Source organism: Motacilla alba, chromosome 1 (genome assembly GCF_015832195.1).
Source record: "Motacilla alba alba isolate MOTALB_02 chromosome 1, Motacilla_alba_V1.0_pri, whole genome shotgun sequence".
Taxonomy (NCBI): Eukaryota; Metazoa; Chordata; class Aves; order Passeriformes; family Motacillidae; genus Motacilla; species Motacilla alba.
Window position 1 is genome coordinate 61,228,000 of NC_052016.1, and position 288,358 is coordinate 61,516,357.

At 41.8% G+C, this 288,358-nt stretch overlaps 6 protein-coding genes and 1 long non-coding RNA gene across 15 annotated transcripts in view; 4 read left to right on the forward strand and 3 right to left on the reverse strand.

The window, feature by feature from the left end:
* Positions 1–23,679: 23,679 nt before the first annotated feature.
* On the forward strand, positions 23,680–46,395 carry TMEM272 (transmembrane protein 272). The gene is made up of 5 exons (XM_038155189.1): positions 23,680–24,049; positions 27,557–27,636; positions 34,679–34,738; positions 41,199–41,281; positions 44,451–46,395. Exons 2-5 carry the CDS (start codon positions 27,579–27,581, stop codon positions 44,811–44,813), a joined length of 564 nt encoding a protein of 187 aa, XP_038011117.1. The 5' UTR covers positions 23,680–24,049; positions 27,557–27,578; the 3' UTR covers positions 44,814–46,395.
* Positions 46,396–55,592: 9,197 nt separating this feature from the next.
* Positions 55,593–88,405, forward strand: DHRS12 (dehydrogenase/reductase 12). 5 transcript variants are annotated; one of them, XM_038139619.1, is made up of 10 exons: positions 55,593–55,749; positions 56,334–56,467; positions 59,021–59,103; positions 65,592–65,684; positions 66,495–66,576; positions 76,058–76,119; positions 76,824–76,928; positions 77,489–77,579; positions 78,967–79,104; positions 81,698–88,405. In XM_038139619.1, exons 1-10 carry the CDS (start codon positions 55,694–55,696, stop codon positions 81,823–81,825), a joined length of 972 nt encoding a protein of 323 aa, XP_037995547.1. In that variant the 5' UTR covers positions 55,593–55,693; the 3' UTR covers positions 81,826–88,405. The 5 variants fall into 5 exon arrangements, with proteins under 5 accessions (XP_037995547.1, XP_037995556.1, XP_037995566.1 ...); XM_038139628.1 differs by lacking the exon at positions 76,824–76,928; XM_038139638.1 differs by lacking the exons at positions 78,967–79,104; positions 81,698–88,405 and adding an exon at positions 78,323–78,877.
* A 2,801-nt stretch (positions 88,406–91,206) lies between these two features.
* Positions 91,207–152,476, reverse strand: WDFY2 (WD repeat and FYVE domain containing 2). The gene is made up of 12 exons (XM_038139605.1): positions 152,204–152,476; positions 120,272–120,339; positions 115,143–115,216; positions 108,178–108,232; positions 101,598–101,748; positions 100,063–100,175; positions 99,003–99,129; positions 97,007–97,112; positions 94,222–94,323; positions 93,417–93,547; positions 92,997–93,105; positions 91,207–92,315 (listed from the first exon to the last, which is right to left on the reverse strand). The coding sequence occupies exons 1-12, from the start codon at positions 152,338–152,340 to the stop codon at positions 92,286–92,288; spliced, it is 1,203 nt and encodes a 400-aa protein (XP_037995533.1). The 5' UTR covers positions 152,341–152,476; the 3' UTR covers positions 91,207–92,285.
* Positions 152,477–153,329: 853 nt separating this feature from the next.
* On the forward strand, positions 153,330–158,182 carry LOC119702136. The gene is made up of 3 exons (XR_005257261.1): positions 153,330–153,826; positions 155,228–155,284; positions 156,856–158,182. It is a non-coding gene; the product is annotated as an uncharacterized LOC119702136 (long non-coding RNA).
* Positions 158,183–170,981: 12,799 nt separating this feature from the next.
* On the forward strand, positions 170,982–210,468 carry INTS6 (integrator complex subunit 6). 4 transcript variants are annotated; one of them, XM_038139551.1, is made up of 19 exons: positions 170,982–171,028; positions 171,347–171,507; positions 171,759–171,836; positions 172,558–172,707; positions 188,128–188,217; positions 195,262–195,445; positions 196,415–196,540; positions 197,364–197,518; positions 200,337–200,489; positions 200,626–200,758; positions 201,238–201,332; positions 201,754–201,864; positions 203,441–203,656; positions 203,765–203,891; positions 205,128–205,270; positions 205,839–206,073; positions 206,788–207,159; positions 207,597–207,690; positions 209,845–210,424. In XM_038139551.1, exons 2-19 carry the CDS (start codon positions 171,397–171,399, stop codon positions 209,936–209,938), a joined length of 2,667 nt encoding a protein of 888 aa, XP_037995479.1. In that variant the 5' UTR covers positions 170,982–171,028; positions 171,347–171,396; the 3' UTR covers positions 209,939–210,424. The 4 variants fall into 4 exon arrangements, 3 of the variants coding, with proteins under 3 accessions (XP_037995479.1, XP_037995469.1, XP_037995493.1); XR_005257244.1 differs by lacking the exon at positions 170,982–171,028 and adding an exon at positions 208,133–208,244 and having other exon boundaries at positions 171,041–171,507; positions 209,845–209,968; XM_038139541.1 differs by lacking the exon at positions 170,982–171,028 and having other exon boundaries at positions 171,041–171,507; positions 209,845–210,468.
* A 197-nt stretch (positions 210,469–210,665) lies between these two features.
* SERPINE3 (serpin family E member 3) lies at positions 210,666–231,259 on the reverse strand. 2 transcript variants are annotated; one of them, XM_038139586.1, is made up of 9 exons: positions 228,868–231,259; positions 227,705–227,999; positions 224,793–225,020; positions 223,944–224,141; positions 219,371–219,569; positions 218,224–218,324; positions 216,067–216,153; positions 214,031–214,114; positions 210,666–211,990 (listed from the first exon to the last, which is right to left on the reverse strand). In XM_038139586.1, exons 1-9 carry the CDS (start codon positions 228,991–228,993, stop codon positions 211,947–211,949), a joined length of 1,362 nt encoding a protein of 453 aa, XP_037995514.1. In that variant the 5' UTR covers positions 228,994–231,259; the 3' UTR covers positions 210,666–211,946. The 2 variants fall into 2 exon arrangements, with proteins under 2 accessions (XP_037995514.1, XP_037995522.1); XM_038139594.1 differs by having other exon boundaries at positions 210,666–214,114; positions 228,335–228,995.
* A 21,284-nt stretch (positions 231,260–252,543) lies between these two features.
* Positions 252,544–288,358, reverse strand: part of FAM124A (family with sequence similarity 124 member A) — a 36,654-nt gene continuing 839 nt past the window's right edge. The window contains exons 2-4 of the mRNA XM_038139576.1: positions 278,399–278,430; positions 262,410–263,149; positions 252,544–253,371 (exon numbers count right to left, since the gene is read on the reverse strand). Coding sequence (XP_037995504.1) covers positions 252,577–253,371; positions 262,410–263,149; positions 278,399–278,430 — 1,567 coding nt within the window. The 3' untranslated portion in view covers positions 252,544–252,576. The remainder of the gene's footprint in view (positions 253,372–262,409; positions 263,150–278,398; positions 278,431–288,358) is intronic.

A 288,358-nucleotide genomic window follows, 5' to 3' on the forward strand; every position in this document is an offset into this window, starting at 1 on the left:
CTATTGCTGATCCAGGCCAGGGTGCCACTGGCCTTCTTGGCCCCCTGGGCACACTGAGATTCAGCTGCTGTTGACCAGCACCCCCAGGTCCTTTTCTGCTGGGCATCTTTCCAGACACTCTTCCCCCAGCCTGTCACACTGCAAAGGGTTGTTGTGACCCAAGTGCACGGTTGAGAGAAACTAGGACATAAAGGTTGCTTTTAGAGGAAGGGGTCAGCTGGATTTTCAGGCTACCAGAGCACTTTGCTGGAGGATCTCAAAAGTGGAAAGCCTCAGTGATTCAGAGGGATGCCAAGGTCTGACCAGCATTCACCACAGTCTACAGATGGGGACAGGAGCACCCCAAAACCTGCAAGTCCAAGGTAGGTTTCACATGGCACCTCTGCACTGAAAGAGGTCAGGACTCCTTTCCCCAAGGAAACCACTGAGCAGTTATTAATGGTTACACCAACAACTTTACAAGCTTAAATAGAAGGGAGGAAATGGGATTGGGCAGAAAGTTCTCCCTTCTGAATACACTAAGCTGTAGGAAAAGGTCCTCTCGCTTAAACAACAAGCAGACTGGACAAATATAAGCAGAAAAATAGGTATGCTCTCAAGATGTCTTTAAAGTAACAAGAAAAGCAACTTTGCGTGGAAAGTTTGGTTCCAGGATCTTAGGCCAGAGAGGGCAGGGGATGGGGGAAAACAAGGCTGAGCCCAAAGCAGCCTCACTATTTTCCTCCTTTGAAAAGTGCTGAATTCTGTGGAAAACACACCATTGATTTGTTAACGCTGCCATTGCTGTTAATGTTGTTAAATAACTCCCTGTGCAGTTATTAACTGTAAGCCCTACATAAGCCCTAAGATAAAGCTGCTTTACAGCAATAAAACATCAAGCCACTTCCACAAGGAAAGCTTTGATTGCATCTTACACAAAGCTGAGCTAAGGCACAGGTGAAGTGACCTGAGTGGTGTCTGACCCCAGCAAAACAAGGGTGTTTTGCATATCAGCTCTCTCTTCATCACTATCTTGCTTTGTTCTTCTGATTGCCTGACTTGTTTGTAAAAAAAATGCAAAAGCCACCGATAAAATAAAAATTGAATATCAGGAAACTAACTTCTAGCTTCATAATGACAAGTGAACGAAAACATAACTTGCCAGCAGACAGGTTACTGGTCTCTGATTCAGACATGTGTGATTGTTTCCCCAACATCTTCTTCACCCTCCCTATTCTCATCAGCTCTTCCGTCATTTTCAGCATCTTATAGGAGTGAGTCAGAAAAGAAACCTGTTGGAAACCGCTGTAACAAGAGACCTGAAGAGTAATGAAAGGAGCAGATTTAGGGTTCTGCCAAGGTGAGTGTACTTGTGCATCACGTTTACCCATCTGCACTGACGACAGCACTTCCTCTGCCTGCTGCTCTCCTTCTGCTTGCTTCTTTATCAATCAAATCACACATTTAGGAGTGGCAGTAGGTGTGATGAGGATCACAGCACCTACACCAGCATTAACACTCCCCCTGTTTAATTTACTGAGCTGTACACAGACACATCCGTTGCTGTGAACAGCCACAGTGTTTTTGCAATGCATGCACCGGCTTCAGAAAAAAAAAAAAAACCAACAAATTTTTAATACACAAGAACCAAAATGCCAGAGACAGAAATGGCTTTTTAAAATTTTCTTTGATCTGGTGAGTTGTTCAGACAGATGCTGAGGCACAGAGCAAGCCACTAGACTCCAAAACCTTTGTCTACCACTCACTCTGCCATCTATTCCCCAGTAGCTCCCCAGTGATCAAACAGTTTTCCCAGCCTTAGTTTATTGCTGCTCGTGCAGGTGGTTGTAGTGTCAAACTCATTAGATCCTCTCATTTATCAATCCTGTGACCAGTTATGACAGCACAGCTTACAGCCCTGCATGCCCCTGTGTACTTACATCTCTTTTTCTACCTGGGCTTAAAAAATATTAGGCAGTCCCTCTTGCACAGGTTTCTTTCCATTTTCCTTTTCTTCCCATCCTATTTTCCACACTAAACAAGTTATTTCAGACATTTTTCAAAAACATCATTTTTCATTCACTTCATTAATATTTTTAAGTTCTGTTTTGGACTTTCCCACTGTATGGAAGTCTTTAATCTTAGTATTAAAATACTAGTGCAGGATTTAAGTGATACTGTTTGCAGAATGAATGGAAAATTCAAGCGTGAGAAGTGACTGCAAAGGGCAGTATCCGTCTGGTTTTGTGAATAAGATGATACTGCTCTTAAACTGCTGGTAAAGCTTTTTCATTGCTTCAGGAACAGCCCAGCTCCCATTTCTCTCTGGCTTCATTAGCATTCGGCTGAATCCTAGTTACTTTTGAAAATAATTATTTGCAGAAAGCTATCTTTTTTTAGTGTTATTCAGCCCCAACTGTATTTACCACAAAAGCAATTACCAGGGAGCTGGGAGATGGCTTTCTCACTCAGAAAGACTGGTTTGACTACAGGAAGAGCCAGGAATCAGAATTTCCCATGGCCTCAGAAAGCTGGGGAATGCATTTCAGCCACAAAAGCCCATCCTGTCTTTCTGCCCACATCAGATATGCTGCTCCCACTGTTGCTGGTCCAGTGCCAAGGATCACGTGGCACCATGTTGGGAATGTGCATTTCCGGTCACCGTACGGGAATGCGCTGCTTGTCCCTGCCTCCAGAAGCTGAGAACTGGGAAGAGGTCACCTTTTCTCCATGTCACTTCATTGTGAAGAAAGTTTTGATGTGAAAGAACAAAGTGCTAAGAGCACACAGTGGTGGGAGCAGTTAGGTTCACAGAGCCACAGAATTGTTGAGATTGAGAGAGACCTCTGGATGTCATCTGGGCCAACCTCCCATGCTCGAGCAGGACCACCCAGACCCAATTGCCCAGGACCATTTCCAGACACCTTTTGAAAACTGGCAACCTATGTCAATGCTTGGTCACCCACACAGTGGCAGCTCCCTGATGTTCAGGGGAAAATTTCTGTGTTTCAGTTTGTGCCCATGGCCTCTGGTCCTCACACTGGACACCAATGGAAAGAGCCTGGCTGTGTCCTCTTTGCAGCCTCCCTTCAGGTATGATGAGATCCCTCTTCTCTTCTCTTCTCTTCTCTTCTCTTCTCTTCTCTTCTCTTCTCTTCTCTTCTCTTCTCTTCTCTTCTCTTCTCTTCTCTTCTCTTCTCTTCTCTCCTCTCCTCTCCTCTCCTCTCCTCTCTCTCTGAGCATTTCCTCATAGGAGAGGGGCACCACAACCTTCATCATCTTCACGGTCCTTTGCTGGAGTCTCTCTTGTGCTGGGGAGTCCAGGACTGGACCCAGCACTCCAGGAGTGGCTTCACCAGAGCTGAGCAGAAAGGAAGGACTACTTCCCTCAAATTGTTGGCAACACTTCTCCTACAACCTAGGACACCATTCACTTTCTTTGCCTTAAGTGCACATTACTGGGTTATGATCAATTTGGTGTCCACCAGGACCCCCAACTGCTTTTTTGCCAAGCTTCTTCCCAGATGGATAGCCCTCCGCACAGACTGGAGATTGTTCTTCTCCAAGTGTGGGACTTTGCACTTCTTGTTGAACTTTATGGCCTATCTTCCAGCCCGTTTCCCCAGCCTGTTGTGCTCTCTCTGGGTGCCAGCACAACCTTCTGGTGTATCAGCCACCTCTGCCCGTTTGTCACCACCAAACATGCCATGGGTGCACTCTGCCCCATCACCCAGGTAAGCCCTTAGCAGAGTCAGTTCAGTGACGCAGACTTGGGGGTCTCACATCTTTCCAGAACACTCAGAGGACTCTCTTCTAGCGGAGATACTGCTTCCTGAAATCTTGGTGATCCTGGAGCTTAGCTGTGATTCTCCAGATATTTTGTCAAACTCACGTGATAATAATAAAAAAAGACAATGCTGATTACAGCTTAACTAGAGAGATCCCTTTCTCAAGATCCTTGTAGGCTGTAGCTGATGTTTAGAAGCAACAAGAGGGTTATTTTTTCTCTCACTGCTGTTTTCTTCTGGATGTTTCTGGAGAATGAGAGGACAGCCATACCATGGATGATCTCTACCACTGCAGTTGCAGTGCTGGACATTTAGAGGCCATGATTCAACACAACTGAGTTGCTCAGTGAGTTAAACTGGCTGGGTACATTTTCATTACCAACATTAACTGATAAATGAGGAGGACAGAATTACTGATGGCATCTAACACAAGAAATACTGGCATCAATTAGGTTATTTAGAAAATATAATAAACCAAATGATGAGAATTTACTGGTGTCAGTGTCTGTTCCTTCCATGTGAACCCATAAATTTGGTTTGGCATTGCTGAGAGTGGTAGTGCTTTTGCTGAGGCAGTAATAAACCCTAAGCTCCTACAAGACTCTAATAAAGGCTTGTCTAGCAGTGTAGCAGTGAGAAACTGGGACTGCTGCATACCCAGACTGCGCAGGAAGGCCCTGGGGCAGCCACCAGCAGGCTGCTGCCAAGAGTTTCTTGTATTTCTTGTGTTCGCTGTCCTTGCGCAGCTGGGCTTCGTGCCAGCCCTGGGACTGGTGTGGAAAGGTCAGACAGAGCCCTTTGGAGCAGGCACACAGCAGTGCACAACAGAGCATGAGGCTGCATGGATGCTCCCTTCTTCACCTGCTTTGCCCTGGCTTTCTTTTTTCTTTTTGTGACTGTGCCTTGGAGCTGGTTGTGGTGTTGGTGTCCCTTGCAGAAATCATCCTTTGGCATGGGAGGATTTTTACAGAAATGTGACCTAAAAATCAGGCAGGACCTCTTTCATGGATTTGCAGGTACTAAAATATTTCTAGTCCCTTGGAAATGGCTGGCTGACTGGCACTCAGCACAAAACCCTGCAGAAGACCTTGGTTAAAGGCAAATTAAGGTTGCCTTTACTTTAAACATTTAAACATTACATTTAGGGCCACATACTCCAAAACTCTGATGACTTGGAAAGGGCTAGAATTTAAAACTAGACTTCTGTAAATTAGGGAATGCTGACCATTTAAAACAGGGAATACTGCATGACAATGCAGCTAGCTTCTTTTGATGCCTCCTGAATTTTGTAGTAGTGGAGACTAGCAGATTCATCTGTGTCCCTCAGGACTTTACAGACTTTTTTCATTTGTGTCTCCACTCACATCTTTTTCAGGCTCAGCTCTATGGACTTGTCCCACATTTTCTGTTCCTTGGCTTCTTGGATTGACCACTCCTGCTCTGCCCACCTGTGACTCCCCCTTTGCCCCACTTTGCATCCTTGCAATGGGTGAATTGAAAGGAGCCAAATGCTGCCCCCAACTCTCTCCTGTGGCTCCTTGGCCCCAGCTCCCTGCAGGGCTCAGCTCAGCCCTTCCAGACTCTGGTGGAAAAATGACATTATTTCTTGAACAGCTCAGCACTGATCTCATAGGAATCGTGAACCCACTAAAATCTAATGTTCACAGGTTTTATTTTATAATGAAATTTAGGCAACTGGGTGCAATTATCATTGTCCTAAGGACAGTATGCCTTCAGGGACCTCAAGGGAGAAAACCAGCCCCATCCTAAGTACCTGTGAGTGAAATCATCCTGCAACCCTAAGTAGCATGTCCCTGCTAGGGAACATGGTAAATGGGCAGAGTCATGAAAAATATTTCTAGCTGCCATCACAAAGTCTTTAATGTGGAAATCAAAAGGAAATGTCTGTGCAGCCCCAGAATTGCTCTGGACCTGAAATAAAAACAGTCACTTGCCCTTTATTTTCCATACTGGTCATTATCTCCAGGTAGCTCAGGAAATCAACTTCATTCCTGCTGGAAAACGTGTGAAAAAATCAAGGCACTTTGAAACTACTACAAACGCCTACAAGGGTCTAAAAATACACAGCACTGACAATGTGTGCAGCAGCAGTTATTGTCCCTGTGCTTGAGGCTGCAAACGGATAATTTCACATGCCAGCATTAAACTGAGGAGTCCAGCATCTGTACCCAAAATACAAATCATTTTAGCAATGAAATTTTTCATGTATTTGTCACCATTATTTGCTTTTCAGTGGGAAACTGGCACATGATGAGGAGGGTTGTGCTTGGCCATAGCTGTCACCCACTTGGATATTCCTGGCCATGTCCTCTCTTTCCAGCCAACCCCCCTGCCTTCTTTATTTTGGTGTATTTTCCCTATTCCTCAAAGTGTCTAGCTGGAGGTTATACCATAATCTGCTGCTTGCCTCCAGGTAGGCTGCCATGAACCAGGAAATCCCAAGTGCAGGGGGAAAGGCTTGGGGCTGAGCAGGGCTGGGTTGCTCCAACACAGGATTCAATGCGAGGGCTGAGATCTTGAAATGACAATTAAGATCACATGGAGGACAACCCAGAAGGAGGAGAGTAAATTCCTTGCATGCTTGTAGGGCCAGTTAGGTGTGGGGACCTGAGACAGAGCGCCAAAAGCTGCTCCTTGCCAGCCCCAAACACCCCCAGCCAAGGATTTACATGAACTCCATGGTCCTCTCCACAGCTGGAGGTGCAGGAGGTGTCTTTACTCACTCAGGATCAAGAAAGTCATGTTCTGGAAAGCAGGGCTGTCTAGAGGACTCTCCAGGAAGGCCATGGACCGTGACTCCAGAGAATGCTGGAGTCAGCTGTCACCCTTGGACTGACAAAAGAAAACTTCAGGTGTTGAAAAACAAATTCAGTTTTGGGAAAAAGTTTTATTTTAAATGAGTGGTAGTAAGTGGGCTGTTTAAATGGAAAAAATGGATATACCATAACTAACGGTGCAAACACAAGACTAAGGAGATGGAACATACTCACCTGTGATTTAATATAAGCTCACAATTGATAAATATCTGCAACAAGTAAAAAACATCCCATTTTTACCTGTCCTAGAGATGTGTATGCCAGGAGCCATAAGAGACAGTGGTGTGGATTGGAATCTCCAGTCATTACCACACTTTTTGAAAGCTGTCTGTGAGTGTTCTGAGTGCTGTTGGCAGGCTGGTGCCATAGGTGGAGTGCAGATCTGCCACAAAATCATTTTTCAGCCTTAACCTCTCAGCCCCTCTTTGTGTTCTGTTCCTTAAAATGGCAACAGAGTGTTCTGCACAGCTCTCCAGGGAAAAACAGGGTTCCAATGTGTGCCACCCTGTGAGACCTCGGAACAAAAATACCATGTGTCATATCACAATACAATGCCTGGGGACAGGGGTTAGTGGTGAAAGTGGCAATTTTAGGTTGATGGTTGGACTCAATGATCTTAGAGGCCTCTTCCAACCTATGATTCTATGTAAGTGTACCGTGTAAGTATCATGTAAGCAGAAAGCATCCTTGCTGTGCTGCTGCTGCTGCTTTCCAGCAGGCTGGAGCAGGGCTGATGGTTCCCTGTGGGGGGATCATTGCAGGCTTTGTTGTTTACGCCTTCATTAGAAGGAAAATCAGTTCACATCAATTATTTCCTCTTCCTATCCTTGGAAAAGGTGGATGCTTCGAGTGATATCTGCCCTGTTAATCAGTTCCACCTCTACCAGCCCTCAGTTGCATCTGCTGTCAGGGAAGTGCGGCTCCTGAGTGAGCAGTGCAAAAGCTCAGGTCACAGATCAGTTCTTCATCACTTGATTTCACAGTACTAAAGCCTTTCCATCAGGCTGCTGCTTGGCTGGCTTTTTAAATTAAGTATCGTTGTAAATTGTATTGATGCAAACCTGAGTGCCACAGAGAAGAAAATACTGTGTATCTTGGTACGATGTAAAGCCAGTGTAGGTCATTTCAAACACACATTTGGTGCGTACATGACAAGTATGAAGCAACAGGGGGATTGATGGCTCTTTCTTCAGTGGATTTGGTGTGTTTGGGCTGCAGCTGGAAATTGCAATGGAATGTGCAGGGAGAGCTGGTTTTCTTGTTGTTAAGTCAGAGAGAGCATGTTCACAAAAGAGGCACTTGCTCTGCTCCCAGAGAGACTTCACCTTGGTTCACACTTTTCCCTCCTGAAGCTGGACTGTTGAGTCAAGCCACAAATCTTGAGGAACGGGAAAGAAAATCCATACACGAACTGAAAATTTACTGTCAGGTACAGCAGCCAAATAACAGCTTTTCCACCCAATTTCCATTTGGGTGTTCTCAGGCTAGCTTAGCAGAGCTCTGGAAAGGTAACATTCACATGAAGATGAAGACTAATAACAGTAATTCTTCTTGAAAAGCTCCCACGCCAGAACACTCAGAAAGCTGTACTGCAGGATGGCAAAATCATGATGCTGCACCTCGTGTTAAAGATGTGGAGGGTGAACAGTCATGAGCACGCCGTTCCTGAGAAGGGTGGTGAGGTGCAGGGTGCTGATGAAGGTGGAAGGAGAGCCGTCACATGCTGAGGCTACCTATTTCCACAGCCTTAAAGATGAGATTTGGTAAATCTGTGGCTGCACGGCTCCTGCACTTGGTCATTAACACAACACCTCTAACAGCAGGGGCAGTGCAGGGAGGTGAGAGTGCTTTTCCTGCACTGAGCACATTGACTGGTTCCTGGCCACTTTTCCTCTCTTGTTTTGTGTCTGTGTCTGTGAACACACTCCCAGAGTCATGCACACACAACAATCTCGACGAAGAAGAGGAAAATTTGCACCCCAGGGATACTGGTGGCCTGCTTGGTGGCTCTGTGTCATGTATTGCAAACCTGAAGAACCAAGATACAACCTCTGCTTATCTGTACAAGTCCAAGGCTGCCACGGTGGTTTTTTAAGATCCTGGGTGCAAATCTGTATTGTCTTTTTTTTTAAAAAAAGCCCACATCACCAAGGGAAGGTTGTGCTTGTGCTCAAATTCACCTCTTCCTCTGAGTGCTCCCCTTGCCTGCTTGTCATGCCCCTCGTAAACTAGCAATAGCAGAATCCTAGTTTTAATTGCGAATATGGATTTATAGGGGATTTTGGAGCCTCTGAGGGACTGCTAGATTGAGTGAATCACTGGATCAGTACAAAAACCCTGCCAAAAATCCCCAGACATCAAGAATCTGGAATTCCCTCTCTCTCTGCAGATCATGCTCTTAGTTCAATCACTAAATAAAGTACTTCAAAAAGTAGAAAAGAGGGGAGAAACAGAGAAAGAAAGGGAGAAATGGAGAGATTTACAGCATTATAAAATTGTTTTCAAAATACAGTTTCCTCATGATTCTCTTCTTTAATCCACGTTAGATATTAATTTCTGAAGGATTCAAGTATGGTTATTTTTTCCTATCTGATATTATCAGTCACAATATTCTATCTTTTCCCTTAATTTCTGTGGAAACTCTCTGCACTGACTCTTAACAATTCAGTCATATTTACTGGAAGAACAGCAGAAGAATTTCTGTACGTGGCTCTATGGGCTCCATACCCCCAATTTCCCATGATTCACAGGACTGCCTTACAGGTTTTTGACATTCCTCCTATGCAATGACTGACACATAGAGTCGATAATTACAGCTAAATATACACATACGGATACTGAATAAATTTAATTTTCTTCCGTCACTCTTACCATTCCAGTTTGTGACACATCTAGACATGTCAGTTGACTTAAATGACTTCTTGCCATTTTGCATGTTCTGTCTCTCCCACGAAGTTAGCTCCACAGCTGTGTCAGGAATGCTTTCTGATGACACTGCTGCAGGTGAGCTGAGGAGCTATTTCTTTCTCCCATTCAAATATTTAAGCTGATTTGTCGCTACTGACTCAATCTCTTTATTGCTTTCTGCGGGAGTTGTCATCCCTCTGTAAAATACTTTGGGCTTTGGGATGTTCTGTGGTTTTAGCGTAACAAAGCTGCAGTCCATAATTTCCACTTTTGTTGTGGCCTAGAGCAGAAAATATCCTGCTGTGAATTGCTTGAACAGAACCTTTGAAAGAAGAAACTACATTCCATTAATGTAAATGAAATTCTAGAGGTAACGTGATGGTTGTGAAACACCAGTGCTGGGAATTAAATAAGAAAAACAGCTTAGAGAAGTGTTTACACAGAGCATTACAGGTACAGCTGCTTTTGAGGCACAGGTGGGCTTGGCAGCTTCTTTAGATCCTTCCACTATAGGTGAGCTCTTCCTTCTGTCATCTTCAACTCTTCAGACATCTACAGTGGTTTTCTGGTCCCTCCAGCCAGCCTGTGCCAGATCAGCAGACTTGCTCTTCCAAGAGAGGTGTACTTTTTCACTCTGAATGTCTCATCTTGACAGCCTCCCTGTGCATGTTGCAGAGGAGATAAATGTAGCTGTGCATGTTTTTTGTTTTGTGTTGTTTTGTTTTTTAATAGGGGAGTTATTTTAATTGTTCCTCTCATTACTTTACCACTCCAGAGAGTCAGCAGAGATCTCCTTCATGACTGAAATTCATCCTCAGTCCAGAGCTGCTGGACAGAGAGCAGGTGCTCTTTAACTTCCCATCTCAAATACCCAGCCCTGGAAAGCCTTTTGCACGTGGTCTTTCTCCAGCAATGCCACCCAAGCAAAGGCCACTCTGAAGCTACCAGGTGGATGCAATCTTTTGGGGGGAGCTACCAGCAGTCCAAAACCATACAAGTTCATGCTTTTCTCTGGCTGAACTTCTGGCTCCTCTGTGCTGCTCTGTGTAGTGCCTTAAACTTCACACCAGTTGTATTGTCACCGACAGTGCCATAGAAACATCGCTCTGCTCTGCTGTGACAGAAGTGACTAGCAGCTTTCCTAAGAGCATTTCATGTGCTTCAAGCTCCTTGCCAGAGAGAGCATACCTAATTTTAGTTTAAATGGATGTTAATTTGACATGTGCATTTGAATAAGTGAGATCAATTCTTGGCTTTTTGAGATCAATTCTTGACATTGAAATTTATTAAGTGACAAGCGCTTTTTGAATACTGTTATTTTCTGAAAGGTTCTTTTTCTCTATAGCACCTAATAATAAAACTCTAACACGCAAGAGCCCTGAATTTGTAGGAAGTTGCACTGAATGGTCTAATAGGTCATTTTCATCTCTGCCTTACATGGCAATAATAGAATAATAATAACCAAGATTGCAAAACATTCCTACCCTAGCTGAATCAGCTGGCTTTTTTTATGGACTGGTTATTCATTGAGCCATAAATATTCATGGATTTGACAGGAAAGACATAGTGCATAATTTAACTTAAGCAAAATTAAACAGGACAGGCAGCCTTATCCTTTAGTAGATCACAAAGGACTGAACTTGAGTGGCAGCCTTGAGTGATGGCCTAAGAATGCCTGACAGTCACAGAAGTATCAGATTCTTTAACAGCATCTGTAAAGACTTCTTACGTTGAGTCCTTGAGTCTATTCGGTGCTAAAATCCTGTACAAAAGGAGAATGAGCTACTAATGCTACCATTCCAGAGAAAAACTCAGCACTTGGTACTTTCCACTGTTGCTTTTTTCCCCCATGTTCCTTCTGGATGTGCAGACGGTCAAATAGAGATTTGTCTCTAGAACAGCCTGAACAGCTCAACCTTTGAAAACATCAAACATCTGAGTTTGGTTTCTCAAGAAGAAATAAAAGCTGCAGTTGCTGTGCCAAAGCTTGGCAGAAGGCTCTGGTTCTGTACTCACATCACTTAAAACCACAGTGGTGAGGCAGTGGAACACATTGCCCACAGGGGTGGTAGCTGCTCCAACTCTGGAAATATTCAAGGTCAGGCTGGGCAGGGATCTGCTCATTGCAGAGAGGTTGAACTAGGTGAGCTTTACAGGTTCCTTCCAGCCCAAACTATTCTATGATTCTATGAGATGTTGCTAAATATTGACCACATGTTGTGTTACAGTGGTTGAGGATTTTCTGTCAGAGGCTCCTGTACCTGCACTGGCAATATGAGCACAGGAGATGAATAATAATCCCAGTCCCTATGTGCACCCTCTCCTGCTTTTACACACACAAATATACACAAGCTGATACATTTGCTTCCCTATTGCTGCCAACTTCCCCTCCAGCTTGCATCTTTTCCCACATACTGCTGATTTCTGTCATCCTTCCCACTTCTTCCCTGCCCTCTTCTCATGGCAGCAAGGCTGCTGCCGAAAGCTCTCTCAGACAGACACCTGATGAGTAAATGTTCCCATCATGCTCCCAAGAGCAGTGGGAAATTAAATGCTCCACCAAACCTGGTGGGACAGCACAAGTTGCCTCATTAAGACTCAAGTGTTAACTGTGACCTTTAAATATTGGGGATCTGACTGCTACCATTTATCAGTGTCTTGTTTAGTTGGTATGTACTGCACTGAGTTAGGTGAGCTGCTCTGAGTTCCAAATTATCTCAGCCATGAAGTTCCCACCTTCTTGTGTTTTACCCACCCACAAATATCCTGTTGACAGGCCAGGAAACCAGAGGTGTACCCCATTCCTTAGACTGCAGAACCTCAAAAGAATGAATAATGACCTGAAAACCTTTTAGTGTGATTGTCTAATCACACTAAAACCCCTCCTCTGATTTATACCAAGGATGACAGATGCTATTTTAGAGAACTAGTTGAAATTCATCACTACTTCAATAAAGTATCCACTTCAGTATGCGTGGCTTTCCACATCTTTCTAAGCCTAGCAGAAAAATTCATCCTTTTTCCCTGTGGAGATATTCTCTCTCAGGACCAAAGGCCTCCAGGAAGATGGACATTTTATAATCCTTTAGGCTACTTCATATTCCTGGAGGGCCTCCTTATCTTCTCCAGGAGAGTTGTTTTATCTGTCCAGAGTTTCTTTTCTTCCCATAGAATGCTGTCCTCATCCAGAAGGGTCCTGTCTTTCTCCCAGAGGAGCTGATCTTTCCAAAAATTCTTATCCTGGGATTTATCTAAGTCATTTCCCATCGTGATTCCAGGGGCTGTTGGTTTGGAGAGGGGTGGACCAGCCTTTTGCTCTGCACTGCTCCCTGCATCCCAGATCAGCAGGTTCCCATCTGAGGGACAGACACCTCTACCCTTTTCCCTGTGGTGCTCGAGTTACTTTTGTCCCTCTGACCCTTGGTGGTCTCCTGCCTTTCACAGACTCCCCCAAAATATTTACAGCTTCCAAAATCACATGAAACTTGAACAACGAAAAGACCAAAAAAAAATCAAATTTTCTGTTCACTATTCTACCTCATAATTCTACAGCTAGGGTTCAAGGGGCTTAATTATTTATCCTGTTTCATTAGATTTATTATGACTTTTTGCACAGTGCCTCCAGCTCCACAGAGGGAGTAGGCTGAATTATAAATAAAAAACTGCTCTGTGCAGCAATTTCAGCCTGGTTTCTTCGCAAAATCCTTGCTCCTGAAAGGATGGCAGAGAAGCAGCAACCCAAGGCAGGGAGAAACAAGGAATCATTTCTTCTTCCCTCCCACCCTTTCAGGGTCCAGCTGGAAAATTTCTTAGGAAAACACATTTCACTCTGACATGAAAGAAGTGATCCAGGTGTCTAAACAGGAGCATCCAGAGACATTTTTAACACTGAACCCCTCTGCATATGGTCTCTTAGAAGACAACACACAGGACACCCATGTCCTTTGGGACCTGCAGGTGGAAGCTGAGGGAGATGTCCCAACACATACTGGGCACAGGGCACCCAGATGTTTGAGTGAGTCCCGCCTTGGAGTCTGCCTCTAATTCATGTGGTTAAAATTTCCTTTGGATCAGAGAAAATCAGGAAATCATTTTGCTTTTATGAGGCTTCCATCACCTGAACATGCACAAAGTGATACAAAAAAAGACTTTGAGAGCCTTTTCTCACATGGTACAGTAAAAATATTGTCATTTGTTCTTTTACTATGCTCCTGAGGCAGGCTTATAAAGATGTAGGGTAATTATATCAAAGTGCATTTTTCAATTAAAATGTCATTATTATCTCACAGAAAATGACTAAATTATATCATTTTGTTCCACAAGTCTGCAAACACTCTTTTGGTAGCTATTGAAATAATTTTCTAAAGATAAATCTAGGAGTGCAGAACTAATGGCTAACAAGCCTGATGTTAGTTTAGATCTGTTCTCTGACTAGAGAGTCCTTATGTGAACAGATGTAAAATGAATTGGAAATAAAAATTATGTCTTTCTTCTTAAGACTCTTATTATCCCTCTTTGTTACCATCTCTTACCATCAAAAGAAATAAACCCCCAAAGAATTGTGTCATGCTGCTGGGAAACTTACCATTTTGAAAACTCCAGAACAGAGACACACAACACTTAGAGAAGTGCATCCTAATGGCAGCTGGGTCTCTGATACCCACTGGTGGCTGTGATCCCTTGCTCACCTACAGTGACAGGATTTCATGAAGTTTGGAACCACTGGTTTGAAGTCCAGTGATGCTGGGTGGAGCTGGAAGGAGTCACTGGGCTCCTGGCAGGCTGCGAGCCAAAATGAGGACTTTGCTCCATATTCATGCTGGTTGCTTCTGAAGCGTAATAAAACCCATCCGTGGGTTTCATTACCCTCACTAGCTCCCCTACTTAGGAAAACTGTCTGGAAGACACAAACAGCACACACACTAAATGTCAGACACATTCTCAGATTGTGTCCTTACGGTTGTATGATTAAATTTGGCAGCCAAGGGAAGTGCTACTGTATCTTGTGTTATTTGAACTAAAACAAGTGCTGGAGCTAAAGATGAGCACAGATACAGCCAAGACCAGATGGTTTTCAAAATAAAACCTGTGATCCTAACTCCACCTGAAAGCTTGCTTTAGGAGAGTGGCCTGACTTTTAAATGGGTTGGTTCCATTGAAGTCACTGGGAAGAAGTGGTGGATGAGTGGGTTAGAAAATCAGGTTGGTCTTTAGAGTAAGTATTTTAACCTGGGCTTATGTTTCTAGTTTTTGAAATTTTGGTCATTTGAACACCTTCTCTGTGAAGGTATGCAATATTTTCATTATGTACATTTCAAATACATTTAGAGCAACTCAGGCCCTGATCCTGCAGGAAGTGAAATAGGCACTTTACTGACAGAAGTTGTCTCTATTTTGCTATTGAAATTGTCCTAACATTTAGACATGAGTACTCAGTTTCTGTTTGGCTGTAGAATGTTTCACTGAGTCACAGTGACCTCTTTGTGAGACCTTGAGCCAAATTCACCCAGATTCTTTGATGATAAAATCAACCACCCAGCTGAGGACATACAACTAAGGACAGGCAGGAAGAATGAGGTGTTTCAAGAGGAGAAACCAAGATTAAAAACCATCATGATTGCTAGGAGACAACCCTTGGAAATCTGCTCCAGCTTTTTCTGTTTCAAGGTTTTTTCAAATGTCTCAGTACTTCTGCTAGAAGCAGCTTCTACTCAAGCACTTCCTTGTCAGAACTTCAGAAAATGGCATAGGAATAGTTCAGATAGACACAATTCTGTTCATTAAGGAAGTCTTGCTCTCTGGGACACCCTTTCAGTCTTCTTCCCAGGTGAGATATTTTCTTCTTTGTAAATGGTAATGGAAAGCTTTTTCTTTCTTCTCTCAGTTTGCTTCATCCTCTCCTCCAGGAGCTGTTTCTTCTTTCCAGAACGTTTTTGCATTCCCACTACAGCTCCCCACTTGACACCATAGCTGGGAAAGACTGATGGGGGAAAGAATATTGTTTAGTCAAATACTTTCTGAATTTTTAGCAAAACATTGTTTTTCTAGACAAGAGGTTTTGGTGGTGCAAGTGCAGCAAACAGCACAATAAACACATTTTGCAGCGGTGACATGGTGAATGAAACCTTTGGGTGTAAATTTTTGACATTTCAGCACCTGCCATAAATTTGTGAAGTTGCAGCAGCAGGATGCATTATTTCTCTCTCTTCTGTTTTCCTTCTTTCCTCCTCACACAGTAAATTCCATTACCAAAAAGGTCAAAGAGGAGCTTTTATCTTTCAGCTCCTCATCCTTTGCCATTTCAGCAGAAATTTCCTGGTAATATATGGAGATGAATTTCACTCCAAAGTGCTTTCAACATCACTGCTACCAGTAACATCCTTCCTGGGAAGGACTACTAGATGGATACAACTTTGCTCTCTGGCACATCAGTGAAAAAACCTCTTTTCCTTTTTTCCTTTCAAGGACAAGGAGTGGGAAGCTCTCGACACTTTTTTTTTTTTTTTTTTTTTTTTTTTTTTTTTTTTTTTTTTTTTTTGGTGAGGAAGGCATAACTGGAACTTGGGTGTTTGGATGAATTCTGTGAATGGAGTGTTTCTAGGGCCCTTTTCACCTCTTGAATCCCACCACAGACCCCAGTGGCTCTGTACAGAGCAGCTCTCCACTGGCCTTAGTGGCAGCTGGGAGATCCCAACAGCAACATTTCAGTGCCTGCAGTTTGGATCTGATTCCCAGACAGGAGGCCAGTAGCCGTGGACAGGAATGCATGTCATACCTACATCATGAGACGCCACCAAATGTGTGGCACTGCCACTTGCACCACAAACCAATGGGCAGCACCCTCAAAGTGGGTGGGTGACTGCTCTGCCTCAGGGGTTCTTCATCCATCACTAAAATAGCAGTAATCACCTTCTGACCAGCATATGGAGCTGTCTTAAAAAGATTTCCTCACCTGTCTAAAGGCTTTAATTTCTGCCCATGTGGAGGTAAATTGTTCAAGGGAGCATCTGTGTTCTTGGAAAAGTTACTGTGCACAGGAGGGGCCATGTTGCTGCTGCAAGTGCTCAGGTATCTTGGATTTGGGAAGTAGGTATTTTTAGAGAGAAAATGAGATGGCAGGAGTTACAGAATCCCAAAATATCTTCACTGACTTTAGGCAAAGCTCTGTATATGCCACATATGCCATATGTTTTGTGGAAGGAACTTCGGGCACCTTCCAGTGGTGAATCCAGACAAGTTTTGGTTACAACTCCATTTTCTTAAGACTCAGCTTTAGCCAAAAAAGACCTCTTGAGTTCTCAGGTTCCGTGTCCTTCTTTCACAGTTGCTCCATCACATCATCACCTTACAAAAGCAGTAATACAATGCAGAGAAGTCTTTCCAGGCAGTATTCCGACCCCTGTACACAACCCTCCACACACTGTGTGGCCTCACGGCTCCAGAGATCATGAGAAATCATCTAACAAACCTACCCCAAACACATCAATGCCAGCAAAAAAGCCCCAACAATCAAACAACAAAAAAATATACAAAAAAAAACCAAGCCCCAAAGTAAGACCTTCAGTTGGTTAATTGAATGAATTTAAACTTAGAGCAACTGTAGATGATCTGAAGTTTCAGACCAGTTTGTTCCAGATCAAATAAAGAGCTTGTGCATCCGGTAGTCCTCTCAGCCTAACAAAAGATATTTTCTATAGGTTATGAGAAGTCATTTCCTACCCTTGCTGCTCTGATGGTTTAGAAATCAGATTCTATTTAATGGCCCATTTATACTCACTAGATTTAAGTCTTTTACTGATTATTAGTTTGCATAAGCAATTCTTTATCCTTGGTATATTTAAATTAGGATTAGGCTTATGTCCTTAGCCTTTCTCTTAGTAGTCTAAACTAGTTGAACACTGTAGTTTGAGCTGAAAAAACAGATTTGCCATACCTCTCTTTTTTTTAATGATCATTTTTAAATGCCCTGGCAGCACTAATCCACCACTCCTCATGCTACCTCTGTGAGCCTTACGGCTCGGCTCCTTTCAGTCGAAGAGGACTTAGAGAAGTGCTGCACCAAGGAGACAGTGTGAAAACAAAAGACACCTTGTGAATGGTGTTGCCATCTGGTGTGCTCAGTGCGTGGGACACGTTGCTTCCCTGTTTTCCCCAAGAGCTGTGCTGGAGGCACTCGGAGCCCACCCAATGTGCAAGTGAACATGACTTTTAACACTGTCCCCACTTCTGAGTGCAGTCTGATTTGAGGCATGCTAAGGTTGTGGAGGGGGAGTTGCAGCCCCCCAGCCGGGTCTGGGAACTTGCTGGTGTATCTACACACCACATGAGCACCTCCACACCTCCTGCTGGGACACTTATCCTCCCCGGCTCTGTCCTGAGCCTGTGAGCACAGTGCCGCCTGGTGAGACATGTCTGCAGCCCAAATAAGCCTCGCCTCTCACTCACAAACCCCTTTGGATGGGGAAACCTAAACCGGAGCCTAAATGCCAGCACACCTCTGAGACATAATTTCATCAGGAGAAGCAACAATAGGCCTGGAATTTAATCAGAAATGGCTTGTTTGCATGAGTCTTCTTGCTCAGGTATCGGCCAGAGGCTGGATTTGCTATAGCCCCAAGATGAGCTGGCTCCTCATCCAGCCTTCATCCACTGCAACTAGGTCTAAAATTGAATCCTTTGGAACCTGAAGCCCAGGGTATGAAAAGTCCTTGAAAGGGACCCCAAAACATTGGATTTGACATGCCATTGGATTTCTTATACTGTATCAGCTGCCTTTGCTCCCACAAAGCTCTCCTGGGCAGAGGAAGGCCTTGGGATCCCCAGGAAACCCCCTTTGGTTCTTGCTCAAGTAGAAACTGGCATGGAGGGAAATGTCATTGCTGAATAACGTGACTTCTTTACAAAGTGCCTAGGGCAGCTCCAGATGCCCTTTTGTCGAGCCGTGAGATGTTCCGTGCATGGCAAGACATGGCTGTGAGAAGTCATAGCCTTGGCTGCCACCTTCTCACAACCATCCCAGGAGCACAAAGTCCCCCCTTGGGCCTCTCAGCTGCAGCCTGACACCAGGCCTTGTGGGCAGGCAATGATGATCAGGAATCAATGGGGTAATTTCTAGTTTATGGGACTTGGAGTGCCTTTATAAAGCAGGATTCTACCTTTCAAAGTAGAGATTTTAATGCATTACCTAAATATACGCATGTCCAGATGCATGGAGGGGAGAGTTGTTTCTCCCTTGTGTTAGGGACAGCACACCCCACCTCCCATCCCCAACATAGCCCCACAGAAGAAAGAAACACAAACTTAACTGACTCCTGTCTTTCCTGCCTGCACAGATCACAGGGATGACTATAGAATCCACACTGCAGATAACTAAATGAGGCTGTCAGCAACAGAGGCATCTACACATGCTGCAGGTGTCCAGCCCCACATCACAGTGCAGATGGAGCCAGTGCAGGAACTGTTCAGGTAAATACAGGCTTCTAAAACTGCTCGAGGTGCCCTCAATTACCCCTCTATCCACGGCTAGCGAGACAAGACCTACATCCTTCTGTGTGGGCCAGGTGGGATGCACTTAGGGAACCATATCAGGCCATGCCTCTCTGCAGACCCGGATGGGAATTCCTGTGTAGACACCTCTATTTGACTCTCAGTTGATCTGTTAGTGAGAGTGACCAAAATCCTGTTTCTCAGCTCAGCTGCACAGCAAGCTTTTTATTTTTTCTCCTTTTTTTTTTTTTTCCCAGAAATCACATATTCAGACAACTGCAATGAAGACTCCTCACTCCATACAGGTTGATACCACACTGAACTCCAGCTCCAACTTGTAGCTCATTTGTGGTCACTCAGCTGTTCTGTGGTATTCCTGCTGTTTCTCCTTATCATTCACCATAATTACTCTACAGCAAACACATGGTCCTGTTTCCCCATGAGTTAAGGCTACAAGTAGGGATTGTGCTCCTCCCTTTTGGAGGGTTAGAATTTTCATTTCTGTGGAAACAGATATGGTGTTAAATATGGTTCGCTATCCTCCAGCTGAGGAGGACAAATGCACTGAAAGGTGGCAAAAGGCATATTTCATGAGTGAGGAAATGAAATAACAAAATTGAAAACGCACAATGTTATCTTCTGTTGTCAATGGAACAGCACTTTTCATTATGTCTGTATGCAATGGGAATATTAACTCTGATACACGGAAGTGCAAATTAAACTGCTGATTTAGATTATCGTATTTCTAGAATAGTAACTTTATAGGCTTTTTTAATTTTTCATTCCATGTAAAAACTCTGTGAGTTATAAGCCTTTTTTGTCAACTATATCTTATAAGTGAGAGGTTTATGCTCCTGCTGTTATATTAAAGGAGGCATTTTGCTGCTAGGAGAGTTTCACATTTTATTCAGCTGTGGTAACTCTCCCTTATACTCTAGCACGAAGCACAATTAAGACAGAAATGTTCCGTAGCTTTATTATGCCTCTGTGTGAGGAGCTAATCTTTTTACCCCCCACTTCATTTTTCAAGGACTCCCAAAGGGTTTTGCAAACTCTACACATTTGCCTAGTGCATTCTGTAGTGGCATAAACAAAGAATACATGGACTTCAATAGGGACTTCAGCTTTTATAGTTTTAGTAATTCCACTTTGTCTTACTGCAAATTTCAAGAGTACTAGAATTTCCCAGTTAATATTCTGGGCTTGTGGGTAAATTTTGCACACATTAATTTGGACTATTTGTTACTTTTGTGGATAAGCAGGGGAACAGAGGACTAGAATTTTTAAAGAAATGTATTTATTATTTAAAGAAAAATTTTCTTTACACAGAACACTACACAGGTTTCTCTCCTGAACTACCAGTGGGAGAAAATCTCTGATGAATGCCATTCAATAAAAATGAAATAAACGGGGGTTTTCGTTTGGTTGGTGTTTTTGGGTTTTTTTGGGGTTTTTTTTTGGTTTTTTTTGTTGTTTTTTTTTTTTTTCTCTAGGAAACCAGCAAACATTCCTAAGGAAGTAACTCCATTACTAACTTTTCGAGCACTGGATTTTTGATTTAGCCTGGCTTTCTATGGACACACACCATGTGCATTTGTTACCCTGGGTTCTGCTGTCTGGTTGCTCCCTCTAGTATCTTGCAAACCTATTTGCCAATTTTGATTGAGTTTGATAGAGTAATTGAAGACTCAGTGATACAAGCAAGTGAGGTGAGGACATGTGGCCCATTACCTTGTCTCAGATGAACAATGGCTATGGACCCAGGGAACCTGGTTATAATTGTAATGAAAGTAACCCATTGTTACTTTCCCAGGATCTGGGGCTGGAGGCTTGCAGGCATCCCAAGCCACAGCTGCTTCCTTTGTGTCTTGTAATCTTTCCTACAAAACCAAGGCAAATCTCGTCCAATTCTGCTTGTGTGATACGTATTTAAAGTAGGAAAAGAGACCCTCTGAATCACCTGACTGAGTGAAAGCTGCAACACGAGCAGTTATCCCTTATTAGACTTTATTAAAGTCACTCTCCCTGGAGGTTGTCCAGCACACTTTGTCTTTTGTCTCTCTATTCCTTAGACCTCAATTACATTGTGATAAATTGTCCTGAGTAAAGGAAAGTGTGAAGCAGACAGCCTGATATTTTCTCACTTTCTGTCTTACCTCTTGGGCATTGCCAAGTAAACTGCCATGGAGACTAGCACATAAACATCCCTTCCCCAGGACAGTCTTGTGAGAAGAAGCCAAGGAACTGAAACATCCACAGCAGTAGGCTTCACCTGGCACTGTAATTTATAGTGACAGCCGCACAAAACATTTTCTCAGTGATGCACATGAGAGGAAAGTGCCTGGTCTGACCTTTTGTGTGTGTCAGCAGGTGGAAGCATTTCACAGCTTCGGCCCTGCACCAAGCTCTGCAGCTTCCAGACCATCCCAGGGGGTGGACATGGTCACCTGGTGGCTCTCAGAGCCCAGGGGACTTTGGATTGGGCACACAGTGACTCACTGCATCAATAGCACTTCTAGTCCCAGTATCTTCCTAAGGCTGCCTTAAAATTACCCTTTAAAAACACCATAATCAAGCAATTTAACAGTACCACTAAATGTCATTGTCAACACTGGCTACACTTGCCACAGGAGCTCTTGGTCCCTGTTACTTTTTTCTATGATCTTCTTGTGATGATTGAATGTTATAATTTCCAGGATTCCCACAGGCGATCATTAAAATGCTGGCAAGTTGGTATTGATGATTGGTTTCCACTGCACAAGCAGAATATTTCTCAGCAGATAAGTACACATTTTTTGCCTTGAACAGTGAAAGAAATGTACACTGGATTTATTTCCCACTGGCTGTTTATATTTCAATACGCAAGGATAATTTCTACAAGAAAATATAACATTTGTGATTGCATCCAGCACTTACAAAAACAGTCAGGCTCTTCCAATTTGAAAAGAAAAAAATTACATAAGAGATGGGGGACTATTTCTGTGCTGATTTTGACTTCTGAGTCATCAAGTTAGGAGAAGGCCCTGCGGCAAAAGTGCTCACCCTACACGGAGGGTGGAAATAAATTGAACATGAACACAAACTGGAGAGAGCATCTCTACATGGCCCTTTGCCTCTCCATGCTAACCATTACACACCCAGGAAAATTCATGGTGAAGTGCAACTCTTTCCAAAAAGGCACCTGTTGAAAAAACCCCAAATGTGTCTTATGTGGGGATGTAAAAGTCCCTCCTGGTCTGAGGGGGGGCTGTCTTTGAGAGAGCATGCTCTGGCTTGTGCCTTTGGTGGCAGCATTACAGAGTCCCTTTGCTCAGCTCAGCCCAGGACCTCAGCAGTCACAAGAAGAGCAGCACACAAGCTGGAACGCCCTGGGTTAGGACGTGTGACCCTATGGCATCACCGCAGCAGACACAGGCAACACACACTTGCCTCAGAGCTTCGTGGAGGGTGAGAAAAAGCACCCCAAAAGCAGGCAGTGATATTGGACATAACTGAAATCCTTGCTGATGCCTAATGCTGGGCACTGGCCTGGGAATAACCACTGGAAAAACAGCTTTCTGTGCTGGAAGAAGAAGCTTTATTACACTGAAGGAAAGAAGAACTAGGAGCACAGAAAGCCCAGCTGTCCAGTTTGGCCACTTGGATGGTGTGGCTCAGTCTCTTCCGGCTGTGCCTCTTCCAGCACCAGTGGAGAGCACCAGAATCTTCCAGAAGTGTGTCCCTGCTCCCTTCATTGCCATACAGAGTACGTGGCTTCCTCGTCTAAGTGCTCAAATAAACCCTGCTTCAGTGCAATTGATAAAGGCCACAGTTTCTCCTTCTGCTTCACTGCCAAACTTCCTCCTCCAAAATTTTCACAGTGCAAGGCTATGGCAATCAGGCAGTCACACCACCATGAGGGTGGTGGTGTGCAGGGCTTTTGCCAGCACATTGCACCTTGCAGCAGGGGAAAGCACAGAGAGTGTAAGAGCCAGCCTGTGGCTGTGGTTGTGCACCTGCTGGCCCATGCAGAGTCACCCATCAAACGCCATCATTTTCTTTACCTCGGCTGACCCAGTGGGGACCCATTTTGTTAATGCAAAACGTGTGGCAGTGGGAGTTACATTGCTGACGAACTGTGCAAACCTGGCAGCTGAAGGCAGAATTGTTCCTTCTGAGCTGGAGCAGGCACTTTGTCAGCTCCCTGCTGGTGACTAATGAAGCAGGTAACCCTTTCTATCTTGTGGGGCCTTCCTGAACAGACTCAAAATACACATCAATCTTTATTAATGCTGTCACTCCTGCTGCAGAGGTGCTCTCCTTCAAACCCACTTTTTCTTGTGCAGAAACAAGGGCTTTCCAGCAGATTAGCCAGACCTATAATTACACCTGAGATGCCAGATGGTCACCTGCTGATAGGAAGGCGACCTAGCAGGTAACCACCTAACAAATAGGTGATGTTCTGACACAAGACATAAATGAGCCAACAGCTAAGGTGATACACGTGGCAGTTTGCAAAGAGCTTTATCAGCTACATTGATGGGGAAGGGGGGGGAATTGCATGAAGAATGAACCAAGTACTTACCACTCTCTACTGATATCTTGATAAATATTTTTTTCCTTCTAAAATAAAAGACTTAGTGAAAGAAATTTTTGGGTTTTTTTGGTTTTTTTTCCCCTCCCTCCTGTACAGTCACAGCTGTGTGGGGTCCTTTGCTTCCCCCTGCTGTCACCCTGAAACGGCACAGGGTGGGCTGTGGCTCCAGCCAGCCGTGGGAGTGGGGAAACTGATGAGGATGGGCTCCGCCGGCAAGCGCTCCCGCATCCCACAGCTCCCACGGTGCTGCCGTCGAGAGCTGTGAGAGCGGGAGGCCAGCAGGAATAAAAGCCAGCAAGCCCCCCCTCCGTGCCTCACCGCCCTCGGGCAGAGTCCCAGGGAGCCGAGCAGAGCTCTGGGGTCCCACCGGAGAGGGCTCTCCCAGCTGGCTTGCACTGAAGGCTGGATTTTGCTGTTCCTCTGCCCCATCTCCCACACGTGCAGGTGAACGGATTTGGCAGCCACAGCACTCTCAGGTAAGAGGGGTTTGTGGGAACTGGCCATGAAAGCCAGTGTGGGGCTTTGTGGTTTGTTAGGAAACCGGATCTGGAGGAGGACTTCGCTCGGAATATTTCAGAAAAATAAAGAGCAATTGTTCCCTCTGGCAGTCCTCAGAGAAGAGCCCTTGCTCTGGAGGGGGTTGCTGGCCCATGTACACCTCCCGTGTCCCAGCAGGGATCCCCTGGCAGTCAGAAGCCATCAAGTGGGAACTGGGATCTTAGGAAGCCCCACCAACTCTCCCTGCTGGGTCCATCAGCACCGAGTGGGACACCTGCATCTGGGAGAGAGAAGAGCTCATTTTGAAAAGTCTGAACACCATGGTACAAATGTGGACATGGCTCTTGTTTGGACTGACACATGGTGGGGCCAGCTTGAAGTTGTCTTTTGGCTTCGCTGTAGGTCAGGCATGCACCAGTCGGTGCTCACCCTCTTTTGACTCCTATTACCTAAACATTTAGGATGAGAATAATGACCAGAAAAATGGTTTAAAGCTAAAACTAGATGAAATAACAAAGGAAAGAGGCTGGGGGGTCTGTGCTACACACACTTACCACTGCTGCTTGTAAGGGGCAAGGAACTGAGTTACAACAGGCGGCAGTAATGTGAGACACAGCATCTGTTCTGGGTGGGCAAACCTGGCTGCCCACCAGCAGCAGTGAGGGCACTCAGTGAGGAGTATCTGACAGCCTGGAAGAGGCACAGGGGTGCTGTGACTCTAGTGTGGCTCAGCTGCAACCTGCCACCCTAAAAAGCAGCTATATGGAAAGGCTCCAGCCTCCTGCAAGGGGTTCAGAGACCTGTCCCCACTGCTTGCTGGCCCTTCTAACCCAAGGGCAGGTCCCTTTCCACTGGGCAAACAAAACCCAGGGAAGGACTGATGGAAGGAGGTCCAAAAGTTTGCTTTGGTCTTTAACTTCTTTTTCCTGGCTGAGATTTATGTTTTTCATATGACTTTTTCAACTCACTATCAAGCTGGGAGAAGGTACATTGGGGCAGGACACCTTCCTGCCCTTGTATGCCCCCAGTCTTTGTGCTGTTCCAATTTCAGTTTCCTGTGAGTTTCAGTGACAATTCCCCTGTTTCAGCTGTGAAACAAAACCATTTTGCAGCTGCCTGGCTGCTGAATTGCACTTTAGCACCCTCACGAATTGGCACAAAAGAAAATAATTCATCCTTAACACCCACAGCAGCTTCTGCAGAATCACCAAAGGTGGGGGGGGGGAAAGGGCAGCACCTCTTCATCTGGCAAATAGAATGAATTCCATGAGGGATTTGTCAGTCCTGGAGAAATCCAAGCCAACATCTGAGGAAGGACTGAAACCATTACCTGGTAGTTATGTGTGTTGTGTTCTTGTGTGAACACGCTTTGTGCACAGCCATAGTGAAATTGCTTTCTTTATCTCACCTGTAAGAACAGCACACACAGAGCCCTGAACGCCGGTCACTTCTGGGCTCTGTCACTAGGTGGTGACATGCTTCCAGATACCGAGTCCTCCTTCAGTTTGTCTTTTTCTTTTCGTGTAAAAGAGCAGTAAATAAAGATAAAACCCGTCCGTTTTACCCTCTGTTTATGGAAAAACAGCATTCCCATAATGAATTATTCTTAAGATAATTTGATATTTCACTGATTTTTAATATGGTATTGGATTGATGAATATTGTTTCTGTAAGAATTACTGCTATAAAAGTAATTTTAGTCATAAACACTTACATAATGACTAATATTCCCGATCTATGCACAATTTAGAACACCTTTGTCAGCAGACATTGCCAGATGCAAAATGAATGCCTGTTTGTGAATCCTAGAAACAAACCTGCACTGAAAGCTTTAAAGTTAATATGTCATTTGGTGGGGAAAAGTACCGGTTTCCCTTCCTCCTTTCTGCTTTCCCTGAGCATGCAGCAGAGCTTATTTTTTTCCTTGAAATGCTCATGAATAGTTGCAGCCCCTAGGCACAGTATTTGCTCTGCTGAAGAAGGTTTGGTGCCTGGTAGGAGATGCATGCACTCACCAGAGGTCAGGCACTCATACATACTTTCCATTCCAGTCCATCGTTCAGTACTGAAGGAGATGTCCTCTGGGATATGAAGATGAGGGCTGGAAAAGGAGAACTAAATTCCATGAGATACCTGATGAGATCAGGCACACTAGAAACCTGGATGTATACATTGGTGGCTGGCTGCTGCTGGCCAGGGTTACTGACCTGGTGGGATGTCAGTGAATGCATCAGTCCCTGACTCCTTCCTGGTCATTCACCCACAGGTAAAACCACACCTGCCTCTATTAACTGCCAGGAAACAGCATCTGCAATGCCATTGTGCAAGGAGCAAACCCCATCCCCTTCCCATGGCAGCAGAGGGTCCTGTCTGGGCTTGGAGACAGCCTCCTCTGCTCAGCCATGACTAATAGGGCTTGGACAGACTTTGGAGAGGGGTATGGCCATGGATCAGCTGGTTGAACAAGTCTGTCTTTATCTTCAGTACATGCCTGGGACCCCGTGGTCCCTAGAAGGCTGTGGGCCAAGCTGGACACAGCATTGCACAAGAAAGCCCTAGGGTGCATCTAACGTCAACTTAGAACACAGTGAGGCTAAGCTTAAAATACCACTCTTTAGCCATTAAGAAATCAAGAGGCTATTTTGAGGTAGGTGCAGGAATGCAGCTTCCCTTATCCTGGCCCCCTCCACACACACCTTCCTCTGTCACACAGCTGCTGCTGCTGGTGGCAGACTTGTGGTAACCCTGGCCAGAAGCTGCAGCTTGGAGCATGTGTCTGTGTGTCTCTCTGTATGTGTGTGTGTGTGTGTTTATGTGTTTATGTGAGCTTTCCACACTCCCATTGATGTGGAATGCTACTTAACTGTCTGGTGCTGTCTGAGGCCCAAGCTTGGATGCCTGGCTGCTTGCTCATCCCTCACCCCACCTTGTAAAAATTCTTCTCTACAAGGAGCTACTTTCTAATCCAGCTACTTTTCTGTCAAATGCATATTGTTCTGGGCTCCCTGTAGTTTGCAGTTTTTATTCCATATTCTTCTGCAGAATCCTCCTTGACCTCAAAACTCTTTTCATCTTCTCCTTTTCTCCTTTAATTAATTTTTGCTCACTAGTCAATTCTTGGTGAGGTTTGTGTACCAAACCCCACCTGTTTCCCTGGTTTTTCACGTAACAGTTAAATACTCTTTGTTCTGCCCAAAACCCAATTAAAGTGAAGATAGAACCTTTCATAGCTTTCAGGAAGATGGCATTAATACTTCTCCCCCAGCTTCCCTGTGACCCCAGGGCTCGAGCATCATCACCAGCAGGCAAGCCTGGGGCTGCTGGAAGGCATTCCTGCCTCTGGGTATGCCACGCTGCTGGCTGGGTTTGTGCTTGGGGTTTTTGAGGGTCGTGAAAGCCTGGCAGCACGTGTGAGTACTCTGAGTCAAGATACTTAGTAAGGTAAAGACACTTCTCATAGCCATATTAATTTCTCTGTCTTCACAGGCACTCCAAAAGGCTCACCACCATGGCTGCTGGCCTGGAGAAAGCCTGCCACCGGTGCATATCTAAAATTGCCAGCAATGGTAAGGCAGTTCTGGTAGCCGTTGCCTCATGTATTAAGCAGCCCTGTTGCTAAGCCAAGTATATTAAGGAATCACAATGGTACCAAGTCCTACCTGAATCTTCCACTGAAGTTTCCTTTCCTAGATAATTTTGGGAACTGATGGGAGTGTGCAATAGTAACTCTACCCTAACAGCAGCTGCCTGTTGCAGTATTTGAAGTACAGCAACCAGCACAAAATTTCAAACAAACATCACCATGTACCTAAATATGGGCAGCAACAGACAGCCTAAGCAAAATAACGTGTTTGCCTCCTCTCTGAAGTGTTACCTTACACACAGCGCAGAAGAAGCATCCACAGGGAAAATCACCTCGTGAAGAGCAGCACAGCCAGCCTAAGAACAAACTCTCCTAGGAGCAATTCCCGCCAAGCAAAACTGCTGCCAGCCTGTGTGACAGCACAGGGACACAAGACTGGGGATAGAATATGGTCAGGAACATCCCCCTTTCACCCAGTGAGATCTGGGACGGGTTATTCTTCCCTCTGCTTGCCTGCTCCCTGGCACAAGGGAGCAGCCCCTTGCTGGGGTGTTGGAAGCATCAGTTATCTGGACAGAGGTTCTTTTGAATGACAGCCTGGGCTTGCTCAGGTTTTAAAGCAACTGGTTCTCCCCACCCAGGGTGGAGGACACAGAGGGCTGTAATGAGCTGACAGCTGGTTGAACAGGCTGGTTCTTGCTCTCCGAGGAGCAGCACAGCAGAAAGTTGACCTGGGCTGAGGCTGTGCAAGCTGCACAGAGGCACAGGAGAAATACACTTCAGAGGTGGGATTTTGTAAGACCAGGGAAGCAGTGTCTTCAGCAGGAGGTAAAAATCCATGGGTTTTAAAGGAGCTTACTCCTGCTGACTGCATCTCCTTTTCACTCTGAGTTGCAAGTGCCTTTTGCTTTCACTTCTAGGCAGTAGCAATTTCTAATTCCACTCAAATACAAGAAGAAGCAAACCCCTTGACCACTCATCTTGACTGATACTTTACCCACACTAATTGCTGCATTTGCCAGCCTAGGGTGTTACCTTGGAGTCTTCTATATTCCTGATCTTTGCTTTGCTTGAAAGGCTCTCAAAGCTCAGAATGAACTTTTATTAATGATTAAACCCCTGAACTCCTTGCTGTCTTACAACCTGGCAGAGAAAATCAGGCCAAAGGGACAGAAAGCTCAATCCAGGCCTCCCTGCAGAAACCTGGCGCAGGTAGGGAAGGAGAAGATATTTTCTGGCCCACTTTTTCATGCTCATCACTGCCCCAGGGGAAAGGAGGGCTGGGGAGTAATGGAAAACAAGGGGTGCAGAGCATGCACCCTCATTATACCCTGACAAGGGCCTGGGAGTGGAATTGGAACCCATCTGGTCCCTGTGGGATCCCTCACATCCTGCAGAAAGGACATGCAGGGAGGATCTGGACTCATTGCTGAATATCACAATTTAAAAGGTCAGAAGTGGTATTTTCTCTGATTTTTGTTCCTAGTGTCAACGAGCAAAATGTCACTATTCCCTGTTATTGAATTACCACTGGAACTTCAATGATGAAAGAGAAAATAATTAATCCTTTAGAATTTTTTGAACGATTTGGATTAGTTCTGATCTTACCTATGCTCTTCTACACCAGAAGCACCCTCTTGGCTACCTAAAAAGTTGCCCATGTGTGAGGAACTCAGAAATACCATTCCAGAAAAGTATCTTCAGGTTCTTATCATTCTTAAGCTCAAAATAAGCTCAGCTTTAGCTATGGATCAGCTAATGCATCCAAAATTGATCTTCTGTTCATTAAAATGCAAGCCCTCATGAAATGCAGTGATGCTTAATTTCACTTTTTCTCATCATCCTGTATTTATTTTTCAAAGACCTTTTCAGCAAAATCCACATTTGTACCTTTGGTCTCCTGGTATTTAAATAACTTCCAAGAGCCAACCCACCTGTGGAGCATCTTTTCATTCTTTGTGTAGCAATTTAAGTTGTCTTCAATTTACTGACCAAAATAGAAAAGCTTAATCCACCACCCTGGGTCTACTGCAAAGCAAACTGAATGGCTCTATATGTGATGCCTAAATATTGTTATAAGATTCTTTCTGGAAATTGTTCACAAGGGGCCAAATCCAGAATTTAGACCATGGCGTAACTGTAGTTCAGTATCCAGAGGCATAATATAAAATCCAGGCTAGACGCTCTGCAATATTGCTCAACCTCCAAAGCACCTACACCTAGCACATAAATTTTAGGTGATGTGATGCTGATACCTGGGTACCACAGTTCTATATCCCAGTAATTCAACCCTGCCTGAGCAAAGAGTGGTGGAACACAGCGAACAGCTGGTGGCCCTGAGCTGGGATTTGGTCAGTTTCCTCACACCTCAAATGGTGGCTTTGCACTAGAACTAGAGGCCCCCATGGGAATGGCTGTTCCTTACCCTGAATCCTCCAGCTTCTGAGTATCTAGTCAGGGGATTAAATCATGTCAGGGATGGGATTCCTGCCATTCATCCCCAGAGAGCATTCTATCAATATATCTCCTTGTTATGGCATTTAGCCTCATGAACAGAGCAGTCTTTGGTTTTGCTCAAGGATATCTCATGTCTCTACTCTTTGGATCACTCACAGGTCTGGTTTTGAGTGCTCAAACCTTGCTGTTATTTCCTTGTTTGGTGGTGGCTGGTCAAGCTGAACAGATTTAATTCCTTTCCTTCATGTTACTTCATTCAAGTCTTTTCTGCATATCCCACCTGAGATAGTGACATTTTGCTGTGACTTGAAAGCACAGAACGACAGCCAGTAATCACAGCTACCAAAATCATGGGCAGACTCATCCCTGGTCTGTAAAACATGCAATCTTTCTGGGGCTGGGTCCTCAGAAAGATCCATCGAGACTTTCTCTGCCACCATGACACCCTCACAGGCTGCATTCTTTCTTTTCTCCAAGTGCCTATCAGCACTGCAGGGGATGCCTGCAGATGCCATGAAGAAATAAAACATGGATGAAAATACCTGCTCCCCATCTGCACTCCAGCCTGTTACAGTACCCATGCTGCAGTGCAGCACACTGTGACACTGCTTGCTGAGCTACTGCATTGCCATCTGCGTCTGCCTCGGGGCATCAGCAGGCATGGGGCCCTGCCAACTGAATTTGACCCAAATTTCCTAACACCCAGACTGCTGGGAGTCAGGCCCCTTCAGAGCAGCATTCCCACAGGGTGTAGTCCAAAGGGCACTCTTTTGGCGTATTTTCACACAGAGTTTTGCTCCTCAGCTTGTTCATGCAGATAAATCCTGGGTAACTGCAGACTTTGTTTGGAAGCTGGTAGTATCTCATGTAAAAAAAATAAAAAATTCTTTTTTATCCAGAACCTGACAGACTACAGAACAAATAGCACCTGAGAGTGATGGTAATGTAACCAACACTTCATTTATTATTGTATTTATTATCAGAGAGGTTGTCACTCTACTGAGCAGCTTGCACAACAGCTGTATTAGCATACTACAGAGGAGAGTAGGTAGATTGAGATTTATATTCATAAACAGCTTCTGAAAATCTTATGAAGACTCTTACCTGAAAAGAAAGAAATTTTTCTCTCTCCTCAAAGTAAATAAGGACAGCCTGAGCTGATCTGTAACTTTCAAGTGCTTGGAAAACTTGTGGCAGCAAAATAAAGTCTGAGGAGCCCACGGGTGAATTGGTGTCACCTCCAATACTGCCTCCAGATGCAAAGCAAATGCCAGAGGGCAAAAGGCTGTGTGTCCTGAGGCCAGGCACAACAAGGGAGTGACAGAGGACTTGGAGGAGAGCTGCAGTGCAGGGGCATGCCTGTGGAAGATGCAAAGGCTTGAGCATCAGACAGAAGAGAGACCATGACATATAGCCATAGTGTCAACAGTGATCTCAAGTGCGTTTACTTCTGTGGGGAAATCCTGGCAAGAGAAATTCAGCCAAACAGCAGATTCGTATCAGCTGACTGTACTGCTGCACAGGAGACTCTAAACCTGCACCCACTGATCTAATTTTTGTGACCACAGATTTCAAGGAATGTACAAGATATTCAGCCACACGTTCTCTTCTTCCTCGGCTGTGATCCCAGACACGAGCTCTTCCCTCCATCCATTTCCCAGCATGTTAGGATCTCACAGCAGGACTTCACCAGTGCCCCAGCAGGTGCTGCCCTGCTGGCACAGGGCAGTGAGTTCAAAGGCACCAGATACCCTTTCAAGGCATGCCTGGGAACACTTCCTTGGTTGCGCTGTGTTTTTAGAGACCACCAGCCCTTTTTTTGCTACTTATTCCAGGAATGGGGCCAGGGTCTTCTCTGACCAGCCTGTGAGGCGATATCGCCGATATAAAAACACCACAAGCCCCACATGTGGACCTGCATGCACAGCAGCAGGGCTACCCTGCGGCAAGGACCATTTTCTGAAGCAATTTTTCTTCGGACCAGAACGGGGCAGCAGAGCCCAGACAAAGCCAGGCAGAGAACGCGTGTATCCCGGCTGAGCAGCATTTCTGTGAAACCCCCACACATTTAGGGAAAATCAGTCTTTAGAGCTGCTAGCAACGCTGAGAGTGGCTGCAGAGCCCTGCCAGTTGTGTAGGCAATTGTTGAAGAGTCTCACGTTGTTACACATGGATCTGGAAGCCTTCCCAGACTATGCATCTGCCCCTCCAATTCGAGACCTAAGAGGCTGTAGCTGAATGGGGAGATAATGAGTAAATACATTTCCAGCGACTGCTTTGGGAACGGAATTAATGAACCATTATCTTTTTCTCTTGAGCTCTGAGTGGTCTCTACCTTCCACTTCTCCCCTCCAAAAGCGGGCTGCTGGGCAGATGTCAGACACAAGCAACCACGGACACCTGCGCGCCAGATGTGCAGCCTCGCATGCACATGAGCCCCCTGAGCTCTTTTCAGAGCTTACTGCAGCGTCCCTCCCCGGGGGCAGGCAGAACAGGCGCTGCACAACTAACAAACGACACGATGCCTCCTCCTCCTTCTCCTCCTCCTCCCGGGCTCCTGAGCACCTTCCGTGCAGGAGGCAGCTACGAAACCACAAGCAGAGGGGAGACGTCGCTCCGAGGGCTGCGCTGCAATGACAGCACTTGTGGCCGCACCAGGCAGTCGGTGCAATGCCGGCAGACCTGAGCGGCACCCCTTTGGGCACCAGATAAATGAGTCGCCCAGCCTGTGGGCACTGTTTGCCCCAAAATGATGTTGGAAGCTCAACTCATTTACAATACCATCACTTCTTAATATGAAAGAATAGTCTGGATAGCAGCAAGAGGAGCTAGCACAAAATACGACGTGTGGTGAAAAGGGAGGCTCTAGGCTGAGTTCTAATGAGAGGCTGTCAGTGGTTGAAAGAGATTAGTCAAGTGTAGGACACTATTCAAGCACAGGAAGAATTTCTATATTATGCAGCACTCAAGAGATAGGAGTCTAAGCAAAAATGAGAGAGAGAGAGAAAGATGGGCCGACAGGGAAAGGAGGAGGGGGTGCCACAAATGAACAGAAGTGCTTTCTTCAGCTCAAAATACCCCCAGTCTCGCCCAGTTCATAGAGATAACAAACATGCTACTTCTCAGAAAGATGTCTCTCAAGCACTGAAGGTCCTGGTTCTCTGCGGAGAAAACATGAGCAGCATGTGGGGGATGGTGTGTTCCCATGAAAAGTGTCTGCAAGTCAGAAAGCCTGGTGGATCTGCTCTGAATTTTGATGCTGCTCCTATGTCCTCTCTGTTTCTCCTTTCGTAAAACAGAGGCAGTGATGCTGCCCTTTTTCCCTAAGGCAGCCTGAGGGTGGTGTTTTGGCAGTGCTAGCGGCTTGTCCGCAGGGTGCTGGCAGTGTCCCTGCTCCTGCATGGCCAGGGGGACACCATGGACCTTGCAGAGGTTGCAGTTCTCTGGCATGGGGAACTGCAGGGCACAGTTTACCTGGGAAAAGGGCTGGTCCCAAGCCAACTCCAAATACTTGCTCCAAGATTTTTTTTGCAAGCCTCCAAGGATACGCCTTACTCCTTTTCTTTTCTGTGTTTTTCTTGGCTCCTCTGCAATCTATGCCCACTTGCACTTAGGCACCCCTAAGCACCCACTTGCAGCCTGAGCCATTTCTGGGAGGGCTCTGAAGGGACACTTGCCACAGAATGTCCTCATTATAATTTACTCTCATTTGGCAGTGCAGCGCTTCACTTTAATGCTGCCAAGTGTTCATGATTAGGCACAGAGGGGACAGCTCTTGTGAGACAGGCTGCTCACACAGTTCTAGACGCTAGTGTCCCTCACCCACCGTGAAGGTAAGCATTCATCCTCTGCAGCACCTGGCTGTGCAGGGGAGACATCAGGGCTCAGATACGCCAGCAACTCTCTAGGGAGTAAGTAAGCCCCTCTGGTCCACTCACCTGGAGTCTGGAGGAAGAGTCTGTGTGCACCCCTAAGAGCATCCTTCCACACAGCTTAAGCTGATCTATCCCAATGACAAATCCCACTCCTTACAGCAGAGCAGGACTGCTGCCTTTGTGCTTATGAGCTAAGCCGGGTCAGGGAGTCAACCAGCCAGAAACTATTCACATCTGTGATAAAGACAGTTTATTTAGCTATCAGTGAAAAGTAAGTGGAATGGCATTAAAGCTGCTATTTGCTTAGCAAACAGATACGGCTCATCAGTTGCCATGGATTAGCTGATGCAAAATTACTTGTTACTGCACAGTCGCCTGGCAGTGCCTCTGAAAAGGATGCAGGGTAAGGCAGCAGCGGATGACTCCTTGCCCTTGGATTAAGACAAGCTGCAAGCAGTAGCTGCAAAAGCAGTTTGTGTCTCTCACTGCATCCTGGAAGTGATAAAACATGTGCTGGTCTCATCACCGCAAACACTGCACCACGCAGGTGATATTCCCACCCCATCAAGTGCACTGTATTTCTTCCTAACAATTGCGTGGATTCACAGAGCATCTGGAAAGAACTGGATGGAAATGCTGGCCTCTAAACTTGAACTAGCCCAAATAACACTGTCTTTCTTTTCTCCTTCACAGCATGCTTTATTTTTGGGCTCCTCGCTTTCCTTGCCTTACCACTGTCCATGACTTTTATAGGTAAGTTGACTACAAAAGTAAATTGAAAATAGAAACTTCCTGGCACTCTGTGGCAGGTTAACATATCTGGTGGAAGAAAGAAACTGGAAAATTCAGGGTTTCCAACTGTTAAACCCCTGTCTTGATACTTTAGCTTCAGACAGAATCTCAGCCCACACTCCGTATCAGGAAGGAAGGAGTACTTGAATTCTGACCCTGTTTATCTTAAAATCCCCTCCAGTGTGTTTTACCTCAAAACCCAGCTTTGTCTGTGGGAGGAAGCACAAAATCTGACACATGAGAAGATTTCATTACTCAGGATCCCTCTGTATTAACTACACTGCAAAAAATTGCAGAAGCATAGTGCTGGAAGGGAAAAAGAGATGCTGTAGGCTGCTATTTCTCCACCTTTTTGTATGTCAGACATGGTTTTTTGCTGTCTCTGTATAACCCCTCGAAGGCTGGATTTGTGAGTAGCATTTCAAGATCAAATATTTAAGAAAGGAAAATCCTTTGAGCTGCAGAATTTTATACCTTTTTAAACTGCATAAGGCCCCTCTTTTCTTAGGCATCATCTTTCCCTTACCATTAACATAGATTTTTATTTTTTTTCTGTAACACTTCATTGCTTCATTTGGTCCTTTCACATCCTCCAAATGGATTGTGAACTCCACTTGAGAAACATCAGTGGAGACACCGATCCACCTCTGCTGTCAGACAGGCCCGTGTGCTCACAGCATCCCTGACAGATGTCTAACTTGCCCTTGCTCAAGGAAATTCCATGGCTTCCCAAGGAGGCTATTTCAACATTTTACTGCTCTCAAAGACAAAATATTTTTCCCCATATCCAACCTAAATCTTCCCTATGGCAAATTAAACAGATTACAGCTTGTCCTGCTCAGTGTGGTCACAAAAACATATTGGTCACTGTTCTACTACTCAAGAGATCCTTTGAACTGTTTGAAGGCTGCTATTATAACCCTGCTCCATCATCTCTTTTGTTTCCCCAGAGGTCTTAAAAACCTAATTCTTTCATCCTGACCTCACAGGTCACTGTTTCTCTAGCTTTTTTTCTTTTTTTTTTTTTTTTTCCTTTTTTTTTCCATTTTTGCCTCCATCCTTTGACCTCTGGCCAATGTAAGTATTTTTCCTTATTAATAAAAGAATAATGTAACACAGGCCACCAGCTGAGACCTGAGGAATGAGCAGTGCAGGGTAATTAGCTCCTCTGTTTAACATGCAGGATTTCTGTAAACACACCTCAAAATGAAATATGGTCTCTCTGCACCAACCCATCTCCTCCAATTTAGTTTATGCTGCATTGTAAGCCCAGATGGTTTTTGGCAGTGCTGCTCCCTACCAGACATATCTAGTTTTTTTATTTACCTTGAAGTTTCCTCCCCTACACCCAGCACTCAGTTTTTGTCTTGTAGATTTTGAATGCCTTTTTCCAGTGTATCCAGATCACTTTGAATCCAAAGTCCTCAAGAGCCCGTGTCTTTCACAAGTCCTTGTCTTTGAGAAGCTGTTCACCTGGTGCCTCATTACTCAGGAAGGATGGTCCAAAGGAACTCTGAGTGCAGATGCTGAGGGCAAGCTGCATCCCACCTAGACTCAGACTGTGTGCCCCCACAGCCAGGCTGAGCGCTGTGTGCTGTCCTTGCAGGCTGTTGAGGGAAATGGATGTTCCTGACAGTGAAATTCCCCCACCCTCTCTTAGGTGTCTGCCTTGAGATGAGGTGACATTTAAGGCAGTTGGGACACCTGGCCCACTGGCATGGACAGTTATCCAAACCCACATAGTAAGTGTTTTGCTAAAGGTTGGTGCTATTCCCTTAATCTGGGGCTTTCAAAGTAACACTCATGACTATGGTGGGATTCCGATTAGGATGTCCTAATTAGGAACCAGGGAGTTCTAACGAGGGACTGGGGAGAAATTAGGAAGTAGGGAAATGGGCTGAACTGTTACATCTCAACACTTCTGCTCTTATACTTACCCATGACTTAATATTGCTATTTATCCCTTAAGAAGATTCTAGCTTTAGCTTTTCCCCAGGCTGAATATGCCTGAACTGTGAAATAGTGATGGGAAGGTATAATACAAAATGTGGCATGGTTTCCATGCATATGACATCCTGCCTTCTGGAAATGAATCCAAGTCTGGAATCTGACCACTTACAAATATAATTTCTCAGGAATATTTCACAGTATCTTTAAGATCAGTGAGAAGTGGGAAGTCTATTGTAAGATATTAGCCTTGAGCTCTGGATATCTCCTGCATCAGATCCAGAACCCTTTTTTTCCCCACAACTTAGGAAATTAGGAGATAATGTCACTGTAATGTAGTGTTGACAGAGGATATTGGTTTCCTGCAGCTCCATATCAGCAAAGGTATTTTTAGGAAAATGAAATGTCAAGGAAAATGCAGATATTTATTTTCCAAGCAAAACCCTACGATTTTCTGATAATATTCTTTTACCATGATCTCAGAAAAAAACTTGCTGATGTGCCTCCAGTCATTTTGACTCTTGCTTCCTACAGAGGAAAACTGTGAGATAAAATACTTGTTAAAACTCAGAGATGAATAACAGGCAGCCCTGGTAATAATTAGATGCTAACATTACATACTCTTAAAGTCGATAATGCTGTAAATCACAGTATAATTCAAGATACATGAAAAGGACTCAGCATATTTTTCAAGCTGCAGACTAGTGACATCATTTAAGCCATAGATTGTTTAGCAGCTTTTTCACTTTTACCGGCAGAGAAGATCCCTTTTTTCACTAAACACTGCAAAGATATAGAGATTTATTTAAAATTTTTTTAGTTTCCGAGACAGTGAAGGATTACTCTCAATAACCCATTCTTGTATGTTGTCCAGAGTACCTTTATATACAGAATTCCCCAAGGGCAGCTAAATCACATTTGAAAGCTGATGACATGTTTTTTTTAATAAGCAGCCTAAATTGCCCCCTGTTCAAATTTTACCCAGTACTACCCCTCATACACATAACACCAAATAATTCCTCAAATCTCAAATGCTCCTGAGAATTGTCTGAAGCCTGTTCTCATACTCTGTATCTTTACGTGGGAACCAATCTTGTGCTTTAGCAGTAGTTGTTTACACAATCTTTCCTTGCATTCCTGTCCTTCAGCCAGTCCTCTGATTTGCTGATATGCTTTCTGATAAAATGGTGCCCAAAAGCCATTACTTTGAGATAAATTCTCTGCAGCACCTAGATCCAAGTGTAAGGCCCACAGTGAGGACTTGACTGAGGTCTGTGCTAAGTGATGACAGCTGCAGCCATCCACAAGGAACACCTGAAAATGGTCTGGCATGCTGAGGTCTCTGCTTCCCATTAGGAATAAAGTTGTGTAGTGGGCACCAAACAGTGGGTCGGCCTTGCAATACAGCAACCCTCCTTTCCTATGGGTGTACTTCTGCCATTTCAGCTGAGAGGAGTAAAGCAGCTAAAAAGAGGCCAATGCTGTATTGATTTTCATTCATCCTGACCCCTCATCTCATGGATAATCATGAGTCACAAGGACACTTGATTGGTAACAATCCTTTATGGGCCATGCCAGAGCACTGCCCCAAATGGTGCCCTTAGAGAAGCTCATGTCCCGTTTGCTCACAAGTGCTCTTTCCACTTGCTGGACCTTGTGTCCTGGATCCCACTGCAGCATTGTTCTGTGGTAGCCAAGAGGTAAAATGTGCAAGTACCTCTGCTTTCCCAAGCCTCCCATCTCTTGTTTTTTCCCCTTTGGATTCTGTTCAGACTGTGTCTCATCTTGCAAAGGTATTTGGTTCATTCATTTGGACTCCTGTGCTGGTCTGTGTTGTGGTCAGGCTCAACTGCTTTTCACTCTGAACCACAGATTGCTCTGGCTTGCAGGGAACACAGCAGTAGAAGCAGACCTTTGATCTCTCATGGTCCATATATCCCATCTCTAGCAGGCAGAGGAGAACATATCTGTTGCTTATGGGAAAGAAGAGCTAGCACTGATGCTTTCCAGCTAGTTTTGGTCCTCCCAGACAAACCAAGCACACACTGTGTGAGAACTGATTGGCACATTCGCTGATTGCACTGTAACAAATACCAGTGCCCATCTGTCAGCTGTAGGTCCACATTTCCTATTCACACCTTGGGGTGTATTTTTAAAATTACTACTGTATCACCTGCTTTGACCTACTCTTTTGCTGTCATATCTGTCTGCAGTATTCTCCCAAAACCTACAGAGTGCCATTGTCTGTCACTCAAATCCTTCGCAAGACTGATTGATGTCATGTTATATGTATGAAAGGATTCCCTAATAGATTTGTTTGAGAAAGAGAATTGGAGCAGCATGAGGAAAAAAAAGGCATTTTTTCTCGACTTTTTTTTCCCCCTCAAATTGAAATCTCAGCTAACACATTGGAAACAGAAATTGCCTAGGTTCCTAAACTGAAATATATTCCCAGTGATCTCTGGCCAGCTGCTTTTGTGGCAGGCTATTAGATGGCCAAGAACTTTGGAAACCTTGGCAAGCAGCTTTCTGATGAACGTGATGTAATTTGTGACAATTTCCCTGCTGCCCACCCCTGTAAAGCTGGGAGTCTGAGCAGGTCTCAGTGTTACATAGTGGCAAAATGGACAAAAAACTACAGCTTTGTAATAAGAATGAAAGCGGAGAGAGTCCAAATCCATCTAAGTGCAGCATTTTTCATTTATACAAAGGTTGGTAATAAACACTTAGTATAGAAGAGTCCACTGGACTCCACAGCCCTTACACACAGGGAATCACAAAACTGCAGACCACAAAACACTGTCCCATGTCCTGTGACTAAAGTCAGACCTGTAGCAAGCAACCATAATCCAGAGCACCTGTATCACGCCATGCAAAGAGTGCAGGAGAGGTTCAGGACATGAGCAATGTTCTGGACCAGAAATAGCAGTGGATTTGGTGGGCAAATTGACAAGCTAAAGAGGATTACAGCTATAGAAAAGAAAAACCAAAACAAAACCAAAAAACTCCCAAAACAACAAAAAAACTCCACCAAACCAAAACCCACTGGTACTTCTTTCCTAATTCCTCCTATTCAGTGTAGTTCTGAAAATGGAGGCAAGACATTTCACCTGAGAGATGTTTAGCACTAAGACTAGCACATCCCTTTTGGTATCCTGCAACTACGTAATCCCAATTATTCAGAGAAAAGTCAGACTATCTCCTTGCAAACTATTTATATAGCAAGAAGAAAACAGAAGATTCTTTCTACCCTGTGCAATTGATCCGTCAAAGGCACATCCCTTTTGGTATCCTGCAACTACGTAATCCCAATTATTCAGAGAAAAGTCAGAATATCTCCTTGCAAACTATTTATATAGCAAGAAGAAAACAGAAAATTCTTTCTACCCTGTGCAATTGATCCGTCAAAGCCCTGAAACATGGGATCAATACCAATAAAATTATAGTGTAATGAACTGTTTAAAATTTCTGAGGATGCCATTGGGTAAGAGACAGGGGCGGGGGATTCATCTTAGCTAACTTATAGGTATCTACAGCTGGCTGTCTGGATTCCTTGTATAGCCATGGAGAGACACAAGTGCTTTCAAGGACCAATTCACCCGACCCATTTCAAATGCCTATCTTAGGAAAAATGAATTGAATTTTACAAGTGCCTGTTTCCCCCTATTGACTACAGAGTGCAGAAAACTAGTTCACATATGGATGCCTGCATTGCAGACATCTATATTTGGACAGATGAGTTTCATTGCCACAGACCTGTATCACAAGCTTCAGTCTCTACTGCCAGCAACATCCTCACACAGCCACTCTCTTTCCTAAAACTTACCCAGCTTTCTCTTTCTTGCAGTAGATTTGAGGGTTGCCAGGGTCCTCAGCTCCATAACAACCAATTCTTTTGTCCTCCAGCAACCCAAACAGCTTGGAAACTTCAGTTTCTACAGCTCCCTATCAACTACCTGGAAAGCTAAAACAGTTCCAGGTGCTCCCACGGGTATTGGCTCCCAAGCTTCCAGGCATCTGACTCAGGAACATGCCACACTCATAGGAACTAATGAGCAGGAAAATCCTGGGGGAAGTTTATCAGAATTCCTTCTTTTTGTAGTTTAAATTTTCAGTGAATTTTCTACCGCTGATGACAATTTCCTGTCCAGCTCAGTCAATGGTTCATTTAACAAAGAGCTGTGGCTGAAGCTAATGACCTCTATATGTGGCTGCAATTAGTATTGCCAGAAAATAGTAATGCTGGTTTTGCCTTTGCTCTCTCTTCCTTCTCCTGCCTTTTGCTTGTTCATGGCCCTCACTCCTCTAGTGGGAGGTGCAGCCCCCTTTTAATTCAGCCCCCATTTCAACAGACACAGGATACAGCCTTGGGTGTAAGCAATACACTTCACTTACAGCATCTATAATTCTCACTGTACAGCTTGTTGCAATATCTGGTCACTTGAGATAACAAACATCCATTTTTGCCGTTCAGGAATGAAGTTTTTGGAAGACTGCCCAGTTCAGCCACTGATTCCCTTATATCTGTTGGTGGGTGGCGTGATTGGCAGCTTAAAGGTAATGTGCCTTCTGTGTGTGAAAAATATTTTGTGTGACTTGACTTTGACTTGCTAGTTAAGACACGATGATAGCTCCACACAGCCACATGCACCCAGTATTGGAGAGCTACAGGATTGGGCTGTGCTTGTTCCAGCACCAAAAGCACCTGTCAGTCAAGTAAGCTGCTAATGAGCTCAGCATTGTCCCACACATTGTGGTGTGACTTCCTCCTGCACCACAGCATCTGTGCTACCATCCCTACTGAGGGAAAGGACTACTTATCATGGATGCCTGTGGTAAATGGGGTCCTTCTTCCACAAGCAATCCTCCAAGCATGTCAAATCTTTCTCTGTTATTTTCAGATAGACAGGACAAAAAGCTAAATTACTCTCCTTGCTTTGGGAGTACTACAAAACCACTTGTGTTTGTACATAGTCCTTCACAAGTTCAATTTACTCCCCCTCTGACATGACCAGAAGTAAATGACTGCAGCAGAATCACTTCCTTCCAAAGTAAATATATCCCTGCAACACAGCAGGGCTTATTAATCTAGATGCACCATTTTCTAACCACAACTACCTGTCTTCTGGTGGACTGTGCTCACTTATATCTTTGCTGAGCCCCAGTCTGGCAGTTTGACAAGTAGAGGCACCCTCATACCTGTGATAAACCCTGGTCACTTTAAAGCTATATAACTCTGGATTGACTCTAAAGGACCCACCCTGTTCTGACAGTCCCTTTGCAGATGGTGTTAACTAGCTTTTAGGGAGCATGAAGACACTACCACAACATTTCTAGCCATTTTCTTTGCCAGGACTGAAAGAAAGGGGAAAGAATCCTCCTCTGCAGGTCTCTCATTCACTGTACTCTTTCAGAGTGGTAACCCAACAAAACCACAGTACATCACTGGGATATGAATCATGCCTTCCAAGGACCTTTGGTCAGTAAATAAGAAAATGGAAAAAAAAAGAAAAAAAGAAAGTGCTTAATCTTGTTACAAGGAATTTGCTGTGTTGTGAGTTCTACTGGCAAATGCTTAGTCATTCGATCACACCAGTGGACTTATCTGTATAATCAAAGGTTCATTTAATAATAGTTTAGGAAAGATTAGAGCAGAACTGAAAGGAAATTCTGACGCTAATGGACTGAAGCTTTCATAAAAAATGTTGACTTGTTCTTAGCTATTTCTGTTTTAAAAGTCAGTTTTTCTCTCTATAACTAAGGTGGCAAACAGATCGGTTGATATTCATGCCGACATCAAATAATGGTTTGAATTTTACTTCAGTTGACAGCAGGACTGCTTATTTTGCAGTTTGGCAATGCATTTGGTCAGAACTTGATTAGCTTCACTCACGTGTTACCTCAGTGCTTGGTCTGCAGCCAAATTCATGTCTCTCACCCATCTGAACTCTGCCCGCTGTTCTGTTCACTAGGCTGCACTGACTTCATCCAGCAGTGCCCTCGCTTGAACTCTGAAAGTTAAAAGGTCAGAAAATGGGTGCAGGATGAAGTCTGAACGGCTGCTGTCCTATGATGGACATCACCTAATAGCAAGTCATTCTAGCCCAGATCTGTGCAGTCTCTAGGCTCCTCATCTATTTCTTTACCACCTCCAGTCTTTTAAAAAGCAATGGTAACTGTTCACCAAGGCAACTGAACCATTCTAGAGCACCCAGAGAGGCCTGTTGAATTCATGCCATGCTGCTCCATAAATGTATGTTCAGCAGCTAGTAACAATGTGAGCAACTGCCAGCAATTTCTTCAATCACACTTGGCAAGGCAATATCTGTAAGAATTAAATGCACTTTTCGTGAACTACTTAGATGCAGTTAAGAATCATAAATCTACCTGGGAGGTCTCTCTGACTGCCTCAAACCCAATACTCATCTGCCATTTAACCCCATTCTCACTGCTGAGCTTGATGGAACCTGAGTGCTGAGCTGAAAGCTAAATGGACTGAAGCAGGCTTCAGGTCCAGCACAGGCACCCTCATATAGAAACCTCAGAGCCACTGGCCAGGCAGGTTTATCCCTCCTATGCCTCATGAGTCTGTGTAAAATAAATTTTCATATGAGAAGATGATAGTTTGAGCAAGCCTGTTGCTTTGATTGCTCAGCTGGATGTGAGACATCAGTGGAAACACCATTTTTTTTGTCTATGTTGGTGCTGGGACTTTAAACTGTGTTTCTCAAAAAACTGGTACCAACATCTGGTCTGGAAAACCAGTTGGTTTTGTGAACAAATATTTAATAATTTATACATAACCAAACAGTTTTCCAGAAAAGAGTAAGAATAAGAGAAAACTCTGGATTCTCTTGCTAAGCTTTTCCTATTGAAAATGGGGCACATGGAATAAAATCTGAACCTGGAAAAATATATACCCAAACAGGTTTTCCTTGGCCAGTGTTCTGGAGAAAGAAGAGTGTAAAATGAGGGATGTTCTTCTCTTTCATTTCAAGCAGAAAAATGAGCACAGATTATAACTCTGTGAAAGAGAACATGACTGAGAACCCCAGCGAATCTAGCGGTGTTCTTTGCATTGTCAAGACTAAACAAGAAAGCCAGGCATCACTGATGAGTCCTACTGCATTTTCCTGTATACCAGACCTTCCTAACCACCCGGCATCATGGTATTCCACATATTTCTCTGCTAGTTTCGACTGAAGGCAGGAATGGGGCAATCTGGGAAAATGGCACTTAATTGAAGAAAATTTGACAACAGTACATTGCAAGTATCTAAAGCAATTTCTTTGAGGTATAAGTCATAGTCTATATGCTTCATAATTTGATATAAACTGATCCAACTTTATAACCATGGAAAAATAGAGTTAGAAAAATCTACCCACTACAAGGCAGGAACTACACTACTTAAGTCATTTAGCAGTTACTGTAATCTGTTCTTAAAAGTCTCCAGTGTGAGAGCTGCTGCCATCTCCCTACACAATCTGTTCTCATGCCTTTCCATCAGCAATTTTTTTCCAATGTATGACCGCCACTGGTGAATAACCTACAAAGAAAAAATGCATTCTTTTCCAGCCATACCTGCCTCATTTGTGGCTCCTTAGCTTTCTCTTAACACTGTTTTCCCACACCCAATTTAATTTGACCCAGACTGGCAGTGGCCAGAAGGTGTTCAGACTCTCTGCAGCCACTTTACTCATTCCCTTTTCTTCCCCAATGCCTCCAGGTGACTCTCCTGCTGTACGACTCAACCAGGATGAGGCAGCTGCTTTCCAAGTCCGTTGTGATTGATGATGATGATGACGATGAGTATCCCTGGAGGCAGAATGCTCACAAGTACTATGTCCATCTAACCCTCAGCCTTTTCCTCTTTCTCTGGTTCATTCTTGGGAACTACTGGGTTTTTTCTGTGTATCTGCCCAATTTCATCCCACCTTTTCATCAGCCTCAGGATTACTGTGACAAAACCCTGTACATTTTTGCTGTTGGTGTTCTCATTATTAGCCATACTGTTCTGTTTCTCCTTATCTTTTGTAGCTGCTGCATATACTGTTTTTCCAGGCAAAGATTCTCTTCTGAGGAAGACTAAATGCTATATAAATAAATCTCCAGATGTTTGGGAAAGCGTGTGCAACAAAGAACAGGCAATAATTCACCCTTGTGTACATCTTTGTTGTATGATATATATGTGTGATAGCAGTCAACTTCAAGGGGAAATTAGAAATACAGTGCCACCTGGAAATAGCTATGCTGGAATACAGCATAGTCTATGCAAAAAATGCTGCTGCAGGTGCCAGGGTGTACTCCTGCTAACTTTTACATCCCATTTTTCAACTCTGGATGTTTCATCAGGAGTGAGCTCTTGCAGATGGCAAACTCCTCTAAAACCAGGTCCCCCTTACATTGTATATAGCACAGTACATCTTTGCCTATAAAAGTAGCCATGTTGTTCTCTTCACTGGGATCTGAACATCTTTCCCCATAGTCTTGCCGAGGTTTGCTATTGTCCCTGCATTATAGATGAGGGAGCTGAGACAAAGGGCTGTATTCAGGCCACTTTGCAAAGCACATAGACTCTGTGGACTCTGACAGTAACTGAGATGCTCACTAGAGAGCTATTCAGGCCACTGTCAGACTGGCCAGTAAGCAGCTGTGATAGCAATACAAGCATGTACAAAAGGCAGACTGAATATGGCCCTCAGGTCTCCTCTGAATTTGGACTAGAAAGCATCTATATCTAACTTTGTGCCTAAACATCCATTTATATCGAATACATCTAAACTGAGCCAAGGCTGCTTTGCAAGTCTTTGGCAGAACAAAGAGCTGAGCTACTGAGTGTCAGATTGGTGCTTCAACCAGGGCTCAGCATTCCCCAGTCGGGGATACACTTTTTCTATAGCAGTAATTTGTCAATACCACACTAACACAAAGGTTACTGTCAACCACTGGGATCAAGTTCATAGAAAAACTGATGATGTTACCTTGGTATTTTGAATATAAACCACGACAATAAGACATGGGTGGGGATGTGAGAATTTCAGGCAGATGTGTTCTCTACAGCAGTTCTCTGGTTGTGGTGTGAATGTACATTTGATTTGTTCACCTTGGTGCTGTACATACAGAAATCTGTACTTAATGGACAGATGTAATGCAAGCAGCTTTTCAGTCAGCAGCAGCAGCTTTAAAAGCACCAGCATGCAGAGAGACAATTTTTTTTTGTGACATGTAATGGAACAACCCCAGAAGGGGCCCTGGTAGATTGTTTTTCATGTGTTGATGAATGCAGTGTAAAAGTGCTCTTTCTGCTTTTGCTCTTATGCACTCATGTTAATGTGGTCAAAATGGAGGGGATCCCCTCTGGATGAGCTTGAGAGTGGCCCAAGGCACAGGAAAAGATGTGTGTATTGTGTACTTTGTTAAAACCCACACAGCTGAAACTTGTGTTTTAGAGAAACCCAAAAGGGTTATAAAATGCCTGTGAGAGGGTGAGATATGCAAAAGAGCTCAACAATATGCCACAGCTGAACAGGGTCTGTTCAACCATCCTTCCTGGGACTGAGCCTGAAAGCAGTGTAACATCTGTGGGAACCACCTGTCTTCAAACAAGAACATTTATCTCACCAGCTATTGTATAGATAAGTAAGCCTGCATTTGGTTTACAAGGATTTTAATTCAGGTTTAAGAAGTGTTTATTTGCAGAGAACTAATCTTAGAAAGAAGGTAGGACAAAGATGAAAAAATCTGACATGTGGGCAGCGTCAGTGTAGCATTCCCCTGCTCTGCAGCATCCATTCAGGACAGGGCACAGCCAGGCTGCCCCATTCAGAAACTCACGGACTAGGTATTACTAATACTGCTGGCTTAGGCCATGCACAGTTTTATGTAGGGAAATGGGACCAATGGAAACCTTTCCTTTTATTTGTGGGCCTCAGATTGGATCTGGGATCTGTTTCCCAAAGAGCTGCTCCACCACCCCTCGCTTTTCTGAAACATAACTGCTGCCAATGGTGAAATGCTAATTCCTCTTTCTTACCCCAAATACTACAATGGCTCACCACTTGGGCTTCAGGATTTCAGGGCTCAGTTCTGAACTGATCTATGGGATTTTACCTTCAGTGGAGAGCATCTTTAATTTGTTAAGAAGCCAAAATGTTTAAGAAATTGCCTATCAGAAGGCATAACTCCATCCATCACTCAAATGCAACAAAGCAGCTGTTTATCATTATACAGGAACTTTACCCAGAAGCCTGGAGCAGGCATAAAACCAGAAAATTATACTCAGTTGATAATGTAAAAGAAATTTAACAAGAAAGTAGCTCCACCCACAGGGCTACAGTACAAACTTCCCTGTTGGAATACACTGCTAGAACCACTCCTAATCACCAGGAATTAAGGGCTAATACTCCTGACTGAAGTCTGAATTGATTCTAGTGACCTCACAGCAAGTGATGATGTCCTCCTATCAGAGCAAATAAAAGGAGATTTTAGTTCAGCCCAGAGGAGAAGAGATGTAAGGTGACATTGTCTTGTGGCTGCTGTGTGCTTTTGTGAGCATGGTTACAGCAGCTCAGCAGATGTGCAATGATTTGCCAAACTTCAGCCACACAACAGTAAACCTGAGGCCTATGCCTCACTCATGGAGGCTAAGACTTACTGATTCTCGACAGTCTGACATGGAGGATTAATTCTTCAGATATGAGAACCCAGCGCATCCACTGACATCTCAGGAAAGTGCTGCTAAGTCACTGTGCTAGTGTTCAATACTTGGTACAAACACAAATTTATTGAGGTTGTATTAATGAGGCAAAATACATTTGTGAAATATTTTGAAGTTATACAAAGTAAACAAAACCAAAACACTTTGCTACAGTCAAGAGAGAAAAACTGCACTGATAGTGTTTACCTTTACCTTGTGTACATCAATACACTATGGCACATACGAGTGAGAACACCAACACCTCCAAAACAGTTGGAGCCATCAATTCTGTGCCCAAAGGGATCTAAGCATGCCTTCTGCACTTTCAGCAGACTGGAATCTTGCAGGACTGCAGCAGGGATACCTGGTTTAGGCATGTGATTAGATACCCCTGAGTCACAGTGACTCTTCTGACCCATAGCAGCTGCATAGTTTCTCTCAAGTTGCCCCAGTAGCACTCAAATCTAAATGAAAACAGTTTAATTGAAGGTACTTTATCTGACTTAGGGGCAAGCTATGAACGTGTGTACGGGCCACAGCCCCTTAACTTGCAAGCAGCAGCATTTTGAACTGCCACAACCTGATAGTGTCCCAGACAAATGCTCAGTCCCTACAGAAATAGGTGTGGCTCCTTAGCAAACCGCTAGGGGAGAATTAAGTCATTACAGCCCAAAGGTCAAGCAGCTGAAAATACAGTCTATACCTTAAAATGTTCAATTTGAATTTTGCCACTAGACTAAAATTACAAATTGAAAACATTAATTTTCTTCCCACAGTTATATAAATGTCTACTGAAAAACTGAAAAAAATACACCCTTAAGCTAATTATTATGCACTCAATGTTGACTACAATTCAGGAAACCAGCTCTGTTTCAGTTATATCAGCTCCCCTTCTTAAGAAGGAAAGGTCTATTTCCCGTATTTAAAGGAAAAAAATATACATTACTTCAGCGGATAGCATAGCCAGCTCACTGCTAGTTGTGAGTACTACAGAAATCTAATATGAAGACCCAAAGACAATTCTGTATGCACACACTGACTCTACACATACATACAAGTGCACTGTCAGGAGCCATGAAATAAGTTACCCTTATTGCAGTTTATTGCCCACAGTATAGTTGTCCTCCCACTACTCCACCTTCTTTAGCAATAGGCGTAAGATTCCAAAGCTCTAGAGAGTAGCTTTCCACAGGTATTTTAGAAGCAGCAGACAGACAAGCAATCCTTCACTCCAAATGTTGAACACAGACAGCTCCTACCTGCTGGCCCAAAGAAGAGAGAAAAGAAGAGCATTAGACATACCACAGACCTCATCTTCTCAGGACTGGAAACCAGAATGCTGTGCTGTCAGAGAAGATGATCTCTCTCACACAGCACTTGCTCTGACCTTTATGAGGTCCCAAGACATCAGACTTTAAAACTACAAGGTAACTGTGCAGAAAAAAAAAATAACCTAGAATAGCTTCTGCTTCTTTGTGCCAAGAGCTGTTTCAAATGTCCCAGATCCTGAAATAGGAACAGTTGGTGCAAAAGATCCTAAATGCTTTGACTTTACAGGCAAAGGGCTACAAAGATTAAACTGATGATAACTCATATATATTGTACAGCATTTTAAACTAGACCAGTTTCTCTAAGTTATCTTGAGTCTTTTCTCAGATAATTAATATTCTCCAAATTCTAGTTGATAGGGACTTTGCATCACAAGGAGAACTCTTGTATGTTCTACATGTAATATGGAAATGATTGCTACATCGGGACTGCAATTTGAAACTATTGCTTGGTGGCATACCTTTCTTCAGGTTCCTGTTCACTGCTGGTGTAGATGCAAGTCCCACAGGTATCAGCCATAGGAAGAAACAGAAAATGTTTTTAGAAAGTATAGTAGTTGAGGGAAAATAAAAAAGGCTGGCAAGTGCCATCTGATACTGCATAGTAAAAGGAAACTGCTGAAAAGAACAATGTCATATTGAAATATTTCTGAACAAATTGTATGAAATTCTGAGAAATCATGTATATGTGTTTGTAACACTGAATTTCTACCAAATGTCTCATTTGAATAAAAATGAGTGTAAGTGCATAAGCCTATGTGACTGCAGTCTAAAAATTAAGGTACTTTACATTTACCAGTCATGATAATTTTAATCAAGCCTGCTGCAATTTCACTGAGATGAATAGTTATATCAAAGACTGATTTCACCCACAGATTTGAATCTCAGCTATACTGACTATTCTGTATGATTTGTAATACTCCAGCAAAGGAAGAATCCATGATTCCCTTCCCCATGCTGCAGTACAGCAGCTCAAATGTGAGAGATGAAAACTGTGGGCCTGCAAACCACCATACAAGAAAGCTTTCATTTTACAAGGTCCTCTTGATACCCAAACGAATTAGGTACTTGCATGTGGAAGGGAGTCTACAAAAAAGCTGGAGAGGGACTTTTTACAAGAACATGCAGTGACAGGATAATGAGAAATGGCTTCAAGCTGAAAGAGAGTAGGTTTAGGTTAGATAATAGGGAAAAATTCCTCACTCTTAGAGGAGTGAGGCACTGAAACAGGTTGCCCAGAGAAGATGTGGGTGCCCCATGCCTGGAAGTGTTTAAAGACAAGTTGCATGGAGTACTGAATAACCTGGTCTAGTGAAATGTGTCCCTGCCTACACCAGGGGGGTTTGAACTACATAATCTTTAATTTCCCTTTCAACAATATCTTACGGATTTGACTATCAGTCCTTTTGAAAAAAAAATTAGCCTTTCAGTGTAATATTAAATGAGTACACAGGATGCAAACAGTGGAGAAAAACAGTCCACTATTCACTCTTATTCACAAGCTGCTATAGACAACACCTTTTTATCATCACTGTTTACTTTTGTATTGCTATTCTACTTCTGCATGGATTTCCCAACAGTAGTTCATAACAAATACTATTTATTTTCAGAATGTATCAGAAACAAAGAGTTGCTTCAGTATTTTTTGTGAACTTGGTTTTTTATTTTTAAACTTGTCCAACTTGTCCAGGTGGAATAAGACTTTAAGTAAAGAGGTCTGCTGCTTATTTGCATGGGAAGGTTTGGCTCCACAGTTTTGCATGGATTAATTTCACATATCTCTGCAAGTTTTCTTACAACAGCACAGGGATTGCTCGAAGACACAAAACTTCAGACTATTCCTTTGGCATTTGAACAAAACAGCAACCATGTAAGCAGGTGTGTGTGCTCCTCTCCTTGTAGATACCTCTTGGAAGATACATTCTACTAGATAACATCTGCAATTTGGTAACAACTGGGCTGGAATAAAACGCTAATAAGCAGTAAGATTTGCAGAAGAATAAAAAAAAGTGTAGCAGGACTCACCGAGTCAATAAGCCTGTAAGCATTCCTGTCCAACAGCAGGTAGTAAGAACAGTAAGATCCAGAAGAAGAGCAGTAAGAAGAAAAACAGGTAGCTGAAGAAAATGTTAATCTAGTTAGTTAGTTAGTATAGACAGCTATGTGGCATTACTGCCACAGCCTAGCAACAAACATGTATGCATTCAAGTATGTTGTTTACTGTAAGAACATGAAGAATTTTTCAGCCATGGAAATCACAAAATTATCTTTTACTGACTGAAAAAAATATTCTCTAGGATGCATATCAACTACAACATCTCAGTTTTATTACTTGAAAATATGTTAAGCAATCCTATTATTTTCAAAATAAGTATATACACTTCAGCTTGCATAAATTATTTGATATATAGGAGATTAACTAGGTTAGCAGCAGATTTAGCTGCTTCTCCCAGGCAATTCTTTCCACTTTGGGAGGACACTAAGCAGCCCCTCTCTTCACCAGGACATGCCTAACCCTGGGAAGCCCTGCAGGCTCCCAGAAACCAGGGCCCTCAGCAGTTAATAAAGCAAACCTATACTTCTGATAAGGCACAGCATGAGATTGCTTTTACTGGTTCCTGAGCAATGAGTGATAGATATGATGACATACTGCCACACTTGTTCCTCAGTAATATCCCTCAGTAATAAAAGGCTATTTGGTCTGGGGAAAGCCTGACTCTTCACTGGAAACAACACTGCTGATGACAGCAGCTGGCAAACTTGGTGATGACTTGGGTACACAACCAAAAAAAAACCACCCTACTGTTCACAAAAACACAACACAGGCCAGAACTTCAACCCTTCCCTGCACTTAGGATGAGCAGCTTTTGCTTCTCTCACCCTGCTACTACCACAAGCATTTCAGACATGTCCCTGAGACCTCAGGGGCTTAATGTTCTTCTTCAACCACTCACCAAACCCTCTGCTTCATCCAGACAACAGGACAAGTGTCAACTGCCTCTCCCCAGGCTGCTGACAGCTCTTGATTGCTATTACACTGACTGGGGCTGTGCCAAGTTTCTAAAGCAGAGTCTTCAAGTGTTCTACATCCAGGGCTGAGGCCAGCATGGTAAAAACAGGGTTGGGAGCAGCTCCCACCGCAGCGGCTTGCACACAATTGCCACTTCCTTTGGAAACCTGGCCCCAATTATAGATGCAGAGCTTTCCTGCAAACCTGGCCCTTAAAGCCGTGCCTGTTCCCACTGCAATCAGTGGCAACTGAATCAGTTCTGATTGATTTAATAGGGGCAGGCACAGAGACTTAATTAGAAAATTAGTAACTGCAAGGAAAGGGGGGAATGCCCAACAGCCTGCCAGATCCCTAGAAGGAAGCAAGCAAAGGAGCCAGTTGTCCTTAAGACCAAGATTTTAGCCTGCCACAAAAAAAAAAAAAAAAAAAAAAAAAAAGAAAAAAAAGAAAAAAAAGAAAAATAAAAGAGATTGGCAAAATGGTCCTGAAGCTGTTTTAAACATCTTGTATAATATATAATTGCTTTTCAGCTCTTGAGTACTCTACTTTGAGATCTGTCCCCTGGGAAGAAAATATGAAACACGCTGAAATGCACAGCGCTTAACAGCAATCAGCATTTTCAACTTTCCTTTGTGCTAGAAGTAATTAAAACTTTGCTTAAAACTTCTTGCTATTTGACAGGTACAAAGACAAATCAAGTCTAAGGTATGTTTTTCATGTTAGCCCAGCTGAGAGCCAGAGAGGTATTTTTCACCAGCTCTTGTGTTTTAAGAAAATTGAGATTCTCAACTCATTACTCCATGAAAAATCCTAATGTCTGGAGGCTTACAGCCACAAGTCCAGAATTTTTATGTGCTTGGAGGATTACCTGCAGTCATGGAGAGCTTGCATAACAGGCTTGGGGGCTATTTGTACACTGGTAAATGCACACACCAGAATGCAGGACCACCAGGGCCAAGCCAAGCTGTGCAGTGTTAACCCTGGTGCACCGCCATCTGTAGTGTTTGGGAAAAAACAACCCTTTCAGCAGACTGTTCATGATGACATTTGAGCTTGGTTTGGACAGAAGTATCTGCTTAATACCTACTGTGACTTGGGCATCAACAATCATTTGCCTGCAGGCAATAAGAGGATCAAGGCCTGGGAATATGCAATGGAGTATTTGATAGCATATATAGAGGATAAGAATTAACTTGGATATGTTTTATCAGGGATAAACACTGAGTTTTGTTCATTATCCTGGGTGAAACCATTTTGTTCTGTCCTCAAATGAAGGAATTATCAGGAGCTCAAGAGACTCTGGCTCTCCCACTTTCAGCTATATATGACACAAATATACCAGTTGCTGGCTCTGACAGGGGTCTGAGATGTAGTATGCCAATCCAAGAGAAAAATTCTTTGTCTAAAAAAATCCCTTATGTTCAGAGCAGTGCCCTCTTGGAGTTAATTGCTAAGCTACCAGTAGTCAAGAAAGAACCAGAAGCTATAACTTTTTGAACTTCCAAAGCTCCAGAATAGGTTCTAACTCAGCTAACAAGATGTAACTAGAATTCAGTACAGAAGGCAAGACGTGTCAAAACTTTTGAAGTGGGCAGAAATTTTGCCTGTGAAAATACTGAGATGCAGGCCCTTCATTAGCAGCACCCAGCTCTTGGCAAAATTACATCTTGCTTTTCTCCTGTACAACCCTTCATTACTGTGATGGCTGGGTTAGCAGAGAGCACTTACACAATCTCTACAGCCTCCTGCTTCTGGAACAGCAGTACAGAAGCAAACACCACAGGGGATGAAATGAGGCAACAGAAACACCTAGGTGATGGTAGGACTGTGTGCAACAGCTCGCTTTTGATGTGAAGGTTGGACTTGATGATCTTGGAAGTCTTTCCTAACCTTAATGATTGATTCTATGAGGCTGCTCAGATAGACAAGACAGAGTGCTGTGACAGTTCATTTCTGGGTGCAAGCTTAGCCCCTCAGTACAGAAAAAGCAGGTGTTTCTAAGCAGAAATCTTACAGCTGAATGTGCTCAGGGATTGGTGCACTCTGGAAAGGGCATCCTTTCTGGGCATTTACAAAATCTCCTTAAAATGCCATTTGTTAGAAGGATACAGCTAACATCACAGTAGGGGCATTGCAGTATTTATGTAATATTCTCTGAGAAAATTGTGTATGTGCCAGGATGACATTGGTAGCCAACATTACATTCAAACATCTTCTGTAATCTCAATATGAGTAATATGCTGTAATTGCCCATTACTGCTTAACCCCCAAAATATTATGAGCTGCTCCCATTCTCCGCCTGCCATAATCACTTTTTGTGTCTGACTCATGGACAGCTTCTGCCAGGCATACTCACATTGGTTAGCACCTCAGGGCTGCATCATCCAGCATCGTGCTGATCACAGTCCAAATGGTTCAGCCTGTGAGGAATTCTGTGTATCTGCATGCACCCCATTTAGTTTCCAAGGTTGGCAGACTGCAGGGATGAACTTCCCAATCTATGAGAACACAGGCTGGAACTACAAGCAAAACACATCAGAGCCATCATCCCATTTTGCTTCTACTAAGGCATAATCACAGTTCTTAAGAAATAAATAGGGTAAACACAGAAGTGACAAGGGAATAAAGCACAATCTGTATTACTGCATTCACATTTTTTAATAAAGTCTTTCAATTGTTTTAAGAACAAGCATTTTTAGATTTCATGAAATGGTAAAACATGTAGCTGGATGGCCTCTACATGGAAGAAAATATCACTGTGAAAATGTGTCCCTTTGCCCTCTAGAAACTGTTACTTCACATGCAATGTACATTACAAGCAGACAGGGCCAAGTTCAAAAGTTGTAATTTCATGGTGGGAAGTGCCTTTTGTATGAGCCTAATACTCACATATCATGCTGAGGAAGTGGAAGACTTTAGTACAAGGCCTTTGCCAGAGCAAAGAGATTTAAAGATTTAGAAAAAGAAGTATCAGGCTATAACACAGGACGAAAAAAGAGAGAATATTCCCATTTCTCCACTATCTGTGCTATTGAAATTAGGTAACTTAAGCTCTTGAAAATTTAGATAGGGCTCCCAAAGGAGCTTCTTTGCATGTGGCCCTGCATACCCTATAAAATACATGAATTTATCCAACTTACACACAGAACTAAGTGTATAGACCTTGTGCATAATTAAAAGCTTAATTATACCTATCATGACAACTTCCTTATTGCAAAGGTGGGCTACCCACATGTGCAACTCCAAGCGCCCGTCTTGGGTTTCATAGGTCCAAAGAGCCTAAAACCAAAAACATTTTGAATTTCACTCCCCTTACTGCAACAGCCACTTGTGTATCCTTTCCTTACTGGAATACTTCACTGCACCAGTAGGAGCTAGGTATTTAATAGATTTGTTACGTAAAATGCTACTTCGTGTGGCATGACACCATTGATTATGTCTCTCTGGGAGCATCCCTTTGGCAGCTTTCCAGGGCAGGGGATGCAAGCCTAGGCCCGGTAGCACTGCTCCCCATTCCCAAAACACAGCAGCCCGTTTGCAGCCCTGCCTTAGCCGGCAGCAGCATCTGCCCCAAGCTGGAGCCCTGAGAAATTCTCCATCCTTCATCCGCCACCGCCCTCACCAGGCACAGCTGTCTGCAGTGAGGCGGGGGCTGGCTACAGCTAGCCTTCATGGCTAATAAAGAAGTGGAGAAAACAGAAAGCATAAGAAGCAGCAGCCCACGAACTGCTGCTTAGGAGGAAGGTGGCACCACTTCCCGCATTGTCTCACACACTGCTCTGCCCTGCACTGTCTCGCACGCTCCCCTTAGCGCGGCCGGGCCGAGCGGGGCCGCCCCTCGGCCCTTATCTAACGCAGCCGGGCCGGCCGGGCGCCTTATGTAAGGGCAGAGGCGGGGCCGGCCCGGCTGCGGGGGTGGCGGCAGCAGCAGCGCCATGTCCTGGTACCGCAACACCGTGTGGTTCGTGAAGGGGCTGCGGGAGTACACGAGGTACGGGCGGCGCCGCCCGGGGCCCGGGAGGCGGCGTGGGGCGGGCGCAGCGCCCGGGCTGGGCCGTGCCGGGTGCCGGTCTGTCCGCGGCGAGGCCGCGTTGATTCGGTGTTTTTAGGCACGGCTGCCCGCCCCCGCCAAGGCGGGCGGGTTCCAGCCCCGCTCGGTGAGGGTCCCACCCCCGAGGGTCGAGGTCAGGGCTGGGTGGCGTGGGGCGGCCAAACGCCACCGCGAGTTATGGCTTTTATTGCAAAGCCATGGAGCAGGCTGCCCAGGGAAGTGATGCAGGCACTATCCCTGGAAGTGTTGTGTAAATCGTCTGGATACGGCACTTGAGGCCGTGGGTGAACGTGGGTTGATGGTTGGACTCGATGATCTTAATGTTTTCCAACCTTAATGATTCTATGATACATTGCTGTTTTCAGTGTCACTGGCATTCATGGCCTGCCCCGTGGGTACAGAGAGTAAATAGGGCAATTACTGGATGCTGAGCTGTGAGAGGAAGGTGCTTTTCTACCCACACATGTGTTTATTTTGGAAGGGTTTACTTCTAGTTTCTCACAGGTGTCTCCTCATTTGTTCAGAGGTGGTTTCGAGTCTGCTTCCAAGAGCTTCAACCCAGCTGATGTGGAGGTGGATGTGGCTGGAAGATCCTTCCTGGTCACTGGTGCAAACAGTGGCATTGGCAAGGCCACGGCCAAGGAGATAGCGAGGAGAGGTGAGCAGGGCTGCCGTGGAGCTCCCAGGAGCCTTACAGAGAAGATGGAAGGCTGCAGGTTTGGCCTTCCAGCCCTTACACACAAACACAAATCCCTCGGATGTGGCGTCATTTCACAGGAGTCTTAATGTGGGTTAGAGGTTTAAGCACAATCAGTGCAGTGAAAACTGGGATAAGGAAAGCAAATTAGCAGAGAGGAGCTGCAAATTTGTTTTTCAAGTGCATGTTTACCAAAAATATCTGTGTTATAGTGGCATCTAAGGGTGTTGGTGACAGATCAGTGTCTGTTTAAGGTTAATTCGGTATGAGTAGTAGCCTGGCTGAATTTGAACTGAGGAATCTGCAAATGTATCATATGATGAAAGAAAACAATTGCCTTTACGAAAATAAGATGGGAGAGTATAAAAAACCCCAGTGTAGCTGTTCTTGATCTTAATGATAATACCCTGGAGTTTTGTTTGTGCCCTTTGGCTGATTACATGTAATTATGTTTTTGTGTTGCTGTCTGTACGCAAGGACATGGTATAAGCTGGGCCTAGCTGCTGCTGAAGGATAAACCTAATCCCTTACAGAGTTGACAAAGTAATTCCTGTTGTGCAAGAGTGACAGGAGTTTTGGCACATAGAATGAAGGGGAGGAGCTTGTTGCTCTTTTCTCTCTTTGTGTGCTTAGGTTTCGTAACTATCTTATGAAGGAAAGTGGCAACTCAGTTAAACAAAACTAATTTAAAACTGTTAGCATCAAAGAGTCTTTGGATTTAAGATCCACATCAGTGCCAGCATGTGATTGATGTCAGGTTCCCACCACTGCTGTTGTACATAATCACTTTATGTAAGTATTGCTTTGTCAGGTGACTGTTCTGCTCACAAATGGGTATCTCTACCAGGTTTTGCAAGTTGGAAAGCTGGCTGGATCTGCATGGGATTTGGTCGCCATGTGTAACAGAACAACCTTGGGCTCAGACTGCTTGTCTGATATGTTGTATGGGCATTGCTGTTTGTATGAAGCTAAAATAACTTCCTGGTCCCATCCTTGAACATCTCACTTTGAAACTCAGTGCCAGCTGTTGGGGCTCAAGCTTGTAGTTGAATCTCTTCAAGTACGCCACGACAAGCAAATAAGGAATTCCAACTCAGCAGAGGAATAATGAGGCTCTGTTGGCTTTACCTTCAAGCATTCAGATATTTCTAACTAATTATGATCTTGCTGACAATTGCTGTAGTCTGAGTTCAGCTTTTCTGTGAATTGGTGTCTTACGGATATTCAGATTTGGGCTTTCCTCTGTGTCTTGTGAACTACACTTCTAGCTTGATACAGTCTTCTCCCAACTACCCTGACTATTCCCATGTGTTAAGTTCAAATATTTTAAATCTCTACCAAAGAAAATACATTTAAATTCATTCCTAATGTGTCAGTCACGCCTAAACTTCACCCTTGTCCTGGTGCTCAGAGGAAAGTATTCTCTTGTAGACAAAAGGTTTCATTATCAGACCCCAGACTGGGCTGTGCAGTGTGTGACTGTATCATTCCCAGGTAGGCTTGGTGTTTTGCATTTGGGTTCTGGGCACTAAAAAATGTGACCAACGTAGTTGTTTTTTCTATTATGGATTAATTACGTTTCTATTAGGGATTAATTTATTGAGCTTTCTAGAGGTGGACTGCTAGCAATCCCTAAAACACCTTGAAAAACAGGCAAAAGTAAAGGGTATAGGTATGCCTAGAACTGAAATTAACACATCACTTGTAAGAGTTTATGAAGCAAAAAAGAATTTTGCCTAGTTGTGCTTTAGTCTTGTGTTTGAAGGCTTTCTTTAATATGATTAAGTGATGAGATTGTGTTAAGTATCCAGGTTTCTGAGAAGAGCCTTGCCTTGTGCCTTCCTTTCATGGAAAAATTGGTTGGAAGAGACCTCCAGAGGTCAGCATCTTGTCCAGCATCTCACTTGGAGCAGGACTGTTGGCAAAAGTATATCAAACTGGTCATTGCTGTGTCTCACTGCTCGATACCCACAAGGATGCAAATTACGAATCCTCTTGAGAAAGCCTGTCTATGGAGGAGAAAACTACTGAAAATTATTTTTCCAATGAAAAATAATTCAGATGACCTGAGCCTCCCAAACTGCAGTTGAGGCCATAGTCCTTGTCTTATCTCCCACTGCTGAGAATTCCAATATCTGGCACTTCTATTTCCTTTCCACAGAGCAATTCTAGTCACTTATGTTGTTCAAGCTCTTTACTGAACTTCCTAAGGCATGTATTAAAAAACCATCTGTGATACAGATGTCTTAGCTCCAATTTTCCATTTAGCTCTGGTATTGCACCCACTAAACATGATGTACAGACTTGACAGAAATGGTTTGAGCACAGTACTTAGAGTGCAGTGTCCGTTTCCTTGCATGATGATCCTGTCTGCCTTCACAGGAACCAGAGCTAAGCAGAAATATTCCAGCTTCTTTTTTATATCCAGTATCTCACCTAATTTAAATCCTGATGTCTCCCTCAAATGCAGTTAGTAATTAATTATCAAATGCTTTTCTTGTTGCAATCCACCAGGTGGCACGGTTCATCTGGTTTGCCGAAATAAGGAACGGGCTGAAGTTGCCAAAGAGGAAATAGTGACAGAAACAGGCAATCAGGTAAGTTGTTTTTTAGTCTTTTGTTTCCTTTTAGAAAGGTAGTTAATATTAAAGACCGCAGAGCCCTTGAGATACTCTTCCAACATCTTGCTGGGTTTTTAATAGTATTTTCATACAGACATGGAAACATTTAGCAGTTTATAATTCAAATGATTTGAAGTGATTAATTTCAAACCATTTGAATCACCTAACTTCATTAGGTGATGTGCTCTGTGATTAATAACATCATCAGCAACATGCTGTTTTATTTAATGTTTGTTTGTTGATTTGCTTTTTGATGTCCTACTTACTATTCCTAACTATGTGTCTGAGGCTTTTAAAAGTTAATGCATTGCAACACTCCTGCAACAACATTTATGAGTTACAGCATTGGAGCTGAAGGTTTTATGTGTCTGAATAACATGCACTTGATTTGCTAAGGTTGGCTGCTCTGTGAAGTCCTGTGTGTGGTACTAATTCTGTGCTCTACATGCTTTTTTACTTCCTTTTCTTATATTACCTCTTCCCTCCTTCCTTCCCTCTGTTACACATTCTTTTTGTTTCTGTATATATCACTCTACAGTACACCCCTGTATTTGTCACTGTTGCTTTCGCTAATTGCTCAGGAGGGTGTGCTTATGGAGAAGTTCAGTAGTCATTGTCTTTCTTACTTGGTGCCCTGGTTTTGGCTGGGATACAGTAAATTTCTCTTCTGGCAGTTCACTGGTGCTGTGCTTTGGATTTGTGACCAAACCAGTGTTGACAAGCCATGGCTTAGTTATTGCTGAACGGTGCTCACACAGCATCAAAGCCTATTCTTGTTCTCACACTGCCCCACCAAGTGAGCAGGCTGGGGTGCACAAGAGGATGGGAGGGGACACACTGGCACAGCTGACTCCAGCTGACCAAAGGGACACCTCAGACCATATGACATCTTGCTCAGCAGTTAAAGCTGGGAGGAAGAAGGAGCGAAAAGGGACATTCACAGATATGGTATTTGGTTTTCCAAATCACTGTTGCATGGGATGAAGTCCTGCTTTCCTGAGGATTGCTAGATGCCTGCCTGACAATAAGAAATAGTGAATTAATTCTCTGTTTTATTTTGTTTACACACACAGTTCTGCTTCACTTATTAATGTCTTTATCTCAGCCCACAAGTTTTGCCTGTTTTGTCCTTGTGATTGTCTCCCCATTTCCACTGAGAATGGAGTGAGTAAATAGGGTTGTGTGGGGCTGAACTACCTTCCAGGGTTAACCCACAGCACATGGATGGAGACCTGTCTTCATTTTAAATAATGGCTCGGCTCTTGTACACTGTATTTGGATTCCAGTAATAGGTTTTAATGTAGATCAGAAATTCTGAAGAGTTTTTTATGGTTAGAGATGTCATATTCACTAAATTTCTGCTCTTTGATTTCAGCTCCCTAGTGTGACAACCAGCATTACTCTTCAGTTCTTTAATGGAGGTGAATTAGATCAGTCCTTATGTAGAAATAAACACTTTCCAGCTGTCTATATCTGTTTAATCCCATGGCTATAGTAGGGCTGGTGCTTATCTGTGTTACCTCCTTCTCTAACTGCAGTCAGGCTGCCTGGGAAGACAGGTGAGTTTGACCTCTGAAGGTTCCTTCACGTTCTGCTTTTTGTCACCTGGTGAAAAAAACTTGAGGCAAATAATATTCTTCCTCTAAAGGCAGCATAATTACTGCATTCCCACTTTTTGGTAGACTGCAGACCTGTCATTTCTGTAGTCATGGGAGAGTGTGAGGGCACTGCAGAACTTGTTTGTGACCCTGGGGACAGGGCACTTGTGCAGAGAGCAGCTCTCAGTGAAGTGTTAGATGAGCTGTACAAGAGGCCCTGTGGGACGCGTGACTGCACTGGGAAGAGCATTTTAATAAGGAGTCCACAAGAATATCCTTCTTTATAAGTGCTCATTCAGAAGCAATACTGAGAGATAATAAAATGCTTTATCTGCAACTTGACAGGCTGTATCCAGGCTGAACTTGCTTGCTTTTCCTGATAATTTGGATGGAGATCCTGTTATAGGATACACCGAAGATTTTTTCTATCTTCCACAGTACATGCTGGAGTGCAGTGCTGAAGTGGAGTTATTTGGCAGTCACCTGCCCCTAGATCTGGGAACTGGAAAGTTCTCCTAATTTGTTAAAATAGATCAAGTCACGGAGATCAGGTTTGCTTTGAAAATGGCTTTGCTACCACTGAGGACTTTTATAGGGAACAGGTCTGAATATCCCTTTCCTGAGTCAATGTGACAGCAGATAAGTGTTGATTTAGATCTTTTTCAATCTCTGAAATCCCTTGCAATACTGAACATCTGCCCAAAAGTCTTTACCTCTTCTGTACCAGTAGATAATGGTATTAGATTTAAAAGTAGAAAATTTTAAAATTAATTATGCAGAGGATGTGTTCTCTTACAAAACAACAAATAATCATTAAAGGGCCTCCTCTCTTTCCAAGTTGTTTCTTTAAATACTCATTATCCTGCTTGAACCAGTAGAGCAGTGTTAAGTTTTTGGTCAGAAATTATTCACAAAATGAATATGGTTGGAAGGGACCACAGTGGGTCATGTGATCCAATCTTCTTGATCAAGCAAGGTCATCCTAGAGCACATTATTACAATGAGAAAATTCTGACTCAAACTCCACTAAGGAGGTGAAATCAAATGACTAGAGAGAAAGTCATGTGCTTTTTATCTTCAGGGAAGCAGAATTGCAGGCAGGGAATAATGCCATATCATTTCTTCAGCTTCTTCACTTTTCTCATTTGCTTGTATAATGAGTATTTAAAGAAACAACTTGGAAAGAGAGGAGGCCCTTTAATGATTATTTGTTGTTTTGCAAGAGAACACATCCTCTGCATAATTATTTTAAAACTGCCTTTTCCTGGCGTGTGTCATAAGACTGTCTGTGGTGTGTCTTTGAGACTAAGTGCTGTCTAGAAGAAGGGTAGGAGTTGACATGCCTTTGTATGCTGGTAAATGCCACTGTGCTTGTACTGTGTAGAACACAAATCTGCAAAAAGCAAAAGATTGTCTGTAGCAAACAGCAAAAGGTTTTTGATGTTTTGGAGGGAGGAATTATTTCTAGCTTTAGTGGTTTAGAAAATGATTACTTTGCTCTATGTCAAGCCTTTTTTTTTTTTTTCCCCTATTGCATCCATATTGCTGGCCATAGTATTGCAAAACATTGCAGGAATGTTCTGACAGGGAATGACTGACAAGGCTTTAGCAGTTAATGCAGCAGTTAGCATGCAAGGGGATGCAGAAAGCACCCAGCACTCTGAGACAGCTGGAGTGGGTGCAGTGCTGCTCCTGAAAGCATGCTTTACCACCCTGGCTGGAGCAACTGTGCCTGGCACGTGGGACACTAGCCCAGACAGAGCTCCAGAGGGATAATGTGGCAGGTGCTGGATTGCAGGGAGTGCCTGGGACTTTTCCCTGAGCCTGGGGCAGCACGTGATTGTGGCTTCATCTGTTGGATTCTTCTGTCCTCAGGATGCTGGGCTGCCAGGTGATGTGACAGCAGGAGATAAGCAGGCTGTAGAACCATGGGGAATAGAAACAGGAGATTGACGGGGTCTCTACAGAGAGTAGAAGAGCACATTGCATGGAAGGAGGGACAGCTAGAAGCTGCATTTGAATAAGTAGTGGATGGAGACTTCTAAGATGGGGAGGAATTGAAGCTTGTGAATGTTGGCAGAGAAGGCAGCTCCTTCTCTGCCTGCAGATGTGCATTTATGGGATAGGTATAGTGCCATGGTAACAGATGAGGAAGAGCAAGCTCTGTCAGGGGAGGTGTTGGAGACAGATGATCCTGAACAGTTGTTGACAGTGGGAGGAAGTCGTGGGTGATGATGGCTGAAGGCTCCTTCCTGTGGGGGATGGAGGCACCCGTCTGCAGTCTTGGCTAGATGACTTGAGAGGTTTGCTGGGAGCTCAGATGTAAGGTATTGCAGAGTCTGCTGAGGCTGGTCTGAACCTTAGCTTGGTACCTCTTGTTGCCTAACCACATGGGCACCCATGGCATTGTGAGGCGTAACCTGGAGTTCATCAAGAGTGTTTAGAGCATCAAAGGCAGGGAAGTCCTAGCAGTGGTCTCCTAAATCCACACAGTGAAAGGGAAGGACTTGGGTAGGAGCATATATGCCCTGCAGGTCAACACAGGAATGTTCAGCTGGCGTCACTTCGGCCTTAGCCTTTATGACCTCTTGGACCTTCTCTGTTAAATGAACTTTGCTGAGGTTCAATGATGTATTAGAGCAAGAGTGTCTTTGCCAACAGGTTTGCTAAGCCTAGTAAGGAGGCTTCATTGGTTTGTAGTGACCAAACGCAGAAGAGCAATAGAGTCATGGGAGCAATGAGTGTGTGTCTAGGGGACAGTGAAATGGAGGAGGCTATCACAGTTTTCATGAGAAACTAGCATGTCTGGGAGCCCATTTCAGGTGCCTGTTCATGAGTACACATAGCATAGGAAACACAGGATACCATGCATGACTGCAGAGCTGTGATCTCACTGGGATTAGGCAGAAATAGTTGGCATAACTAGAGTGCTGAAGTGGTTGCTCGTTGTACTGGTTTTGGCTGGAGTAGGGTTAATTTTCTTCACAGTGGCTTGCATGGGTCTGTGTTTCAGATTTGTGATGAACGCAGGATTGATAATACAGAGACGCTTTTGCTATTGCTGAGCAGGGCTTACATAGAGCCAAGGCCTTTTCTACTTTTTGTACTGCCACACTGGAGAAGAAGTTGGGGTTGCATGGGAGGTTGTGAGGAGACACAGCCAGGACAGGTTGACTACCTGATCAAAGGGATATTTTAGTCTGTATGACATCATGTTCAGTATATGAAGCTATGAAGCTGGGGGAAGGAAAAAGGAATGGGGAAATACTTGGGGTAGTGGCTTCCCAAGAAACTATCTTGTGTGATGGAGCCTTGCTCTCCTGGAGATGGCTGAACACCTGCCTGCCCATGGGAGGCAGTCAGTTAATTCCTTGTAAAAAGCCTAAAGCGCCTGGTATTCCCAAGCAGTTTCCCATCCAAGTACTAACCAGGCCCAGCCCTGAATAGTTTCTGAGATCAGACAAGATTGGGTGTTCTCAGGGTGGTATGCTCATTGGCTTGGGTTTTTTTGCTTTTGTCTGTGGCCTTTGCTTTCCCTATTAATCTGCCTTTATCTCAGCCCACGAGTTCTCTATCTGTTACTCTTCTGATTCTCTCCCTGATCCCTTTGAGATAACTCTGCCTGTGAACAAGAGAGGAGCAGTGTTCTCCTTAACTTTGACAAGGCTTTTTACATGGTTTGCCATGATAACCTTGTATCCAATTTGGAGGGATGTGGTTTGAACTGGTGGATGAAAAGTGGGTGGGAAACTGTCCAGGTCATGTAGCTTTGAAAATAACAATCAACAGTACAGAGCTGATCTGTTAATGGTTTTTAGTGGCATCCCCCATGAATCAATACAAGGACAAAACCTGATTACATCTTTTTAAGGGTGCAGGTGACAGAATGAAGTACAGTCTTTGCGTAGCTGGCTGGAAAGCAGATGGCAGAAAGGGACCTGGGAGTGACAAGTTGTCCCCCTGTGAGCATTGTCCTGGGGCAAGCAGGGCTACCCATACCCCAGGCTGTATGAACATGAGCCTAGCCAGCGTGCTGAGGGAAGTGCTCTTCCTCTTGATCAAGCCTTTGTGAAACCACAGCAGGAGTCCTGTGCCTGGCTTTGGGCTGCCCAGGCTGAGGAAGTCGTCAATGTCCTGGAGTGAGTCCAGCAGAGAGTGACGAGGAAGATGAGATGTGTGATGTATGAAGTGACTCAGAAGGCTGATTTTGCTCAGTGTTGAGAAGGCTCAGATGGGTCTTGCTGTGTTCTACAGCCATGTGATGGAGGGTGTAGGGAAGGCACTACCATGCTTCTCTTGGAGATCTTCAATGGGAAGACAAGAGGCACAGACTGGAACAGGGACAAAATTCTGAGTAAAATGTTTTCACCATGAGGGTGATCAAATGCTGGAGGCTGAGAGCAGGGGGCTCAGCCAGGCTGGTGAATCTCCATGTTTGCCAAGCAGCCTCCAGGGGTCTCTTCCAACCTAGATTATTCTCTAATGCTGTGACCTTGAACATTTCCTTGGCAAGTTCAGCCAAAGAGAAAGCTGCTAAATTGTTTAAACTGAAATTTTGCACGCTTTGCAATATTTTTCTAGTTCTCTGTTATGCCTGACTGTCTGTCACATATATTTATCTAAGTAGGACTCTCTCTTAATAACTTTGGCATTAAAAATCTGTGTGTCAGAAGCAGCTGAATAATGACTAAACATGTTTTAAGGACTAGAGTTAAATTTTGCAGTTGTGCATGTTAGCCTGTATTAATTGGCTTCTGGAGACACTATTTTCTTCATACTACTTAAATACCTTTTCACCTAGACAGGCCTAAACAGGATTTCTCTTCACTTTCCCTGTTGATTGTGACTTAGTTTCTTTTCCTTTAGAACATCATCTTGCATATTGTGGATCTATCTAATCCCAAGGAAATATGGAAGTTTGCTGGAAAATTCCGTAATGAACATAAATTAAATGTGTTGGTAAGTTCATGTACTTTTGTCATGTGTGTCTGTCTTCGGAGTGTGTAGCCTATGAATTTGTCTGACAGGTCATGTAGACTTGGCAGTTTGGCCCACAATTCTCTCCTTAATTTTTTTCTAAATGCTTTTTTCAGGAGTCTCCATGGTTTGCTTGCTCTTGTCCCTTCTCAGTTAACACAGATGTGCTACAGTAAAAGAGAAAAGCAGTAATTTTATAGCTGCATCTTTGGAGACACCATACATTTTCTCTTTGACTTTCATTGCTAATAACATTGTCCCTCTTAAAGCTAGACCTTCTGAAAGATTAAACTTTTGCAAAAACTCCAAAGACTAAAACAGACCCAGGGAGAGACTAAACAGTTAATCATCATGGTTGGCAAGGGACTCAGTGCAGTTCCCACTTCATGTAGCAGTGAAAATTTGCTTGGGGGGCTGTACCACAGCTGAGGCACCTGGAGCAGGCTCCTTTGGTCCTCACTAGATGAGGAACATCTGAAAAAAAAAGAGGAAATAACTTTTGAGGAGTGCCAGTGAACATGCAGGAAGGTGTGTAGGGGCAGATCTTTTTTTGAGGTGGGAAAGAAAAGTCTGTGCTCCTTCTGGAAGGTAAGGCAGAGAAACAAATGTGTCAGAGACTGTGCTAGCTGCACACAGCTTGCAATCATGTTTTATTGAACAAATAAAAGCTACAGTGTGTAGCTTTGTTTTGTAGTGCCAGAAAACAGCAAATTAACATGGACTGCTCATATGTGTGGATTTCCTTGCAGATATTTGTGTTGATTGTTTTTGTTTAAAGGAGTTGTTTTGCAGATCAACAATGCCGGATGTATGGTGAATAGCAGAGAATTAACTGAAGATGGACTTGAAAAAAACTTTGCAACAAACACTTTGGGTGAGTATTGAAGGTTTTCTTCTGGAACATACTTATTTTGCTAACAGAAGTGTGTTTTTATAGCTGGGTTTGTGAGGTATGTATTCCTGCTAGAAGAGGGATCATAGCATTGCTATGCCAGGGATGAAGCCAGGAAGGAAAAAAAGAAATATTACAGCTTGTTCAGAATATCATTTTTTAATTTCTCCTTTTTTCAGTTGTTCTGATATCAGCATCTTTATTTATCATAGCAGAAGTGGAAAATGGCAGATTGATTCTGAAATTTGCTAGAGAACTTTGTTCTGAGCATTGCTGCTAATGATGCTCTTTGTAATAATTGTGTTTCTGGCAATTGGAGCTTGGAGCTGCAATGGAGCTGGAACACGTTCAGATGTTTAAAGAGACATTCAGATGTTTGAGTGGGCTTGCACAACCCTGTTCTGTGTGGCAGAGGCACTGTGTAGGAAGCCTGTGCTGTATGGGGTGCCCTGGACGCTCTCAAGCAGGTGCAATCTCTAGTCAAGGGATTGAGCAGTAATGGGCAAGTCTTGGGTGTTCCATGTGGAAGGGCCATTGTGTGTGAACTGTGTGGCAGTGGTGTAAGAGGGACAAAGGATGGCAAGGAAGTCAAAAGGGAATGTGGAGATGTGGAAGGACAGGGAAAATGGTGAGCCAAGTGGAAGGTTTGCCCACAGAAGCTGTGGAAAAGAGGTGAGCAAGCAGCCAGCCAGCAGAGAGAAGTCTGACACTGCTGATATCTGTAAGGTTGAAAGCTGCACCTCTTGTAAAGAGACACATGGTGCTTGCATCAATGCAACAGTCCTGACACTCTTCTCCCTCTGCCTCCATGCAGGGTAGGTGGATTTCTCAAGAGGCTGTCTAATATATTCAAAAGTGACGCATTAAGGAAGAACTGTGGTGCTTTGTTTCTGTGTTTTCCTCCTGTTCCTCATTATCTGGAATAAGGATGGAGAAAACCTAGTCTATATAGATAAGGCATTTATAGAACCAGTATAACCTGGAAACCATTGTTAGTTTTTATTCTTAGCCTGTTTCCTGTGTTGGTTCCTTAAATCCTATTTATGTTTCAAAATGAACATTTTAGTATAAATGTCTTGTGCTTCACTGTTATTGTACATGCAGCTCATTTTTTCTCCAAGTCTGAATACATTAAACTAACAATTAAATCAAGTATAAAGGTAGAGATTAATTTGCTTCAGACTCATTTTCTGTTTACATTCTTCTGTTTCTCATGGTCAAAAAATTCAAAAAGAGTTTTATATTGCCATCAAATTTCCCTTGGCTGTGTAAGGGATCCTGAGGGATCTATTCACCTTAAATTAGTTTTTATCCTCTTGTGGTCTTTCAGACAAAAACCCAGCGATGTGCAAAGGTACATTTCTTCTAGAGGGGAGCAGAGTGAAACAAACACAAGAGTCTGAATACAAAAGCATGTTTTGGTTTAGTTTTAGACATTGAGAATATTAAGTGCTGAGGAACCATACCAGTGCATCACTTGAATTTTATTTTATTGCACAAGTAGAAGCAGCAAATTCTGCTTTTCCAACTGTAAATCAGCCTTACTAGTGGTATACAGCTGCACAAAGGAAGCTGAATTATAGTTGTAGCAAACTAGGAAAATGCCTATATTATCTTTGGTGGATGTTACTTATAGATCGCTGTTACTCATTCGTGTATCACTTGCTGCATGATTGTATAAAAAGTTTAAGGAGGTAAATCATCCTCATGTTGTCCAAGTTCTTCAGAGTTCAGACAAGGACTGGGTTGTTTGCTTAGACTGCTTCTCTCTAGATAAAAATAAGGTTTAAATTTTGAATCTTTTAGAACAGAGTGGGACTTGGTTGAGCAGGAAGAGGCTGACAGGGCAACAAGAAGCTTCTGTGCTTGCAGGCCAGACACACATGAAGGACCAAGGCTACAAACCAAAGGTTTTTTTTTTCAAAGTCAGGGGGATAGGGTAATAAATCATAATTTCTGGAGCCACAGTAGAAGAAAGCTGTGTGGAGAAAGACCTGTCAGAGTAGACGGTCTGTTATTTCCCTAAGTACTAGGTGCCTTTGGGTGTGTTTTTCTTGGGAGAAGTTATTTCTGTTTCAGTAACTATCTGTAGTTACATGTTTCCAGAGAAAATCCTGGCTAAATTAGATATGGCTGGTATATAGGCTGGCTGTAAATTTGAATGTGGTCTGAAAGAACAAACTAAATTCCCCTCTCTGCCCCAGTAATACTAAAGCCTGAAGGGTGACATGGGCTCAAGGCCCTTGTTTGGAAAATGTGCAGTTGTCCTTCACTTGACGAACAAGATAGAATAATATCAAGATCTTTTGCAGATCTTTACATGTAGGCTGTTCCTTCCATGTTTCTTTAACTTTTTTTTTCCTGCCTTGTATCTCTGGTCTAGTAAAGGAGTGTGTAGGTTGTAACTATCTAAAAATGCAAGACTGAAATATAACATGCTTTAAATGCACACGTCACAGTTTTTGAATTCTGTATCTGATATCTGATTAACATTTCTATAAGCTGTAAAATTGCTCATTTAGGTGTCTGAAATGCTGTGGAGCTTTTAAATCTAGTCTGGGAATGTTTTCCTCTTGACTGATCTGTTAGTCCATTTTTGAGCATTATGGATGTCAGTGTTCAGTTCTAATTAATGATCTAACTCATGAAACATACTTGATATCCTGATCTTTTCTTGGACTACATGGGACAAAAATGTCTGCATAAGCTCTCTTGTATGAATATGTACAAAAATAACAGCAGTTAGAATAGAAAGTAAAATTCCCTTAATGTAAAACATAGCTGACTGGCTCATTGAAGATGGCAACTGAAAGAAGAGGTGCAATAGTCCTATCTGGTGCTGTCAGAATATGCAGGTGGATGCAGTTCATGAAAATGTAAAATGCAGGTTGATAGTTAAGGCTTTGTATGGTTTGTTTAATATTCAAGTTCAAACTGTAAAGTGCTTTGAGCAGGTGGTGGCAGCTGCATCTGTGCTGGTGCCTGTAGTACCTTTGCAATGCGTCTGAGGCACAAATGCTGCATGGCTCGTTGTGGTTCTGTTGTTGCTGTCAAATGAAATGCCTTGCCTTTTTTCCCTGCTAGAGGCTCAAGAACTGTTTGATTGCTGGAGCTCAGTGAATATAGAGAGCAGAATGGAACACTTAGACTGTGATCTGGGAGCACTGGCCAGGCACAAGTCCGAAATAGCATTTTGCTGATTGAAACACACTTTCAAATAAACCAAATTGAGTGACTCACTTGGAGTCACGTGGCAGATTTCCTGTAGCCCTTCCCATCCTGATGGGCAGATTTTTTTTTTCTGTCCTCTAGTTTGTGTGATGTTGCCCTTATATTTCTTCTTGTGGGCTGACCATGTACTCAGGGTTTTACCCAGGAGCTGGGCAGCAACAAGCAGTCATTTCTTCTCATGAATCTTGTAGACTTCTGAGTCAAAAATATTTTTTAATTTGATTTTATTTTACTTTTTTTAGTATAACTCCCAGCAAAGACTATTAAAGCTGGTGGTATTCAGTCATTTTGAAAAAAAAAAAAAAAAAACCAAAAACCAAACTATGGCATTTATAAGCAAGTAGAGGCAAAAGCAGTAGCATTTAGCTGAAACAATCCTTTTTCCTCTATTTTATCACCTGCCTCACTTTGCTTTTACTCAGTATATCTTCCTACTTGACGTGGAAAAATGACATATATGTTACTTTTTTATTGCTACTTACCAGGCAAGGGGATGCTAAAACACACTGAGAGATAAATGATGCTCCCAGTATGCATCTTTTCCTCAATCTAATGTGCTCTCATGTTTCAATAATATATAGACATATACTTCCACTCTGTGCAAGAAGGGTTGGAGCCAAAGTAAGATGTTTATCTGTCATAGTGACACTATAGTCCATCTATGGCAAGCTGCCTAACCTGGGTGCATGTTTGTCAGTCTTTTCCCTACACATGAACTGTATCTAGCTGGTGTTAGCAGAATCCAGTGCAGCCTGGTCTTCTGAATCACTTGGAAGTCAAACAACTTGAATATCAGCTGTCAGTCTACTGTAAGTTCAATACCTGATCTTTGGCAAGACAGCCTCATCTGTAAAAAGGAGGCTGTGATTCCAGTTTTCTTTCTAAAGAGCTTTGAGACTTATGGATCAGAGGTGGTATGTGGAAGGATAAGGTTGAGTATAATTGCACATGGAGAAACTATACTGAAGCCTGTCCCAGGAGACAGAGGAACCCTTATTGAGATGAGCTTTTTCAATTGAGGGAAATGTAAACCTTTATTTTGTGTTTCATGTTCATTAACTCTTCCCATACACTCTCAGTTATTGCTAGTGCAGTGGAATTGGCCCTCAGAGACAGCACACTGTAATCTTCATTCCTAATCTCTCACTCAGGAGAAGAGACTCAGGGATGTCTCTTACTGGGAACTGCATAAACTGCGTGAAAAATAATCAGGCCAATGAAGAATAGAACTGTGTTTGTTGGGTGGGTTTTTTTGTTTGTCTCTGTGGTTTGTTTTTACTTGCACTCAAGGAAAGCAAGCCGGTTTAACTGATTTCTATCAGATGAATGAGCCATTGAAATCTGTACAGTGAAAAGTTTTTTGGTGGTGTTGGGGTTTTTTGTTTGTTTGTTTAGGGTATTTTTTTTGTTCCCACTTTTTTCACAGTTAAAATAACACTGTTCCTAATAATACTGCAGAGCTCAGGCAGATGAAGCACTTCACTTAGTGTGGTGCTGGCTGCCTGCCCTTATTCCAATGTTGGCAGGGCAAAAACCTCACCAGCAATGTGCCACTAATTGCCAGATGGAACATCAAGCAAAAAAACTTTCTGGAATCCCCCAAGATGCTTGGGTCCACTGTAATTGTATCATCAATTAATTTGATGTTATAAGAAGGTAGTGGGTTTACAATGTTGCTTCTGCTGAAACCATAATTTTCTTCAAAGGTGATTTATAAAGTACAGATTTTAGGGTCACATTAAATCTTAATGCAAACCAGAGTATGTGTTTGTGTACTTTTGTGTGATATCCTGTTAATTTTCAGTCTGAGCTATGTGAATCCTAAGGTGTCTTCCAGGTTCTGGCAGACTGATCTAAACCACCAGCAGTTTGGAAATCTGCATGCACGATATTTGTTTATATTTTCTGTTTGGGCTGTCCTGTTTTGATTACGTTCATGTTTTAGTACAGCAAGACTTGCAGTTTTCTGTGAGAAAGACCAGTTTTTAATACACTGGAGATTGCTCTCCTGTGCACTAGGATAGCTTTCATTTTGTTCATGTCATGAGACCCACAGTGGAATAATTGTTGTAAGAAAATGCAGAGCTACCTTTCCACAAGACCTAATAATAGTGTCATCCATAGAGTCCCGTCAGCTTCTGCTTTATGTCATGGGAAAGGTAGCAGAACTTTATTTATTTAGGAGTTTATGAGGCAGTCAGGCTGATTTTTGTAGTTTTTGGTCTTTAAAAAAAAAAAACAACTTTACTATATGAATCACATGTTTATCTCCATAATGGTGCCTCATTTTCTACACATATGTCATTAATATTTCACTCTGTGATTCTGAAACCACTGAATTAGTGCTTATCCAGGTTGGCAGAGGAGTTCACTGTATGGAGTCAAAAATTTGATTTGTTAGTTAGAGCACAATATCAGATTACTCGACTGAATTGAGAAGATTTCGGACCAGGTGGAACAATTACCAGACAGGCCACAAGGGAATGCATGGTGATTCAATATTTTTGGTGGGTTTTGTTTTTATATTTTTCAAGTAAACATGAAACTTTAATGTGCATGAACAAACTATGTTCTCATTAAATGCCACCCTCATTGCTTTTACTGGAATGAGCATGTTTAATGCATAGACTGGCAACCCACCCTGTCTACTTCACCATACGATAAAGTTGGTTTATGGTGTGTAATGGTGTTGCTCTATAGAAAAGTTTTAATTACTCTGTATTATATGTGATTTCCTATTATGGGAGATCAGCTCCGAGGCATTAAGGCTACAGAAGTTTTTCCAAAGAAAGGTAATGTTAAGAGACTGTTTATCTTTAAAATCAATTGCACATCTATCCCAGGAGCCTTTTTGACTGGAGAAAACATGGCCAGCCAGTACTGTGTCAAACCTCATTACACAGAACAGGGCTGTAGCTTGTCCAGTAGGTTTTGCAAGTCAACTCTTCACCTTGGCAGAGTTCAGTAAGGGCAAGATGAAATCCTTTCTAGGGGTGTGATAGACTGGGCTTACCTTCTTCTGCATTCCTACTGCTTCTGAGAAAACTCCCAAATTCATTGTACTGGACTCCTTTGTGTCACAGCAACTACTTCTCATCAAAGGGAAATGTTGTATACCATTTATTTCACTGATTGTTTTCCCCCGTTACACCAGTGGGACACAAGCATTGAGGCCATGTGGATAATGTACCTTCCAGTGACAGGAAATGATGATGCACAAATCTGGCCCCTATCACACAGTCCTGAATGCAGGTAGTACCAGCTGTATGTTCAGCAGATACTCAATAATTACTGCTTTCAGTGCAAGGCACAGCACTGTTGAATGTTGCCTTTCCTTTCATGTACTTTTGTGTTAAACCATTAAAAAAACCCAACAAAACAACTGAATCTGTACAGTTTGAACACAGTGATAATTAAGCATTAACCATATTTGATATGCCTTACCTTTTTAAACTAAGCTCTGTGGGAGGAAGTTTCTCCTTTAACAGACAAAAATTTTTTTTGCATCAAGTAAATGTGTTAGAATGCTCAAGTGCTTGTTTTGGAAAGGCTGATATCCAGTACATTGGTATTAATAATCAAGTATTGGCAAAAGGACATACAGTTTGGATGTTGCCTTGATTTCCTTACATAGGGGCAGAAATTAATGTAGTTTCTTCTACCGAATCAGTCTTGGTTTTCCTTGCAAAGTTTTTTTTTTTTTTAACAAGAAAAGTTTCCTTCCTTTTTTTTTTCATAAGGACGGTGGCAGGCAATGCCTTTGTTTGCCACTTCCCTTTTTACTCAGAAATGAACTTCATTGTTAGTGCCTGCTGCCATGCAGCTGTGCTGGACAAAGGACCTGCCGTGAGGTGCACAGCTGTGCCAAGCCCTGCAGTGACCATACTGAGCCTTCTCCCAAGCTGCTTGAATGTCACCATCAAACTATGGGCCAGCTTTTGCACTGATAAAAATGGGGAGGTTTCAGTTGATGATGATGTATTCTAACCAGCAGTAAACCTTGCTGATAAAGTATATCTGTTCTACTATTACTGTTCTAAATTTCTTCTCCAGGCTGTTTTCCCTGACAGACCAGCCCAGGCAAATTAAAATGTGCAGCACCCAAGTATTTTTTGTGAAAAGAATGAGGAGTTTGTGTTCAAACACTTAAAATGGGGACAGTAGTTGGTGAAATATTTTGCAGTGGGAGAAATTAAATGCTGTAGCCTTAATGCCTGATGAACTGTGTCTGTGTGTGTGTTTTCAGATACTGTTGCTTACCATAGAAAGCTGTGATCAGAGCTGCTCTGTGCTCTGTCTCAAAGCAAATGAGCAAGTGGTCTTGTGGGGCAGAAAGATGGAATGCTCTGGCTTTGTGGGATTTACTGAATTCCTAATAAACTTGAGGAAGAGAGGAGATGTGGGCTTTGCAGTTAGTTTGTGGTTCTAAATAAGCACATAAACTTCTGACAAGCTGTAGTTGCTCTAAGCAGGATTTTTGGCATTGAACATTTCTCTTATTGGGCTGGAAAACAAAACAATACTCGGTTGTTAATGAGTCAACACTAGTGCATTCATCTTTGCAGCTCTTTAGAATTAACAAATCAACATGAAGCCCCTTAAAAGTGTAAATTAATCTGCAGGACAGTAAAATGGAGCATCGTCGGAGCTGGTGCATTGCAGCTCTGCCTTGAGGAGATGCAGCTTATTTAACCAAGACGTGATATTACTTTTTTTTTTTAAGAATCCACAGCCAAACAACATTAAAACCAGGCTCTCAGCTTATACTGAAGTGATTTTTATATTTTTTTCCCTGCACATCGCGGCAGCCTCCCCTGACAGTCAGCGGCAGTTCTTGTACCGATGATGTCATCGCTCAGTCTCCCCGCCACTACCAGGGGACACGACCGGGCTCTCGTCATTCGCTGGCAACTGCCTTTGCTCACATTTTCTGCTGAAGACAGGCTGCATTTGCTCATCTGCAGTGCATTTGCTTAGTTTGATTTGCCAGGGTTTTAAATAGATTGTGTGTGTGTGTGTGTGTGTGTGGACATAGCTCTGATTATGTAGAGAAAGTGAAGGCTGCTGTGACTGACAGGGGAACTGAACAGTTTGTTCACCAGGCATGTAACATGTTGGATTTTGGTACCGTATTTATAAACACGCTGTATTTTAACTGGGTGATCTCACTGCCTGTGTGGAAGGGAGGTTATAAGGACATGCTGAAGTCTTCATGCCTAGTGAAAAACATGGCCTCGGTAGCTCGAGGAAAAGAAATGCATTTATCACTGATAGAATTGTTGAACTAGAGCCATTTGTAAAGACATGAGAGGGAAGTAGATGTAGAAACACTAGACTAAATGGGGCTAAAATAATTTTGAATGAATGGAATTTTTTAAAAATACACTTTAAACAGAAAAAAAAAAATCACTGTGTTGCGCTTGGTTGCCTGAAACATCACTAGGTGTGTCTGTGTCTAAGTCAAATACACTGACAGTTGGACAGTGTTTGTAATAACAAACTTTTCTGGTCATGGTAATGGAATATATTTGTGTGGTGTGTAAAAATTCTTGCTAAATAAACACGATCAAAACCAGGGAAGGACACAATTAAGTCTCCCCAAGTAATCTTAGCTCAGCCTTGGGCAGGCAACATTAATATTTTTTCCCCCAAGGATTCCTTATCTTCTGTAATGGTCATGCTGGGGGTTTAAGCGGTGGGTTTTGTGTGCAACACAAAAAGTGTCAGTGTACTCTGAGTGATTTCATAGTGAGAAGAGAAGAATGGACAAATCTTAAGTGCATATGCAGTGCCCCAAGAACTATAAATATGAGGTACAGTTTCCTTTTCTTGTTCATGACCCAGCTTAGATCTGTGTGTATGTGCCAGACTTGCAGGGGAAATGCATTCCCCATTTCTTCTCTGGCATCACCTTCCCCCACCCAAGGAATTTCATACCTGAGCTATTTTGCCTTCAGATTCTCACAGATTAATGTAGGGAGCTGTTTGCTCTATAGGTAAAACAAACATGAAAATCTGTAAAACAATATATGCCTTTTTCTAAGTATATGGCAATGTGAACCACTACAAATTGAGCTGGCACACTGCAGGTGAAGCAGCAACAAAAAATCATTGTCAAATTCAGATTTCAGAGATCAAGAGACTTTGGGTTTTGGGTTGTTAAGGAGGGTGGAGAGAGAAGAAAGCTTTTTTTAAAAGGAAAAGTTAATGTTGGTGCTTGTCTATTTTTTAGGTACATACATCATGACAACTGCCCTGGTGCCTCTCCTGGAAAAAGCAGCTGATGCCAGAGTGGTGAGTCTGTGATGCTGTTTAAAAGGGGTGTTTTACTATTTTTACCTTCTGGCTTGTAACAGCAGTTCCCTGACTGTGTTAGCAATGCAGGATTACTTACAATGCTGTAAGGATCTCTAAAATCCTCTTGGATTTTGCTAACAACAACCTCCTGCTCTAAAGCAAAGCTCCTGCCTGCTGCTCTCAACCCTTCATTGGAAATCAGAGTAAAACACTTCATTTGGGAACTTACCCTCTTAGATTCCCTAGGGCAAGCTAGCTCCTGCAGCAGAGTGCAAAATATGTACAACCAGGGGTATAGGCTTAAAAGAACTTTACAGATCTTGGTGTAAAATAAGACAGCAGGTACATTTTTAAAAATGAAATTTCCCAAGTTTTGTATGGCTTCTAATTAGCTTTGGTAAATGCTAAACATACAAACTACAAATAGTTCTATTCTGCTATTTTCTTTCTCCCCATTACTTTCCAAAGGGAAGAAGCACAAAATTCCTGAAATGAATCCCTTCTTAAAACCCTTATGTATCTTTCATCTCATCTCCAGGTATGCTCTACACATGAGCATAAGCATAATGCAAAGAGTATGCAGAGGAGTCCTGCTCCATAGGGACTTCCAGCCTGAAGACTACACTGCATGCATGAGTGCATCTGTGGGGAGTTTCTAGTTTTGCTTTTCATTCGTTTGTTTTTCATTCATTTCATTACAGATCACTGTCTCTTCTGGGGGCATGCTAGTTCAAAAATTAAATGTATCTGACTTGCAGTCGGAAAGTGGGCCATTTGACGGAACCATGGTGTATGCACAGAACAAGGTACAGCCTGTGGGATTGAAAACAATCAATCCTTCAAGCCCTTCTTTGCTAGGCAGCTCATACCATCTGCTTTGCAAAAAGCCTGTTGGTCACTGTTGCTTTCCCGTTGCATCCAACCCATATGCAGATGCACAGGCAGTAATCTTCAGGAGTATGATGGCATGCCCTCAGGAGTGCATACATCTTGCATGGAAGAGAGCATGGGTAGACTTTGATTTGATATGAGAGAAGTCCCAAGGGGGAACGCTGTCTTTAGCTGATGAACCCTGTCTGCCTGTTTAGTTCTTGCCCACAGTCTGCAGCAAATGGACGTGGTCTGTAAAAGCAGTGCAGCTGCTTTAGAAGTAAATTTGTAGCCCGGGTATGGATGGCAATAACTGTGGAAGTCTCTGATGAAATTATCCAATAAATCCAGCCAGGATGAGCAAGAGTATATTTCTGCTGTACATAAATGCTCTGGTATTTATGGCACATTTGATGTAGTTTATTTCCCTGGGAACTAATTTGGTGGACAGGCTGTTGAACTCGGTGCTAGCGTGGCTCTTACTGCTCCATCCTAGAGACAGCAAGTTGTCCTGACAGAACAGTGGGCAAAGGCTCACAGAAATATCCATTTCTCCGTGATGCACCCCGGCTGGGCAGACACTCCAGGTAACATCTGCTTCACACTCTGACAATAATTTTTTCTTTCTAGGATTAGTTTAAAAGCAAAGAGAAATGAAACTTCCTAGTATATTTTTCCAACAGGTGCAGTAATTTCTTTTCTCCAAACTGGTGCCTGAAGTAGTTTTATATCCCCTTGGTGGCTCTATTCTGCACAGTGTCTGCTAGCTGTGTATATCTAGAGAGTAATAATGGGCAGTGAATGCTTCCAGCCCTGCACAAATGCACAGCAGAGACACAGTTCTTTAAGGTAACCTTTAAGTTACATTTGTAGTGGAACTGTTAAACACACAGATGGAGCTTCTGCCTCTGTAAGTACCAATGTGCAGACACTGGGAATTTGTGAGGGCATGTAGGAGAATGCACCACTGTGCAAGCCCTCTGCTCTGCCTCTAAACATTTACTGCTGTTGAGAAGCAGTTTGGTCATTCAGCCCTTTGTGTGAGCTGCAGCTGTTCTTCAGTGACTGTGTCTGAGCAGGTGGGCCAGCATCAGTCATACACTATGCATGTTGCATTCCCCAATGTTTCCAGCCCCCAGTGCCCAAGCTTGGGATGCAGAATAGCAGTTACATCTCTAGGTCTTTTGTAGGGATGCAGTTTCCAAAATTTGCTTCTGACAACAGAAGCATTTACCCTGTCTACTTTACACTTGAAAATAGCCCTTTCCAACTAAATATCCTGGTATTTCTTTTTCTTTAAAATACATTTATTTTTGCACTTCCTTTGCAGATCTCAAACTTAATGAACCATAAAGTTATCCCACCTTAAAGTTCAAAGACTCTCCAACCCCCAAAAATAAACACCTACATTGGATGGGCCCACAGTCACCATCTGTTGGACAAAATAAAATGAAACCAGAGTTTAGACAGCAAGTAACCAATTTTTAAATACAGTGCTGCAACTGGTTTCCTAAAACTGGTGAGAAAAGAAGAGCTAAAAATCTCATTACAGTACTGCTTTTTGGAATTTCTGTTTTCCCCATGTTTGTCATCTTTACAGTTTGGAATGGAATTGGCAGAGGAACCTCTTACAGATCCTGTTGTCAGTTTTGTCCCTGTAATTTGACCCAAACAAACAAGTGGTGGATCATCTGGTGGCTTAGTGCTATTCTCCCACAAGCCATCCTACTCCCAGATAGGGGGAAATGCTCATTTTCTTCCATAAGCTCCAGAGATGCCTCTTCTCCTTCCTACATGCAAAATGGCAATTTGAAGCTGGTTTGGGTTTTTTTGGGTTTGGTTTTTTTTGTTTGTTTGTTTTGGTTTTTGGGGGTTTTTGTTTGTTTGTTTGTTGTTGTTGTTGGGGTTTTTTTGGTGTGTGTGTGAAAAAAAGCCTGGCATGGCAGGTCACCGTTCCATTGTTATCCTTCCCAGCTGTGCGGTCGTCCATGCCCGATTTCTACGAGAGGATGAAGAACTCGCTGCGCACAGAGGCCCAGGGAGCTGACACCGTTTTGTGGTTGGCAGTGTCAGCTGAAGCCACAAAGCTGCCCAGCGGCTTGTTCTTCCAAGGTAAGGAGCAGTGTCTCACACTGCACATACTGGAGATCCTCAGCCTGCCTGAGCTCAGGATCCCTGTCTGGCCTGGCCCCTTTATCCCCTGGAAGGGGATAAAGGCTGCATCAGGCAGCTTGTGCAAAGGATAAAAGCATTCCTCAAAGTTGTCTCAAGTCTAAATATTCGAGTGAACATTGCGTTAAATTGTTATATTCCTGCTTTTGTCCTCTAAAGTAGCTGATAGAGACTTCAAAGCATTTCTTTAGAGAGGGTTGGGGATTTTTGTAATGAAAATGGCTGCATGTAGGACTGTGCCAAGGGAAGGTGAATCACAGCAGTCAAACAGCATCTTTTATGATGCTAGGAAATGAGCATCTTTCTCACAGAGCACTGGGAATTGGCTCCGCTTTGACAGGTTCTTCTTCCCACTGTTCCATGCTAGCTAAAACTGCCAATTCCCCCTTTCTCTAACACCAGGCAAACACTTGAGCACAGTGGCATTTTTGGCACTCTGAGCTTAGAGAATGGAAAAATAGGGCAGAGCCTTTCTTTTCTCCCAGGCAAATGACAGGCATCTTTGTAGGAGCAGCGGGAAGCAGGGATGCCTCAACGGTGATGCAGGTCAGTCCAGAAAGAGAAAGCTCAAGGTAATTTCTTACAGAAGCTTGGTGCTTCTGTTGGATGTGGCACTCAAATCCTGATTCACTGAATTTCTTTAGAGAGAATGCAGGAAGCTCAGACTTTTCTGCATTTGGATTGACTTTGTCCCTTCTATCCTATAGACAGTCACTCAGGGTTGGCTGACAGATACTTAAATGGACATTTTTCATGTCAGCATGTGGAAACTCCACATCCCAGCTGGTCAGCCTTCTTTGTAGAACCAGGCTTTGCCTTTCTTTTAAAGATCCAATCATATTCTTCTGGTCCTAATGCTTCTGCTCAGTTGTTTCTGTTTCTTTCATAATTCCACCAGGCTCTTCCCTTTGGCCTTTTTCTACTTTCAGCTTTGGTAAACACAGAGCATGCCCTGCCTCTTTAGCTAAAGCTCTTGACTTTTGAGAGCTTTGGTCCTTGCATGACTGCTCTTAAAGCTGCAAAAGAAGTTCTGAGTCTGTGTCTTGTGCTTATCAAATAGTGGTGAAGTCAGTTATTTCTTGCTCCTATGACCTTTTGGAAGCCACTACTTAGTATGGGAACTCTTCAGGCCCTTTCAGTGAAGGGTTTAGGGTGCAGGAGCACCTTCCCACAAACCCCACGCTTCTGATCCTAGGCAGCCATTTTCCAAATCAGTCACAGTTTCCCTCCATTTTCTGCATTCTCTTCTTCTGTTCCCTCTGAGAGCAAACCAAAGCCAGCTTTTTTTTTCTTTTTTTTTTTTTTCTGAGAAAATAATAAAGGGAAGTGAGAAAATGACTAGTACTACCAGAATTCTCTGCATCTGCTAAAATATATAAAAAATGCTTAACAGAGACCTGCTTTCCAAAGACTGTGATGCTGAACTTGGCTTTCATACTTAGCTCCCAAACTTCAGCACAGGCTACTGGAAGCACTATGGCTAGGTGGGAAGCTGTTCATAATCAGTGATGGAGAAGGGAACATTCCTCTCTCTCTCTCTCTCTCTCCCCTCAGTTTTCCATGAGCAGAAGTTATGTGGTGTGTGCAGTTAGGTAAACATTTGCTCTTAAGAGAGCAAAGACCTGTGCTCTCTTGGGAAGCCCAGTGGCAGCCTGATAGGTTTTCAGGGAAATCTGCTGCCCAGGGTTGCTACAGCTTGTTCTTTTTCTCTCAGCTGGCTGCTGTGGAAGTTGGGCTCGCTAAGTAGATTTAACAGTGCTGCACCAGTGCTCTGACTGTTGTTCCACAGACACCTGACAGCACTGTCATAAGGCTCCCAGGCTCCAGATATCATATTTTTGGAGGGGAAGATCCCTTAGAGTGGATGGTGGTAACAGCTGTAATTACAGAGTGAGTGACAGGCATGAGATTTGGAAAACCAAGCAAAGCATCAAACTGAGCAAACTTGGTTGGATACGTGTCACTTATGGTGGCTGAGCAATAAGCCCAAGTTCCTTTGCATTTAGAATTTAACCATTGTTTCTAAGAATGAAGGTAAGCATTTTAAGATTGAAAATAATCCTAACTACAAAGTCCCAGCTGGGGATTTGTGCAGTACTAGAAACGTTATCCAGGAGGCAAGGAAAAATGTTGCTTCGAGCGCAAAATTATCCTCTGCCTGCAGCAACAAACTCCAGCTATTGCTCTTTGCCTGCAGCTGCTGCACTAGTGACAGGCATAACCCGACAAGGAAGCCTTCCTTTTCCTAAATTGTCCCCAGCTGCAAATGGGGGCTTGCTGCACAGTCCAGGTCATACTGTGCTGCAGAAAAAAATCACTCTAGCTCCAAAATACAAATTGAATTGCTTTAATTTTTGGTTTAGAAGATCTGCTTAACTAGCATTATTTACAGTTACCTAGAAGGTCAGTTTTCCTGGCTTCAAGACCATGAGGTATGTTTGGGTAGTACAGTCTATCAGAAAAACCTCCTTTCTGCTATAAGAGAGTTAAATGCACCCATAAGGTTGTTTTTTTTCCTCTTCTTTTCTTCTAGACAGACAACCAGTCCCTACACACTTACCCCTAGCATGGACCCACAGTCCACCAGAGGATGAAGAGAAACTAATGGAGGTGCTGGAAGAGTTCTCCCAGAAGTTTAAATCTGTTTCTCCAGGAATTTAGTGTCTCTGCTGAAACAGAGCGACCACAAATCTTCTAATTACACACTAATCTGCTGTTGAGGGGAAGTAGGACGCCATAGGCCTGTTAAAAATGAATTAGGTTCAGGTGTTCTCATAATGAGGTGGTAGAGTGGCACCTGTGTAATTTTTCTCTGCTGCCAAGTCTCTCCCATTGTGAATATGCAGCTGCTGCCTCAAGACACACTAAGGTTGTGTTCTTTGGATTGGAAGAAAAATTGAGAGGCATTAAAATAAGCCCTGAGACTTTGTAAAGTTAGCTAGAATAATTTAAAACACTCAGCACAGAGAAATGCAGAGGAGTGTATTTTCAGTAGCCTTTGTGAAGGACTTCAGGAAAGAAGTGGGAATGTTTGAAACAACCTTTCACTGCTGTGTTTGACAGGTTCGTGGCTTCCTTCACTGCATGAGGGTGACTGGGCTCAAGCATGTAACTGGGAATGCAGAAACTCTCTTTTAGAGCCTGCTTAGTTTAAAGGGAAGGATTCCTGACGGCCTTTAGTTTCTATAAATTAGTGCTGGTATGCAGAAGTGATCTGCTTCCTCATGTTTAAACAGCAAGAATTTAGGAATACTGCCAAATGCCTTCCACATTACTTTATGGAGCCAGGGCTAAATATTATCCCATTTATGTCAAAATACCATGAAGTAGGAGGTTTCAACACAACACACCCAGACATGGCTGGTTCCAGCAGAGAAATGGCTGCATGGCTGTAGGCACAAAAATAAACAACATGCTAAGGTGTACCTGCTTGCCTTTTCCGTGAGAGATTAAAGGGAATTGTTTCATCATTGTGAATAGATTAAGAGGGGAAGGGAGCACTGGTGTGGCACAGGCTTTAGAGGAGAACAGAGCCTCTCCTGATGAGAGACTTGTATTTTGTCTGGATGTGTTTACTTCCAGACACAGAGCACAGGATCCATCCTACCTGATCTGTGGGCATTTGAATTACTCACTGAGTTTCTCACTGTAAATCGGTAGAGGGGAAAATGGGCTTTATCACAGGGATTTACTGGATCTAGTTTAAGAAACACCACCTACAGTGCTGCATCTTTCTAAGAGCACTGAAGACAATCAGCTCAGACTAAGACTTTCTGGTGGGACTCATTTTGTCTTAATTATTTCAAATTTACTGCAAACCCAAGAATATTATTAACAAAGGTAACACCTTTTCTCCTGAACTGAGTGTGTTTATTAACCAGCTGCCTCCAGAACCCAGCCAAGTTGTTTCACATGTGGCTCACACCAGTGTGGTAGGACCAAGAACCTAAACACAAATGTAACACAGATGTTCTTGAGCTCTCTGCAGTGACTGGCAGCTAAAGACTGGTGATGGACAGAGGAGAGCTCCTTCTGTCTGCTTTACATAATTTAGTTTCCTCCTGGCTGATGGTATTTCCTCATTATTCAAAGATCTCCTATTAAGTATCAGTTTAAGAAAAAAACCTGCTTTTTTCAGCCTATTGTCAATCTCCTTAGAAATAAAGACTTCACTGTCACAGAGGCCCTGAGCAAAATTTTCCCATGATAAGCAGTGCTGAGACAAGTCAGGCTGTCACAGCTCCTCCTGAAGAGGATGGGTCAGCATTCAAGTTATTGCCTCATTTGTAAACTTAACTCCTCCTTGCACTGCAGTGAAAGAAAACAACAGCAAGGCGTGGACAGAGGTTTATTTCCTGCAAATCTGGTATTAACATTTTCTATGGTTTCAACTGTAAAATACAGTTACCCAAAACAAGAGCATGGCTGGAAGCATATATACTAACTACATTTCTCAACCCAATAGCTGCAAGGCTAATAAAAACATCTGCATTATTTAGTATTTACATCAATTAGCTTCTCAGCTCTACAGTACAGAAGAAAAGTTTACTGACTGATGTTTAAATAGTTTACAAAAGTAAAAACTGTGCACTATATATGTATATATTTATCACCTGTTAGTCCACATTTTGCACTAGTGTATTTGAATAGCCTATATTTTTAATTTTCTGTCACAGCTTAAAAATGAAGCCAAAGTTAAGAAAATTGCTTTAATCAAAGTTTGGTCACAGTGTCAAAGAGTAACATGCTATGGTTTAAGAGCACTTCTGATTTAAAAAGAACTAAACCATAAGAACAGCAGCTAGAAGCAAAGTCCAGCGTGTCACACACTTTGGTATTATGGTCCTGCTGATGCTTTATTTCAGCCCGATTCCACGAGAGCAAACATGGCATGTGGCTGCAAGCCAGCGAGAGGATTTGTCTAATTCCATGAATACATCACCGACTCACAGATTATGCTGAGTTGGAAAGGACCCACAAGGATCATTGAGTCCAACTCCTGGCCCTGTGCAGGACACCCCAAGAGTCACACCAGGTGCCTGAGTGCTCTGTCCAAATGCTTCTTGAAGTCTGTCAGGCTTGGTGCTATGACCACTTCCCTGGGGAGCTGTTCCAGTGCCCAACCACCCTGGTGAAGAACCTTTTCCTGATACCAAACCTAAACCTCCTGTCACAATCTCAGGCCATTCCTTTGGGGCCTGTCATTGGTCACCCCAGAGAAGAGATCAGTGCCTGCCCCTCCTCTTCCCCTCACAAGGCAGTTGCAGACTGTGATTAGGTCTCCCCTCAGTCTCCTCTTCCCTTTTTAAAACTTTATGAGCAAAATAAAAACACCATCCACTGACAGATGACCAGAAGCTTAAGGTGGCACAGGTCTTTGCTAAGCAGTGCACACTGGGAGAGCACACCTAGTTCATGGGAATGGAATGACAAGCTCAGCAGCTGCTCTTGCCACCTTTTCCAGTCCATGTGCAGCCCAACACACTGACCTCACTGTGATAGCTTCACTTTTTTTTTTTTCATTTAGTGAAGTCACCTAGTTGGGAAGTCTGGGATCAAACTTGGGGATCTTGCACAGGAATGTAGCACCACAGAGCACATGTGGAGTTGGTCATTTCCCTACATCCTAATGGAAAGGCACAGCCCATCATCAGTGCAGCAGGACTGACTGCAGTGATGCAGGGGCCACTGAACTTCTCTTTTTGTCTTGGATAAAAATTTTAGGAGGTCAATGTAACAGGTATAAAAAATTTTGTAAGCTGCATTTTGTCTTTATTTTAATTTCTTTATTCATCTTTATTCATTGTTAAAAAAAACCCAAATAAATCAACCTGCTGTTGATTAAAGATGTAAAAAATTGTTGTTTGCCTTTGAATGGGGGCACTCCCATACATACCTCACAATTTTGGAGTAAACTGCAAATACCAATTGTTGGCATTTGCAGTAATACACACTCCAGCTTCTGTGTTCTACTCAGTGGGAACAAGGTGTAAGCAGTGCCACCTCTTCCTGTTAAACAAGGCTCGGGTGGGATTTTGAATATGCACTGCCTGGGCTCAAGGGAGTTCTGCTATATCCTTCATTACAGTCTGATACGTCTGTCCTGCAAACCTCAGTGTAAATAAATTTATTTTGTGGGAGACAGTCCCAGCCTTTTCAATTGTCACTACAAGCACTAGTTTGTATTTTTGTAATGACAAAGCCTTTCTAAAAGCCATGGCACTTGAAGCAGTACTAATTTTGATTAAGCAGTGCTGAACTTGGTGAGTGGAGAGTGAACATGGAATTAGTCTTTCAGGGAACAAGCTGATGGAACAGTGGAGGAGGGCAGCTATGAAGCAGTTCAATCTGTAAGTTCCTCTGTGTGTTACTCTCTCACCCTCCCTGCAAAAATAAAGCACTCCATCTCATGACACTGGATCATACTTACCTGAAACTAGTGCTGGTCAACATCCACCCACAGTCATTTTAGATAGGCAGTTTCCACTCTGGCAGAGCACAGCTTTGCATCTTCCCCAGCTCAGCTCACAGTATTTCCCTGTTTGTCTCAGGCTTCCATCTCCTGCTTTGTTAGCAAAGGTAATTCTGGGCACATTCGAGCAGAGCCAGCGACTGATTACAGGAGATAATTTTAAAATGCAACTAAGATGACTCAAGAACTCTCTATTCCTGCAGTCACCCAAAAAACACTGATGTAGAAATGACAGAAAGAAGGCTTTGAAAAGGCACCGAATCTGACAGGGAGCAAGTGCAACAAAAACACTTCTGGGACTAAAAGTGATCAAATCCAAGAACTTCAGTTTGTGAAGCAGGGTAGTATTTATGTTCCTCTCTCTAGAGGGAGCCATCAGATAAAGAAAAATGATGTATTCCTCTGAAGGAAGCGTGTTTTCTCTCAAAACAAAAGCTAATGCTCAGCTTTACAAAGGGGCACAGTGTCAGCCTGGCCAAAGGTCTTCAGCAGGACAGGTTTCTACCCTGCTGCCAAGAGAAACAACTTAAACCTGTGCTGCACTGGCAGCGCCATTTCACAGATAAAAATATTGTCCAAACAGGGGAAGAGTGCCAAAACCTGCACTTGTGCAAACTTCAGGGAGAGTGGTCCCAGGAAGTGCCATTTGCTTTGATGGTTAAAAGTCTTGAGCATCCTCCCTTTACTTTTCAGTTCAGAATCCACAGTCAGCAGGGAGCCTTGGAGTGATGCACAAAATCATGCAATTCCTCTGCTGCCCACACACCATTTCCTTTGGGCTGCTCACCCACTGCCAGGCACTCAGGGCAAGAATTTGTCCCAGCAAAAGATATGTTCATACAACAGCTGTCAGTTTTATGACAATTCACAGAACAGGCAAGCAAATGATTCCAGTCAAAACACAATAAACCAAATGCCTTATTACACACACAGAGAAGGAAAAGAAATAGCCAAAAGCTGATAGAAATTAATTTAGTGGGGTTAAGGTACCACAATTTATTCAGCTACAACGGAGACGCTTATTTACATAATGGAACAGTACTGGGAAGTGTTACAATGTAGTTGGTAGAAAAGATGGTCAAACTGTTGAGCAGTATTCCTACAAAACACTGACCTGAACAAAAGCCAGTAGAAGCGTTTTTTCATATAAAATCCCTCTGATCAAAACCACAGCAAAGCCCATGAGGTATTGGTCAGTATGACAACTTGCCAAGCAGAGTCAGAAACAAAGCTCAGCCTTTGGAAAGCTAAACCACAGCCAAAACTAGTGCTAAAGACAAAGATGTAGCAAGGAGTTTGTGAACTTGTTTATTTGTGAAAATTTCTTAATCACTTGGCTGTGGCAACTCCACAGAATTTTCTTGGGACAGGACAAAATAGTGGTGTTAGCAATGGATTTTTCACATCTGAAGGAAGCCCTGACCTGTAGTAAAATATAAGTATAAAGGTGATAAACCCTTTAATAAATTCAGATTATTTAATATCTAAAGAACAAATAACTGGAGAGACTATCTTCATAAGGCCTGACACCTCTTCTGTACCATCTCAGTAGTGTCTTTCCCCCATCCTCTTTAAAATCAAAGTGCTTATGCTTTTAATGCAGTCCTGAAAAATACTACTTGAGGTAGATAAATATTATTTGGCAATTGAACCAAAAAACAAGAAATGGAAGTCAAATCTTCATAGACTGGAACAACTCTGTGTTCCTTGTGGCTTCTGACTGTGGACCATGGCTGCTAGCTGGCTTACAGTGCTGGGATGGGGGTTAGGTTGGCTTTACACAGTTCTGATGAATATTCATTTCTATACTGTAGGTGCTTTTTCTTTTGGTTTGTTTTTTTTAGGCTTTGTTTGTATGCTGGTAACATTCTTTCTTTGCATCCCCTCTTTGCACTGAGTTTGCCAGGACTGTGCTCTCTTGTTTTCATTTTGGTTTGAGTTCAATGTCCCTACTTGGCAGCAATTTCAATTGAACTCAAGCTCTTTCTCTTCTGAGCAGTACAATGTGTGCTGCAGCAAACAAAATTTCAGAGATGGCCAAAGACTGGTCACAAGGGAAAAATCCCCAAACTGGAAAAATTCAATGAAAAGTCACATGTGATCACACAAAGTTAATCTCAAATCCCAGAACTTCAGGTTATTGGCAAGCTAGGGACATTTTTTTTTCTTCTGAGGAGCAAAGATTTCCTGCCAACATTCATAAGATGCAATTTTGAAGAGAAAAATCTCTGTTTTCATCAATATTACATAAGAGGTCATCCCTGAAGGGACTTAGCACATCAATGCATCCTGAAAAAAGGAACAAGTTTGCTGTTACTGTTGCATCTTCTAAGTCCTAATTGAAAACATTCCATGGGCTCAATGGGGTCTCCTGGAAAGGACCACACATTGTAGCCCTATTTCCTGTGTGCTATGAAACAGAACCTTGGTTGCTGGTATGCAAATCCTCTTTGGAACAGCGAGGTCAGACATAGGTAATATCTGCTAATTTGTTAGTAACTAATTTGGTAGTAGTTTAGATTTAAAGAAAGTTATTTTTTCCTTCTCTAAGCAACAGAGTAGACACAGGCATTAAGTGGACTTTGAATGGCTGAGGTGGGAAAGAACCTTCAAAAGTCATCTGGCCCTGCTCATGCAGGCTCACCTAGAGGTGGCTGCCCAGGGTCATGTCCAGTTGGGTTTCCTCCAAAGATGGAGAACACACAAACTACCTGCCTGGCCAGTCTGTGTCCATGCTCAGTCACACCTGCAGTAAAAATTGTTTCCTGATGCTCAGAGGAAATCTGTGTTTCTGTTTGTGCCCATTGCCTCTGGCTCTGTCACTGGACACCACTGCATTCTCTTTGCACCCTCCCTTCAGGCATTTATACACACTGATGAGATCCCTCTGAGCCTTCTTTTCTCCAAGATGAACAGTCCCAGCTCTCCCAGATATGCTCCAGTACCTTTCACCATCTCAGTGGCCCTTTGCTGGACTCCATACAGTGGTTTCATTTCCCCCACTCAGAGGGAACATATCCCTCCCTTTCCCAGTACTGGAGCTGCCCATGCCACCCTCTCAGGCAATGTGCAGTAACCGCTACTGAGGTACTAACAGCCCATGTGCTCACATTCAGGTGATGGCCTCAAGTTCAGGAGGACAGAGCAGGGAGGTCACCTGGGCTTGGCTGCAAAAAGCAGCTGCAGGCAAGGGTGCTCACAGCTGAACACACCAATGTCACTGTTCAGGGTTATCCTCTATCAGACTGGCTGACTTGGAGCCCTTGGAGCTCTGTTTCAACATCTAACCCATGATTGTTCAGTCTTCTGGTAGATGGGAGGACTATCACTGCTACATTGCAAGCAGATGCCCACATTCTTTTCCCTTCCCTTAAATATTTTCAGCTTAAAAAGACTGAAGTTTGGTGCTCAGATTGCCCCACCTGGGACACAAGTGACTCTAGCAAGCTGCTCAGGCACTGTGGATGTGACCAGCACCTGCCCCATCACCTGCCTAAGCCCTACAGACACTGCTCATTTTAAAACTAAGAATAGCAGGCAGATGCTCTGGAGAATGCTTCCCACAAGGAAGCATCAGCTAAGGGAGAAATGAAAATCACCTTTTCTGATGTGTAGAGCGGAGGGAGCTAGCAAGATTTGTGTGCCCCTTGTCACAGCATGAGGTATCACTAAAAGCTACTGCCCTTCAGCAGCCCCAGGGAAAAGGGGCTTGGCTTCATTTAAGAGAGTGTGTAGATATGTGGCACTGCATGGTTTACACATGTATCAAAACACACCCTCCTCCCATCCTCCAGTAGTGCAATTCATAAAAATAGCTCAATTTGTTATTCAGCAAGTAAAATGGAAAAAAAAGGACCAGGCAACAGAGATCCATTTCTGTGTGGATCTAGCAGACAGAAGAAACTGAGATTGCTACTCCAACACAGCAGAAGAGGAGGGCAGGCATTTTACTCTCCCAGTGTCAAATCCTTCTTGTTTCATTTGGAAAGTAAAAGAATTATTTAATTAGATAAGATCTATTTTCCCTACATAATCTCTACATTACAGCTCTTGAGGGCATTGCAAAGGGACAAATTTTCCTTCCCCCCTCAGCTTCACTTGCAGTTTATATAATTTTCTAAGCTCAGAGCAGTTTGTCCCGAGACTGCAAGATAAGGAGATGTTTAGCTTAAATCCAGATAACCCTGCAGGTCATTCAGTGAGAAAGAACAAGGAAAATTCTACAAAACAGTTTTGCATACCTCATATCCACATATAAGCAACACTGAAACCACGACTCCTTGGAAGACAAGTGGGGAGTGGGCACGAGTTTATTGCAGAACAGTCCAAACAAGTCATTCTCAAATGTAGTCTCCTTTGGAATCAGTTCTTCACCTTTGTTTGCACATTACACATTCAGGAGTAGGTGCTGACCCAGGAGCAGATCGTCAGCTTGCTGACTCCATCACTCCATCAGTGTGAGCACAATTCCTGCTGGAGTCCCAGCCTTGGTGCCACTGCTGTCTCCTCAGGAACCAAGCGCTAAACAGCAATTGAAATTCACTTCGGAGCGCCCGTGCTGCTGTCACTCTGAGACGCACTCCCTGCGCAGCACAAGTCAGATCTCTGGCCAAAAGGCCCTGAGCCCAAGGGAACATGGAACACCACAGTCCAGCAAAGCTTTGTGCATGCTCTCCAGCTGGAATGAAATATGCCAGGCCACTTGCTCATCCTGCATAGCTTTGACAGCCAGGAACGCTTCATTCATCAGAAAACATGCACAAGGTGTAATGAAAAGCATTCCAAGAGGAAACAAGCATCTAGTTTCCAGGAGAGAACGTGGGAAGACTGAGAAAACAACTTTCAAGTTGGAAAAATAATAGTACTGTGTGAATTATGTTTGACAATATGCTTTAAAATATGCTGCCTAGAGGGGAACCAACAACAGGCTGTACAACCAGAAACCCAAGGTGGTGTTATTTCAGACAATATGACTACAAAGTGCTTCATCACAGGTTACAAGATGTTTAAGAAGAGAATTTTCCCTGAAAATACATAGCAGTCTTGTGAGGTGCACACAGAATTCCACTCAACCTTTACTGCAGCAGCTCACTGGACCAGAATTAATGCCATGGATTGAGGTAACCATTTTTTTTTCCTCAAAAGTGAGTTGCTGGGCAAACAAAGGAGAAGCTTTATTTTCTTTTGGCAATCTCTCTCAAGAGAGAACACAAGGCTTCTCCAGGTAGCAATGAGCTCTGTAGTGGCAGATGTCATGGCCTCCCCACTACAGAGGGAAGAAAGGAAAGTCCAAAACAGGGCAAGACTGAGCACCACCAATGTGCTGTGTCACAGCAGCTGCAACAACAAGGCCTGTTGAAACAGGAGATGCAGGAAAGCCTTTACTCTGGTCTGCAGTTCTATTCTCTACATTAGTTTCTTTGAAGTGCGTGAGTAATACCATACTAAAAAGTAACATGGATTAACAGAATGGAGGCTTGGCTCTTCAGAGAAGGTCCCTTTGGAAAAAAGGGCTTTTTTAGTTTATTTACCTTGACAATGTCATTCTAAAAAGGTAATTTTGGTCAATACAGGTTTTTAAATATTGTTTATTTTTTAAGAGAAACTGTAAAGTATGACAACAGGACAATGGGCATCATTCAGCAATATCACTTCTGGGTCTATAGAGAAAATTAATAAAAACCATCAGCATTTAAAAAAATAAATATGACTAACCATATGGAAAACAGGAAGAACAAAATTAATCTTCAACAACACAGACAGGTATAAATGCTGAAATGTTGCTGTGCAAGGTAGAGGTAGAGGTAGAGATAAACCAGACTTTTCAGATCTAGACCAGTTTTAGATCTGCCCCCCTCCATGCACACACTCCCAAAAGTTCCTGTTGCCAATAATTTCCTTTGAATCAGACTATCAGCATCATCAACCTCAAACAAGTCTGTGTGCTCCATATAATGCTCTGAGCTGGAAAACTATTTCAGTTTTCTGTAGAAATCAGTTGCTGAATAACCTGACCCCTCGTTCTGCGACTTGTGCAGCAAAAGGAGAGGCAGGAAGATTATACAGACCAATGAATGCTCTCCGGATGATGCCCACTAGGACAAGTAGATGGTAGAGCCCTTTTAGGAATTGCAATAGTCCATCAGCTCCTTGGTGATGCATCCAGAGACCGTGCCTGGATTTCCTCCTCTGGAGAGAGCATGGTCAGCAGAAATATCCCAAACCAACAGGTACTGGCTGCAGGGAGAGCCAATTGCCTTACACAGTCTGTTGACACCAAAAACTCACAGAGGAAGACACAACCCAAGAACCCTCTGTACAAAGCAGCAAGTATCTTGACATACTGAAATATAAAAACTAAAAATTGCACTGCACACAGATTTTTCCAAACAAACTCAAGACAACCAAAGTCAGATCGTACAAACCGTTAGTTAAAAAAATACCTTCTTGAATATTTTGAGAAGTGGAAAGAGTCTTCGTGCAAATGTTCAGCCTGGATCAAGCAGAGGACATAAAGTTGTTGTAAACACATTAGTTCCTTTCTCATCTGCCGTATGTGCCCAGTGTTATCTATCTTCTGCAGTATAATTAGGGTTAGGAAATCCATTTCTTCTGTAAATATCACCTTTCAAGTTCCACTGATGTAACATCAAGACACTACTGGTGTCATATCCCACAACTGTTAAATACAATAAAATAAAACAACATAATGAATAATGGTAAAAGACAATAATATACAGTAAAAATAGAACCTTTAAATAATTTACACCTTTTTTCTTTAATTAAGAGGGGCAATATGGTTAGATGTAAATGCAACAAGTCTGAAGAAGTTTGATTTAATTTTCCAGCACTTATGTCAGAGTGGTGGAGGCTGACAAAATGACATTCTGTATGTCACCAGCTTTCACCTGTATGAGCCAGGTTCATAACTGGCCTTAAAAGAAACCAGAAGAACTCCCACTGCATTCTTAACTTAAATATTCAGAACAGTCATAACACATTGTGAGGGTTTTGGTTTTTTAAATTGTTATTTTTTTGGTTTTTTAAATTGTCAATTTTTTAAACTGTTACAACTTAGTAATTATTTTAGCTACTTCTTTATCTAGCCACACTGAGATTTGGCATGTTGAAAAACAGTTGGTCTTCCTCAAGGGAAAGCTACAGTGAGCACTTGTCCCAGCCCCTTCAGGCAATAACTTCACAGATCAAGACCTCCTTGGTCCTTACTGGGCAGAAATCCTAATCCCAATCGCAAGTGAGAAGCCTCTGGGTGGAAGAAGGCAGGTATGACATCCTGCAGCCACACGGGAGAGGGAAGGGAAATGAAGTACAGGAGCTAGAGCACATTCCGCACTCCTACCTTAATAACCTTGTCTGTCCCCGAGGTCAGCAGCCATCCCCTGGTGGCATCGAAGTGTACATGAACAATGTTGTGCTTACTGTCATGGAAAGTAGCTGTCGGTGCCCTCCTGAAGAAAGAAACCAAAATCAGCAAGAACTGTAACTGCAGGATTTCCCCCCAGTTCTCCATGTTCTCTATTGAGGAAAAAAGTATTTAACTGCTGCTGTAAGCCATTAATTCAGCAACCACTCTGTAAACAGCCCTTTGAGACCTTTCTGGCACGACAGGAACAGGGGCAAAGGGCTCTCTATCCCTTCTGGCTTATCTTGCTGAGAAAGCCCACGGACCACCGTGCCAGGCTGCTCCCTCCTGAAGCCCTGCACCCACCCAGGCCCTTCCAGCTGCAGGAGCTTCCCCCAGCTCAGCGTCCACACTTACTCCTCATCCGTTATGGACTCGTGGCAGCTGTCGCAGACCCTGACTTCAAACTCGAAGCCCATCAGCGGGATGGAGGAGCGCTTGGAGCTGCATTTCCCGCACACGGCTTTCCCGCACTTCCGGCAGTGATGCTGCAGGACACAACAGGCAGAAAGACTTCTCAGGCCACAAACCCAGACCAGGTCCCTGCTCAGGTCCGCTGGCTCTTCCATCTCACTCCAGCAAAACACAGCACAGCTCAGCTCTGCCCCGGACACCTCATTTCTCGAGTTCCATGAGCACATGCAGCACTTCTACACTCCTTCAGTAAAAAACTGCAATCTGCAGCCCTCTGCTGCTAGGCAGGAAAACACAGCAGCATGTTTCAAGCAGACCAGTAAGCCTTTCCCAATACAGCCTGAACAGGTAGAGATGTTTATCCAATCTCACTTAAAACAGCTTTGGTTCCAGCACAATCTCTGAAAATCAGCTGTAAATTTCTTTGACTTTCTTTGACAGCTGTAACTTATTTAACTAACAATGAGCAAAGTCCCCCATGGCTAAAGTCACAGAAGGCCCCAGATATACTCAGCCCAAGGCCTATTACTTGCATTTGCTATTGGGATTGATCGGAAAAAAACCCAGTGTGTTCCTTTCAACCACAAAATCAAGCCACAGAGGGGAACCCACTGTCCCACCCCTGAGCACTTAGTGAAAGAACGACATCCAATTTCTCAAAGCTTTAGGGGGGAAAAGGTCACTAGAATCCATTATGAAAGAAAAGCCTAATAGCACCATGTTAACACACTGAAGGGCACATACAAACCTGCCTGAGGCCTATTTTCTTACTGTCCCACATTTGCTTGAAGTTCCAGAAGAAAGGCTGGTCACATTTTTGACAAGAGTCACTATCCAGCCACTCCGGGGTCTGCAACACACACACACATAAAAATGAAATGGAAGTGAGCAACAAGCAGAAAAATTTCCAATGGAGTCTAGAGGCAGGACAAAAAAGATGTGTTGTGGTGTGGCAATATGGCCAGCTAAGCTTGATTTAATATCTCCATTTTCTCAAGATGCCATTTTGACTGTTGTTGATGATGACAAGATGAAATTTGTTCCCTGGGATATCTTTTTTGGCTTAGCTTTGAGCTTTGAAGAACATGGGAGGAACAGTTCTCATCCAAATTATGAAGAAGAGTTTGATAGTAAGACCATGGAAACAAACCAACTCAGGAATGAAACATTTGGAAATATTTCGTTCTGTCCTGTCTGGACAGCATTTACCATCTGCTATTGCCTCTGGTGGGAGCTGGGGTCAATTAGTAGTTCCAATAGCCAAGCAAATCATCCTAAGGGAAAGGGAAGTTATGGGAAATGCTGATGTGGTTGGGGGTTTTCATATTCTTTCTTTCTTTAACCCTAAGAGGAGTTCCTGCGGTCAGAGGTGCCCATGCTACAAATCACAAACAGGGATGAGAAAGATGTGGTTCACCTGAACAAGCCTAAGACCCAAATCAAACCCAAGCTCTTTTCCCTCATCAACCCATGAGGTTAAATAAACACTAAATATTGTTTAATGCTTTGTGAGGAAGTGCTATTAGCAAACTGCAGTTGTTTTGTCAGAGCCACTGGTTTCTCACATGCTGCAAATTAAAATGGCAAGAAACACAGCTGAGATAAAGAACTAAAAACAATAGAAAAGCCAGGCAAGGGTAAGTTAAGGATGGATTGAGACCCTCAGCTCCCAGGATAGCTTTGACTCGCAGCAATAAAGCAATCACCTGTTTCATATTCTTCTGCCAGTTATTCTGAAGGCAGATCATTCTGCTGGGAAAAAGCCTTGTCTTTTCTACCCACAACAGTCTTTCTTTTTTAATGCCTACAGATTTACATCTCTGTGTGTAACTTTCCATCTCCTGAGCATTTGAATGCTACAGATGAAGAAAATATTTTGTTTGTGACAAGTAACCACTTCATAGTCAAATAGACAACTTACAGCACCTTTCAAGCATCTTCTTAGAGCTTTTTAAAAATTGACTTGAAAATAAAGAATCAAGGGCTAAAATGGCTTAAGTGACTCTAACACAATCTCAGTAATGAGGGAAAGTCTGATAGCAACAATATAAGTACTGAGCACGTATCACATGGAGAAAATCCTTAAATAAGAGCAGAGATAAATAAGCCAAAATCCAAAAGAAAGTGATCTAGGACCCAAACCCAAGGTTTGATATTAAAATCTCAAAGATTCTTGTTTTGGGGGTGGTTTAGCACCAAGAACAACACCAAGTACCTGTTGTACTGCTGATAACAAGAACAAGCCCACATAGCCATCGTCTGGGAAAGCTGTGCACCATTAGCACCTGCTGCTTGGCCTTTATCTAGCTAATAATATTCCTCCTCTATATTTTAAACCAGCCTTCTCACAGCATTCCTGCCTATTTGGTGACAAGCCAATCTTAACTCTTACTGTAGCCTTTTGAAGGCAGCAAATAAATAAAGGTTTTCATTTCTGGATGTTTGAATTGCAGCAAAAAGGAAACATCTGTTGCGAAGGAGGAAACTGCTCTGCTTTCGTTTCAATTTAGGAGCTGATGACATACTTGGCCCCTGGATTAGCAATTAAAGAGAGTCAACTGGAATGCTAATTCACATTAAAAAGGGAGCTCAGTTTCTGCCTATGCCTACTTCAGTAGTTTTTCAAAATCAAGTTTTCCACTTAGTGTTTTTTCTTCCTCAAGGGAGAAACACTCAATCCAATGCAGGCCACAACTCTTGAGAACCAGCAAAGCTGGTGAAAGCCCATGCTGCCAAAAGCCTTCCTCTGACCTACCCCCTGCAGGAAGAGAGCTCAGGTTTGCTGTGACTCATGGCACCAGGATTTGCCAAGCTCCAGAGCAGGGCTGGTGCCTGACTCAGCCAGCACAGAGCTCACTCCCCCCTCTCTGAGTCAGGACTCAGAAATTGCCAAGTGAGGGCTGCTCCCACAGTGCCAAAGACCTGGGAGCGTTTTTGCACCCGCTCAGCTTTGCTGGCCATAAAGCACAAAAGCAATTAGGAATGTGTGGGTGAAATCTTACTGTCTGGATCAGCAAAGCCATCATTTACCCCACTTCTATGTGGTTACACCAGAGAGAAGAAAGACCAAGTAGCTGGTGAGATTGAAGCCTTAGTTAAATGTCCTCTTATCAAGAAAAAAAAATGCTGGGTTGTGTTTTTCCAGAGATGATCAAGAGCCTTCTTGTTTTACTTTTTTAAAACCAAAATGAATCAATCAGTCCATCCATTTACATCTGAACTGTTATTTCTCATGACATGCTGAAAAACACAGCAGAGCATCTCAATACCCTCCTTACAGAATATCTTTCAGAGCAGTAATGTAATGAGCAGGAGCCATTTAGCAGCCTATTTAATACCAATTTCTGCCAGCCGATTTCCCCTGTACCATATTACCAAAGGCACAGCGTAATTGCTGTATAACAACTGGAGCATGTCCAGAAACATTTTTAAAGCTTGGAATGATCTTGTTTAGGTTGAAAGCTGCAAATTTTAGAAAGGCCCCTTCTTCTCAGGACTGCTTCAGACCAAACTGACAAGAACTAAGCATCTACCTCCTGCCTCTCAACATCCATGTTCCAGACGACGATTCCCCCGTCTGCACCACAGGAGATGAGCTGCCGGGTGTGGTGAGCATAGGAGAGAGACTGAACTTTATCACTGAGAAAGAAACAAGACAGTTAGCAATCAACCACCTATGGCTACAGCACAAGTGAGCCCAGAATATCAATAAAGCAGTACAAACCATTTGTTTGCCCATATGTTTCCCTCCACCACTCAATGCACACGGCATCCATCAGATGCAAATCAGTCTTTGCTGTCAGACTGGCACTAGAATGAGAGTGTTGCTCATCTGGGGAGCATCCACAAAAGCCAAGACCTATTCTGATAACTGGTTTTGCTATTCCTGGGATAGGAGGTCCCAGCTGCACTGGGAAGCCTCAACAGAGTTGCAGCTCGTGAAGGCACATCTGGATGCACGAACACAGCCCCGGTAAGATACCTTCTTGGCAGAATGTCAGTAACAACTTTGTTTTGTAAATCTCTGCAACATCTAGAAATGAATCACTGAAAAGCAACTGAGGATTTTCTTTTGACACTAACAAGCATAAGGAGTTTGAAAAATAATGTAGGAATGACACTAAATTGTTCCTTAGCCTTCTCACAGTAAGGTGGAAAATTTAGGTGCTTCTCTTTCTTCTTTTAATGAAAAAACAACATGAAAAAAACAACAATTCAGCTTAAACCCCCAAAGATGGGCTCAGTCCTTCAAAAAAGAAAGAAATTCAGGCCTCATCTCAGGCTGTTTACAACCTGGGAAACAAAGACTGTACAACACTGTTATGGAAACAACAAGGTTGCGAAAACACAGGAACTGAACATACTGTGAATGGAAATCATCCACAAGATTTGGTTTCCTTTGCTACCACCACCAGTCTTGTCTGCCAAAAGGACTTCCATTCTAACACATTTATTTGTGCCTATGGCTGAACCTGAAGAGGGGAATGCATTCACGGCAGAGTTTGGGACAACAGGGCCACCCTTCGTAGTGCCTGCCTGCAGACACCAAACGCACCATCAGGATGTGTAGGATGCTGTGTTGTATGGTTCCAGCTGACAGCCATCTCACAGATTAAGGTCCAGAGGCTAATTTCATATTAGAACTAATTTCCACGGCAATAAATCAAGTGGTGATGCATTAGCAAGCACCACTGGTAGGGTATGAGGTTGATCTGGTAATTTCAGCTAGAGCTCTGCAGTGCTCTGAAATCCCAGAGGCATCCAAATCACTCAGCAGAGTGCAGCATCACTCAAAAGAAATGCATGAATATGTAAGAAACTGTTATCTCAAAACCACCACGGGATTTTGTCTCTCCAGACCTCAGCCTGGCATGCAAGTCCCACATATATGCAGTCCCAAACCCCTGAAACCAATTTGTTGCATTGCCAGAGTTTAAAGGTGAGGAGTCACTGCCACTAGAGCCGTTCTGATGTATAATCAATGTCCAGCACGGGTTTCCCCGTCTTCAAAGACACCAATGGCTATGCAAATGTACTTGCAAAGATGATGCCTCTTTGCACTGAGGAGATGTGAAGGCTGCTGTGGTTAAAGGTAAAAGCACATCACTTCGAATTCAGCCTGTAGGTGAAAGAGCATGGAGGAAAAAGGGATTAATTGTCCGAGCCCGATGCTCCCTCTAGGGGAAGGAAAGACCTTGACACCTAAAACCCAAGAATTTCCCTGCAGCTGTTCTCATTTGAGGAGCCTCCTCTTTCCAACAAAGGCACAGGCTCTGGCATAACACTTTCAGGACTACAGATGTTGTGCTTTCCTTCACCACCCTCTGCAGACTCTTAAAACAGCCTGTGGGCCCAACACTGGAAAACTTACTATAAGCAAATTATTCCTGTTGTATATGGACCACAGGGAGTCACACATACAAGCTTGAGGCTTGTGAAGACTGTAACCCTTGGGCTGTTTGTTTCCAGATGTGGCTTCTGCATTTAGCTTTTCTCCTATAAAAGCAGGAGGAAGGGCTTTGAACATACTTATGTCCTTGCAGCTCGATGGCTGTTCCTTTTCTTCCTCCAATATCCCACATTATAATGGAATGATCAGAACTGCCTGAGAATAAAACTCGCTGTATTGGGTCCCAGCAGAGAGCAGTGACTCCACCTGCAATAGGAACACACACAACAGTCATTTTATTACAGGACATGGAAGATTGGAAGGTAGCTAAATATAAAGATACAGCAAAAATATGGAATAATTAAAATGCATATCTCTTTGGCAAAGACTATGCAACCACGTGCCTTCCAGTGGAAAAATAACAGCCTAGAAAAACTACTCAGCCCCCATCCTGCTCTTCTGTGGGCACAAGGCTTCACTGCTGTTTGCATAGGCGCATCCATTGAGCAGTAAAGTGTGGAAGAAGAATAGTCACAGTGGGAGCTACACAACTTTCCATCTCCATAATTTCCAGAAGATTAAAAAAGAAGCAAGTGTGGAATGCTATGGGCATCTTCCCAGTACCCTAGCACAAGGACTGAACTACATTGTGCTACCTTGAGCTATTAGCACTTAGTTAGAGAGGAGGGATAAGAAGAAAAAATGCTGAGGAATGACAGCATTTCTTCTGTTAGATGGTAGGATCATATCCAGGGCTGCTCTTTTCAAAGGGTGATGGGGCACAAGTCCCAGCAGTGAAACAAGCATTTAGTGCCTCCAAGCTGTGCCTGTTCCACTTGGGATGAAGTGTCTGTCAATACAGATCTTGTCTTTAGCAGCATCCTTTCTCCCTCCCAGAACTACCACAACTTGTTCAAGTCTCACTCTGCTTTAACTAGCTGAGTAGTTAAACTAATCAGTTTAACTACTGATTTTGGCATTTTCTGCCACAGATGTTTCTGCTCAGAGCTCTGATCACTCTTGTTTTTACCAATACAGCTTCCCTGAACTGTTGGGACAGTTTCAGAGCTAAGTCCCTTCCACGCTAAGCACTGACACAAGCCATCCTAGTGTATCAGAGGGCAGTCAAAACATCATGATGCTGAGCACAGATGAAGACCCTCCTGAGCAGACCTCCTGGATCTCCTCCTGAGGCCTTACCTGTGTGTCCCTTAAATGTGGTGACAAGGCTGCAGGACTCTTGCTCTAGTTTGAGGATGGTCACTTGCCCAGAATGGTCACCAACAAACACATGCCGGGTTTCCACATCAAATCTGAAGGATAGATGCTGAGGAAAACATATTATTTACACAAGCTTTGCATTCCTTTCATGACTTGCTAATGCTTTTGACATGAGTATACTGCAATCTTGTGAATAGTGCTCCAGTCTCAAGGAGGTATTCAGAGTGTACTTTCAGGCACCTGTTCATCTTAATAATACTCATACTTGTTCATACTAACAGTGCAGTATCCCTGGGTGAGAAAAAACGAGACTATTCTAGGACACAATTCGTGGTTTTGTTATGAAACACCATTGAAGTAGCCCTTCACCATGAACATAAGAGTTGTCTCCTCAGGCTTTGTAACTTAAGTGCTAGAGTTGGATGGTATCCACTCTTTCCCTACCCAAAATCATACAAAATACAAAGGAGTACTGACTTTAAGCACACAGGACACTGCAGAACAAAAAAACCCCAAACCTGTTCCTGGTTATGCCAAATACTTTTGCAGTATTTGCAAGTGATTCTCCCTTCCACTGCTTCCATTGCCCTTCACCATCATAATCAGATGACCCAAATTAAATTGTCCTCCAAAAGTTTTAATCAGTCAAAATTGGCTGTTCTCTAGTGAGATTTAGAGAACACAGGACAAATTCTTGCATCTGGCTTTCAAAAATATTTATCAATAAATTAAAAAGTAAGTTCAGTCTTTGTGCCACTTAGATTGGCTGAATTACCAGATAATATAAAGCAAGTCCATCTTGAAACAATAATTTTCAGTCATCATCACTTCTCATGAACTAGCAAAACATGCATCATCTATACCACATACACTCTGGGGCATTAGAAAGTCTGTTTATGCTAACCTCTGTTTTCAGCCTAAGAGCTCATACTTTTCCATTTCCCTTTTCATTTGCAATAAAGCTGAATTAATATTTCTTTTATTATCAGGCAGCTGGGGCAGCTCTACATGAATAAGCCACCCGAGTGCCATTTCTGGAGTAATTTACTCTTTAGTTAACCCAAATTCCCAATACATAGTGAGCAGTTCCAGAGTGAAGGACAAGTGCTCATTATTTTATATTAAAGTAATTTAATTTTTACCATGCATACACACAGGCACTCTGACCTGATCACCAACCTACTTTTGCTACCATTAATTCTCTGAAGAAAGCATGCACTGCATGTTTAAATGAAGGCCCTATCCATATTTATTACAATAGCAGACCACAATAGGTTGCAGATCGCCCATTGTGGTGCTCAAAAATGCTTAGACCTAAATATGCCACAATACATTAAGGAGACAAAGCAAGGAGAACTGACAGTTTTTTAAATTGGCTTTAAGTAACAGTTTCTCTCACAAAGCACTGAATCCATACAGGGCACAAAATTTGGAGGACAGCTAGACAAATAAACTAAAAGGGCTGTTTGAGTGCCAAAGAGCAGAACTAGAAAGGAGTGCTCAGCAAAGGATACTGCAGGCCGCAGGCGCCCGCGCTGGTGCGGTACCCCCCCAGCCGCTGGCCGCTCTCCGAACAGTGCCACGTGAAGTGTTTGTCTTGTCCGGTGCTCAACACCCACTCCATCTCCAGGACAAACAGAATCATGATGACCCTGCTCTGATGAGCTGAAAGTTAAGCAGACAGACGTATAATCACATTGCAGAGAAGAACACGGGGGCAGACAACCATTGCAAACACCACTCACACTTCCCCACAGAAGCAGCTGGTGTTTAATAATCCTGTTGACATCAGCTTCCATGGAAGTTTGTAAGGTCCCTGCTCGGCATGTTCAGCGTTTGCATGAGAAAGAGTGGAAGCAAGACTTAATTCCTTCCATCCCTATCGCAGTCATTTATCTTCTACAGTAGCACAAGTCTTCCCCGCATCATTGTATCATCAGTAAGAAAACTGCCGCTGTGGAGGGGACTTGGGGTTCAATTTAAAACTCTTTTGAGCTAGTTTTTTGACAGCAGTGAAAATGCCTGCACTGCTGTTCCTCTTGCTGTGAAGTTTTGGTGGATCCAGGCTGTGGTACCCCAACAGAACAATGAGTTACAGTACAGGCACAATGCTGCACCAAAGGGAAGTTTCAGCATTAAAAGGTTACTGGAATAAAATTTAAATAAAAGAAAATATCACAGCTGTGGTAGATGCATAAAACAGCTGAAGAAATAAGTTTCTACTGCTACCAAAAAAAAGCCATCAAAAGGTTTTCATTAAAACAAAGGAACGCATGCTTGTTTTTTGTATGAATGACCAGTGGGCTTGGTCATGAAGTGCTGATTCAGCTGATATTCTAATAAAATAAGTGGCTGGAAAGACATACAGAACTATTCCCAGCTGTAACTTAATGGTGAATGCCATACTCCTCAATCTACAGCCTTACTAGCTTATTACTGTTCTAAGACGCAGCAACATGTGTCACACAAAACAGACTGCTTGTATTTGTTGGTGTAAAAGCTCACACAAAAAAAGATTGAATGTGTTCAGAAGCTTAAAAGCCAGCCCCAAGCCTCCATCTGAAATGCAGAGAATCTCCTCAGAACAGGAAGATTGCTGTCTGCCCTATACAAATATGCAGCATATATGAGAGCTGTGTTCAAACCCCACAAGGGAGAACTACCTGAAGGAGACTCCCAAGAGCCAACATCAGCCCTGATCCACATTTCTTTTTCAGACTGAGATTCCCTGAACAGAAAAGTCAATAGATGTATTGACACAGCTTGCCATACTGGTGGTTGGCAGCTAAACCAAAGTGTCAGGTGTGAACTGGGCCCTTTCACCCTTGCCCATTAGAAGACCTCAGATTTTGCCTGTCATTTCCACACACTTTTACATTCCAGATAAAAGGATGGGGACCATCCAGAAGTCACTGGAACTATTTCAAATAGATACCATCTCCTCTCTACCCTTGCTTTCTCTGGGAAGAAATTCAGTGGCCCCCGGGGCTCATCTTTACCCATCAGTTGCTCTCTCTGGGAACACCTGCACCAGCCAGTGGAGTGCTGCACTTGGAGAGGGGCATGACTGCTGCCACAAGCACCTCACAGGCACCTCATAGGCTCCTCCAGGAGCTTGTGTGAACCATCAATGGCACAGACACACCCATGTCCACGAGATGTGCAAAGCTGGCTGAGATCCGACTGCTCAAGGCCTGTTCAGGAATGTTTTCTCACCATGTGGCAAATGCTACAGCTAGTGACAGCTTCTTATGGTTTAAACTGGTTGTGAGGATAGCTGGCACCACCCAACTCTCCTAAATCTCCTTCTACCTCCTAAAACTTCTAAAAGACAGGGCTTGTAATTTTTGATAGAAGTACTGCCTGTGGATGCTGAGGCAGCTCTTTCTGGCAAGTAAGGAGGAGGCATTAAAAAATGGTACTTGCCAAGAGGTGGATGGGATATATATGACAGCTTTACTTATCCTCCCTTCCCAATAAGAACTTTCAGTTCAGCACTCTGTTGTCCACCTGCACATATTAGCTGCTGCCACCACACACAGGCTGATGGCAGATATATCTGCAACAAGTGAAAGTGAACAGTGTAGATCATCTAAGTGAAGGAGCAAAGAGAAGACAAATGCAAATAGAAAGTCACTTGTTAAGAGGGAATTTGACTCGTGTAAGGCCTAAAGAAGCAAAATATCAGAAGATTGGAAACTGATAGAAGAGCAAGGAAGGGGTCTGGGCCCTAGGATTAACACAGGTTCAGCATCTTGAAGCAGTAAACAAAAAGCTGGCCCTTCATGTACTGAAGATCTGATCACCATTTGTGTACAGAAAAAATGTGGAGCAAACAATTCCAAAGCTGTTCATTTGTAACAACAGCAGGATGGAGATGGGAGATGGACTGCAAATGTGGTCACAACACAGGAAAACTCTCAATAGGCACCAGGCAAGAGCAGATCTGTGTAAGCCAGAATGAGAAGACAGCCATTTGTGGGGAAAAATCATGTGGTACAGAAGGGAGAGAAGCAGCAGAGAGGAGAAGGGCACAGGTCCATGTGCAGCTGGAGGGCAGGGGGACAGGGTGGCTGCTGTCCTCTATGGGAAAGCAGCAGAAAGCACTACACAAAGAGCAGGTTGGAGAGAGGATGGAAAGGCTGTGCCCAGAGAAAAGAAGCTGCAGCCAGGAGGTGCACAGCAAGACGTCAGCAAAGGAAATGGAGGGTCAGTGCTGTGCATAGAGGCAAAAGTCTGAGAAGCATAGCCAGTGCACAGCCACACAGTTCTGGGCAAGAAGCTGTTCTGAGGGGTTACAACAGTAAAAAGTATGAGCAAACACCAAAACAGAGGTGGAAATTGCCAGGAAGAAAAAAAAAGCTAAGCATGAGCAAGAAAAGCACAAGTGAGGAGGCTGTGCTTAGGGGAAAGCAGAAGTAAGGGTATAACATGAGCTGGCCTGAAAGCAGAGGGCCAGAGGGACACCCTTGAAACAGGCAGGCTGCACAAAGCATGGGACAGAAGCAGGTCTGCCAATTTGGCTGGGGAGATAAATAAGTAAAACAAAGCACTAAACCAGGAGCTGTTGTCTCATCCAGAGGGAGCACAGCAAGATGGTCCAGTTGCAAGAAGCAGGGAGAGAAGGCCATAAAGAATTTGAAGCACCAACAGCCATATGGACCAGCCTGTGAGGGGCAGGAGGGGGCTGGAATCCAAGGCTGCTGAGGGGGGGGAAAGGTTTCTTGGACGAATGTGGGAGGAGTTGCCCAGGGAGATGGCAGAGGTTGTCTGCACCTTCAGCTGGCGCTGTGACTGAAGAATGGGGATGGTGATATGAGAGACAGACACACAATGAAAAAAAATTAATTTCCCAGGGCATCCCAAATGGCATTGATCAAATGCTTGCACTACTCCTCCTTATGCAAGGGAATGAGTCACTGTCTGCAGGAGGCCAATGCCACAAGACCCACCCTGGAGTCCTGACTAATCCTGTGTCACATCCCCCATCTCTGCATTCAGATTCCTTTAAAAAAATAAGATTTCACAACTCCAGACACAGTGTTGCAGCACAACCTCCACAGTGCATGTCCAGCCATGTACATCGCCAAGGCCAGGCTCCATAAGCCACCAGACCTGGCTGCGCACCCCTACCAAGACCAAAGCACAGCCTATCCACGTTCTCTGTCACCAGAAGATCATTTGGCCAACATATTCATGGCCTTTCAAGACACAATAAATGCTCTTTAATCACTATAGCAGCCTCAGCTATTTCTAATAATGCCTTGCTGTGGGAGATGACCAACAGCCCACCAGCCACTGAACAAGGGCACTGCTGACCGTTTACAAAGCTAGCAAACACAAAACCAGTCAGCATGATTCAGCTAAAGCCACTTATTATCACTATTTAGCCACTTTGTAGGCTAAATATAAGTACTTACTCCCACTAAAATACTTTTGAAGAACATAAAGGTCTTACTTGAAAACTTTAAGCAAAACTTTTTCAAAGTAAGACTTTTAGCAAATGAACCACTAGAAGGCCACCACACCCAACAAAACCATCTGTTCCTTTTTAATTTTAATTTTTCCTTGCCCAGGGTTTTGCCAACATGCTTATGCCAACCCCAAAACTCAGTATGGCCATGTGAGAAAGGTGCACTGCAGGGATAGGATTGTGGAGGGAGTCCTATTGGACCATGTGAGGAAAGCGCACCTCTGTTGGATGTTGATATACCTACTCAAAGGACTACAATGCTCTTCCCTGCATATTCTCCCAGAGAGCATGTTGAAAACGTGGCTCTTTCCCCCTTGCTGTGTGCCAGCTGGACTTTGGACTCAGTGAGTGACTTTGGACCCAGACATTTGGACCCAGTGAGGCCGCTGGTAAGCCCAGATCCAGTGTTCTGTCTGGAGGCAAATGTAGCAAGAGGAGCATGAACGTGCCTAACACTGTGTGGACCAATGGAAGTACAGGATCCTGTGACTGACAGCAGCTCACAGAGCACCTCACTTTTGCAATGTTTCCCCAGCACTCCAGACCTCCCGCATGGGCTCAGGGACGAGACAGATGGGGGGCTACACTCCTTCACCAGCACCTGGTGTGAGAGTGGAGAATCCAGGAGCATGTCTTTTTGGAGGGGGGTGGTGGGAGGCATTGTGCTGTGGAGCAGCAGGCAGCCCCAGGTCACTGGTGCCCTGAAAACAGTGGGGAATCTCTTTTGTTGTTTTTTTTCTTGTTCCAGCCTTGCACTCTCAGAAAACTGTTCACTGCAATTGTGCAGGTGTGTGTAGTGAGACACTGGCACAAGTTGTCCAGAGAAGCTGTGGATGCCCCATTTCTGAAAATATTCAAGGCCAGACTGGATGGGACTTTGAGAACCTGGTCTAGCGGAAGGTGTCCCTGCCCATGGCAGGGGGGTTGGAACTAACTGATCTTAATGGCCCCTTTCAACCCAAACCATTCTGTGATCCTATGAAAAACCTTCCCATGGTAAGACAGGTAGGCTAGGAAGAAGGTAACTATAGTTAGGAGTGTGGTCAGCTGCACCACCTCTCCACTGATGTTAGTGGACACTCACTGGAATCCTTTACTCTCCAATATTTGGGGAATCTGAGCTCTTGGGTTTCCCCTCAGGACAACCCATGGAGGTTCTCCATGACATCTTCCTATCCAAAGGCCCCCCCTAATGTTTGCAACACATCTGGCATATTGCAGAAAGCCACAAAGAACAGTTTCCATTTTCCTTCTTTTTTTGTTTTTTAATTTTATGAGCATTTTTGCCCAGACCTTCAGTGGTGTGTCACAGCCAACGGGCTTTTCTGAAATACTGCCAAGAAATGCATTCCCCTCTTACAAAATGTTCATCATTTTCCCTGAAGAACTCATCAAGAAAGTTGTTCTCATGCCTATGTTGTTCTGCATATACAGAAGAAAAGACCTCAGCTCACCCTCTTTAGTGCCACGACATTTAAATATGAAACTTCGCTGCATTAAACTTTGGTGACTGCAGAGCAATCAAAAATTTGGATATTAACACCTGTACAGTCAGACTGCAGCAATCTTATTTAAGATTCACATATATATATTTTATCATCATTGGATATTTTTCTTCAGTTTTTACAAGCTAAGAAAAAATGCAGGCATTCTAGCTTAATTTTACAACACACCAGACTTTCATGAAACACTCGCATATTAGCCATGCTCTGCAAAAATCAAGATTCTCTTCATACCTTAAATTTAAATGTTACAAAGTGATCCTCAGAGCCTCCGTTTGGAGATTTAAATTACCCTCTCAATCTTTCAAGGTATAAAACTCAAAATACATGAGTAAGAACATATTTTTGAAGTGTATGTGAGAAATGTCAAGCTAACATGTCAGAGACTTCTATACAGAAGCACAATGCTTAATATACAATATATGATATCATATAATATCATACCACCTAATATACAATATATGATATCATATAATATCATACCACCTCTTAGTCTAACAGCAGAAAATATATAAGAATAAACTGTCATATGTATTTGTTACTTTTATAAGAATACGTGTCCAAAACTGTCCTCTAGAGGTTTGAAAAGGATAAATAGCTAGGTTTCTGAAAACATCACACTAGTGAACATCTGAGCAAGGAATTACCAGACTTTAATTAGAAAAGATATGGACTGGCACTTCTTGACCTTTTACTAGGAGAGGTATTCACTGATAATATTGTGGTTATCAGAAAAAATAGTTACTGAAATATAACCAGACTAACCCCAAAAGCTGCAGCCTTAAAACATGGGTTAGTTCCCTAAGTTGTTTCAGCAGATACATTGGGTTACTGAAGATTGAAAATTAAAACTCCTATTCCACAAATGTGGACAGTTTGCTGTCTACCGTGATATTCCAAAGGAACATTTAAACGGAAAAACAGAACATAAACAGCTCTTTTAAAATTCTTGTAATCTCAAAACAATGCACAGTATAGATCTATTGATAAAACCAGCATTTACATAAGTTTAAAAAAATCTATCATTGTAAGGGAAACTTTTCCATCCATCCTCCTTAAGAAAACATTAACAAAAATTAATGACAATACAAACCAATTAACATGGGTCATGGTTCTTACCCTGGTAACTTTTCACTAGTGTCATCTTGTTGTAATCTTCTGATAAAATGAATTCCTGAGGGAGGGAAAGAAAAAACAAAAGAAACAGGGCTTAGAGATGCAAAGCATTTGAGACTGTTTACATTTGAATACTTTACCTAGGTAAGCTCTCCCTTCTTCACAACCACAGCCCTATCTATACTTTTAATAATTTTGAGTAGCTAAAATCCTAAATTATTTCACTTTTTAAAGCTGCCTAAGACAATATTATGAGTACTTCTGAATGGAATGGATAAAAGAGGAACCATTAAAAAAGAAGTCAAAAAAGCTGACAGAAATGACTGGCTGTGAGCTGAGGTACCACAAAATAAGGAACCTGAGACCTGGCAAACACCTGCTGCTCAGGACACGGGCAGAAACCTCCACATGTGCACAGCTATGTGTGCCCACATGTACGTTTGTGTATACACATGTATCCATGTGGGTGCATACACTAAATAAACTCCAACCTGAACACTCAGGAAATGTAATATAAATATCTAAGAGACCCTCCAAATTTCTCAGTCCAGACTAGGTACCAACAATACGTGACAGGAATGGAATGCATTTCAGGTTTCTGTTAAAAAGCCTCTCAGTCCTTCAGACAAACAGAAACCCAAACTTCTCTGTGTCCAGGCGAGAGCACACCTACAGGGACTGGCTCTGTTGTCTTGGTCCTGCTGTTCAACTTCCAGTATGGCTTTTGCATGGGGAAATGTTGAGCATGGCAGCTAAGAGTCTGCATGGCAGCCTCAGCTCCTGGAAAAGTCCCAGGTGGTTAAATTCACTGACCACCTGGGTGTTCCTGCAGATTGTTTTGAAGAGGAGAGTTACTCAAAACTGGGGAAACAGAATGGCTACTACCAAACTCCTGCAACATCTCTCTGGAGGAAGCACTCAAGAAAAGGGTAGGCTTTGTGGCAGCACCACATGAAGTAGCCTTCAGAGAGCTGTCAGGTATCTATATACACACATCACATATTTAGATAAACTACAAAGTAAAAAATGAAGGAGTGTAAAACTACATAATTTTAATAATTTATAGCAAATTTATAGCAAACTACACAGAAACTCCCTGTGCTAATCTGCCTGGAAGACAGAAGAAGTAAAACCTAACTCATTTAACCTGAAATAGGATGGAAAACTAAAATAAACATTATAAACACAAGATAAGTGAATTTGATAAACATATAGTTGTGAAATGTTTTTGTACACATGCCAAAAGCACTACAGAAAACTGGACTTTAGAAGCCTACAGACTAAGTTTAAGGCAAAACAAATGTTTAATGCAAAAGAGCAAAAGACATTCTAACCCCCAACAAGCCAGTATTTCCCCCCCAGTTTCCAAAGTACAATTTAAAAAGAAGTCACTCTGCATTTTCTGTTGGGTCACTGCAGGTAATCTGCCTGGCCTTCGGCACCAGAATTATTCAAACACATCACATCTTGCTTGGCACCAAGGTGGAGAGGTTACAGTACTTATCTGTGGAACATCTACAGATCCCAGTTTCCAGAAAAACAACTGTGAGTGATTTTAGGCAGCTATGTATTCTGCTCTCTCTATGTTTCTGTTCACAAATTTTTAAAAATATATTCTCTTAAATTGCTCTCTACTTTATCTTCCTTTCCTTAATCTGCTCCAGCTCCCAGTAGGTTTCTCTGGTAGCTGAGGACTACAGTGGGGAGTGTTACTTAAACACCAGTAACAAATAAATTAAGTCAGCTGGATTTCTATACCAGGGTCACCCTAGCTATACAAACCACAGAAAGTTTAAAATCTGCTATACCTTTCCAGCTACTAACAGGGGAACTTGTTTTCCTTAACCACGGCCTGAAGAATACTGTGTCACCACATGAAATGCTTCACTACAAAGCCTATTTGAAGCAGGACCCTTTGCTAGAATGCTAACTTTCTGCTATTGCTGCCTAAAGAGAAATTGCTCTAATTGCTGCAACACGTGATGGGAAGATACGTCTGCCTTTCCCACCAATCTGGCCGTCCTTGTCTCTGACTGAGTGGCACACAGATGCTGGTGACTTGAGGTGAGATGTAGAAAGTAGACTGCAGTCTCATTTTTGTTTGCCTTTTTCTCTCAACAAATTTGATGCTGCCATTCTGTTTCGTGATCCAAAGAGCCCCACAGTTTCACTGGAAGACTGAAAAGGCTTTTGAATATCTCCATTATAATACAATAAATCAAACGTGCGGTTTGTAAGGTGTATCCAAGTATTGATTACCAGTGTAATCTTTAATATAAACCACAGCTATGTACTGTCAATACACTACTCCATCCAAAATAAAGACAAATATAGTATAAGATAAACACAGTTTCAGTTAACCTAAATACTGGATATATTTTTCTCCCCCCAAAGACTTCTTGCATATAATTTTCTTCTTTGAAAGCACACGATAATTTGTGATGCATTTTCTAACCTTTCTGCAGGTCTCCCCACTCCCCTTTACAATCTCTCGCGTTCTTCCATTGCACTTATTGCCCTCTCCCTCTTCAGGCCAAATGCAATAGTGGTGTCACTAGACAGGTATTTTAGCACAGGGCACCTTGCTCAAGAAATTCATGCCCTATTGCACATAAAATGGGTCATCTGCACTACAAAAACACCGACTACATCTCTTTAACATTGTACCAGCAGAAGCTATTTTTTTATCCTTGCCTACGTAGATGTTTTGCTCCTCTCAGAGCTGCTGACGCTCAGTTCTCATTAGGCAGCTTCTGGCTCTTCTTAATGAGCTGGAAAAGCTGGGGTCACCTACACAGCTCACTCAGAGCTTGTTAACAGAACAGAGAAAGACTTCTGAGTCCTGTGCAACCCTTTTGCACAGGAGGGGTTGGAACATATCAGAGCACTCAGGATGGGAAAACCAAACACCCTCCTTGGAGGGATTAAAAACAACTTTTCTGGCAAGATCACTCTTTATCCTTCAGAGGTGGTTTTGGAGCTACTTTACTACCTTTTTGTCATAACTTAAACGTTAATGCTCAGTCTTGCCTGTTTCAGGTGAGCTTATTATTACAACAGCAACTTGGTAACATGAAACTCTTCACAAAGCACAGAGGAGAATTCTTGAAGACTGTCAAAATCTAGCTGTCCACTGATGTACAAAGACTCACAACTACTCCTTTGTGTAGCACACCTCCTTCATACTGAAACACATACACCCGCCACAAACGTCTCTTGAGCAAAAGACTTCTGTAAAATCTCATCCTAGAGATAGTATCAGCATCTTGTTTAAATAATTCAGTCTTTGGCCATGGGGCTGGGTGACATGGTCCAGGAACTAAGGAAGATCCATGCCTTCCCAGAGCTTCATGCATATGCCAACTGATGTATTGCAAAATGGAGAACTCTCCTTAAGCAACTGAATCCATTTCTAAATTATTAATCTTTATATATTAGTTATGTGTTACCCATGCACAGGCTAGTTCCCACCCTGGGGAATTTACAGTCTGCTCTTTGATAGATCATGCCATTTTTACAACACACTACAGATCTCTTTATAGGCTTGACTTTATCCTGTTAACACAAGTGACTGACTGCACTCCCAGGTCTTCCAGAGAACAAAAAAAAACCTGCTTCAGAAATGGAAGAGAATGAAAACTCTTAAATCTTCTGTCAGACACTAAATCTATCTGTTGGGAAAACAAACAAACAAAAAAAAAAAAAAAAAACAAAAAAAACCCCGCGCCTCTGTAAATAATGACAGCATTATCACTTTATTTATTATATCATTTCATTCCATTTCTTGAGGTAAAAAATACTAAACTCCTCACAACAGCAGAGGGGAAGGTTGTACATCAGCAGGTAGAGCCTGACTCAGTCTCAAGTATTCAAAATATTGCTAATGGTCAAACTTGTAGACAGCTGCAAGATCAGATGAGGTGGAAGATGAATTTATCTTAATAAGTACCATCTCCAAGGACAAATTCTGAAGGGATTGTTCTGGTGCCCTGTTGTCCTTGTGGCTCTGTTCAAAGTATGTAACAGCTTCATACAGACTTCGGCATGGTCAGCAAAAAAAAAGATAAATTTAATTCATCTTCAGCTACCTAAAAACTAAATCCCTCATTTCAATCTCCCCAGAAAATGAAAAAAGAAATTTATGCCATTTCATAAGAGTTTCTAGAAAAAGTAACATGGGTGCATCCAAAGACAATTCATCTCTCCTTTACTGCCTTCAGAACCTAATGCTTAACTTTATCTAGGAAATGAGTTTTCATATGGATGAAAGAGGTGAGAAGTTTCATCTTGGCAGGGGAAGTCTCCTGTTTATTCCATGTGGAAGACCTTTCTTCTGTTTCTTGTGCTATCTTAAGAACCTTGCAGCCATTAAAGTATGTTTTTTTCCAGTTCTGAGCAAGGAATTTATGTCCAGGATAAAGTCTTTCGGCTTCCAAAAGGGATTTCAAGCAGTCCCTAAGATATAATTTCTTCTCAAAAAAAGATCTGCCAACTGTAAAAAAAGCAGATCACAGAAAGTTTGGTTTTTTTACATTAGGTGCCACCGCTCTTTTAGCAAGATGCCAGACAATCTTTACTGGAAATAATGGTGGGCTGTGCTGCACCAATGTTTGTGCAGCCTTCGTGCTGAGAAGTGACAAAAGGTTAAAAACAATCTCCTCTTCTCTGTAGAAGCAGAACTTGCTGCCTTGTTTCACAAAAGAGGTGTCCATACAAGCTCACCTCAGGTGGCTTTGCTGGAACTTTTTTCTGTGCCAACAGTGCTGCCCATCCTTCTCAAAATGCAGAATACACATCCCCGAGGTGCCACGCTTATAACCCAAATCCATACAGCTTACAAAAATTTCACATAGAATAAAAAAAAGCAGCTCCACTTTCTTATCTCCATTTACACCAGAAAGTACTTCCTTGCACTGTAAAAAAAATCATTTAAGATTATGTGTCACACTCATGACCATTAGCTCACAGCCCTTACCAGGAATCCTTTCTTTTTACCCAAAGTGAAGGTGCAGAGTAATTGTCAGGGTTTTATTGGTATGGTTGGATGGTTTTTTGTTTGGCCCTGCACCTAGCATACACAAGTGTGCTGGGCATTACAGAAGTGCTAATGTGGAACAGCTGATTAATTCCCAAATATTTCAAGCTGCTCAAGCGAATTGCCTGTACTTTCCCTTTGAGGAAATTAAAATAAGGGTACTAAGGTCACCTTGCTGCAGTAAGTTCTCTTATTTTCTGGCCAGCGTGCCCTGCTTATGTATTCCTGTGCTAAACTAATCATCATAGCTGGGTCCAGGAAAGAAAATTTATCCTTTCCTCAAGAGGGTGGGTGTAACCCACATTCAAGAAATTGGGGGTGTTCTCTATGCCCCAGTATTTTCTGAGATTTGAAAACAGGGCTCCCCTTGCTCACCCATTCCCATCTCTACCACTTCTTGCAGCACATTACAGTTGTGACTACTCTTACAAGTCATAGTTTGCTACAGATGAAAACATTTCATCCTTTGTACAAATTTTTGGAGTGCATTTTTTCCCTACCACACAAGTGCTTGCAGCTTACAGAAGACTAAATCAAGCAACTTCCTTCTTCCTATATATTTGTATCCAGAAGACTGGGAAAGGAAAAACCCAGCTTAGCAACAAATAGAATCTGCCTTGGATGTGGCAATATAAACCTATAAATATCCAAAGTCACGTGTAGGTTTATCACCTGCATATCTCATTTACCTTTTTTAGCTTCAGAATGGAAAATATTTGACCCCATTTACTCTGAAGCATCCTCTGACTCTTCAAAACAAAATGCCCCCACGATGAAGGACACATCTCCCATCATGCCAGAGTATTTAAATACCTTATTTGAAGGCCTTATTTACAGTGGCCTTCACATTCCTCAAAGGCCTGGTGAAAACACAAGTGCCTAGTAGGACCAGCAAATTTCAGTTATTTCAGAGTGGGAAGGAGAGAATTTCAGAGGTACAGAGAATTCTCTGGAATCTATCTCATCTCCTAGATACAAAAGGAAAAATCTCCAACAGGCACACCAAACTCTGCTACTAGGCATTAACAGCTTTATAGGTCAAGTCCTTCACATCTTTGAGGGAGCTTACAGGCAACAGCTAAAAGGGTCACATCCCCTTTCCCAAACACCATACTGGCTTTAGCGCAGACAGCTGCCCTTCTATCACCCTGAAAACACTCATTCAGTTTTAAGGCCCATAAGGCAGAGATAACAGCAGAAAAATCTTAAGTGATGGTAAACTGATCTTAAACTGGAAGATGAATCTATTGATGAGGCATATGAAAAATATACCTCTGACCCATGACTCTTCCACTCTTCCAAAGTGATACAGCTTTTTATTCATCATCCCAAAAGAAAAAATCCGATTAATAAGGTAAACTTCTACCCTCTATCATAGATCTAACAGACACACTCCTCTTTTAATATCCTACTTCCTTTCCACACATCTCTATCTCAGATGTTAATGAACCAAATCTCAGCAACCGCACTGCCAATTAGAAGCAACTCCTTTGAAGGGAGAGGAAAACAAAATCTGAACTCTGAAGTTTGGAAAAGCAGATAGACATGGAGGAAAAATCCACCTTCTGCCTCTAAGAAGATGATTTTTCCTCCTCTTAATTGCTGCTTTCAGAAAACTTTGGTATCATGTAATTAACAAGTCACTTAAATTTAATAAAACAACAGCTGTTTTTCTGTGTTATTTTTTAAGAGACATGCAAATTAAGACAGCTTATTGACTTGCCCAATAAATACTGAAAACCTCACTCAATCTCTTTGTGGCAGCTGGAATAAAATTTTTAATAATCTAACATTTTCTGTACTACAGATTTAGCTCCACTATCATGAAAAAGTCTGTCTCCCAAATACTAGGCAAAAATATTCTCACCACATCATCACACACATACTTCTCAAAAAGGAAGCATTTCAACTAGAAATCTTTGGATGTACTTACTGAGATTGTACCATTGTCTAGACCTATGGACAGCCTTCTGGTTTCCGGGTTAAAAGACATGCATGAACATGGAGCTGAAAAAAATGAACATGTTGATGAAGTTAACAAAACTGTGATTCTCATTTTCTTGAAATTCTGGAAAGCCTAAAATTAGCTAACATGCTTTATGATGCTATGCAGCATTTTGAGCTTACCAATAGACAAGCATTAAAAGAAACGTGTTCTTGCAATTCATTCAACCCTATCCTATTAGGACATGGAAAAATAGCTACTTTCTTGCTCCAGTTCCTTAATTTTTTTTCTTACTAGTTATCTGTAAACAAGTCTTTCATATAAGAGGAATGGTGCTGCTTTGATATAAGATGCACTTGACGTTTCAGTACAAGTCAGAGATTACTCAGGTGAATAATTTAGTTTTTTACATTTGCCTGAACTGTGCTGACAATAAAACAAAACACTACATTATGTCAGAGGCTTGCATCCTATACCTGCAGTAAGAAAATTTTCCAGTAGGAACCAACATATCAACTAAAATTAAGGGCTAAGTTAAACTGTCCCCTACTCCAAATTCCATCACAGACAGCACTATGACATTATCACATACTATGGTCAAAAGAAAAGTTTTTATCTAAAACTAGGCATTGCTTGATTACATTTATATTACTCTAATAAATATCACGATTTATCCTGAAATTGCACACAAGATGGTCACAGTATGCTCTCTCAAGGATCTGGCAGGGTTTGTATCAAGGGTAAAACCAGGTTTCCTCGCAAGAAGTCAAGAGCTGTGCTTGGTTTAATTGAAAAATTAAAGTTATATTCAGAAAGCAGGAATTGCTTTTACTACCCTTTTACTACAGCAGCATGCAGCTGGGAATCCTGCTGTCCCAAAAGAAACCTTCAGGAATTATTTTTCAGGAGCAATTTCCAACTGCAGCTAGGATAATAGTAAGAGTTATAAATCTTTATAAACCATATTCTTATGATAAATATAGAGCACAGTCAGATGCACTTTTAGTTCTGCTTTTCTCCCCCTTCTTGGTTTCCATGTCCGTTGTGATTGCTCACATGCTTGTGTTGCTAACAAGTTTGGAGTCCTCTCTTTTGCAGTACTGTAATCCAGTATCTTCTCAATTTGTGAAATGTCTCTCTTAGGACTAAACAGCCCATAGCTTAGCAAATCTTCCTTGATAGTTTAATTAGGAGCAAAGCTATATGAAGAAAAGTCAATGTTGACTGTGTAATAAAACTTGTTCCACTTTCAGTATTGACTCCCTCTTGAAATGTTTCCTGAAGGACAAGTAACCATAAACAGAAAGCCCATCAGATCCACATCCAGACAGGCACCTCAGTGTATTTCTTTCCTGGAAGGGTTGACTGAATTGAATCAATGAAAAGGCTTCAGTTCAAGGAAACTGACAGAAAGGAAACAATTAAATCAGGCCTAGTAACAGTGACATAATTGCTCCTTCCTGTACCTCTCCCTTAGAAAAGGCAAACTGGAATCATCTCTTCTAAAGGTGGTGCATTACTATTATACTGAGGCTTCTATGCCTATAGCAGAATAAGAGTTTCAGAAAAAAATGGACAGAAAACTCTCAAATTCTAAGCATAATAAACATCAAATAATTTTTAAGGGCCTTAATGCCAGAACAGGCATATTACACAGCAGCTTTTAAATGCTGGACACTGTGCATACATTGAAAGAGCTCCAGTATCAATGAAGGCAATGAGCAGCTCACAGAGAAGTTGTCTAAGGTAAAATAATTATTTGAAGTATGCTTTTCCCAAACACTTCAGAAGCAAATGATGCAAGCAATTGCTTGACATGATTACAAAAGAAGTAACTTCTGAATTCCAGACATGTGTGTACACAGTCATAGCAGTATAAAGATACTTATTTTGCTATAATCATTTTTCCCCAAGGGAACCCTTCAGTAACATGTGCACTTAAAAAAATCATTATGACAGCACTAAAATTATGTCCATACCAGCTACACTGATGTAGTCAGTCGTGCCACTTGTAACAAGACTGCAGCAGCTTACTCTGGTAAAATTAAGACAATATTCAGCACTTTAGCACTTAGGCACATTAAAAAGAGGAGAAGGAAAAAAAAAAGAAAAAAAAACCACAACAAAACCCTGAAACCTTAAGCTTCTGAGATATTTAAGACCCTTTAAAAAATATAGCCAGGAAAAATAACAGCACTCTGAAGACTCTCTACTTAAGAACCTAGCTATGATTTAGATTTCAGACTGGAAAAAGATTGATCTGAACTACTGTGGAGGTAATGCAGGATATTCCTGATGCAAAAGTTTGACTGTATTTATTTTTCTGATATACAGGACAAATACACACTGATTTTTTGCCTTTAGAAAATGAAATATGGAGAAAAATCCCAATTATATATTTCATGCTCTCAAAAGCGTGTCACCTTTTTTAGAGGCTGACAGAATCAGAAGAGAAACACAGACTTTGTCCCTGCAATTTCTGGGACTCCCCTCTGAAGTTCCTAAACATGACACAGTTTAAGACCAAAGGAGCATGTTTTGCGTTGCAGTTGTTTAACCCTCCTGTTCAAAGCAAAGTGTTAGTCACGAAAACCATCATAAGACAAGCAGTGTATTATCTGCCTCAAAGACTGCAAACTCCATTGTTCACCAGTACAATAAATCCTTTACTCCATTCCACATCTGTAATAGAGTTTTTTGGTTGCATTTAGGTCTTTTTGTGTCTTTTAGTTGTGTTATTTTATTACAAAAGTTTACTTGACTCTCGACTACAATTTCTTTACCTTTCATAAATTTGTGTCTGCTAAGCTGTTTTTTTAATCCTCTGCCCAAAGTGACAAATCTAACCACGGTTACACAAGTAATCAAGAGTACACATCTAACCAGAGTTAGATGTTTACAGAGCTCTGTTGTTAATCAGCTATTGAGACAATGCTGGTGCAAAGGAAATGGATTAGCAAGGTTTCAGCTAGAACTTATTTCTTTCTCATGGGCTGGAGATGATGATCAAAAATATGGTCACTGTGCTGTCCAGAATTTTCTGACTGTAGAATCACCCACAGGCAGGACATAAAAAATTTCCCAATTAGGAGAAATCCTACCTCTAAACTCAGAAGAGATCTATAATCTTGGCCTTTTTTTACCATTAGGTATTTAATGATTTTGACATTCAGAATGCATTGATGACCCTGTTTGGGTGCAGAACTTGACCAAAGCATATCATTGAGTCAACCCAACTCCTCATCCTTATCATTCCCCAGAGGACCTAGCCTGCAAACTCACTTAGTAAAGCTACCTGATATCAAATCATAAAATAGATTGGGCCACACATCACCACAGTCAGGCACAACTCATATTAATGGGGTATCTAGAGGGAGGACTGCCACTCACAACTTGCTAAGCAGCACAAAGGCACCATTGTGCCTACAACATTTTTACACAAAGAAACTCGGCAGTCATTGTTCTTCAAACAACAAAACCCAGTATGAACCTAAAGCAGAACACCATCAAAAAGGTGATCAACACAGAAACAGACAAAACCATCATTTCCAGTCAAATGCAGATTCTGACTCAGAGCCCTTTCTATGACTTCTAAGCTTAAAGGCATGACATTGTAATTGCTTCAGTTGTTAATTATACCTGATGATTCTTGAAATTGTTGAATAACACAATATAAATTCAGTTTCTCATGTCTCAAAAGTGTACCAGCCTATGAAGTGAAGGAGCACTGTCAAGGGTTCAAATTTATGAAGGAGCTTTGAAATAGTCCCCCTTCAGTGGAACTGGATCTACTCCATTTTCACTGAAACAGTTATTACTGGCAATAACACAGCTTTGCTAAGACCAGAGGAGAACCTAATCAGATTCAAATATGCAAATGTATACAAAAATACCACATGCAAAAAAAAAGAAGTATCAATGCCAAATATCTAGAAAGGCCATTTCATAACAGTTTGGCTGGGGAAAGCAAACCTCTTAGGACTGATCAAGGGAACTCAGGCCACTGCTAGTGACCATGACAGAGCTCCAGAGACTGCAACACCATTAGCTAGTTCCCAATACCTTCTTGGGCAATCTTGAGCAGAAAGTACCTTTGAGGATTGACATGTTCTTATGAGCTAGTCCATCACCAAAGTAAGATGAAGGGTCCTCCTCTCTACCAAATTGCTTTCTTAAAGCAGGCAAATACCATGGCTGCCCTAGAGTCCCAAATTGATGTTTTTCTACTAAACTTATACCTATTAAATATTTTAGCTATCATGGAGACAGATGTCTCTTCCAAATCCACCTATCTTAGCTTAAAATAATCCTTTCTCCAGACAGTATGAATACCTCCATGAGACCTGATACGTGCTCCCCAGTCTGGATTTAAGGTCAGCTTTACAAGCTTTCCGAAGACAGGCTAACCCAGCACATCTTATTGAAGCTGACTGAAGAGCATTAGCATATGCCTGCCTGTGATGACCTACAAAATTATATTCCTGCACTCAACATGGGTTACAGCAAACAGCAAGGGCTGGAAAAATGGACATTGACCTGCAGTTTCTCAAAGCATGAACACTCTCTTTGGGAGAGGAGACATAATGGAGGGATCCATCAGGGAAATTTGGTTTTCCACATTCAATTGCAAAGGTAAAATGATTCTGCTTCTAAATTGGAAGAGGTGCCTTCCCTGTCTAGTATCCTCTCTATCACATTAGGTGCCATGGAATATTAAGTTCTTACCAAATAAAACCATTTACCATTGCCCTCTAATGGACTGAGCACACAGTAGGAAGGGCAGAGTGATTTATACCAGAGACTAACAAAGCTTTATGGACTCCATTAGGGGCAGAATGCAAGACCACATTTTGAGTTCCCACATTTTAAAACCTGTGTTTGCATTAAATGCTCATCCCTTGCTAACATGTCTGTATCCTTTTACTGCTGTAATCTCTGATGCCTCTCAGAAGCATTAGCATGTAACTTTGTAAAGCTTTACCAGAACCAAGAAGATTGTTCAAGAATAATATTTGATACAGAGATGTAAGCATGCAAACGGTCATAAGCATGAAGCTTCATCAAAACTACATCTACTACAAATCCACAGTAGATATTGAACATCTCCTTATACTTACATGGCATAGCATGGTATATACTGGGCCAGTACTGCCCACTGTCTCTCTTCAGCCAGACTCGAACTGTTCTGTAAAAGAAAAAACACAACATACATGTGAGGAAGAATTAAAAACTAATCATGACTGAATGAAAGCAAAGTGGTCATGATGAATGTACAAGATGTTCTTCAAAATTAAATTATTTTGCTGAGAGAGAAAGTAAACCCATGAACTCCTACACCAGTCTGATACATCAGCTTCAGATTAACCCCTGTAAGGTGATGAGGGTAGACTCCTTGGTTCCATTCAGTATTCAACAACTTGGCTTAACATATCTTAACAATATTTGGAAACTGCTATAGCTTTTAGTTCTTTGCTTTACAAGCACTTGAACACGACTCTTCATTCAATGCTTCATGTGAGAATTTGGGGCACCACAGGTAGCCCAGTACAGCATTCCTGCATCAGCGCTTCCAGTCGCTGCAGAAACCTTCCCCCTGTGGCCACATTTCTTTTCACAGAGAAAAGCAAGGCACAACTTCCCAAGGATATTTTCTGGGAATCGCAGCAAGGAACCTCAGAGAAAGAAAAAACTATTCTTATCTCATTTGCTGTGCCTGTGTTTGTGCAAAAGTAGAATGCAATATGGAGACTATTTACCCAAGGTGATGGTATTTTGTTTCCTTGGCCTATCAGGGCCAAGCGCATGTGCCGACTGTCGGTCAGCAGACAGTCACGGGATTCTGTTCACTTGAGTGCTTGTGCAGATTCAGTTTAGATGTAATATAGTATAGAATAATATAGTATAATAAAGTAATTAATTAGCCTTCTGATATCCATGGAGTTCTCCTCGTCATTTCTCCCTGCAGCAGGGGTCGCCTTGATTTACTATATCCCCCTCCTGTCAGGGTAGGCCTTGGCCCATCTGCTGCCTGTTGTTTCATTGTTCTGCTTCAGGAAAACCCCTAAGAAAAAGAAGGAAGATCTGAAATTTTCAGCTGCTTATTACTAAGGTTATGTCCATTTGTGCCAAAAAGGACCTCTTCGGCTTCAGGACTTTTCCTCTTCTCCATGCATGCAGAGTGCTATCAGAAGCAGCCACTGAGCACAAAGAAGCCAAACTTATCCTTCTCTGAAGAAGATGGCCAACATCACAAGCAGCCTTGCAGGTCTCCTCTGCTTCATCAGTTTGGAATTGTTGTCTTTGAATAGAGGCACTTAGAACCACACAGTGCTCCCTACAAACACATCAGCAGTTTCCTCTCTACTAGAAGATCATCCCAATGAATCTCAGGATTACTTTTGCTTTCTCATAATCATATTAGACTGTCAGATGCCTGTTAGTCAATCCATGCCCTTCAGAGATTTGAGACATTTGTTGCATGTTTCTACAGCAGAGGATCTGGACTGATGCACCATCTGGGTCATTAAATATTTATTATTTCAGCCCTCATTGTCATTTTCTTCTTTTGGTCCAGTCTCTGAAGCCTCCTTGTAATTGAAGCGCTCTCTTAATTTTAATTCATCAGTTAATTTCATCAAAACACATCTAGTAACAGTGTCAACAGTTAAAGCAGCATTAACCTCTTATTTGTTTCTGCATAGCCCACTGTCACCTCACTTAGAGACCCCTGTTACCTCCCTTACAGTTCCTCTAATCCTTATATCTAATGTTAACCAGAAAACTCTCCATAAAATACTGTATTCATGCTTTATTGATTTACATTGAATGTATTAAAACATAGTTACCCTAGACTATGTTAGCATAGATTTTGACCCGTCACCCACTTCTATTCAGTCTTTTCCATCAAAATTACTATGCAACAGCAAATGCAGGAGGGATCTAAAAAATTATTGTTTCTATAACTTGCACTTGATACTATTAAGAAAAAAGAAACAAGCAAGAATGGCTCTTTCCAGTACATGAAACATGGAAATACAGCTTATGGAAAAGACTGCATGATCATTTCTACTGTTACCTCATTTTATTCAAAAAGAAGATTGCAGCCCTTTTTAGTCAGAACAAATTCAGAGCAATGTCCTAATACAAGAAATACATCATAATAGAATATAAATTGATCTAAGGCACTACATACACAAATATAGTCTGAATTCAGATGGCATGCATAATAAAGCAATTCAAGAACTAGTAATCTATCCCTTAAACTTCAAACTAAAGGCTGTATCACTTTGTCTTCCTGTGTTGCTTATGTCCAAAATCAAGTTTCCGTTCACCTTACCCTGCCTTCGAACTTCTTTTACAGCAAATAATTCTGAGACCTTGTATATTTGGGCACTACACAAGCTGAATCATTGTAGAAATATCTCAAGCACATACTTCGACAGGGTATGTTGCCCTAAAAACTAACCCTTCACTGGGTTAACAAGCCCCAAGGCTAGAAAGCTCTCACAAATTACTCAAAACATGTAACATTAATTATAATTGTGTCCTAAGTCTAATGGCCTTTTTGTGTTGAACACAGAAGCAGCTCTGAAGCAAAGCCACCAAAACTTTTTATAAGGCACAATTCACTGGCCAATAACAACACTGACGTATCTTTGATGGTGAGGGACAGACAAATCCTTCTGTCATTTCTCCCCACAGCTGACCATAGCTGTTGACCAGAAGCTCTAGATGTACATCAACCACTCAGTTTCCCAAATGGATGAGCTCTTACAAATGCATTTGTCGTTGACAAGTGAGGTCATTGTGGCAATGAATGAGTGTGCACAAAAAATAATGGGATTAATCACAGGGAGCTGAAATAACTGTATATGAAACTACCCTGAGGAAATGCACCTGTGAGAGACCTGCCTTTCTTGACCATCCCAGTCTAGGTATTCAAGCAATATATGTTTCAAAATCTCCAGGCTTCAAAAACATTGCCCTTCCTCTTCACTCTGATGCTCCTGCAAATAATAAATCCAGTACAACATCTTACAAATAATTCAGCTTGCTGGGAAAGGACTGTGTAGAACAACAGATCTTTCAAAAGCTGCAGGAAGTAAAAATGAATTTTATGTGCAAAAATGGCAATAATTTGAATGCTTTGGGTTGGTTTTGTCATTGTTTATTAAACTGTACCACTGCAGAATTTCTAATCAATTTGACGGTTGCATCAATTTTAAGACTTTAAGATGAATGATAATGAAGCAAAACATATTTTCTAGTAAAGTTTAAAACAAACAAAAAAACTGCTGGAGGTTGTGTTACGAGTGAAGCTACTTCTACTAATATAGACCTCTTCTACATGTACACAGTATGCTCATTTCTTAGTGTAGTCCATTATATTTCCATTCAAGGACTAAATCATGTGACTAAATGACAACTGAATGAGAAACAAAGCATTCTAAGAATAAAATTACTATGAAAAGATGTCATCTAACTGTAAGGTGTGTGAAAAGAAACATAACCAGCAAGTCAGTTCATGCAACTCTTCAGAGAAATAAGTATCTCCCCAGTAAATTATTTGAAATAAAAGAAAATAAAAGACCTTGTAAATAATTTATTTTAAAATTAAGGATTATTACTATGCATGTCTTTAAAGCAAACATTTAAAATTTCTATTAAGCATTATAATGGATTTCCAATATCCATGTATAAGCTCATGTAAAAGCATGAGAATTATTCCTTATGTCAGGAACTGATGACTCAGAATTTTCTTCTCTTAAAGATCACTGAAATAGAAAAAGCATTTTATTGAAAGAAGGAAAACCAACCTCAGTTCAGCAACCTTTTCTAGGTAACTTTTTCCCAAAGTAGATTTGGGCTGAAGAATAAACCATACCAACTACCCAGTTTGGGAGAAGCCAAATGTTCTTGGAAGAGCACAAGCACATCCTTTTTCAGCTGAAGTTCCACACATTTCTATATACTTCTTTACAGAATACGACCTACTAGATGCGAAACCCAGAGCTTTTGGAGCTTCTAAAGAATGCAAAGGAAAAAAACCCAAGCATGAATGAGAATAAGCTTTTTTTATGGATAGCCAGCATGAGGAGTACTTGCTGCTTGCATGGTTACTGGACTTAAACAGCACGCACCTGGGCCAGGATTCATTCTTCAGCTGCTCTAGAGTGATTCAGTCAGCATCACCATGGAAATGAGTTGTCCCTTCGTTTTATTGCCAGTGAATTGACTTGGAAAGATTTTTAGAAACTGTCAAATTGATGGATATTCTTCTAGTCTTTTCATAACAGAGATGATTTATTTTTAAATGAGACAGGCTATACAGAAATAATTCTGTCATACAAAAGACAGGCTATATCTTCATATATTAAGGGAATGTGAAAATTACCGATTTAAAAAAAAAAATGCTTCTCTCTGTCAACAGCAGCACATCCACCTTAGCGTGGCAGCTCTGTGCATCACCATCTAAAGAAACTTTTTCAGTCACTGGTATCTCATTTCTGATAAAAACAATTTGTTCATACAAACCCAACTTTGTGCATCTAGGCTGCACTGTGCTTCGTGAAAATATGCACAATGCTGTGAGGTTGCTCTATCCCTACTCTGGCCTGAGCAATCACCTCATTCCTGGAAAACTCAGTGTTGCTTGGAGTGCTGGAGTTGAGTTTCTGTGAGTGACTCATAGCAGGGCTCCTGTCTTTTCTCCTTTGTGCCTTGCATGAAATTAAGGCAAAAGACAAACACTGGTGTTGCACACAGTACAGACATACTGATGTGTCAAAGCACTGGCCCAAGATGCTTGCATGTTGCAATACTAGGAAATCCTAGGATTTCCTAGGAATACTAGGAAATCCTACCCCTGTGGTAGGGAGATCCATTACCTCAAGAAACAAGATCCCTATAACACTCCAGTTCTCCAGAATATCCATAAAACCACCAGTTCTAGTTTCACAGTTTGAGAGAAGAAATCTAATATATCCATTTCCCATAACAGATCCTTCCTCTGCTGTTCATTTTTTTTTCCTTTCTCACTTCTGTCTTTTAAAAAGTTTCTCTTTGATGAGATGCACTTCTGTAACATTATCACCTTCATGCCCCAGACACACACCACAGTATAACAGAACAGAGGTAACCCTCAACACATATAATTTACTACATTATTTCATAGGTATTATTGGAAGATTGTTTCAAATTTTAATGTATTCCTTATTGTTTGTACCTTGGACCACATACTGCGGGATTGTTTCATCTCTTGTTTTGCTGAGTGACCAAAACCACTAAGTACCAAATGAAATGTGAAATTATTTTTAAGTTTTTATTTTATTACTTTATAGTTTTATTCTTATTTGTAGTGAGGACACAAATTACAGAGGTAGAGAAACTTTAATCTGTCACTTTCCAAAGTCATCGGGCTTACTTAGAAACCATTTGCACATTATAGCTCCTTGGGAAAGGGGGATATGTCAACAGTGCAAATGACATGGTTAAAAAGAAACATTTCCTACTATCTACTGTTCTAACTACAGAACTGATTTAACACAGTTTCAGAACAGTTTTGAAAAAGGAAAAGGAATACAAGAAACTATTGTGGAAAGCCCTTTAAAACACTCCTCCAACTATTCATTGACAGAACAAACAAAAAGATATTAGGATAATATCATATAAGAGTGCAATCTGTGAGGTTTCAGGCATACCTAATGGAGTATGAGCACATATTCTTACCATCAATACAATGAAGACTTCTTTAGTATTGAAAAGAAACTCCATCTATTCCTAAATATCCAATAACAAACAATTCAGAAGTATTCAAAAGACATGTTTCTCTAGAAACTAAATATCTGCATTTGTGACCGCAAAAGCTCTACCTGATGTCATTAACAAATGTGACAATAGTAGCCTTTGAAGTCCAAGTACACCACTGATGGCTTTATCACCTTTAGCAGGGACACACTGCCATTAGAAGCAGAATAAGGAAAGTATTTAACAGCTGCATAAACTGAATTATACAGTACTATAAATCCCTGTCGTGGTTTGAGAGGAAATGAGTTTTTGGGAGGTGGTAGTGGTCAAACCAATAGGTGCCCAGATGTGGATATTGACACCTGGTTTGACCATTGAGGATATGGATACGCCTCTGAGAACACAGGGGTTAAAAGCGAGAGCTCCCAGGGGAACTCTCTCTTGGTTCCGGTCGGTGGAGAAGGTCAGACCTCCCCTGCCCGGCTTCGGGCTGGGCGGGGGAGGGGAAAGCCATGCGGCCGAGGGAGGTGGGCAGGAGCCTTGGGCAGAGGACGGGAGGCGATGGTTTGGACAAGAGTGAGTTCCCCACAGAGATGGAAGGGTGGAAGAACTCAGAGAGGCAGCGGGCAGCCCCCCTTCCTCAGGAGAGAGAGGGAAAGAGAGAGGTGCCAGTGCTATCTTGAACTTGATAGCACCGGCCTGGCCGAGGAAGAGAAGAGAAGAGAAGGGGGGGGGGTGGCAAGGGAAGAGTGCGGAACTGGTGTGGGAGTTCGAGAGGAGCAGAGACTGTGATTTTAACCCTTCTGTGGGACGGTGGAAACCTGGCAAATGCTGATCCTCCGGGAGTCGAAGGAGGAGAGAGACGGATAAGAGGAAATGTGCAAGTGTGATGAGAGCTGTGCAAGTGAAGAACGACTGAGAGATGTTGAGAAAATCCTAAGTGGAGGAGATGATGGAGTGGCTTTTGGCTGGACTTTTCTTGTATAGCCATGAACAGAATCTTTCCTGTAATACAGAGACTGCATTTTAGGGGGAGGCGGTGCCAAAGAAGTGATGGTGAGACCCCTCGGCCCCAGGGGGTGAAATATTGGGGGGACTGGTGTCCCGAAAAGGAGGAGGCGGTGCCAAAGGAGTGATGTGAGCGGAGACGACAGGTGATGAGTGATGGTGAGACCCCCTCGGCCCCAGGGGGTGAAATATTGGGGGGGACTGGTGTCCCGAAAAGGTGAGAGACTGTCGTTCTCTTCTGGAACTGGGCAAGGCATCCTTGAAAAGGGAAACCCTAAAAGCAGCTCTGGTCCATGTGCAGTGGTGAGAGCACTGAACATGGAAGGAAGAAGTCACGACGTGTAGTGCTGAGTGACGGGGAATTGGCCTGTGGCACAAGGGGGCTCTTCTCTCCTCGATGAAATGAGAGGTGATTGTCAGAAGGGTGGAGATGGACTGAGTTGATTATCTGAAGGGTGATGGACTGGGAAGAGATCTAAGGTTTTGTGTCATTCTGTAAAAATTGAGTGGGGGGAGGAGAAGTGTTTAAAAGGTTTCCATTCTGCTCTATGTGTGTTCATTTTATTAGAATTGTAAGGTAATAAAGTTTTTTTTCTTTCTTGTTTACAAGTGGAGGCCTGCTTTGCTCTGTCTCTGATCACATCTCACAGCAGACACCAGGGGAGAATAGGTCTTCATGGGGGCACTGGCATTGGGCCAGCGTCAAACCATGACAATCCCCCAATGTGTCCAGAGACTTTCTGCAGAGATGGGAAGAGATTCTGACTTCCCCTGCTTAGTGACAGGGAACCCTACTGTGAATAAAGGATCTTTCATGTTTAGTGGCAGCTCATGAACCACTGCCAGGTTCATGATGAGGAGTGAACCAGTGATGTTCCATCTCTGCAAATTTTGAAAGAAAGTATATGAAAGCAAAAATCAAAACCAGAACTAGTTTCTGGGCAAGCCTGTGTTTCAGGGAAAACAAACAGAAATGTAATAGCAGAGTGCCAAAGCCTCAGGCAACAAGAGGACTTTTTCTAACATGTCCTCCTAAATGAAAAGGAAAAAAAAAAAAAAAAAACCACGACAAAACCCCCACCAAACCCAACACCAAAGGCCCAGGGAAGTGCATGACTGTCTCCCACCCAGACTCACCCCTACTAATTCCCACAAAGCCTATCACACAACTGTGATGGAGGGTTCTGCATATAAACTGAAACGTTGGGGCACATTCCAGGTACTACCTTGTTTTCCCCAGTTTTAAAGAACAAATGTGTGATTTCAGCTGAACTAGTCAAAGATTAACTGACTGGACTTTTTCTGAGACTGAGACCATGTACAGCTAGGCAGCCACAGTAGAAGAAGGATATAAAGCTATTTAGAGAGCACGCAGTGGAGGCCAAAAGGATGGTGAAGGGTCTGGAGGGGAAGCCACATGAGGAGTGGCTGAGGTCACTTGGCCTGTTCAGCCTGGAGGAGACTGAGGAGGGACCCCATAGCAGTTGAGGGCTACGGGCAAGTGGCAGGGCAGGTACTGATCTCTTCTCTCAGGTGGCCAGCAATAGAACCTGAGGGAACGACATGAAGCTGAGCGAGGGGAAGTTTAGTTTGGATACTAGGAAAAGGAACAGGCTCCCCAGGGAACTGGTCACAGCACCAAGCCAGCTGAAGTTCAAAAAGCATTTGGACAAAGCTCTTGGGCATGTTGTATGATTCTTGGAGTGTCCTGTGCAGGTCCAGGAGTTGGACTTGATGATCCTTGTGGGTCCCTTCCAAGCCAGGATACCCTATGATTCTATGATTACTGTAGATCTGGTCTAGGGTCTTTTATATTACAAAAGAGCAGGTTCAGTTTCTGAAATAAAGTGCAAGAGCTACCAGTTTAGGAAAGGGGGAAAATGTGTGGGGAAAAGATTAAAGAGTTCTGAAGGATAGATTGTTTTAAGAGAGGTTCTCTCTCAGCCCTGATTACATAAAGGCATTTCTAGAAGATATAATATCCTCATGGTCACCTTGGTCTGTAACTCATCATTCAGCTTCCTATAAAATGGAAGTATTTTGAATAATGATAAGATACCCTGTATCTGTATTTTGAATAACTAAGAATAATTTTAAATAATTTTGAATAATGAGAGATACCCGGTATCTCTCAAGCCCTGCAACAAAGCCATAGAAGCAGTAATATCTGACTTCAAGAGGAACCTGGGCCAGCTCCTCTGACATCCTGCTGTTGTATCCAAAACACTGCTGCCATTGTCACCAATCCAGAAACCCTCACACACAAAGCTCAGAAGCACCAGAGAAACAGGATCACAGCAAGGGAGGTGAACCAAGCAAGGACTTCACAGAGTCCTGGATGTGAACAGCAAAGAGAGCACACCAAAAACCGTGGAGGCAGCTGGATCTCATAGCAGTAGCTCAGCCACCAGCGGTGAGGAAGGAAAGAGTCTCATGAGCACTTAAACATTCAAGTGCACTGTCAATCCCACCCAGTGATATAAAAAAACCATTGCACAAAACAGAGTGCCAAGCAAGCAGGCAGATGGACTGAAAGGCAGGATTTTTTTCACACAAAGCATACTAAGCAGTCAAACCATGCTTAATAAGATGTTTCCCAATTTAATTCATGCTGCTGTAACTAAATGCAGATGCACATTGCGTAACAGGGAAAATGTCAAAGTTTAGGTAGGTTATATGCAGCGAGAGGACTGCATGGGTTTCTCAGGGTGTTAAACCCATCAGCTGTACTTAGACCTCACAGAAACTGACACCATTTTATTCAACACAGTTTTGATTTACATAGAAGGCTTTTTTGGTATTTTGTGGGAAGCGACTAAAAAACAAGATTCATAGGAGACAATATCAGGGGAAATTAATTTTTAAGACAAAAAAAAATAATAATAGTGACATGACAGCTTTACTACTCAGCTGTGAAACAGTTTCTACCCATTTTTCAGTTTTCTGGACAATAAGCAATGCAGTTCAGTGATTTTTCCAGTTACCTGAGTACACATGCCTGGGAGCAGTGCATGCTCTGCTCTTTAGGCATGGGACAAAAAACACATTCTGACCAGTTTCCACTTCAGAAACTTTGGTTAAGTAGAGACCCAAAAAATGACCCATAAGTCATAACCACAGAAAAAGACTCCATTACACTGAGGTTACTAGAACAGTGTTCAGAGAGCCAAGCTGCCTCAGATCTTCAGCAGCTCCACAAAATCAGTTCTCATCATGTGTCATAAGAAGAACTGTAGTCACTACACCACATTCCAGCTGTAGGGAAGCTAAATTTTTCTGCAAATGCAGGTAAATTCAGGGCTGGAGTTCCCAGTGAGCATGAACCTACAGTTTTGGAAAGAATCAAACAAGTGTTGCATCACATTGGCACTTCTTTCAAACAAAGTTTCAAAATTACCTCCTCATTAAAAATTGTGGACCAGTCTTCCTTACAGATCTTTGGGGCAACAAAATGATTTTAATTTCTCTCTTACCCGCAGACCTCCTTCACCCATACCCCATCAAATGATTTCCCTCCCAGAACAGATGCAGCTTTGGAGCTGCCTGTACTGATCAATTCCTGTTTGCATTCAGGAAGCATACACACACAACCTTTTGAAGGTAATTGCATTGGATGATTTAATTATTGCAATCCAATTATTTTCACCTCCTTCCCACATTCAAATGTTTCAGTAATGGAAGTTATTAGAAAGATCTTCATTAGATTAAAATACAGACCTGCTATGCAGTAAGTGACTCAGTGGAATCATGCTAAAAATACCCAGTGGATTCAGAATTTGCAAGAAAGAAACTCTCCTACATCACTCTGAATTGCCCATGTAGCAAAGGTGAAGAACTAGAACTCACCAGGTCACTGTCCTGCTTCCAGCTGCCTGGCTGGAATATCTGTCCAGCAAAACACAACACTTTTTCTCCAAAAATCCTACTGGCTATCAACTTACTGATAATTTTTAAGTTCTGCATGCTTCACTCTGCATAAAAATGAATGCATTATTCAATTGATAAAAAAGTGGATCTGTGAAGTGAAAGCTGAACATACTGATTTTCAATATACATACCACCAGTATGGCATTTTCTAATAAATTACAGTCACATAAATGTTAATTTACAGGAAGAGATGGATATTCGATCCCAAGCTCTAAATTAAGTCATACCTTTAGGCCTCAAATTATTTTTCATATAAAGGTTTGGTTAGCTATGCAGTGTAACATCTAATAAATAATGCCTTTACTGCAGAGGAAGGGAGCCACATTTCCACATTTATAGGGTGATGCCCTCTCTCAGCATTTTAATTTCTGAACCTAAGTCATCTGCATCATTCATTGAAACACCCTCTATAAGAAGAGACAGGCTTTTGGTTTTCAAATACTGCTGAACAATCACAGCATTGTTTTTTCAGAGACCACAAACATATCTACTTGGAATGTATTTGTGTGCTTTGTGCCACACCAAGGTGCCTCTGCTAATGCTCTTCTTGAGGCATCAAGGACTTTCTGCAGAGGAATCACATTTCCAGTTTCTCCAGCTGAACTAGAACAATGATTCATGGGTGATAAAATGTTCCCTCAGCTTTTCTGCTCATTGCCATTTTCCCCTCCGGGCAGCCCGACTCAGAGATATTTTCACTGTCCTCAGCTCCTTCAGGCTTTACTCTTCTAGAGGAGGTAAGAAGCCACTCTGCTGCTCTGATCCAGCAGGACAACTTTGGCTGGGGAGTCTCAGTTTGGGAAGGAAACCAGCAAGGTCAACAGAACTAGCACCAGCAAAAAGGCATCAAGAAAGCAGGGCAAAGCTATGCCAACAAAACCCTGTCCTGAAAGGTTTGTACAATAGTTGCAAAGGAACTGTAGCCCTGAAGTGTTTTACCAAGGGCTCTCAGGTTTCTTCTTACCATGCATACTGCAGTGTGTTGTGAGGTGCCAGCAAAGCCCAGCAAAACCCAAACTTCTGACTCTGTAATTTAGAGGTGATCTGGCATTTCAAGGGCTTAAAAGCCAGTGAGTTTGTAATCTCTGCATTCCCATGGGGGTTACATGGGGAGATGGAAATCAACAGAGTTGAACGGAAACCATCTTCAAACCTGTATTGCGAGACTAAATATTCCATCCTAAACTTTATTTTAAAAAAATCTGTCTCAAGCATGCAGGGCCTCTTTACATTCAGCTACTTCTTTCATATGGCCTAATTGCAAATTGTCTATGCTCCAGCAGAATAGAATTATTCTTCTTCTATTCCACTCCATACAGTACTCCATACTGTATTAATTTTATTCTATCATGTTTAAAATAGTAAATTTCAATTTTTAAACAGCAAATTTCAATAAACATCTTCTTGCTCTCCTCCTACAAGACTAGAAGTTCTGTTGTCTCTACCTTCTCCACTGGTTAGTTGCTGTGAATACTCATACAACTTCTTATATGCCTCCTCTTTAAGGTAATCAATCTTTTCAGTCTCTTGGAAAAGCTGTTCTTGTGTTCTGTTTCCCTTACCTGCTTTCCAATCCCTCTAATGAGACAATATCCTGTCTGAACTGTCATCTTCTGTACTAAATACAGCAATCCAGACACAAACAAACCTGCTAAATTATAAGAGCATTATCATTCTTTCATTTTCTTTACGTATCTTCTTCCTGTATGTGGCCTAGCAGTGTTTATTTGCAGCAGTTGTACATGGTTTTTTTCTTCATGCTGGCAGGATTTACAATATTTATCACTATTAGATTCTCTCTGCAATACACTGCTATCCAATTAGTAATTTCTTCTGCACTTCACATCTCACCAGACCCAATCAGCTTATCTGCTAATTTGGGTTAGACAACTAGTCCAGACTGTTAGCGAAAGGAACATAGGATTCGTCAGCCCCAGCTCTCAAGGGCAATCTCAGAACCACATGTTTCTGGCAAGAGAGGTGAAAAGAAAATTATAAAGGAGAGCAATAGGCAGAGACTATCAAATACCAAGAAAAACCTTGACCCTTTGCATCAAATTTTCTCCTTGTGAAAACAGGACAGGAAAGCCATGTCTATTGCAACTGCATAGGGAAGACACAACACCATCTCTCCTCAGGTACAAAAAATACATTCTTCAAATATGTGAAATGGTGCAACATATTGCAGTGCAGTCTTGTAAAGATGCCTGGTGGAACTGTGTTCTGATAGGACACCACTGCTCAGGTGACTGACCAAACCAACAAAGCCTGCAGCAACTTCAGCTCAATTACTGGGTCACTGTCTCAAGGGTAACTTCCTCTTTGCTATAAGGGACAGATTCTGGCTCATGGCAAAAGCATCAAATATTATAAAAACCTCTTTGCTGGCACCTTATTACTACCTTACTTTACTGGCATTTTTAGAGGGTTACAAGAAGAGTCCTTTGCAATTCCTGTCCAGATGCTGTCTCAGCTTGCAACCTCCAGATTTTTACTGCTGCCATTCATAGGGGAAATATCAGTATTATCTTGCAAGAAATGGATTTGAGATTGTGAGACAAAGTCATCTCTAAGGATGTGCTTCTCTGCTTGGCAACCTCTCACTTTTGAATCTTATTACAACCTAACACAAAACATTACATCCTCGGGTTCAAAAGTAGTAAGTACTTACTAGGTCATGCTACTGGGCATGGTAATTACAATAAAGATGTCAGTATTTATATATTTACAGGAATCAGGGATTCAAGACAGAATAATTTCAAAGCAAGGATTTTCAAAGTCATTGCTGAATTAAATAGTGGGCAACTCTACATGATTACCGGAAAAACCTGACCAACTTTACCCATCCTGAATAAAGATGAAGTTCCTTACCAGAGAGCTAAAGACCACCTACTTCCAACCCCACTGATGTGGGCAGGGACACCTTCCACTCGATCAGGCTGCTCAGGGTCCCAACCTGGTCTAGAACACTTATAGGGATGGGGCATTTGCATCTATGGATGTTGCCTTCCAGTGGAAGGCTACTAGTTAGCATAGGCAGTGCAAAGAAAGGTGTCTGAAGTAATGTCTTGGCCTATTCCAGGGCCACTGGAAGCAGAGAATGGCAGCAGATTGAAGCAGACCAGATCTACTGCTGACCTTGGCAGAGGACACAGGATTTTAGATGGTAATACAAGGTAGAAGACAGCTAGAGACAACCCACTGGGCTAGTAAATCCTTGTGCTATTAGGTAAAGCATAAAATCAGCTCACAGCATCTGCTGGGGAAAAAGATGACCTGAGATGGGGTAAAGGCAGTAAATAAGAGAAGGGTCCATTTTGATCCTGTGGCCTTGCAGGCTCAGCACCGCCTGAAAAACGAAATCATGTTTGTAATGCTGCCTTCACCTTTTTGCAGGTCAGACAGGATTGCTTCTTACACAGAATGTAGGGAGGGAACAGCTTTCCTTACAGACAGTTAAATTACTATGCAAAGACACAACAAGTCCAGTCACCTCGAGCCATAAGATACATGGCTTTTAGTTCCACAGACTAAAACTCACTCTGTTAGTTTCAAAATCCATGTGCGTTCTGCTGTGTCAAGCAGTTCCTCCTCCCACTCTCCTGTCCTGGTATCTGAGACATGCTGAAAACACCCAGGAATGACCTGACAGTCCAGTAAGTCTCCTCCACATGTCATATCTAATAGAAGTAAATTGTGTCTTCTTATCAGGCACACACGGTGAGCTTTGGAGGAATGTTTACAATTTCTGAGCAGTTATCAAGAAATGTAAATTATTAACAATCTGCAGCAGATTAAGCAGTTTACTTAATTGAGAGATGTCCCAACTACTGAGCATCAGAGAGAGGCAGGGCACATGGAGGCCAGTATTTAGAATTAATTTTCATTCCAGTTGGAGGGCATGAGACAAAGTATTAGAGCTGTTCTGTGGAAAGGATCTGGCCCCTAAAACAGATCAGATGGACAGTTTGCTCTAAATAACACCAATAGACAGGAACAGCAAGTTTACAAGAAAGACTGAAAGCAATTATGACCTCGAACTCTGCAGTGAACAAATGGGTTACTTTGTAAGTACACACATATTCATCATCTACACTGCACAGTGGAAATACAAGCTAACAAAGGCTGCTAGAAATGCACAACCGTATAATTCCACAAATGCATCCTTCCCCCTGGCACTGCACCTGTAAAGTACTTGCTTCACACTCTTAAGTCTGGAAGATCAAGGTTTGTCTTTGCTTTTCCTACTCACTTTTTCTTTTTTTCAGAGCATTTAAAGGTTATGTCTGATCAGTTTTTGAAAGGAAAATATTTCTGTAGAAGGAAACAAAGGTTCATGGTAGGGCAGCTACATGCTAATTAAAAAGTCAGTGAATGCTGAGGATCTATGTCCTACCTTTTCCAGTGGTCAACCATTAACTCTATTTAGAACACAGGAACCAAAGAAGACCATCCAATAGCCAGTTACTTCCAAGCCATGCTCCTAAGAGCTTAGAGACATTTTTCTGTACTCCCATCAGTTCTCCCACTGTCTCTTCCTCTGGCATCCTTCATTTTAACACACATTTCAAGCACGTTATTTCTCTCCCCAGAGTTTTGCCTCCAGCATCTGGTTCAACAACAGCTGACAGCGATTTACAAGTCTTGCTAGAGTTAGCCTTTTAAAATTACTCATGCTATTGGCAAGAATTTAGGCTTCAGATGTGTACGCGTTTGTGGGAAAGGTGCAGATACTCCCTCTGCATCCCTGTTTTTCTGTTTTCAGGAACACCCCTTAACCAGCAGGTATGAGGCTACCAAGGTCACCTCTTCCTGGCAGCAGCAAGCCTTCAGCATTTGCACCCCCACAAGCAACTGCAGAGGTAGCCCATGCTCCTCCTCAAGCAGCTGATGTTCCCTTCCTCACCAAGACAGCTTTGAAGCAGCAGGGCAAAGGCAAATATTGCCATTCTCCCCAACCAATGCAAATGAAAGAAACTCTATCCATTTGATTTCCATTTCTCTACTGCTTGTAGCATCCTGTCCCACTCCCTCATGTCTGGGAGGCATCACACATCCACCGTCTCTCAACTACTCATAACAATTCAATGCATTTTAATAACATTTAAACAGGTTGAAAAAAACCTAGCAATAAACTGGGAATTACTGTGGACTCCTGCTGGACCACAGAAGCACTGAGGAGGTACTCCAGGTTTTCAAAGGCAGCCCTTGGCAGATGAAATCAGCTAAAGACACTAAATGCCTTTTCACATCACCAATGCACAAGGTAGTTTTTACCAATTTCTGGTGTCAATGATTTTCCTGATCCAAGCTGCCCCATTTCACTTTCATATCAGCTGACTTGGATATTGATATTTAACAGCATTAGCAAGGATGTGCAGCTGCTCCAAGTTCATGCAGGAAGGAGACAGCCTGCCTTTTTTGAATTCCAAATTGATAAGAGAAGAGTCACTGAGAGAATTAATAAGCAGGAAGGTGAGGAAATTGGAAAGTTAGTTGAGAGGAGTTAGAGATATGACATGAATGGAACACAACAGCAGTAGGGAACAGGATATAAAGTACAAACAATACAAAGGCTGCAGTAAAGATGGCAGTAAACATCTGGTTCAGTAACACTCAGACATGGAAACTGAAAGAGCACAGAGTTTTGATAATAACAGGTCTATCCAAACAGAGGTAACAGGCTCAAGACAAACCCTTCAGAGCTCAAGACTCTCCCACCACCCCAAATACTGTGGTATCAGGGCAGCTTTGTGCATGTTGATTGTCTTTCTCACCAGAAGAAAGCGGAAACTCCAGCTCCACATTGTGCATTTACGAAGCAGCCTGGTGACATACAGGGCAATGAAAACCTTACAGCTGCACTCAACAGCTACCCTCCAAATTTGTAAATTGGAAAGTATTTCTCACATTAAGGCTTTTCCCCAAAGTGCAGTTGCACTTACCTTGATACCTCACAAATACAAAGTTCTTGCTCTGTTACTTGGGACACTAAATTCTTTGGGCTCTGTTTACTTGCAACAGACAGGAACTGGTTTTTGCGTTTAGGACAAACAAAGGTTCATTATATTGCTGTGAAATAAGCATAGAGAAAAAGAAACAACAGTTTGAAAAAGGAAGTTATGACTGTTGCAGGCTATCTGAATTCAAAGTCAAGAGTTTTTTTCCCCAACTGCATACTGCAAAATGTATACATATTTTAAGGAAGAGAAAAAGCTCCACTTCTGTCACCTTCCTCTGCAGTGTTCATGGAAAGTTTCAAGTCTCAGCCCTGGCTCTTAAATTCCTACTCTCTTTTCTTCCCCAACTTGAGTCAAGTTATTACCGGGTCCCATGAATAAAATATTTTTCTGTTCAAAGCAGCTTAGCTTTTGAATAAACACGCAGACAAACTTTATCCTGTTTAGGAAATATTTACAAAAATAATTATTAGTGAAAGATAAAAACCATATGTTTGAGATGCTTCTAAATCAGTCCTGCACATATAGAGAAAGCAGCACCACAAGAGAACTTAAGACTATGATACCAAACTCCAGCAGGTCTAAGGTAAGAGCACAGGTGTGGGAGTTCTGCTTCCACTACAGAGGTGGGTAGTGAAAAATGGGATTCCCACGAAACACCACAGTGTGAGCCAATCCACACTCTATACGCTTATCAAAGATGTAGCAGTTACATTTTTTCATAGCAGTTACATTTTTTCATAACGTCAAGACTGAATATGCACTGACTGAACAAGAAGTAAACTTCTCTGCAAGGCAGGATGGATAATCACACATTCATCCCATTCTTTTTCTCTACAAGGAAACCTTTCTATTTCAACTTCCAGCTTTAGCAGATGATTTTTCCTAATTGCTTCAGATGATACGTAAACAGATCATGTTGCCAAATAGCAACACCATTGTCACTATGATTTGATTTCAGAAAAGAATATCAGTTTCTCAGGAAAGAGAGAGCTAAGTTAGATATTTTGTTCTGCTTATTTTTGTTATGTCTACATAATTGATAGCTATTTGTAACTTAACTTTATTTGACTCAAAATATGCTTCTCGCAGCCTATGGTTAAAATTATTGTTTCTACAAGATTTTATGCAATAGAGGCCAAGTAGAATTTCTATTTGTGTCCAAAGTAAGACAGTGCAAGGTTGTAGTACAGTAAGAGCAGCAGAGTTTGTAGAAAAATACTATAAAGATTACTGTACAACTCTTATGTCCTGGGTATTCCAGACATACATGATTTAAAGGAAATTTTGTTGTTTTCTTGATCCTCTGATGCCTTAAAAAAGCAGCCATAATCTTATAACAACTCAGGGCTGGGCTAAAATGTAGAGGACCTGTACCAGAGAATTTCAGATTAACAATCTTGAGAACAGTTGAAGTAACATTAAAAATTAAACAAGAAACTTTTCATAGAAAATAAAAAAGGCTCCTACAACAAAACACGGCACCCAAGAAAAAGCCTAGAATATATAAATTCCTTCACAATCTCAGAGGGAACAGCAACAGACTGTGGAAGACGAGGCAAGTCCAACAATCCTTGCCACTGGAAAGCCTGGCTCCCAAAACACAAAACCCAGCTTAGCAACTTGGGTCAAGTTCAGGAAGAGGAGAACACAGCTGCCACAGGGCAGCACCATGCCAGAGTGTCAGAACAACGATGCTGCATCCAACACGTATTTTCTGACTCTGCTGCTGCCCCATCCCAGTTACTGTGGCCATGACAGCTAAAGGAAATCTATCATTCTTGCGCAGAAGTACATGCACTCACTCCTCCAGGAATCCGAGTATCACCTGTCCTTTTGAAACGCTCAGCTGATCCCACTCCCAAGGTCAGCAGCAAAACTCTCAAATGACACTGGAGCAGGATGAAACAGCCACGACAATTTTGGTGTTTGTTTGCATACTGAAGCAAAAGGAAATTTCTATTTCTTTCTTATAGGAGACACATCACTCTCCCCAAAACAGTGGGTAAAGGAGAACAAAAAAGAGAAGGACTGAAATACTGTGTGAATCATCCACCAGATACTCAAATGGAAACAGCTTGTACAAAAACTTAAAGATTGTGGAAGAGAATCCCCACAACACCTTGCCCCAACAACACCTTTAACTTCTGTTACATTATCAGTGTCAGGTAAACTAGACATGGCTTGGACAAGAGAGCCCTTGATAGTTATAGAACAAGCATCACTAGCCATAAAGTACTTTCTATTGAAAATGTGCTTTGAAGACTAATTTAATTATTGTGCCTGAAGTTTCCTTGCTTTTCTTAAGTAGAGTAGCTCACAAGCTATTGAGGCAGCCCATTTCCTCTTCATAGTTTTTTTGTGGCATCACCACTTTTACTAGGAAATGGAAATTTCTTATTTTTGTCCTCCTTGAAGTTTAATACAACCTACAAAACCTAACAGTTTTCTACAATCATTTGCAGCAATACCAAATGTATGGCCAGAAAACTGCTTGGGGTAAGGTCTGTGATCACTGTACACTCATTTTATTTCAAGTATTTTAAGAATTGAAAGGAGCACAAATGTCATTTTTATGACTGAAGGTCTTTTCAAAGATGTAATGCTTAGGTAAAACTTCACAGCAGAGGGTCTCTGGATTTCCTTGATCTTCTTTATGCTATGCTCTAGATTTGGATGGCCCTGATGAAGAATTCTCTCTTCAGCACCTAACATCCAACTGTTGGTGTTTCAGATGCAGATGATTGGTGACCTGTATTTCAAAACTGGTCATTACTACAGCTTAGCAGTGTTCCATGATTTCAAAAGTACAGGACCAAAGCTTCCACGTGACCCAAAACAGTGAAGGGACTGTCACATTTATTAGAACAAACCTGGGTACCTTTACTGGCAGGCACAACGCAGCTGCAAAGACACTACACCCACTGGAAGGATGCCACCCTGTGATGGTGTAAGCAGGGAAGGAGCTGGCATATAAGGAAGCATTCATGTCCCATTTCCCAGACCTACAGACATGCAATGCTCTGCTCAAATTGGCCAAAGATACATCCCTGGGTGTCAGAAACAAAGGCTCACGGAGAAAACATATCTTGACAGCTATTGAGGCATGACAGAAGATGTATCCACATCAGTTACAGGTCCAGGGCTTGGGCCTCCTGTGGTGCAGGAAGCAAGCATGGATATCTGACAGGAGAACTTGGCCACAGAGGCCATGAATGCAACTTCAGTGCTCCAGCTGGGTTCCAGCCCTGGCTGCAGCCCTGCGGGTCACTGGCTACTGTCACACACAGGAATTTGGCAAGCACATGCACTTCTGCTCAGCATAGGGGCCCAGGGAAACCTGTCCTCCTCTGGATGTCTGGTTGAAGTTATCTTAAGAATCTCAAACTACTTTGGTCTCAAATTCAGGTTTTTTAAACTTACTGTTACAGACCTCCAACCACCAGAAATGTTAACAGGCATGACACCTTCAAGGGCTGAGTCTTGTTTAAACCAGTGGCTTAGTTGGTTTGTTTTTGTTTTTTTTAATCACACAATCAATTTCCTGTAGGCAATCTGATACCCTACCAGGAGGAACAGCCACATGACCTGGGTGCTCCGGGAGATGTGAAACACACCTACATTAATAAGTGACACAGGCCTGGGACCAGCCTCCAGCAGTGAGGCCACCTGGCAGGGAAACAGCAGCTGCATCCAAGCTATGTCCTGGGAACAGTCCCTGGTACAAGCTGACCTCCAAACCCTGTGCGGGCACTGTTTGATGCTGTGCAAATTGGCTCATGGCAAGAACAGTGCTTGATACCAACAATGAGACACCACAGCCAGCCAGACCCCCTGCTTGAAATATACTCTTGCACTATTTAATTGATTAGAAATACAGTCACTATAGCTGCTGGCCATGGGTTCAGCAGCCCATTTCTCCCAGCTGGCTCATAGAACCATTAAAAAAGGAAACAGTATTGATTCCTGTGTACACCAACTATCTTGTTCAATAGTGGGCTTGTCTAAAAGAACAGGGAAGTGAGAACAACAAGGGGTTTGCTGCTTAGAGAACTCTTTATTGTTACATTGTACACCACAATAATACCTCAAGGTGGTGCATATTTTCTCACTTTCCCTCCTTCATTTTTATTAGTCTGAGGTCAGTATAATGGCATTGGTCAATAACTGAATAAACACCATTTTTTGGCTTGAAGTTATCATACACAGCAATAAAGGGAAGTGAAACTCAAAACAAAAAGATGACCATTGCCAGGATAATGCTTCAGAATATCACAGCCAGCTCGCAAATTAGGAGTTTGCCTTCAAACACAGGCAGTATCATTTAGTTCTGGAAAAATACCATTGAGTCGGAGGCGTCAATACATGCACACACACCCTTTTTTGAAACCGTTGTTTGCACTTTCTAATCTACGTGCTAAACACAAACACTAAGCAATTACCCATGCCATTTGCTTTTCCTGTCTCCAGAATTTTTGTCAGTGGTTGTTTATCTGCTTCTCCCATATCATTTTGTATACAAAACCCTTGCCTACACATTTAATACAGATTTTGCGCTTAACACCTGTATAACACTTTTTTCTAAAAGAATTTGACTCTTAAAACCATATAAAAAGTCTGTTCATGTCAAAAACGGCATGTGAACACAAGTTCAGTTTTAAAGCACAGGAAAGACCGCAGGAAACAACAACCAAGGCAGACCAAGCCGTTGGTTAGGTTTAGCCATGCTTCCTGCTGGTAACCCCAATAATTACAATCCTTGGGCCATCCATTCAGGTGTGTTCACACCTCATAAAAACCAGACAACAATGTTCATGCCTGCTTCCTTGAAGAAGAGGTTTTAAGTCATCAGGGTTTTAGAAGAATGAATATAAGCTGTGATCAAAAGGGTGCTGTGGATGAAACTAGTTGGTGATAACAACTTATTGGCTAGGTTTCCTGGTAACAAAAACTCATTAAGGAAATCCTCACCAGGCTTCTCTCTCATCTACTAAAGAATGAAGGAAGGAGGGAAAGAGGGAGCAAAAGCATCTGAAATCAAAGAGGAGCTTTCAGAATTCAGATGAAAGTCATGCATTTTTCAGCCACTACAGCATGTAATTTTTTTAAAAACAATCAGTACATTCATAGCTCCCTTTTCCTACTGCTTTCTCTGGTATATGATATGGGTTAGCGACAGTATTTGTGGAAAAGCTTATTGCTGGAAACTGAAGGACCGTGACCAACAGCATTCACAGCATTTCTTATTTAACAAAAAAACCCCTACCCTTACTTTTCATCTTCCACTCCAAAATCAACATTTTGGAACCTGAATTAGTGGTACAAGCTACTGAGGGATGTCCTCCCTTCCCCCGGTCTTGTGCTCCTCAACCATATTAGCAACCATAAAGAGTGTGCAAAGGGGAAGAGGAAATGCCAAACAACAGAGGTCTCAAATATTCCCACAGAGCAAAGCCTGCACCTACGCAGCCTGTAGAAATCCTGCTTGCAGAACAGTTGAGAGATCTCTGCTGTTCAGCCCATCCCAACATGGCTCCTCCCCTGCTGGTGCTTCACAGCTCAGACTGCCATGGTACTCCAAGCACCATAGCAAGCTCGCTGAAATTTTATGGGCTTTGGCCTTTTGGCTACAAATAAACTTGGCAACAACAGGGATCAGAGTTTGAAGCTGGAAGTTCAGTGTTTGTATGGGTCTGTCCCTGCTGGAAATCTGGCAGGATCATTTATCAGTTGATATTTTCAAAGCATGATGATGGATTAATTTATTCCCACTCATTTACTGGCAGTTACAGAAGCTACCAAGAAGAGATCAGTTTATGAAGTCTGATTCATTTCCTGAAGGGAAGAGACTGAATTCTTCTTTGGAAATGGATTAGTGCCTATACATTGTGTAACCAACCCCTGTATGTAACACATAATGCCAAGTGTAGTGGTCCACCACCCACTGCAGCTGATAGTCTTACACAAGCTGCTTTCCCTGCCTGCTCCTTCCTGCCTGAGGGAATCCAGCATAGGTCCATTCTTAGCTGCCAATGCCAGCTCATGCAGTCTCAAAAACTTCAGATGTAACAGAACTTAGAATACTTGAGGTTATATCAGACAGCACTAAAAGTCTCAGATGCTAAGGCAGCAGACGTGACAGCCCAGGCAAGGCTTTGGTAGACCCAAAATACTCTTTTGGGGCTGAATTGTAGCTGTTCTGACTGAATGAGACATAGGTCTCAATGGAGCAGAATAAAATACATCACTTAACTGCTGCAAAAAGTATTAACTTCTTAATTTCAGTAATTAAATTATATCAGGGGCCAATAAAGTCAAAGGTGTCAATTTTGATTTGACAGATACATTACCTCTTCACTCTCTGCCCTCAGCACAATTAACATTGAGACTGCTTTAGCCTCTTTTCCCCGTGTTAGTATTACCACATTGCCCTACTTAGATCTCTAGTTTTATCAGTATTTGTTTCTGCCTATGCTAAAGTAAATTGTTCCCACGGCAGATTAAAAGCATGGAGAACATTTATCTCTAGCAGACAAACACAGGACTATTCAGCAAAGACCCTTTCACCTCCCATTAAGCTCCTGGCCAGGAGAAAGCAGGCTATGCTGAGGCCTGATCAAGTGCCACAGTAGCCTGACGCAATGGGACCAACATGACAAGAACAGGCACAAGGACTGTATGTTGGAGAAGAGCACAAGCATGACATTTCCTGCTGGACACTTCCAGTAACTGCAGAAGGGCAATCATCCTTTGACAACTGCTTATTTTGGTGGAGCTGCTGACAGAGTGAGTGAAACCAAGGCATGATTCCTAAATCCAGACAAGACGTGTAGAGGACCTCCACTGCCATCAAAATGCTGCAGCTGCCTTTAGCCAGCCCTGCATGCAGCAAAAGCTAGGCTGGACCACAGGCCACCTGCCATAAAAGCTGAAAGCATCTCCCTGGAAATCCTACTTTTATTCTATACGACTCAATGCACATGGTGCTGCAAAACATGAAGCCTTTGAAATGTCAATTTGAACTGTTCATTGGATGACTCCACAGCCCACATTTGCTCTAGCAAAACACAGAGCTGAGAGGAGAGGCTGACTTTTTCTATGTATCAGGTAGGAAAAAGGAATGGGGTATGGGAATGAGAAGATACTGATTAATAACACTTAGGATCAAGAAGAAAATTATAAAGTAAGGATAATTTGGCACATAAGCAAAATGAGTGCAAACTTTAAGGGACCAAAGTGTTCCACAAAGCAGATGCACCTCCTGCTTAAGAATACAATTAAAGCTTTATTTGCTATTATAAGTGAATTTGAAGCCAAAGGTAAATTTACCACATTTGCACTCACTGCTAGAGGTGCAAAATCTCATTATCTCTCACTTCTCAACAGGGGCAAGGATCTTCTCTCCACATCCCTTCAAGACAAAGCACTGTACTTGTTCTATCACCTGAATCCAGATAATTCAACCTGATGGCAAAATCAGCCACTTCACATTAGGACAGCCTTTTCTCAGATTTCTCTCCACAGGACTCCACTCCTAATGAAACCATGATTACATTCCTTTAAAGGTCAAAAAAGCATTGCTTTCTGGGGCTGATCGATCACTACTGTTATTGCAAAAACCTGCTTAGTACATTGATCTTTCACCTCACAGTAGGAGGGAATGGTACAGGACTTGGAGAATAAAAGACAACATTAGACAAAACTTTGCAGTTAACTTGGCAGCAGAACAGCAGTGCTTTCTACCCAGAACTCTGCTTTGGCATCACCTTTGATTCAGTGCTCCAAACCTTAAGAGTACCCTGAAAAACTTAATTTAAGTGGTGAATACACATGATGTGACAAGCAAAGCCCATATGTTCTAAGACTGGCCAAGGTTAGTTACACAATGCTATTTCCTGCAGCCTGTCTAAGAGAAAAATTGAAACAAGACATTTTTTAGCCCAGCCTCCACAACTGTTCTCCCTCTCATGAGGATGAAGGCAGTATTTTGTCCATCTCAAATTTTGGCACAGTCTAATTTGTAAAATATATTATTTGTTTTCTGATAGTCCAATATCAATTTTGGCCATTATTTATGTGCAGTTTCAAGCCATCAGGCATGCCAATTGTGACATATGAAGAACCCCAAGAGATGCATATGGCTTTGTGATTATGTAAAGGTCCCTGCCTGGAGGGGTGTCTGGTAAACTTGCCCTCTCCTGCTTCTTCTTTCATAAAATTGTCCCTTTCCTTCTCCAGGCTTCTCCAGCCACTCACTGAAACTGTTTGCAAGGGTATCTTCAATTCCTGTGTGGATGTCTGTTTTACAGTTTTCCCATTCACATAATTTCTTTAACTCCCAAAAGTATAAAGAAGGAAGCTTCGTTTTCTCTTTCCTAAAATGCCCCATACAGGACAAGGCTCTGCTGAACACAATGCACCCTGCTGTGCATCCTCAATACTCCGTGGCTGCTGCTCCTACACCCTCCCATGGTGCCCCATCCCATCTTGCCACATCCAGCAGTGCATGGCTGCATCCATCACTCCTGACACGGTATGCAGAAAGGAAACAGCTCTGTTTTTTCTTGCTTCTGGTCTTCCAACAGACTGCATTATGGACTGCTGCAATTCTTATCAAATCCCCGGGCAAATACATGCAGATACCAGAAGTTTTATACAAACCCACTCAAAATTGGGCAAAGTGTGATGAAGCAAAAAGAGCAAAGCAGCATTTTTAAGTAAATAATCCTTCAGTGTCTGAGAGGTTACAGTGCACAGAACACAATGATGCACAGAAGACACACGTACAAAAGCCAGTTGCTTCCCTTAGGGCATTCATCATTTAAGAAGCTTTTAGAGCTCCTGACCACGGAAGCACCAGGAAGCACCAACGAAGTGCCTGCATTATGCCCTCCTGCTTTCTCCTTTCCGTTTGATCTCTGAGCTGCCAAGTATTTTCTGACTTCACCCAGGGCTGTTGCAAACACCGTTTTACAAAACTTGTGCCACTTTTGAGCACTTCTCTTCCATGTAGTATCACACAGCTAAAAGATCTTGCTGGGAAACCTATGCACAGATCAGTGTTGGCAGATACCATGCAGGCACCAGCGCAGCTGGAGACAGGGAAAGAAAAGAGTCTGTCTCAGTAAACAAAATAGTGTAAAGTAGCTCAAACAAGCTACTGACATATTTCTATTGTGCTACAATGGTCACATGCTCTTTGAGACCTTCAGTCTGCTAAGTGACCCACAATGAAGGGTCAGCCTTACTTAAATAGCTCAGTAGCTTCCAAACTGTTGCAATTCCTGTAGTTTAAGGCATTGCAGCCATTTTGTGTTGCAGCATCACTGCCTCCTCTAGACATCTTTATCTTGAGGAGAAAAACCAAGAAGTTTCCTGCAACAGTGCACTTTTAGTTATATGCCATCTCTGTACTGCATGGACTCCATAACTGGCATTTGTTTTCCTTTCAGGGTCCACAGGCCACACACAGAGGTGGCATTGTGCAGTCCCCTCTTGGCGAGAAGCACTGTTCAGCTGCAGAACTGGAGAGACTGCAGGGGAAGGTCACCAAGCCTGGCAGACACGAGAGACACTGATGAGAGATCCAGTCTCTGTGTAAACAGATGCCAGGGAAATTAAGATGGGGTCAGGGAAGACAAAAAGAAAAATGAGAACTGGTTAACATGGGAAGCAGATGCATCATCCCAAAACTTGCTGACACTCAAGAACACTGTTCAGCATCAGGCAGAAAAAAGAGGCTACCAGGAGGAGAAAAGGTGTATTAACTAGCTCTTGTTATTCCAAATAAAGCTTGTAAGATTCACCCACATCTTTTATAGAAGGAATAAACTCTAAAACAGAGAGGGGAATAAAAGCCATTGCACCTCTAAATTGAAAGGCTTAAGCACCTAAGGTTCCACTCTATTATGCTGCCCAACTGTGCTGCTGAAGCTGGGTCTGTACAAGCTGTGGTCCAAGTCACATCAGAGCACATTTTTGCAGCTGTTGTCTTTAAGACATGAACTTGGTCACACAGGCCCCTCAGCTTACTACAACAGGCGATGCAACTGAAGGAGTTTCATCAATCTGTGCATTGACCTAAATGAGCTAGTAGTTTCAGGAGAGCTCAGATCAGAGAGATGACACTAAATGCTTGTGCTTTAAATCTTTAACTGACACACAGGAGGAGAGCATCTTAAGGCAAGGGATCCACAAGCTTGGACAAACTTCAAGAGGTGGTGGCAGAAAGTGGCAGAGAGAGTTAAAAAAGCACAACATTGCAAGGTCTCCCGCAAGTTATTAAGTGGAGTTCATCACTCCCAACAAGCACTCAGCAAGACATTTTATGTGCAAGTCTCAGATTTTGGCATCTCAACAGGATACATGTTAGTCAAATCCGGAACAAGTACTTTTCAACATCTGCAACAATGTCTGTTTCCAAGCGCTTTTGGACCTCCTATCTTCTCTCTTAAGCCTCTTGCCAGCATCCGCTTCTTCCTTGCAAACAGCCAGCACTAACCTCCACCCTGACCTTTATTCCAAACACACACTCATCAAATTACGACATATCCAAAAAATTTAGTTTAAAAACACACACAAAATAAAAGAACAACCAAATTCCAGTTACAGCACTAGGTCTCTTCAAATCCTATCAACAATTTTATTGGTGACTGATGTTTTTACCAAAATTTAAAGAACCTCCAGGCAGGAACAAGTCCTTTTACGCTTGTAAAGAGCATCCACACCTTCTGTCCTGCTTGAGCTACTGCTCATACTGCAATTACCTGGGTGTGAAACCTGCAGGCTTAGACTGATAAACATACATAGACAGCATCAAAATCAGTTCTCACAGCACCTGCTCTTCTGCTGTGAACCAACAGCCACACACAAGGCAGAGCAGACATCAGTGATGTAACCCTGTGCTTAGATAAGAATTACAGACCTGTACAGCAACCACACTGTTGGGCAAAGCAATCACTTTCTACCACTCCACCACCGGAGAAAGGAAACTCAGTTTACCAAGTGTCTGCAAGTCCTTGCACCCTGCTTGAATACAGCACTGTGTGAAGAATCTCACCTTTCCATTAGAGCTTTTTCAAAGGCATAAACTACGACACTGTATGCTCAATGTTCTGGATCTGAACAGGAAAACCACAAGGAGAAAAAGATTGCTTTTGATATACTTGAGGGTAGAAAGATCACAGTTCTCCATGTCAGAAGTCATGTCAGCACAAAGCCAAAGACAACTCCCACATTTCTTGTCACATACGCATGATCCCACTCCCGGTCCACTGTCAGTTTAGCAAGGAGATTTTCATTTACACAAGATGGACATTAAGTTGTCATGCCCCTTAAAAAACCTGTTTATTAGCACACCCAAAACACAAGCCTTGGACAACAGCTGAAGGGTACATCTGTATTTAAAACCCTCAAACTGTAAACCAAACCTAGCAATACAAGCTCTGCACAGTTTTCTCTATGTGAGATGAAGACACTAATAAGATAAGCAGTCTGGGCTCACTGTTTATTCAGTGATCCATACAAAGAAGCTGAGACAACTGAGTTCAAAAAGAAGATAATACAAGGTACCAGAGAAGACAAAGGTCTCTACTCCCTTAACACCAACAAAAAAATTAAATATAATAAAAAAACTATGGGATAAAGGGATGGGATATATATGGGATATTTTTCTCCTACATCTTGTCACCAAGAGACCAGAATGCCCATTTTTTACAATAAAAGGATTTTGACAATTTTCAGTTGATTGTGAAAACTTTTACTTCTTGTGAATAGTTCAATGAGAACAGTTCTTGACTGCAACACCTACATTTAGAAGGTTTGTGGCACAGAAGTGAGCACAGAACCCCCACCCACAAGAGGGCAGAGACCAGAGCTCGTAATTACCAGGAAAGCTGTTTACACCAGCCTCTGTGAAGGTTTTCCTCACTTAGAATCCAGCTAGGGGTAAAAAGAGGGCTACTGGCAAAGTGCAGGTTTACCACGGTGACACCCGGCCCCTCCTGCCAGTCTGCACGGTGACACACGATCAGCATATGGCTGACACATGACCAGCACATCGGAGGCCCAGCTGAATAGGCACTCACAGCACTGGCAGGCTCTTGAGAAACACACGAGTGTGCTAGCACCGAGCAGAACTGCTTGCACTGAGAGCTGGGTGAGTCAGTGCACTTGTCCCACCATATCCCATACTCAGGTAAGATTAATGACACTAAATCTTCTCTGGAGCATGGAGTTAGGTATGTCTGAACTTGACATGCCAGTGACCTACTTTTCAGACATGCCCAACACCCACGTCTCCCTCTGAAAGCAACAAAAGATGAGGATGCTTCGCAATTTTGAAACAGTAGTGCATGCTTCTAATACTGAGGAAGCTGATGACAGCTTAGGATCAGCTGTGCACATTAGGAAAATCGCACTCTAGCTCCACATGAGTATACACTGCTATGGATCACTCAAGACTCTACGTGTTTGGCTGTATATGCCTCTTGAGTCCATGTGTTTGCTGGCAGGGAAAGAGCATGTAACTTCTTAGAGTCATCCTGCATTAGATTTACACATTCCTGGATATCAAATTTTGCTACTATTTTAACTCTCACCTGTCTAGACAGGTGCATCCTTTGTCTTAGAAGAAAAACATGAAATATCTTACCCCTCCAATGCACACCAGCTGTACTGTAGATACAGGCTCAGTCTATTTTACCCAGATATAGAATTAGAAAACCCACTAAGATCGGGACACAATGAGCATCACTCAATTATCACTAGTGACCAGGATTCAGAAGAGAAAATCTATGGGCATCACCTGTACAAATGACACATACTACAAAGGAACTCCAACCCTGTTGGGTATTCAAAGCTTTGAGAATCTAGTTAAATATGTAAACCCGCTTTGCCTCTCCTCTCCCCCCAATTCCTTCTTTTCCTCCCACTTTGTCTTTCTTTATGAGGAATAACCACACTCCCTATTATTACATAGTTTTCATTTCATTTCTTAACATATATGAATGTATGCGCTACAAACATGCAGGGCTATATAATCCATGACTATGTCTGCAAGCTGTAGCTAAAACCACTTTTGTGTCTTTTAAAACCAGATAACACCACTAGTGTCATACAAAATTGGGACCAGAGACCAAGCTAGCCCATGCTTTTAAAGGTTTAGGTGTATAGGGCCACATCATGCAGCAAAGAAAACCTTTAAAATGGCACCTAGCTGTTGCATATGCAAAGACTACCAGCAACTTCAATAATGTTTTCAGCCATTCACCAGCAAAACAATTCCTCCTTCACGTACAGAAGATGTCCCAGCCTCAAACAATTGCTGGAGATGGCAAGTCATTCCAGCTGAAGTTCTCTGCAGAGGTTTCAGAACATTTTCCTCATATAAGCAGTGCATATCACAGGCTGGGAAATGTGGACAAAACTCACTTATTTGGTTAACAAGTAAAGGGACAGATAACATCTCCATAACGATCTTTAACAGTTTCCAGGAAGCTCGAAAAGCCCTCCACATTCCATGGCCATTAAACAACCATGTCAACACTGACAGGAGAAGGCAGGTCCAAACAGGAAAAGGTGCCACAAGGATCTGCACAAGCCTAATCATAATATACGGGTATTGAAAGCCTGACAAATTACACTTTCACCCCAGGTAGCCTAAAACCTGCAAGTTAGACTCCCAACCTGCTATTCCTTCCAAGTAAGTTTTAGACTCTTAATCTTTTAATTACAATAAAAATGCTAATGCAAGCAGAAAATGAAAGACCCATCAACAAACATCTTCATGTCTGAATAAATAAAAGGCAGGGTCATAGCTTGTAGCATGTCAAGGATGCTGCAAACAAGTCCCGCAAGCAACAGGCACATTACCTGGCTAATTCCTTTAAACAGAAAATAGCCTGGGAACTTCCAGACTTTCCTAGCGTGAAACTCCTGGCTTTTTCTTCACTGCTTGTTTCTTGAAGCTGACATCTCAGTTACTAGTGGAAATAAAGATGTCTCATCAATCCCCTTCCCTACACAGAAATATCAACCTGGATCATCAGCCAGTCATCAACAACTAAAGCTACATATTTTTGCTAAGGTGAGGGAAGATGCAGAGATTGAGACAGGGGGAAATAAATTTCAGGAATATCTTCTTACAGGTAAAAAGAATTGGCTAAGTAAGCCTAACAAGCCACAATGAACCAAAACAAGCTCAAGCTTTATTCAACATCACTTTAAATACCTAAAAAATGTGAAGACAATAAAATTGTGAGCACATAACTCTACTTAAAGTTCCTTTGTATACTTGTTTTAAGTAGCTCAGCTCCTCTGGCTAGCAGGCATATGAGAGAAACTTGGAGACCTCAGCTTAGGTGAACTTAAATGATCTTAAATTTGCACATATTTGACAGCTGAAAACTAAGTCACAGTGAGGACAAAGATGAAAGAAAATATTGTCAGTTTTTCAGAAAGCCTGCAGAGACATAAAAGCAGACACTCAGCAGAACAGGCATCCATAAGAAACAGTCCATCCAAATACCCATGAGTATCAAAACATATTGACATGCTGGTCAACAACATGTGTCTTTCCATCTTACGACACAGGTTACACAGTACACCTGAGCTGCAAAGAAACACTGCCTAAAATAACTATGGACACTGCAAGAAAAATAAGCACTTATTTTGAAATAAAAGATTTCCAAGATAGAATTTCGAAGCTCCAGCTGCAGAGCTGAATTAAGTTTGAGCCCTTTCAGAAGAGACAGAGTTGCCCCTGGGCAGCCTCAGTCCCTGCGAAAGGGCCTGAAAGCATTCTCCTCCCTGGCAGCTTTTCAGCTCCAAGGGATTTAACTCCAAGATCTTATCACCGATACGTGGTATTTTTAAACAACTACCAAGAAACGTTTGGAGAGGGGAAACGGGAACCAAAACTACTGTTTCAGCCAATGCCACCACAATCTCCAGGCAAGGTCAAAGACCTCCACAGACTCCCCGTCAATCCTCGTGATGAAGGGGATCTCAAATCCCATTTTTCCCACGCTAAGAAAACTCACTCAAGTCCTGCAAGTTTCAGCGGCGCCTCAGCCCGGTCACTGTCCTGACCCACACAGCAGTGGAGGAGGAGTGCGACACTACGCTGGAGACCCCTGCTCCAGGCTCCTTCCCCGCCGGGGCGTGATGTGTCTGCCCAAAGCAATGTCCCCATGCTGGACCACCGCCACCTCGACGCTTGCCCGGGCTCCGAGTGGTGAAGTCGACAGTGGCACAAGGATGCTGGTGGTCTGACTCCACCATCCTCGCCGGCGGGACCCACCATCCAGGACCCCGCGCCGCGGGCCCAGCACTGCCACCATCACCGGCAGCGCTGGTGGGAGCTGACAGCCCACCGCCGCGGCCCCGCCGAACACCCGCTGCCGGTACCTGTCTTCCGAGACGCTGATGACCCCGTCCTCCTTGGGCACTATCGCTGCCATGTTCACCACCTCCTGCGAGCCCTCCACTTTGTTGAGCAGGAGGGGCTTGCGAGTCAGCGCCTTGGGTTGAGGCTCCGCCGCCATGGGGCCGGCGGGCACCGCCGCTGCCGCCGGAGGAGGCTACGGCCGAGAGAGGGAGGGAAGGAGGCGGCCCGCACTGCCGAGGCGGAGGAGGGACTTGCCGGAGCCGGGCGCTCCCTGGGAAGCAGGGACAGTGCGGCGGCACCGCCCCCGAGCGGGCAGGGCCGGGCCGGGCGGGGCGCGGTGCTCGGAGGGGCGGGAAATGGCGGCCGCCCGCCGCCATCTCGCAGAGCCGGGCTGTGGAGCAGCGCCTTGGCGGAGGGAAACCTGCGGTCCGGCGGAGGTGTGAGCGCACCTCTCCTGCCAGGGCTGCGCTCCCAGCGCCGCGGGCTCGCCCCAGGGGCAGCCCGGGGAGCGTGTCCCTCTGACCCGGGCCCGGTTATGGACTGTCGGCACCGTACGGCTCCGTCCCACAATGCTGTGGCCGCCGGGCGGAAAAAAAAACCAAAACCCAACGCGAGTAAAGGCTAAACAAAATGTTGCTCAAAAGTAGCTGCATCCCTCTGTTTACATTTTCCTATCTTAGTTTTTCCTGGGACTGAAGGTAAACATGGGATTTCTGCTGCTGCATTAGACAGGGACGCTGGCAGGCAGGGCTGCACCGCGGCGCCAGCAGAAATTCTCTTACAGAAAGCTTATTCCTAAGGGAAACGCAGCCGACTTCCAGCAGCTCGTTTCCATCAAGCGCCTTCTTTTCACTCGCCTTTCTTGACAGATTCATTGAGCTCCGAGGAAGTCAGATCACTTGCCCAAAGCTCTGTGCTGAAAACAGTGAAAATGCAGCTTCCTCCCGAGGCATATGCCAAACTTTCATAATCTGTCTCGAAAGATTCGGAAAATCATGCTCAATGTCTGAGCTGCTGTCCTACATTGCAGAAGTTGTCAGCAGATTGGAAAGCGCTGCTTCAGCTGTAACTTTACATTTACCCACACTAAGCCCAACGAGCAGCAGTTTTCCTGAAAAAGGAAAAAAAAAAAATAGGTATGAAAAAAATCCAAGATCGGGAGATTAATTTTTTTCCCTAGTAGAATACAGCAGCGTCTGCAGTAGGACAAATCTTGATTGCCCACTCACACTTCTGTTGCCTATGTAGTAGACAGAGGTATCAGAGGAAAGATAAAGTCAATTCCTTGTGACAGAAATGAAACTTCACCATGTTTAGTAATCTCTTCTCTACTAAAAAAACAAGCAGTGTCTGCAGGACCACAGCAAGACATTTAAGCTTTCTCAACTAAACATGACAGGTCCACAAGAGGACTGTAGAGGAAAAGGTCTGGTCAGCAACAGCTGGATTACAGGAAATGAATCTGCAGTCTCAAACTATTTCCCTGAGGATGTGTGATGGGACTAGATAATATCTCTTCCTTATCATTCTTAGAAGGGAGCTACTACTGATGAGTCCAAGACCCACCTTCTTTCTGCTGTGGATGATCCTGCACTCCTAGGCTAGACCTACTGATGGAAATGCTTGTCTCACTGCTTGGTGAGGTATGAGGTACTCTTTGAAGATTGATATACTTGTTAGTTTTCAGAATATATCTAGAAATGTCTTTTAAACTGAAGTCTGGTATGTTCTACTGATCTTGCAGTAGTTTGCTTTAAAGACTCGGCATTTTGGATCACTGCCAATAAACAGGAGCTGAGCCTATGCTGGAGACAGCACGCTGCAGGCTCCTGGGAGACCCAGAATTCATTTTCCAAAAAGGCTTTTAAGGAAGAATGTAGTTGAGAAAATGAATGTCTTGATAGGCAAAGGTGTGGGTCTGGAAGGAGTTGTTTCAGTTGCCTACTGAAACATAACTCTTCCCTATTATCTTGTCTCTCCTATATCCTTAAACAGTTCCAGGTCCAACTACCCTTTCAAGGTTTTTAAGACACTGTTTAGAGGAAAACACTAAAAGGCAGGCATACATTTTGGATTGAAGTGAAATAGTAATATGATAAAATCAAATATATGCTTTATGTAAATGGTCTTTGGAAATAAGTTAACCTTTGGGGAGAAAGGAAGGAGAAAAAAAAAAGACAACACAATGCAAGAGAGATTCCAGAATTCCAGTGGCTACTCAAGATAAAATTCTTGAGGCATTTTTTTAAAGCTTATCTGTAATGGTGATTTCCTCTGCAAGACCAGGAAAGTACTCGAATAATAGAAAGGTGTCCTGAGGTCTAGTACATCATTTTACCAGGTGTGCAAACTTGAGGTCAGTGCTCTACTCTCCCTGATGAGATAAAAGGAGATAGGACTGAGAAATTATGGCACACAAAAGCAATTTTGCTATGACTGATGGAAGAAAAAGTAATGTATGGAAACCTGGGGAAAGGAGTATGGAGACAGAGAAAAAATAGAATGATTTCAAAGTGAGAACCTGGAGCTTCCTCTTGCATTTTCCCCGACAGGCTTAAAGAGTATTGTGATGGTGGAAAAGGCATGGAAATTACCAGCAAGACCTGAGTGTTCTCCCAGGTCTACCACTGTCACACAAAACCATAAAACACCTTTAAAAAACAATTTTCCTATAATGACAGAAAGTTGGTAGCATGTCTTGTGTGACAGTTCAGACAAAGTTAGAATTGCTGTAGACATCAAGTTTAATGAGAACTTAGAGAAGCAAAACTAGGGTACTTTAGAAAAATGTTTCCCCATGTAACCAAAAAATCAAGCAAATAAATATCATAAATACTTCCTAGAATAACTTTTTTTTCATTTTCTGTCATAGCTTTCAGGTCAGATTGCATGGATTAAAAATGTTGCTAGGACTGAAAGCAGGACAACCTAGTGTCTGAATCTGAAGCCAAGAAAAGCAAGCTTATTCAGTTATTTTTCCACATTAAAAAAATGTTGTAGGATTACGAATTGTAAGATGCTCCTCTGGTATTTGCTTTTTGCAGGAAATTGCAAAAATTACATGATGGCATCATTTAAAGGTTCTATTTCCTGCCTAGTAGGTAAGCTTGGATTATGTGAACTTTCTTGGAAGAGTGTATCCACTAGTATACAGAATGAAAATCAAGCTGGAAAATGCAGCTTACACTATATCAAATTAGTATTACCTCATCTTTGGTTCTTAGCATAATTTCTTTTACTCTGTGTTCTGGCATGACACCATGGTAAATGAAACATCCAGCCCTCTGTTAGTTTTGGCCTTTCTATTCTTGAGGCAGGCTGACTTTCCCTCTTTTGGTTGGGGTAGAGCAGAATCAGGCTCCCTGCCTCTAAGCAGCAGGGTGAGGACAGAAGATCCCAGGGAAGCAGCTGTGCTGGTTCGGACTGATGCGTTCACACACAGTGGAGCCTCTTTCCATGCCCTCGTACTGCATCAGAGTCTTGAAGGACTTTCTCCAATTCCTTATCTGCAGTCTTGTTTGCAGTTCAGGAGTTGGAGCAAACCGAGTTCCCCATCTTCTCTGGTAATTTGCTTTAAAAGCTTCTCTCTGGCTCCATCTTCTGTTTGGTTGCTTGGGTTTGGGATTGGTTCTTTATGTCTATTTATTCTGACATAAAAGGGTGAGATTCTTCTAAGTTGTATACACTGAAGTTGTTTTTAAAGTAGGTAATCACATCTTGTGTGACAGTTCAGACAAGCAGAGAGAACCCGGACCTGCAGATGAGAAAGAGTGGCCCAGAGAGGAGGGAGCTGAAAATTCCCAGCTCTGCTGTCAGCCCTATATTTACAGATTCTCCTGTTCTGCAAAGTTGTTACTCTGGTTACAAGATGAGGTGAAATCCTTTGACCAAAAAGCACAGCAACATGTTCTGTTTTGGTGTAATTGTACTTTTTTGCATAATTATGGCCATTACATGATCTGGCAATGTGAGTGACATCTCTCGTACATTTCAGCTAAAACTGTCAAGCACTGGGGCCACTGAGTAGGCACAGGACAATTTAATAAACATATTGGTCTTTTGTGGGTGGTATGAAAAACAGACCTTTTACAAAGTGCTCAACAATAATAAGAGTAATAGTAAAAGTCATGAAAAGAAGCCTCTAATAAAGAAAAACTGGTTTATGGTGATTAATTTTGAGGCCCAAACTATTCATGCCGTTTTGAGCCATTAAGTAATCTGATTCCAGTTGCTCTCACCCTGCAAGAAGGGAACTAGTGTGGGAGCAAAACTGCACTTTGACTGATTTAGTGCTGAAATTTAAAATTGCTCTGTTGACAGCAAGCCAGATTTTGGCTTCTGAGGCCTCTTACTTGGTCACCTGTGCAAAATCAAAGAACTTATATACACAACAGATAACCACATAAAAAAGGTAAAAACCATTTGGCAACAAGTAGAGTTGCTTCTCAATAGTCATGGAATACTGTGTTTTACTCTCTTTCATGCTTTTCTTCTCTGCTAGTTTGTAGACTAAATGTTTTCCAGTTTTACAATATATGGGATTTACAGTTTCTTCTATATCTGTACTTCTGTGCAACTGCAAAAATGCATGCTTAAAATTTTTTCCTTCTCCTATTTTGTCATCAGTGACAGCCTTCAAAAGATAGTTACTGAAAAGTATTTTTAATTTCAGATGCTACATCATTCTTGGAAGACTGTGAGAAACAAATATAGACGAGCTCTTGATACAGGATGGCAAACTTCATGAAGTACCAAAATGTTCTGTGGAAAAATTGCTTGTCCATCTTGCTTAAAAATATGAAACTTGTTACCAAAATGCACCCTCAAATTTAATCAATGCTCTTTATTTTGCTCCAGCTATTTATCAGTCATCCAATTAATAGTGTACCACCTATCACATTTCTATTAATAAGCCCTAGATGCTCATTGGGACAGTTTTCTTCTCTATTTTCTTAGTTTTGATTTATGGCCCCTGAGAAAATGAGGACCTATGAGAAACAGAGCTTGAATCTGCTCTGGGTCAAAGCTACGGAGAGAAAGATTAGCACTAAAAAATAAACATGGCAGTACCATTGTGTAGCACCTTCTCGAGAAAATATATACTCATTTTTAGCTGCCATACAAGTGCTGTTGGCTTTGTAACTGACTGTGAACATGTGAGAACAAAAAAAGTGATGCTGTGTCAGTGTGTGGGCTGCAAATGAGAACTCCTGGCTCATACATTTTGCCCCATAAGCAGTTCTGGCATTGTATGCAGTCTTATTGCTGTTTCCTTTGTCCTCATTGATCCTGCTATAGTGTTACTCACATTTTGGGCTCCCAACTTGCTGTAAAAAAACCTCTGTAATTTATTTCATTGTCTTTTTGGTAGAACATTCTGACCACTAATTCTTCTAAGCTCATTATTCTCATATTTTTCTAGTCCTAAGGACTAAAGACCTTTCTTTTTTTCTTCCCTAAATCTTCCCTCTGTGATATTGAAGAATGATAAAGTATCATCAGCAAACACAATTTTGTATCTGGAAAATGCATTAAAATCACCTATGTAACCTGCATGAAAAATAAATAAATTTGTCTTACATAATGCATGAATTATGTGAAAGCTTTGAAGTATTTCCTTTTCTTTCATCTAAAGTGTGCAATTAAGAACATATCCAGGGAATATCAAGGAACAACTTCTTACAATAACTTTTGTACATTTGGCTTCTAAATTTTTTAAATTTTTTCTCACTTTTATTGCACATGGGTCTACAGTAGATGTTGTTAGATTGACAAAATGCTTTCAACCATCTGAAACCTCACAAAGTTCAACAAAGCCACGTGCAAGGTCCTGCACCCAGATCAGTGTATTACCAATACAAGCCAGGGGATGAATGGATGGAGAGCAGCCCTGCAGAGATGATCTTGGGGATACTGGTGAGTGAAAAATTTGATATGACCCAGCAATGGGCATTCACAGCCCAGAAAACCAGTCACACCCTGGGCTGCAACAAGAGCAGTGTGGCCAGCAGGTCCAGGGAGGTGACAGTGTGGCCAGCAGGTCCAGGGAGGTGATCCTGCCTCTCTGCTCTGCCCTTGTGAGACCCTACCTGGAGGGCTGCATCCAGCTTTGCCATCCCCAGCACAGGAAGGACATGGACCTCTTAAAGCTGGTCCAGAGGAGAACCACAAAAATGGTCAGAGGGTTGAACACCACTCCTATGAGGAAAGGCAGAGAGAGTTGGGAGCTGTTCAGCCTGGAGAAGAGAAGGTGCCAGGGAAACACTATTGCAGTCTTTCAGTATATAAAGGGCACCTATAAGAAAGTCAGAGAGGCTTTTCACCAAGGCTTGTGGTGGCAGGACAAGTGGCAAGGGTTTTAAAACGAGGGAAAGTAGGTTTAGATTAGGCATTATAAGAAACCTTTTTGCAAGGAAGGTGGTGAGGCATGAACATGTTGTTCAGGGACTAACATGTTGCTCCACCCCTGGAAGTGTTCAAGGTCAGGTTGGATGGGGCTCTGAGCAACCTGGTGTAGTAGAAGGTGTCCCTGCCCATGGCAGGGGGCTTGGAATTCAGTGTTCTTTAAGTTCCCTTCAAACCTAAACCATTCTATGCTTCTATTATCTGAGTGTACAAAGAGAAAAACAAGAAAACTACTATTAAAATATAAAAATGTTTATTGCTTGTTAATATTGAAAGTACCTTTGAAGAAGGAATGATTAAAAAATTGATACAAGTTATGGCCAAAAGATCTTAGCAATGCTATTGCTAACAAAGCTCTGCCATCATTTTAATACTTACTTTTCAATAGAAAGCTTTTGGAGCTGGGCAGTTTTCTTGCAGTCAAGCCATTTTTACCATTTTTACCCCTTACTGCAATTACATGGAAAGCTCCATATTGTACAAGTGAAGCATCTGAGTCCTTAAAAAATAGGTGGAACTCTCGCTAAGCTGCTAGTTTTGTCAACTCAAATCTGTGACAAAAGATTGCTTTAAAAGCTTGTGGTTCCTAAAGCAGAACAGCTGAACTCATCCCTCCTATAGAAAATTACTTCTGCAAAGAAGTCCCAAGAAGCAGCTTGAGAACAAAATTGCAGAAATTTCAGTGTATACAGGGACTTATGACTCACTGCTGCAGGGCTGTTTGGAGTTAAAAAAGAATTCCACACTGTCTAATCAAACTTTTGCATGTCTTACTCTGTGCGAACATACTGTGCCACCTTCTCTTTAGCAGGCAAGTCACCATTTCTGGCCATCACTGTGGTAAGAGGTTCCTCAGCCTGTGAGTACAAATAGGCATCTCAGAAATGCCACATTTAGATGGGCTTCATCACGGATGGTGTTGTGGAGCATTTGGTTCTGATTACTTCCTGGCCACTCCTGATAATTTTTACTCTAGATAGATTGCAGCCAGAAGGTCTGATTGCTTTGAACATCTTGCACTGTAGTAGGCCCATATGTTTATTGTCACAATCTACAGAGTGCCCTTTGATTTTGAAGAGAGAACCATATCTGAGTCAAGTTTAGCTGCTTTAGGGAGACTTCCTCTGGGACAAGAGTGGGTGTAAAAGCACTGGCCCACCGTAGGACATCCACCAAATGTTAAAATTCATGAAAGTGGGAGAAACACTCTTTCTTGCAAAGAGGAAATGCTCTAGAAACAAGAGGCCACATGTGTTTGGAGGACAAAACCATTTATTCAGTCATGTCCTTATCTGTAACTCAGTGACCTCCTTGTATAAAAATATAATCTGACAAGACAGTAGAAATACTTCTGTGAAGATTGAGGAACTGACGAGTGTAGAGCTTGTACCTCTGAAAGTGCACAAGGAAACTCCAAATGGGAAAACATAGAAAACCTGTGAGTCAGTCCAGCTGGGAAAGAGGAGGAAAATAAAGTTACACTCTCAGTAGTTTTCATTAGCCCCCAAAATTCAGACTAACTAGCCCCAGAATAGCCTCTGTACTGTATGCTTAATATGAGCACTGGACAGTTTTCACACAGATGCTCTAAACCAGGTATCAGTATCAAAAGATAAAGATGCTCCAAAGACTCCATAGGAGGCCAAGAGATGCTCTTGAAATCAAAATAACTTGTCTAGCATGTTTGATCAGTTCCCAGTAACAGGAGGGGGCTAGGGCAATGGTTACTTGCCAGTGATCATGACAAGAAACAATAAGAATTGGCCATGTCTCTCAAAGTGTTCAAGTGAGAAGACACTGGAGAAGGGGACAGGTAGTAATTAAGAATATGTAAAGATCCTTTCAACTGTACTGACTGAGTTTTGGAAACAGGTTTCTCCATCAGAAGAAAACCAGAAGTAGATACACATGTAGGCACATACTTAAACAAACAAACAAAAACCCTCAAACTCCCCCCCACAAAAAAAAAAAAAACCCAACCCAAAAACCCCAACAAAACAAGCAAACAAACAAAAAAAAAACAACTAAAAAAAAACCCCTTCACCAAACTGAAAAAGAAACCTTTTACCAAAGCTAGAGAGACCAAGAGCAAAACTGTAGCAAGAAATTCAGGTACCTGCTCCAGCTCTCTAGCTCATAAGACAGACCAGACATTGTTCTTTGGGTTGTGAGACAAACTGTGTGTCCCAGCTTGCACTGCAGAACTAAGTTTTCTTCTTCACCCAGAAGTGATGATGCAAAGTCACTTTTGAGGAAATAACTCCTGCTCCATGCTGTTCTCCAAGCCAGATCCATGTACCATCTGAGAGGTTGCTAGGAGCTTCATGCCAAAGTTGCCAAGTAATCTGCCTATACATCAATTGCAAGAGCTCTGCATAGAATTGCAAGAGCATTGGCTCCTGAACCTTACCAGTGTAGATCCAGCTGATGAACATTTCTCCAGGGTTTTGGTACCTTCCAATCCAGCAGCTTGGACACATCCACACTGCAGAAGCAGGTACCAGTGAGGCATCTAGCAAACTTCCTGGCACTTCAGGAGCTATGTGGTGAGAGTCCCAGGCAGTGGCCAGGACCTTGACTGCTAGAGAAGCACTTGTATGCAGGCAGCCTAATTTCTCTCCCTCACAGTGGCACACATTGAAGTACAAGACATCCTCTCAAGCACTTACTTCACTGTGCAGATTTATGTTCTAGGAACTTTAGCACTTGCCTTGCAGAATATCTCCACAGGGATGTCTGACTGGACCTGTATCAATCAGCATTCAATTCCTTGACTCCCTCCTCTGGGAGATGAGTGACCTCCTCTTTGATACAATCCTGCCTGACAACTTTCCTCTCACAAGTGCCGATAACCAAACAGAAAAAAAAATCCGGAAGAGAAACTAGGACAACTTTCCTATGCAGGGATGGGCTAGAACCTGATCTGAATGGGGAAGAGGAAAGAAGGAATGGTTGTGCAGCTGCAGCATGATTGCATACTGTGAACCCATCACTCCAGTGCCTTCAAATCCTCTTATAAGACTGCATTTGCCATACGTGTAAAAGTGACAGTCAAAAAGGCTTTGCTGTCATAGTCCTTTTAAGGTGTCTGCCCTTTCCCTAACTTAATGGTGTGTAGTGTGAGTTATGACTTGTATTTATGAGAGTACTTTTCCTCTGAAACTATATTTTGATTAATTGCAGGGGTTTTCATTCATGTCCTTTGATTTTGGCCAAGGAAAAATATGGAGCTATGTGCATCTGTGCATTGCATGTACACGTACACGAAAAAAGACTCAGAAGAAAATGAGGGAAAAATACCACTTCTGACTAGGTGTAACAATTCTGAAAAGAAAATTTACACACATTTTATGCTTTTGTTTTATAATAAGAGATGACATGCTGCTCAAGTGCTGACTTGTAGCAGAATAGATTAAAAATTCTTGGACCATCAGTAGCAAGAAATCACAGGGCTGTACTTACAGAGGTCATTAACTGTCCAGACATCTGTTGGGTAACAAATTCTGCCAAACATAGATCATGAAGCAGTTCTTGAATTATGCAGAGGATAATTTCACAATCCAGAAAACAGAGAACTCAAGCAGAGAAAAAGCTGTGTAAGACTTTCTTATTGCCAGTTGGGAAAGAATTCACTACAGTGTCAGAATTACAGGAAAGTTTGATGCTAGTGGCAGCAGTGGTCTGCTGCATTGCTAGCAGTGCAATACGGAACAGATTTAGATGATGGTCTCAATTACAGTTATATACTCCACAAAGTAATTGACCTTATGGTAAAATTGGCTGTATTAATTAGAGGGATGCTGTAACAAAAGTAAAAACTCCAAATGTCTCAGTAGTAGTCAATGTCTCAGTGTAGTGAAAACTCCTGTAAAGCATATTAACACAAAAGTAATAGATTTCAGTATAATAAAAGGGAATTAGGAAACAATGAGCAGATGCAGAAAAGGAGAAATTTGTGCTAAGGTAGAAACAGTCTGGAGCATTCTAAACAATGTATAAATTAAAGCATAATAGATTCTTTCAATTCCCCTTGAAAAAGGAATACTGTCCCATTTTTCATAAATTAACTGCAGTAGCCAGTTGGTAAAGGATCACAAATGAGTCCAATTATGCCACACTGGGCTATAATTGGGTTAAAGGGCTGTCATTTACCTCTGAAATGAGAGCTCAAATGATATCTGTCAACCTTTGGAATCAGGAGTTATTCTGGCATCAGGAGTTACTTATTAGCTGCTGCAGAAGTCCAGGACGCAGCACAGCCAGTCATTGAAAAAACAAAGAGTGAAAACACTCATCAGGGCAAATTAGTAGTTTTGGCTTTTTTTCCCCTTGGCCAATTGAGGAGAGCCGTACCTAAGTAGGAAAGCCATAACTAAGCAGAAATGTCAAGAAGAACATATTGTAACTTCTGAAAGAGAAGACAAAAAGGACCAGAAATGGAAGACATGAAGAAAAATAAGAAAAATAAGAACTGATCAAGGAGAATAAAATTTTAAAAAACTAACTTGCAAACCCTGAAAGATAATGGAATGGACATAATAGCTAAAAGCCTGTTTTTTGTCGCCTTTGCATTGTTAAGTTTCATTCTTGGAGATCTCAGTTGTATCAATTACTGCTAACTTTATTCACAAGTCACACAAACCAGAAAACAGAAATGCATATATCAGTGTCAAGTTTCTAAGAAAACGGGCTAACAGAAAACAGAAATACCTTAAAGGAGGAAAAGACCAGGAGAAACTCAGAGAAAATGTTACACTTATCACACAACTGGTGTACACACACACTTTCTGCCAAACCTGGAGAACCATACACTTACTGTCAATATGAATTATGGGATGGGCTTTCTTAGACTTTTTGTTTTGGCCCCATGTTTGGAAAATAACCATAAATGGTAGGTTGCCTTAAAAAGAGCTTACCAACAGGAAAATATTAGAACTGATCCTGAAACGTTCAAGGCTTTCCGATTGCAACATCGCGAAATTGAAAGCCATCTCCAACAACAAAAAAACTCATCACTAGCAAAAAATAGCACTGCTTGGTGAAGACTGTTGTTATGAAAAAAGGTCACACTTGTAATTCAGGGTTTGTTGTCAGCTGTTCTCAAGTAAATTCTAAACTTTTCCTAAAAGAAAAGGAAATGCTTTTGTAGTCTCTAACTCAGTAATAATTATCCTTTTGCAATTTTCAGAGCTGTGTTTTAAGTGTCCTTCCTTCTCATTTGAAATATTTATAAAACAAGACACTATTTTTCTGCAAATTGGTGCAGGACAAATTTGCCCACTGTGGTACCCACTGAAGTTTTCTATGACAAATAGGCCTTATATCAGGACTTCAATGGACGTGTAAAAGTAGAAATGGAAAAAAATCCCCTCACTTCATTTTAGTTGCATCGTTTCAATTACATGCTCAGCAACAGTCCCAAACATCTTGACATAGGTCCTTGAAGGCACGAAATACTGATGACAGATTTCCTCTCTGGATGAGAGGCTTTATCTGGTTAATTGTATTCTGGGAGGCCTATGTCTGTGCTTTATAGATGGCTTTTCTAGAGATTTCCGATTAGCTTCTAGTTGAGATTTGATTAAGTTTTCATTAACTGCTAAGTGGAAAAAGATCAACTGGTCCATATTCCATTCAGCATCAGTCATCAGCCAGCTGCTTTGCAGGGAGCAACTGAGTAAATCTTTATTTTAGAGTGTATTTTGATTTTGGGCAAAAGATGGCAATGCATAATAATCACATTCAGAGTAAAAGTTGGACAAAAAACCTCTACAGTGAGGCAATATTTTCAAGAAAGAACTCCCAGCTCTCAAATACCACATGCAGGTGTGATACCTCAGTGGGAAACAGCTTATGGACGAATGAATATTTCTGCCTGTTTACCAAGACTATACACATTACATATGCCATTAGAAAACACCAAACCAAACAAACCACAAAAAGCAAAAACCCCAGCTCATTGCTTTGCCTCCCTGGGAAGTGCTTGTAGGCTACGTTTTAGCTGTAAGTGCTTTATAATCCAAGCTGACTGTAGCTGAAATTGGTGTCCCTTAGCTGCTTGATTAGTTAGATAAATTCTGCACGCTTGTGTCTGGGATCCATGGTAATGGAGTTACGTTGCTATGCTATGAAATGTGCAGGAAGATCCAGCACTTCAGGAAGGATATGATTTCCAGGGCTAATGAAACTTGGTAGTGAAGGCAAGAAGGAATGCTTGGAGGAATGAACAAAAAAGCAATCACTGGAACAGTGACAGGGGATCGCTCAGGCCAGCGGGTACAGGCAAGGCATCCATGCCCCAGGAAGGTTTTCCTGCAAGGGCTGTAACAACCACCCCAACGGTCATTTAAAAGTGGTACTGTGGAAGAAAAGTATCATAGTCCTGTTCCTGGCATCCTGAGGAAAGCCTGCATGGCAACATTTTTACAGGTATTTGTGCGGAGGATTCATTAACCCCCAAACACCAGAGAAGATTGTTACAAATGATCTTCCTCAAACTTTCAATAGACCTAACTATTATCTCTGGCCATCCTGGCAAGAGAAGATTTTTTTTTGCCCTGGCATAACAAGCAGAAGGCTCCTCAAACCTGTTGGTCTAGTGAATGCAGAGGACCCCTCCTGTGTTTATGACCTGGGGGACTGGTGGGAAGCTGAGAAGTCTGTACTGATATTTTCCTGGGCATTCTGCTGGTATCAGTAATCAAATGGGCTGCTGCCACCAGCATCTCAAGGATGGAAAATAAGATGGGAGAGAAGGAAGGAAGTGGCGGAAGGAAGTGGCGGAAGGAAGGAAGTGGCGGAAGGAAGTGGCGGAAGGAAGTGGCGGAAGGAAGTGGCGGAAGGAAGTGGCGGAAGGAAGTGGCGGAAGGAAGGAAGGAAGGAAGACCTTATTGAACGCTAGAGGGTGTTTTCTGTTCCCTTTGGATCTTGATGTATCACCATACTCAGGACACAGAATAAATTTAAAGGCCCAGAGCTGAGACAGGGTTTTGTTCTTGACCAGAACCCTGACTTAAGTGAAAGGAGCAATGTAACACATCAGGCACGACAGATAAGAATTGTAAATCTATTGGAATTCTCATGTGTTCTACCTTATTGCAACTGTAATTTTGAAAAGTTTAAGCTTTGGAAAGTTTTAGCTTTTTCCATATTATATTTAATATTTCTCTAAGGTACAAAATACGAGAGGTCGTGCTCTGTTAAACACTGTTAAATACATATGAAGACAGTGCATAGTCTAGACGACCTTTCAATCTATGATGAGTAATAGTAAAGAAAAAGCACATATCAAACAGTTTATTTAATGACAAAAGCCTCCTTGTCTTCTATTCAGATGCCTTGCAACCTCTCCATCATTAACTGACTGAATTTTGCTGTCACAGTAAGAGATCAGGTTTCTTCTCTGAAAATAATCATACTGTGCACTTCCATCATAACTTTATTCGGAAGTACCTAAGTACTTCACAAATACTCATGAAGTTAAGTCTCCCAGTACCTACATTCAGTCTGCACAGTTAGAAAACAAGCTCTATCAACCATTTCCTTGCATTTCCACATTAACTGTTCTTCCCCTGGATGGTACACTGTTCTTCACTGTAGTTCCCACTCCCAATCCAGGAAACAGCAAGGGATATGGAGGGGTGGTGGGGAATACAAAAATCCCTAGGAAGCTTCAAAGGCTATCCTCTAGATTTCCCAATGGATGGACAATGAAAAAGAGGCTGTTTTTGAAAATGGGCCAAGAGAAGCCAGAATGCCACTTCTTTTAGAGGTCATTGTTCTGCAGAGAGATGTAGTTTCACTGTGTTCTGGTGCTAGGGAACCCAAAGTATAGGCTTCTGAAAGGTGCTAGTTTCAAAGGAAGGCAGCTGCCTCTGCAAATGTTGCAAAAATAGGCATCCTGATTCAAGTCCTAGAATATACATTTAAAAAGTTTTCAGCTTACCTAGGCTACCTGAATTATAAAATTAAATCAGTTAATCTTTGGTAAGGATTTCAGGAAGAGGAAAACAAAATTTGGGTCAAACTCCCCTGCATTGAAACCAGTAAAAAAACCCAACAGTACAAAACAAAACCCCCCAAAAATATATGCTGCTATGTATGTGAGACAAGTAAGCAACAAAATTTTATTTGTAGCAAAAAGCAAGTGAGTTGAATGCGCAGAACACGGCCAAAGGAAGACTAAAAAAAAAGACAACACAAGTATTAAAAGATAAATTGAAACTCAGAATGCTGTATAAAGAGATATGTTTTAATGATATGCAGTAGAGTTAAATTAGGAAATGGAAAACGTAACTGTTAAATATGGGGGGAAGCATTTAATAATGACAATCTAAAAAGCTACAGAACTCTATTCTAAAGGAAGCTCAGAAAAATTTCCCTGCATCATTAGGACCTGAACAGACCAAAATCTGGAAATTTTCTTTGTGAAAATAATTCCATATTGAGGAGAAAAACATTTTTTTAAAAAGTTATATTATCAGTTTTAGTGCTCAGAACTGCTTGAATGTGATTAACACAGCATCTTCCATTCAAGCCTGAAGTTTAGGACAAAATAAGCCCAACACTATGAGATAATATAACAAAAATCTCAAAAACATCAACTTGGAGAAGAAGCTATTTAAGGAAAAACATAGTAACAGCAAATGACAGAAAAATGCTCTTTAACTTTTTTCATATGATGGGGGTTTTTAGATATATTTTTACACTTATATTTGATTTTTGGTTTATTGACTTAGCATTCAAATGTAAAGCAAATCTGCACCTTCAATACTACCTTATTTGTCCCCAAATGGACAACACCTATTCTCTGAAGATGAGAAAACAAATATTCTTAGACATACATATACATTCATGCTTCTTCATGGATGTACAAGAAATATAAACTCATACGGAAGCAGGTGGAATCTTTTGCATAATGAGGACAGCAAGAGTATTCTTCCGGCCAGAAGCTTGCTGAAATCATTCATCTTGACTCAGGAGAAAAGGTAGAGCTGGCTCATTTGGACTGTACACGGGGTGTCACTTTGTCCAACATATTAAAAAAAAAAAGTAAAAGAAAGATGCATCTATTTTCAGTGGCAGCCTCACTCTCCCTCTCTGCTCAGCTGTGTCAGCTCTAGCAGTAATGAGCATAAGCACTAATATCACCGGGGTTTGTTCCTTTGCAGCCATTCTCCCACACAGATTTATAAATGCGACTCTGATGGCAGTACCAGCCATTATGACTCTCACATCAAGAGACTGATACACACTTAAGGCTTGGGTTGATTACCTGTCTTTGAAAGAATCTTTTTCAGTATTAATCAAATTGACCTGCTCCCAGCAGCAAAGTACCAATGCCTGCCACAGACAATACACACCCAGCTGTGATTCTGCCCTATAGCAGATCTAATGTAAGATGCATAAGAGCGGGAAGGACTGAATGCTCCAAATGGTCTCAAAGATAACAGCATAAAGCATACAGAAAAGCACAGTAAATTAGTTTCCTTGTATAAATACCATTCGAACTGTGTATAAGTTTTTTCCTGTGTGATTGTTCCCTCAGTGATAACTACCAGGGCTGAGGGAACTAGAGGTAGAGTGGGGCCAGCTGCTTTGGTCTCACTTTCCTCTTGCACTGGCAAGACAGTTACAGCATGCCTACAGCTTGCCATTTTCAAAGTTGATTCAGAATCCATGCTGGTTTATAAGTGATTCTACCACCATGGATGAACATGGCTTTTTAGCTGAGCTCTCTTCATTTACTGGCAACAAAACATAAAAATTCCAAACGGCCTTCCAGGATTTATGCAACGTCTTTATGGTTCAGGCTGCCTTTCACCATGACATTTTCTTGGTATGACAAGGACTCTAAAATGCCTCTTTTCCAGCACTTTGGAGAAGGAACCACTCCAGAAGTTTTCCATTTTTCAGATGTTCCCCAAGAAAATGCATGATGTTTTACACATAAAAGTGATGATGATTTTATGAGGATGGTCAATGAAATATCAGCGACATACAAACAGAGAGAATATGGCATGTCTGAACACTGTGCCTATCTCAGAAATTTAAAAGGAAACCAATTAAAGGCCATCCTGATACACTCAGTCAACATTACTCCCAAATGAAATTACTAATCCCAAGGTGTGATTTGCTTAAGCAGCACTGCAGCCTACAATTTGAATCCCACCACCTCAGGGACACAATTACTACTCTTCCAGCAGCCAGTCTTTCTTACCTTAAGAGCTGCAGAAAGTACCTTTAACTTTCTTCGGGGACCTGAAGGGACAGAAGGTGTCCCAAAATACCTCTGTGGAGAGAAAATTACTGTGAACCAAGCCTCTCTGATAGTCCAAATGTTTTACTGTGTTGCAGGGACCCGCTGGTTATCTCACTCTGACAGGAGGGATTCAGATTAAACAGTAAAACCTGTACCAGAACAAGCCTTCCTGCAGGTCATGAGACCCAGCAGCACTGCTAGAGCTCTAATAGTGAACTGCTGGAAAGGTACAAGCAGCTCAAGAGCCACTGGCTACACACACGTGAGCTTGGCCACTCGTACCAACAGCAGCACGATCCACAGTGAGAAATAATCATAGTAAAAGAAGTTATTGGCAAAGTTGCTGTATTTTGGACTGCACCAACTCCAAAGATTCCTTCCCAGCTCTCTCAGGGTCCTTAAGATTGGAGATATTTTAATGGCCTTGAATGGTAAACTGGGCTGAAATGAAATGTCCTTGATTTCACCCCAAAGCCTAAGAAAGGAAGGCACATGTCACAGGTGCAACACCAACAGGAAAGCCAAAATAAGCTGCTTGAAGGCATAAGAATGCATACCAATTTGCAATGGAGATGTGATTCTATCCCTCTCTCATCCTAGAAATGCTAATCTTCCATTAGTCTTAAAAAAAAAAAAAAAAAAAAAAAAAAAAAAAGCCAAATCAAGCTCTTGCCTCACAAGACACAAATCTTGCCTAGAAGACCAAGATGAATCAAGCCAGAACACTGCCAATTTTATCTTAGAAGAAGGAAGGAGCAGGGTGGTTTTAAACCTTCTAGATCAGTAGCTGTGGGAGCACATCAGCTGGATCAGGGAGAAAAAAAAATCAGTCAGATAGGAAACAGCATTCTCCTGAACAGATTATGCTAAGTAATGGCTCTGGAGTTACTGCTCCAAGGCTGTGAGCAGAAACAGAAGACTCAATTGCTGGGGGAAAAAACAAAACAAAACAAAACAAAAAAAAAAAAAGCCCTAACAAATTGCTAAAAAACTGAGAACAGAGATCTTTGTCATTAATTGGTTAGGAACAGTCCATAATTATAAGATTTATAAGAAGTAAATTTGGAATGCCTTAGCAGAGATGAGAGAAACCTTAGTATTAATCACTGCTCGTATGGAAAGAAAAAGGTCACAGCTAAGGCTAGCCAATTTTTTTTTTTTTTTCCCCTAAGGATCGAGTGAAAGGCCAGACCATGTCTCTGGGAATTCATCATCAAATCGGTACCGGACCGTCTTCTCCATCCTAAACCCAGCGGCCAAGACACACGACCCCTGAGCCACCTGCCAGGAGCCGAAGTTCCCTTGAGGAGCGATCCCCCCGCTCCCACGGCACCGGGTCCGGCGGGGCTCCCCGGACGCCCCCCGGACCGAAGGGGCTCCGCGGGCATCTGGCTGCTGCACAGGTCACCCGGAGCCTCTAAAGCACTCCCCTCGTGGCGGCCAGGGGACAGGGCCCGCTGCGGGGGCAGGCGGGGATCTGCCCGCAGCCTCAAGGAGAGCGGCGGCGCCCGGAGACGGGGCGGGGGGCAGCGCCCGCCTTCTTCCCTCCCTCCCTCCTTCCTTCCTTCCCACCCCCGTGACTCACCCGCCGCTCCCGGCGGCGACAAGCCGCCAGCGCCGGGGTTACCGCCCCGGCCCGGCCCGGCGCTCCCCAGGGGCCACCCCCCGCCCTCCCCAAGCGGGCGGGTCGGGCAGGGCGCTGCCCCCGAGGGACGCGTCACCCCGCAGCACTCGAAATAGCTCAGCGAGAGGGGCGGCGGCGACAGATCCCTCTTACCCTCCGTCCCTCCCGTCCCGCCCGCGCTGCTCCTCAGCACCCCCGGCGCCTGGAGCGCACCCGCGGGGCGCGTCCATGCGAGCAGCGGCGCTCCCCGCCCTGCCCCGTGTCCCCCGGCCGGCCGCCCCCCCGCCCGCGGCGGCGCCTGCGCGCCCCCCGCCGCCCGCGCCCCCGCCGGCTGCGGCCGCCCCGCCCCGCCGATTTGAATATGCTAAGGAGCGGCTAGCGGGGCCCAATGGTGGCGCCAGGAGACCGTCACGTGGGATGGGGACGCGTCCTTGAGGGGCGGGACCGACCTACCCAGGCTGCCTTAAAAACGGGAGGCGACCGAGGAAGCGCCTCAGTCAGAGCGAGAAAGTGCCGGGGTAGCGGGGCTGCGGCTGCTCCGCCTGAAACTTCTGAGTAACATCAACAGGGGGAGGGGAGGGCGGGCGGCGGTGGAGGAGGAAGGTGGTGGTGGGGGGAAGGTTAGCCAGCAGCGCAGCCCTATCCGCCTCTCCCTCATAAACCAGCCTGTGTTGGGCTGAGCAGGCCCCTCACACAAAGGAGGGCAGGGCAGGCAGGGCTGCCCCCCCTTCCCCCCCGCCTCGGCAGAGGGGCAGCGGGGAGGCGCCCTTCCCCGTGCACAGCACTCACAGCCACTTACTCCTCTCCCGTCCCCCGTCTTCTTCTCTCTCTCCCCCCCTTCCCCTCGCCTCCCCCCCACGGTTCTCCTCTCAGCCCCCCGCCCGCTGTCCATGTAGCCGTCCGGCCGCCGGCCCCTCCGCACTATGCCCATCTTACTCTTCCTGATAGACACGTCCGCCTCCATGAACCAGCGCACCCATCTGGGCACCACCTATCTGGACATAGCCAAAGGCGCTGTAGAGACTTTCATGAAGGTACCGGGCTCTGCCTTGCGAGAGGAGGCGAGAAAAAGCGAGCGAGAGTGACTGCGCGGGGAGGGGAGGGGGCGGCAGGGAGCGGGGGGCTGCCTGGGCCGGGGGCGCGGGGCGAGGGCGGGCGGGAGAGAGCGAGAGAGTGCGTGTGTGTGTGCGGGGAGGGAGGGGAGGGGAGGGCCGGGCCGAGCCGGGGGGCTCCGGCGGCGGCGCCGCCTCTCGGCTCACCCTCTGCTTTGTCCCCCGCGCCGCAGCTCCGAGCCCGGGACCCGGCCAGCAGGGGAGACAGGTACATGCTGGTCACTTTCGAGGAGCCTCCCTACGCTATCAAGGTAACCCCCGCTCACCCCCCCCTCCTCCCCGGCCTCCTTCCGGCCCGTCCGCCCCCCGCCCGCCTCGCCCCGGCTGCCGGCGGTCCGGGGAGCGCGGCACACGGGCTCCGGCGGCGGCGCTGACATCAACATGGCCGACGCTTTTCCCCTGTGCGGTGTGTGCGAGCAGCAATGAACTGTGGGGGATATTTATTCAAGTTGGGAGAAGTGACAGCAACTCCAAGGAGAGTTCGGCTTCGCAAGGGGCGAGCGGGGGGAAGGACCGGCTTCAGCCCGGAGAGCCCCGGACTCGGAAGGGGACGGCACTTCCCTGGCCCCGCCGCGGCGGGAGGAGACGCTCCGCGCCGGGGAAGGGGGCGGTGGGTCCGCATGACACAGGACTGTGAACCTGTTGGAGGTCGCTTCACAGCGCAGTTGGCTCCCATCTGGGCAGGGCTCTGGGAGGGTGGTGTAAATAACTCTTAAGGTTTGGGCACCCGTCTCCTCAAAGAAATTTGTCCCGTGGAACAAAACAAAAATGCTCGTTTGGTAAATGGGGAATTCTAAGGATTAAGAGAAGTTTATCATTTCAGGCTGTTTGGAGCAACATCGAATAATAACTTCTGAGGTGTTTTATTATCATTTGTAGTGAGCTGCATGCAGCAGGGGAGGCTCTTTGTAGCCTAACAGGAAAGCAAATCTCGTATCTGCAGAATAAATCTTTTCATGTTTCCCTTTGCAGGCTGGCTGGAAGGAAAACCATGCAACGTTTATGAATGAGCTGAAAAACCTTCAAGCTGAAGGACTTACAACTCTTGGCCAGTCCCTAAGGACAGCTTTTGATTTATTAAACTTAAATAGATTAGTAACTGGCATAGACAACTATGGGCAGGTAGGTTGACTGTTACTAGGTGGAAAAATCTTAAAACACGAACTTCCCAGAGACTAGTTGTCCAAAGTGGGCATGGAACATTCATGGACATTCCATATTCATGGAATATTCAATATGGGGGCTTCTTCAAAAGTAAGCAGAGCTCAACTAACTTTAAGAAATACAGCCATTGAGTTTGGTACCCAGCTTACTTTTTTTTGTTCTTTAATTTCAGTCATTGCCCACTTTTTAAGCTATGATACAGCCTTTTGGTTCAATTTTTTCCTTTTTTTTTGTTGTGTCTGTGTTCAGTACCTTAGCTGGTGAGCCTCATTGGGTTATGAAAACTTTGCTTTCTACATACAGTGCTGAACAATTTAGGAGATGAGCCATTTTTCTAACAACACTGCATGCCCAAAAGTACTGGAAGGCACACTTTTTAAAACACTTTCTTTCCAGTGAGTTTACCACAACATTTCTCTGCATACATGTATTTTTATGAACCTGCCTGTTGTATCAGAGCCTTGAGACGCTGTGCTTTTTTAATCTATTTCAGCTATCCCTTTAAAACAGGAGTTTTTTGTGTAGGCCAGCATTCTCATGCTCATTAATATGAGCTGCTAAAATTCAGGCATTGTAGGTTAAATGTGTGCCTTAGGACTCAGTTCTTTCTGCTGCTGGTTCAAAGCCTTGATTTGTTTCACATGAAGGATGCTACTAGTACTTTTCATGTGGGGCATACCAACTTCAAGCTCCCCTTTTTGTTTTTCTCATGTAATTGTGTCCACTCTCTGAGAATTAGTACTTAGTACTGCTCTCAGTATTTAACATGGGAATGTGGTTGTGAACATCAGTTCCTCTTTTTCCCCCCACTATTTCACAGTCTAAGCAGAGTTTGTGATAATGTGCCACGTGTGTTTCTGAAGAAAATTTGTCATGCTGCATTGTATGGCTTTACCATGAGATGATCAAGTGAGCCTAAACATTTTAAAAATGCCTGTTTAGTGATGAAACTAAAAGAGGGCTAGTTCCACACATGGGGTTTTTTACCTACGGCCATCTGATGTCCTCATGCATCTGTGTGTGATTTTCCCATTTTTCTGATGTTTTTTAGTTACAGGAGCTATATTCTTGAGCACTGAACCCCTGTAGGCCCATACACAAAATACTGCTCTTTCCCATTGCTACTGATAATTATTCTAATTAAACACATGTCAAATAATTTGCTCTAAGTGAGCCAGCTGTGCTCAACTACTCAAGTGAGCATTTGAGTTGTCATGATTGTTTTGAACACTAGTAATGTTCAAAACACTAGTAGTGTTCATTACTGCAATAGCTGCCTTTTGCCTGTGAAGCAATGACTTTGTCTGATCTGTCCTGGTTGTCCCTCTGGGCTTGAACCCACTGTCACTTAAGCACCTTTTTGCTCCATTCCACATGTGGAGCTGGCTGTTGAAGAGGTATTCACAATGTGCAGTCAGGTGACTAAACAGAAATTCTAACTCTTTTTAGCATCTGCAAAAATAGATGACTCTTGCAAGTGGCTGGTCATCTGCTGCTGAAGTCAAAGGTTCTTATTTTGCCTATTCTAACCAAATTAGCAATTAAAAAAAATATTCAGTTCTACAACATTTAACTGATCCTTCAGCATTTGCAGGATGAGCTCTAGGGCAGTTAATTGTCTTCATCTTCATATTGGTCTTTAAAACTTGGCTTGATAGCCTGTCATCATCCTGTTGTCTACCACCTAAAATTTAGTCCAGACAAATCTGTGTTTAACCATACATAGTAAAAATCCAGGAAAATAAAAGTGGTCAAAATGCTCAGTTGCGTTTAAATAGTTTTCACTCAGAACATAAATTGCTGATTAACTTCTTTCTAAAGCAGCTACAAATATTAACACTATAAAACAGTAGTTAACTGAAATTTAACAGGCAGGTATTTGAAGACTGAGTATGTCAGAGTAAGAGAAGATAATTTTACAAAAAATAGCACATACAGACACTCTTAGGTGTGGTATTATTTGACATAATAAAATCCAAACTTATTAATCTTCTGTGGGAAATTTCTCTGGCTAAAAATCTTTCAACTGTCATGCTTGTATTTTGGTGTATTGACAAACTTCTAAGATATTTGCCGAGATCCACTTGTTACACAAAAATGAATTGTAAACCAGACTTTCCTAACACGTGCTAATGACAAGACATGATACAAGCCTGATGGGATTGTCTGGTTATGTCTCCACCAGTGCCATCTTGTACCCCTGCTGAGTGCAAACTGTTGTTTAAAATGGCAGAGTGACTTGGTATCCTAGATTTCTTTCAGAGTTGACCACAGTTCTCCATCAGCTGACCTTCTGAACACGAATAATGGCTGAAGGGTCATTCTGCAGTTGGGGAAAATTTGCTTCCTATTTTCTTGCTACTTTAATGTTTGGATTTTTATTATGAGTCTTTATCATACTGCATATGCAATGATTGAGTTACCATGTGATCAGCTGATCACAGTATCTCACATTTAAATCTTGAAGGACACTGTCAACACACTTAGATTGTCAAGAGCCTGGAAGATTTTTTCATGAGCTAGTTCTGATATAAATGCTGTGATAGGGCTTTATAAATGTTTTGTCTTACTGAAGAGTTGCTAGATCCAATTGTTTTGGAGGCTTTTGTCTAGGAAAAATGGTTTTGAAAAGCACACATTTCAAAGTGGCTGTTCCTTAAACTTTTGCAGCATGTTCAGTTTGATAATTTCAGTATTTTACTTCTTGGACCCAGTAGGTTCTTTTTTCCCCTTTAGTATGCTTTGGGGTGATTATGATAGCAGAAGAATAAACCTTCAATAGGGTGTAAGCTTTTAGCATTCACTAAAAAATGATCCTTTTCACCTTCTGCATTTTTATGGAGAGCTTAGAAAAAAAATACAGCATTTGGATGTCTCCAGGATGAAATCAGTTTAAACACACCAGATTCTGTAAGGGTTTATTGTCACATCACACAAAATATTGTACTTCATTAGCCCAGTTTACACTTAGATAATTGACTCCTTATTTTCTTCAGTTCAGCTTTTCCATTATTTCAGGTAGTCTGAAATATCAAGCCTTTTACTGGCAGGTTTTTTGTCCTCTTGAAGTACGCTCTCAGGTCTTGTAACTATGGCTTGTTCAGCAGGACATGAGTAGTCACAATTTAACCAAATATTTTTGAGTATAGCAAATGTGCAGCTTGTTATAGTTGATAGAAAGGTTAAATACTGATAGATGTTTCTGTGGAAACAGAAAGCATTCAAAATGTAGCTGCTGTTACGGTAGAGTGAAAATGTAAACAAATGGTTTACATAAACCATCACCTTCAGTTGCTTGTATTTGTAGTGAGGTTTCTAAGACCAAGCACTGAATCTGAGGTAGGTAAAATATGTATCAATGGTGTTTTGATACTCACATGCCAAGGATCAACATAGCTCTACCAAAGCTGGAATCTGATGGATGTTTGAAATTGTTAAAACTCTGATATATTGATACCCTGTGTGTTTCGTGTTGCCTGTTATTTGTGAAATGCTGAAAGTCTCTTACTATTTTTTCAGCAGTATAGCATAGAATAAGGTTTGAGAGGATAAAATACACTTTACTGAATGGATTTCAAAGTATTTTTACTAATTTTTTCAGGGTGAAATTGCTTTAATACTGTATATAGAAAGTGGTTTTCAATAATATAAGCTTTTTATGACTTTTTAAAATCTCACTAGAGTGTCTTGCACACTTTTCAGCAGCATTACTACTGCTATGAGATGAGTTTGACTTTTAAACGAATCTAATGTAACAAAAGCACATGCTAACTTTGTTGCTCTGAAACAGAAAAGCCGACTAATGTATCTTATACAAGTGTATTTAGACTAGGTATTTTTCATTCATAGTGATGAATAAGATGCTGCCTGGATTTAGATTAGCACAAGAAACCCTGTTTGGGTGACTTACCAGGCTGTGCACAGCCTTGGTGAAAGCCTTTTATTCTGTAGTGTATATCACATACGAGCAGAAGCATAACTAGAATCTTTTGGGAAAAAAAACTAAAATCCAAATGGAATTCAACTGATAAAGGATATTTTAGAGACTTAAGAATACACTCAGAGCTGGAAGTTGGAAGGTATCTTGCATATGATGGCATTGTTTTTAAATAACTTGAATTTTTTCCAAGTGTTTTGGTCATGCCATGTATGACCATCAACAACACAGTCTTAGGTTAACTGCTACATGATAGTTCTTTCTGAGTATAGGTTTAGACCCATTTATAGCTACAGTAGCAGAACTGCTGATGTGTTCCCACAGTAAAACTTGGCATTGGTCTGTAAGTTCAGGGTACTTTGCCACTATAGCATAAATACTGTAGTATTCCAAATACAGGTACACAGGGTACCTAGGAGATAATGTCTAACCATACTTGTAGACACAAGACAGCTTTAAGTCACACATTCTAGGCTGACTGCTTGTTTATATGCTTGTCTAGGATCTCCCGAGCTTATAAAACCACAAAAATCACAAGTGAAAGAAATACTGTCCCCTAACATGGACTACATTATGCTTCTGCAGTGATATGTTCTGTTTTCTTTAAGTTGTTGAGCAGTTTCATTTTCCCAAGAGACTTCTGAAGATTGTTACTCTGGATTTTGTTACTCTCAAAAGTCAAAATCCTTTGAAGTATGGCTTTTGTCTTGGTATTTTGGGATCATAATACATTGCACTGAAATGGCCTGTGCTGCATGTGCCTCCAAATTTGGAACTAAAGTTTAGGTTAGCATTTCCTGCTTTGTCATGCTGGCACCGTTGCACATGCAGTTTGCTTCTCATGTTGGTAGAGGCAGAGATTTACACTTCCAGAGTAGCTCTCCTGGTGTCTTTTTTTTTGCCCCCCTCCCCCAAGAAAACCAAATAGGACAATTTCAGACAGTAGTAAACAACACCACAAGTGTAAGTGTAATAATGGCAGAAATATGGGAGGCATTCTCACAGTCTCATATTTTCTGTGGAATAGCAATGGATTTAACATGAACCTGTATGCCTGCTGATGTCAAAGATCTGTATGTGAAGTGCTGGTAAAAATCAATCATTCTCATCTGCTGTGTGATGAAGTTAAGCACATTGGTTTGAACTTACACCTTTTAGACCATAACCTTTAAACATGCCGTTCTTGTTTTAGAATACCCTCTAGTGAAAGCTACAGCAGGCACTGTTAAGGTGTTTTTTTCACGTTGTGATGTGGAACTGCTTGACCTTTAGCACTCCCGTGCAATAAAGTTCAGCAAAAGTCTTAAATGCTTTTAAAATCACTTGTCTAGTTCCAATCCGTTATGTTTTTAAAGAAACTTTCATGAAGTACTTAATTTTTTCCAATGAAAACAATATCATCAATCTGTTCCAGTAGCAGAAAGAGGATACTTCAAATAAATTTGATTTGGAAGGGGCAGTGCCATAATATGTTCATTCATAGTGTATTTGCATGCACTGCATTTTGTCTAGCTACATTGAACAAATACAGATTATGTCATTGGACTCACATAGGGCACTGATGGTGTTTTCTGATGCTCAATATACAGAATGAGTGAAAAGAGAGCATCTCTCTCGCAACAGTTCTGCCCTCCCAGCTTTGTATCCCAAAATGCCAACTTGATTGTGTGCATCTGTCTGTAAGGCATATTCAGCCTAGATCTCTGCTCTAGAACTTGTGGCCTCTCCAGGTTCATAGTTGCACTGACCTTGCTTCAAGTTGAGTGACTTCATGTTGTAAAATAAATCAGTGATTGATCAGTGAGATTAATAAACGGAACTGAACTGTGGTTGTTCAAAATTGGTTTAGAACAGCCAAGTAGCTCCTGCTGTTGTGGTAAATTCCAGTAGGGAATTGTGGGGGAGTCTTTGGGAAGTTATTCTGAAGAATTGTTCTGTGTTCGTAGGCCAATAAGCTACTTTTAGTCAGCTTATCAGTACTCTGGATTGTTAAGCCCCTAAATTGTGGGGAGAATTTTGTAAACAAGTCTGTCTCTTCTCCTTGGTGGTGTGTATTTTGGTTAGGTTTTTTTCCCCTCTAATTAGTGTCTGGGCAACTGTAGGACTCGTTACCCTTCTCCAGCATATGGAGAACAGAGGCCTGGTTCAGTCTGTGAATTGCACTGACTGAGCCCGACCCAGCTGTGTAAAGTCGTTGCTGTGAATCAGAAAGGCTTCTGTAATTAGGGACTTGATCCAGGGCTTGGCAAGGTCAGTTATTTTTGGAATAAAACATTCAGAAATATTTTTAGGAAATAAAACCAGAATCATCTTAAACTCAGAGTCGTTGGAGCTGACTTTAAAGTTATGTTTGGTATGGATTGTGTTATTTTATTTTTCTTAGAAAAAGTTTATAAAGGCTCAAATAGAACCTATTTTTAGCAGCTCACATTTACTATGCTCACTCAAATAACTTCAAAAACTCCTGTAACTTATTGGCTAATTATCCAATTCAGATTATTCCAGTTGTGATGCATTTATTAATCTGTAACTAACTGATAATGTGCATCTTTTTCTGTAAGTTACCTGAAAAATAAGATAAAAGTTGTGATTGCAGTTGATTTTGCTGCTTAGGTAAATAATTTATTTTAAGAAAAAGTTTAAGTTCTTCCCCTTCTGGCATTACACATCTATCACATCAATACTTTAATGTTTCAAATGTTAGTGGCATTTTGTTCTTCATTTCAATGTGTTTTGTCACTGTGTAGTTACTTGCTGGAATTCATTATGTATAAAATCCCTGTTCTATGCATGTTTTGGTTTTTTTTTTAACTGTGGCGTAATTGTGAAAGATTGAAGGACTGAATTGTTTTTGAAACTTACCAAGGACCTAATCTAAATTGGAACACTTACTAGTTAATCAAGAAATTATCACTTATATAATGTGATATTTAAAACTCAATTAGAACTGTTCTTAAATGAAAGAAAGAGGACAAACCTATATATTAACCTGTGACTTACTAATGTTGGGACCTCTCTGATTTAGGCACATGAAAGTATCTTGAGGTTTTAAGTTTGAGGTCTTAGTAAATCTACTATGTATTCATCATTCCTTTTTTGTTCAACATGAACAGAGTCTTAAGCTGCTTCCTTAACACATGCTTTCTGTTTTCATATGTGTATTATTCAGTATGGAGATTGTGTATTGCAAAATGATCTGTTCTTGCATTGAGACTCATTTTCAGGCTGCTTTGAGTTGTCTCTTGTTTTCTTGCTGTTAGTTTTGGTTTTGTTCTTGGCTCAAACCTTTTGAGAGAGTTCCAAAATGACTGAAGTTGTGCAATTAAATATTCTTTAAGCAGTTCATTCAGTGCCAGGCTTGGAAACTCAATGTGTAAAGTTATGAGCATCTATAAAAATTATACTAAGCACAGTGAATTTTCTTGTGGCATGTTTCAGGATGGATATGGAACAAAGTAATTGCCTATAGAACAGAAACTTGCAATCTGTAGCAAAGTAAGCACTTGATATGCTTAGACATAATTTTGTGACTTTGTTTTTGAAAATGGGTTTGCTGTCTCTTGTGCAATTCAGATAGCTGTTTTGTCTCCAGCATTTCTAATTATAGAAGTGATATCTGACTGGATCTTTGGTTTTTGATGTTCAGCTTTGACTGGACATAGCTAGTTTAAGGTGATGTGTTTGGAGGTTCAGTAGTCAATCAAAGTCATAAATGGCTATTTAAAAATTTTTTTTTTTTAGAAATAATGCCTAGGTCCAAAATACCAAGGAGTAAATGACTTGCTTTCATTCCGTTTATTTTCCTCAATACCTTAAATTTCCTTTTCTTAAATGGAGCTTAGGTAACATGTGTTATGGACATAATGGTTGTTTCAAGAATTCTCCCTTAGTTCTGTAACTGATGTGCTGAGGAGTTTGATCTCTGGCTAAGCCTTAGGAAAAGTCTGCTGTTACAATTGTTTGGCTTTGAAAGCCTTTTGCTAACTGATTTTTCTTTAAATTTCTTTTTATTTAAGTCTATAACTTAATTTGTTCCTGGTTGCCTGAAATGCAGAAAGCTTCATGCCACCCAACAGTGGTATGTACAAACATACAAACAAACACTGTGTGAGCAAAAAGTATTTCATTTACTGCTAATCTGTAGTGCTAGTAAGAAATGAAACTGAAACCACATAACTGCCCTGTAATCCTACATAAGTATTCCAGTTAAGAAGCTGTGACTAGCCCATGTCTTGGGCATTGTAGTAACTCTTAGGTATTGGTTATGTAGTTAACTAAAGAATTGTCTACAACGTGGGAAATTAATTTGCCTACAATAACCTTGCTGTAGTCTAGGGAGGAGGTCAGCTGAATTTAGGTTTTGTAGTCTTGCCTCATGGAGGAAAGATATTTTTTGGTAGCCATCCTTCATGTAAAATTGTTGCAGTTTTGTTGACTTTAGGAGTATGAGTGCAGGAGAAATCATTACTGCTTGAAAAATGTTTTCTGTTTTTTGAGGAGGGAGGGAGATGGTGTGTTAATGCAAGTGTGGGTTCAGACCTTGATAAATTCTACTGTGCTTTCTTAAAACTCTGTTTTTAAGGTCTTCTCCAAAAGACAAAATAATTTGAAATAGAGTACTGGGGGAGAGGGGAAGGTTAGCTTCAAAAGCAAAGGGAATGTGTCCATAATACAGTTCAATGTTTGTGGCTGAGCCTTCCAAAGGTGGGCAGTCTGCAGCGAAAAAAGGAAGAAATGGAATGATAGTATCTGCTTCCATGTTGTGTAGAAATCATGAACCAGCTGTTGGATTAAACATATGTTAAGAAATTAGAGTTCAGTGATGGATTACTTCTTGTTTCTACTTATACAAGAATATTTAGGGTTTTTAGATACATGGATTTAGACAGGAGGTATTAACCTGTTCCTGTGTGTTTTGAGGTAGTATGCAAATAGAGCATGCCTCAGGTTTATCTTGTTACTGAAAACACCTCCTATGAGGATAGATTTTATTAACTTGTGCCCCCTCTGCTGGCTGGTGCTCCAATTACAAAGTAAAATACAAGTTTACAAAGGTGAGGTGTTTTGGCCAAATAGTGGTTTATAAATGTTGCTTTTATGCAGCTGAAACTACAGCAAAACCTGTGTGAGAATGTGGGAGAATCTGTGGTAGTGTTGAGAGTTGGTGTTTTCATAGTACAGTTACTGTTTTGGCCACAGTCAAGACTCCGTAAGCATTTGTCAAACCTGTTTCTTTCCCTCATCCCTGCGTTGAAGAAGTTTGATCTTTTTATTCACCCTGTGTGTGTATATTGTTATATATGCAGAGAAGCTAGATCTTTACAGTTTTTGGGACCACACTTTGGTCTTCTAGAACCTGTTACTGTCACCTGCTTTTCTGATAGCTGTTGTTTTCCCCTTAAGATTTAGAGTTCTCTTGGTTGTAGTGAGGCGATCTCTCAAATTCTCTTTAACAGGTGATGAATTTTCCTGTGTTCTTTCTGAAACCAGTCTGTTGGTGAGGTAGCATTCCCGGCTGCCTAGTGTGAACAAAAGGCAGAGTGCAAGTCCTCCCATCTTGGGTACTGCAGGGAGAGCTAGAAGATGTCAATATTATGACAAGAGGATGCTTGTCCATACTGCAAGGGTGTGTGTGTGGACTAGCTCTAATAGTAAGAGTCATCCTGCTGTCCTGCAGCCTTTCAGAAAAACACTGGGCATTTTTTCTTGGAGATAGTGGATTTCTGGAATGGGGCTTTCATTAGGTTATTTCATAAGATTCCTCTTGTGACTGGTGGTGTTGTCAATAATCAGGCATCAAGAAAGATTTCTGGTTTGTATTAAAATTTCTTTTATGGCTTGAAATCTTAAAATGTTTCAAAACACCCTTCCTGTGTAAAACTCAAACTGGTTGGTGTAGCTCTCATTGAACTTTCTTCTGTGACTTCTGAAAGTGATCTTGAAATATACCTGCTGTAGAAATATCTGATCTTCTACTAAGATAGAACTGCTACCACTGCAAAACTGTATTATATATTGAATAATCAACAGCATCAAGGGAACATATTGAAATCTTTATGGACAGCAAGATAGATGAGTTAGCAACTTTCTTTGTGTATGAAGTCCATCTTTGTCAGATCTTAAGCCTGTACAGAATTTGTATGTTCTTCAGCTCTCACTCATTCAGGCTGAAAGCACAGAAGTTTCTCTGACACTGAGGTTCTTCCACTTCAAAGTATCAAGTTTAGTTCTAAAACAGACATAAGAATAACTTTGCAATTCTATTTATTTACTATCATGCAGGTTCAGTCAATTAGATAACACTGTGACAGAATTTAGAGGTGCTATATTTTTCAGTCTGGCCACAGAATTGTGGTGCTCCTATGGTGGCATATCATGTGAGATGTCAGCTTTATCAATGCAAATGTTCTAGTAGAATTGGACTGCCCTTTTTGCACTCCCCCACCCACAGCATATTCTTCCTTGTGTTCTGATAGACCAAAGTTTCACAGTGTGTTTGTGTTAAATATTAGGTAATAGAGTAGCTTCATCTGGGAAAACTTCAATTTAAAGACATTTTGCTTCTTGTCAAGTAATAGGAGAGAAGTTACTGATCTACAAAGTTGAATGCGTATTCTTTCTCTAGTACTGTAGTGCAATACATGTTAATGAATGGTTGTGGTGTGTGTCTACATACATTTGAAAATCCTTAAAGGCAAAGTAATTTTTGTAGAGTTTAATTGGCAGCTATAAATTGACTGAAATACTGCTGTGATGCCAGTGTATTCAGCTGTGCTTGTGACTTGGGAAACAATTGTGCAAAAGCTCAAAATACACTTGGTTCTATAGGATTTGCCAGCTATAGTGATTAATTCTGTGGAGATAATAGAAAATAGCCAAAGCTGCTGAAAGTGTGAGTGGGATAAGTAAGAAGTTGCCCAAGATGCTGCAGTTCTTATGTAACTGATGATCAGAACAGTTGTTAATACCTCTGTGTACTTGGCTGATAGTGTTCTGCCTTGAGCAGTGAAGGGGAAAGTCTCCAATAAATGTTAATGTCTTAGACATTTCATGATTTTGCTAAAGCGTAACTGAAGTTTCTAAGAAACAAAAAAAGTGAAAACCATGATGGATTTGGACCATCTGTTTTAATTTGAAATTCAAGCTCAGTGTTTTGATATTTTTAAAAGCTGTTTATCAGTTAAAAAATAGCTTTAAAGCTAATAATTTTTGTCATTCTGACTTTTAGATTTCATTTTAAGCTATTGCTTTTGAATAATGGTTGCTCACAGATTCTTTGGAGCATTTGAGACTCCTGACCTTTTGAATTATAAAAAACCAAGACTGAATTCAAAACTTGATATTGCAGTTTTGTATTTCCTGGTCAGATATCTAAATTTACTGAGAGTTAGGGCTGATACTTCTGAAAATGTAAAGGCTCTGCTGAGATAATATAATGGTAGATAGATGTGCAATACAGCTTGCAGAGTTGTGTGATTTATTGAAACGGAAGTGTGCCTTTTAGACATTTGTGGTGATCTCAAAATGCATTTTTTCCAGTTCCTAGTGATGTGTTCTGTTAAAAAATATTCACTTAAGTTCTGTTCATATCTATTTTCAGCTTCCAGCCTTTATTGGGCTTGAAGTTTCTGTTTACTACTGTATCCTATTTTAGTTTACTACTAAAAGCTTATTTTTGTAGTGGTTACTTATTGTGTCATTTTTAGTCTCTGATTTGGTGTGTTTTGGTCACATTTCTACCTAATCCATTTCTTCAGTTCTGCAACACTTCTGACTCTGAAGTTAATATTTAAATGTGTGCTTTGAGATAACAGTAGTCTTTATCTTCTCTTCCTGCATAATATTGTATACTTGCATATGTAAAGGTCACAGTAGGTCTTGAACTGATTTACCTCTACAGTTGGAAGAAGGAAAAAAATCATGTGTGTATTAATTAGTCACGCTGAAATTTGATGCTAAGCTTATTTGCCAGTGGGAATGAATTCTTGGTTGTGAGAGCCTTCACCAGGCAATAATGTCTTGATAATTTGATACACTTCTGGCTTGATGTGAGGCTCCCTCTGAGAGCATCATACAAGCTGGGGTGGCATGGGATGTCTCTTACTGTGACCCCTTGTGAGTGGTGTGGTGGTGCTCTGTACTTGTGTTATCTGAGCACAGAAGTGCTTCAGCTGGAGACCAAGGGAAAGGCAACCAATGCAGCTGAGTTGCTTTGTGTTTTGGAGCAGTCACAAAGCTGTCAAATTGTTCAAATGGAAGTGTTGTGTAATAGAAGCTAGTTTTAGGGCTTTGAATCTCTTGCTTGTTCCTTTTTAATCAAGCAAACTTTCCCTGGTATTGATGCTGTTTTAAGTAACTTTGTTTCTAAAAGAGGTCTGTAGGGCTTTTTGTTGTCTTGGTGCACATCTGTCCTTGAAAATGTAGATTGTGAATGAAAAAATCCTCCTCATATTTGTTACAGGGTGGTCAGCCATTAAAACCATAGGTGCTTCCTTTTTTCACTACTGCTACAAACTTTCAGAAGGAAAAGCAGTGCATTGAAAAGCATTTGCTTCTGAAACAAATAAAACCTCATGCTGGTTAGCTAGTTATTAGAGTAAGTTGTAAGCAGGCTTATTATTTATACCTTGTTATCCCGAGATGCTTTCCTCAGTGCATTGCAACATACCTGTAAGCTGCCAAGAGATGGTAGTGTACACTGTCACTCACTGTTCTCTGCATGTCCAAAATAATTGGGCTGGACTGAATTAATTACCTATGCATTTACAGTCAGTGATGTTGCTATATATTTTGAAGAATGATATTTCCAATATTTGTAAATGCTGTTTTGTTTTTTTAAGTGTATTTCTAGGGGAAGAAAAATAGACAGTAATTTGATTGCTGTAGAATTAGATTAATTAGATAGAAATAAAGTTCTCAACCAATCGTTGAAGTGCTGCAGTTTAGTCAAAAGAATTGGTAAGTCTTTTGGAATTCAGTTTTATGATTGGCTGACTCTTGAGAGCTTACATAAATAAGAGAGAGGGGGTTTTGTTGGAGAAATACTTGCCTTCATACTGGTTTTGAATGCCTTTGTATAACTAAGATGAGGAGCAGGGTCAGAAGAGGCAGTGGTGGTCTTTAAATGTAATGAGGTTCTGATTTTCAAGATTTTGTTAAACTTTTTAATGTTTACATTCTTGTAACACACTTTCTCACACACTTTCTGTAAATATCTCATTGTTTTACATTCTTTCATAGAGAAGGAAAAATTTAATAAACTAATAATTTGTCCAGTGTCATTTGAGAGGTGGCACTGTCACCCTCCAATCCACTGTCACTTTTAAAAAACTATAAATGATGAAGTAAAAAAATAAACTTCCTTCTTTTTTATTCACCTTAAAAACAACAATATACATATCATAATTTAATATCCTATAATAACATAATGACATGGAAATTTTTAGTCAAAAGTAGTAAATCTCAGTAATAGGCTTTTTTACCAAAATTCTTCCATGATACATTTTAATTATCTGTCTGAAAACAATTGATTCTTAGTATGTGAGTGACTATCCTTTGTATATGTAAAATGCTTGTGAAATTACAGAGTAGCCTGAGGATGATGACATTTCTCCCTCAGACATGTTTCGTAGGGAGCTCAAGCATAGCAACTCTTGTTTCCTTCCTTATGATTTCATGATCATTCTAACACCAACTGTTGAAGGCTTAAACTTTAGATGGGAAAAAAATTAAGACAAAGTATAGTTAAGGAATAAAAAAGTTTTTCAAGATGATGAGGATGTCAAGATAAAAGGTGTTGTCAGAGATGAAAATTTTAATACTTGTATTTGAAATTGCACCAGAATATTAACTTAGCATTGCTTATGATGTTATAAATCTGTATTTTTTATCAGTTGTCAATTCATGTTGACAATAATTTATTAGCAATAGAGTTCAAGTATTTTTATGGTCAGTATTCATGAGAAATATCTAGTTACAAACCCTGCTTTCTGTATTATTTCAGTGCAATGTAATTAGCTTCCAGCTGATGTTTTGCAGCTGTGGTAAACTATTAACAGGAAAACATACTGTAACTGTTAAGAATTAAATAAGGCTAAATATTCTTAGGAAATTATTTTAATTAAAATGGAGTGTTTTGAGGGTCCTTAAATCCTTTTGAGTAATTTTTTAAATTAAATTATGAAGTAGCTTGGCTTTCATGGGAGAGATTGATCTTTGTTTTAATTTGATTTTTGCTTATTTGTTGTAGTAATGGTATGCTATTAGAAAAGAAATCTTTAATCTTTTTTTCACAAAGGTTTGAGAAAATATTGACCTCTATAAATGTGGTGTCGCCACAGTAGTCCAACTGGATACCCTTCATCAAATATATTTGAGATTGTTGAATAATAGTTCTGTTTGAAGCACAAAATCAGTAGTTTTTTTTATATCTAATGGGTTCTAAAAATGGATTTTAAAGGTCTCTTAAAACCTGTTAGTTCTCTCTCCATGTTTTTAGAGTAAATCGCAACCATTCATGAGATAGTTTGTCTTTATAAGCAGAGCTAGGCTGCGGGTTTAGTTACATTTTACTTTGTTTCCCGAGGAAGAAAAACAAGGCCTTGAGATTAGCAAGTGAAGAACAGGATCTACTTAATAAAATCTTGTGCTGATTTTTATTCAATCCATTATTAACCCTAGGTAGAGTGAAATGTGTTACTTAAGCTTGGAGTTGATGTATACGTGGAGTACTTTGGAATTCTTTTTCAGAAGGCACAGAAAGCTCCTAGAATACTGGCAGTACATAAAGGAATACTAATATCTGACCTCAAGTTTTTGCTATGGCTAGGCTATCTGCCTGTCTTGCTGGGATCCTAGGATATCTTGCCTTGTATATGTTTCTGTCTTAAATGAATATGTATAGAAAGTTTATCTCTTTTTCAGGTATTTGTTTCTGAAGTAGATTTTGTGTATGCGTGTTGAACCACTTTGATCAGAATGGAATAGGTGCTATTTATATCAGTCCTAATACATAGAATAGTAGTTCCTAACCCAGGGGTCATGATCACAAGATACTATGCAAATACTTTACTTGGACACAAAGTAATTAAACCACACAAAATCAGCCCTGGAATAGGGGGAATTGGAAGTACCTTTTGAGGAGATGGTTGCTTCTCTAAACAGCTGCTAGTGTGTCAGAATACCTTGCAAGCCTTATTCTTGAAGTCCTGTGTTAACCATTTCTGCTGTTTCTGTATGCATTCATTGAATACAGATGTGCTAAGTGTCTTGCATTCTGTGGTCTGAGTGTAAAAAGGCTCAAAAAGCTATTGTGCTGCAATATTCGGTACATGAGAATACATATCTCAAGCTTTGCTGTTTTGTTAGTCGATATCAGTGGCTATTTAATGACTGAACAGAGTTTGTTACATCATTTTAAGTAACTGCTTTTTTCCTCTTAGGGACGAAACCCTTTCTTTCTGGAGCCAGCAATAATTATAACAGTTACTGATGGAAGTAAATTAACTACTACCAGTGGGATACAGGAAGAGGTAAGATCTAACCTCTGGTTACAGTAATGTGCACTAAATATTGTTTAAACATTGATACTGTTTACACAGAAGAATGCTCATTAATAACTTAAACTTGCTTGTGTCTTGATTAATTTCGAGTAGTTTATTTTAATTTCAAGTAATTTTATGCAGTAGTACTATGAAAAACCAAATAACTCTTTTTCCTTCATGTAACAGAAACCTGTGGTGCAATTGGTCTGTTTAGTAGAATGAGTTTGCTCTTTCTGTCTAAGGAGTTCATGGCTTTGAAAATATGTTATCAGAAGAAATTGATTTCTGTAAAGCATGTGTGTCCTTAATAGGTCTTGATATAAATTCTTTTTGTACAGACCCAAGTTAAAGTAATGATTTCCCAAAGGATGTCACCACTAGAGAGTATGTGAAACATGTACTACTCTCACACTGAGTTGTTAAAAAGATTATAATCAAATCAGTAATCTTTATAATTCAAGGTAAGAACTGAAGAAATATATTCCAAGTTAAATCTGTAGAGCAGTTTAAAACCAAGATCTTGATTTTAAGATCACTCAGAGTGATCTTTAAGATCACCCACTCAGACATCTGTCAAACTCAGAGGTATGGCAAATGCTGAGGCACTGAACTATTTTAACTTGTTGGCCGTGTTGAATTCTTTCCTTAAAAAGATAGAAGTGGTAGGATTGGTCTGGCCAGCTCAGTGCCCATTCCATGCAGTAGTAAAAAAAAAAAAAAAACCAAAAAAAACCAACCAACCAAAACAAACTATAACAAATCCCTAAGCTCATTACCTTTTCAGGGAAAAGGTTAATATCCAAAGGTCCATTTTAAAACTTAAGAGGAGAATTCAGACTTTTGCTTGTGCTGCACCACATTTGACTGTACAGATTAACTTGTGCTTTGCTGTTCATTAGTCACTCAGATTTCTCCTAATAATGTATTATATTGCATACTTACAGCACTTACAGAATTTGTCTGTATGAAAAGTGGTATTTGGGTGGTTTTGTAATGTCTGACTTGAAGAGAGTTGAATGATTGCATAATTCTGTGTGGACTCCTAACAAGCATAGCTAGTAACTGAAAGGGGAATCCTGGATCCATGGTAATAAGTAGGTTATCTGTATGAAATCTCACTTCCATCATACATTTTTTTTACCCATTAGGCTATTTTCAGATGAATTCTGTGATTGAATGTGTGCAGTCCAAAATTCTGAGTAGTGTGACACTTTCAGAGTCTTCTGCAACATACAGTGCTGTTAGCAGCAGAATACTATTTTGGATAATCTTTTAGCTGTGTAAGTCCTTCCTTGAGGAGAAGAATCTCTGTTGTCAGATGATTTGTAAAATCTGGCACTCCCATACTGGAGTGAGGAACACCAGGGTCCTCAGAGGGTGAAACTCAACCTCTGGGTTGAGGCTGAGAACTGGGTTTGCTCAGTCTTCAGAAGAGAAGACTGGGGAGTGCTTTACCACCCTCTGCAACTGAATGGGACAGGGAGCTTGTCTTTTCCTGGAGGTGCCCAGGGCTGAGATAAGAGACAACAGCTGCAAGTTGTCCCATGGGAAATTCTGATGAGATATCAAGAAAACCTTCAACTGTGTGGATGATCAAACACTGGACATGTTGTCCAGTGGTTGTGGAGATGGTAAAAGCAGCACTGGACAAGGCCCTGAGCAATCAAAAGCCTCTGGACTGTGTAACTGTCGTGTGTTCCTTCTGGTGTATGCAGTGCTATGATTCTGTGTTACATTTCCTTTCATCTTTGTTACTTAAAATGATTTAAGTAAGAAAGGTGCATTCGTAGTTAAGGTCTTTCTTTTACAACAAGAATCAGGACTTTTATAGCCATCCAATTGTTTTCTTTTTTTGTTCCTTTTCCTTTTAATGTGAGTACAACTTCTTCATCTTAGTCTTCACAAGAGGATATTTTCCTGGAGTCAGGCAGCCATTAGGTCATACATTCACGTCTTTAAACTCTTGTAACTTAGGTTGAGACAAAGGGTTTTCTGGTGAATGCTTAAATCTACTAAGTTTAGAATTGGCTCATGAGCAGTACTGACTGATAAATGTGTGCTACAACCAGAGTTTGTGTTGTGATCATGTCAAATCAGGCCCAATGTTACAATTTTGTGATTGTTAAATTGCAACAGATTTGTTCTAGAAATGCAGAACAGATTGTTCTAGAAATGCAGAATTTGCTCAAATAATAGTGCATTAATGTGGAGATTTTTGGTATAAATAAGCCAATGTAAAGGTGTTCCATTCCTCCAGAAGGCAAAGTAACCACTGTTCTTCCTGCAAGACAAAATCAGAATGCAAGCGTTTCCATTCGTGTGTACTGGGTATACGTTTCGTACCCAGCAAAGGACGTGATATTTTTTCCCTTTTTTTTTTCCCATAGGTGTACTGGTAGAAACATTCTTAACACTGTCAAAGAGGAACAAAGCATCAATGGGTGCTACTATTGTCTTTCGGGGATGATCTTTTGCTGTTGTCAGTGTGTGTCCTATTGATCATAATTTTTCTTAGTCTACTTTGAGTGTCCTTTACAGTTGCCTCTCAAGTTGGACATGCAGAAATGAGCTAGAATTAGTACAGGAACACCACCCTGGAGATACTGAAGTTGATTGCTCCTCTTTGGTTCACGAACAAAGCTTTTTCAGTCACTTTGAAATGTCTGTTCTGTTCTTTGGGTTTGATTTCGGGGAGGCTTTTCAGAGTTGGTGTTGGAAGTGATCATATCCCACTGGCTATGACAACAATGTTTTTATTTCCTAGCATCGACTGAGGCAGTGTATTTTTAGTTCTTTTAAGGCATCTGTACAAGAGAACCAACAATGTTGGGCTTTGGTGTTTTGTTGGGGTTTTTTTGGAAAGCCTGTGAAGCCAGCATGGAACCTGGAGGCAAGTTTTCTCAAAGCTTTGTCATTCAGATGAATATTTGCATTCTTACCAATGAAATCAGTTTATCACTATGGGAACACTGTCATTTGCCTTAGTGTGAAGCAATCAAGCTTAAACCCTGTCTCAGAGCTCTTGCTGAATTCTTCAGATGTCCTGTTCCTTTGTGGGCTTTAAAATGGGTGTTGCATATAGAGCCTTGCCCTTCAGTGAGTGCTGCTTTGTCTCTTATGGGTGTGGTTATTCAGACTGAAAACAGAAATTACATTGTCTATGCAGTGTTCTCCACCTGCACAAGTCAGTAACACTTTCACTTCTGTCCCTTCTGGCATTGCTTTTTAATGCATCAGTGCCGATGCACTGAAAAGTGCCAGCATCAGTTCTATGTTATGCATGGCTTGTTGACCAGACTCTTCCTTGGACTCACTAGTTTGAGTCAGAACTTGAGGAGGGGATGGGCTCATACTGTTGGCAAACCATCATTAATTAGTTGGTCTCGTGTTATGGTTTCCTTATGGAGTAGCTTTTGCTTCTGGCCTGATGTCTCAAATTCAGTCTTAGCCCTTTCTTCATCTTTGGTTAAGCAAATGTTTAAATGCTTGAAGGGATTTCTTATTCCTCTTCATGTTATGAAATAACATACTTTTTGAGTTTTACAGCAGCTGAGCTATGTTCCCTTGTCTTCCCTCAACATACCTTCTAAGTAGCATTAAACTTGTCTGCAAGACTGAAATGGAGTTATTAGCATATTGATACATTCTGATAAATTATTGTACAAGCAAAAAGCATGAGCAATGCTGCTTGGTTTCTGTACGTTGCCATTCCTCTGATCTTCCAGTTATGAGAGACTCTTACAGGAAGAATCTGTGATTTTTGTGTGACTTCTTCCCCCAGCTGTTTGGCATTGTCACATTGATCCTTCCCAGAGCTGATCGCCTTGCATTGCACTTGCAACAGCTGTGACAAGTGTCACAGCAGGGTTCTGCTTACTGTCAAGAATAATCAGGAACTCTAAATGCTCTATTATGCTTTTTATCATAGCTCCTCCAGTTAAAACTTTGATTTCTAAACAAATTCTGCAAGAAATGTATGGCAAATATCATTAAATGTGTGTCCCCATTCTTTCTTTTCTTTATTATTCCTGTCAGCAGCAGTTTTCGGGTTCACAGCATTTGACACTGAGCTCCAAAGCTCTTGATGTGTAACTATCTGCTCAGTGAATACTTGGTGATGGCTGATGCTGGCTTTGGAATGGCCAAGTATATCCTGTATTGACATGGTGTGTCAGTTGACCTTGATGTCTTTGGGATCTCCTTGAGCTGTCTCCCATGGAAGAACAACTTGTCTTTCTGTGTGTTATAACTGCATAGGATTGGATGGAAAAAGATGGGAAAACATAGTGTTATTGATAACTGTAAGTAGAGTTTCTCAGTCTGTCAAGAGCTGATATTCTCAGCTGGGCTTGAATGGTGACCTGTCCTTAGTCCTTCAAGGATGAAAGGCTGCATTTGGTTGAAATGTGAGATGTCTTGTCCTTTTTTTGGGTACCAGAAGAGCATGCAAGGAAGGCTACTTGCTGATATTTTTTTTTTTTTTGGTTTTGGTACAAGAAGAGAACTTGACTGTAGGCATATTTTTGTTTAGTGCCTAGTCTTCTAACGCTCTTTTATGGGATATCCCAAAATGGAGCTGCCTGTTATTACCTGGCTACTAAAGCTTCAGCAGTGCTACTGGTGCCCTTTCTAGTGGACAAGCCTGTATGTGCAGCCATTGCCAGAAGATCATTATTGTCTTTCCCAGACTGCCCTGCCTGTGCAGAGTGTGCTAATACTTATCTAGCTTTTTTCATCCTGGGGTCTCTTGGATCCTCTTTCCCACCCCTGGATTTGAGACTGTGCTGCTTCTCATGATTGCATAAATGTAGGCAGAAATAAGGGCTGAGAATAAAGGAACCTGCTCACCAATAACCTTGTACTAAAGAGATCTTCTGGAACACTCCTATCTTCCACCCCCTCACAGTTCTGGAATATTTTATTTGTTTTAAAGTTAGGAAGAGTGGCAATAAGGCACACCCTGATTGTGTAGTAGCATTATCATTGTGGCATTTGGGAATGGTAGGACTTCTGTGTGCCCCTACAAACTAATGTTGAGACAAGACAGCTGATTTCTAGTACTAAGCTGGGAGGACACTTGTTGTCTATGTAGTCACATGTTGAAGACCACAGCCGGTAAATAACCTTCCCTTGGTTCAGTCTACCTTTATCTTTCATACTGGTGGTTGAGAAAGAAGAAAATGTGTGCATGCCTTCATATTAATATGTGTGGGGAAAGAAATGGAATGCAAGATGTAGAATTTTAGGCTCATCTCAGTTTCTGCTAGGTATGCGGTTGCTATGGTAATACAATACCAGTTAAAAAAAGATAACTGGAGATGACAAGACCAAGTTACTAATGTCTGTGGATGAGGTGATTTGAATCTATAACTTTGCCAGTACAGATGTTATAGGATGTTAAACTTAACTGGAATTAGATTGTTGGAAGGAAGGTGAGGACATTTGACTTGATGATGGTTGCTTTGCATTTTGTCTTAGAGTTTGCAAACTTTTCTGATAGTAATATGTGCATAGTGCAATGGCCAGCTTCTGACTACTCTTTGGTTTTGGAATTCTCTCCATATAACTAGCTAAACCAATGAAATATTTTGTAGCTTGAGGTAAACTGAACTCAGGATACTGTTGGTGCAAGATGTAATGGGATACTTTATATATATATAAATATTCATAGTAAAAAATATGTATATATGCTGCCCGAAGGAAAACAATGCTGTTACATAGGTGTAACAGGTTTGTTTGCAGATCAAATGTACTCTTTCAAGATAGTGTATCTTCAGTCAGATCTAAGTTGGAAAGCTTGAATGGCATTCCTTAATACCCCCAAGTGAGGATGGTGGAGTGCTTGCAATTCAGTCTTCTCACAATCAGGATTCCGGGCTGTTAACTAAGAATGTGGCTATTCTTTTAACTTCTTTTAACTGAGTTTCCATTGTCACGCAGCTGTTGTGGCTCTTTGTGTAGAGGGGAAAGACATGCATGTCAAGCAGTTAGTTATAAACCACTGAGTTCCTTCCCTTTGACCAGTTTCGTGTAAAACATGAAGCATTTGGAGAAAATAGTTCTGTTCTTACATGTACTCTCTGCTTGCATAAGCAAAAAGAGAAATTCTGGAGGAATCATCAGGTCTACTGAAAAGTCCAAAATACTCTGATTCTCAGCCACATTTTGAGTAGTTTTGTCATGTTTGTTCTTAGTTTCAAGATTGTATCAATGAATTGATTTGCTTTTCAAACAACAAGGTATGTGTTTTTCCCACTATAAGATACTGCAATTATGTAAATAGAAATAGCTGCAGGATCTGGTTTTGAAAATAAGGCTTTAATGCTTTCAAGCTATCTCTTAAAAATAAGCAAACAAAAAACCTTTTTTAACAGCTTTCTGTAAGTTCTCTAACCACTATGAACATTAAATGAAGGCAATATATAATGAGCGCTTGTGTGGATTTGCATCAGGTTTTGGAACAGACTAGTACTTTGTTGCTAGCATTGAGCTGAGGTTTGAGAACTGGGATTTTTTTTGAACGCTGCATGAGAGAATATGAGGACATGTTGAGTTTGCTTCAGCGTGTGGGCTTAACTCCCTTGTTTTTGGTGTGCTAATGGAACTGTTTGCACCACTTGAGTCATTGCTTTGGGGATGTTTTTTCCCCTTTGGTTGCTGCAGTGTTCCAGGTGAAATGAGAATTTTGCTTGTGCTGACAGTGGTATCGTCAGCCAGGGAGGTATCAAAATTTCTGGAACTTGCAATTACTCGTTGCAACTCTATCTGTTCAGGGCTTCTGCAGTTAAATGTTTGGATAAGGTTTCTTTTTCTCACTAATCTGTGTGAAGTATCCGGATGCAAAAAGAGCATCTAGGATCTTCTGAATGCCTTGTGCTGTCCTTTTGAAGCTTGTTTCAGTTTTGTTAACGAGGTATTAAATGTGTGAGGAGAGAGAGGTGTGCTTATATAGAGTGAATTGCCATTGCTATGAAACCTGAATTTTTCTTCCTTTTAAGAGCTGTGTATTCACAGATTAAAATCCCTTTCCAGCTCCATTTACCTCTCAATTCCCCTTTACCTGGAAGTGAGTTGACTAAGGAACCCTTTCGATGGGATCAGAGGTTATTTGCTTTGGTTCTTCGTTTGCCTGGTATTACAGCACCGGAATCAGAACAGATGACAGGGGTGCCTGTGGATGACTCTGCTATCACACCTATGTGTGAAGTCACAGGAGGTGAGTGCCCTTGTTTCCTTTGACAAGTCATTACTTTCCAAAGTGTAAATTAATTCAGTGTAGTTCAATTAATTGTGTGATTCCTTGTCATGAAATAAGGATTTTTAAGTTCTTGCAGTACTTGTAAAAACTCTCAAGACTGTTATAATGAAACTAAAGACACATAAGCATTAAAGCTACAGACAATTAAATGTAGCCTATCTTGGAAGAGTGAATCTACTTTCTTCAGAAATCTTTTGTAAGAGAACTTAATTTTATCTACTCCACCTTGGTATTGCAATTAGAAATTGGAATAATTGAGTCTGTTCTGCAGTACAGTTTTGGTTAATTCCTGTCACACTATGGTCGAAAAAATCCAAAGTGAAGGAAGTGGGTTGTTTTAGGTTTTTTCCCTCCAGAGCACACAGACTGCCTTTTGGAATGCGTAATAATTCTGCAGAATTGATCCTTTTCTCAGTTACAGATCATACTGTTAATATCTTAGCAGTTATATTCCAGATCAAATTCAGACATTGAGTTTATTACATTTTAAAAGTGTGATGATTCTTCTAATGCATCAGAGAGGATGTGATAGAAAGGAAACTAAGGGCTTTGAAAAGTACTCCAAAAGGATTTGATTCCACTGCTTTCTGACTGTGTGTAGACTGTACTGGCAAGCGCTTTGACTGAAATTTGTGGACAGTTTAAGTGTTGATGTCTGTCACAAGGGGGAGCCCATTTTCCATGAATGCAACCAAGAATTTGAGTTAGTCATTAAGGGTCTAAAATACAAACATTTCCAATGAGGCACTTGTCAGTGCTTCACTGGGCTGCCTTGCTGCTTAAAAAAAGAGGGAATGTTCAGGCGAAGCTTTAAATCAGTTATCCGTACGTAAATCAATGTGTGTGGTTGTGAACCATTTTCAGTGATCCAAGTTAAAATAAGGACAGAAACACTGAAGAGCTTTAACCCTGACTGTTTCATTCTAGGTCGATCATATTGTGTGTGCTCTCCAAGAATGCTGAATCAATGTCTTGAGTCATTGGTGCAAAAAGTGCAAAGTGGAGTGGTAATAAATTTTGAAAAAGCTGGACCAGATCCCTCACCAATTGATGGTACTTGAAATTTTTTACACTGTGGTATCAAAAAAACAGGGATGACTGTCATTAGAGTAACTGAGTGAACTTATTATAGAAGTTGTCAAGTCTAAAGGGAAACTATTGCAATTTGCAAGACTTAATTACAAAAAGGACCTACCTCTTAAGTGTGAAACTTTGTCTCAAAATACTGGCTGTAGCTGCCAGACATTCTGCATTTGGTGAAAGCACTCAGGTAGTCTTAAATGCATTTGTTCATGTCAGGCGTAGTTAAAGGGATTTTTGGGCTTTAAGCAGTTATCAACCAGCTAGAAATGTAAATAACATGATATGGAAAGACCTGGACTTATCCTTTTTTCTTCAGTGTATTAAAGTGGCTGTGTTAAGGGTTAAAATAGCAAATACACCTGTGTAGCATTAATTTCTCATTCTAAATGGCTTAGCTAGGTCCCTCTTTGGATGTTACTGAGAAGTTTGTGAGATTTTTTTTAAATTTTACTTTTCTGCAATAAAAATTCCAGCAGTATTAGTCATGTATATCACTTCTTAATGCTTGGATTTGAAGGTTCTGTTAATGACAATGGAGGAAAAAGAAACATTGTAATGAAGGGCTCCAGATAATTTCTCTGCTCTCATCCTGTAAACAATCAATGCTTATTTAGTTTCTCAGTTTGTGTTTTTGCAGACATGCTTACTGACAAGTATCTGCTATTCTTAGAAATAATATTAAGTGCAGGAAGGGATTCCCTGGGTTTATAAATCTTTACCTCTTCACAGAAGTTATGTAATACTGTTCTTGGGTTTTAACACTATTTTGACTCAAAGCCCTTTTCTTCTGTAGATGGGCAGGTGGAGATATCCAGATCCTTTGGACCCCAGCCTTGGCACAGCTGTCACAAACTTATCTATGTCAGACCAAACCCTAAAACTGGGGTTCCTATAGGTCATTGGCCTGTTCCTGAGTCCTTTTGGCCAGATCAAAATTCTCCAACACTGGTATGTACTGAAGATAAAGGGTTTGTGCATGCAGGAATAGTCCAGTATTTCCTATTCTGTTTTTTTTTTTTTTTTTCAAATCTTGACATATGTATTGCATTGTAGCAAATGTGGAAGCAGTGTGACCCAAGGAGTGACGCATGCAAGCCTATAAACTACTGATGAGCAAATAACATGGGGTTTTCTTTTTAGTAACTTTGAAGCATTAGGAAACTTCCTGTAACAGATTTTTGACCCAGAACATGCATGTAAGTGTTTGTTTGACCCCTGTTAAATATCAAATGGTGGCACTTGGTAAAAGCCTATCAAATTCTGTTGCCTCATAGAGGTTATTAATAAAAGATAGTATGATCTTGACAACTTGAATCCCTGTGGTAGTTCTACTTTCATTCTAGCAAGTGAATATAATTTCATCTGCTGTTGCGCAGTGTAGCCACACCTTCAATTTATCCAAACTGGGAAAACCTCGGCTTTTAAATTAATTTATTAAGAATTAATTTGTTTGTTCTCTTTCACAAAAGAACCTATGCCACTGCCTTTTTGTCTGAGAACTAGTCATTAGTATAGTATAATGATTTTGTTTCTGTTTATGTTTGAAATATTTTAAGTAGAAATTCCATAGTTGTGTAATGGTTATCCACATTTCATTATGACTTTTGTTGAATTCTTCTGGGTTTTTTGATATGAAACACATGTGCTGATTAATAATCACTGAACTTCGCATAAATTTTATCTCTTGGTTAGAAAACAGATGAAGTAGTTTGAAATACAGGTTGTTGAGGAGTGATTGAGTATGAAATTTTAGTCATATAATTTGATATATTTGGCATCTGTGGCCACATTGACTAAAGGGTGTGGATGTCCTTCTGAACTGAAAGCATATATGAATAAAAGTAGATTTTCTGTAGTCATTAAAAAAACCAAGATGTCATTATGTAGTGGATATTTGAAGGCTGTTGTGTGGGAAAGCTGGTCTTGTGTAATCTTTGTAATTGCTGTCAGTAGCGTATCTGTCTCCATTTGCTGTGTAGAGTCTGTACAGTTTGCCACTCCAGATCTTAATCAAGATTGATAAAATAGATCTTGCCAAGTGAAGAGTTGTTGAATGAAATCTTCAAAAAGCCTGAAGTTGACTTATTCAAATGGCAAAAAGATGAGGGTTTTTTTCTGTTGTAGTGTGTATAGCTATCATAAATATAAAGCACTGTCATGTACAGCTGAATTCTTGTTGACATCAATTGAAATTCTGTGTTGTGCCTTCCTCATGCAGTGTTGGGGAGCTAAGTTGCTGATAGTGTTTCAAGACCTGTATCTCAGTACTTTTCTAACAGTAGTGTTCAAACACAGCATATGTTGTAATCAGTGTGTATGTATGTAGCATATCTTGTTTGTTTAAGAGTTCATAGTTAAATACTTGACTTTGCCTGTCTGTTACCTGATCCACAGTGGAGTTGTCTCAAACAGTTCTATCACAAGAACTTAAGTCTACTGTGGCTAATGACACCACCAAGGCTTTCTTAAATGTATATGAAAGTCTGCTAATAATTATGCTGGCAGATCAACTTGTAAATGGCAGCTTCAACTGCTCAGAGGTAAAAATAGTTCTGCTGCCCAGCAAAGGATTATTGGACTTCTCAAGTCTGAGTAGTCAATTTCTTTTGCAGCCTTTTTATTCCTAGTCTGACACCTAGTCTGACTTTGGTGGCTTGGTCAAACTCCACCACAACTATTTATTAGTCATATTCTTTGAAAAGAGTTGTTCTTCATTCATTTGGTTGGGCCTCCTGTTTGGTGTCCAGTTGGAGAGCCCACTACCTCAGGGTGGAGACGCTCAAAGCAAGACCAGCTCTCTTGACAGATAACTTGTTTGGGTGGCTTATCCTAAAATGAAGAGCCTAGAGCTTAGACATAAAAGAATTGCTTTCAGTGTGAAGTGGTAAGATGGTCCAAGAGATCTTTTGTTTCTCTACTTCATCTTGTGTATTTGTGAATTACCTTTTTGTAAATAGAGTAAATGGAAGGAGGCTTCCCAATTGAGCTCTTACTCAGATTCTAGTGGCCTTGGGGAAAGGCTCAGAGTAAGTACAAGAGCTTATATTCCTTCCTTTGGTGGAAGGTGTAGGGCTCCAATTTTCATTACACTGAAAATTGGCTCTCCCTTTTGGCAGAATAAATTTCAAGTTGTTAACTTAGAGTTGAAACTTGAGACTCAAAGGCCTTCAAAGGCCTTTTCTCTGTGATTAGTAAAAAGATTTAAAAAATCCAAACACTGAAATTCCTGGATTTGAAATAACTTTTTTTCCTCAGGCCTAGTTAAAATGTGAGTTTTTAAAGTTTGTTTTTTTTTCTGAATTCACTCTACTCTTGATCTTTATAATTGTTTGAATTTTGTAACTGTTAAATTTGCCAAGAAGGAAAAGTTCCTGGCAAAGTCAGCAAATGCAGAAGTACAGCACCTGCTTCTATAGAGAAGGAAAATGGACATATCCCAGAGCAGCATTGAGGATGTTTTTTGTCCCCACTAGGACTTACTCCCATTTGTTCAGCTTTTGGGTAAATGCAAGAAGTATTAGTTACATATTGCTCTAGACTTACTATGTGAAGTAATTGTCATTTATTTAGAAAACAAGATTCCTTCAGAATAAGACAGTGCTAACATCATAAATTGCTTAGGACTCATTAACAGTAAATGAATCCTGTATTGAGTAGGTTCCTTAAATACATGTGTTTTCAAAGAATCTGTATTGCTTCAGTTGTCACAGCACAAATGCATTTTAATTGTTGTGCAGCCCTATTAACAGTGGAATGCTTTGTTTAGCCACCTCGCACATCTCATCCTGTGGTGAAATTTTCCTGTACTGACTGTGAACCGATGGTCATTGACAAACTGCCTTTTGATAAATACGAATTAGAACCTTCACCACTGACCCAGTTTATCCTGGAAAGAAAATCCCCTCAGACCTGCTGGCAGGCAAGTAGAATGCATGCTGAATTGAAGTTTGTGGAATGCTGTTTTTCATATATCTTAATCTATAATCAAAATAGAATGTAAAGTTTCAGAACACAATACTTGGAGTGTAAATCCAATGTACTGTGTTTTATTGCAGGTGTATGTGAGCAATAGTGCAAAATACAGTGAACTTGGTCATCCTTTTGGTTACTTGAAAGCTAGTACAGCGCTGAATTGTGTGAATTTATTTGTGATGCCTTACAATTACCCAGTCCTGCTTCCACTGCTAGGTAAATACCACTTCATACAAATTTGCTTATGTGCTAGGTAATTGAAACATTGATATCATCTGAATAGATTACTGCAATTAATGCCAGTATTTATAACAGCTGGAGAAAGGTAGAATCAGTAGCTTGTTTCACTTGTCTGCAATTGTCTGGCCTTCATGACTCAGACTCGGTGTGTAAGATGATTTACTCAATCATCATTTGCAGATATGTTTTGATCTCACTTTCATTGTTTTAGGAGCTATTTTTCTTAATCTGTTGTCTCAATACCAATTCAATTTGATAATTTATCAGGTTCCATTTTTGGCTGAAGCGTTAGTTTTGTGTGTGTTTGGCTTAGTTGTATATATGTTTAATCATTGAGGAATTTGCATTTCTTCAAGAGTTTATTTTACTAGAATTTTATTTTTTATAAAAAAAAGATGCAATGCTATCTAGACATGCCTTTCATTTTGTTGTTTTGCTTTTTTCATAACCATTAGATGACTTGTTTAAAGTACACAAGGCAAAGCCCACGTTGAAATGGCGTCAGTCATTTGAAAGCTATTTGAAGACAATGCCTCCTTATTATCTTGGGGTAAGATGACTGTGTTAAAATTTCTGGTTTATAGCTGTCTTTCCACTATGGATGTGGTCTCTAAGTAGAAAAAGTATTAATTAAAGAGAGAATAGTTAAACTTCATAGATAATGAGTGTTTTCACTGGAGTCCTGTGGGAGGCCTGAGACCTGAATGCTGTGGAATTTTCTTAATTTCATAACACACTGGGACTTGCATATAAATGATAGCTTTCCTAACTGATAAATGATAGTTTTCCTAACTGATTCTGTATAAAATGAACTTCTTTAAAACAACACAAAATGATGCCCCGAGTATCTTGTTTTGTTGTTGTTGTTCTTTTTGAACTTTCAGAACCTCTAGGGTCTATTTGAAATGGGTACAGTTAGTTGAAGTATAGATAAAGTTAAATATGACCATGCAATATATTCCATGTTTCAGCCTTTGAAGAAAGCTGTGAGAATGATGGGAGCACCAAACCTTATAGCTGACAATGTGGAATATGGACTTAGTTACAGTGTCATTTCATATCTCAAAAAGTTGAGTCAGCAGGTAATGTTGAAGCAAAAGAGCAGTAAAAACTTATTCTAATAGCAGGATAATCTTAAAATACTCAAGTTTAGTGGCTTTGTAGGAAAAAAGAGCAAAAAGACCAAGTTAATACTTTCCCATAAGCAATTACCAAAAAATAATTTTGGTTTTTTGAATTGAAGGAAAATACAACATTTAAATAAAGATTTTATAAACTTAACTATATAGAGACAGATACAGAAGTACAAGTTGAGTTTTTTCCTATTTAAAGTGCATTTTCACTTAGCAGAGAGTAACATACTTCTATCCAAAAAACCCAATGGTGTCTTTAAAGATGTTTTAGTGTTTTTTTAGGAAATACGGATTTGTGCTTGATGCATCAGAATCAAAGTGTTCTTTCTTTGGCTTGTGGCTTGAAGTAGAAGTGTTCAGTAAATAAGATAACTGACATAACAGAGTATTAAATATGATACAGATGTAGAAATGTCAAGTGACTGTTTGAAATTGCTGACCATGTTCAGAATAGTGCCTGAATCTTTGACTAGGCTCCTGCACCAGCTAAAGCATTTCTGCCCTGCTACCTCCACTTTTGAACTGTACATGTTAAGCTTTGTGTTCAAGATGAAAAAAAAGTAAACTTAAAACTGCAAAAAGCAGTAGTGCCCAGTACTTGTAACTTAGGTAATGAGTTTTTATGGACCAGCTTTTTCTTAAAAAATAAATATAAATGATTATTTGAGGAAGCAAGTGTCTTAAAGTCTAGAGCATATCCTATTATGTCATAGTCATATTGCTCACTAATCTGTGAACTGATGTCTCAACCTAGACATCTTGGACTCCTCTAAGATGTAATGACACACACTGCAAATTGTACTTAAAGCTTTTGTAACTTCTGATGGGTCCTGCCAGTAAAGACTCAGTATTCTCAATACATACTCAAATTTTTGAGTAGTCTATAAATTTATGTGAAATTGCAAAACCAAAATTGGCAGTTGTGTTACTAAATTCCTTTTGGCTCATTTCACTGCATTCTGTCAAAAAGCTGGCATTTATAAACACGTTTAATTTTGGTGCAAATATAATATTGGGGACTAGGTCTCTCTGGTCAACCAGTTGGTTATTTTCATATATTTCACTTTTTTTCATGTTATTACTATTTGTATTGAGCTTTAAAAAAGTTGATACAATTGGGTGACTGATTGCAACTACAGTTGTGGGAGAATCAGTCTTGTGATAGTTTTGACTGTTCTGTACAGGAACAGCTGAACATTATAGGAGTACAGATAGTCTGCAGAGAATTACTAGTCAAATGATGGCATTTTATGAAAATAAAAGCATTGCATGCATATTGGTGCTTAGATACTGTAATGGGCAGCAGAGGAGAAATATGCAGAAAACTGTTCACTATATTTAAAACTGTAGTAGGCATTAAGTGATTATGTATTAAGCACTCCTTTAGCACTCAGCCTGGTTATGGTTGTCATAGTGTGTTAGCACATTGTTGAATCTTGTAGGTAGGAATTTAAAATGAATAAGTCTGACTAATCCTTTTAAGAGCATATTGTCAATTTTATTTATTTATTTATTTCAAATTAAGGCCAAAATAGAGTCCGATAGAGTCATTGGCTCTGTAGGCAAAAAGGTAGCGCAAGAGACTGGAATTAAGGTCAGAAGCAGATCACACAACCTGTCTATGGCACATAGGAACGATTTTCAACATCTGCTACAGGGGATTACTGGGGAAATTCCTCATAGACCTCTAGACCTCAATATGAAGGAGTATGCTGGGTTCCAAATAGCTTTGCTGAATAAGGTAAGCACCACTGTGTGTAATGTTGTTATTTTCAATATACTTCCATTGAAATGCTAGATATTGTTTCTTACATGGCAATAATTGGAATTTCATTTACTGGAACCATAGGATTTGAAACCTCAGACATTTAGAAATGCTTACGACATACCCAGAAGAAATCTTTTGGATCAGTTAACACGAATGAGATCTAATTTATTGAAGAGTACTTGCAAGTTCCTCAAAGGACAAGATGAAGGTTAGATAACAGTTTATATTTTGTCTGCCTGTGATGTGATCATTCCTAGAAAACAATGTAACAAATAATGTAGTTCTTTAAAACTTGGTGGATGTCTGCTCTTGTCATTAAACTGCATGGATTTTTTTTAATGTGCTTTTTCCTTACCTTATTGGAAGAAGAAATGGTGAGGACAGAAGATTGCTAATTCACTGGTTTATCCTTAAGACCATATGAGGGGACTCGGGCTTTTACAGAAGGTTCTTTGTTCACTGTTTTTCCTAACTTTCATGGACGTATCTGATGAAATCACAGGGCAGTTCTGAACATTATGATCTTTCTCAGAAGAAGTGGATTGTGAGCAGTGGAAAAGTAAGCTAGCTCACTGGGTGCTGCCACTGTGATTGTTTTGCCTGTTGAGCCAACAGCAAATGGTTCAGTAGTTGCTAATGTATTCCTTTACCTTTTCCCCTGTGTCTTCTGGCACTGCTTTGTGGCATTTAACCAAAGATGTTGAAATAAGTAGAGTGAGAAGGGCAATGCAAGTGAAAGCTTGTGCTGCATTAGTGCTGCCACTACTTAGGTCAGATTAACATCTGTACATTTCACATTACATTATCACTTTGTCAAAGTAGTTGTTCTTCAGGGAGGAGGATTAACTCATGTTAAGAATTTTTTTTCTGTGGTTTCTTCTAGTGTATTTTTTTCCAGATCAAAGGCTTGGCAACTCTAAAACTAGAACAAGTTTAAAATCAGCTCCTATTTTTTTAAGTTTGTTGATTTACAGTGATCAAAAGTCACCCTTACTCTGAGAAAATGTTAGTCTTGACAATTAAGTTTTGAGTTGTTAAAATTGGACAAAGTTTATGTCAAAGCTGTCTGCAGCATGGCATTCCTACTTTGCTTTAATATATCTTTTGTTTGTAGTAATGTTTTAGTTCTTATTTGTTCTTAGTCTGTTTTTCCATCCATTGCTCTGTTGTAAAGTTGGACACATTGGAAAACTAACATCTGTGCGTGACATCTTTGGCTTATTTGCTGTCAAAATGGTAAATCCCCAAGACATGTACTGGTTCCTTTGAGCAAGTCTCCTGAAGTGTTATAAATACCAGTTAGGCAAGAAAAATGGCAAGCTTTGTACAGCTGTTTTGTTAATGCATATGATAAGTCTGAACACTGGAGATATGACATGGAGATAGACTCAATTCTCATAATGTCAGCAGTACTGTGTATTAATTAACTCCTCTGTTATGATAGATCAAGTTCACAGTGTACCTATAGCACAAATGGGAAACTACCAGGAGTATCTAAAACAAATACCTTCTCCACTCCGAGAGCTTGATCCTGATCAACCACGAAGGCTTCATACATTTGGCAATCCATTCAAATTGGACAAAAAGGTGACTTTTCTGTAAAGCTTTTTCAAAAACGTGCTGTTGTGTGTGTGCCTCCCTACACTGTTCTTTTAGTAGTCTATTGGAGAGACCCTTTCAAATACTTGTAAAAGAAATGGCTGAAAATTGTCTCAGTTGTTCTTCAATCAGTAGTATCTTATGGAGGGCAGCCTTTATTGGAAAGCCAGTATTATGTCTCTAAATTGTATTATAACTGAAATATTTGTCTCAAAGTTGAGAGTCTTGGCTGCCCCTTATATCCAAATCTCTTAGAATTGACCAAACTGCCAGTAACATTTAGAGCTCTTGTATTAATATGTGAGTCTCTTTGCAATTCCTGAAAAGGCAGTTTGGTGGCCCACTCCCATACCTTGCTTGGCAGATTGTTGGATAAGGGCCTTAAGCACATTTATCTGGGCTTGGTTGACAATTTGGAATTCCAAACAAAATGGCATGTTGGCATGTAACTCTTACACAGGCTAAACATTATCATAATATCAGAGCATTAATTGTACCTTATGTGATATGGTTTTGGTGTGAAGCTTAAGAATTCTTCCTGTTAAATTAATTTCAGGGAATGATGATAGATGAAGCAGATGAATTCGTATCAGGACCTCAAAATAAACATAAAAGGCCTGGAGAACCAAATATGCAAGGGATTCCAAAAAGGCGACGTTGTATGTCCCCCCTGCTCAGAGGGCGACCACAAACTCTTCCCGTTGTCAATAACCACATTGGAGGAAAAGGGCCCCCAACACCAATTGCACAAGCACAGCCTGACCTTATTAAACCCATTGCTATTCACAAAAGTAAGTGACTCTTCAAAGTCTTTAAAGTTTGTTTTTTAATTTATTTGAAAAAACTTCTTTGTGTAAAAAATACTGCTGGCTAACTTGTGAAATGTGGCAATTTTATCCCTCCCTCTTGAAAATAAAGTGCTTAAGTGTGTGTCTGGGGTTAATTACAGAGTTCATATAGTCCTTTGGATGGAAGTCTTCCATATAGATTCTAAGTATAAACAATTGATTTCCTCTCTCCTGAGGAGACAGTGTAGGCAACAAGAAGAATTTTCTTCTTCTGCCTGGAAATTTAGATACTCTAGAAGTATCACAGCATGAAGTTATTTTGAATTTTGCTCTTATGCAGTGAAATCACTTCCCTGGGTGTGAAGCTCAGGGGCTGTATAACTCTCTTATTCACTGGTTAGTACTAAAGTAAATTTCGTTCATTTGATTTAAAGAGGGAAAGACACCATGTCATAAAATAACTCTTTGCAGGTGTTTTTTGTTTTGTTGGTAGTCCATACAGTAATTTCTTTGTATGAAAAAGAATATACCTGTGATTTTGGAGATAGTGACAGGCTCAGTGTTATAATCCACAAACAAGTTTTCTTATGCCTGGCATGTACAGTAGACTGTATGAGCTGGAGCATAGTTTTAAGAGTCTAATGCTGATCTGACTCATTGACTTGTGTGAAATGATAAGGAATTTGAACCTGACAAGTGTAATTTTTCTTTTTTCAGCATCAGGAACAAATAATGAAGTTGGAGTTGATGATGTCATTGAGAATCATAGTACAGACCCCCTTTCATCAGATGTTTTCCCAAATGCTGTGGATTCAGAGTTTTCACTGTCCTCTTCACCATTCAATTCCTTGGATCAACCAACAGCTCACACAGAGGATGTGGGCCATGAACATTTAGGGAATAATTTGAATGTTGATGGGTTTTTGGAGAATCACGAGGAATCAGGTAGTAAAGAGCAAAGTACGGATGAGAACTTGACAATGTCTTCACCTAGCAAAGGGAAAAAACCAGTGCACTGCAGGAGCTCCAGAGAGATTAATATAGAGCTAAGAGCACAAATTATGAAAGAGATCCGAAAACCAGGAAGGAGTAAGTATGCTGAATTTCTTTCAGATAATTGGCATGAGAGTTAAACAAAGAATTCATGTTAGATGAATTTTAGAAGTGTACTGGACCAAGAGACTGAAGCAAAACTAAATTTAAAGCTGAAAACATTTGTTTTAAAACCTCTGCTAAAAACTTACTGTAGGAGTGATTAAAACATTGCTATATCTATCAATGAAAGACATGGTTTTTTATATCAATACTAGAATTAACTTGATAGGTGTTAGGTAATATCTTAAGGTGCAATATCATGTATTTTTTAATGTTGGTTCTCATTAAATAAGATTGAATGCTCCAGTTGATAGGAGAAACAGCTTAAGTTTACAAAAATTGAATGTTGCATTTCACTCAAATCTATTACAACAGATATCTGTGTAGGCATCTTTTAAATAACTGATATTTCTATTCTCTTGACATTTAAGAATATGAAAGAATCTTCTTTTTGCTGAAGCATGTGCAAGGAAGCTTACAAACCCGGCTGATATTTTTACAGAATGTTATAAAAGAAGCTTCAAGGTAGGTAACAGGATTATTGTTCTTACAAAACTGCGCCATGTTGTGCCAGGTATAATTGCTGGACAATCATGCGGTTGTTTGAAACAATGCTTTGCACGGCAAGTAAATAATTGCCCATGAAAGAGCAGAAATGCATAAGCTTCTTGAGGTGTTGTTTGTAAAAGCTTACCTTTTCCCCTTGGATTTGGCTTAAAGATGTTAGCAACTGCAACTGCCAAATCCCTGTAAATGTAGATGGACAATGGTATAGAAAGAGAAGGTAACTTTAAAAAAATAATTCCAATTAAAAAAGTTCAGGTGAGTGTATTGCTAATTTAAAAATGTAATGGAGCTGCCAATCACTGGGAATTAGGCTTTCAGAAACAGCATCAGCTTAAAATCTTGTCCTAAAAATAGTTTTTAAATTCAGGTATGCTCATAAAGATATGTCTCTACTCTTCAGCATACTTCATTCAGAGATAGCGTAGTCCTGTCTGAGACTTTGGAAATGGAGGTGGCTTTTCTCTGAAGAAGAGTGACTTGATAAGGATTTAAACCCTGTGTTTTTCATCCAGGTAGAAACTGTTCCTTACAGTATCTTTAGACTGTCCATACTTAGCCTTCTACATGCTTACTGAGAGGAAAAAAGGAGAAATGTATTGGAACCAATAGTGTTTGAGTTGCAGGGAAAGAATAATTCCAGGATCTTGAAGGGATTGTAAATATAACCAGAACTTTAGGGCTTACTTCGGAAACCTCAAAGAATAGCTGCTTCTTATTCTCTAATCTGTTTTGTAGTAATCAGCTGTTTTCCTGTGCGATTAAGCAAATTTCACGATTAAAAACAAAATAATTTTAGGAGAAAACCATGCCTCTCAAGGTATGCTGGATGTTGGACATTCATACAGATCCTCTAGCCTTCTATTGCCAGTTTGGTGGGGCATGTAAATTTATGTAAATCGTGTTCTGCCTATAGCCACCATTACTGTATTGTGCTTTTGCTTGATTGTTACATTGCCTGTCAGAGTTGTTCTGTATGTTGCAACTTACACATTCTTTCTCACTGTCACAGCACAGCATAACAATACTGTTGTCTTGGAGTTTGTGGCAGCCCTTACTGGGGTTGGAATTTTTGTGCTGTAAAATTAGGCTTTTAAGATCACCTGTAACTCTCATTTCTCTTGCACAGTCTCTTTATTCCAGCTATCTTTAGTTGACAATTCTACAAAATTTGGCAGTGGTTGAGTGTTGCTTTTGGAAGCATCAGGGATTGTGGGGAGGCTTGTAATCTGGAAGTTAGGGCAGGTACCATGTCTCTGTGAGCCAAGGGCATGGACCAGGATGCCTGGCTGGAACTAGACGCTTCTGCTGGGGTTTAGTGAAGTCACAGGACTGAACTTGGGATATAGTTCAAAATATTTTCATTGCTGCCTGTCTTTGAGCACACATATGGCTCCCCAAGCATTGGTTAGAAGTGGCTTCTCAGAGGTGCAGAAATGTTGCAAGGGCGAGAGGTTAGCTGGAAACAGCTAGGAGTTGTACTTCCTGAGGTGGGGGTGTAAGCAGAGGTGACAGAATGGCCAGATGGTGACTGATCAAATTTACACATCTGATATGGAATAGAGCTGCAGAGACTCCAGAGCTCTGGAGTATGGATGCCTGTGTTTTCCTTTAATTTCTTTCTCAAAGTTTTAATTAGTGTTGTTTGTCAGGAAATCTGCTTTGCACTGCGTAATGGCTGTTCCTTCACCAGTACCAACTTCGTTAACTTGGGTGAATGCATCATGAAGGCATGCAAATAATCCCTAAAAGCTGTTTGCCAGCTTTAGGATTATAGTTCTTTTGATGTACATTTTATTTATGTACTTCAGAACTTCACTTCTGGAAGGAACAAACTCTTAACTGTCTTTCTCCTGGATTTCTGAGAGCTGAGTGATGTTCAGCTATAATAAACTCTCGTAAATGTAGTTTTGTATTCAGCAAATGGAAAAGCAAGTTAGTGCGTTACCAGAATGTTAGGAGACAGTGTATGTATACAAATGAGGTATGTGTATACCTCATCGTGCACTGCTCCTGAAGTAATAACTGAACTTTCCAGAGTTCAGTAGAAGTTTTGTCAGTGATGTTTCATGTATTACTCTGTGCATCCATTGTAATGCTTTCTTTTAAATCCAGGTTTAAAAAACGAATGCTGATAGAACAGCTTGAGAGTTTTCTGGAAGAAATCCATCGCAGATCCAATCAGGTCAACCATATCAAGAGCAGCTAAGAAACTGCACATGAGAGAGCCACAGCAGGGCACTGCTGTTCTTACTTGCATTCATTTTTGACATGCACTCTTATCTCAACTTCCTGTACCTGAAAGAATGAGAAGCTGCTCAATAAAATGATGAGAAGTATCAATCATCCTTTTTTTTTTCTTCACTTCTGTTATTTTTGTAATGTGAAAAATACTACAAAAAGGTTTTTATTTAACTAAATTGAGAACTTCTTGCTTGTCATGGACATAAGTGTCACTTGCCCTCAGGTTCTATTTTTCTTAATCTAACCTTCAAAACTATCACCTCTTAAGGTTGAACTTTGCCAAAAAGTTGCTTTGTAATTTTCAAAAAAAAAGCACATACATTAAACAAGGTAATGTTTTGTATATACAGTTATTTTGGATATATTATTGTAAGTTGTATAAATGTATTTTGAAAAATATTTAAGAAAAGCACTTTTGTTATTCCATCAATAAAATCTCTATTTTAATCTTTGTGTAGGTTTGAGTACAGTTTTTATCGAAATTACTTGTTTTGCCTTCCCTTTCCAGAGCTTTTGTGTTCTAGTATCAGTGTTAAAGAATGAAGAGTGGTTTTATATCACTGGATATTCTGCTCTTAATCAGAATGAGTGAAAGAGAGCTAGTGCTGAATTGCAGCTACAGTAAGATATCTTGTGTACTTTGCACTTTTGGTGGCCAGCATAACAAAGTGATGTTTTGTAAGCACATCTGTAGCCATGACAAACCCTGCAGTTTTATTGAGGGATACAGTGTAGCAAAGCAGGGGCCAGTAGCCTTTGAGGAAGACTGCACAGAGGTTTTCTGTGTCAGATTTTACAGGTTTACAAGTGTGGGAACAGGGTGCTGCTGCCTGGACAGAAAATACCATTGGTTGCTTTACTGGCCACATCTTTCGGCTGTGCTGGATGCTCTGGGTTATCTGCAAGGCTTTGATTCAGTGGGAGCTGAATAAAACAGTCCTCTCTGATGCTTTTCTTGGGAGTCAGTGGTTTACTGTCTCCACCCAAAATCTTTATGGGCCTGGGTTTCTGATGCTTATGCCATGAGTTGCTGAACACTTGCCATATCCCAATTTTGTCAGGATGCTGAAAACCACTCCCCATTTTTCATTATGCCAGTAGTCACATTCAGCGTCCTTCTGGAATGTCTGTTCTATGTTGTGTACGCTTCAAAGGCAGTAGAGGTAGTGCTGCTGCCTCTTTTAGCAGTATTTGGTCACTGAGTGGGTATTTCTGCTTCTTACCTGCTCTGTCTGGAGCAGGCTGCCCTGACATGTGGTAGAATCGCCATCCCTGGAAGCCTTCAAAAAGTGTGTAGGTGTGGTGTTTAGGGACTTGGTTTAGTGGGGGACTTGGCAGTGCTGGGTTAATGGTTGGACTCTATGATCTGAGAAATATTTTCCAACCTTAATGATTCTGTGATTGTGTCAGTTTTGAAACAGCCTTTCAACCTGATTTTCTTTTCACAGCATTTCACTGCTTACTTGTTACATTCTATATCAGCTGGGTTATAACTGTCTAAGGTCAAACTGAATTTCAGTTTTATTCTTAAGCTTTGGACTTCAGGACAGGGAAATGAAATTGTGCTTGAAAAAATAACATCACAAAGCTTTTGTGTGGGTTATTTTCATTCAAATCACCTACATACTCAGCAACAGTCAAGCTGACTTAAGCCATGATAAAGTTGAAGAGAATATTGTTAAATATTTAGGAGGCTAAACCTGTTCCACTTTTTTGCAAATGTTTATTTGGATACTGTGTTTGCTGTAGTTGTGGTGCTGATGATTCCTAGACAGTTTGAAGTTTCAATGGGGTCTACAATGCAATAAGGTAGGGGAGATTCTTGGAAAAGTGATATGCTTAAAACTGTGTATGAAAAAACTGTGATATGCTTAAAACGATGTATTTTAATAAATACATACAACATAGCCTTTAATTTCATTGGAGGAAAGCTCATCATAGGAGGAGCAGAAGTCAGTATATGCCTTTAGTGCTTATGATGAAGGATTTGTAACTCTTCCTATAAAAAGTACTGAACCTGTAAATGAAGACAATATTAACATTATTTCAGTCTGGGGCCACATTTTCTAGGTGCAATACAATTTAAATATGTAAGTTAGGCATGGAATTAGCAGATGATAGAATCATTTATTGCTTGTATGGAAAAACTGACTGCAATTGCATGCCTCTCTTAAAATAATCTAATAATCTGTATTAAAAACACCTTTCCAAATCATTGGTAGCCCAAACCAGGAACCTGCCAAAATCTGAAACTCACACTGAGAAAAACAGAACCTAAGTTCATTGCTTTGTGTTCATATTTCAGTTACAGAAGAGAATGAATTGACTGCCTCAGAGTCACTGGATTTGTTTGGTTATTTGTAATGCTGTTACCTTGCCTGTCCATCAAAGGCAATGTGCTCAAACTTGAAATTCAGATTAAAAAACTCTAAAATTTTTCAATTATTTTGAGCAGAAGTATGCTATTTTAAGTATAGGAAAACATATTTCTGCTATTATTAGAAAATTGATGCAATGAATACTTTTGGTCTACATACAGATTCATTAAAAACTTTATGGACATAAAAGTTTTAAGCACTTTTAGATAGGTGGATGAAAAGTAGATCTTGTTTACCTGTTCAAGTTTTCCATACCTCAAAACCTTGAATTACTAAGTCTGAGCAAACGAAACAACTGAATGTTTTCACTTTTTGCATTAAAAAGCTTAAATTACAGAAAGGTATTTTTGATGTTGAGTTGATTGGAAGGTATGTAGTTTATGCTTCACATAAAAATCCTGTTTTACAATCTGATTTCCTTCCTCTTTATATATTTTATATATATATTGTAAACTGACCATTTTATTCACTGAAGTAAGTTTGTTCTTAATCCTGAAGAGTCTGTGGCTCATGTTTTATAGGTGAGCTTATTAATGCCTTTTTATTTTAAAATTCTGCAGTTGCCAAGTAAAATACTTTTATTCATTGACTGGTAGTGATTGCCAAAGCATATTTAAAACAAAATTCCAACCAAGGCAGTAATTTTCTCTTTGGGTGCTTGCACTGTGGTCAAAATTCACGATACGGGTTTTTAAAACAAAATGTTACATACACAGGTATTCACTGACTAAGAGAACGGTGTGTGTTGCTTGGAAGCAGATAAGGGAAATTATTTCTGTCTTTGTGCTAGGCCCTAATGTTTTACTGAACCCCATAAACGTCTATGTTCCTTGAAAATCTAAATGGCTGTGACCCCAGTTACGAGAGAAACCGTGGTGGTTTGAACGATTTGTAGGAAAATACTTCAGGTGCAAAATTACTGCATTGTTAAGAATGATAAGAGTTGTTGGATATTGGCCTGATGCTTCAGAGTAGCAAATAGCTGCTAAATGGTGAATAATGCAGTTCTTTATTACTGCCAACAAGCTAAAGGGTGTTTTCTTTTGGCAGACATTCTGGAGTAACTTAATGTGATTGGACGTCTGAAATGAGATTTATAATCCGCTACTGAAGCTAAAGGAGCACTGTGATGCTTCACTCTGAGATGTGCTCTGCAGTTCTGTTTGGTTTTTTTGGGTGTTTTTTGTGTGGGGGCTATGGGAGGTCATTTGCGAGAAAAGAGTTAACAGTTGCAAAGAAATGTTTTTTGGGAGAAGTCTGTTTGCTATCAGTATGGGCATGGATAAGTTTCCTTCATAGGGAAAGGTTTCTATTTTAACTACTTCAGATGTTAATCCAGCTGGTCCAGCCTGTTTGTTACTTGAATTGCTCTGTAGAGATCAGTTTCTGATGCTGGAATGTTCAGCATCTGTGAGATCTCTGTAGTACCTATAATTTTGATAGAAATTTTTTGAGCACATACTACTTCATGTCCAAAGAAGAGGCTAATCTTGCTTCCTAGACTTCTTTGACTATTATACATTCTTTTTAAGGAAATTTAAATCTACGCTTTAAAACCCCAATCCCCACTGTTTCTGTGGTTGTTTGAAGTTTCCTGGACTGAGGAATGGTGTGCTATTTGTATTGATTTCAGTGCTACCTGTGTGGGATTCTGCTCCTGAAAGGCAGGGCATGCATACCTGTATTAGTTTGTCTCAGGAAAAATGTGAAAGGGCGATCTGCTTTGAAAATAGGTGTTCGAGATCTTTTCAGTAAGACCATTGCTGTAATGCAACAAAGAAACCATGAGTAAAATGCATCTTTTTTTCTTTCCATCTTCCATACAGTGCCCTCAAGCTCTGGCTAGTACCTTGACTTTTGAATTGCTCCTTTGCTTTAAGACTAAGACAACAGTTTTATCCAACAGTGAGATCAATCTGGCAAAATTAATAAGTCAGGAGTTTGAGACTACATGCAGGTGATTCGTGCATATTTCAATGCTGAAGGGTGTCTGCCTGGCATTGGATCTCAAAGGTAATTTTTGGTGTCATTACATCCCTAACTCTGCTGAAGTCATACCATGTTATTGCCTCACCTGTTAGCCAGTTCTAGCTATGCTGTTCTGGTGAAAAAGCAAGGCACAAGAGTAGTTCCTTATCCTGTTGGGAGACAAGCAGCAGAGAAATACCTACATCATCGTGGAATTTCTCTTGTCAGAACTCTTAACAAAATCTCAAGTATCCTCAACTCAGTTTATGACTGTCTTCCTTCTCTGGTTGTGGGTTAAATATTAGATTAAAAAAAGAGTTTTTAAGAATTATGATGGCTCAGCTATTATTAAAATACATCTTGTTTAAATAAATTCTTCCTTTTAGCTATATAGTATTAAGAATACATTGTCAAAAACCCACCACATCTGGATTATTTTTGAACAGTTGAAGCAATGGAATTCATTTGAAAATTGAAGTAAGACACAATAAAACTAGTTTGAGAAGGCACTATTTTGGTGCTTGTAAAAAAACCAAGTGCCTAGCTTCAAGTCATCATGGGACTAGATCTAAAGCTTTTAAAGTAAACAATAAATGTAATTGCAGTTTTTAAAATCTGCTGTCAACTTGGTCTGACTGGAGTTAAGGGATGTTTTGGCGTTGGTTTCAAGGGGATTAAGGTCTTTTCCTCTTAGTCTTTGGTATGTAATTGAAGTCACCTAAAGCTTTTCTTTTGTATGGGCCTTACCACAAAGTTATTAAAAATATTACTGCTCCGATAGAGATGAAAACTGTTACAAAACTTAAAGCTGTACAGCTCTGCAGAAGGGTTAACTTAGTTATGCCAGATGTGCTCTGTACACCCCTGTATGTACACGTGTGTCTTATTCAGGGTTGTTTCTAGAGAAATACTGAATACATCAGTTCGGGTGTGCTCAGGTTCTTTCTGGCATTGCAACTGTGGGATGTTGGAGTGAGGGGATGAGCAACAGGTTGGGCACCACAGTGAGATGCTGTGCTCTCATGTCTCTTGAATTCCTTCCTTGGAGCAAGGAGGAGAAGTGATAGAGTGCCCTGGTCCCCAGCCAAGGACCAGCAGCATTTGTGATGTGGAGCACATTTATCCTTGGTACAGCCCAGGGAAGCAGAAAGGCAAGATATGGTTCATGGTGAATGAGTCGTGTACTGACTGGGTAGTCCATAGCTGGGATTTTGCTCTCAGTCTCCCACTCACCCAGTCCCATCTGCTTGTGTGGAAGTGATCTGTTAGCAGGGCTGCTGCACATGAAGGTCACACTTCAAAGTATGTAAGAATCAAGCTTGTCTGCATAAAACTTGCCCATTGTTACCATTAATGCTATCAAAGAGATCATCCTCAAATCACATAGCAGTTCAGGAGCTGCAAATAAAATATTACTAACCTTTTTTCATTTTCATTCTTACAATCTGAGCAAATAGATATTTAACCAGCAGAAAAATAAGTGGAATATTTTCTCAAACTGACTTTTCCCTGGACTGGCAAAGTTATTTTTTTCATTTGAGCCGTTACACCTTAGTCAGACATAAAAAAATTAAAGTTTCTTATGAAGAATGACAAAGGTCAAATTGAAATGTGTTAAATACAAAAGTTTGCTAGGCATACATGTAAATTCTAGGAGCTTGTTTGTTTTGTTTTAAATAAAAGACTAGTAGTTGATTTTATAGTGTAAGCTCCAGAAGTGAGAAGTTTGTCTGAGTATTTGATTTACCTGTAGCTCCTGATGCCTTTGTACCATCTTCTGTTACTTCAATCTCTGCTTTGTGAATCACTTCTGAAATATAAAGACTATCTTGCTCTGCAAAACCCCCAAAATTAATAAGTTATTTTTCTGCATTTCATTATGAACATTTTTTTTAAATAATCAGAATGCTTTTACCTTTTTGTTGTGCAGAATCTAAGGATCACATAACTGTTACGCATTTCAGCCTTTGACTGTTCTCCCACAATATGGACAACAGTGAATTGAATGCTGAATGGGAGTTACTGGTTTGAGAGGTCTCCAGTTTGTGGTGGAAGGCAAGGTTACATAACGAAAATAGAAACTTTAACAGAGTTAGGGCAGTGAAAGAACTGAAGAACCCTTGGAAGGGAAAATGCAGAAAAAAATGTTCTTCAGGAAGAAACAATGGGACTGTGACATAAAATGAATCTTGGAAAAGAATTAATTTCAGAAAGACACTGAAGAGAGTGTTACGAGTCTGCTTTTGTCCAGCTGCCTGTAAAAGGCAGAAAGCAGGAAAGGTTGAGAAGTTTTTTCTTATCTGAATTCAAGGATCAAATCTAACATGTAGGTCAAATCAAATGCTAAAAGAGAATTTTATCTATTTTGGTCTTAATTTTTTCCAGTCAGAAAAACTAGGAGGGAATCAAGCAGAGCAAAACTAGGGAAAGGAAGCATTTTAAAAAGTAGATAAATCTTTTTGAGGGGAACATTTTTGAGGGGAAAAATACAAGCTTACAGGTTTAAAAAAGGCTATTTCAGGTCTGAAATGAAGTAACACATTTGTTTGCTACATGTGATCTGAGAGTAAATATTTGAAGATTATCCTTCTGCTTCATACAGAAGAGGAAATGAAAACTTACCCTTTTTTTTTTTTTTTTTTGACTATCTATTGGTTAAGTAAAAGATACATTTTTTCCCCTTGTAAACTCTGCCTTACATAACTCTTAGACCACATAGAACCCTACTGCTATGACAGGTGGTATAAGAGTAGAACTAAAAAGGGTCTCAACATATCCTTTGTTCCATAACCCTGCCAGGGCAGGATCAAATACTTCTACAAGCGTTATCCTGTATGCCAAAAGCCAAAGGGATGCTGCTAAATTATATTGTTTATGGAATTAATTTCCCCAAAGTATTTATCTTATTTAAATAGATAATAACTTTATAAAATACATCCTTGTGTCGTTTATCAGTATATTAACATTTGTTTGCAAGAAGCAAAGCAGCAGTGAGCAGTAACAAATTATTTTAATGTTCATCTCTGTGCAGTCTGAGATCTGTACTGCAATGGAACATTGCTATGTTCAATTTTAAGAGCAGCATAAAAAACTCCATGAGTAATGTGCCTACTGAGGTTCATCCCAGGAAAGGAACTTTTCTGTAACAGCAGGTCTGTCTGAATTGGAGCAATTTCATTTATTCACTCACATGCACAAGAATGTGAGCTGCTTGCTGGGCAGCTACCCTCTCCCAAGTCTTTACTGTGAGCAGAAATGGCTAAGTTGAAATATTCTGTTGCTGGAAGGAGTCAAAAGAAAAAGAATAAATAATGTGGATTCTTTATTTTTCATTTAATATTAAATGGGGACAAATTTTTCAAGGAGCAGAAGAATTTCAGTGTTCCAAACCCAAGAATGTAATCATAACAACAGTATTTTAGCGAAGGAAAAGTATAGCTTTGTATACTGATTACTGGATTAACAAGACAATATAGCCTGGGCATAAACCAGTATTGTTTGCAGTGTCAGGAGTTGGAATATACACTTGTTGGACCAGCATCCCTCACTGTTAAATAATTATTTGAAAACACAAACAGGAATGTAAGTTTTACTAAAGCATCCTAAATTTCTGAATAAATGACCATTTTCCCAGGCCTACACTGTCTTGACAGTTTTAATCTCATGGACAAGAAAAAAAGTAAGTTCAAGACCAAAACCAAACCTGTCCTTTTCAGGACAGGTCTTTTTCTTTCCTATAAAACAGCTCAAAATGCAATTGCAGTTGTGTGTGAATTGTGCTTTAGAGTTTCACAGATAAAGAAGTACACTCAATTGAGAAGACCCAGGTCTGACAAATCATTCAAATGTAAGAATCTGGAACTATTGGGTCAAGGATCATTTTGTATTAAGTCAAGCCTCTTACCTGAAATGCCTTTAAAATTAGCAGTGATGGGATCAAATGCATCTCTAATTCCCAAGGCAGAAAGAACTGTCTTTAGGTCAAAAAGGCTTTGAATACTGAACCTGAAATTATTATGATAGACTTTATTTAAATGCAGGATTTGTAGAGTTTTGTAGAATTAAAAGGCATTAACAGATACAATTTATTTCAAGCCTTTGCATTTCATCCATGTCTTCCTGTATGAGCCCAGTGCATTGTCTGACTGTATATTTGCAGAAAAGTAGCTCACCTTCACCTGAAGACATTAACAGAAGGAATCCCTCTGTTGCAATCAGATTGCTACTAAGTCTTCTTGACATGTGAATTCTGCATTTTCACAAAGTGTTCTCTTTCTAATATTATTTTTGGCTATAGCAAATGGCCCTGGGAAATATTTTCCAAAAACTAGCTTGAAGAAAACAAATATTAATGTACACACTGGTTTTCAGTGCTCTGTTAATGTGATGAGTATGTTGTAGGACGTGTGTAATGAAGCCCTTCCATGCTAATCCATACAATAGATACAGCCACATAAAGCCTTCTGTGCCTAATTCCTCCTGCTGTGCAATTTCATTGGAGTAGATGACAGAAAATACCTCCAGCATAGGTGTTTGCTAAAATAACAACTGACTAAAGTGGAAAATGGGTGAGTGAAACCTGCTTTGTGCATTGAAAGATGGTTATGGCTGCTGGAGGGGGGCCAAGCTCTTTGTCCTGTGCTTTTTAGTACTCTGGCAGGTTTAAGAAATACAAAATAATGTCTTTGGGAGGTTATATGTTTGTTCTTCCTTAAACAAAGAGAAAAATGAGTGTGGGAAAGGTCTAGCAACATTTCTCTGGTTTAGAGCCTTAAAGGATTTATACCCCAAACAAATTGTAAGTAAAAGTTGTAGGATCAACTGAAATACTTAGGTTTTTTTTAAACAGCACAGAGTGTAACCAGAAAGTCTTGTCATTCCTGGCTCACCTCTTTGTGGTTTAAGAAAGGGTTAGAGCATCTCTAATCATGTGATGAATAATGAAACCAGAAGCACGTAATTTGATTTTGCTCACACACTGCTTGTGTCAGCACTGTCACGTGGAATTCTGACAGCTAAAGTAGTGAATCCATTGTGCTAACATTGCTTACCTAGGCAGAAAAATGTCCATCTTTGTTCTCTTCAAGCTGTTGGCCCAGAGGGTTATGGTTTTGGCAGAAAGGTGAGACTCAATCTGGGACAAAGGTGTTCTTTTGTGGCTGGGAAGCACTAGGAACATGCTGAGTTTCTCCCCCAGGTAGGGAAACTCGACCACGCTGAAAGCCTCCAGAGCTGCAGTCTCGAACTGGCCTGTGGGTGGGCAAAGAGAGATCTTATTTCATCATTCAAGTGGGAAGAAAACCCTGAACCCACAACCCTTGCTGGGCTCAGCAGATAGTTCAGAGCAGCTGTGGTGGGATGTAAGGAGTGGTCTCCAGCTCTTGGGCTCCTGAAGCCAGTTCAGGTTGCTGTTAACTCACCTGAACAGAACTGAGTGTGTCAGAGACATAGATATCTTGGCAGAGCAGTGCCAATGCCACGGATAGCACCTGAAGAACCACCTCAACAGAGCGTGGGTATTTTATTACTGTTCCATATAACAGCTGTCCTCCTTGATCAGTTTGGGGATAAAAAACTCAAACCTACCAAGGCAATGACAGCAGCTATGATGACTCTTCCCACAATCTATGCTCTTTTCTTTGATTAAACTTAAAATGTTATAGTATTTTTCACTACAATTTTACTACAACAGATAGGAATTACAAAAACAAAATGCAGAGTGTCCTATTTGATTAATTGAAACCTACTTTGGTCCATGTTTCCATCTTTACTACCTTTAAAAATCAATTTTAATCTTATTTCAAGAAAAAAAATAGCTCTATTAAACAAGAGCTAGTATATGCTTATTTAAACATTAACTATTTTTAATTAAGCACCAAATTTATAATTTTTTGAAATCTAGGCACAGAGACTTCTCACAGTCAGATGAAGGTCATAAAAAGTAGTCTCAAAAGTAAAAGAGAGAGAAAAGCTGGAGAGCTTCCAAACTTGCAATTATTTTTACAGCAATTTGTAACAGCCATTTAAAAGTACCATTTTCATCCCATATTCCAAAAAAACCCCAATTAATCTAAGCATTTCTAATGGATTCTGTTATACAATAGAACAGATTTGTCTGTCACAATTTTGCTTCCTTATTTTTTCATCTGAGAATCCAGTAAGTAGCATTTCAGGAGCACTCAGCAATAATTAGCAGGCTGTATTTAGGAGTTAAATACAACTTAAGTACAAGGCACAAGTGAAAGTCTTACTGCCTTTACTGCAGGCCATCCAAAATATTGAATCTACACCTCCTTCACTCAGCTGTAGCTGTTGTATCTTCAAGGATAGATGTTTGAGTCAGTGGTTGTAAATAACTGTATATGGATAGCTCATGTTCATAATATCTAAATATTTGGCAATAAATGCACAGCTATAGGATGTCTCAAATATTTTGTGTACAGTGTTTGTTAGTTTTGCAGATATGGACTAGATAGGATTCATTAAGTGTTGATTGTTCTGGTAGATTAAATTTTAGGCTCTTAGCCCTCCTGCCTTGCAATCTGGAGAGAGAATTGCTCTGTTTAAACCAACTCTCAGCATGTGGATCATTTGCTGGGAAAAGATGGTTCTAATGGGCAGGCAAGGAAGATTTATATTTGCAGTGCACTGGACATGAGTGGTATAATTTGTGAGCATGCTGATATTTTTAATGCCCCACAATCTGCATAAAGGTTATACAGCCCTTATTTATTAATTAAAAAGAAACTCAAAGACTTTAGATTATTGAGTCAGAACATTTAGTGTTTGTTGCTTGAACTAATTTTGAGCATCCCATAAGGATTACACATATGCTAAATTAGAATTCAAACATCGTTAACAAATTGCTTGGAAAAATGAATATGTAAAATAGCTGTGGTGTTTAAGAAGTGTGTGTGAACAGTAATGTTGACATTTTCTTAGAGCAGTCTTACTTGTCCCCAGGCTGGTTTGTTCTGCGTGGCAATGTTAAAAGGACAAACAATGTTGTAAATGCTGCAACTGATAACAGGCCTCAGCTTATCTTTCCCACACTGTCTTTTGGATCCTGGTGGGACACAGCTGCTATCATTTCATACTGAAAGACAGTATTCTCAGTCCTCTGTTTAGTTGTACCAAGCCAGTCTTTTGCATTAATTTTAAACTGATTTGTTAGAAATGTTTCTGGATTTTTTAGTGACAAAGATTGAATTGGCCAACCAAATCTGACAACCAGCAAGTTTTAAATGATCTCTTCTGTTTCGGCCTTCCTCAAAAGTCTCTCCAGCTGCAAAGAGCTCACACATTTCAGGCTGGATGAAAGATAATCCAAATATTTTGTCTTTCCTTTTCTGTGTAAAAATGTATTGCTCTAGCTACCTACTTAAGGATGATAGGATGGAGTTCCTTGTGTTTAGGCAAGTGAGCAGAAGAGCACAACAAATGATTTCACTGCAACTTTGCAAGGACTTTGGAGCAAATATATGGTCAGACAATGCAGCTCAGCTGTGGAACTCCTGGTAATTGGCTTTACCTGAGATCTCAACTTGTACAAGCAACAGCAGCATCCTGCCTTTGGTCATTTAATAATCTGGGGCCTTAATGATCACCCCAGAATATGAGAAGAACTTGGATGTGGAATTGCAAATGAGTCAGCAAAGTTTTTTAATAGCCTGATGATTCAGTTTTTTCCCATGACTAGGGGACAGAGGTACATTTGTAAGAAAAAGAAAGCAGTCTGGGAAACTTTAGGTCTGTCTTTGAGAAGTTTTAGGACACTCTGGAGAAAAGAATAATCAGGTCACAGAGAGAAATAGAAAGTGAGATAAATTGCAATATCATGTAGACTGGCAAACAAAGCTATAAACTTTTCTGACTTGTTAACTAATTTGATAAAAAGGCATAGATCCAGCCATCTGGTTTTAGGTAAAACATTGTTTCACTGTGCCACTATTTACAAGTAGAAGTGGTGGCACTTAGAGCCAGAAAGGCAAGGCAGCAAGCAGCTGCTTGAAGGGGAAACTAAAACGAGCAAAGGTACAAGAGGTTGAAAAGGGTCACTAGTAGCTTTCCAAAGATTGTCAATGCTCAAGATTTTAATCAAAGACAAACAGTGAGATTGCCATGAAGACTGGAGTGATGGAAATAAAATGGTGGGTCAAAAACGCACAAAGAATTTATATACCTCTGGAGATTTCCCTCCCGGTGATTTACCTAGGAAAAAAGTGCCGAAAGGAAAAAGGCTCAGGTGGGGCCAACCTTGTGTAACCACCCTGAGCCAGTTCTGCGATACACTACACAAGGTATTTTTATCAAGACACAGAAATTGTGAAAGCATTTTATCTGTGTCTTTTATCAAGACATAGAAATTGTGAAAGAATTGAGAGTCTTGTGTATACATTTCTGGTCATTTACTTTCAAGAAAGATTAATTTAAATTGGAAAAGTTCAAAAATAGAGCTAGTTGAGAATTTGGAGCATTTGGTTTTTGAATAGTTTAGAAGAGCCTGGCATCTTCATCTTAGCTATTAGGAAATTGAGGGAAAACTTGGTGGTTTGCGTTACATTTGGGAGTAAATATAAAAGCTGAAGAGAAGCTATTTAACTTAAAGGATAAATCAGGCAGGATGCTAAGAGATATAAATTTGTCTTGAAAAAATTTAGATTTGGAATTTGGACTGTTTTTACCCAAGTGCAGTTCTGAAATTTAGAGTAGGAGGGAAAAGAGCTTTTTATATTTTGAAAGAGATTGTGTAGCTAACTGGCATAATTCCTGGTGGCAGAAAATTAAGCCTGCAGCATGAGTCCTTCTGTCAGCAACCCACAGACATCAAACCTTTGAAAGTAGCCTACACTGTATTCATATATTATACAAATAAAAGTTTGACCTATATTTTTACTGTTTTAAGCCCATGCTGAGATCATCCACTGATTTGGTATACATGACATAAGAATTTATTTTCTTTTTCTAGAATTTGTCCCTCAAGATCTGCAGTTTTTCCCTAAAGGCTTGGAGACAGGCTGTGACCACATCTGCAGGTCTGCAGCGTTGGTGCTCCTGGTTATGCTCTGCTTCCTCTGGTGCTCACACATTCAAGGGGCAGTGATTTGGCTGAGGGGCCAGGAAATTTCTTACCCAGCAAATCATATTGGTAGGGGCTTGATGCAGTTTTAGTCTTAATTGCCCCTCTGTCATGGGGTCAGATGTACTGTAGCCCCTTCCTAGCCGGCTTTATTTAACCAGCTCCACGCTATTGGAAAGGACTTTGTATATTGCAGTCCCCTTAGTCTCTCATCTTTCTCTCTCCTGGCATGTTGTATTGGTGCCTTTTGACTGTTTCCTACAGCTGACAAGTTTGTTATGGAGGACTGGGAGCTGTTGGCCTGTGAGGGATGGGACAGGGACAGTAGATATTTTAGAAACCATTTTGAACCCAGGATCTGTTTCACAATTGCCTGGAATTATGAGGAGTCAATTGGGTCACCTGCATGGTCTTTTCATTTGGAGGGACTTCTTCCGAGACTCTCCAGGCTGGGTAAACAACACATCTTAGTGTAGTATCTGTAGAAATGAAATAAATCTGTTCCATATTGCACAGTAGATCAAATATGGATCAAGGCCAGTTACCATAGTTAACTTCAGCTGTGTGGTGCATGGTAGGCACTTTCAGGGTCGAGCCCTCTGGCGTCGTAAAAGGCAACATCTGGGAATCCATGAAGGAAAACTTTTTTTGCCACGTGCTTCTGAAGTACAGTGTGCTCACCAGGGTGACCCGGCTGAGTGATGACCCAGCGCTCTCCAGTGTCATCCCACGCATATCCCCATCTGCATGGAAAAGAGACAAGGCAGGGGGACACATGCAGTCCTACATGGCCAGGCCGAAAGGCCAGGTCCAAATGGCTAAGTAAAGCAAGCTGAGACCACTCTCCATCCCTAAGGCCGAGAGGCACAACTCGCAAGCACTGCTCACCCTCTACCTTCCCCTCCCCACCTACACATGCACCTCCTTGGGGCTGCCTGTTGGTCCATCCTCTCCCCAGAGCTGACATTGAGCTGGTCAGTGTTTTTATTCCCCATTCTGACTTTTTAAAGTCAGTCTGACTGCTGAGCTTACACCCCTGTGTGTCCCCTGTAGCACCATGAAAGCATTCAGTGCGGTGAATACGGTCCAAGGGGAATTTGGCTGTTCCTAATTGAAACTGAGAACATTGCAAATTATTGCCTTTTTAATAATTAAGGGAACAAGGCAAAGTGGTTACCAGCTTGACACTGCTTACAGATTCAGACCTATTCCAGCTTTTTCTTCACTTTACAGAGGAGTGTTAACACAAGAATTAGGTTTCCTGCCTTTCAGCCTTGGTTTGGGCAGCATGGAGCATGGCAAAAATCTTTATGCTTGGTTAAATGCAATTCCTCCCATTACTCTTGTTTTACATTTCATGCATGCGCAGCCATTCCTGTGGGTCCCTATGGTACCTGCAAGGTCAGTGGTGATCCATTCCTGTATGTGGGTGGTGTTGGGGTCGGTGAGGTTGGTTTGGAGCAGGCTGCCATTGGCCCAGCGCGCGGCGCGCTCGGCAAAGTTGGGCGAGAGCTGCACACCCGTGTCCACAAGGAGGGAACATCCCAGCTGGACCACTGTGCCTTGGCTGGAGTCAGTCACTGCTTCATCCACTGTGTGCATGAAATCCTGCACGCTTTGATCTGCCAGGCAAGAGAGAGAAACTGCAATTGTGCTGAGGCTAAGGACAGTGGGGATTGCCCCAGGGCTCAGCAGCTCTCAGCTCCAGGGCTGACACAGATGTCCTCTGATTGTTAAAGCTCTATAACAACTGGAGCACCCTTGACTTTGTGGAGTATTCCTGTCAAGAACTGCTGCCATGGGCAGTGATGCACTGGGGGTTGGAAAGCTCTCTCCATGTGTCTGTGGAAGTCACTCTAGTCCAGATGTGTCAAGCGGCTGATCACATGTCAAGCTCACAGTTGTATGCAGCCACAGTTCTTAACAGTTCATAAGGTAATTATTCTTTCTTGGTCACTCTCTGAGTTTGCACCAGTGAGGTCTAGTGCCTCTGGCCGTGACTGGCTGAGCTGCCACTGCCACAACACCACTATCTCCTGCTCCTGATGTTATTCACCTATCCCAGAAAAGGCATTTCTCTGACGGCCCCTCTGCCACCCTTGGCCCTTAGGTGTTGTTTGATTTCTTGAAGGATGGTGTCCCAAACTGGCCCAGTATTGCTGATGAGCCCTGGCTAAACCGAGCGGATAAGCTGCTTCATGTGTTACAAGAGACTCCTTTATTTTTACAGTCCACAACAGTGGGCTTTTTTCTTTTTTTGAGAAAACTGACATGGTCTGAGGTGTAAAGTATTGGTTTTGTGTGTCTTGTCATTAGTATGGGAGCACCTGGTAAGCTCTCTGGAAGATGTGAGAAGTCAAAGATGGTAAATTAGAAGCAGAGATGAATGTGAGGAGTGGTATCCCAAGCTTGTGACTTCACCAAAGTGCTTAGATAACCAAAGTCCCAAATTCTTACTTGGACAGCAGCTCAAAATTGCTTTAATTAAACAGCAAGGAGAAATAATTTTAAAGCATGTCATTTTGTCTGTGCTATCTAGAGATATATCCCATTATACATTGGTTTTGTTAGTACTAGAATAAAGGTGAACAAATTTTCCAAACATTGAGAGACGTTTACGAGTGCATGTAAGAGCAGATTCTCTGTGAGCAGTGAATGAACCATCGATGTTTCTCTTGTTTTCAGCCTGCTAAGGTTTCAGCCATATCCTTAGTTATTGGTTAGGGCAGAGCAACATAAACATTAATGCAAACATCTACTGGAAGAAAGGAATTTTATCATATATGCATACATACACAATTTGGGTTTATTCATCTTATAGGAAATTTCATCTAAGTATTTAATTTATTCATTTGATTTAGACCATTTGAGGAAGTGGTTTCCTTCCCAGTTACTGGAAAAACACTGTATACCAATAACAATAGATCCCATCCTACTTTATTTTCACATTCATGCATTAATATTGCTGAAAGCCAAAGCTCATGTGGTTTATGCCACAGACAGCTAAAATAGAGATAAAATGTCTGCTTGCCATGATGTGCCACATGAGAAGAAGAGAGCATAAAAGAGTTAGCAGGTCATTAACAACCCCTGCACTTCTCTGTTAAATTTTCTGTGAAGATCTGTGCTTGAATTTCACTTTGAAATGTTATTCTGTAAGGTCCTTTCATAATAACTGAGCCCGTAATGACCAGAAGTGTCAAGCAAGGTATAATCCTTGTATGAATTAATGTTGTTTAGGAATTGAATTTACAGAAATAGGAGTCCTGTAGGCAAGACTTCATTATATCAGCTGCTCATAATTTAAATGCACTGTCCCTGTGTCAGTACATGCAGCTGTATCTGTATGGATCAGCCAGAGTTAGCTCTTACTGCTGTGCTGGGGTTGAATATCAATGCTGTACAGAATGCTGGTGGTGGCTGAGGCTGGTTACACCACAGGACAATGAAATTACTGTGGGTTTTAATCTTCATACCCTGAAGGTAAATTTTATGCTGAGAAATAGCAGTGTTATCTCTATACATTAGTATTGTATGTAAGCTGCGATTTTTGAAGATGAGGCAGTCATCTGCTTTTCATAAACATTCTGCCCATAATGTAAAATAGTTTTTGACATGTGATTTGAGATGGTAGGATAATCCAGAGCTAAAATGAAAACAGCATCCTTAAATTCAGCTGACTTAATGGTGGATTTAAAGACATCTGTCTTTCCCATATCCCTTCCAAATTCCCAGTGAGTTTTATATTTTAGCCTGCTTTCAGGGAAAGATGCAATTGCACCAGCCATCTGTCAATGTATATCTCTATCTGCCAGTCTCCTTCTGATAACTTTTCATCTTTTTGGCCAGTTGTAATAGCATTAGAAAAGTCTTAAAGATAATTCAGCTTCTATAAGTTTCATAAAATGTGTTGCTAGGACAGGAGAGAAAACCACTGTTCTCTGCCTGGCAGTTCTTTGCAGAGCACACAAAGGAGACCAGGACACAGTGGACACAATGGACCTCTGGCAAACCTGGAGTAATTCTGCTGTTCAGAGAAGTAGCTTTTCTAGATGTAGCTGTATTTTGTGTCATAAGAGAGTAAGTACTGATTCAGAAAAAAGAGGAGTAATAACTTATGTGTCAACTACTCCCTTGAGTTTCCTTTGTCCACCTGATACCTGGCTGTCAAAGACAGAGAAAACTACATCTTGCAGTGAGAGAGAAAGCAGAAGTTTAGTATGATGTGTGCAATTCCTGTCACCTTCGTAAAGCTGTGAATTTATCACAAAAAGTAAGACAAAAAGGATTTTTTGAAGTACATTACCATGAATGCTGTATCCTAGGGCATCTTGCAGCTCCATAAAGGTATTTCCTTGAGCTCCAAACTGCAGCAGCTCCAAAGAAACAGCCACACTTGCTGGAGAGACTACCAGATTGGTCCTGTTCTCTGCTTCAGACACCTGCCGGTAGAGACTGATGGCAAATTCAGTCTTCAGCTCTCTCAGCTCATCATAGGAGATGCAGTTCCCTTTGCTTATGCAGCAAGCAGACAGGATAAATGCAAAGAATAAAATGGGCAACATGAAGACGATCTGGGAACAGTCTCCACCAGCTAATACCTGCAATTAATGACATGGATATATTTAGAAAAGCAATAGGCTGAGCTGGCAGAGGAACTTTCCATCAGTTTTGAGATGTCACTTGCAATAGTAATGATAACTGTTAAAATACTTGTCCAGGTCTACTCAGCAGCTACTGTCATAAAAAGAAAAGAAAAGAAAAGAAAAGAAAAGAAAAGAAAAGAAAAGAAAAGAAAAGAAAAGACTTATGTATGGACATGCTGGTGACTCTGTTGACTAAAAAGAACTGAATTTTCCAGAGTGCTGTAGCATGTGAGATGGTATTCCATTACAGAGCATGGAGACACACAATCTCTTGGTTGAAAATTAGCTACCTGCACACATGATGGGACACCTCATCTGCTGCAATGTCCATGCTGCTGAGCACCCACAGCTCCTTTCTGTAGCCAGCAGAAAGGGAGTTACACCCAGCATACCCAGAAGGAAGGCCACCCTTTGTGAAGTGCAGAAATCTAATTTGAGGCTCCAGGCTGGGCTTTGGATCCAAGTTTGCAAAAGGCTGGCATCAAATTTCCCCCCCAGATATTCCTTCTGTGAAATTTATGCCAGCGAAAGAAAAGGTGGTATTTGCAAAAGGCTCCAGTGCTTGCAGCACAAAATCACCACATCAGATTTTTATGGGAAATCAAGCACTGGTCAACGTTATATAAAGAGACACTTAGATTCATATTTAAAGGAATAATCTTAAAATGAGAGAATAGCTTTCCTTACAGAGTTCCACATTTGAAGATTGTACACAAGTATATTTTAAAAGTTACTGCACCTTCTCTCACCTCAGGATTTCCTACAAATCTTTCTCCATGCCCTTTGCTCTAGAGAGCACCTCTAATGCTTTGTATTTACTCACAGTTAGTTCTGGTAAATTGTCTTGCCTTTCTGTGTCCTTCTGAGTGCCTGAATGGAAGCTGCCTATGAACGTCTTGTCTCCTTCTTTAATAGGTAGTGGAGCAAAGACTAAGTCATGAGACTGCATTTAAAGGGATAGTCAGTGATCAGAGTCTCTGTCGGCGATGTCTGTACCACTCTGTCCAAATTCCTGTAGGCTACAAGCTCTATGGAGAGCCAGGCAAAGCAGCATGCCACTGACCAGCAAATCCAAGGCAAGGAACAAAAAGGTACACATGGACATAGAGTCAGCAACTTCCTTGCAAGCCCTGCTCGAGCCTCATGAGGCTTGTGACCTGCTGGTACCGAGCAAGGCATCTCCTATCTCTCTTCCCACCCCCCTCCTTCTTTTATATGAATTCCATTGATTCCTCTGCCACAAAGGGGAAGAGAAAGGGCTCTCTGTGTACCAGGCACACAGCTATTTTTTTACCCCCACTTTGAAACCTTATTCAGAAATCCCATGCAATTAAAATGTCTTTATTTCTCTCTTTTTTTAAATTAATGCTATCCGAAATAGCAAGATTTTCTTTCACTCTTTAGTTTCCAGAAGGAAAGAAACAACAAAGTGCTGCACTTGAAGGAGAGCAAATGAGGAAGGGGCCACCTTGAATGGACCAGAAGCAGAAGAGCTGTGGTTGTGACTGCTTTAAAAGCAGTCGCAGCCGTTCATGGCTTTCTTCATGTGATAAGATCAAATCCTGCTCATCATATTCTCACGTTCAGCCTCACTGCTTCACAATGCCACCTAAGACAAGCAAGATTTGGCTTAAAAATTAACGTACAACTTATTGAACTTCCCAGAGTTTGGTGTTGTACATTTGGCATTTCACAATATACGTTCTTGTTGCAAGTGGGAAAGAAGACATTGGGGAAAAGGGCATTACAATCAAGCAATAATTCAGGTGCTGCTGCTTCACTCTTAGCAGGGAAGGAGCAGCCACACCATGGAATTAGAGCCCCAGTGTGAATGAAGCAGTGGGCCTCTCTTATTCTGTTCTTGTGCTGTTCCTCTCTCTCTGCTGTTTGGAGAATATGCCAGAATAGATGCAGACACTGGGAGATCTGGGATTTGGAGCACATTCCTGCAAGGACTGGTGAAGTGAAAGAGCTTGGTCAGTCACAGTCTAATACAACAGGCAGAAATGTAATTTTGCCACAGATTTCAATGGCAGTATCTATAGGCTGAAAATTACATTTGGGCTTAGGGGTTTGGCTGAATGTGGACCTCTCTGCTGAAGTTATCATTAACAGTTTCCACTGGAGTGGAGATATGTTCAGAGGGAATGAAACAGAGGCCACCAAGTGATTTCTCAAGGGGCTCAGAGCTGTCAATAGATAAATTAGCTCTGGTCACTGGTGAGGATTGTACACTGGATTTGATGTGGTGTTCCTAGAGGCTCTGGACCTGAAAAGATATTTCTTTGCCCTTCTTGATACTCTTCTGTGGATTTATTAAGATTTAAACAAAGCTGGACAACCCCTGAAGGTTTTAGGTGTTACTGCCTAAAAATAACATTCAATTCTCACTTTGCAAAAATGTTGCTATTCAGATGTGGGGTATGTATTTATGGAGGATGTCATTGAAAACTAGACATGGTAAAAATGTTGCATAAGACAGCATAGTTTCAGTGAGAAAGGGGAAAAAGTGTTCTGGGTCTTGTCTCATCACAAAGGAGACTTAAAAATGGGAGTGTTTGTTTCAAATCTTCCCTCTCTGCAACTGTTTTAGGAAAGGAAAGCTGTGGAGGAATCTTTGCAGCAAAATCAGTGTTTGCAGACAAGCAGAGAGAACTTAAGAAAACTAAAACTGCATCAATGTTGTTCAAAACAACCATGGGGTATAAGAAATGTGCTTTACATATAACGAATAGGAAAGAAATCCACTGGAGAATGATGAGAAAGTTAGGAGGCAGCAGAGAAAGGAAGAAGTAAGAGTCAGTGAAATTAGCTGTGGCTAAAAAATAAGTGTAGAAGCCTGGGGGAAGGTTATGAACACTTATCATAGTCAAGGTCAAAACCAAAATTCTCATACTGTTCAGTTTAGCAGCCTAAGTTCCAAGTTTCTCTGTGCCAGACTGGCATCCGCAATTGAAAACTGGATGTCCAAGGAGAAGCCAGTGACACATCAGGGTGAGTCTGAAAACTGAGGTTGCCGAGTGAGCCCAGGCAGCCAGAAACTGAGTTGTCCAAGTGAGGGTAGTTCGGGGGGGCTGCAAATTAAATAGGCCAATTACAGAAATTCTGTGTCAAAAATAGAGGGGTCTTGGACCTACAGAAGTGTTGGAGTTGGGCTGCTGTGGAGAAAGGGAGTTTCTGTCTCCTTTAAGGACATTGTTTTTTGAGCCTTCATACCTGCCTGTGTCCTAGTTTAGGCATCACAGCCTTCTTTGAGTCTTCATCTGGTTCTGCATCACAAGGTACTGAGAAAGTACTGATAAACTTTCTGGTTTTTGTTTTTAAGATGCTGAAAATGCGTTTTAAAAGGTGTGCAATTGACTGGTCCCCAAGATAGCGCTTCAAAGTCAGGAAGGGGCAGAGGTAGCATCTGTATTTTGAGAAGTGCTTCTTCACATTGCGATAACTTTGACTGACTGTGAGGGAAGTGAAGAAAGACACAAACCGAGGATGTCTGGAGAAAACACAGCACAGGAGTGTGTGGGTAGCATTCTGGAGCACAGAGCACTGTGTCTCTGTGGAGCTCCTCTGAGCTTCCACAGGAGCAGCTGTGAGAGCTTCACAGGGAGCCCAACCTCTCTGTTCCCCTGCTAAGCAGAGAAAACCACCACTCCTTGAGAAGGAAGACAGCAAAGAGCTTCCTGACGTGTGAACACCTCCTCACACAGGGAGCCAAACTGGTGGAAAGCACTGGAAAGAAGCCATGAGTGGTGGCTGCATTCCACCATGGATTAGATCATGTCTGTGCCTGCAGTGTGCCACTGCTGTTACTGCACAGCCCCTCAGTGTCCCCCTGTGTGACCATGGTGGTGGGCAAGGGGACAGACTGCTGAAGCATCCCCTGCTGCTCTGCACTGACAGATGCCACCACAGGCAGCTCTGCAATGTCTGGTGTGAAAAATGTGCAGAAGTGGAAAAGAAAGATGAGGGGAAAAGAAACAGAGAGAGCTGTCCTCCAGAATTACATCTTCAAGGTCTTCAAGGGCCAGATTCTGCTCTCCGGTGCAGGAGTGTAAATGCAAACCATCAACACAAACTTGGATCCTTGAGCAAATGAAGAGCTGCTGGGAGGCTGTGGGCTGGGAGACTCCTCTGCGAGACAGGGTGCTCCATGACTCTGGAAAACAGACTCAGGGTGGAGCCTCTGTGGTGGTGGTGGTGGCAAGAGGGAGGAAGGTCAGGAACTTATCAGCCCTGGAAGCAGCCAGAAGTCACAGGACTGAAATTAGAAACCAGAGGGAAAGGCACAGCCTGCATGGGCACTATGGGCAAAGAAAGATTTCTTTGGAAACCTTTCCCCACAACCAATTTTTTTCTCACAGGAGGCTAGAGTTTTCTCTGATTTATGTGTTCTTAGAAAACTGAGCCCGAGTTTGGTGTGGCTGCTGAGAGGAAAGGGAGAGCTGTTCTGCTTTGGGTTCTGGCCAGTTTGTGCTTCTGTTGCACGCACTTTGCACAGTGATCTGGAGCAGAATTTGGCCCAGGGATAGGCTGGAAGAGAAAAGTATGAGAGAACCAGTAAGAAGCAGGTTTTCCTCTTCAAAACTCTCCTGTTAGCTTTTCTGTGTCAGGTCAGTGTCCTGCAGTCTTCCTTCCACTCCAGCATAACCCCGTTATCAGCAGGGCTACTGTGCATTTACCCCTGCACAAATGAGAGCAGAATTTAACCTTCTGTCTGCATCTGACTTTTGTGTGGTAGCTCTCCTTAACACATAGAATAACCCTAGGGAAAGTAAATGGATCCAAACCAGCTTCCTTCCTGCTTACACCTCTCCTCCAGGAGCAAGCCTGCAAGATGCCAGCACATTTGCTCAGTCAGGAAGGTGGTTCTGCTGAATCTTAGGATAAGAAAAACTGGCATCATCATTTCATACAGAGCTTATTCTGTGGGAAGGCAGATGGCTGTGGAGCCACAAAACTCCCAGATGAGCAAATGCAAGTGAATTTGTTTACTGCTGTCCTCATGCCATGTAAAAACCAACACTGCCTCTGCCTCCCGCTGGGGTGTGAGGACAAAATCTGGCTCTTCAAAGGGTGACCACTTTAGAGGGTTGCTTCCGAAGGAAAAATCCATCTGCTCAGCGAGGTGTCATGGTTTGAACAGATGAGCTTGGTGCCAGTCTGGACCTTCTGGGGAGGTCATACAGTGTAGAGTTCCACAATGGAACTCCATTCTGCTGGACCCCCTGGATCACTTCCCTCCTGGCCTGCTCCAGGTGGAAAGAAGTGCTTTTAGCAGTAATGAAGGCTTTTTGGCAGCTCCACAGGAGGAGGTATTCTCCCTGCCCATGGCTGCAGGCTGGGTAGCAGAGGAGCAGTGGCACAGGCTGGCTATGACCAAACTGTGCAGCACTTGGTTCCCAGTCCTCTTCAGCCCCTGTGGGTCTAAAACATGAATGTAACATTTTGATGGATTTTCCTCTATCTCTAGTACTCCACGTAGAATAACAGAGTAGTGGTTTCACAGCATCACCCTGGGAATCAGAGTTTTCTGCCCTGGGAGATGCCCCAAGGGCACACTTGGAGGATGGGTTGGTGACAGAGGACTGACTGGAGGATCCAGATTTGGGCCAGGCTATGCCACAGGAGCTTTTGAGTTGAGTCTGGGAATAAACAAGACCTGGACTTTTCCTGGGGGCAGTTTTGAAGACAGTTAGTGACAGTTATTGACAGCAACCAAAAACTGAGCCAGGCAGTAAGTTAATAAGTGGTGTGAGAAATTGGTGCTGGGGTTAAGTTCAAGTTTGCAGGGTAGCTGTTTCTAACATGTTGTGTGATGTCTTCTGCCATGGGAAGAACAGTGCCTTTCTCTGGTGTGAAGCAAAGCAAACAGGAGTTCCACTTCCACTGGATGAGGTCAATGCCATAACACTGATGAAATGACAGTCGTTTCCACATGCAGAAGTGTAGGCAGAATAAGAGCCCAAATCAAGCAGTTTTCTGACAGTGGCTGTTCTCATTATGTATTTTTTCATAGAGAAAATTCAAAAGGGCTGAGAAACTACAAGAATAAGACCACTTCTTCTCTTATGGTTGATGAAATTTATTTGAATAAAAAAAAAAGAAAAGAAAAGGAAAAAAGGAAGAAAATCTGATTGAGGGAAGGAAGACTAAAGATTTTGCACATCCTTGTTGTAATGCAATAGTTGTCCTATGCATGTCATAGGGAAGACAGCTTAAGGAACACCAGGAAAATGATGCATGAGGTACAAAGAGATAATCTCACTGTGTATATATTTTCTGCAGTGTTTTATGAAGACCTTAGCAGTAAAGTCTCTTCCCTGTGGACTCTGAATGTGTGATAAGAGCCTGTCCCTGTGCACAGCTGACCTGTGAGGGCTGCTGTCACAGATCAGCTGCTTAGCTGACTGCAGTGGCTCAGAGGTGCTGCATCAGCATGTTCAGAGTTGACTTGCCAGTCTGTGAGATGCCACCTCTGCCCCCAGACATCACCCTTTTGGTATCTGCAGACTTAAAATTCTCCTGAGATAGAGTCAGTACCCGGCATGGGGCCTGGTGGAGATTCACACTCAGACAAGACATGCCAGTAAGCCAAAGCAGGAGGGGGGAGCAGCACTGTGGCAGCATATTTTCCTCCCAGACAACTCCATGAACCAACAAATTAAATGCATTTGCTGTTGACATGGAATACAAAGTAAGTTAAAAACTGGTACCCCCAAATGCTTGTCTAACTGTCTATCACAGGCTCTCACAGTGCCAAGTGAACGATGCCAAGTAAATGACATAGGAAGAGGTCCTCATATGAGCACATTGCCAGCTGAAGTTTCTGCTTCTGATCTGACTGAAATGGCAGGGAACCAAACAGAAGATGAAAACATAAAGATGTTTATGAAGTTGCAGTGCTGACTTCTTATAAGAAGTCTGGTTTTCAGAAAGAGGGATGTGGTTGAGTAGACAAGAGAGTTGAGATGAAATGGGAATTTATGGAGTGAATAATGTGGAAGAACATGGCTTTGCATAGGCCACCCCAGCTTGTGATGTGCCCCCAAGCTGGGCAGAGAAGCACAGTTGTGTGTGTTTGCACATGTTGCAAATATTTCCTCCTGCATGCACTTCTCTGCACATAAGTTCACCCAAACTAAGCAAACCCTCCTACCCAGGCAGCCCCTTGCATTTCCAGCCCGTGCGGTGAAATGGTCCTGCTCCACCATGACAGGCAGGGGAGAAAGAGTGGGGGTGTCCTCATGTCCCTCTGCTAGCAGGGAAAAACAAAAAACCTTTATTCTTTGGAAAAACCTTTATTCTTGGGAAGCTGATCTGCTCTCCCAGCTTCAGGTTATAATCCCTTTTGGTGACATCACAGGTACTGCTGAGGCCGCCAAGGTGATGTCACAATGAGGAGCTTATGACTGTAAATGGGGAGTAAGTCACAAGAACAGATGACCTCAAATTAAGCTAATATCCTGTTATTATATAAGTGTTCTCAATACTTATATAAATGTGCCAGTAACAAAAAATAAGAAAGAAAAAAGGCCCAAAGACCTATCAGGTTATGTGAAGATGTGTGTAAAGTTGACACTTCTCACAGACCCACAGATCCTTTATTAGTGTGTCTTGCCTCTAAAAATCTTCCTTCTATCAGGTCAGTTTTTAAATCAACCTCAGGAACTTTCCTTATTTAAAGAGAATAGCACAAAAGTTCTCCATATTTTGACATGTCCTATAATCACATACATGCTCAGGCATAGCAAAGTATCTCAACCAAATATAATCTACATTTTAGTGTCATGAATGTGTTAAGTAATTTGAGCATATAAGAACATGGAAATGTGTCTTTCCTGTGAAGCCCTCTGGGGTCCTTGGGGAATACCATAGAATGGAGGTATATCTGAAACTATCTAATTATTACCTGCTGTATTCTTATGATAAATTGGAACGAATAAAATTGAAAATTATGTACAATTGTATCATAGAAAAGCTTTATTGCAGCTATAAAAATGATACTTTATATGCTCAGCTAAATTCTTTGAAATTGGAAATAATGTTCAGAATCTCTAAGGCACTTCTTTTGTAGATGTCTTGTTTCCACTGTTCTGCAGGTTTGTTATTTTCCATGGTCAAGCATTTATTACATTTCATCCTGGAAAATTTTTAATGGATTCTTTTGCTTTGATAGGATAAGAAGCACATTTAAATGCCTCTAGGGGTAAATTATTTCACGTCAACACTTTCAAACACAGAGTCTGGATCTTCAGTAAGTTTTTACATTATGCAAGTAGACATTTAAGGTACTTAATATTTTCTAACCTCTAGTGCCCTTTTTACACAGAGACAGGCAGTCAGCAGGGATTAATCTGATCCTAATTAACCAGAAACTCTTCTGATATTTGGTCAGTGCACAGTAGCGTGCTGCCAGGTACACAGAGGTAAACTGATCTGGATTATCTGCCCGTGTATGTGCTTCACGGAGGGAGGTCTGTGCTCCGTGTCCTGGGTGAGCCACGGGCAGACACAGCTTCAAACATGCAGCGGGGAGGCTGCTGTACAAAGGTGCAGCTGCAAGGCAAGGGGAAGGCACCCATGAGAAGGCCTCTTCTTAACGCCTTTCTATCAAGATTTCATTGTCACAGATGGCATTTGCTGGTGGGGCACTCTACCAGGCCAGATCCCTGCTCTCCGCCCTCTCCTGATGCAGGTGTGGCAAGCAGAACAGAAGCTCCAGACAAGGTTTATTAGAGAACTGCTCTCTCTCACTGAGTCACGAGGTGCATAAAAAACCACCTTGCTTTCCAAACTCCTCCTCAGAGAGGAATCTAGGTGCAGATGGATCCAGTCTTTGCCCCAGACTTTATGTTTAAAGGATTATATAGGTGTAATTGAATCCTTGTGTGGATTTGGACTGCAAGATTAAGGAAGAAAAACCAAATATATTTATGTGAATAAAATAAATTATTTATTTTATTGATGGTGATAATTATAATGATTAGACTAAAAGACCTTAATCAGAATGATTTACTACACAGTACAGATAGTTATAGCTACTAGTGCAGTGCACTATTTATTGAAGTAATATTGAAACAGCGATAGCGAAGCTAACAAAACAATTAGGTAGAGATTGATGTTACTCACCCATACCAACAACTGTGGGCAAATCTATTCTGCTCAGCCTTAGGGGAGTCCCCAGCCAAGGGAAGAGTATCCACACACTCCTAGAAGGGGTATATTAGGTGTGCCTGCCATTAAAAAGTGGGGTTGCAGTCCCATGGGAACAGTTGCCTCCTCTGAGTCGCTGGTGTTGGGAGGTGATGGTGCTCCACTCTGCCAGGCTCGATCCATCCTCTGCTAAGGCAACACAGAAAACTGGGGACATGAGGTGGCAGGGAAACCTTGCTGCAGAGCCAAAAGAATTCCTACCCAGTGTTAACGCTGGGTGCTAACTGCTCTGGCTCTTGATCTCCCTAAGAGTGGCATGGCCAGCCCAGCACTACAATAGAGATACAAGATACTAAAATAATTTTTTTTGGGCAGGACAGAATAAGACTTGCTGTCTGCAGGCTCTTCACAGACCCTCAGCTCTGTGGGACCATGACTTTTGAAATGTGGTCTTGTTTGTGGTGGTCACCCAGGCCTCATGCATTAGATCAAGGCAGGCTTATAGAATCACCCTTTCAGCTCAGGGAAACAACTTTAAAATTGAAATTTTAATTCTGTATTGTTGCAAATGCTCATACAGATGTCAAGAACAAGGAAATAGCAGACCAAAAGTCAGAGGAGAATGTCCCAGAAATGGGATCCTGAAAAGTAAACTTGCTGATCCTGACTTAGCTAACACCAGGCAAATTCACAAAGGAGCCACATGGAATTTCGTTAGTTAAAGTGGTGATCAAGGCACCTGCAGTCCTCTGAGGATGGTGGGATTCACTGCTTAGGGTTTACCTTTTTTCAGACTGCTCCAAAGGCCAGCTCAGGCCATGGGAGTAGGCCAAGAACATACTCACGTGAACAAGCGCTGGTTTCCAGGGTAGTTTGTTTGCTTTCCAAGCTCATTCTTCTCTTTTTCCCCTCAACTCTGAAGCATTCCTCTCTGAGGCATGATAGTTCTTGGAGATCAAGAGAGTTAAAATAATCCCCAGAGAGGCAGTAATTTTGGGAAGCTGACCTCTCTTGTGTCAGTGTGCAGTCTGCCTGGTATCCAGCCATTAGCTCTTTCTGACACAGCTGGAAACAGGCAGGAAAAGAGAGCTGACTCCAAGCTGAGCTTTCAGGATTGTAATGCTGAGCCAGTTCCTACAGAAAACAAGCACTGCCTTCTCCTCCTTTAAACAGGAGTCTGGTGGAATAGGCATCTAATAAAATAAGATTATTTTGTTTATGTTTGTAGTAAGCAGGACGATATTAGAGCTATGCTTGGTGACACACATAAGGTTATTCTCAATTTTTTCTTGGAAAACTGGAACACAGCATGATTGAGGGTCTTGTGTGAAGCCACACAGGAGGATGTGCCATTCACTACAGGATGGCTACTGATCTTTCATCTAGAGCTGTTCCCTGTGCACTTTTGTCCAGAGATGCCTTTCACGCTGGCACCCTCAGCACTGTTGTATTCCCAGCCCCGGAGGTTGTATGCTTGGAAACAGTAAATCTGTTTTCTGGAATAAAACAAAATTAAACTGTTAAATTATCTTGTTTCATCTGACACACTACTAGTAGTAGAGAAGAAAAAGTGTTAGAAATCTAATTGGTCTGGTGAAGGAGCTCTTCAAAGGGACAACAACGTGCTGATTCTACTTGAGATGTGGCACAGCACATATGATCTCTGCATGGCTGTTGTAATTAAATGCAAAACATTCACTTCTCAATGCTTTTTGCCCCCCATGCTTAATGTCTTTTTGTTGCTATTTGGTCTCATAACAACTCTATTAATTAGGAAAAAGTGTCAAAGGACCAGTTGATGAATGAATAAATGGATGGATCCTGAATTAAGAAATTTTTCTTTATCAGTATTTCCTTTCATTTAGAAATAGAACAGCTACAGCCTTCTTTAAGTGCTTTTGTCAAATATGGGGACATTTAATGTTGCAGTTCCTTGGAAAATAATACTCTACTTCAGCATTTCAAGAAGAGAAAAAATATTCATAGATTGTTTGAGGGAAAAAAGAAAGCTCTAGCCATTGTCACAGTGTCAAAAGTAATTATTTTTGATTGATCCATTTGCCTTGATCTTTATGACCCTCAAGAATTTCAAATACTTCCCAGTCAATCATTTAAATTCCTCAGCTAAACCCCATATCTCATTAAATAAAGAAATAAGGGGGGGTCTTGATGTGCTTTTCTTTTGGCCTGTCACTCCAGAGTCTGAAAATACAGATCATGGAATCTTAAAAGTATTCTCAGTTTTCTTTTCAAATAACAAAAAAAAAAAAAAAAAAAAAAAAAAAAAAAAAAAAAAAAAGTTTCTCTATACAGTTCATATCATTCTCTTCAGTGACATTTTCTTGCTGGAACCTCTTAGGACTAACTCCAAGTACCACCTTCAGTGGTGGAAAGAGACTCTGAGACACCAAATTTACTGATGACTGTGCTAATGTCACCAAACAACAAAGAGCTGTAGGGTGAAAGGCAAAGGGAAAGAAAGGAAGGGTATACTTAGAAGATATATATTGAAAAATTTAATATGTGTGTGAACATTTTTGGGTGTGTACTGACTTCATAAGGATTGAGGTCTAATGGAAATACTGCAGAATGGGAAGAGGACTCTAAGCATCAGGCTATGGGATAGTGTATATTATCTACAGTGCACAGATCCTGGACTGTTTCAATGTTCAAACTATGCAAACAGATTCATTTCATATGCATCATCTATTTCATCCCATCATACACCCCTACTGATACATAAAAGCCAACTCTTGCCCTGATCTGTATTTTCCCATGAAAAATCATTTCTCATCTGAGAGCTCAGCCTACTTTTCTTCCTGCTTCTTTAAGACGGCATAGCTGGTTTGTTTTCCATTTTCAGTATTTCACCTTTCATCTGCTTTTCCCATTCTCCCGTGATGCAACAAGAAAAGAAATACAAACCAGAATCTGGACCTGGAATGCTGTCACAGGGGAAGCTGAAATTAGAAGCAAATCAGACCAATTTATAAATCAAACCTGAAAAGTATTTTGCTGCAATTTTTGTCCCACATTATTGTGCACTGTGATAACTTAAAGGGCAAAGGCATCAAACAATCAGGTTGTAAAAAGGCTCAGAGTGCCTGCATTTAAACTTGGTCCCCAGAGAGAGCCCAGGCCTCTCAAGCTTCTCTTCTCCTAGCAGGCAAGACCTCAGGCAGCGTGGTGGCCCTTGTCCAGACCTGATGGGTTGCCCCTGCCAATAGCCCTGCTTCCCCAGGGCAGCAGAGCAGCACTTAACTCCTCTGCTGTGTGTCACATCACGCACCCTCATGTGGCCCATGGGCATGTCCCTGCCACACACACATACAGCTTGTGTGGAAACGTGCTACACCAAAGCTACAAAATTTGCAAATCTGCTTTCTTGTCATCCTACTTGCCTCTCAGGCAGCACTTCCCAAGCTCTGGGATAAAAGTGTCCCCTTGGAGAACATCAGGGGAGATACCTTGCCCTGCCACAGCTGTTCCTGACCTCAGCCAGTGCAGCTGATGCCCTTCAGCAGGACCTGCACTCTTCTGCCTGTGGTTTGGCTCCGTGTAAAATCCAGATTGCATGTGGCATCTTCAGTGAAGCTTCCCAGAAAAACAATTATTATTTCAGTGGAAAGCTGTTGCTCAGTCCCTGAGACTGCTGTTCCCCAGAGTCTAGTTCTGAAAACCAGCAATAAGAAATAGGATTGACTGTTATTTCTATTACCTTTGGGAGCATTCTCTTATGTAATTTAATTTAATTTGATTTAATTTATATATTTTTTTTCTAAGTAACATTTTTTTCATGTACCCAGAATCTTAACTCCTATATCACAGATTGCAGTCTGCTGTCTGTATGTCTCATCAATCCATATCTTGTCTTCTTTACTTTTTTTTTATGCCCGCCCCTACATGATTGCACATCATTTTCAGAAGATTTCGCACTTCTGAAAGTCCATATGGTTGTCAAAATCTTTTCTGATGCCACTTGTTTATGGCTTCAAAATAATCAACATAGATTCACACATCCTTTTTTTCCCCCCCATTCCTTCTCCCAGTCTCTTTTGTACACAACTCCAATGAGATTAATTCACTTTTTCCTCCAAATGATGCTGCCAAAGTTAACACATCAGCAGAGAAGGCTTGGAGCAAAAATCTGTTCCATCTTGCTGTGCTCTTCATTCATGTCAGGCTGCAATCTAGCTGTCACTCCAGAGAGCAGCCAATTTTTCTTTGGGCCATCTACCAAAAATGGCATCGTCAGAAAATGTTCTGGTGACCTGGCATGTCTAAGAGACAACGAGCCTCCATTGCAGAGAACACCAGCAGCTGCATCCCTGGGGTGTCACTGAATGAATCCCAGCTGTGCTGAAAGAAGAGTTTTTCCCCTTGCAATCTCCTGGAGACAAGGTAAGTACCAAATTCAGTGGATTTAGTGAGGAGGTGCTAAAGAGAGGAATGGGCAGGAGAAGAAAGGGGTCCTGGGTCCTGTCCTGCTTAAGGAAGGAAGTGGTGGAAGGAAGAAAGGAAGAGGCGGAAGGGAGGAAGTGGCGGAAGGAAGGAAGTGGCGTAAGGAAGGAAGGAAGTGGCGGAAGGAAGGAAGGAATAGGTGGAAGGGAGGAAGTGGCGGAAGGAAGGAAGTGGCGGAAGGAAGTGGCGGAAGTGGCGGAAGGAAGGAAGGAATAGGTGGAAGGGAGGAAGTGGCGGAAGGAAGTGGCAAAAGGAAGTGGCAGAAGGAAGTGGCGGAAGTGGCGGAAGGAAGTGGCGGAAGGAAGGAAGTGGCGGAAGTGGCGGAAGGAAGGAAGGAAGGACATCTGTGGGGACTGGCAGCATGAATCCAAAAGAACTCACCTGCAAAGAAAGTGGTTGGAAAAGCAAACCAACACAGAGCAAAAATTATCCTGGAAATCTGGAAAACACTGTGCGCTTGGGCCCTGCTGGCAACCTGACAGCTTCAGCATCCTTATCCCCCAGGGCTGATGGCTTCCCTCCATATTCCCTATCTCATCCTCAAAGAGTGGATTATTGCACAGCCCCACAGGCCTGAAGCTAGTTCACCATCTGGGGCTAGAAAATGGGAGGAGGGTCACAGATGGTTCCCATCTTTCTGCTCCTCTCCTGCCCTGTGGCTTGTCCCAGCGCTACCCTGACCTCATGGCCAGCTGTCTGGCAGCAGCAGACCTGGCAGTGGTTGTATCTGCTGCTGCCTCAGGGAGCCCCAGAAGTCCTTGCTTCAAAACTTTTGCAGAGTCTTTAAACACGTGGCAGGGTGGCAACTGGTATCCTCACCCCTCCTGTGGGAAAACCACAGGACACTGAACTCTTGAAAGCAAGAGCAAGGCAGCAAAGTAGCAGGGAGAAGGACTTGAAGGGCAGAGGCTATATTTCTGTGGCTTTACATGGCACAACAGGGGAACATTGGCATCTGGTCAAATTCCATAAGAGGGGGAACAGAGTAATTAGTTAAAGCTTTGCTTTCTTGTGACAAAAAATAAAAAAATGCCCCAAAAGTAGGAAAAAGTGGGACTCATAACCATGTAATGGTAAACCATGTGAAAAATTCTCTTGCTCCTAATCACAGCCCAGTTAAAAAAAACCATGTCCACGCAACAGTACATGTGAGCTGCAAAAAATGGCTGTTAATTCATGGAGGCAAGGGGAATTATAAAATTGGTATTCTGTGTTGCATTCTTAAAGAGTATGTGTTCCGGGCAGCCCTGTCCCCAGGTTCATTACACCTAAGGAGCAGGAGCTCTCCAGTAGCACTGCTAACCTCACAAGAAGCATTGTCTTGGCAGGACTTGGGTCATACTTAGCAGATTATCTCCGTACCAGGAGGGCTGAATTTTTCATCAAAGCGAACAGAGGAATTCGTGACAGGCAGCCGGCTTACCGTGCCGTGCTCAGGGTCTCCTTCCCAGCGGATGTTCGGCTCCATCCCAAGAGCAGCCCCGTGGGCTGTGGCCGCTTCCTCGCCCTTGGCACACGGCAGAGCCCCTAAGGTCACTGGGTTGTTCTGCTGCCCAGCTTGGCGCTGGAAGGGAGGGAGGGAGGGCGGGCAGAGAGGCAGAGCAGCGGGCTGGGGCGCAGCACGGGCACTGCGAGCAGCTGAGGCTGAGCTGCGGGCACGGAGGCTGCGGGGCAGCCGGGCACCGAGCCGGAGCCCGAGGCTCCCGCTGTCCCGCGGGCGGCACCGCCCGGGCCCGCAGCTCCGTGCGCTGCCACCCGTGCGCGCCAGCACCACGAGATGGCACCAGGCACTTGTGCGGGCCGGTGGCTCCCCGGCATCGCTGCCAGCCCGTCACACGGCACAGGCGCTGCGCGGTCCCGGAACGGCGTCATTCGCCGACCGACCGGTCAGTTCGGCGAGATCCATTTCCATCGCCGCTTCATCGTGCGCCATTAACTCGGCAGTTTTCATTTATAACGGGCAGATTGGATTAATGGCCTCGACCTACCAAGCTATTTTTCCATTTAATGCACCATATATTCAGGAGGAAAGGGATTGAAAAGGACTGATCTGATTAAAACGGCAGCCATGCCTTTATGCAGGAGGCTGAGGCGCAGCAGGGGCAGGATGCACCTGCACAGCTGTGGAGCCCTCTAAGACTGCCTTTCTGCGGCCAAATTGAATCAACGCTGCCTATCTGTAAGCTGCTAAAAAAAAAATTTAAAATAGTAGCAGCAGTTTGAATGCTGTTCTTGAGCTCCAAGGCCAGCCCAGCACTGCTTGAGTTGGGTCCACAGGTTTCAGAGATGCTTCACAGGTCACTAGACACAGCTGGCCTGGCTTCCCTCCTGGGCTGCCGCAGGACCCGGTCAGCTCGGACATAGCCAGCCCACTGTGCTGGGGCTGATATCTGAGCTGAAGTGAGGACTGCCCTGCAGTGGGAGGTGCTTTTTACAGCATGATCCTGAGAGGCTGAGTTTCACGCTGTGAGATGTCCAAGGGAACGTGGGATGATAGGAAGATGCAGAAAAGCCTGGTGGGAGAGTGTTGGAGACACAGACGCCAAAGCTTGATGTAACCTGTTCCATACTGAGGACAGTCCTAGGGGTGAAGGGCACCACCAGGAAATGTCTTGGTGAAAGCTGCTTGAAGTGGTCCAAAACAGAGACAAGCAATCAAACAATCCAGCATGTGAACCTGCTCCCTGTCCCACTTCCCTTTACCACTGAAGACATACTCCTCCACAGGATTTATGCCTTGGAAGGTTGCAAGGCTTTCCAAAACAAGCAGATTCCTCCACAGCTATCTCCCAACCCGTTCCTTCCTGAGCTCATGGGGACACAATCCTCCCCAGCTACTGAGGCAACATGGCCCAGAAACCTGTACTGACTTCTGGAACTGAAAGTGTTCAGTGAAACTGTCTGGGTGAAGGCTGCAAATAAATGTGTCTCTCTTCTCATGCAGGTAATGAATTCAGTGCTGCTCATTGCCCTGAGCTGCTGTGGAAACCCAAGGAATTAAGAGAGATTCAGCATGAAATCTGACAAATTGAGGGAAGATAAATCCATTGGTAGCACAATGTAGCAGTTGGTCACACAGTGATCTGAGCAGTTTTTGGCTCAGGAAGTCTGGACTCTGTGCAAATTTAGCAATTTGCACTAGGCCGAATCCTGGAAGCTGGGAAAGAATGCCACAGGGAGGATTGCTCTGTACTCAAATGACACCGGAGCTCAGATGAGAGACAAGTCACTATCCAAACAGAGATAAGTTTGAGGATTTTTGTTTTTTGGGAAGAGTCAACATGGTTTTATAAAAGGAAATCACACCTCTTAAATCTGTTTGGGGCTTCAGAAGGCATCAACAAAGAGGTGTACAGCTAAGAACAGTTTACCAAAGCCCTTCATCAAAGCCTTCACAAGAAATCCTGCTGCGATAGTTTAAAAGGTAAGGTTATGTGAATACAGGGCTGATTAAAAGGCAGGAAACAGAAGGTAGAAATAAATAGCCAGCTCTGACAGTGGAAGGAGGTTGGCAGTGGAGTCATGCAGGGATTTGTACTCAAGCTTACATTGCTCAGCATGACTTAAACCTGGAAAAGGGGGGCTCTGTGAGATGGGAGTTTGTTGAGCTTATTAAGCATCCAAGACAGTAAAGATGATGAACAACAGGGGAAGCTACAGAAGAATCTCACAATAGACAGCAATTGAGCAATAAAAAGGCAGATGAAATTCAATGTAGCTAATTCTAAAATTAATTACATTTTAAAATATCTTATTTTACATACATGATAGTAGGGTCTCAACTGACTTTTTCTGCTTGGGAATTGGACTTTAGGGCTGTGTAAATGTCTATGAAAAGGGTAGCTCAGAGCTCAGCTGCAGCCAAAGTAGCATGTTCCATTACTCGGAAAGAAACAGAATAAAATGGAAAACACCATCAAGCTGTTCTGTACACTTGTACAATTCATCTAAATCTCCAAAAACTATGCATGTTTATGGACCCTCTAGTTCAAAAAGCACACAGCACAGAAAGGTAACAGAGGGGTAACAAGAACGAACAAAAGCATGGTTTTCCTATTAAGAATGAGTTACTGGCTTCAGAATTCTCGACTTGATAGGAAAAACAATAATCTGATTTCTGCAGCAGTTAACACGTGCACTGTTTGAAACTGCTTCCTAAGCCCTTTGTGGGGTGGGACTCTATTCCCAACAGCTCGGTAGCTCCATTCTGTTGGGTAGATGGGATGGCCAGTGCCAAAGCTCAGGCTGCTGAACCTGAAAATCACTCCTGGAAGACCCCAGAACTCTCAGGATGTAAACCCAGATGCTTTAGAGATATGATGAGGCAGTTGGGTCCAGAGCTTTCATGGCTGGATACAGGTTCTTTATGGAAGGATGGAAGATGGTGATGAGGTTTGTGCTCTAAGCAACTGAGTGGCACGAATTTGTGCATGTCTGTGGGGGAGCAGAGGGTGAGAAACTCAAGAGCTCATGAGTCAGGAGAAGCTAACAAAAGGGATATTGTTGTGGGCATCTCCCACATCCCAATCAATCAATAAGCAAAGACAGATAGAACCTTCCTTAAACAACTCAGGAGTTATTCAGGACAGACTAGAAAATCTCCTGTCTTCTGTAACTGGAAAAATCTGCCAACTGGAAAAACCTCTGCCTTCAGTCACGAGGTCGTCACTCACAAGATGTTCTATGAGGCCTGCCATATGAGTGTCTGTATCTAGCAAAGTTCTGAGGAGAAAATTACTACTCACACTAGAAGACTGAGTCAGGGATGCAGAAAGCTGCACATGCACAAGTCCGCAGGGCTGGATGGACTACCCATTGACAGTGCAACAGAAACTGGCCAACGTGATGGCCGTGACTGATACACTGAAGGGCAGGGCTCTCACTCACAGAGACCTTCACTGGCTGGAGAAAGGTGCCAGTGAGAACCTCACCGAGTTCAAAAAAAGCAAATGCAAGCCCTGCACCTGACATGGACTAACCTGGTAGTGACTACCAGCACAGGAGGAAGCATCTCCTGGCCAGAGAGCAGCTCTGAAGAAAGAAACCTTGGGGTCCCAGTAAACAGCAAGCTGAACATGGTTAAGGAGGGCAACCTTGCAGTGATAAGGCCAACAGGATACTGGATGGTTGAAGCAAGGGAGCTGCCATCAGGTTGACAGAAATGCTTCTTCCTGTCAGCTGAGCACTCACCATCCACATACATACATCTGTGTAGAGTTTTGGGATCGTCAGTACAAGAGTGATACTGACAAACCTCAGAGAGTTCAGAGGATCAGGGAGTGAGAAGACCAAGGCTGCAGGAGCAACTGCAGTCTTCCAGCACCTAAAGTGGGATTATAGAGAAGACAAAGCCTGGATTTCTCACGGTGCTCAGTGAAACAAGAGGGAAGGATCACAATTTTGGACATGGGAAATTCTCACTGCAGATTAGGAGGCAATTCTTCACCATTTCAGTGGGTAATTGGCACACATTGCCAGAGACACCATGACATTGCCACCTTTAGACACTTTCAAGTATGACACAGCAAGGTCCTGAACAACTTGATTTAACTCCAAAGCTCAAGGCTTGAGCAGCTTTGTGCCTGCTTTCAGCAGATGCCTTGGACTAGATGACCTTCAGAAGCCTCTTCCAACTCCTGATGTTTCTACAGCTCTGTAAGTGCCATAAAAATATATATAAACCCTAAAATGTTAAGCCATAAAGCCATAAAAACCAAACAAAGCCAAACCTACACAGCTTTGCATATCCAATGTAATGCTGACATGCAGACGTGTCCCGTGGGGGGAATAAAGAAATGCATAACAGGTAACACCACACACTGATGAAAATAAGAGGAAAGAATGATTATGAAGACCAATGTAAATCAAACAAACCCAGATGGGATTTGAGCTTGCAAGATTACCGATATGTGTGTCACAGCTCCTATTTTATCATTCAGCTTTACTAGAGAAAATTATTTACAACACCACAGTGAGAATCAAAAGACCCAGTCTGCAGAGGCAAAACTGAATCCAACAAAAATATTTTTGTGTGTTTATTTTGTAATTATCCCACCAAAATACACCGCCAAAAGCTGTAGAGCTTGTGGCACTGCAGTCATTTTGGAAGCCTAGTTAAAATACTCTGAAAGTCTGCAATACTTTATAAATGAACACACAGAAGGTTATGTACAACTGACTTTTCATCTCTATTTTATTTCACAGAAGCAGGGCATTCTGGGGTGAGAAGAAGAAAAAGTTCAGGAAAAACCTGCAGTTCTCAAAATACACTGTTGATAATTTAACCAAATCAATAAGTAAATGGCATGAAGTCTATGCATATTCAAGTCTCTGAAGAGATGAGTCCCTTCTTAAATAATGGGAAGAGAATTAATGAAGCCTACCTTCAGTGAAACATGCTTCATAATCTGGCTTTCTTTTTATAGACAGAAAGTCTTCTGTACACTATCACCTCTGTTTTTCCTGACAGTAGGACACTCATTTTTTTTTTTACAAGATTTGGTTACAAGCACCATCAATGTAAACAATTAAAACTTTAATCTCCAGTTAGGTATCAGTAAACGGAACAGAGACAGAACCGGTGGGGACAGTACAAATGCAAAGTCTGTGGACACTCATTTGGCTCTCTTCCCATCAGGATTAATGTGGCAAAATCGGGAGCTGAGATGCTCAAGGAGCTGCTGGTTAATAGCACACACGAACTTCATGACTGACACTTTGAGCTGTGCTTCCCTGTGGATCTCCAATACAAGTGCTTCCTGCTGCAGCAGGCATCAGCCCCCAGGTGTGATGGACTCCTTCTAGAAGCATGCCTTAGCAGAAAAATGGTTCAGAGCCTCCTCTTCATTAAAAACCCCAATCAGCTTTTGGTCAGGAGTGTTGGCATGATGCCAGAATCAGACAACTGCATCAGCTCAAAGGCGTTTTTTAATTTCATGTCCAGATCAAATGTTTTCTGTATTATTGAAATATTGTGAAAATATCATGATTAGGGACAGAAAATGATGAAGCATAAATTTAAACCTGTGGATGCTGACTGTCCTAGGCATTACTGTTTGTATGGTGCAATGCAAGCTGATGGAAAAAGTGGCTAGTCTGACTTCATAGTGTTTTATATATATTTTGGCAGGGAATACATGGGAATACAACTTCAGATAAATCAGGTTCACATGTTCCAGGGAGGGATTTGATCTAAAGGTCACGACAGTCAGAGGAAAGACTGTGTGGGGTCTGAAGGAGCACAGAGCAGGTAAACACACCATGACAAATTCTTCATTAGTGCTGTTTTTGGTCCCAGAAAGAGAACAGTTTACCCAAAACTGCAGTGAGCCTAAACACTTTTAGAGGGCAGGAGAAGGTTGATAATCTTTTGTGCTCTTTACTTTGAATAGATTTTCCTATTTATTCACTGTGTTTAGCACAAAAGAGAAAGTCTACCTCTGGTAAATGCTATGACAGAACCTCACAGAGAGGAGACTTGGACTTCAGTCTGTTGCCTTTTTTCCTGTGTGAAGAAAACAACAGCAAAAGGAAAAAGCCTTGACTATCCCTCTGGCCTCTTCTGGACTCATGCTGCAGGTTCCTCCCCTAAAAACCTGTACTCATTTTCCTCTAGACTTTCTTCCAGAACAGTTTGTAAAAACCATGCACTTACCTAAACAGGCCAGGGAAGCTGTTCCACTTTTTGTAACTATTATTTACAGTATGTGTGTGCTTTTCCACCTTTCTTTTCTCTCCCTCCAAAGCAGAAATTCTTTTGATTAAAATTACCTGGCAATACAGCAAATATCTTTCTCTGAAAATGAGTTTTTATTCCACACACCACAATGCCATCATGGTAGGTCTTCAGCATTTACACCTGTATATAGGCTACATCCAGCATTACACATACACCTTTTAACATGGTCATTTCTCCAGTGGCTCAACCAGAGCTGTGCTCAGTGACACTTGTTAGCCAAAAATACAACTTTTCAGAACATGCATAATTAAATTTGTTTAGATGACTCAAATCCTGGTGAAGGTACTTAGCTGTCATATTAGCAGCTTTTCACTTACGTTTTTAAAAACACCAAATAAATTAGAGCAAAACAGGTTATCAAAAATGCATATTTCAAAAACGTCTTCTGAAAGACAGAAAATTAGACTTGTTTTCCCTTTGGGGAGAGGTATTCAAGAAGAAAAGAGTTTCATCCAGAAAGAAGTATGCTTGCACTGGAATATGAAGGAAAAGTTTCTGCATTGATTATTTCTAACAGAAAAATAACAACCCCTTAAAAAACAGGGAGCTGTCTTGTATTTGGGTCTAATGGTGTAGCAATATATAAAAATGCTGGGTTATCTTTCTTGGTTTGTATTCCAAAAAGGTAAGCTGCATTGCCTGAGTTAGGAGTAGCAAACATGGTTTACTCAGGCTATCACTGTCTGTACAAGTGGTTCAGACAACAGCCCAGAGGGCTCCCTTCTAGCTGAACAGGATAGGCTTTTTGGGTGAGGGGGCTGAAAATGTTGTCTAAGGGTTCTCTTTTGGCACTTTCTGCATCCTGGTCTGTCAAATTAAAAGATACAGTGGAATTTCCTCTTCCCTGAGGAAGGAGTGACACTTCTTCTGAAGAAGTTTCTATAAATACATTGGCAGCAAAAGGAGGGCTACGGAGTCTCCATTCTTTGCTGAACACACAGGGTAGCACAGTGTAAGGGATGAGGAAAATGCTGAGGTACCTAATGCCTTTTTTGTTCCAGTATTTATTACCAAAGCCAGCTGCCCTCAGCACACCCAGCAATGACAGCTGGAAGTTAGGGATGAGGAGCTGAGTGAAGTCCCCATTATCTGTGAGGAAGGGGTTAAAGACCTTCTGTCCCAGTTAGACACACATCTATGTGCCCTGATGTGATGCACCTGAGAGTATTGAGGGAGCTGGCAAAAGATCTTGCCAAACCCCTTTCAACCCTTTTCCAGGAGTTTTGGTTTCCTGGAGAAGTCCCAGTTAACAGGAAATTAGCAAATGTGATTGCTATCTACAAGAAGGGTTGGAAGGATAATCTGGGGAACTACAGGCCTATCAGCCTGACCTTGGCACTGGGGAAAGTTGTGGAGCAGATCATCCTGAGTGCCATCACATGGCATGTGCAGGACAATCAAGGGCTCAGGCCCAGCCAGCACGGGTTTATGAAAAGCAGGTCCTGCTTGACCAACCTGATCTCCTTCTATGACAATGGGATCCCCTCAGTAGGTGAGGGAAAGTCTGTGGATGTTGTCTATCCAGACTTTAGGAATGCATTTGAAACTGTCTCCCACAGCACTGTCCTGGAGAAACTGGTTGCTCATGGCTTGGATGACTCTTAACTGAATAAAACTGGCTGGATGGCCAGGCCCAGAGAGTGGTGGGGGATGGAACTAAATCCGGTTGGTTGCTGGTAACTGGTGGTGTTCCCCAGGGCTCAGCAGTGGTGCTGGCTCTGTTTCACATCTCCATTGATGATTTGGATGAGCGGATTGAGTGCATCCTCAGTAAGTTCACAGATGACACCAGGTTGGGTGGGAGTGTTGATCTGCTGGAGGGCAGGAAGGCTCTCCAGAGGGATTGTGACAGACTGAATTGATGGGCTGAGGACAGTCTTGTGGAGTTCAGTAAGGTGATCCAAGTTCTGGGTCCTGCACTTGGGTCAAAACAATCCCCTGCATTGCAACAGGCTGGGGGAAGAGTGGCTGGAAAAGGACCTGGGGTTGCTGGTCAATAGCCACTGAACATGCTCCAGCATGTGCCCAGGTGGCCAAGAAGGCCAATGGCATCCTGGCCTGGTATCAGGAATAGTGTGGCCAGCGGGACCCCTCTACTTGGCACTGGTGAAAGCTGCACCTTGAATCCTTGTGTTCAGTTGTGGGCCCCTCGGTTCAGGAAGGACATTGAGGGCCTGAAGCATGTCCAGAGAAGGGCAATGGAGCTGGTGAAGGGTTTGGAGCAGAAGTCTGATAAGAAACAGCTGAAGGAACTGGGATTGTTTAGTTTGGAGGATTACCTCACTGATCTCTTCAACTACCAGAAAAGAGGTTGCAGTGAAGTGGGTGTTGTTCTCTTCTGCCATATCTTGAGTGCAACAATGTGAGGAAACAGCCTTAAATTGCACCAGGGAAAGGTCAGATTATATAACAGGGGAAAAAATCACTGAAAGGGTGGTCAGACCTTAATAAATTGGTCAGACCAGAATAAATTGTCCAGGGAGTTGGTGGGGTCAGTGTCGTGAAGTGTTTAAGAGGTGTCAGGCTGTGGCACTTGGGGATATTGTTTAGGGGTGATTATGGTAGTGCTAAGCTGTCACTTGGACTTAGATGATCTTGATGGCCTCTTCCAACCTTGATATTTGTGTGATTCTGCCCCACCTCACGACTGCCAGCTCTCAAAGGTTGGAAGGAAAGTGTTTCCTCACAAGAAATTTATTGTCTGACCCTACTGGGGCTGTGCTGCTGCCTTTAGAACTTGTGAATAGGAAATAAGACCCCTTTCTTTTCCCACCTTTCCTGAGTTACAGAAATTTCTCAGAAAAGTTAAAGCAGTTTGTTTTCACAAATTAGTCTTCATTTTCTGCCAAATTAAAATGGAATAGTATGTGCCTCTTCTGGCATTTCCTTCACCATCAGTCCTGCTGGTCAGAAAACATCCACCTTGTGCTGCTTTGCAAAAGCCTCTGTGCTGATCATACCCTCCAGTACAAAGACACAGGGTGCAATCTCAGACGGCTTTACTGTACCCAGTTTGGGAATGCCACTCTCAGAGGGTTCTGAGTATTTTCTTCACGTATTTCACAAACTTCTGCATCACCTTCTCCTCAGCAAGGAACCTTCTGTAAGCTCAGGGTGGACCCATTGCTGTCATTCACAAATAGAATACGTTTCCTCTGGAAGGTGTAGGTTAGAGAAGCCTCAGATGTAAAATTCTTCTTCATTAACTGGTGAAGCTGGGCAAACACAATCATCCAGAGAACAGGGAGCTGCTCTCAAGGGCTGTTTGTGTTGCTCAGAGAGAGATGCTGACATGAAAGAGCTGGAAGACCATTCTGAAAGAGAAGGCAGTGAACCATCAACTGACTCAAAAGTATTGCACATGGCTGATACAGGCCTTCCACTGGTGGCTGCCTGTTTAGCCCTACTGACAGTTTGTTTCTGTGATGGAAGAGAGTCTTCCAACTCACTGCAAAATCCATTAAGGGCAGAGTATGCAGAAACCACAGACAGGTCTGAGAAGGACAGCTTCATCCCAGTGTCCACATCAGTCTCTTGGGCATCCTCTAGGTCATCAATGTTAAGCTTGGGGCTGCATTTCCATGTTTTTAACCTGGTTGCAGGTGATCCAGTATTCAAAAACTGAAATGGTTCACTGAAATGAAATGTCTCTGATGCTGAAGAAGAGTTCACTGTGGGCAAGCAGAACAGAGACTTGCTTCGTTGAAATGACCAAGAAATGGAAGCACTCCTGGATCTGCGTGTGAAGTCTCCTAGATCACCATGTCTCAAGTCCTGCTGGGAGAAACCAAGATAATGACCAAGGCCATTTGTGTTATGTACCTTTTTCTGACCCATTTCTTGTGGCTGTTCAGAGACAGATCGGTGGCTCTGAGGAAGGAAGGCTGGCAGAGTGGTGAACTGGGAATCTGTTGACACAGAGGGATATGGTTGCTTGTTCTGCTTTGCAGACTTCCTACACCAACTGTGTGCTTGCTGCAGTAAGGAGAGGGAAATAAGATCACATTAATACAGAATTGGCAGGTTTACAACTCTAAGTCTCCATTGCTGAGTTGTTACTGCAAATAATTATGAAGCAGACTTCAGTCAGTATGCTTGCAGCAAATCTTTCATTGCAATAACAAAGACAAACCACCCTGCCAAAATCCCAAATATTTACATAAGGAGCCTCAAAGACAAGAAGAATAAATGGTAGAGAAGCCTTGCCTTGTGGGCTGAATTATGCTAGCTTGAATTTCTCACTTCCTATTGAGTTATTCAGATTCATTCATATTCTGTCTTCCAACATTACTACTTTAGTGGACAGCTTAAGAAAAAAATAAAGAAATGGAAGAAGTATATTATATAATACTAATTTCTCATTTCTTCCTTACTTTTTTTTTGTTTTGTCCTCCTTTAAAACATCAGAAAGCCTTCAGCAAGTTCATTCTGTCTTCTCAATGGAAATTTACTAATTCTTTCGACTCTTTCACATTTTCTTTCTTACCTAGTCAGCTCTATTAACCAGCTTACAATGACATTACAGACAAATGTTCAGTTTGCTTGTAGACACCTAGACTGAAGACCCAAACTCATGGTTATGATCCAAGTCTGGAGGTGAATCCCAGTTACAGGGCAGGATTCAGTTGCCTACCCATCAGATACTCAAGCATTTGAACAGGGAAAGCAGCTGTGACAAATGATGAGCCAACATTCTTCTCAAGAAAGAGCAGGATTGAGGTGGCTTTCCTGTGGAACTGACGTTTGGGTAACTGAACTGTGTTTGAGCAGTCATAAGGCTTTTCACCTTTGCCCTTATTTCAATGAGGCTTTTAGAAATTAGCCTTTTAAAAAGTTTAATTTGAAGTATTCTTTATGGAATTTCTTGCATAATACAAAATGCTTGATCTCTGCTCCAAAAGGGACAGGAGCTAATGGGACAAAGTGCAAGATCATACTCTTGAGAATAAACAATAACCTCAGCCATGGGACTTGTCAGTTGGAAACAGGAGAGGAGAAAGAACTGGGCATCCTAATCTCTTTCTGCTATTAAAGCAACAAGGCTTTGACAACATGGTATTGGGCAGTCTCAAGTGAGTTGGAAAAGCACTGTGGACAACACTGTTATGGCCTCATCTGGAATACTGCACATGATTCCAATCACACCTATGTGAAAAAGAATAAATTTGAACTAAAAATGATGGAGCCACAGAAAAAAATAAAAATATGAACTATCCATTAAAAAACCAGAACCACAAATTAATAGAAGGTTTCTAATAACAACAGAAAGAGAAGAGTCTTCTGGGATGAGTAATGGATAATGACAGAGCCTGGTAATTTTACCAAACAGATGATATGACATGACAGAAAGAGCTGAGACCTGGCAACCAAGGAGGTTCTTTGTACCCAGTCTCTAAAAGAGCTCCATACATTGCTGCTTCTAACATCTTGCTAGTGCACACCACATTGTCTTAGTGACCCAGATCTGTCATAGTCATATTCTGGTTTTTATTGATGTGATTTTATGGGCAAAAAAAGGATTTTCACATCTGCAAAAAATGCTTGGTTCTTTCATGATCTCTTACTAGGGATTATAGAACAGCCAAACCATAGAAGTTCTTTTAGATACTGTAGATGAGTAAATATACATATGCATACTATATATGTGTGTTTGTGTGTGTGTATATGTGTGTGTATATATATATATATCTATATATTTGTAATAAGGTGATATATATATTTGTAATAAGGTGTGTTAATTCATAACCTATTTCTGTGTAATATAGTAAGCAGTTTCCCTTAATGTCATAAAGAATTATATGAATGAAGAAATTGAGGACAAAAGAGTCAAATGTAATGAGCCAGTTGTCCACAAAACATTAGCCAGAAATCATGTTAGACCTCTACAAATAACATTATTTTATTAGAGCAATATGTGAGCCAATTTGTTTAAAAATTACTCTGCAAGATAAAAAGCTTGTCCGTGAAGAAAATACTAGCTGTTTCTTAACTAAAAACATTTTTACATAACCCAGAAATAATCTGACATGTCGAAAGTCCACAAACAGATCACTGCACTCTTTTGATGTGCTTGACCAAGAAAACACTCCTGATTATATTTTGTCAACATTAACAAAAGGTACCTTTTTTTTTTCTCTGCAGTAACTCTGTTATAAGATACACCACATGAACTCAACCACCATGCTCAATGAATCAATCCCCAAAATCATTTTGGGAACAGATCTATCCTTGCACTGCAGAGAGCTCCAAGGCCAGTACCCTACCTTGTGCAGGCCACACCACCTGTCTACCACACACACCTGGCAGGCAGAGCCCACAGACACCATAAATAAGATTGAGCTGTCTAGTTAATACAGCCAGTGGGGTCTGGAGAGCAATTCAGCTTTCCCTGAAAAAATTCTTTTGTGTGGTTGGTTAGCTGAATTGTTTTCTATGTCCTTGGGCTGTACTACAGTGAGAACACACACTGCAGCTGATAACCTACTTTGAGTAAGATGTTAGTTTTAGGGTTTTGCTATTTTAAACCTTTTTTTCCTAGTTCTTTTAATGTTCCTGCAGACAGATAGAGGCACTTCCTTTTACACAAAGTATTTGCTGTTAATTGTGCTCCTGGGTCACAGCTCTTGGCCAAGCCCAGCTGGCCTGGCAGGAGGTAATGGTGGATGCTGAGGAGAAGGGAGCAAGCACAGCCTGCCCCCAGATTGGCTCCCTGCAGGGCAGACCAAGCAACATCACTAATACAGCTTATTTCTGAACAGCTGTTTATAGGAGGAACTGCTCACCTTGATCATTTTTTTCAGATGAGTTAAGATTTAGAAGGCCTATTTTCCAATGCTGCTCTTCGTTATATGGGTGGAAGTGGAAAAAATGGGAAGATATTATTTTAATACTTTAATCTTAAAGCAATGTAACTGAAGGCTTTCTTGGCTGTGGGAACACCAGAGAGTACAAGCAGCAGTGTACTACAGGTAGAAGAGTGTACCACAGGTAGTGTGTCAGAAGCTCCATCCCACGAAATACTAGTGAATAAAGATTAAAGGCTAATCCTGTATTGTAGAGAACTGGATTATGTGGACTAATAAGACTTTTCTATATCTACATTCTCTAACTTGTCAGAGATCACAGAGGGGATTCAATGATTTAGCAAGGATTAAAAGTCAGGCAAAACTAGCTCCTTGTCCTGTGCCTAGGCCAGTGACTGTGCTCCCCTGTGCCACCTTGGGATGGCACACCGAGTCCTACACGCAGCCTGTGCGCTCATGTGACCGCTCCTCTTCAGTTTCTGGAGGAGGCTTCTCTGCCCCCTTAATCCTGCCACTGGCTTTGAAAACAGCTGCATCTTTTCTGAGTTCTTTTCTTTTTCAAGTCCTCATGGTCAGCTTTCTCACGGCTTGCTAACACATTCAGCATCGCCTGTCGCCTGCCTGCTGCCTGGCACAGCCCTGCCTGGTACAGCCACGCTGCCTGCAACTGGCACAAGCGCCAGGGAGATGCCACAGAGGGCATCAGTCATCTGAGAGGACAAAGACACAAGGCAAAGTGACACGTTGATTTTGACTGAAATTCCAAATGCAGGGAGGTAGATTTGTCAGACCTTGCCACAAAGATGTGCAGCAAACCCGGCCACTGACTGAACATATTAGCTCTCTAACAGAACAGATTTTTTCATCTGGCGCTAATCTGCTGCTCATTTATAATCTCTGCACAAATCTTTGTGAAGCCTGGAGGGATTTAGAGTCTTTGTGTTTTACAATGGGCTGCAGAAGAATTTCATGATGACTATCCGGGAATGCCATAAACAACTTGGGGTGAACCTTTCACAAATGCACTTTCAACTTGGGCTGCTGGGACCTAATAGAAAAAAATCCGTGAGTGCTGCTGCAGTCTATTTTAAGTTATCTGCTTTTTAAGAAAGCAGATAGAGATCTCCTTAAGCATTATCTGCATTAAGAACTGCCAGCAAGGCTTTGCTGAGGTCAGGATCCAGCAAGTACAGCAATGACATCACCATCTTGAGCCCAGATTTTGCCTGTCTTGCTCAACAGGAGTGTGATGGTGTTTGTTTAATTGTATTAAAACCTGTGGAACTGATCCAGAGGGAAAAAAATCAACACAAGAAAAAGTGGCAGAGATTAGTCCTCAATATCATCATAATAAATCTTACTTGAAAGGCAAATAGTCAGAAGCACAGCATATCAAAAAGGCAAAATACACAGATTTGATTAAAAACTGAACCTCTTTGAAAAGTGGCTTGTAATGTGTTTACAAAAATAGAAAAGCTGAGTGCTTTGTAATACAAAATATATTCATTCTCAAGAATTTTTTCTGGGTGTGTAGATTTGTAAGAGATCCTAGTATGCCATAGAACTTAACTGGATAAAGTACCTTAGGCTGAAGAAAAACAAGCAAAAATCTTTTATATGAGTTAGGGACTAATTCTCTATGCTCCCCCAAAACCCAGGCATTAGCATTAAGGACAACCAAACACTTATGTCACAAAAAGGAAAGGAAAAAATAGAATACAATATTTTGTAAAACAGGAGGCTAGTATTCGATTTGCAGATTAATCAAATCAGTTCATGGCACATCCCTCGACTGAGTCAATTTTTGCTCTGAAAGTGTGTCTTTTTTACCACTTTCAGAAGAAAATAAATATAATTTTTGTAAAGGTGCCCTGTACACATCCTTGCCTATCAGAAGACATAGAACAGTTTGGGTTGGAAGAGACTTTAAAGATTGTATAGCTACACCCCTGTGCCATGGGCTGGGACACCTTCCACTAGACCAGGTTGCTCAGAGCCCCATCCAGCCTGGCCTGGAACACTGCCAGGGATGGGGCATCCACAGCTTCTCTGGGCAACCTGTGCCAGTGGATGCTTTTTTCGCCTTTTTTCCTCTTTGTGCTCATTTCTGCTCTATCTGCACTATTATGTATAATAATTCAGCAAGCTTGAAGGTCTTTTCTCACCTCCATTTTCCTTCCTGCAGACCAAACTGGTCTCTGCAAAAGTGCCCTTTCTTTGCCCGTTTTTGTCTTTTTACCTTCTCTGACCCTGGTTTAGCTGCCCTCCTTTCCCTTTTCCACTTGTACGTAACTGAGTCCTCTTGTCCCAGCTCCTTGTGTCAGTTATGGCTGCTACCTCTGCTCCTAAAACACATGACACCACTTCTCAACTCAAGATTACAGTTGCCCATACAGATAAGAACATTGGCCGATTAATTCAGCAAATCAGCTAAAAAAAGAATCCCTCTACCTCCTCATAAGCTGTGATCTGTTAACATTTGCAGTGTTATTTCAAGGATGCCTTAAAAAGCAACACTAGGCAGAAAATAGCCACCTCATAAACTGCACAGGGACTCTCTGGCATGTAACACAGCAGCAGGTCTTATGCTCAAGTGCTGAGTCTCTGCCTAGGTAAGATACTAATTTTTCTGGTGTTCACCTTCCTCCTGGGTATGTCTGCATGTTCCATCTCACGCAGAGTGGCTAGGAAATCCTGCCAAAATATTATTTTACTTTCCCTACTCTATCCAGAGATGTTATCATAATTTAAAGAAGCCATCTGTGCATTTTCTCCTCCCTGCTCACTATCCTTGCTTCCCAAACATGCACGGCCAAGCCAGACCAATCAGTTATCAACTTTTCCCGCTTCCCACATTGCATTGCCAGGAGTGCAAGTTGATTAGCACTTCATCCGTCTCTGTGTGGATTACGCCCAGAGGCAGCCAAGAATCTGGACAAGACCTATAAATCCAGCAGTATACTCAGTATACAAATACACGATATATTCTTAGCTACATTATTTACATATTCTTCCCACTGCTCTGCCAAAAGCTCCCCAGAGCTCCTTCTTCTGGGCTTTCTCTGGGGTGAAGCAGTGTGGGTGTCTTGCCATAGGATGCAATGGTGTTCTCAGCCTTGCTCCTGCTCCAGCCAACTGAACCCTTTGCCTCAGCGATTATGTAGCTGCACCCTTGGAGCAATTTGCCAACTTGTAAAAGCTACTGTGACAAAATAATTCTGAAGGGCTTCCCTGCAAATGAAGAAATAGTTTCTTGGCATTAAACAGATTTATCTTACCCATGAATAACTTTGTTGTCTCTTGAACTGACTTTATCTAAGCCCCTTGATAATTGCATTTGCAAAATGGATTAAGAACATGGATCAATCTGGCTGGCAAGTATCCAAGTCCCTGTCAGGACAAGCAAGAGGTCACATCTCGTTAGCTTAAACATGGAAGTATACTCAAACTTCAAACTTTAAACACTGCTTAAGTTTAACAGGGATGTTAATCTACCATTTTTGGTACAATTATACTTTTTAAAAGGTGCAGTACCTGTATAAAGTAAACAAAACCATTCTGATGATTACTAACTATCAACTGATATGGAGACTGAAAAGTACTGAGAGGTCATTGCTTAAGTTTATATAACTGGGAAGAATCAAAGTTATCATCAATGCTGTGGCATGGATAATATTGCTAATAGCAAATCGCTGTGAGAAGTCAAAATGTAGTCTTGTTACTTTCAAAGGTAGATATTATAATTGCTTTGAACTTAGAATTAATTAAATGAATATAAGGAGTTCATGGATCACCAAATCCAATGTTTCCTATAACCCATGCTCCATCATTTCCTATCCCTAACTAACCATCCTGCCTTAAATTCAGGTACTAACTGCTTGCACCGGCAGGCTGTTATGTAGTTAGCTATGAATATGTACTAAAATCCATTTATTGGCAGGTTCTGGTTCTTGTATCAAAACAATAATTGAGTAAACCAGCCTTTTCCTGCTCCTGCTGTTTATCATGGGGTCTGTCTTCAAGTCAGAGCTCCCTTCAGACTTTGGTTGGGCTTAGGTGACCCTACTCTTCCAGTTTCCCTTTGCAGGACTGTCTCTCCATTCTTCTGCATGGGGTGAGAGCCTTTCCCTGACCCTGCACCTTTCTGAGCTCACCCTTCTGGAGTCCAGAGCTGAAGACAGGTGTGGCCCTTGGGACCCTGTGCAACTTCCTGTGCTTCCTATGGCACAGTAACTCTGGTACACACCAGGGACTTCAATTTTCTTTTCATGGTCATGCTGCACTGGTGGCTGTAGGTATCTGAGTAACAGGAAATTTTCCCTTTGATTTAGCCTTAGAGCTCCACTTCTTATTGTACAGACATGCTTAACACCCATATACCAGGACCTAGTTTTCACAACTTTAAAATGGTGTAAGTTAGATCCAAAGTCTCTATTTTCCTTCCACTTTGCACATACTAAACCTCTTTTGCTTCACCAAACTTCCAGAGTGATAAATTCCATTTCTGTAACTTAATTCTCATTTGCCATTTTGTCCTCCTTTTCACAATCATCATCCTCACCAAAAACATAATGAAAATCAATTGTATTTGCAGGCCATACTTAGGCAGGTTTCTGCTCTTCTCTTTTGGATCACATGGCTAAAATCTTATTCTGATTTTCTTTGCTCAGCAAGTCTTACTTTATCTCTGTACTGCCTGACATTTGTTACTTCTGAAAATTTGCTGGGTTTAAACCAAAAGCCCTATTTAGAAGTCCTTTTTTTTTTTTCTTTTTTTTTTTTTGTTGATATCCTTCCCTTCAATTTGCTTGAAACCAGTGTAAGGTCCCATAAACCAAAGTTATATCACACAGCAGAAACCTCCTGAAAAAGAACAGGGAAAAGAGGACATAGGTGAGTGTGGTTGCTGTGTATAAGTTTGGTGATGACATGTCAGATTCAGTTTGCAGCTTATCTCAGGCTAACACAGATATGCCTAAAGTGCAATCAGTAACCCTGACAAATTGGTGCCTGGCTTGCCAGACAGGCAAGGAAGCTGCCCTCCTCAGCCCTTTACAAGTGTTATTCAGCTCTGGCATGGGATTTCTCCGATGGTGGCACCTGCAAAGCAGCATCAAAAGGTTCCACTACCACCTGGATGTGACTCACCAGAGCAGAGATGCCCTGTGTACTTGGAATTTCAGTCCCAGGAACTACAAACCCAGAGGCACTGTGCTACAGAGGGTTGTACACACCTCTTTGCATGCTGGGAGGTCTGTACAGTGCAAGGATGGCACCCACAATGCGTCTTCCACAGAAACAAGACAACTAGGCAAGCCAAATGAATGGAATTCAGTCCAAAAGAATACCCTTTGAAATCTGAACAACAGCATTATAAAGGTGAAGGACTGTGCTCCTTGATTTGAATGTATGCTGCAATAAAAACCTCTGCAGTGCAAGAATGCACATTAACCTGGCTCTGGATTGCTACAGATACCACTCAGCAGGGCAGGAAGCTATTAAGAGTTTGCTGCTTATCCTTTTATCTCCCTTGGATGTGGTGTAGTGAAGCAGAGCATGCTGATATATTGCCCAGATATGGTGCCTACAGATGTCCTAACAAACTCTCAGGATTTGGTCATGAGCACTTGAGATTAGTTCAAAAAGAGAGCCAGTGGGAATATCTCTCTTAGGCTGCTCTTCAGGACGCATTTATTTTCATTCATCACTTCTCTTTTCATCCTGATAATCACTGTGCAAAAGAGAGACGCAATTTGTCACCCAGTGATGCTAGAAAATAATGAGTGCCATTAGGACTTCTGCTTGTCTCCCATAAAAGTCTCATAACTGAGGGCTATTTTAAAACTCCCTGTCACTTCTCTGCCCATACCTCTTATAAAACTACACTCACCAGCTATGATTTCTCCACTTGGGCTCATAATTCCTTCTCTCCTCATTTTTTTAAACAGCTATCTCATCTCACATCACTCCTAGCATAAACTGAGGTTAACCGATATCTGGCAAACATCATTCACTGCTTTTGTGATCACTTACACAACACAGCAAGGGGTTTCAAATTCTTTTTTCAGCAGTACTGTCCTGGCTCTTGCTCCAAGGATAGAGCAAGAAAACCAACCAGCCAACCAACAAAAGGGCAACTGTCAGTGCAGGGTAAGCTTTCCTGCACAAAACCAAGAAATGTGCTTCTATTTCCCTGTGTATTGAGTTTACCTGCAAAAGGATCCTATTTCCATCGTGGTCTTCTGTCTGCCACCTGCCTTCGCTGATGGGGCTGCAAGGGTTGGGCAAGAGAGGCACAAGCTGCCCCACATCTTTCACTCTGAACTCCAGCACGGCTGACTCTGTCCTCACTGGAACTTGTCCCTTTGGGAGTTTTTTTAAAGAAAACTGAATGTCTATTTCCATGTTAGAATAGACAGGAAAAACACAGAAGTCTGCTTTTTTCTGACACATTGGTCTTTTCAGTATTAACTCATACAATTTCAAAATGTCCACAAAGTTCTCATTCCTGCAGTATATGGTGAAGCGGATCATTTCTTTCCCGTAGTGCACTGGGCGAATGGCCCACAGAGGAGTCTCTGGAGCCAAAGTGTAAAAGTCTTGGCTGCATGGCATGTACGGGAGGAACTTCCCATGCATTAGCTCTGTGTGGTGGTAATGCCAAGGTGGCCGCTGAAAAGTTTCATGGAGCTGCAAGATGGGTTCTTCTCCGTACTCCTCCTGCAGGAACAGAATGACAGCAAGGGCTGGCTGAGAAACACCAGCCTTGAGTGGCTTCCTGCGCTTCCTGGGCACTCGTCTTTCTGAGACCCGAAACAGCTGGAGGTCTGGATGGATCCAGGCTAGAAGCTTATCAATGGCCTGCTGAAGAGTCTGGGATTCACCTGGGTCTGTGATAATATGTACACTAACAAGGAATGGGTCTTGTATGCCTTCCACAGAAAGTTCACCTGAAATATTAAAAAAAAAAAAAAAAAGTCCTTTAAGATTTGCAACCAAGTTACAGCACTTAGGAGAGCCTTAAAGGAGAAACAGTCTACATGATGTGCAGAATTATAAGGGTGGAGAGTGTTCATCCCACCTTACTTTCATTCTTGCCAACTGGCTCAGGGCATGGAAATCACGCCATTGAACTCTATCACCCTGACACTGGAGTTTTACACACAGTTAAGTCTTTTATGTCCTGGAGGCAACTATTCTAGTAAGTAAGGCAACTTTTGTAGGGAAAGGCAATATCTTTTATTAGACCAACTGATACAGCTGGTAAAAAAAAAAAAAAAAAAAAAAAAAAAAAAAAAAAAAAAAAAAAAAAAAAAAGCAGACAAACCTTGAGGCATACAGGTCCTTCTTTAGGATAATATATTATTTGTCCCTACAAATCCTGCACTGTTTATATCTTCAGACTGTAATACCACTGCTTCAAGGTTTTCTTAAGATTAGGGAAGACTTGTAAAGGGAGGAGGAACAAAAAGGTTACACATACTCAGGGAAAAAAACCAAAAAAACTCTAGTTAACTTTGGCAATGTTCAGAGGGGCTCTATCTCTCGTTTGTCCCTGGAACTTTGAGAGCCCAGTAGAGCAATGGCTGGGTAGAGGTCTAGGGAGAAATTGTTACTTTGTTCTGCTGGAGTTACATGCCAATAGAGAGGCAGGGTGATCCAAGGCACTTTAACAAAATAATCAAGTAACCTTGATATTTTTGCTGAAATGGTTCCCCTTGTGTGGTATTCTGAAACCACCTCCATGTCTGAGACCCTGAGCTTGGGCACAAAGCCTAAATGTGAGAAGCCTTAGAAAGGCTTCCCAAGCTTTTTATTGTGCAGACCACATTTAATAAGGGGATTGTCTCAAAGGCTATTCCCTCTCCTATTAGCAATCAGTACAAACCTCTCCCTCCTCCCTCCTGGCATCAGAACAACATTCTTGTGATACTTCACCAATTGCTTTAATGGAAAAGCAGCTTTGTGCCAGTAGTGTATTTTAGTTGTCTTTCAATATAGAATAGCTGCAAGACCCAGAGAAAATTTAGATGCAACTGCACAGCTTTGCAGACAGAGATGACTGGTAAACACGACGTCAGCCTCAATTTAGAAGCTGCAGAAAAATATGGTATGCAGACCAAATAGCAAGCATGCATCTTGCCTAGGGAAGATAAAGAAAAACCAAGTAAGTAATCAAAAATACAATTACAGCAGAGTTCTCGTATCTCTGCATGAAATGGGTGATGTGGAGTGACTTTGTCAGATGGCTAATGGAAGAAAAAAAAATTGAAGCAAAAAGAAAAACGGGGTCAGCATGTGGCAAGAGGCTTTGCTGTGGCAATCATTACTGGTAGGTAATTCTTTGAGATCCCCCTGTGGGTAGTCATAGCATGGGACAAAGACAAAAGGGGTGTGGGGGGAGGTTGTCTTGTGGTCCTCTACATCAGACAGCAGAACAGGAAGGAAAAAATATTGCAGAGGACAGTGATCTAATAAAACCTGAAACCTGATAACTACACAGTCATTCATTTTCTAAGGCTGGAATAGAAGATACTCAGCTTTTTTTCTCTCTCTGATTCCTTTGTTACACAAATGCTATCAAAGCCTGCAACAAGTGACAGGCTTGATATTTATGCATATAAATGACTGCAGCTCTGAAAGAAGCCTGGGCACAACAATGTGAAGCACAGAGCCATCATTTCTGTCAGCTTCTTGCTCTGCATTAAAAAAAAAAATAAATCCCTGAGCACGGCTTTTCTACCCTCCTGTTGCTCAGCATGGTGCATGGACACTGAATGGCTGAAGCATTTTTCAGAAGTGGAGCCTTGTGGGAGCCAGTAACAGCATTAATATTCTGCAGCCATCGCTGCCTGTGCCCATCAGCACCAGATGCTCGCAGAACCAGCCTCAGAGGCACAGCACAAAGCCATCCTTAGGAGCCAGAGTTATACAGAGCAGAGCAAAGCATCTCTTCTTTTTGAGCTAGCAGCAACTATGTGAGCGCAACAGATCAGTGCAGAAAGAGCTTCAGTCCTATTTCATGTTAGCACAGATGCTTTAAAATGTTTCGTTATGTGGCTTCTGCACTTCTAAAATGGCAGCCCTTTCTGTTTGGGTAAGAAAAAGAGAAACTTCAGCAGAAATATGAGGCAAGGAGAAACCTTCCCTGAAATGACAACAAGTTGCAAATTGTTTCCATGTTCCTAACAAGTCTTCTTCCTTCATCTGACAAAGAAGGAGGAGAAACAACACCATTTCTCATGACACGATTCAAATTGCCCCGGGGCAAATTGTTACAGAAGCTAATGAAAGCTCTGCATATGTATTAGCCTTCCTGTGTTACTAGTTAATCCCACAGAAAATATCAAAATGCTGAGGCATCTATTTGAAAATAAGCTTCACAGTTCTCACAGCTATTACATTTTTTTCTCTTCCTATGACAGAAGGGGATTAGGTCTCTTTGAGTTGGCAAAGCACTAACTTTGCTAAGAGGTAATTACTAGTAGGATTGAAAGAGTGTTTTACAATTCTAAACTTTTTACTCCTCTGCTAGGTACTATTAACCACCCATGAGAGGTTAAAGCAGTCAGTCAGACCAAATGCTGTGGAGCTGTTACACTTGACCTCTTAAGGTTGCGAGTGGAAGATGGCCCTGATATTTTATGATTGTACCGGTCCTTCTGTACATATTATTTTTATTTTGTTGCTGATGTGATATTGCTGAGCTGAATAAAAGAAAGTCCTGCAAAGCAGAATGATAGTCTAGCCCTGTGGTTCTTCCTGCCCAGAAACCAGGACATTTTCATCAGTAAGACAATCTGAAAGAAAGCAGTGGTTCCTGTCAAGTCTGCCTGTGCCAACTACCTCATTTTGATGACTTCTCTGAAACTGAAGCTGCCTGGGCTTGGGGACAAAAAGGACAGGTGGATTTGACAGTGCTGGGTTAATGGTCGGACTTGATGATCTTAGAGGTCTTTTCCAACTATTCTCAAATAACTTTATGACTCAGTGATCTAGTGACACAAATAGCCATGGGTGAAGTGGAAAGCAATGGGTTCAGTGGCTGGGGAAGCAGCCACCACCCCTGAGAGGTGCCATAAGGACTCAGGTATCACACTTGCTGGCTGGGAAGGCAGGGCTCCTGACCCAAGGCAGGTACAAATGGGTGTAAGGTCAGGACAGCAACCCCAGCAGCTGGGAAGCAGCCAGACTCATCTGCAGATTTGGAGAACTGGATCTAACACTCCTTTTCCCTACAGGATGTACGCATTTGACTTTAACCCACACAAGAGGTAAAATGTCCCTAGAGTTTTCTTCCACACCACCTGCATAATCCTAGGTTAGAGAAGTCTCCCTTTTTCATTTGCTTTTGGGCCCTAGGTCTCTTGCACACCTTGCTCAAGCAAAACTCTGGCCATGACCTGGCAGTCTGGTCCCTCTTTTACACTGTGACGTACCTAGGTTGCATTCCCTCTGGAGGTGCCCTGAGCAAGGTCTGACCCATTCCTTCTCACGCCAGTGTTCCAACTACTGTTTGATTTCAGGAGAAGTCACCACCTTCATCAGTCTTGATGAGATCTGATTTTCCAGGCTTCTCCAGTGAACTAAACTCATCCCATAGCAGAGCTTAGGAAGGATATAAATACCTGTCCCCCTGAAATGTCTCTCCTCACCCTATGCTGGTGAAACAAAGGGTGAACCTAAAGACCTCTAAAATTTACCAGGAGTTATTTAACAAAGAGTTACCTACAGGGCCAAGGAAACCTGGTAAGTTTCATAGGACAGGATTGAATTTACAATGAAGTGAGATTTTAGGCAGGCTGGTTCCTGGTCCTAGTTTCCTAGTTGGTGCATGTGAAAGAGCATTTCTGAAATGTGACAGATAATTTCAATTTTCTAGCCATGTACATTTTCAGTCTTCCATCCAGGAAACACAGAGGGAAATGTCCAACCTAAAAATGTTTGACAGATTTTTTTTTTTTTTTTTTTTTTTTTTTTAATTTTCTTTTTTCTGACCAGCAGTATTGCATTGAGAATCAGAATACTGGAACACAAACTTCCATTTTTTCCACTGCAGCATGCTGCTTCATGAGAATCAACACCTGAACCTGTCTTATGCCATACAGACCAGATTCCTCTATTGCTACATCAGGCAGTAAGACTTAAAATTCCACTTGACCAAATTTCATGATGCAGTACCAGAGATGTAAATCAGGCAACAGGAGCGGTTCAGGGTGAATTTGCCAAGCTTCTGAACTGCAACTCTCATCAAGCAGTACTTCATTATCAAGAAATTACTGCTATTAGGAAGTCATGAAATAATTCAAAACCAAACATTACAAAACAGCATATTTTTTCACTGTTAATCAATCAAAATATTTCAACTGTGGGAATGTAAAATAATCCCAAACACTGTATAAATAATGTCAGAATAAAAAGGCACTGTAATATTTCCAGTTAAAATTTCCCAGGATTGCTGTTGCACAGAAAGTACCAGTACCTACTTCAATCACATTGCAAAACACAAGGAAATGTCAAAACTGCAGCATTTCTCAGTGAACAGGACCTTCACATTTTATCCGAGTCCAAGGCAAGAGTGATCCTTTTAGATGTACTAATTGAAAGGCTCATGGGCAGACACAAAGTCAGAGGCTATTTTCATAAACAAGGAGCACTGCTTTACGGGCAGCTGCAACAGAAGCAGTAATTGGACACCTCTGGCAGCAGAACCCACTGCTAGGTCGGTCATGCTTTGATGAATTATGCAGCATCAATAATCTTTTGAACAAGCAGGATGTGACAGATTCACCAGCTCCTCCATTCTCTTTCCCTGCTGTTTAATAGCATCTGACAAATGCAGGGCTGCTGGATGATGTGCTTCTCAGCATGCCCTGCTTTGCACACCACCTCAGACTCAGGAAGGATGTTCAGAAGCAAGAAGAAAGGGGACATTCTGCACGGTGCAGCACTGTGCCAAGAGGAGAAACTTCTTTCACGCTCCCCTCAGAGCATCATTTTCCTGAGGAACTGCAGTTGAATGTTCTCCAGTGCTCACTCTTCCATCCGTACTAAGAAAGCACAGACAATGCACAGAAGACCAGCACACAGACAAGCACAGCAAAATGGTCAATCTGCTCCTGCAGTAGCTGAAAAACATTAACAAAAAAACCCTGAGCAAAAAAAAAAGCTCAAAATTAGGCCCATTATCTCTCTGATGGAGATAAAAAGCCTTCTCTGGTACATTAACATGAACAGTCTTATGAGGAGTCATTATTACCCTTAGAGTACAGCACTGCAGCCAATCCTGAGGGAATGAATCCTGTCAACAACTGACACTTAATGCCCACAGAGCCCCTGCATGATCAAGCAAAGTCAATGGTAGATCTAAACAAGTGGTACCTTTGCTGTTAGATGGTAAAACTCTTGCTGAAACACCCCACTGTACTCCAGCTCCAGTGAATTTTCATCCCTCCCTCACCAGTTATCTTCTCCTCACCTGCCTAGGGGTAACTTTTCATGATCAATTTAAGCTGCTATTGAAAGGGCCCATCTCACACCCTTCACCTCTCCAAGTACTCCTGCTGCCTTCCCTTCTGCTGGCCTGGGCACTTGCATATCTACATTTCTTAAGCTGACAATGCAACAATGCCTGGTACTCCCTCTTCCATTTGCAGTCAGATGGTCTCTGGTGCCATCTAAGCCCTCTTCAGAGCCATGTGACCCTCATCTCCTTCATAGGAATCACAACTTCTGTGGCACAGAGTCCTCCCATGGAAGGTTATGGACCTGATGGATATCCCTCCAGCACATGGCTGGCTGTCCTCGGCTCCTTTTGTAGCACAAGGTGAGAAGCAGAGTCAAACCTCAGATAAGGCCCATCCCTCTCCACTGGACACACCTCCATCTTGGGTGCTGCATCAGTGTGGGCCAACATGCATTATCTTATTATCTTGCTGTACTCCTTGTCCACAAACAAGAAGTGTTTTTGTGGTAAGTGTTATGGAAGAAAAGCTCTTGAGCTACGTGATTATCATGTCTTTCATGATATCCTCTAAAACTTTGACTCCTTTAGTAAAGCTGCTGACTGTCCACACCAAGGCAAAGAGTCAGAGTCACTCCCTGGGTCACAGATACGTTCTCAGCCCGTTTCCCTCATCTCTTCATTCACAGTGCTGCAGATTTCTCACCTATCCCCTCACTAGCTGGCAGCTAAGGAACAGCTCACAATTGGTATGAAAGGATGTGTGTGTTGCCTGTGGGTTGACTGTCCAGCTGAAAAGGTTAGGAAAAGGGGAAACTTGAACTCCTATTAGTACTTTTTCTCCTTCTTGTCCCAGTGTATTCCATTCAGTTCAAATGAAACCTGTGGGAAGTTAGTGTCTCTGTTAAGAAAGACAGCACAAGTTCATATTGTTTCCCTTCAGAAACAGGCTAAAAAGAAAAGATGAGAATGCCATATTGGTTTCTGGATGTGTAATCCCATGTCCCTGACACTTTTTGCTGGGTATATGTTTTCCACCCAGGCTTCATGGAGCCTGGAGGCATGTCAAAGCAGAGCTGTGCTTATTGTATATTAAGCACCCAATGAAAAAAAGGACTCCCAGCTCTGAGAAGACAGTGTATGGGTTCTTCATGCAAACAAACTTAGAAACCTACAGTGGGTGCTTTCACACCATGGTTACAAGCAAGCAAACTGCTTGGCAATTCCTTACAAACACCATGTAAGATAATGATTTTTCTGCCAATGTGCAAGGCTTCTCCATGAGCTTTTTATTTTGGCTGACTGGTGTTCTCCCTCAAAATATGCTTCTTGAACATTATGTTATATTGTTAGAAATAATCAGAATTTTAATTAAAAAACCCAACAGCCATCATCTACTTATCCTCTGGAGAGCACTGAAGTCTTCAATACTCTCCCCAACCATAGATAAGGATCATAGTTCTTGGCAAGAACCCAGACACTGATACTTGGTATAAATACCAGATTCTGTAGAGAGCTGCAATATGTAATTCAATTACAAGTTGTGTGTGTAATTCAATTACTATGTAAATAAATTACTACATAATAAAACTCCCATCAGCAACCACTAGTAAATCAAAAGCTGTAAAAAACTGCATCCAACACCATGATTTCCAAAGTCCTTTGATTATAGGCATTGTGTTTTCTTAAAATTTCACTCCTGTGAAAAGCTGAGATTGTCAAAAATGTGTTTTTTATAAAAGGGCAGAAAGAACACTGCTTTAAAAAACCCCAAGAAACACTGCACACTTGAGTAGCTAACAAATTCAGTCCAACAATGAGGTCCATACCACACACAATGTACTTTAGTTGACTGAAAGTGTGATTTTATGATGGGCTTAAGACAATTTAAGACTTTACTATTGGCACTCTTCCCCCTACTATTCTCAGCTAAGTGTTTCCAGTGCTTCCCATGTGTCAGGTCTAGATGCAAGTTGAAAGACCTTGCTGAACATACTGAAAAGAAACTCTCAGATGTCAGGAATAATAAGGATTGTGTCTTCTGGAGGCAGTCAGAAAACTAGTTTGGCTAAAAATATAAATTTTCAGACAGATCTCTTTTAATCAGCCTGTGCTTTTGCATAAATCTTCCTGGTATCACAAAGATGTGGCAGGGAAAGGCAGCCAGAGAGGAGGCAGAAGTCACACTAAAACATCTACACTGAAGACACAACCAAAGACAATGTGGGATCAAACCCTGAGGCATGGCTGAGCATTGCCACGTTTGTGTCTCTGTAGACAATGAACAATATCAGCATTACAGCAAAGGACCCATTTGGACTTGGCAGGAGTGGAAAACTAGTTTGAATCTCATAATCCTTTCAGCCGACAGCAGTGTGTGGCTCAAAATATCTACCCCCTACCAGCCGATGGAATAGGGAAGCAGGAATGGAAAGCAGGCTGCGTTGTCCGTGCTCCATCCTGCTCCCCTATGATGGCAGCCAGGAGTCACCTGATAAACATTTCATGAACATTTTATAAACTATAGGTACAATTTTTTTCCCCCCCAAACTACAAATCAACTAATGTTGTACCAACAAAAACAAGGCAGACAGAGGATATCTACTGCTCTAGAATGTGGCATGCACTACTACCAAATGCCCCAGTTTCCACTGAGTGTGCATAAACAAATGGTACTTATTTATTTTTAAAAGTTCAGATGAAAGAAAGTACCCCACGATAATGTGCTGTGGCCATGAGGAAACTAACTGTTGGCATTGGCAACATTTAGTAGAAACTGCCTTAATAGCTCCAGCCTTCACAAGTGTTTTGTTATTTGACTCGGTGACTCAGATGGCTTTTCCTGTTCTACCCCAACTAGTGCCTCTGAGTCAGGAGTTGCCATGGGACAGATTTATTTTTTTAGCTTCCCTCTTTGGGCTTTAACTATTCAGACAGACATAGCAACAATTTCCAGATCATTCTCATCACTGTACCAACTGAACTTAAGAGTGCCAAGATCCTTCCTGCAACCCATTTCTCAGGGCTAAAACACCCACTAAATGGCTGCCTAGCTCCTTGTGGTTTTCTGGGATAGCAGCAGTAACACTTCCACAGGGGGAAATTTAGCCCACATCACCAAATAATCCAATTTAACTTTCTCTGACATATTTCCTGTAAGATTTTACTACAACTGTACGGCACTCGATAGCTCAGTGTCTACCAAAGATTTCCTATGCTTCTAGAATACGCTTGGATTATTTAAAATGAGGATGTATTTGGTTACATGGTTTTGATTATGACTATGTGGCCTTAAAATAAGGAGCTAGAAAAAATTTACATTGTCATCCATACACATTATTCTAGCCCACTAAACTAGTCCAGTTTTCATCTGTTGTATCTGCATGACAAGAAAAAAAACCAAAACTGACTGGATGCGGTCAGAAAAGAGTATACAAAACAACTGCAATCAATGTTTCGATAACTCCGGTGCAGTAACTGTTTAGGGTACCCTTGCACATCCTTCATACAGAAATCCCAATCTACCACCAAGCCAGTAGAAAGTAATTAAGCCATGGAACACACAGATTGGTGCCTGCTAAATGATCCCAAAGAGTGAAACTGAATTTTACAAAAAACAGAGATACACAGGTTACTCCAAGACAGACAAAACTGAACAGGAACCTCAGTCTTAACAAGGGCAATGCTATGTTTGTGGTCAACGCCACTTGGAATGCAAAAATGAAATCTAGGTTTGATTTCAAGTTATGCATTCTTCTGTGCATGTCCTTACACATGGCTGTGCCTCATCTCTAGAGGTGCCTTCCAAGCTCAACTCTCTGTGAATCAGCACTGTACTTTTCTACCCTGCATGCAAGCACTTGGTCCTTCATCACAGTGGAATCTGATGACAAGCAGTTACATAAATGTTTTGCACAGCCAAAGACTGCTAGGTTGCACGTACCAGTGACATTTTCCCTCTTCACCCTGCCACAGTGGGAATCAGCATTGCATTTTACCCCTGGCATCATAACATGAGCCAGGCAAGATATGCAGAAGATGTATCATATTTTCCACAGCTTTATTTTCCACAGGAGCTGACACTTCAGATTTCATTACTATATAAACACCTGAATTTGCAACACTGACAGATGCTGCAGGCTAAGACTTTACATGATTTGGGTCCAATTTCCTCTTGCATTTTTCCTCATACTTTAATTAGTCTTCATTTTATAATAACACCTTCTGGAAATGCAGTATGATGCTGGCAAGCCTGTTGTAAATTGTTTTTATAATTGTATTTAATACAGTTTATTGCCAGCCATTGTGAAAGCATCTCTGTTCTCTATGGAAATAAGAAACAATATACTACAGTGTATCTTTGTATAGCAATAAAAGAATATAATTATATCCTTACACTCATTAATTTATGTTGTTTGGAGAAAGACTTAGAAGATACCCAGTCCAGCAGTGCCTGGGTCAGAATCAGTTAGAACTAACCTAACTTAAAGCAGGCAACTACATTATGAAATTCGAGCTTTGTGACAGATTTTCCAAAGCCAAAATCAGACCCGCTCCCCTTCCTGCTGCTGGTTAATTTTCATGCCCTTTAACAGTTCATTGAAGACAGATTTTGAAATGAAACCCAAGTAACAGGAAAACATGTCTACCTGTGCTTTTGTTACAAGGCATCTTGTGGTGGGTTGACCCTGGCTGGACACCAGGTGCCCACCAAAACCACACCATCGCTCTCCTCCTCAGCTGGGCAGGGGAGAGAAAATTTAATGAAAGGGTCATGAGTTGAGGACAGAGAGAGATCAGCCATCACTTACTGTCATGAGCAAAACAGACTTGATTTTGGGAAATTAGTTGAATTTATTACCAATCAGAATCAGAATCAAAGTAGGATAATGAGAAGTAAAACAAATCTTAAAAACACCTTCCTCCACCCCTCCTTCCTTCCTGGGATTAAGTTTACTCCCAATTCTCCATCTCCTTCCCTGCAGTGGCACATAGGGATGGGAAATGGGAGTTGCACTTAGTTCATCGCATCGTTTCTGTGCTGCTTCCTTCCCAGGGAGAGGAGTCCTTCCCCTTTTCCAGGGTGGGGTCCCTCCCATGGGAGAGAGTCCTCCACGAACTTATTCAACATGAGTCCTTCCCACAGGCTGCAGTTCTTCCCAAATTGCTTCAGCATGGTCCTTTCTGTGGAGTGAAGGCTTTCAGGAACGGGCTCCAGCATGGGCCCCCCAAGGGGTCACAAGCCCTGCCAGCAAATCTGCTCCAGCGTGTGCTCCTCTCTTCAAGGCTCTGCAGGTTCTGGCAGGAGCCTGCTCCAGTGTGGGCTTCCCACAGGGCCACAAGCCCAGGGAGCTGGTGCAGATGACACTGACAAAATAATGACCAAACCTTGACCAAATCCCCAAACAATGATCTGAATTTATACCAGTGTAGGAACAGAATATCAAACAGCATTTATTAAAAAGAAACATGTGCAGTAACCACATATTTTATATCTGCCAAAACAAACTTTCTTGTGTTCAATTTCTAGAACCAGAAAGTGGGTGAAATTCCATGGGCTAGGAACATGGGTATGTGCAACACGGAAATAAAAATTTCAATACCCCAGCATTCAGGTTTACCACAAAAGAATATGAACACCCTACAAGGACTCGTTTGTTTCCTAGCTGCTGAAGGAAAGGCAGGGGAGCAGAGGAACGTGAATTACCAGGTTTCCAACTGCAAAACAGGTGAGTGACAAGCTCTTCACCTCACTGAGATGCACAACCTGAACTACTGCACGCTACTGGGTTCTACAATCTCAAAGGCTCTAAACTCTTCCAGAAACTTGCATCTTATCCCATAGGACCATTTTTATATTTCATTTACCAACTTAGCTGGACCAGTACAAATGTGTATCCAGGCAGTTACCTGACTGTCAAGGCAAAAATGGTTTAAGAAAAAAAATCATTCACTTTCACAATTATTTCTAAGACAACCTACTTATATTGTCTCCAAGGCTGACTAGGTGTGGAATACTTCAAATCATAGAATCATTAAGTTTGGAAAATACCTCTAAGATCATTGAATCCAATCATTAACACAGGACTGCCCTGTTCACCACTAAACCACACCCTCAAGTGCCACATCCACACAGTTCCAGGGATGGTGACCCCCACCACTTCCCTAGGCAGCCTGTTCCAATGCCTGACCACATTTCCAGTAAAAAAATTTTTCCTAATATCGAATATAAACTGCCCCTGGTGCAATTTGAGGCCATCTCCTCTCATCCTTTATGAATATTTCAAATGACAAAAGTCATGTATCAAAATGTCCATTTCTGGTTTGGGTCTTTCTAAAGAGCCATTTTCAGCAATGCAAAAATTAAGCAGAAGAGGCAATAAGCCTCCCCCATCAAAACTCCTCCTCCCTAGTTGAAAATTATCTCTGAAACACATAGCTCAAAGCAATCTAAAGATAATTAAAATTATGATGTATGGAGACTGTTGTTTATTGTGCCGACCAACACTAATTAATTATTTCTTTGTGATTCAGACTGTCTGTATCCATATGCCACTTATGGTCTTTATATTTTGGCATTATGTACCTCAGGTAAAGGTCCCTCCTGTGAATGTAAAGTGCCTAGCACAATTCTCTCTCATATAGAATTAGGGTCCCCTAATGGAAATTGAACACCATAATTGAAAAGGTAATTGAAAATAAGAGGAAAATGAAGGTTAATACATTTCCTAGATTAATGAAGAGCACACTAGTAGGCAAAATACCCCAACAAGACAAAGCACTCTTCTTCCTAAAGAACAAAGCAAAAAGTAACTACATACACCAGCATTCAGATTAAAAAAAAAAAAAAAAAGAGAAAAGGCATTTCTCTTTACTGAAATCATACTGATGAACCTTTGAAAGCTGTAATACCTCTAGATGCATCATTCTGCAGACAGGTTTGCCTGACCTTTTTATTCAACTCAATAAGACAAGGCAAAGTGGCACACAGTCACCCTGACAACAGCCACAGCCCGCGCGGCAGGCACCCGCTGCCTTTTCTTGCTGAAATACACACGCTCAACTTTGGTAGTCTTCCCCAAATTACCTGCTGTACAAAACTACAAACATTAGATGAATGCTGCCAGTACAAAGCATTTTTGGTTGTCTGAAGCTATATACAAGGGCAAAGAAGAAAAGAAGTGAGAGGCTGCCTAAAACCCAAGGTCCAACCAATCCACCAGGCAGGGCTTTGAACTGCTGAAGCAGTACACTGACCACAATAGCTGCTGCCTTGTGCTCAGGGAAAAAAAGTACTAGAAATAAACACAGAATGATCCTCCCACTACCATTTAGCAGCCAATGAGGTTTTACTTCCAACCTGTGGGGTCTGGAATTCCTGTACAACTTTGCATTGGTGCAAAGTCCAGCAGTTTGCTCAGCTGCTGTGATAGAAGCTGTAGTTCATCCACCTGCTAAGTCTTTCTTGGCATGTCTGTGTAAAACCATTGTCCAATAGAGCTAATCCAGAAAGTGAAAAGATTATTCATTTGTTAAATAATGAAATTGGAGCCTTGCTGGTACTACCAAATAGGACCCCTGTAAAACCAAATTAGCCTGCAATCCTTCTGGTTTAAATAAACTCCATCAGAACAGGAGCTTCAGGTGAAGCAGCTGCAGGTAATGGAGATTCTTTCCTTCTCAATTTACAACAGCTTACTCTGTGCTACACCAGGGCCTAACAGCATCATTGACTAGACTGCTTTCTGTACTGTGAATGATACCACTTATTGAATCTTTTCTCCCAAGAAATTAAAAGGTCCAAATCACCTTTTCTTTCCAATCTCTCTTCTCCAACAATCTTTCTTTAAAATACATTGCATACCCACTACCAGCCTCGGACACGGAAGTATTTCTATTTTACCAAAATTCTTTTATGTAACTGCTTCTGTTACTGTTGCAGTGTCTGACCAAACCAACCACACAAACCCCTCAAAAGGCAAAGCTAAATACTGCTACTTGTGAAGCTGTATCACTATAATTTGCCTTGGAAGCAGAAAAGAGAAAGAAGGAGACTTTTTTTGTCTCCTGAACTTGCGTGTCTTTGCTGGAACGATGATACGTCCTTGTACTGACAAATTACTGGTGTTGAAACTCAACTGCAATGGCCACATACACAGCACAGCAGTGGCCAGCAAGACACTGAGCAGACAGACCATAGATAACATGACACACTGTAGCTGCCACGTAACAACAGATTCACTCCCCTTGGAAATACCTCATTTAATAAAAACCAAGGCTTACACATATAATTTGCTACCTTTATTTCTAAAGTGTGCAGCAGCCATGCAAAGTTTTTAAGGGATTCAAACCAAGTTTTAAAATGAGAAATATTCTACTCGCACCTTGTCTTTTGAACTAATCTGCCTCCATTAAGCAAGTAAGTATGAGTCACCACCCAAAAAGTGGAGGAAGTTGGCAGCATATTCCCCAAGCCATCATCTGAAACTGTGAACTGAGAAGGTGGTGTGCCACACATCTGGTGTAATCAGGCAAATCCAACCTGCTTTCACTAGCAGAGAGAAGCTGATTGCCTGGATTTTGCCTCCCAATCATTTCAAAAACTATGCCTGACGGTGAGAATCCAGAAATCTATTTAAACAACAGAATTTAGGGAAAAGCTGCACTAAATTCTCTCTTTCTCAGACACACACACACTGAGCAGATGGAGGAAACACAGCGAGTTCCTTGCTAGTCACATCAGCTCAGGAGTCAGACATTACGAATGCTGTCTCATCCAGCTCTTGTTGAAATCAATTAAAATCGTTCAATGAAGACCACAGGAGATGGAAAATAACCCTCTCCACACTTCAGCCAGAATGTGTGAATGAGAAAAAACCTGACAGCTTTCTTCCCCTCTGATTTTCATGGTGCTTAAAGATCCAGATTATAAAACACAGCTTGTCATCTCGGAATTTTTGATGTGCTTGCTTGGCATAAATAAAGCTCATGTCTATGTGTGAATCAGGAAGACAGACATCACTTTGCACTTGGACAAGGAGAGATACCAGCAGTCATGCATGAATAAGCATCACTGCATTTCAAAGTGCTGCGGATGCAGTTGTGTTCTACAACTAGGGAAGTAGATGGAGTGAAAAAGTGTTCCTTGTTGCTTAAAAAAAATCATCATTTTGCATTGGTGAAAAATAAAGAAAAAATAATCCAGACACAGGAATTTGTCTTTTATCAGTTGGATAACCTGCAAATCAACTGGCATTGTAAATATCTAGAAAGACTGTAGCAGATAAGAAAGACTTACTAGAGCATCTACCATCTCTGAAATAAAAAACTGACTTCACTGGAGTTGCTCAGAAGTGCTTTGTTGGCATCAGCTTACAATAAACATTCAATTATTCCTGCATTCCCAGCTCCAGTGACATTCATCACTGCAAACTCCTTTGGCCTGAGGGCTCATTCACAGTGGCCCACAGAGTGTCTATAGATTTTGTTCTCATTTTGCCTTGCATCCTTGTGAGCACCAATATTTAGGTCTTTACACATGGTTTGTGTTTGGTCATAAATATTCAAACAGTTTAATTTTCTATACTGTTTCTAGACATAGATCCAAGAAGAGAAGGAATGGAGGCTTTATTGTGTCAAAGTGAACTCTGTCAATTGATGTTAATAAATATAAGCAAGCAGAACAAAAGAAAATATAATTATCCACTTTAAAAAAGAATCTCAAAGTTATACTCACTGCTGGTAGAGGACATACGGCTGTACTCAGACCTGCAAGACAAAGATTTTAATTAGAATAAAAGAGATAATGAAAAAATTACCAAAGCTAACACACAGTGCTTATTGAAAAAATTTAATGCCCATTTAGCACTATTTTTATGCTAAGAGAATAACTGGAACAGGTTTTGAACACTGCTTCAGGAAAACTGGCATCACATGTGAATTTTGAAAATATGTAAGTAGAATGAGTAACTATGCTTTTATCTAGGATTTTATCTATTCATGCTACCTAATTTTAGGTGTGAAAATAAAAGCTCAGAAGGCTCTCCATAAGGAAGAAATAGTCTGCTTCAGATACAGGTGAGGAGTAGAAATCTACTTGACATGGACTCAGCTCCTCTCCTTCCTCACTTTATGTCCTCTAAATGCTGCTTTGCAGATTCTGTTTTTGGAGTTCTTTTTAGGACAACTCTATTCGATGAGCAGAATTTTTATAGTTCTACAGTCCCAACTGCCAGAGAAGGGAAAAAAAAGAAAATATAAAGATTTAGATGACAAAGCTTTGTGCTTTTGTGCTTTAGTACACCGTTTTCCTCTTGAAGACATCCCAATAAAACTATACAGCCATTGGTTCAGGGCATACTGGATTATCTGTGAGAAAGTCAGAGAAGTTGAGTGTTTTGAGCAGCAGTGCAATTAATTTTTTGGCTGCATATAACCCCAAACTCCTGAAAGCCCCATTCTGAGCTGATTAAAACATGGCCCATTTATGTCCTGAAGATTCAGAAACAATAAGGTAAAACAAACATGCCATCACTTAATATTTAAGGAAAAAAAAATCATTTCCACTGCTGAGGCCCTACCAATGACCTTTGAGTGTTTGGGTTTGGAGTTCACAGCTACACAGCCTCTACCCTCACACTTACTGGGTCCCCCAAACAGACCCCATGCACCAGAGCACCCTGCCACCATAAACATATGGCACGTGTGCCCTGCAGTGCCCTGAACAGGCAAAGTGCACAGGGAGCCCTGACACAGCTCTCGGATTCAAACCTAAATGTTTGTTTTATGTAATAGTTGCATCAAGTTTGCAACATTTCTTCAAATTAAAGAAACCACATGAGCCTTGACTCCCAAGAGACGTGTGTGGAAGTAGCCTATTCTCAGGATACCCTCATACTCTAGGCTCTCAGGCAGCCAAGGGAGCAAAGGACATCAGTCCCACATATCTACAGTATCTGCTTTTGATTTTAATGTAGCCATATCTCTGCAGAAGAAAAAAAGCAATTGCAGTCATCCCCATATTTCACAGCTGTGCACTCAGTACTCAGCAGATCAGATGCCATCTTCTTATACTGGTTAGGCGAGAAGATGATGAGGAACCACCCCCAACTCTTGCCAATCCTGCTAGACTAGTGAAAGATGACACAACCTGAATTTTTCACAAAACTCATGAAAAAGGATTCACCAGTACCATCAAGTGCCATGAGGTTTTCATAGTTTTTGGAAAGATCTGGGCAACGCTGGGGAAAGAGTTGCTGGAGGGGGCTTGCAGCTCTTCTTCACGCACTCTTTGCTAAACCTGTACTCACAGCCACTTTGATAAGCCCAAGGAGCAAGGAAACATCTTTGTCCCTTTGGCAGAGACCACAGGTTTAGGTCATTAGCAGCCACCCTCAGGCACCCCAAAGAGAGCTGCTCCACAGCACCTTCTCCATGAATCAAGCACCTATATAGCTGGGAAGGGCAGGGGCAGTAATGGCATTGTTGTCCTGAATGTGGGCTCACTGCCCTGTGTGCAGCACCAATTTACACACCAAGATGAGGTATTCCCATTTATTTTGTCTAGTTTGTGCAAAACAGGAAGCTCGTGTGGCTTACAACACCACTCACATTTTAGCAGACAAAGAAATCGGGGTTCATTGGCTACCAGTCACACAGCTCTGTTACTGATCAGTATTCCACCTCTGCTTGGCTACATGATTCACTTCCCATGCCAATGATCAGCCTGTCTCTCAAGTCAGGGGGGTTCCTGAGTCAGTGGGCTGGGAGTCAATGCTCACCATCTCCCCCAGTGAAATTGTTTTCTACCTAGTTAGAGCTGACTTCGGCACAGTTGCTGAAATTAGTTGGCTTTATTAATTTCATCCTTATCTTGTGAGTTCTGCCAAATGTTCTTGTGGCTCGTGAATTCTGTGTTCTTCGTGCCCACTATCAGCAGCACATCCCTCTCCCCAAGCTTTGCTAGCCTCCCCCTAGATCTGAGACCACTGAAGCACATCAAGCCCCAAATTTTACTAGGGCAATTCTACTGACTGATAAATTCTAATTTATCTACCTAAAGCCTGGACATCAACATGAGCAGAGAAGGAGACCTTCTTGTTCCTACTGCTGGGCAATGTACACACCACTGGTCTGGCTCTGGGCAGGGACCAAGGGGAAGTGATGCCAGGGGTTGGCTAAGGTACTATGCAGGCCATAAAACCACATAGTATTTTCAGCAGCAAGTCACATCAGTGTCACTTGGCACCATGTATATCTGAAAGGGTGTGAAAAGTGTGTAACACATCATTCTTCATAAGCCTAGAGGCAAGCAATATACATCCAGCTGCCTCCAAGCAGCCCAAGCAAGAATTCATTTAGTCTGCACTTCTGTTTGAACACAGCCTGGGGCTGTCCTTCAATGTATCTGTGTTCAGCAGTTGGCAGCTAATTCAAAATGAATCTGCACTGCTTGTATTTCGGATGGAAGCGAGACAACATTTTGCCTCTTTCTTACTGCAAGTTGGAACAGTATTCTATTACTTCACACTGTTATTTTATTATCCCAAAGTGCTGCAGGCACATTATAGGACATGGAGAACTAATGAGTCCTGAACTTAGGGAGTAGCAGTCTATGTACATGCAGAACTTGAAAAATGAAACAAGAGGAAAAATAAAAAGATGGGGGGTGAGAAAGGAGGAGACAACAGTGTTCTTGGAGACAAATTGCCGAGACACATTTTAATATGTTTTAGAATTGTATTGCAGGAGCTTTTTTGTAGTTCTAATATGGTTCAAGCTAATACTTAATTCATGTTTGTTGCATAACTGACATTCACAAATTTAAAAAAAGGGTAATTAGGCTCAAAGGCTTATGTCAACCTCAGATACCGAAATGAGGGCTGTACCCTCCCTAAGCTCCCTCTATTGTCAATGAAAAGAGAGGTCTGAAGTATCTATCCCTAGCTGTTGCCCAGACAAAAAGCCTACAGAAACCACATTTCTAATGTAGAAAAACCACATTTCTAATGTAGAACCCTAGACTGGGTGTCTAAAACCAAATGGGATGAATATGAGTCTCTCTGTGCGCTCTCAGGGACAACCTGAATCAGCTCTTGTTCTCCCTCCAGCTTCTTTCTTTGCCTTGATTCTAGTCCTTGAGAACAAAAAAAACAAAACAAAAAAAAAACAAAAAAACAGTGCTAGCAAAATCATTACTGTTCTCAAAGTATTAGAAGAAACCATTCAGATTCATGGAATGCATTGGTAAGTGGCTTATAAAGTAAATTTTTTTTCTTTACAGTCATCTATTTAGGACACTAAATTCTGAAGTTAATATAAGTCTTTTAAGCTTTTTAGACTGGCACACACAACATTCCCTTTGACAAAATCATGCATTAGAAAAATCAAGTACTGAAATAAACATCTCCTGGGGCATACAGGCTCTGTGGACATCAAGTAACTGTGTTCCTTTCTGTTCTTTTCATTCTTGTTTTAAACATTCTGAGCATTGGCTTCTATAATTTCCCTTGGAAGAGGATTTTCCCAATTGGATAACTCAAGAGTAAAGCACTCACGTGCTTTAATGGTGATGCCTGGGACCACACTGGGGCTCAGAGGTTCCAGGTCTATTATGTGGTCATGCAGCAAGCTATTTCCTCTGATAGATGTTAGATTGTAGATAAAAGGAAAAAAATCATCCATGACAGAAAGTGAACAAATAGATGACTGTTCCCTTTATAGGCACATAATGAGAAGAAAAATTATCCAACAGCGTATTGAAACAGTGTGAGATACTGAAAAGGAAGGCTTATGGCTCAGTCAAAAGACACATCAGTCTGCAAAGGATGTGTGCTCAAGGGTCAGCCCACCAGCAAAGAGGAGCTGTGAAGGTGTCAAGAGACATTAAAATAGGAATGTAGAAGCTTGTGATAAAGGTAGGACCTCAGTTCCCATTACCACCATTGGAGGATCAGACTTGTGCATTATTAGACATGGTAAGAGTATCAGGAGCACAAAAGATACTGAACAATCCTCTGAGATCTGTGTGTGCCTCTCACTGCTGATTAGTGATATAGAACCTCAAAATACCCAAAAGAGGGAAGCATTCCACTGAATACCAGCAAGAAGCTGCTAGTGCAACTTGCAGTTGCTGAATGTGGTACCTAAAAACACTGTAAGCCTGTTTCTTTGGGTAAGAACACGTCTCTTTCACAGCTCCGGCTCACACAAGCAGTGCAGCTCCTCCAGCATCACATGGTGCTTGGGTTCCTTGGGCACACTGATCAGCTGTGGCACAGCACCACGTTAGCACAGCTACAGCACTGACAGCTGCAGCCATAAACAAACAGTCCCAAGGGAACTGCCTGGGACCCAGGCCAAGTGCCGTGAAACAGTCTGCACCTGTACCAGGAAACCTCTCACCTCCCAAAACATCCTGGCAAGTGGTCTGCTGGGAATGATCTCTGAACCATGGCAACGTGGCAAGACAAGTTCCTGGCCCATGGTAAAACATCCCCAGGAAAGATATGGGAGACAGCTAGATGGCCCCATTCAAACTGATCCCAACTAACCATTTTAATGATTCAACAATATGGACAACTCTGTCCTGTGCTCAGGGACACCCCTATGTGCTGTTTAATGCTCTGGTGTGGCTGGCACCAAGGTTTCTGAGTTGTGCAACATCCAAGGGAGCCTGCTGTAAAACAAACACATCTCAAGTAATTTTAACATAATACTACACCCCACTATGCCCGTGGTCTCCATTGCAAGGGCTCCTTAATCCCACTCCCCAAAATGAAATAGTGGAAAGTTTACAATCTCTTCTGCTCTCTGCATCCTTTGCTTGTCTACAATTGATGGAATGGAACCTGCTGGATTCACATTTCCCACGCCTTCTCTACCTAGACCTGTGGCACATTTCACTGTTCCATATTAAGTACTGTATTTAACAGCTTCTTTTCCTTCTCTTCCTCAGAAAATGCTCCACAGGGCACACAGGAGTATTTTATAGGAGCTAAAGTCCCAGGCATGAACTAGAAGATTTGGCTTTATAGCTCTGTCTTGGGTTTCTTATCACCAAATTCCTGCAGGTCAGATTTCAATCTCCTTCACTAATACCAGTCCACCCTCACAGTACTTCTACCTGTGCAGTCAAGAAGACTGAAATGGAATTACAGCAACTTGTCTCTAAACTCCTTGCTCTGGATTTCTTGGAAAGTGACAAAGACAGATGACGGGTTCACATTGGGCAGCTCTAACCACTACACTCCAGAGCTTATTACCAACAGCAATGTCTGAGACCCCACATGAGAGACACCATTGTTGTATAAGGTTTGAAAAGTTGTTTGTCATCTTCTAAAAAGCACCTGATGAGGCAGGACCACTCTGTGCTTGAGTGAGCACACCTGGCTGCACACCCTGCTCACCACTCCCTCACAGAGCACTCCCAGAGGGACACATCAGGTGGAATGTATCCACGCATCCCAGGCCAGGGGCTGACTTATCCTCCTGAGGTCCTGGTTCTCTTAATTAACAACAGAAGAAGCCTGATTTATACCAAGCATCAAACCTTCACACAGCTACATTTAGCTGAGGTGAACCTTGCTGCTTGCTGGGACCTAAAATTTATGGGTAGCTCATGGCCTCCAGAATGTGATCTAAAGTCTGTTTCAACCTTGCTGTCCGTGCCTTGCTCCAGTGCCTGGCACTCCCAGGTCTGCCTGCCCCAATGTTCAACCAAACAGCTTCACTTCACTGAGTAAATGTGGTTGGAAATGGTGCCTCAACCCCAGTTTGTGACAAACAGCTCAACTTTACATCATTCAAATGTCAAACCAGAGACAACTTGAGTATCATGACATATCTGGACTGATGGGTCTCTACATGAAGTGAAAGTGTCAGTAAAAAAACCCCACAGCAAAACAACCCCCAAACCAAAACAAAAGAAGCTCCAAGGCAAAAATAGGCCTTAAAATAGCTTTCAGCATCAGTGGTTTGTGTTCCTGAGAGTTTCTCATAGATGGATGAAATATGTGTCAAGAGACTGACGTGTCAGTTTGAAGGACTGCCATACAAAGTCCTAAGTGTTGAATTCCTTAAAGCCAGAAACATGAGACATGAAATCAACCTCTCACCCCAATAAAATCTGATAATTTAAGTGACCCATTCTGACTGAGGACACACACGGATTACAGTGTTCTAGATATTTTACCTCTAAGTGGGGTACAACTTCATATATATATAGACATATATATACATTGGCTGCCTTACCATCCTCACACCTTTTACTGAACTGCAACAATTAAAGAAAGGCTTTTTTCATCTGCTTAAGAGATAAGTTAAGTTAAAAGGTTCAAGTAATTTGTGATTTGGCCAGGATTGCACATGCAGCTAGGGAGAGCCGTAAGGAAAACCAACAAACAAGTATAGAACACTCCAAAAATGAATATAATCTCTGCAAAATTAGTTTGAGGAATGGGAGACAGGAGAAAATGTAAAGGAGGCAACAAGCACCATGAAAATTAACTGAAACCAAACAGCACTGTATTTTGCTAAATATATGTTACAAATAGCTGCTGCATGGTACAGCGTCATAAACTTCAAACATCCCTTGTTTTTTCTGTTTTGCAATGGATTTCTCTATATCTTGTTGAACTGTTTTGTTGCCTACTACCAAAAAATACTATAACCATTCTTCCTAAAATTCATCAAATACTCAACAATTACCTACTGTTTAATCCAGTTTGCATCATCAATATTTACATTTTAAACCTACACAAAAAAACCTCCCCACCTGGTACTTCAGCAATGTCTCCCCACTTTCTCTAAAAAGATTAATAATTTATTTGAAATATAAGTGGGTAAGTTGCAAATTCAAATAAATTAAAAGTTATAACTTTTCAAAACTTTAAATTACTTTAAAGTGAGGAAAATTACTTGTTTAGGCTAACTTGGAGGCAATCAGTAAGCTAATGATTAAAGTGTGAACCTTTTAAGACATGGGCTCTTACAGCTGTGTAAGTGAACAAGTTAACTTCTGCTAGGAACTATCATGGATGTTGAAATGTTTAGAGCATTGATGGTTAGAACTGAGAAACCACCTGGTTTTCCATGTTCTCTTGGGATATTGGTCCTGAATGCAGTGAATTAAGCTGATGATTTGGCCTGGATGCCAGTGGTAGCCAATCTGCATCGCTGCCTCAAAATCAGGCACGCCTAACAACTTCCAAAATTGTCTTAGTTTGTCATCTTTGCTTTGCTGTTCAAAGACAGTGAAATAACAGCATTTGCATGGCTTGTAAAATGAAGAAAGTGTTAAAATTAATATTTCTACAATTCATTTTAAGTAACTGTTATTTTTCTCACTTTTTTGTTTTTCTTTGCTATTCAACTACAGTTCTGTAAACATATACATTTCTCCTCCCTTCCATCTTTCTTCTACCTGTTTTTGCCCTCTGTTTTCTTTCTAATAAAAGACCAAAGAAAGACTATTTTATTCTTCCTAAAATGTTAAGTTTAATAGTACAAATCCACTACTGAAACTATTACCAGAGAAAGCTTTTTGTCCTATACTTCTGGAATAAAAGTTTTCAGTAGCAGATGAAATAAAAGTTCTTATCCTAAAAACTCCTAAAATATGTTTCCTGAGAAGATACAACTTGTATAGGCAAAGTCTCTCAGATCTAGGATGGTCGAACTATTTCAAATCTCATTAATAAACAGCCAATATAAACTAATTGGCTTATACGTTCTATACCCTTTATTTAGGTACTTGACAACACCAGCTCAATCCATTCTTATTGGATTCAGGAACTCCAAATATGCTATTTTTGTTCAGCAGACTCTTTGACAACCCTATTTACCAAGGCAAATGCAGTAAGAGGAACATATTTTCTCAAGGATTAGGAAAATGAAGGCTTTGAATTGTAATTGATCTTGCCTTTAGCAGAGAGTTGTGCCTGCTTTTGTAGCTGGCAGCCACAACAAAACCTTAAGCAACATATGCCCTGTGGAGTACTTGATGTGTTCAATTTGTTAGCTGCTCTAAGCAGCTTCAGCAGCCCAGGCTCCGCGTAAGAGCTCACACATCATTATGTACCATCATTGAGATGACAAGGGCGTGCAGTGCCTGGAGTCACTACAGTCACTATCCACTATTGTTCCCTGAGTGACAGAAAGCGACCACTCCATGCAAAACTGCTACTGAATCACTCTGACAGTTGTTCCTCCTAATTCTTTCAGAGGATGGTTGCTGAAGCTCAGAATAGTTAATTTTTTATTTTTATTTTTTTTACCATTGAGTAATTGGTGAAAAAGGAATACTGTTCAATTTAGCAATAGCTGTGATGGGACTGAGACAAAGCAAATAGCAGATCTTCTGGTAACAGGGAAAAGCAAGTGCTGTGAACAGTTGGTTTGGTGAGAAAGCTGAAATATAAACATTGTGAAAGAGACATACGCAACATGTTTATCAGAATTAAATAGCTGCTAAACAAAACTAAAAATAATAATTGAAATGCAGAGACCCATTGCTTTTCAAAATAAACGTCGGAGCAAAGCACTGCAGTTATTAATTGCCATATGTCATTGTTCAAATTCCTCAGAGAGACTCTTCCACCAACCTATACTTTCCAGTGTCACCCATGGGACAGAGACACTTCATAAAATCATCAGCTTTAGCACCTCATCAACACCAGACACAAGCAGCTGTCATGCTGGTCCCTGAGGTCTAAAAGCTAATGTCACCAGCTGGGTCAATCCTTCCAAGTGCCTGTCCCAAGGAAACCCAGGTTCTTCCATTCCAGATAAACACAGCAAATTAAGAGTGACTTGACTAATCAAGGGGTTTTTGAGCTTTGAACCAGGCGTGAGTTCACTGATTACTTTGTCTTCCTTTTACCCACATCCCCAGTGGGGACTAACCCATATCTGGAAAAGAAGCCTGGATTTTTTTCCTTTGAACTTATGTCACATAAAATATTTTAAAGCTTTTACTGTTAGGTGTGCCTACAATACAAGGTGATGGGAAAAGTTCTTAATTTCTCAGACTACAGAAGAGATTAAAAAAAATAATTTGAATTACTAGCTGGATGTGTGAAAAAGATCGCTATATGCCATTCTCATATTTTAGATTTTTATTTTTATATTTATATTATATTATTTATATTATATTTTTATAATATTGCTACTTCAGTTTTGGTGCACCTGACACCACTGTGCAAGGAGTTAGCTTTACAGTTTTGGAAGAGCCAGACTAGAGGCCAAAGGAGATGCACCAGGCAAGGAGTTTGGAGAGAAACAGCTGGAGGAGCAAGGAGTGAGGAGAAGGAAGACTCGAGAAAGAACAGCCTCAGCAGGAGTATGCAATCTCCTTTTGCCCTTCCGGGGCCACAGGAGGAGCAAAGGCTCACTACCATTCCTGACAACATCCCACAGCAGCAGCATGTAGGTCAGGCCTGAAAGCACTTCCCTTTCTCTCCCACAGAGACGGGCTGAAGGTGTGAGCTGAACGGGAGATCCCATGGATCATCCTTGCAGCTCCATTAACTTAGGAGAAGTCATGCAGCTAACAAACACAGCACACCTCTGGCAGCATGGCCATGAAATCAGGGGAAAAAAAGCCTCCTTGACTGAGATGACACTCCCAGCAAAGTTTACAGCAGCTCACAGTCTAGCCTGGTGAGTATCACAATGAGAATCGTGACAACAGCAACCC

Bases quoted from the DNA above. Each gene is read 5' to 3' on its own strand.
- TMEM272 (XM_038155189.1), top strand. From the start codon at position 27,579: ATGGCTGCTGGCCTGGAGAAAGCCTGCCACCGGTGCATATCTAAAATT. The intron at 34,739-41,198 runs GTAAGTTGACTA...TTTGCCGTTCAG, and splicing joins ACTGTCCATGACTTTTATAG to GAATGAAGTTTTTGGAAGAC. The intron at 41,282-44,450 runs GTAATGTGCCTT...CAATGCCTCCAG, and splicing joins GCGTGATTGGCAGCTTAAAG to GTGACTCTCCTGCTGTACGA.
- DHRS12 (XM_038139619.1), top strand. From the start codon at position 55,694: ATGTCCTGGTACCGCAACACCGTGTGGTTCGTGAAGGGGCTGCGGGAG. The intron at 55,750-56,333 runs GTACGGGCGGCG...TCATTTGTTCAG, and splicing joins GGGCTGCGGGAGTACACGAG to AGGTGGTTTCGAGTCTGCTT. The intron at 76,929-77,488 runs GTACAGCCTGTG...GCTCCATCCTAG, and splicing joins TGGTGTATGCACAGAACAAG to AGACAGCAAGTTGTCCTGAC.
- WDFY2 (XM_038139605.1), bottom strand. From the start codon at position 152,340: ATGGCGGCGGAGCCTCAACCCAAGGCGCTGACTCGCAAGCCCCTCCTG. The intron at 100,176-101,597 runs GTATCCTTTGCT...TCTATCCTTCAG, and splicing joins GCGGGCGCCTGCGGCCTGCA to ATTTGATGTGGAAACCCGGC. The intron at 93,548-94,221 runs GTTTGTATGTGC...TGTGTCCTGCAG, and splicing joins AGAAAATAGGCCTCAGGCAG to CATCACTGCCGGAAGTGCGG.
- INTS6 (XM_038139551.1), top strand. From the start codon at position 171,397: ATGCCCATCTTACTCTTCCTGATAGACACGTCCGCCTCCATGAACCAG. The intron at 201,333-201,753 runs GTAAGATGACTG...TCCATGTTTCAG, and splicing joins TGCCTCCTTATTATCTTGGG to CCTTTGAAGAAAGCTGTGAG. The intron at 207,160-207,596 runs GTAAGTATGCTG...TTGACATTTAAG, and splicing joins GATCCGAAAACCAGGAAGGA to AATATGAAAGAATCTTCTTT.
- SERPINE3 (XM_038139586.1), bottom strand. From the start codon at position 228,993: ATGCAGTCTCATGACTTAGTCTTTGCTCCACTACCTATTAAAGAAGGA. The intron at 224,142-224,792 runs GTACCATAGGGA...TTTTCCATGCAG, and splicing joins GATCACCACTGACCTTGCAG to ATGGGGATATGCGTGGGATG. The intron at 219,570-223,943 runs GTAACTGGCCTT...GCCCACCCACAG, and splicing joins CACAGCTGAAGTTAACTATG to GCCAGTTCGAGACTGCAGCT.